Genomic DNA, 252,185 nt, shown 5'->3' on the forward strand with positions numbered 1-252,185 from the left:
GCGAACCATTGGGTCACCCAAGTATCATGCTTTATTGTCCAAAAACGACACATAGACCGGGCACATGTACACCACTTATTGTTGAAAGTGTGGAGGAGATGTACACAATGCGATCATCACATATGAAACAAGGACACCTTTCGGGGATTATTTCAGTTAAATACAAATTGTGGCAAAGGAAGCAAACTGAAGATGTCAACAAACACAGATAAGGAGATGATCCTATTTGGTATGTGTCCCGCAATTGTTTCAAAGTATATATCTCTCAAGTTGACAAAACTTTAAAAAAGCCCCAGCTTTGTCTCACTAATGTTTGGATTGTTTTCATCGTGGTACTAATTTTCCCTAATTTTCTCTCAAGATTCTCGGTTGCTAATAGGCCGCCTAAGATGGAGACAAACACTGACTAATCTTTATGACGTCACTACCGGCAAAACGGACCCGTGAAGATTCGGGGTAAAATAGGTCTTCAGCAACCCATACTTGCCACAAAAGGCGACTATGCTTGTCGTAAGAGGCGACTAACGGGATCGGTTGGTCAGGCTCGCTGACTTGGTTGACACATGTCATCGGTTCCATATTGCGCAGATCGATGCTCATGCTGTTGATCACTGGATTGTCTGGTCCAAACTCGATTATTTACAGACCGCCGCCATATAGCTGGAATATTAAACAACAAGCGGCGTTAAACAACAAGCAAGCAATCAATAGTGATTTGATGTGAACAATTAACCTGTGATCATGAATATGCTTGTTTCTTTTTTTAAAATTGAGTTCTCCGCATGAATGTTATATCAAAACATACGCTTATTAATGAATGGTCATGATAAACTCACTGACTCACCGGCAAAACGTGATTGCGTGGATGAAGAATTTTGCTTTTAGTGCTTTGATACCGGCCCTTTGTGAAAATTGAGTGAGTTAAAATTTGAAGTCACATGGGCAATATTTCATCCATATCGTGACTAAAACAGTGTTTAATTTATAACTTCATCATAAATACATGTAAATCACTAAAATCCTGTCAACAAAGGACAGTAAAACTAATTAGAATATCACACACATATAAAATAAAACTAGTATCTATCTCTAAAACTGGATTTCAAATTAGGACAACACAATATAAAAACGGGCTATAATCAGCCAGCAACCGAAGGTACGTCATCATACTAGGTACCATCGGGACTTACCGTACCTTAAAGTATCGCCGTTGGCGATCGTAGGAAAAGTTAAGCCATTTGAGGACACAGCCACTCACAATCGCAGTTGATAATCTCAAATACCAATAAGAAAACATCAATCTATTTACAAAACATATTTTAAACTTTATGCAACAATTCTATTTCTTTTAAAAACTCAATAATCAAATGAAAATTTACATTATTAAGAAGATCTTTCACCGTTTTAAAACTGAACTATTTATTCCTTGTGATGGCCCCTTTGTGAAGAATATCGAAAGAGGAAAGTCATACGTATTTTCATTTTAAATATACTGAACCACAAAAGAAATGTCGCATCGATAGCGGTTTCTTAAAGCACACACTTTAATTCACTCTAATTAACAATCAAAAAGGAGGATTGAGTTCCATCTTGACAATTATGGTTAACACATTTTCGGGAATCACATTTAGAGTTCACACAAACAAAATCACCAAAAATGGTACGATTAAGATACCCTAAAGTCAGTATTGTGTGTAGCCTCAATGGGCATCGATGAAAACGTTGCATAGTCTGTACATGGGATGAGTTAGCCAGGTGATGAAGGCCATAGGCACTTGGATCCATACTCTGTGACATGCCTGATCGAGTCCAGCCGCAGTTGTCGGCCTTGCGTGGACGTCATTCAGTCTTCTTTAAATCTCGTCCCGAAGTTGTTCTACTGGACATCAAATCCGGACTGAGTGCAGGGTGTTGTAGAGTTTGGATGCCATTTTGTCTTAGGAACCCCAATGTTGCTCTGGCAGTGTGGGCACGAGCAGTGTCTTGCTGGAAGATGTGATTTCTCTAACGTCCAAAATGTGGCACAACGTGGGGTCTTATGATTGGTCAATATAGCGAGCAGCTATCACGTCATTTCCTCAACCTGGACCGAGATTCTGGAACACCACAGTGCCAACTAACTGGTTCAGACCGATTGCACCCCATACCATGACGCCTGGACCACCCCCACGAGTCTCTATCAACAATACACTCATTGGAAAACAGTTCCCCACGCCTTCATCAACCTCTCACTCAGCCATCGACTGTCGAAACACAATGTCGGCTTTCATGAGAGGGAGCACAGTTCTCCATTGTCGATAACACCAATTTCGATGCTGAGTAGCCCATTGCAGTCGGTTTGGGCGGTGATGAGCAACTAGGACAGGACTACGATATGGTCTGTGACAGCAGATGTTTCTTCCGCGCAAACGTCGACGCACTGTATCGGCACTGATGGTTCTGTTGTGAGTGACAATGGTCTGTTGTGTTGTTTAAGTCGCTCTGGGGAAGCGATACTGCAGATGGTTGCGCACAATCTGTCGGTCTTGCCGGTGTGATGTTATTGAACGTCACCCGCTGCGTGGAAGGTCTTGGATGCTGTTAGTGGCCTGATACCACTCCTTTAGTCGGTAGATTTGTCCTAACATGAACATTAAAATGATTGGCTACCCTCCGTACAGCCTGGCCAACTTGCAATCGTCCCAAGGCTTGGTTCCTTTGATCTCTCGTATGTCGTGGCATGGCGATTGTGTCAAAAGAAAAATGATTTCAGGCGAGTTTGGGACTCGATTTCATTGGTAGGGTTGTCACGATATGCACGTGCATTTTCAATTTCATGACTGTCATACAGAACCTATTACCACGTCTGTCTTTTAGGTGCGTTTGGTCGATTTGAGTTTTCATCAGAAAACAAACTGATGTTTGTAATAACTGTCAATTTGTATTGAAAAACATGTTAACAAAACCATACAATCATAATAAAAACATCATTTTGTAAGACAGGGTTAGAACTAAACCATCAACTATCACTAGCCCACAAACAAAACACGAAGTCCAGCCAGAAAAAATGACATTTATTCAATGAATTGTCAATATTGAGATACTGTCTACAATTCATCTGAAACAGATACTTCCTTTACGATTGAAAGAGCTGCTGAAAGAAGGTCATGGGCTCTGGCTTCAATCATCCTGAGCTCTTCAACATCACATGATACTGGAGTGCTTGAAGCTGTGCTTGTGGTTGTGGCTTCCATGGTGTCTCATCGTCTCTGTCTGCGAGACCCTGAGAGTCAGAGACTTACAGCTGGGACAGGGTCATAATCCTCAATTTCAGCAGATCAATTTGAACTAAAATCAAATCTGAAAGGTGTAGATCCCCTAACACGCTCCTCCAATCACTCTTTATTTGCTTCATGATGCTGAATCCTTGCTCTGCATCAAAAGATGAGGCTGGTATTGACGGGACAAGATATACAAGAGCCAGGACATTCTTGCATGAATCACTGAAAGCTTGATTGACCTGGCACCAAGATGCCTCTTGAACCTTGTCACCAAACCTGAAAATACATTTATGAAATAAATGATGAAATTCATTTACCAAATCAACACAAGTAGTGGCACTTCATAAATTGAAAGGAAGCAAATATCTGAAAACAAGTTTTATTTACCTGATATACATAACTTCTCTGAGTTTGATCCACTCATTTCCAATCACCCATGTGTCCAGTCCGCTTGGGGATAACATTGCCGTGAACAGCTCAACGAGATTTCCAATTTCCTTCTCACCAAACTGAAGCTCTGTAAACAGTTTATTAAAAAGTAATGTAAAATTTAGTTTCATGAAATATAGTCTTTGTGATAGTGTTATAAGTGTTGTGACTCTTTGAAGCCTTCCATTTTACATTTCATCAACATACGTTACAGTCAAACTTGAAAGTTATTTAAAATTAAATACTGGAAAGTGAATTATGAATTGTATGTGTGAAAGTTATCTCAAATCTGAGACCTTCAGAAAGAGCTGCAGGCCATATAGGTTGGTTATGCAGGAGGAGGAGGAGGAGAGAGCTGAGTCAATTTCAAACCGATCTTGGAAACTTTGTGTGAGACTCTCAAGCAATGTCTTCCTGGCAGAGTTGAAGACAATAAGATTACCCTTCAACTGGTGTCCCTCATAGACGGCTATGCCCACTATTGTCTGCAGTTTGGGACCATCACTGTGCAAGATTATTAGTACATGCTGTTCGGGAGAGTTCACTCAAACGCATCTCGTTCGTGTCAGTTAGTGTTTATGGAATTTATGGAAACGCATAGAGACTGACTGCACGAGATTTGCCTGCGAGTGAACTAGCCACGCTCCCAGATTTGATATGTTAGAATTTGAATTCAATTTCGGTTTTCAACTCGCTGACACCAGACGTACATTTAGAGTTAGGTTGGAAAGTCAGTCAGTTGTAAGATATTCATAAATTAGATTAGAAATTCAGTGGGGTTTAGTTAGTATAGAAAGTTAGAGGTTAGATATTCAGGGTTAGATTAGTTTAGTATTAGTCGGGTTTTGAACATTAATAGAGTTAGAATTTAGATATTAGGGGTTAGTGAAATTAGTTAAATTCTTAGCAATTCTTCAACGCAAAAGTTTACACATTCAGTTAGTTCTTCACTCATTCGTTTTTTACCTATAAGTGTTATCATATTTAGTTCTTCAGTTCCTCATTAGAAATAATTGTTATCACGTTTAGTTCCTCAGTTTTACATTGTAGACAATAAGTGTTTTACGTTTAGTTCATTAGATTAAATTAGCAAATGTACGTTTCCACAAAAGCGTCAGAACACATGCATTTAAGGAAGAAATACCATCATAAAAGCAAGAAAGCAAAAAACAAATTTTGTTAATTTGAAGAGAAGTTGGGCGTATGAAATTGAAACTATGATTGCAAAGGTGATACTACACGATGATGTACCTGCTCTGATACCGGACAAGGGTCCTTCTTGCAACTGCTACTTACGTGAAGACATCGGCCATGGTAACTTCCTGACGCTGACAGGCAGCCAAAACCTCAGCCAGACAGGTTGTGAGATCCCAAAGCAGGCTGCCCAAGACGTTTTTTGCTTTCATTGCAGAATCTTTGCTTGAGGCAGAATCATCTGGATTCTGCATCTGGAAATCATTTGATATCACTTTCAGTGTGAGTAAATAATGTGCTAAATTCATGAAATAATATTTCACCCCAAAATGAAATACGTTGTTTCTGAATTGCCAATATTATGATGCAAAGCTCTCAAGAAGGTTCCTGAGTGCCCTGGCTGTGTGACCAACCCAACGTGTTCCCCCAACTCTGGTTGGTATCAGTACAACAGTATCTAAAAACAAATGTGGGAACAATATAACATTGGATTAACATGCAATCTAGATTTCTTATAATTAACTTGAAATGATTCAAACATTAAAATCTGATAATAGAAAATCTCAACAATCTGACCCTGTCATTCATTCATTGGTAACAAATGACAATTGTGAGCAATCTTCTACAGTGAGTTTGTTTTTTCAAAAGGTAATCAGAACAATTAGTTTCATTGGAAAGGTTAACGAGTCAAAATTAATCAATTGTTACAACGTGCACTTTTGTTTCAAATCGTAAAACTTAACAAAATTCTTCAAAATATATTCAAGAAACGTTTTCATTGTAAGATACTATATGTGTGCAAATCATGAACATTCATTAATGTCACAGGTTCAATTGTTCATACAATGTATAGCACAGCACACCTGGCACATTTCACAATTTTTGTTCCTGAGAGGGTAGGTGGCGCTGTGCTTATGGTAGCACGTTGAATTTTCTCTCTCGCACTCAACCTGTGAACTACCAACCAACACTACTGGGGATAAATCGGACGAATTATGACACGTTGAAGCTCGTACATTGCCAGAGGTATCACCCAATACTACGAACACGTCAGCGAGGCAGACCGCCATTACTGACTACGTGGACAAGTCCGACCTCAAGCAGTTCATAGCTTCAGCTCTTCAGGACCAAACAACCCAACTTGTGAGTAAAATAGACAATATGAATGCAGAAATAAAAGATCTCCATAATAAGACCTCCAGTATCCTTGAACAAATCCAGGTCAACTCAAGTGAGATAGACCGACTCAAAACAGAGATGAAAGAGATGAAGAATGATTTTGAAAAACGTTTTCTAATCCAAGAGTTGTATTCCAGGAAAAAACACCTTCTTATATATGGAGTACCAGAAGATAAAGAGCCAGGACCTGCTGTGAGAGAGATAATTACACTATTAGGCCTCAAGGATGCAAATGAGATACAGTTTGTCAATGTTCACAGACTTCCCTGAAAAAGTACTGATCCAGCCAATTATCGAGCAGCAATGCCAAAACTTATCATAGTGAAATTCGTCAAGGCAGAGGACAAACAGAGAATATTCAGTGCATCAATTAAAGGATGGGCTTCTCTTAAGGAGAAGAAAGTTACAGTCCGTACTGATCTCCCAGTTCCCCTGAAGAAACAGAGAGGACGCCTGGCTAACCGAGCGTTTCAGCTCAGAAAGAAGTATAAGGTTCAAACTCGAATCCTTGAGAGAGGAATAGACATCAGCTTCCAAATCAGAAAAAGCTCACAGGGCGAATGGAGAACAATCGACGTCGATCAGACACCGTAATAGGAACATCACAACAACAAAATGCATTAACTACGACGGTTTTGTTTACTTTTTCTCTCTTCTAATTTGTGCAACACTTTTTATGGACGGATCACGTGCACACATTCTATTGGACATTTCTAAGACTCTGCTCAAATGTGTCTATGTGTAAATACTCAGATCAGTCGTAAAACTATCATTGATGAATACCTGAACTCTTGAAACTCTTGTTTATAAACATTACCACATGCTTTTCTAGTTTTAATAATGTTATTCTCTTCGGAAGTACGAAACCGGAAGTTGAATTTTGTTTACAGTTTCACACGTGAGTTATGTTCCATTTTCTGTTTCAAGGTGATGTTTTATGCACTTAATTCATGTCTATGTCATGAATAATCATTAGATCAGTTGGTACAGGAATTGTAACTTTTGCAGTCGTTAATAATTGAAATTTCATAAGTTCCAGCACTGGCAGCAACTTGTAAACCGAACTGAGGAAGTGATATGTTAATTCCGACCTCGACCTTTTAGGTTAAGGTTATGTTAATGTTGTGTTTGACAGGCACATTCGATGCAGTTTAGATTATATCCACGTTGACGGGTTAAGAGGATTCAGCACAAATGCCTCATTCTTTGTGTTTTATGTTTGTATATAGTTTCTTTTATTTCATCTTTTTTTCTTGAATCAAGTAGAGCTTCTCTCAGTTCTCTCTTTTCAACAGCTTTCAGTGCTTATGTTTACTACATCATATCTTTGGTAGTTTTCCAAAAATCAAGACATTGTTCTCAATTTTTTTATATCAGATGATCCGACATGTTTGAAATACAACATCTATGCATATATCTAGTTACAAAACTGGAGCATAATTTTAGAGACTTCAATTATATTTCAATGCTTAAAACTACTTTGTTTTGAACATGGTTATCAGATGGATAATATCAAACAGATAAAGATGATTTCAGCTAACTGTAGGGGTCTGGCAGATAAAAACAAAAGGAAAGAAGTTATGAATCTCTATAGAAAGAAATCATACTCAATAATTTGCTTACAAGATATCCATATAGCCAAAGAAGATGTTAATAAAATGAGAAATGAATGGGGATTGCAGAGTATAATTGCACCTTTCAAGTCCAATTCAAGAGGTGTTGCAATACTTTTCAATAATAATATTGATCTCACTATACCTAACACTCTGGAAGATGAAGGTGGAAATTTTATTAATGCAGACATAGCTGTAGAAGATAAAAGATTTACCCTTACAAACCTTTATGGACCAAATATTGATGACCCATTAGTTTATTTAAAGCTTTTTGAAGTATATCCAGTTTGAGTGGGTGAGTGAGTGAGTGAGTGAGTTAAAATTTAACGTCACATCGGCAATATTTCAGCCATATCGTGAGGAGAACATTTGATATTGAAATGAAATATATGTATATTATAAAAAACCTGCCGACGAAGGACAGTAAAACAACTAGAATATCACAGATATGTATGTAAAACTAGTAATTAAATCTAAAACGTTTTAACTATAGGGCAAAAACAATACAGTATAAAAATGGGCTATAAATCGCCAATAACTGAAGGTAGATCACCATACCAGGGATCATGGGGACTTACATTACTTTTGCTACCTGCATGGACCCTAGTTGGATTTACACCATCCCTTCAGCCATTGGCGACAGAAGAGAAATCTAGCCATAAATTAAAAGCACACATATTCTACGATTAAAAACGTGGCAAGCCTAAATTTACTCTAAATGTGTTGGGACTTACGAACCCTCTCAGGAGGACAATAATTTTACAATACTTCAACCCCCTTTGAGGGTACAGCCACTAACAATCGAAGTTGATAATCTAAACTACCAATTATAAAACCTTATCTATTTACAAAACATATATCCAAATTCATTTAACAGATCTATCTCTTGTACAAAATCAATGATTAAATGATAGTTAACATTGCTTAAAAGGTCCTTTACTGTTTTGACATCAAAATATCTATCCCTTATGATGGAGAATTCAACACAGTCAAGCAGGACATGCTTGACCGTGGTTCTCTCATCACAAGGGATACAAAACGGAGGATCCTCACCTTTCAATAGGTATGCATGAGTATATCTTGTGTGGCCAATACGACATCGTCGCATGATGACCTCTTCCAATCTGGACTGACAACCCAAGTAGGTGTAACCAATATAAGGTTTTATTTCATGTAATTTGTTAATACCTACTTGGGTGTCCCACTTCTGTTGCATCAGATCCCGGATGTAAGTTTTAATGCTAGCTTTGTAATCAGAGTATGGAATAAGAAGTGGTGTCACAGATTTATTGAGTGCTACCTTAGCATTGTATTCCCAGAAATGCTAACGTGGCTGGGTAACCAACAAAAGACGACGTCGCATTGGCCAGTAGCAAGCTCATTGTACAATTCAATGATTTCTATTAAAAGTGGATGTTTACAAGAAAGATTTTTAATAGCCTGAAGACACGAAAGAGAATAAGAAAAGATGATGTATTGTTTCTATTTACGGTGTTTATTAATATAGTTAAGAGCTGTTAATATGGCGTTAGCTTCTGCTGTGAAAATAGAGCTGTTTTTTGGTAGTCGAGAATATATCGTGAAAGAGTTTTTTCTCTGCTTTTCTGGAATGGCTGTTTACAGAATTAACATTTGCGTGTCCTTCAAACCATGGTTAACGGCATTGTGTTATACGCAGTAATAATGTCAGCAGAAAGTAAGAGTGTGAGTGAGTTTAGTTTTGGCAATATTCCAGCAATATCATGGTGGGGGAAACCAGAGATTGGCTTCAGACATTTTATCTATGTGGGGAATCGAGTCTTCGACGTAACGAGCGAATGCTTTAACCACTAGGCTACCCCACCAGAATTACATTGGAAGTTTGATATAGGAATAATTTGTAATATGGAGGAACAGGAACTTATTGCCATTTTTTTTATTTTGCCAAATGATATTTCCTCATACAAAATGGTGGATGTGTATTTTAGCTACACTAACATAGCATTATTAGAATATTCGTTTCTTTGCATGTTTATTTTATGTTTAAGGTCATATTCCAGCAAAATGACAGTGGTCTATAAATAATGGAGTCTGGACCAGACAATCCTGTGATATCGATTTACACAGTTGGGATAAGATGCCATGCATCAACCAAGTGAGCGAGCTTGACCACCCAACCCCGTTAGTTGCCGAATGACGGATTAGTTACTCAAAGAAAGATTGTTCTGTGAATCAGTTTGTTTCAGCTGAAGACACAGACTCCCAAATGACCTGGTCAGTTTATCCCAAATATAATATTTGTTAATTTGACTTCAAATACTTTCCAACAGACGTTATGTATGTAACATGTTTATTACCATTTTATTTATGTTCCATCATATGCATATCACACAAATCAAACCTTCAACTTGTTTCCGAATTTCATCGAAAGATGAGAAGCGCTTCAGCCTAGCTAACCCGACTGTCACAAGAATGTTCTTTGTAGTATGATGGCGTAAGAAACTGTTTTTATCCGAGTAATTAAAATAACTAAACTTTTCTACAATTTGAAAACAAATGGATTAAGGTTAACAAAATGGCTGCTGTTTGTTTCTTGAATATTTTGAGTATGTGGGCGAAGCATTACTAATGAACACACCAATTCACAAATACGCAGTCCTGCAGTGTCTTCTTGTGTTTTACGAACCAAACGGCTCTAAAATTATTTTACACTCGCTGATAAAAGAAAAAATACCCACGGATATTTGTAACTTTATCAACTCGTGGTGATATATTTAATATCAAAAGACATTCTCTATTTATTTCATAAAAACTGAAACCTGGATAGGCAAACAAGCCTAGTGGCGTATATAAACGCCGCTCCAGAACATAATTACAATAGCTAGATACATAAATGAAATAATTTAACACGTTGACTGCCTATCACGAGGCGTAGTATCAATTCTGGCCGGAATGTGCCACTACGAGTTATCTCGTAGCTACATCAGTGGTATTTTAAAACAAGTCCCAATATTCTTTCCCAGTACTATTCGTTTGTTAACACGTTGACTGCCACCACGAGTATACTCGTAGTATCAATGTCCGGCCCAATTTGCCAGTAAGAGTTATCTCGTAGCTATATTTGTGGCATTTTAAAACAAGTTTCACATGTTGGTAAAAATAGGCACAAGAACGGAACTTCTCCTGGCGTTCTTTGTTACCGCAAGGAGACGATTGCGAATGAAAACGCGAATTCACAAATAGGGAGTTCACTATATTTTCTAACTCTAGAATGTCCTATTATATACTCAGCGTCAATATTGAAGGGTCACCAAGGTAGGTATAGTGTCAAACATGAACTCATCCAAACCAACGGCAATGGGTCTGAGCAACAATTCACGAACATGCTGTTAATGCCTATGACGCATTGGTGTGAAACTACTAAAATGGACAAGGACTATTCCAAACAACAGGTCCAAGGTTGAAGGGTCATCGAACCGACTACCTAACATTCACGCCTGCTCAGTTCTCCGTAGTTCGGTGAGCATGGTGTTTATATCACCCCAGTCACAAACGCGGCAACGAAACAGCACATTATGCAACCAACCGTTCATCTTACCCAGAGCCTAATTGATTTGGTACTAATTGAAATACTCATTACAACTTTGATTCTAATTGTAACAACAGCAACTTTGTCTTATCAAGTTATGAAACGCTTATCCAATGGCCTGGACTGACTGAGTTTGGTTTTACGCCGCTTTTAGCAATATTCCAGCAACATCACGGCGGGGGACACCAGAAATGGGCTTCACACATTGTAACCATGTGGGGATTCGAACCCGGTCTTCGGTGTGACGAGCCAACGCTTTAACCACTAGGCCAGCCATGGACGGTACCAGAAATAACGTACCCCTCAGGGAGCTCTAGAGCGGGTGTGTCACCGTGGTGATACTCCACACTGATGCACTCAAAGCCTGCCTGCATTGTTGACGTTGTCAGGATGTTGATGTGAACACCTTTGGGCGCATAACCCAGCCATCTCCACATGAAGGAACGTAGCAAGCTGGAAGTCTGTAACGGCCTTCCCGTCGAATTCAGAGAGACGATAATCTTTACATTGAGTGCATGAACAATCAACGTCTATGAATTTGAGCAGTAAACACGTAACGAAAAAAAATGTGTTTGACTATTGAACACATATCAGTCCTTCTATCCTCTTGCACACCAAGTAAACGTCAAGCGAACTTGTCGACTGACGGATATAGCCAAACCAGTTTACCTAAGGTGTTTCTTCTGATGAAAGTAACGACCATATTGATTAGTGAGACATCAACCCCTGTAAGGCATTAAATGTCTATATTTATTTGTTTGTTGCCAAACTCACCCAGGAAAATCCTATTGTCTTGAAATGTACTGGTATCCCCAAAGAGTAAAGTTTGCCGAGTGTTTAATATTACATTCATCAATATTAAGACTGTAAGACTCCACTTTGATCGTGAGGTTGAAACTTGTTGAGCTTTACCATTCAGTTGCCTTACTTGTGGATTTACACCACTGAATACACCATATGGAATGGCTATCTGTTGACTGTGTAAATTGAACACCGATGAGGGTGATCATGTTTCAGCGACTATTGTTTCTGGTTTGAGTGTTGAGTGTTGGTTTACAGAAAACGCGATAAAGCCGGACTTCAAAAGAAAACCTCAACCTCAAGGGACCTGCTATGGATGACCAAACTATGGTAATGTGTTGTCCCTGTGCATTATTAACTTTTTCACTTGATGGTCTGAAGGTTAAATCAATAGAAACGTCGTTCTTTGCAACAACAAGAAATTGTTATCCATAATGTCGCATTAATACTCCGCAACTTCAGGAACACTGATCAAACAATTAGTACAGACACACGCCTTCTAATCACAATGGCCATCAAAGGTCAGACTGAGTATATTTTACCGTTTGTGAGCACGGGAAATACCTAGTTACATGTTGTTGTTGTTTCAAGGGTAGCCTTTAGAAAATAGAAAGCGGTTGGTGCAAGTCGGTAATGTAAAATACAGACAGACGGATATAGTTTATGGCAGTGTCACAAGTTAAGTAGTCATTGTAAAAACAATGTAAGGCTTCCACATCACATGCGAGCAAGGTACTTTCTTAGTTTTCTGGATATTATAGTTTCTACATACAGTTCAGAAACCATATCTTTCTTAAACAAACAGTAATGCCGTAGTAGATTTCCACGTAGGGTGTTTTGGCTGTCGTTCCGAATATCTGAAAACCAGCTGAAGTTGAGGTAATGTTTTGCACTGTGTCCTGGGAGAGTATTAAATCCCGTACAGTGCACCCTGGTTATAATGCCCCAGGTTATAATGTTATAAGTTGTTCACTGGTCTCGATCCCTCATAAGGGTTAAATATTTCAATGTGAAAACAGTTAAGGATCTTTTTACACTGTTAATTTTCATTTGATTATTGTTTATTTTAAAGAAATTGATTTAATAGATGAATTGTCAATAATATGTTCTGTACATAGATGTATTTTAATGATTGGTAGTTTATAGATTAGTAACTTAGATTGTTAGTGGCTGTACCCTCAAAGGGGGTTAAAGTACTTTAAAATTATTGTCCTCGTGAGAGGGTAGCTAAGTCCGGAAACATTTAAAGTCAATCTCAACTTACCAGATTCTTTAAACATAGTATTTTTGTGCTTTGAACTTATGGCTAAATTCGACTACAATCGCCAGCGGCTGAAGCGATGATATAAATCCAGCTTGGGTCCATGCAGGTAGCAAACGTACTGTAAGTCCCCATGGTCCCTAGTATGGTGATCTGCCTTCAGTTGTTGGCGATCGATAGCCCATTTTTACATCGTATTGTCCAAAAATAGTGGGGTTTTTTTAATTTTGAAGATATATGCTAGCTAGTTTTACCTCATTTTGTGATAATCTAGTAATTTTACTGTCCTTCGTTGACAGGGTATTATATATGATATGTATGTATTACGAATTTAGAACTAGTTTTAGTCACGATTTCGCTGAAGTATTGCCGATGTGACTTTAAATCTTAACTCACTCACTCACTCACTGGTCTCGAGGGGGACATGGGCTGATGTACCCTGGATGTCTGTGTATGTTCCCTGCCCCCGAAGGCCGATTGGAAAATACAGAAACATCGAGGGTACATCAACCCATGGGCCCCGAAGGACCAGTGAACAACGTATTTATCTTACCGAACACCTCAATGGTAATTTTGAACTGTTTCACGTACGGGTATCAGCTCATAGTATGGAGGACAGACGGCAAGAAAAACAAATTTAGAGTTATCTCCCTTTCATCGACATGCATTCGCAAACCATCGGTAATTTCCGTACATCATACGTGATTCAATGTTATTCGAGATAAAGAATTACTACTATGAAGTACCAAATGAGCATTCCCACCGGGGTACATAGAAAAAGTTACTCGCTTGTAAGCGTGGTACATTGAAAATAATAGAACAGTGCTCAGTCAGTCAGAAAACGACATTTATGTGTGGGGCAAGATAAATATGTATATTATACTTGCAATTTTGATCAACAATATTAATAAACGATCTTTTTCTCCCTTTGCTATACTCTAAAACTCTGTGAAACTGCCTGTAATCTTCTATAATCAGTCTGTAATTCATTGTTTAGTTGAACACGAGGACCATCCCATCTCGCCTCTTACTGCACAGTTTGACGTAGTATGGGAGACACTACAGGAGAATCTGCAGGCCTTGTTCTGTAACCTATTAATCTCACTCTGATTGTAAATTCCCCAGACTGGCGCTCCATAGTGTAAAATCGCTTGGACTGTAGATTCGTAGAGTTAAGTGAATACACTGTAAGCCATGTCACCACACTTGTAGCATTTGAAGATCAGGAGGGATAAAGCACGGTTAGCACTTTTAGCGATTTCACAAATTGTGTACTTCACATTTAGTGAGTGAGTGAGTTAATATTTAGCGTATCATCGGCACTATTTCAGCCATATCGTGACGAGAAAAATGTAATTCATTTCAATATTAAAATCAATAAATTTAGAACATAAAAACCTGTCATCGAAGGCCAATGAAATACTAGAGTATCACAGTTTTCACTTTAAAACTTGTACGCTATCATAAAAATAAATCACAACAGCACAAAATAAAATCGGGCTATAGATTACCAGCAACGGAAGGCTGATCACCATACTAGGGACCATGGGTGCATGGACAAACCAAGATATTTATAAGTATTGGCATAGTTTAGAGTCTCAATATCACAGGTTAAAGTATATTTATGTTGACTGTACATAGTGCAAATTTATTTCTAAACTGAACTTTCCTTTTCTTTTGATTAACATTTAGACGCCATTTTGAATACCAGGTTGTAAGTACTTCCAACATTCGCTGCAGCTATTCTGTTGGGGCTAAAATGACCACGTCACTAGCATAGAGTAGTATAGACAGTCACACACATATCATCCACACAATATATCTCTGTAAACGAGTAAGTCAGTATTTCAGCCATATTGTGACTATATCAAGTTATATATAATATAATAATTGTAGGTAAATTATAAAAAAAACTGTCAGCGAAGAACAGTAAAACAACAAGTTTTTCACCAAACCGAAACAGGAGTCTCATTAACCTATTCAGACAATGACCTACTTTTCAGCCGACTTTTCTCGTGTGAAAGTGAAAATAGACATCACAAACAACTATGATTAAATTGAATTCCAATTTCTTTTTTTCATAAGAAAATGGTATTTACAAATGAATTTTAATTATAAACTTTACTAACATCGTATTTCTATATTTTATTGCGAGGTGTAGGCGGCATGACCTTAACTAAAACGTCACATATTGGCCCAGTTTGATGAGGACATAAAATGATTCCCAATGCATCTGGCTCACTGGTCCTGTCCTGTGTTTTCTGTGCTTATTTAGTGTAGTTCTGTAACGCACAATGTGATTGATATAATATCAAGTCCGTACCAGACCGCCAAAACTTTTCTTTTTTTGAGATTTCCACGACTTCCAGGTTTCTGTTTGTCAGTGCACACTGTACGACAGAGCACGCTGCTCGACATGTTTGCAAGGATTATAAGGAGCGTAGTGTTGCAAAATACAAGTGCTTAGATGTATCAAAGAATACTGATTAATATTTATGTATCCAGTTAAATGAATTGGTCTCGAAATTCTGGACTGGTAATTGTACTAAGTTGCGCAATAGGACGGAACCCAGTCAACAGGAAACGAGACTGTTGTGTAATCAATGTTTTGACTTTGATGTTAATATAAAAATAGTAACAAAACTTAAAACATTTTAACTATACAAGATAATACAGGATAAAAAAAAGCAGGTTAAAGACTACCAACAACTGAAGGTAGATAACCCTACTAAGAACCTTGGGGCCTTACAGCACATCTTCTTCCTGCATGGACCCTAGCTGGATTTACACCATCCCTTCAGCTACTGGCAAGTTTAGATCATCTCACCATAAATTAAAATAACATATATGCTACGATTAAAACTAGTAGTAGGTTTATCATCTCTGTGTGGAATATTGCTAAGCTCGATGAGCGGGGACGGAAGGCGTAGTGTTGTGTTATGTTTATTCCCACGGCGATTTTAACTGACTGATACCTGGTTGTTGACTTCATTGGTTTCAACGTGGGAATCAACACTTGACAGGTCAACTTTTCTAACTGTATACTGGGAGTGATAGCACATTCTGTTGGAACTGTTGACACACAACAGCCTTCGTAGAGAGAAGCAAAAATCACCAACATCTGAAGGAATGATGTAAATCCAGCTAGTGTCCATGCAGGTAGCAGAGGTACTGTAAGTCCCCATTGTCCCTAGTACCATATGGTGATCTACCTTCAGTTGCTGGTGACTTATAGTCTGGTTTTTATATTGTATTGTCCTGCATTGTAATAAATGTTTTACTGTTTACATGATAGTTTTGAATTTCTATCTGCGATAACCTATTTGTTTTACTGTCCTTTGTTGACAGACAGGTTTTACGAAATAACTTTATTCGTTATTAAAGTATATATTGTTAAAGTCACGATTTGGCTGCAATATGGCCGATGCGACTCTTAATCTTAACTCACTCACTCGCTCGCTCACTCGCTTACTCGCTCGTAGAAAGTACTGACTCATTCTTTCAGAATCAGCTAGGATCTCAAATGACTTTAGAATCAACATTCTATCTGCATACAGTTTGGGGTTTCAGAGCAACTTGTATTGTGGAACATATTCCCATCCGTTTCTCCGAAATGACTGTTAAGAAAATAAACATTTTCGTGTCCTAAAAACACTGGTAAGGGCTTCGTATTCTATAGAGTCGGCGGAGAGTGAGCGAATGAATGAGTTTAGCTTTAGCACTATTCAAGCAGCACCACTAGAAATGGACTTCGCCCATTGTGCTCATGTGGGCATTTGATCCAGGGTCTTTGGCGTGACGAGCAAACGCCTAACCCACTAGGCTACCCCACCCCCAAGAGAGTGTGAAGTCTGTAACGGTCTTCAAAAGTCAGAGAGACGATAATATTTACACCGACTGCATGAACAATCAACGCCTATGCCCTTGAGCAGTAAACACATAATGTAAAAACGTATTTGACAACTGAACACATATCGGTAGTTCTACCTAGTTCGGTTTGTGTTCAACTAACCTGTACCTGTATCTCTCGTGGACAATCAGCGTCCGCCCGGAGAGCGGAAGGTCGCGGGTTCGATCCCCGACCGCTTCATACCAAAAGACATTAAAATATGGTACTTGTTGTTCCCTGTCTGGTGCTCGGCATTAATGGGTACAACAAGGACTGGTCGGCTCGGAGTCAGTATAATGTGTCTGAGTGGGGTATTCATGCTTCACTGCGGCATGGTATCTCAGTGGGCTGGCACTATAAAACCAGCTTAAGTCTAGGCTAGTACAAGCAGCCGCACATACACATATGCACGCATGCACGTCGTAATTTGAGCGAAATATATAAACCCAATTTCACCTCACCTCACCTCGTAGACAATCGATGCTCATGATGTAAAATCACTGGTTTCTCTGGTCCAGACCTAATTGTCTAGAGACCGTCATCAAATATGCATGAAATATTGCTTAGTGCTGTCTCTTTTTAATGGACTGATTCCCGGTTAACTACTGCATTGGTTTCAACTTAAGAATCAGCAGAGTGTAAAGTTGGTCTCGACGCTTATCAGTCTTTTCAATCTGTACATTGAGAGTAATGGATCCTACTGTTGCAACTGCTGCGAGGGGCGGTGGGGGAGCCTAGTCTAGTGGTTGAAGCGTTCGCTCGTCTCGCCGAAGACTCGGGTTCGAGTCCCCACATGGGCACAATGCGTGAAGCCCATTTCTCGTGTTTAATTATTTCTCGCGTCTCATTTAATTATTTTATGTATTTTTTGTGTATATGGATAATTCATTGCTAATGAGAACACAAATACACATATACTGCAGCAAATGTTACTAAAATTATTTTTGCACTGCCAGTTCACTTTATTTTCAAGCTCTGACAAGATCCCATTTTTATTATTGTTAATGCCTATGACGCATTGTGTTGAAACTATTAAACTGGACAACGACTTTTCCACACAATAGGTGAAAGGTTGAAGGCTGATGGTTGGCTGGTTTGTTGTTTAACGCCGCACTCAGCAATATGGCGACGATGTTTTAAATAATCGAGTCTGGACAAGACAATCCAGTGATCAACAGCAAGAGCATTGATCTACGCAATTGGGATACGATGACATGTGTCAGCAAGGTCATCCGATCCTGCTAGCCGCCCCCTACGAGAAGCATGGGTTGCTGAAGACCAGGTGATGAAACGGCTTCGTGAACATCAGGCCTAAGAATAACCAGTGTTGTAGATAATGCATGGACAATACATGGACTATTGTAACTCTTTGCTGTCTGGTGTATCAAAACATGTCCTCTACAGGCTACAGAGGGCACAACATTCAGCCGCACGATTGATCGGTCAAACTAAATGGACTGAACACATCTCTCTAGCCCTCAAAACCCTACACTGGCTTCCAATTCGCTTCAGAATCGACTACAAAATCCTTCTCCTTGTTTTCAAGTGTTTAAACGGTCTAGCTCCAAAATACCTCTCGGAGCACCTGACACAACAACTAGATCACTCCGCTCAAGAGACCAGTCTCTCCTTGAAATACCACAAACTAGAACTAAGTCATATGGGGACAGGTCATTCTCTAGAACAGGAGACCAATCTACCATCCATCCTTCGTTCCGAAATAGAACTATCAAATGTTAAAAGTGGACTCAGGACTCACCTATTCTGTGGACTCAGATAGCGCTTTTGAGCAATTATATTAATAAAATTGATAATATTTGTATGTATGTATGTATGTATGTATGTATGTATGTATGTATGTATGTATGTATGTATGTATGTATGTATGTATGTATGTATGTATGTATGTATGTATGTATGTATGTATGTATGTATGTATGTATGTATGTATGTAATGTATGTATGTATGTATGTATGTTTGTATGTATGTATGTATGTATGTATGTATGTATGTATGTATGTATGTATGTATGTATGTATGCATGCATGTATGTATGTATGTATGTATGTATGTATGTATGTATGTATGTATGTATGTATGTAACAGAAAAGGTGGGTATAAAACTGTTCATTCCACAAGCAGTTGTTGGGCGTTAAACATACATTTTATTCAGCAAAGTATCTGTAATGAAACAAATGCTGGGCACTCTAATGCAAGTAACTTTCACAAATAAGATAAATGTTTGAAAAGACCAACCAAACAAGTCAATGGGTCTAGGCATGTGATCAGCAGTTGCCGAACATGTTGTTATTGCCTATGACACATTGTTTTGAAACTATTAAAATGGACAACGACGATTCCAAACAGTAGGTGCAAGGTTGAAGGTGATCGAAACGGCTACCTAAACCTCAGGCCTGCTCCGTTCTGTGTAGTTCGGTGAGCATGGTGTTTATATCACCCAAGTCACAAAAGCTGCAGTACAATAGCAAATTATGAGACCAGGCCAGTGCTTATAATAATGATAATAGATACTTTCCTACTAATTGTAACGACAGAAACTAATTAAGTCTTATCAAGCCAGAAAATGCTTTTCGCGTGACGTAGAACCGAATACCATAGTCAAAATAGATAAATGAATACAGTGACGTTTAAAACGTTTTAATGCGAATGCATGTGGTGTCCCTCTGAGGGTCAGCGTCCAGCATCTTGCTTTCCGTTTTGATTCATCGACACGGTGTCGTTATTGTGCAGTGTCATTATTGTGCACAGTGTCGAACTGCCACGGACCAGCCAGGGTCGGTACCAGAAAGTACGTACCCCTCAGGGAGCTCCAGAGCGGGTGTGTCACAGAGGTGGCATGTGCCACGACCGTGGCGATACTCCACATTGATACACACAAAGCCAGTCTCTCCTTTGCATGCGGCAATGCACGCCTGCATTGTTGTCGTTGTCAGGATGTTGGTGTTGCAGCCGATGATTCCAGATTCGGGGTAAGTACTGCTTTCACTGCCGTATATGGTGCAACCTGAAAAACAACCATACATACATTAATAGAGGCGACAAAACCCTTTCCACATACACGAGTGAGTGAGTGAGTTAAGGTTTACGCCGCACTCAGCACTATTCCAATACGATGAAAGAGCATGTGTTTATGAATCACTATGAAATAATGATGACATCAGGTGTTCATCAGGTGGCACCCGTCAGACACATATGGACAGTCTAGTCTAGAGCATTTGTAATGAAAGATCATTATTGTAAGTGAGTGAGTTTAAATTCTTCCTCGCATTAGTCTTATCTCAGCCATATAGCGACGGGCCAATCATGTATACTTGTTAACAGCCATATTTGTATGGTTAGAGTTTAGACACAACCTGATCTGTGTAGAAAAAACAACAACTTATATCTAGGATCCCTTGCAAAGATTTTTAGCGAAAATATATTCCATGAAGTTGATGGTGTGATAAGTATACTTATACTCTCAAAGCAGATATTCCGGATAATAATTGTCCCTAATTGTTGATCTTAAAAGGCGAATGGATGTATGAGGTGATAAGGCGAGGTGTAAAACATACACTATCTATGACAGCCAAGCAATTATTTGCCCAGCATATAGACATTACCACAGACAGATCCTAACAGAAGCAAACAGAATCCTTTCACAGCCTACTCCTCCAAAGAGTTGCTTAGGGACCCGAAGTTGCGTCAGAATGTACGAGTGAGTGAGTATGGTTTTAGCAATATTCCAGCAATATCACGGCGGGGGACACCAGAAATGGTCTTCACACATTGTACCCATGTGGGAAATCGAACCCGGGTCTTCGGCGTGACGAGCGAACGCTTTAACCACTAGGCTACCCCACCGCCCCATTCAGAATGTACGATGCTCGACATCATTATCAACTTCCAAGTCTCCACGCTAATACCAAATACTTACGAATCAGACAGTTACCAGTCGTGACGTCATAGCTGGTCCCCGTCACGCATCCACAGGCGCCGTCCACGCATGTTGAGTTTCCGAAGGCGCAATTTGATGACGTCACACACTTCATCCCAAACGACTGACCTACAAGAAAAGTGTGTAATATTTCAACCAACACTACTTTCAAGAACATTATATCGTATATAAGTGAATGAGTGAGTTAATATTAGTGTCACATCGGACCTTCAAGAAAAGAGCTGTTTCGTGGTTTGCAATTTCTTTAGTTATCTAACATCAATAGTGGAAACATTACGTTTAACTTTAAAAATGACTCTTGCTCGAGTCGCAATTGAACAGGACACACCAATGTTGTTCCACTAAGCCCACAATGCGTATAAATATGAATATGCCCCCGGGTCCACACTGTGTGTGTGTGTGTGTGCTAAAGGGCTCTTCGCGTTACCCAGCATCCACCACGAGAAGGTGCCTCTTCACGGGTGCAGGGCAGGGCAGGGCAGGGCAGGGCAGGGCAGGGCAGGGCAGGGCAGGGCAGGGCAGGGCAGGGCAGGGCAGGGCAGGGCAGGGCAGGGCAGGGCAGGGCAGGGCAGGGCAGGGCAGGGCAGGGCAAAATGTGTAGGTTGATATTATTGTACCAGTCTGTAGTTTTGCCACTGTCAAAGAAACAGGTTTAGGTTGTCAATTCCCTGACTGTATGACCTATCATTTATAAATTCACGCTTTACACGGAAATTTACAATATTTTGTTTCAGAAACAAAGTGACTCAAACTCCATAATGTATTAATTTCAAGAATATTACCAAGTGATTTCAATTTTCTTTTAAACAAATAAAACAAAAAGACAAGGACATATTGCCCGCCATTGCAAAATACTCTTTATGAATATGTCAATTAGTGATGACTATGTCAAATGTTTGGCGTGCATATAGCAGTGAGTGAGTGAGTGAGTGAGTGAGTGAGTGAGTGAGTGTAGTTTTATGTCGCTCTCAGCAATATTCCAGGTATATGGCAGTGGTCTGTAAATAATCGAATCTGGGACAGATAATCTAATGATCAACATCATAAGGATCGGTCTACACAACTGGGATACAATGATATGTGTCAACCAGGTCAGTGACTATATTGTAGAGTGGAAGTAGAGTATTGAAAGGTTTTTAAGTTCTGCACTGAAAAAGAACACTACCACCAATCTCAGTCGAAGTCAAACTTGTTGTCATGGAAACGCAAAAAAATATTTTATTCAGAAACCAAAACTACCAAAAGGCACCAGTTCATCACTAGATCTATCTATGTGAGAAGCTTGGTGAAGAAATATTGACCGGTTTTAAAGTTCTGCTCCGGAAAAGAGCACCAACACCAATTTCAGTCAAAGTTAAACTTGTTGCCATGGAAACACAAAAACAATATTATAATGAGAAATCTAAAACTCCCCCAAAAGTTCAGCACCAGAAGACATATTGAGCAGTTTTAAAGTTCTGCTCCCGAAAAGACAAATGTGCACGTACGGACGGACACATGGATGCACTGACAGACGGCGTGCATTATTGAAAAACCCTGCAAGACGCGTTGCGGGGATAACAATTAGTAAAAATGACTTCCATCTTTTCACATTTCACGTCAGCAGGCCTACCATACAAACGGTGAACAAATCATCAAAACTGAACTCATATACACCAAAACAGAACAAAAATCACCCAAAAATGCAACAATATCCTCTAAAACCGAAACAATACATCTGTAATGGAAGACAAATCGTTTGAAATGGAAACAAAACTCGCGTATCAGCCACAACAGCGCGCGAGAGGTCGCCGAGCGTACAAAATGGCATTCGTAGCATCCCAACACGGTAGTCATAGCATCCCGAAACGGCATACAAATCGTCAAAGATGGCGGTGAGGGGGGACGAATACGCTTTGGTACCTAATTGTTTTTCGTCACTATGAGTCTAATCATGAAAATTTGATATCAGGATGTAGCGCATCAACCCCCTATTGTAGTAAGCTTCAAACCTATGTCCATACTTCTCAGTGTCAGGCTTGCAATTCTGCACAATGTGGTCCCTCGTTCGACCGAATAGGATTTCTTCTCAACATGCCGTGCTACAGTTTCTCTTCAGTTTTGTAAATAAAGTATTCATAGCATCACATTCAACATCACTATATTTTAGTGATTTAAAAAGTGTACAAAAACTTTCTCATTCTGCCGTTATACTGGTTTCCAATAAAGGGGTTACGTTTGCCGAGCGTTGCATGCCACATTTATCAAACTTAACGCCATGAATAATCCACTTCCCTGGGGAAAATGAGCTTTCAAGCAAGTTTAGCTTTACCATCCAATTGACTCAAATGTAGATACAAGCATAGGTTGTTGGAGACATATAACGCTGTTAGAGTTGCTACCTAGCAACACAAGTTTGCTTTACGAGGAAATAGTTTACTGAATACATCAGGTTGTATGGCTCCCTGCTGTCTGTGTAAGCTGTAAATTAATGGTGTTGTTCGAGTTTGAATGACTATTTTGTTTGGTTTGAGTGTTTTGTCTGGTTTACAGACAACGTCACAGCTACCAACCCGGATAGGACAAAAGGAACCAGTGCAGCCTCCAGGAACTGGACTATAATAATAAGTTGTCCCTATGCATTATTAATCTTTTCACTTAATCATCTGGTTAAGTCAGTAGACACGTCGCTCTGTGCAATAAACAAGGAATTGTTATTTCTTATATGCACCAACTTCTAGAATAGGCGTCGATCAAACAATTAGTATACATTTTATATTAATGTAGACGTATATAGTATATTCACTTCACAATTGTTGCGAATGGTGAATATTACCATATCTGTCTCTATTTGTAAAATCACTGATTCTGTATACTGCCTTGGAACTTGTACTGTCACTCTATCATGTCACACTCAGCCTTGATGTTTATTGGTTTTCACACCGAGTTTTTAATGAACTGGTTGCCGGTTAACTACTGCATTAATTTCAACTTTGGAATCGACCCGTGAAAATCAGGGTAAGAATTGATCTTCAGTAACCCATGCTTGTCGTTAGAGGCGACTAACGGGATTGGGTGGTCAGGCGCGCTGAATTGGTTGACACATGTCATCGTGTCCCAGTTGCGTAGATCGATGCTCATGCTGTTGATCACTGGATTATATGGTCCAGACGCCATTATTTACAGACCGTCGCCATATTGCTGGAATATTGCTTACTGCGCCAGTAAACAACATGCAATGCAATCCAATCCAATCCATTTGGGAATCAACTCGTAACAGAGTAAACTTGGTTACGACCCTAATCAGCCTGTTCAAACTGTATAGTGTTGGTTCATTCCGTTGGAACTGCCGCATGCATCTTCATTTATTCATTTGAAATCAACACATGTGCAAATGAACATTGTCATTGATAGTACTGACACACAGTAGCATTGGTAGAGAATAATGGATCATCCGGTTAGAACCAGTGAGCACCTGAAATCACATTAGGGCTGACACATCCCCTGTTCTTCAATATCCGAACAGCGTCCCATTTTCAAGGATGTTCAGGGCAACTTGTATTGTGAGACATAACTATGTCTCTCTGGAATGGCTGTTGACAGAATAAACATTTTTTCCCCAGAAACCACGAGAAACGGCATTGTGTTATAGTATCTTAGTGGAGAATTTGTATTTTATTTTATTGTATTTTAACAATGAATAAATGAAAATATCACGCAACAGGATGACTCACTCTTTCACTGCCATATGCAGTGCAACCTTAAATACACAAACACAAAGGTGTATTTTTAAGGGAAAGTCACGATTACGTGCCGACTATAATATTTCAGCCATCCGTCTTATTTTGAAATTCGAATGACAAAGGACTTTCAGGTGTAGGTGAGTGAGTGGGTTTACATTTTACCCCGCATCGGTATTACTTAAGGCATATGACGATTGGATCGGCCAAGTTTGTACACAAAGACATGTGCATCACAGATACCAAGTCACACATAACAGACAATTATTTATCATGCAAACTTCTGAATAGAAATGAAAAGTACTGAAAGAACCAAAAGCAAACCTAGTCAGCATCACTTGGAATCATGGCTTGATGATTTGACTTCCTTTCAAATATTACTCGAAACAACACACACACACTTGTAAAAAGTAAAATATACTTGTCCAAGAAGCTGATTAATGGCAGTCCAACAGGTACCTTTTTAGAAAACACCTGGTGTCTTGGATGTATGGTATGGCCAGCCGCAGTGACTTGGTCGAGAGCCTTTATTCAAATACGGCATGGACCGACTCTTTGTATTATCAATATCTGGAATTGGGTCGGAAGTTAAGTATTCATTGAGTGAGTGAGTGAGTGAGTGAGTGAGTGAGTGAGTGAGTGAGTGAGTGAGTGAGTGAGTGAGTGAGTGAGTGAGTGAGTGAGTGAGTGAGTGAGTGAGTGAGTGAGTGAGTGAGTGAGTGAGTGAGTGAGTGAGTGAGTGAGTGAGTGAGTGAGTGAGTGAGTGAGTGAGTGAGTGAGTGTGTGTGTGTGTGTGTGTGTGCATACTATTTCAGCTATATCCCGGTATGTGTGTGATATCGGTGCAATAAAGAAGTCTGATATACTTGGTATCAAAATCTGATAAATATGCAAATTAGGTCAATACACAAACTACATTTCACGTCATGCGAATCCTAAACCGTTAACATATGTTTGATGACTTCGTTGCGAGTTTACACGTTTTTTTCTATTGCGTGGGCGAGTTTGTAAACAAACATGGCTGTCCCCATTATCAGAATTGTTGATTCTGTAACAACTGAGGACATAGGTTTTGGGGTCATTACTGCAGTAATTGACTCTGTAAAACTGAGTACTTTGTTCGAATTGAAGGTACAGATTATGAGGCACGAGCGGTGGTCTAAGAAAGGTCCCAACCAAAGCAGACGATGAATTGATTCCGTCAGGTATCAGAAACCGATGAGGTGATCACTCACGATGAAAATAGAAACACTGCCAAGAAAACCCTGCCCAATTCTAAGAAAGACTTATGTTTGCACTATATTAGCGACTAGTCACAACCCATATGTCGCCGTCATGAACGACCTTCACCTTGGTGTACCGCTAAGTATTCTTACGCGAATGCTCTATTCTCTTCATATATTAAATTCACGTACTATTTGCTTCTTTTTCAGAGTAATTTTCATAATGATATAACATTATAAAGAGAATATTAACCTCGTGTGTTTCCATAACATAAAAATGATCTCTATGTAACTAGGAAAGGATAAGTAAGGACATGGCGTGAGTTTTGTGAAACAGCATGTCACCAATCGCCCTTTCCATACCCTACAAGAATACTCGTCTCCATCTCAATGATTGTTTTTGTTCGTAAACACAACAATACGACAACCAGAATGCGTGTAAGGACTTAGGTGATTTGATAAAATATTTTTGACTACTTAAATCGTATATATCATTATGCTATTGCCCAAAACACCATCACATATATCAACCATCATATTATCAGTACAAGGAACATAGCTAACAGAACTGAGTTGCCTAATGTCAAGTTTTTAATTAGAATAAGGCCATGAACATAAAAGATTCAAATACACATATGTGCATAATGTGTCGATTAATCAAAACTTAAAGCAAGGTGCTGGTCGCTGAGGGAGATTATTCGCATTTGTTTCAAACGATGTGTCTTGATATATCTTGTTTGACTATGGTATTCCAGATCTTGATATATCTTGTTTGACTATGGTATTCCAGATCTTGATATATCTTGTTTGACTATGGTATTCCAGATCTTGATATATCTTGTTTGACTATGGTATTCCAGAACTTGATATATCTTGTTTGACTATGGTATTCCAGATCTTGATATATTTTTTGATTATGGTATTCCAGGTCATGCGAAAAGCGTTTCTTGAATCCATAAGCCGACGTTGCTGTCGTAACAACAGTAGCAAAGGGAGTGAGTGAGTAACTTAAAATTTGAAGTCACTTTGGCAATATTTCAGCCGTATCGTGACTAAAACAGTAACTACTTCGGTTAATAAATCTGCCAAAAGACAGTAAAAGAGTGAGTGAGTGAGTGAGTATGGTTTTACGCCGCTTTTAGCAATATCCCAGCAATATCACGGCGGGGGACACGAGAAATGTCAGTAAAAGAACCAATATATCACAGTTAGAGGTTTAATAGTAGCATGTAACTTAAAATGATATACTATGTAGGGCATTAAAACATAAAAATGGGCTGTAGGTCGCCAGCTACTAGAGACCATGGGGACTTACAGTACCTTTGCTACCTTCGTGAGCCCTAGCTAAATTTACACCATCCCTTCAGCCACTGGTGATTGTAGTGAAATTTAGGCATTGATCTTTTAGTGAAGCATCTTAGATGAAATGTAAAGTTAGATTTAAACACAGCGAACTAAACGAACCCCCCTTCAGGGGATTTATTAAGTCGATCTGTGTCTTCAAGCTGCAGAGATCTACAAGCACAAATAAGTAAACCTATCCTATTTGGCTTCTGTCCCATGGCAAATTGTTTCAAAGTTTGTAATAATTAGCTTCTTTAATTCCGACTCAATCGCCGTTTGACAAGGGCGATGTGATGTTTGTTTGTAAACACTGAAAAAAGTCCTTTCATATTTGCATATATATCTGCATATATATGACCCCACCGGATATCGTATGTATCCATTGACTTAACAATATTCTTGGAAATAGAGTTGACTGAAATATTACATACTTTTCGTGAAGGTCCGATGTGACACTCAATATTAACTCACTCATTCACTTATATATGATATAATGTTCTTGAAAGTAGTGTTGGCTGAAATATTACGCACTTTTCTTGAAGGTCAGTCGTTTGGGATGAAGTGTGTGACGTCATCAAATTGCGCCTTCGGAAAGTCAACATGCGTGGACGGCGTCTGTGGATGCGTGACGGGGACCAGCTATGACGTCAAGACTGGTAACTGTCTGATTCGTAAGTATTTGGTAGTCAATTCTAGCCATAATAATTACATAAAAATAGTGCGTTTAAAGAATCTGATCAGTTTAAATTCACTTTGAAAGTTTTAGGACTTACGTACCCTCTCAAGAGGACAGTAATTTTACAGTACTTGAAGCTCCTTACAGGATACAATTACTAACGATCCAGTACCAAAGTAGTTGTTATTATTTCAAATCAGTACCAAAGGAGTCAAGCACTGGGTAAAAAGAAGTTTAGGTAGCCTCATTCTTTAAATAAAGTAGAAGATTTGATGTGCCACAAATGAAAATGACAATAAACGCGTTACATACACAATGTCTTTTGGAAAGTATTCGAATTCAATTCAATCGTATTTACTTCAGGAAACTAGAAACTCCTTGTTCTAGAGATTAAACCATTCAAAGTCTGGTCTTGAGTTTGTTGACAAGAAGTCACACTCTAACCTTGTTGGTTCGAACAGTACTACTTCTGGGGGACTTCAAACTCCGCTTTTGGATAGGATACTTTACAAGTAACCGTTTTGACATTAAGAATGGGTCGGAGAAATTAACAGAGAGAGGCCAGATATGCTTCACGTTCTTTAGCCGTAGAGGGGAGTCGAGGAGCTGTGTAAGGTCATTAGCGTAGCGTATGCATTACGGATGCAATAGGTGTCACAGAATACTTCTGATTGGAATGTACTGATCATTCAGGAGTGTTTTGTTCCAAAACCAGCAAAAGAAATGTTGTTACAACCTGTGTCCTGGTTAAGTCACCAGAATGATTGACGGCAAGGGTTATATTACTGTTTTTGTTGTTTAACGCTACACACATCAATATTATCAACAGCGAAGAACATTATCTGAAGTTTTGATCAAAGTGACAAGAACCACCCATAGGGTAACCCTGTGACTCAAGCGACTCACTCGATCGGCTGATTTTCTACAGAAAGTGCCATACAGCTGGGATATTGATTGGTGTGCTGTTACACAACGAAGGTTCCCTAGCCTGCCATCATACAGTCAAGTATTGCGGAATATGGCGGACTGACCAGACAATCAATTGATTGACACATCGATCTGTGCATACGACGATATGCATGAACAAAGTTATCTTCCAATTCCTTTAGTCGCCTCAGATAACAATCTCGGGTGGTTCTAGACCAGTACTAACTCAGATCAGTCAATTCACCTTCCTTAAAATGTGACTGAAACTCGGTCTGACCAATGAGGTTGACGCTTTCATTAAATGCGCAGGTATGACCAAAGAGGTTGTCGCTTTCATTAACTGCGCAGACATCGGTTCTTATGTTGTCATGTCCTCAGACAAACAAATGGTTGACTGTTTGTCTGAGTTGCAAAAGCGGTCTATTTCAAATATCAATCACAGGATAAATAATTCTCCTTTTTGACATGCGCATGGCCGACAAATAACAATGTCAATGTCATGGACAATATAACAGTAATGACAGATGCACATAAGAACTTCGAGGTGGCGTAAACGTTGTACCATTTCGGAAACCCAAGAGTGATTACAATAAGTGTCTACGATGAATACAACAGTGGTCGACCGCACGATCAGCTCAACTCATCTAATATTAACGGTAACCGATATGATTTTACAAAGGTATTTTTGAGTCTATTTAGACTGACCCATGCATTCATTTTCTTTCAATTTGAGATCCACGTGTACAGTCTAAAGCATTTGTATATGTTTTATGCCTTCGGACACTTAAGAACATCCAATATCTCGATTATCACATGAACGATTGCAGAACAGATACACATATGTTTGTATGGTTGTGTTTCATGCTGTGTCGCATTCAGTAGTGAAAGCGCTACTTTCCCCCGAATCTGTAATAACCAACTGCAACACCAACATCCTGACAACGTCAACAATGCAGGTGACCATTTCTATTATGAACTTGCTACTGGTAAATACGACATCGCCCTCTGTTGGTTACCCAGCCACGTTGGCATTTCTGGTAACACAATGGCTGAAATTGCTGGCAAGGCAGCACTCAACAAGTCTGTGACACCACTTTTCATTCCATACTCCGATAACAAAGCTATCATTAGATCGTACATCCGTGATCTGATGGAGAAGAAGTGGGACACTCAAGTATTAGTAAATTACATACTATAAAAACCTGTATTGGTTACACCTATTTGGGTTGTCAGTCCAAAGGTAATGTTAAAGTAATCAAAATTTATTGTCCTCCTGAGACGTAAGTCCCAAAACAGTCAAAGTCAATTTAATCTCTCCACTCTCTTTAATCGTAGAATATGTGTCATTTCAATGTATAGCTAGATTTGTCTAAATTGATAACTGCTGAAGGAATGGTGTAAATCCAGCTTGGGTCCATGCAGGAAGCAAATGTACTGTAATGGAGATCTATCTTCAGTTGATGGCAATCTATAGCCTGTTTTTATATTGTATTGTCAGTTATTCTTAAAATGCTTTACATTTAATTACTAGTTTTAAAATGAAATCTGTGATAAACGAGTTCTTTTACTGTCCTTCACTGACAGGTTTTTTTAATTTACCTTCATTTATTATGCAATTATAACTTGTTTTTAGTCACGACATGGCTGCAATATTGCCGGTTTGACTTCAAAATCGTAACTCACAAACTATAGACTAGTCAAATTTCTCAGAAATGTGAATGCATGAGGCATTTTGAGTAAAAGCAAGCAAAAACAAAATGTTCTGGGTAGTTTTTCGTGCTGAATACGAATCTGTTGTTTGCTAAGCTCAAAATGCATAATTAGGTCACAAATTGGGTTCAAAGGTCAATGAGTGCAAAATTCAATTTAAAAAAAAAGTGTTTTATTTATCATTCTCCATCCATACAATGAACTCATTTTACAATATATTGATTAATAATGGTACCACAGGATTTCAAAATGTTGGATTTCATGGAAATGCTGAAGGAAAAATTTCGTATTTTTGCAAATATCTCCCTTATGGAGCGACTTTTAGTTTCTGCGTGAAGAGCTACTTTTTACAAGCATTTTTGCTCAAAGTGCAAAGCAAGGCTGAATCTTTTCCTTTTGGTGACAGAATTATATTCCAGGCAAACTGTTTAGATCACAAAATTTGCATATTAAGCGCATAAATACTTCAAAGGTTAATGAGTGTGACAGGATGCGATAGGCATTTTTACATGTATGCCACACGAATGCTTTTATACTGCTTCACATGCATGTCAAATGAAACTTTGATTAATGATTTTAGCAACATAATTACCCACAGAACAGTTCAGGAAATCACAGGAACAGGTGGGAACCCTATCCGATAATGTGTCAACTACATAGTATGAAGATGAAGGCGAAAGTCGAACATAAATGCATACAAGCCATGTGCTATGACTGAAGGATCGAGGCTGTACTTAAAGGCTTTGCTATCACATGTTTGGTTTTAGGAATCTTTGTGCCGGAGGATTTTGTTAGTTGATGCACTGCTTGTACTTTTTTATTCAAATAGTGCAGTGTGTGTGTACCAGGAGAGGTCATCAGTGGCGGTATATACGTAGCACTGGTGTAAGTTTGTTTCTATTCACAGGCCAAGGTTTTTCATTTGAGCTTTGTATCATATGTCAGGAAACCAGTCGGTCTAAAAATACCTTCTACAACCAGACAGAACTGGGCATCTAATCCATCTTTGAGGCCACCCAGCTCAGGCACAAATTGAAACATTGCAAAGTTCGGTCATCTGTAGACAGGCTATCATTCCTCTTTGAAGAATCTCCTGACGGCAACCCAAATCTAAAATGGCACAAACTCTGTTATTCAGCACACATTAGGGAAAAATAAATGTAAGGCTTGCCAAGGAACAGTCCAATGCTTCAGAAGGAAATGAACAGACTGGTGTTTCAGATGAAGATACCGCTTTTTACGCAGGGGTACTTCAACAGTGGATTTGTACACAAATGCAAAATATGTACACAAGGCCTTTGAACGTATTGTAGACGTGAATGGTTTATTAGCAGCCAAAGCATGCTTTCACATTGACTGTCTAAGTACATTTCTGTGGGATGCCAAAAGGGCAGAAACTGACAGCAAATGAGCTGATATAGCCATGGCTTGGTTGTGTCAGGAGTTACGTCACAATGCAGAGAATGGACACGAATTTAAATTGTCTGCTGTGTTCATGAGGTACAAAGAATTAGACAGTGACTCTATCATCCTATCATTTGATAAAGGAAACAAGTGCATTATGGACTCTTGTCCCAGATGCACGTTGCTCTTAGACTCCACAGTGATAACATGTCACATGTTGTGACGTGAGTGAAGAAGCAGAGTAGGCCAGTGTACATGCTTCTGAACATCTTACTTGGTGGCCAAAGTGATGTTTATAATGAGTTTGAAGAAGGTGAAATAGGCTCATCTGATGTTGAACGGGTTAAGAACACAAAGGTTTGAAGTACAGGGCACTTCGCACCAAGGTACCAAGTCCATCTTGTTTGATGTTCTCACAAAAAGTGTGTCCTGCCCCCAAGAAAAAAGAAAAAGAAAATCTCCCAAAGACCAAGTTCCTTAACACTGCCCCAGTTTATGGATCTAGTACTTGGAGAACCCGGGTGTAACTGATGATGTGCTAAGCATTCTATATGGTATAGCTCAACTAGTTTTCTTGACTGTGCATGTTGATTGGTGAAGGGTCATACCCATACCAACATGTTTAGGTGGTGCTTCCTTGTCCCCGCAAACACTGTAGACCATGTCTTGCCCCATACTACGAACATCTGTGTTCTTAATCCGTTCAACATCAGATACACGCCTATTTCACGTTCTTCAGAAGGAGGTACACTGGCCAACTCTACTTCTGCACTCACGTCACAACAATTGAATCCCGGATCTGACATATCACTGCAGAGTCTCAGAGCAACAAATTCATAAGTGACCCCAATGCACTTTGATAAAGGTCCCTTGAAGTCCCCTGTCTACTGAAATATGATGATGAGTCTGACTCATTGGCTAATTCTTTGTACCTCATGAACACAGCAGACAATTCAAATATGTGTCCATTCTCTGCACGGTGACATAACTCCTGACACAACCAAGCCATGGCCATATCAGCTCATTTACTCTCAGTTTCTGCCCTTTTGGCATCCCACAGAAATTAACTTAGATGTGATAGCATGATTCGGCTGCTATTAAATCATTCACATCTATAATACGTTCAAAGACCTTGTGTGCATATTTGGCATTTGTGCACACTTTAGAATGTATTATTATGGTAGAAACATGGCTCGTCTTCTGCTTGCTTTCAGAGCTGTGACAGAAAAAACACAACGTCAAGTTCACTGTTGAAGTACCCCTACGTAAAAAGCGGTATCCTTCACCTGAAACACCAGTCTGTTCATTTCCTTGTGAAGCATTGGACTGTTCCTTGGCAAGCCTAACATTTATTTTTCCCTAATGTGTGTATGCTGAATAACAGAGTTTGTGCCATTTTAGATTAGGGTTGCCGTCAGGAGGTTCTTCAAAGAGGAACGAAAGCCTGTCTACAGATGACCGAACTTTGCAATGTTTCAGTTTGTGCCTGAGCTGGGTGGCCTCAAAGATGGATTAGATGCCCAGTTCTGTCTGGTTGTAGAAGGTATTTTTAGACCGACTGGTTTCCTGACATATGATACAAAGCTCAAATGAAAAACCTTGGCCTGTGAATAGAAACAAACTTACACCAGTGCTACGTATATACCGCCACTGATGACCTCTCCTGGTACACACACACTACACTATTTGAATAAAAAAGTACAAGCAGTGCATCAACTAACAAAATCCTCCGGCACAAAGATTCCTAAAACCAAACATGTGATAGCAAAGTCTTTAAGTACAGCCTCGATCCTTCAGTCATAGCACATGGCTTGTATGCATTTATGTTCCACTTTCGCCTTCATCTTCATACTATGTAGTTGACACATTATAATAATAATAGTAATACTAGGGCATTTCTAACGTGCATATATCCATACTGAAGTATGCTCAGAGTTCAGCAAAGTTGGAAAGACATCAGGAAAAGGTGAGTTTTCAGTTTTGATCGGAAGCTAGAGAAGTCACTGGTGTTCCGGAGAGAGAAGGGAACATCATTCCAGGCTGTTGAAGCTGCGTAGGCGAATGATCTGCTGCCGTAGCGAACACTGTTTGCTCTAGGAACAAGCAGAAAGTTTTTGACCTGAGAACGAAGGGATCTAGCTGGTTTATATGGCATAAGAAGATTGGAGAGATAAGCAGGAGCGCATCCAGACAGGCAGCTGTAGGTGAGGCAGAGGAGTTTAAAGCGGATCTGGTTCTCGATTGGAAGCCAATGAAGAGATTGAAGAATGGGAGAGATGTGGTCAAACTTCTTCGATCTAGTCACGACACGTGCCACAGCAGTTTGGATTCGTTGAAGTCTCTGGATTTGTGATTTGTTAGAACCGGATAGGAGAGAGTTACAACAGTCCAGGCAGGTCATTACATGGCATAAGGTGAGAGTTTTTGCCGAATCTATAGTCAGGTATTGCCTAATGGAACTGATATTGCATAGAGCTGCAAAACAGATCCTAGAGCGATGTTGTATGTGATCATCCAAAGAGAGGTCGGAGTCAAGGATGACACCAAGATCTTTTACTTTCTGTGAGAATGGAATACTTTCTCCATCAAAATCAAGAGCATTCAATGAGCACTGGGAGCAACGTTTTGCAGGACCCAGTAGAATGCACTCTGTCTTTGAACTGTTCAATTTCAGCATGTTTTCAAACATCCAGCTCTTGGTTTCCTCACAGCACTGTTGTAGGTCGTTCAAGGCGGGTGTTGCTTGATCCATAGTGGGTAGGAAGACTTTGTACATTTGGGAATCATCAGCAAAGTGATGGCGATCAACATTGTGGGCTTCCATGATTTTCCAAAGATCTTTGATGTAAAGACTGAACAAGACCGGACCTAGGACCGATCCTTGTGGGACACCACAAAATAGATGAGCTGGATTAGAGTAATGATCCTCTATCAGTACTTGCTGGTGACGGGACGACAGATAAGACTTGAACCAGCATAGAGCTGTGCCATTAATTCCATTATCAGATAGGGTTCCCACCTGTGCCTGTGATTTCCTGAACTGTTCTGTGGGTAATTATGTTGCTAAAATCATTAATCAAACTCACTGCATGAATGAGAGTAGTTTCATTTGACATGCATGTGAAACAGTATAAAAGCATTCGTGTGGCATACATGTAAAAATGCCTATCGCATCCTGTCACACTCATTAACCTTTGAAGTATTTATGCGCTTAATATGCAAATTTTGTGATCTAAACAGTTTGCCTGGAATATAATTCTGTCACCAAAAGGAAAAGATTCAGCCTTGCTTTGCACTTTGAGCAAAAATGCTTGTAAAAAGTAGCTCTTCACACAAAAACTAAAAGTCGCTCCATAAGGGAGATATTTGCAAAAATACGAAATTTTTCCTTCAGCATTTCCATGAAATCCAACATTTTGAAATCCTGTGGTACCATTATTAATCAATATATTGTAAAATGAGTTCATTGCATGGATGGAGAATGATAAATAAAAACACTTTTTTTTTAAATTGAATTTTGCACTCATTGACCTTTGAACCCAATTTGTGACCTAATTATGCATTTTTGAGCTTAGCAACAGATTCGTATTCAGCACGAAAAACTACCCCAGAACATGTTGTTTGCTTGCTTTTACTCAAAAATGCCTCATGCATCCTTAAAATCCACATTTCTTAGAAATTTGACTAGTCTACTAGGGGAAATAATGACAACACACTTTTTTTTATTTTCATTGACCATTTATAATTAGATTTGCAAGAAAAGACTCCTGATGGTAAAGACATTAGCGACCATACAATATTTCTACTTCGCCTATGATATGGGTTGAGTAGAACTGATGCTGGATTGCAAGCACATCCTATTTACTGTAAAACATGGGAATTAGCAAATGCATTGAAAAAATATTTAGGAAATCAAAGGGAGCAGTAGATACACATTTTATGTTTGATTAGTTTAGAAATTGTAAAGCAGCGTAATTATCTAGGATTAAATGGTAATACATTCAGTCATACATTCAACGTGTAAGCCGACAAGGAACTAAAAGCCAGTAATGTCAGTAAGTGAGGTTATGACACATAATTTTCTCTAGAGTTATTTGACCAGTATTGCATTATACCAGTGTTGCATTATAGATGTGGCATTTGGTCACTACTATATGACCATTCATTAATTTGCGTATGTTTTGATATAACATTCATGCATATCCGTGGTCACAGGTTAATTGTTCACATCAAATCAATATTGATTAATTGCTTGTTATTTTACGCCGCAATATTCCCGCTATATGACGGCGGTCTGTAAATAAACGAATCTGGACAAGGCAATCCAGTGATCATAAGCATGAGCATTGATCTAAGCAATTGGGATGCGATGACATGTGTCAACTAAGTCAGCGAGCCTGACTACCCGATCCCGTTAGTCGCCTTATAGGACAAGCATGGGTTGCTGGTGATCAATTCTAACCCGGTTCTTCACGGGTATCAAATCAATAACACGAATGCGGAGGCGAACTTCCGCCACAAAGCAGAGTGTTTATTATCTCACGTTTCACATATGCCGGTTATGTTACGCCTATTACATCACGTATAAATAAAACTCAGCTTCCATTACCTAAGTTCCTGAATTCTTCATGCATTTTATCAAAAAGTGACAAATGGTCTAATGAAATTAACGAAATACATCAGGCTTGAAATGGGTCGCCGTGTTCGGACAATAGTACTTCATTCAAGTGTTAACAAACCAAATTACAGAATTGACCCTGGGTATCATTTTCTCATGTTCATCGACGGAATATTCGGGAAATTTAGAAAGGAGACTTTGGCTGATTCAAGGACTGTATGAGAATATGTGTGATTTAGGATTTCTAGTAACATCGGGAGTATTTCAGCCAGAGTCACTATATAGCTGATGTACTGCCGATGGCACACGGAATCTAAGCTTGTCAGAGAGGCAGTCTATATAACCAACAACAGAGATAATGTTGTTTCAGAGGATGCAGTTCCCAATTCGATCAGATCTCATTGATGCTCATGCTGTTGATCACCGGATTGCCTGGTCCAGACTCGATTATTTACAGACCGCCGCCATATAGCTGGAATATTGCTGAGTGCGAAGTAAAACTAAACTCACAATGTATATAAAGACAAATACACATAGCCGTGAAGATCCGGGAAATAATTGGTCTTTAGCCATCCATCCTTGCCGCAAGAGGCAACTAACGGGATCGGGTGTTGAGGCTCATTGACTAAGTTGACACATGTCATCGTATCCAAACTACGTAGATCGATGCTCATGATGTCAATCACTGGAACAAGACTCGTTTATTTGGCTGGAATATAACTGATTATGGTGCTGAACAATATACAAACAAACAGACGCATATTCTAAAAATGTTGTGATAAGACAACTAACATAAATATGTCTACTGCCTTGTATGCGGGATTGAAATTCAGGTGGCAAAATAACAGGAGATTCATCCTGTTGCGCCATATTTCTTATTTATTCAGTTGGTGTGAGAGTTGTACGTGTGAAATTGAAATTTCACTGCACACGCTTGTTGATTACCTGGCTGTTCTACCAGCAAGTGGTCCTCCCTCGTAAGAAATAGAGAAAAGTGACAACAAAATAATTGTCGTTTGACATTTTGATTATGATCAGTGTTTCATTGAGTATATTATGTTTATTAGTTCTCGAGTTATATTGCAATTCATCGGTCCATCTTTGAGCCAAACGGACTATAGTGAGCAATTCGTCGGTCTAAAATGACGTCAAACGGACTATAGTTCCTTAAAGCTGTAATGATTCCCTTTGTCCTATGTGGGTTGGTAGTTGTGGCGACAAAACAGTCACTGAACCTCGACCAACGTCATCAGTATAAAGCTTACACAGAAAACAGGGAGCCACACACCCTGGTGTATTCTGTGAACCATTTCCTCGTACAGGAAGCTTGTGTTGCTAGGTAGCAATTCTAACCAACAACTTATACTTGTATATACAACTGAGATAATTGAATAGGAGACCTCACTTTGCTTGAAAGCTCAATTTCGTCAGGGAAGTTGATTGTTACAGACGTTAATATTAATGAATGTGGCATTCATCTCCCCAAAACTCATATTTATTTTCTGGAAACCAGTACATATAAAAATCAGTTTATTCCCCCAGGCGAGTTTGGAAACAAATGAATAACGTAGTGAATTTAAAAGCAGTACAGGCGTTCGGTGTCTCTCAAATCAATATCATCGTTGTTTTATCAGAAGCAACACTATAACATCAGCTGAACAGGTTTGGTCATAAAGGCGTGAATCCGTCAGTCGGCAAGATTCCTTCAAGTTGCTCGGGGTGCAAGAACATAGAATGACTGATACGCGTTCAGTAGTAGAATACTTTATTGTAGTTATGTGTTTACAGCTCAATTTCATAGGCGTTGATTGTTTATGCTTTGAATGCAATGATTATCGTCTCTCTGATTTCGAAGGGAAGGCCGTTACAGACTTCCAACTCGCTACGTTCCTTCATGTGGAGATGGCAGGATTTTGCACCCAAAGGTGTTTACAGGACCACAGATGTAGGTCCTACAGGTACAACACAAGGACGAAGACATGCTCTACCTACGGCTGTGGCTTCTCCCTCCCTTCGAAGACTCTGAACCCCGTGACTGAAGAGGGTGGATCAAGACTATATGCGTTCTGTGGACGTAAGTAAAGCAATAAAACCATGTGTTACGATCATGTATTATTAGAATGTTTATAGACCTCTCAGGTAGCTATTTAGACAAAAACTAATAAGTGAAGGGGAATGACAGATTATGTTTCCTGAGTTAAATTGATTACATAATATAACGAGGGAAAGATAATATGGCATTCCCCGTCACGAGTTGGTTATTGTTTTTATTACCCACAAAAGCTTCTCTCTAAGGAAATCCGCCATGTGTGGAATCCCTATATCCTTACGCGTGATGCGGCTTCATTTCCTAGAATTACATCGCATTACCGCTATCTTAAACGGGTGTATTACGCGAGACTAAATAATCTCTTAGAAACGTGTTTTTCTCAACTAACTTAAATGTATAGTTTCTTAGATAATAATACATATGTGTTTTCTGTACTTGAATGCCTGCAACAGAAACACGGTTCCAGGTTCCCATTGCCTTCAACCCCCAGACCCCCGCCCTCCACCGAAACAGGGGCACAACCCACGCCAAATAGGTTGCCCAATTCGGCCTTACGGACCTATATGCGGCCGGGTCCACAGGAGGGGAGGGGAGGGGAGGGGGGGTGTGTGTGTGTGTGTGTGTGTGTGTGTGTGTGTGTGTGTTTGTGTGTTTGTGTGTTTGTGTTGTGTTTGTGTGTGTGTGTAGCTATTAGCGTTACCCAGCACCCACATTTCTTCAAGGTTGCCTTTTATCATCAGAATTAGACATGATGGAATAAGTATATTTAACATCTCTGCTCCCCACCCGCCATTGACGTTACAACTGAAGCCAGGCTGTAACACCAGGGCAACAGATAAGCTATACTCCAGTAAATAAAGACATGATATCCAAAAGAACTTGTGCCCGGCTGATTCGTCCCATGACACATTTCTCAATAAACATGGAATTCAGCGGTCGATATCACTATATTGGCTCATGAGCCACCGCCTTCTTGCTTAGGACTCTAGGCGATTTCATAGGTACACACACATATATAATTTGAATTTGATCAGCCAAGACCAAATAACATGTCAAATATGTGCAAACAAATACCCTCTATTGCTTTAGAAATAACGAAAACGTTGATCTTGAGTGGTTTTCTGTCCATTCCCTCCATAACCAGAAATCGAGGTTCTTTATATTGTTCAGAGCATTCATCATCTAACAATCTACATTATCTACATTGACAATTTTTTCTCGGTTTTAAAGTTGTCGGCATATCAAGACTGCCACCCATAATTTAGAAAAAAAATTAGAGATTCAAACGTTACAGAAATGTCCAACAGTGATTGAAGAACAAGACAGCTAACATAGTAGTATTCTCTCTGGACATAATAGTAAGGAGATCGATAACAGTGCAGATTTTCAAAAAGAATATTATCTCACCAGGCGTCATCTGAATCATTGTGCATTAAAACGTCTTTTCAAAACAGTAATAAAGATTGAAGATGAATAATGCACAAACACATCTGTGAAGATGTACTGAATTTAACACTGGCTTCCATCACTGATCTAAAAAATTCACTGCATTTCCCATATTGTAAAGTAAACAAACCGTGGTCAGACCATGCATAATATGAGTAGTAATGTGGGTAACGTTTGTATCATATGAGGGTATAGCGTGACACATGTTCTATTTGATGGTTTTCTAGTTTCATAACACATGCTGAAGGAATTGCGTGAAAAGTCAAACACATCTAATTATAAACCATAGGGAATGGACAGAAAACATTTGAACATTTCCTGAAACAGTGCAAAGAATGTAATTCTTTGAAGAAAAATAGTTATATTTTCTTCAAACAGACCTGGATATCACAAGTAAATGAGAAAACGTCTTCTATTGCATTTAACACGTAAAATACAAACTATATTTTTCACAGAAACACACATAAATACATTGGGCATTAACATACTAATGTCAAACCGGTGTGGAACAGGTAACGTGTATATCGTAACGAAGGTAATACAACCAAACGACTTTTAAAAGGTAAGTATTTAAGTGTATTGATCGTTTGCTAAACTATTAAGTTAAGGTATCAATACATCTAAAATGCTTGGGATCTGTATTCTTTCAAGGAATCTTATGGTAAGTGGAAACTTCAGAGGTCACAAGGTTACAGAATGGTAAGTATTTACTAACACCTAGTCAAATTAACACTTTTTGTAAATGATTTTGTGACTTATTTTGATTCGTGGTTTACAATGCTTAGATTTTAGCATCTGCATTCAATGATTGTCAGATATGCTTAGTTTTTTTATCATATAGGGTGACCACTATTACAATGATACATGTGTTAAAACATCAAAAGTGTTAAAACATCAAAATAGATCACTCCTGTAACTCCATATATCTATATAAACTTAATGCATGTAAATAATCTCAGATTCTGACACATCTAGTCGACTTACCTGCACTTTCAGCGCTCGTCAATACATCACTGAAAGCCATGATATTAATGCTATTTGAATTTCTTCTTCAAGAAACTTTGAAGCAAATGGCGATGCGTGGTACACGTGATTCACACTTCATTCATGTATCTGCCGTAGTTTCGTATGTTGGACTGAATATAATTGCTGTTTCTTATTTTGAGTAACGTAGGTATCGGTAACGTATGTATCACATCAATCTCCGCCCGTTTTTAGTTGTCTTAAAGAGTTTACAATGAAGTCTTGTCATTGATGACGTATGACCCTGTTTCTCATAATGAAGCCTGATAAATAGTACCTTTAAACGTATGATAATGTACATGTGGTAACGCTTGTATCAAGACAAATTCACGCTTGTTCCTTGACTTCTTTAATCTTAGGTTATCAGCACAATATGGTACTAATATGACTGAAAACATAGATATATTAATACGATCAATCTTGTTATGGTAACGTACGTATCTTGTAACCTGGCGACCTTGCTTTATTGTTTTCATGGTAATGAAGATGTATATAATTATCAGAAGAAATGTTCATGATTGCTTATATATCAGAACCAATAACCTACAGGGTTGTCCTTAGTCACAGCCAGACATGACACAATGAGAAGTTTGCCGGCGACTGGTAACGTACGTTTGGTTTTGCAACATTAAGCCTCTGGCATTTTCATAACGTTACTTACAGCAATGACTTTTCTAGTTCAAAAATGTTGTGAACATTAATTGTACTTAACGAAATGTTGTACTTGACTCTTTAATCAGTTTTGAACTGTGCAATAAGCTGTGACATCAAAAGTATCTCATTACAATGAGTGTGAAACGGTATCAGTTTCTACATGTCTCCGTATTTTTAGAAGGAGAACCAGTGTATTGTAGGTTATTGTTGTGAGGATGTAAGTTCGACAAGCCTGCTCCCCACCCGCCATCGAGTGTCATTGCAGCGGTAACCAGACTGCACAACCAGGGCTACAGGATTGCTATACTCCAGCAAATTGAACATGAAAAGCTGTGGAAACTAAAAGAATAAATACAGATTTCGGAGTTCCGTATCCCCAGATCGGCCGTTGAACCACCGCCTTTTGGCATACGGCTCAAGGCAAAATATGAATTTGCTTTAATGGCATCATCTTCCATAATGAAATATTTGAGGTGATTATTTTAAATGATAGTTTTCCATGCACAGGGCATGGTGATCCAGCCGGTTGATAGAACCGGACTTATTCTGTCAGGAATGGGCCCGGTCCTGTCAATCGGCTGGTCATGCCATGAAAAACTTAAACGTAATGTTTCCACCATTGATGTTACACGGCTGCAGCAACTACAAACCAAGAATCAGCTGCTACTAGGACTGTGTCAACTGACATGCATGATCGTTGGTTACCAAGGGTGCGTTTGATAACGGTTGGGTAGACTGGAATGATATATAGTCACACCTGTGCAGTATGACGTAATGCAAAAAGTTTACTTTATCGCTTGATAAAGTAATGTGAGCTAGCTAGACGGACCGAAGTAACCTTTAGGGATTATTTCGGCAATTTCCAGCAGTGGATTTTGCAAAGTCTTCAAGCCGCAGAGGTTTACAAGCACAGATAAGTAAACTGATCCTGCTCGGTTTGTCCCTGGGTACTTGTTTCAAAGTTTGTCACTCATAACAACTATCCTCTTTGTTCCCCCAAATTTCCAATGAATAATCGCCGTTTGATAAAGGTGACGTCATGTTTGTAACCACTGAATATTCCTTACTTAACCTTTCACATTTGCATCGATCTGCATATCTAAATGACCTTAACGGATATCGTATGTATCCACTGAGTTGAAGATATTTTTGAAAATAGTGTTAGCTAAAATATTACATACCTTTCTAGGAGGTCCGTCGTTTGGGATGAAGTGCGTGACGTCATCAAATTGCGCCTTCGGAAACTCAGCATGCGCAGACGGCGTCTGTGTATGCGTGACGGGGACAAGCTACGACGTCACGACTGGCAACTGTCTGATTCGTGAGTATTTGGTATCAGCAGGGTGATTGGTTGCTGCTGATATAGAGCACTAAGAGGTCTAAGGCACCATACATTCTGACGCAAGCCCGAGTCCCTAAGCAACTCCTTGGAGCAACAGGATGTAAAAATACCATGTCTCTTTACCATGTCAGGATATGTCAATGTCGATGTTGATGTGTGTAAATCCTGGGCAAACATTTGGTTCACAGTCATTGGGATTGGTTGTTGTACACTGCGCTTGATCACCTCACACATCCATTCACTTTTAGAGCTTAGGGACAATTAGTATCTGGAATCCCTGCTTTGAGAGTATAGGTATTGACCCTCGCCGACGGTGTCGATGTAAATATTAGAGGTCAACATCAAGGAATAACTAATCTTGATTCCACTGGGCTTTAAAGGCAAAACAGCGATGGTTAAAGAACGCGAACGTTTCACTGGAAGTAAGTGATGACACCAGGTTTTCGCAAAAAGGGTACGTATTAGACCGTCGTTATTCACTGAACTTCCAGGATATATTTTAGCTGAAAGTCTTTTCAAGGTATCCTAGTTATATTTGTTTCTATATAGGTCAAGGTGGTATCTAAACTCTAACCACACAAATATAGCTGTTTACAAGGGTACATGTGTTGAAGGAAGTAATATAAGGGTAATGCTATTTATGAGGGCATTATCATTTGCAGAAGCCCTAGGTCTTCCATTAACTGCCCGACGAAGGAGGGCAGTTGAAAAAGACCGAGGGCTTCTGCAAATGATAAAGCCCTCAAAAATAGCATTACCGTTATTATTGCTAAAATACATAGAATTTGTGTTGAAAAGAAAAAGGGAACAATGAAGAAATTTGATTGTAAGTTTACCCAAATCAACTTCTGAAGGGGTTGACCGCCCGAATGCAATTACGTCATCGAACAATTCAAGTGACGTCACAACAAAAAGTGACGATTTTCGACCTTGGCCTTATACAAGTCACAGCCTGCAACATGTCAAACTATGTCAGTGTTCGGTTTTGGTCCATCAACAACCTTAATAGTGCAATTGTTAAGGTTAGCACTAACAAGAAAGCCAATATTACCTATATTTAAAGCGGGAATTCGGGTTGCTTTGACTTGTTTGACCCAGAATATCTGCCAGTCGAAAGCCAATTAATGTCGAATGAACCGTAAGCCCACGCACCCACTATGACGTCACTTTACAACAGAACTGATAGTGGCCCGTCGTTAAGGTTGAGCGGTCCAATATAATTTGCAGCGGCCCGCAAATTTCTGATAATCGGAGGGCCGTTTCATGCTAATTCCATGTATATTAGCTATAAGATCACGTTAAATCAGCAACCCATGATTGGCCGATGTCGTTGCGATACTGCTGAGATAACACTGATACGAGAAAGAATTTAAACTCACTCACTTACACATGAAAGTCCTTGATCAGTATAGTTTCTAAATAAGATGAATACTTTGGATGGCGGAAATATTACTGAGTGAGTGAGTTAATGTTTAACGTCACATCGGCAATGTTTCAGCCATATCGTGACGAAAACAATTTATACAATACAAAAATGAAAACATTGTGAAGAGTTAAACCTGTCGACGATGGACAGTAAAAACACAAGAGTATCAGAGATATGAACATAAAACTAGCATGTAGAACTTAAACAGTGTAATGAAAGAAGACAATACAATATAAAACACGGGCTATAGATCGCCAGCATCTGAAGGTAGATCACCTTACTAGGAACGGCAATATTACTGTCGCCATGTAATCATGACCTTGGTTAAAAATGCAAACGACTAGACTTTGCATATTTCTCTGACGGGTCCCACCTCTGGGGCAGGATACGCTCACCTTTTCGCGAACACCTGGTGTCATCACTATTTCATAGTGATTCATAAACACATGTTCTTTCATCTTATCGCATGGTGACAATCACTGGACTTTTTCCACCCACATTCGATTTGTTTACGAATAACATGGTGCAACTGTAATACTGCTGAAACAAATGTATGGTTATGATATAGTCACGGTTGTACAATTGACTTTTAGCAGTAAGATATAAGATTCCCCTTTCGCGAACACCTGATGTCATCATTATTTCATAGTGATTCATAAACACATGCTCTTTCATCGTATTGTACGGTGACAATCACTGTTGGGTTTCATCCAGACTCGACTTGTTTACAAACGGCATTGTACAGCTATAATACTGATGAAACAAATATCTGCTCATGATGTTGTCACAAGTGATCAGTGGACTTTTGGTAGAGATTTCCCGTGGATGCTGACCGATGCCATTTAGCTGGAATATTGATGAGTGCGGCGTAACCCTTAACTCGCTCACTCACTCGTGGATGTGGAAACGGTTTTGTCGCCTCTATTAATGTTTGTATGGTTGTTTTTCAGGTTGCACCATATACGGCAGTGAAAGCAGTACTTACCCCGAATCTGGAATAGACGGCTGCAACATTAACGCCCTGACAACGTCAACAATGCAGGCGTGCATTGCCGCATGCAAGGGAGAGATTGGCTTTGGGTGTATCACTGCGGAGTTTTACCATGATGATGGCACATGTTACCTCTGTGACACACCCGCTCTAGAGCTCCCTGAGGGGTACGTTAGTTCTGGTACCGACCATGGCTGGTCCCTGGCAGTACGACACTGTGCACAATAACAATACTGCAATAACAATACTGCAATAACGATACTGCTCATACTGTGACAATGAATCAGAACGGACAGCAAGATGCAGCAGCTTACCGAGAGGGAGACTATTCACATTTATGTTTCAAACGTCTGTGTCTTTTTGATAGCGGTATTGGCTTCCAGGTCATTGGATAAGCGTTTTGTGACTAGGTATGACAAAGTTGATGCTGTAACAATTAGTAGCAAGAGGTAAGAAGAACGGTCTGTCGCATTTGCTATTTTATTGCAGCTGGGGTAATATAAACGCCATGCTCAGTGAACTACAAAGAACTGACCAGAGGTGCATTTTAGGTAGCCGTTTTGATCATCCTTCAACCTTGTACGCATTGTTAGAAATCGTCGTTATCCATTTCAATAGTTTCAAACCAATGCGTCATAGGCATGAACAACATGTTCGTCAACTGTTGATCACATGCTCGGACCAATTGACGCTGGTTTCATGTTTGACAGTATACCTACCTTGGTGACCCTTCAGTTTGAGTATATAATTGGAGATTTATTAGAGCTAGAAAATATAGTGAACTCCGAATTTGTGATTTGTGTTTTCATGCGTAATATCTCCTCCATATACTGAAAATATTCAAGAAACAAACCACATCCATTTTGTTCACACGGAGGTCCACTTTAATACTTTTTCCCAATTTGTAGAAATAGGTATTTGAATTATTTGGATTAAATTTATTTCCTGTTTCATCATGCTACAAAGCAGATGCTTGTGTCAGTTGGGTTAGCTGGGCAGAAGCGGAAACGTCCGTTACAATGAACCCATTGTCATCTTTGATTGAAGTTCGGAAAGAAGTTGAAAATTTGATGTTTGTGATATACATATGATGCACCATAAATGAAAAAGCAATACACGTTTTACCAACACAATATCTTTTGGAAAACATTCGAAGTGGATTTAACAAATGTTATACTGGTGATTACGTTGTGTTAGCAGGGTACGAAGTCCAGGTATTTGTGGGGCCTGTGTCTTTAGCTGATTACAAGTCGACTTACAGAAGAATCTTTCTCTCAGTAATACACCTGTTTTTAGATCGCAACGTATTCTAGTAGATTTTAAATGAGGAAAGATAAATTAACCCAATTAGTCAATTTAACAAATAGTATACTGGTGATTACATTGTGTCAGTAGGGTGCAAAGTCCAGGTATTTGTGGGACCTGTGTCTCTTTAGCTGAAACAAATCGACTTACAGAAGAATTATCTTTTTCAGTAATACACCCGTTTATAGATCGTAAGGTATTCTCGTGTAGTAAGAGGAAAGAAAAAATAACTCATCCTTGTTACAGATCTTATGGATCTGATTTTGAGTTTGTTGACAGGAAGTCGAGGTCTACCCAGTTGCTTCGAACATTACTTCTGGCCATTGAGGAGTTACTTGTGTGGAGGAATGCCAACCATTGTGTGCGATTTTCATTTGTGTCAGCTGCAGTTTACAATCCCAACCTGAAGCCCATTTCCCTTCTGAGGGACACTAATTCTCGTCTAACTCCGCTTTTGGGTGCAATGCTGCTGCTGTCTGAAGACTCGCCAGTAGACTCTGAGGTCTTACTAGTGTGACTCTCCATTTTGTGACAAGGAAGACAGGTTTCATATAAGAGAAAAAGGCCTGTACTTCGAAGTTACAGAGTGTTCCCTCACATCATTGACGAGAGCAAAGTATTGTCCAAGGCGTTGACCTGAGTTGTTCTTTACTTGTCAGTATCCCACACCTTGGATGGCGTTCCTTCGTCTGAACTATATACTCTCATACTTCGGTTCTGACGATTTGGGGTGTGTGCGAGGTACTGTGCCAGCCCACGAGGGCACTTGGACCTTTACCGTAGTTCCTCCAGCAAACACAAGACGATGATCTTATTTCAATAGCTTTTTATTTACTCTTAGCGTTGCTGGTCCAACCCACTGTAATTGTCACTTAAGTAGGAGACTTCAGCCGCAAAGGTTCAGTCTCAGTCGAAATGCTGGTGCCTTGAGTATGATCCTTAGTTCGAGAGTTAGTGACAATCAGATAAGAGCAGACGCGCCTTAGACCTCAGACTTGGGTCCTCGAGGCGCGCACCAGTCTGACTATCGTAAGCTTTGCTTCACCTTAAGACCCGGGATCCTACGTCACAGGCAACTGACTGACTCGGATGTTGTAACCCTGGTAACTCAAAATGTTTTTCGCTTTCTACATCCACTTGGCACGGATATAATGTGTAGTCACTCCTCCTGGCTGACTCCTAAGTGTACTAAGTGTACCAACGTTTCTTCCCCGGAATTCCTACCTTAGAGATGATTAAATCATGGTACCACTTGTTCCTTATTACATCTTAATTACCTGTATATAATGATCTAGTCTTCATATCAATTACATACCAATTATTTAAATGAGTATCAAAATTTCATGCCTATTATAGTATGTGTGAATGACTATGAGGAAACAGAAGGTGGTAAGAACTAACTGTTGGGAGTTTACGAATGGGTCAGAGAAATTCACAGAGAGTGGCCAAATATGCTTTGCATTCTGTACTCGTACATGTACAGAGGTATTAACACACATAAAGGACCCTGCTGGTATTGTTTAGGGATTAAAATCAGTGGATAGTACTAATCCTTATAACAATGGGGATTAAAGCTATAGTCTATTTTAGAAACGCATGTATGCCAGCAAATAAGGAGAAACGGTAAAGCTTATCACATTTAGTTTATTGGATATATCACTCGCAAATACAATGAATGTACGAATATGAATCATTTGAGAAATATGGTGACATTTTTAATTTTACCAATATTGCATGTAACATGAACAAATACACAACCTTTCTTACAGCATCTCCAGAGGACAGTTTGGTTTCTCTTGATTTCACTCTAAACTATAACCATTCAATACTAAACTCTGGCCACCCCAGGAATTGGGAACGAATTGAACACGTGCCTCTGCCATTGTAGAATGACTAAACTAAAAATGCTGTTTTATAACCCCCATGGCTCATGTCATATTTGATTAGTTCCAACCACTGAGTTCACTAATCATTATTAGTTCAGTGTGGTCAGTGAGTGAACTTAGTGGTGAGTGAACCCCACTTACTCGAACAGACTATAATTCTGCAAGCACTGTTCGTCCTAATCCGCTTATAGCAAATCAAAGTGCAGGCAAAAACAGAATACACCGGTGGATCACAAGTGTATGCATTAGGGACGCACATTTGGTGTCACAGATAGTGCCTGTAAAAAAATGAGTTGACCAATAGTGTACGTATGTAGAATATAAAAACAGTAAGATCTTGGTAAAACCTATGTCCTGGTTTAACAGTACACACATCAACGGCTCAAAAATGATCTGGAGTCTTTATCAAAGGGATAAGAGCGAACCATTGGGTCACCCAAGTATCATGCTTTATTGTCCAAAACGACACATAGACCGGGCACATGTACACCACTTATTGTTGAAAGTGTGGAGTGAGATGTACACAATGCGATCATCACATATGAAACAAGGACACCTTTCGGGGATTATTTCAGTTAAATACAAATTGTGGCAAAGGAAGCAAACTGAAGATGTCAACAAACACAGATAAGGAGATGATCCTATTTGGTATGTGTCCCGGGCAATTGTTTCAAAGTATATATCTCTCAAGTTGACAAAACTTTAAAAAAAGCCCCAGCTTTGTCTCACTAATGTTTGGATTGTTTTCATCGTGGTACTAATTTTCCTAATTTTCTCTCAAGATTCTCGGTTGCTAATAGGCCGCCTAAGATGGAGACAAACACTGACTAATCTTTATGACGTCACTACCGGCAAAACGGACCCGTGAAGATTCGGGGTAAAATAGGTCTTCAGCAACCCATACTTGCCACAAAAGGCGACTATGCTTGTCGTAAGAGGCGACTAACGGGATCGGGTGGTCAGGCTCGCTGACTTGGTTGACACATGTCATCGGTTCCATATTGCGCAGATCGATGCTCATGCTGTTGATCACTGGATTGTCTGGTCCAAACTCGATTATTTACAGACCGCCGCCATATAGCTGGAATATTAAACAACAAGCGGCGTTAAACAACAAGCAAGCAATCAATAGTGATTTGATGTGAACAATTAACCTGTGATCATGAATATGCTTGTTTCTTTTTTTAAAATTGAGTTCTCCGCATGAATGTTATATCAAAACATACGCTTATTAATGAATGGTCATGATAAACTCACTGACTCACCGGCAAAACGTGATTGCGTGGATGAAGAATTTTGCTTTTAGTGCTTTGATACCGGCCCTTTGTGAAAATTGAGTGAGTTAAAATTTGAAGTCACATGGGCAATATTTCATCCATATCGTGACTAAAACAGTGTTTAATTTATAACTTCATCATAAATACATGTAAATCACTAAAATCCTGTCAACAAAGGACAGTAAAACTAATTAGAATATCACACACATATAAAAAATAAAACTAGTATCTATCTCTAAAACTGGATTTCAAATTAGGACAACACAATATAAAAAACGGGCTATAAATCGCCAGCAACCGAAGGTACGTCATCATACTAGGTACCATCGGGACTTACCGTACCTTAAAGTATCGCCGTTGGCGATCGTAGGAAAGTTAAGCCATTTGAGGACACAGCCACTCACAATCGCAGTTGATAATCTCAAATACCAATAAGAAAACATCAATCTATTTACAAAACATATTTTAAACTTTATGCAACAATTCTATTTCTTTTAAAAACTCAATAATCAAATGAAAATTTACATTATTAAGAAGATCTTTCACCGTTTTAAAACTGAACTATTTATTCCTTGTGATGGCCCCTTTGTGAAGAATATCGAAAGAGGAAAGTCATACGTATTTTCATTTTAAATATACTGAACCACAAAAGAAATGTCGCATCGATAGCGGTTTCTTAAAGCACACACTTTAATTCACTCTAATTAACAATCAAAAAGGAGGATTGAGTTCCATCTTGACAATTATGGTTAACACATTTTCGGGAATCACATTTAGAGTTCACACAAACAAAATCACCAAAAATGGTACGATTAAGATACCCTAAAGTCAGTATTGTGTGTAGCCTCAATGGGCATCGATGAAAACGTTGCATAGTCTGTACATGGGATGAGTTAGCCAGGTGATGAAGGCCATAGGCACTTGGATCCATACTCTGTGACATGCCTGATCGAGTCCAGCCGCAGTTGTCGGCCTTGCGTGGACGTCATTCAGTCTTCTTTAAATCTCGTCCCGAAGTTGTTCTACTGGACATCAAATCCGGACTGAGTGCAGGGTGTTGTAGAGTTTGGATGCCATTTTGTCTTAGGAACCCCAATGTTGCTCTGGCAGTGTGGGCACGAGCAGTGTCTTGCTGGAAGATGTGATTTCTCTAACGTCCAAAATGTGGCACAACGTGGGGTCTTATGATTGGTCAATATAGCGAGCAGCTATCACGTCATTTCCTCAACCTGGACCGAGATTCTGGAACACCACAGTGCCAACTAACTGGTTCAGACCGATTGCACCCCATACCATGACGCCTGGACCACCCCACGAGTCTCTATCAACAATACACTCATTGGAAAACAGTTCCCCACGCCTTCATCAACCTCTCACTCAGCCATCGACTGTCGAAACACAATGTCGGCTTTCATGAGAAAAGGAGCACAGTTCTCCATTGTCGATAACACCAATTTCGATGCTGAGTAGCCCATTGCAGTCGGTTTGGGCGGTGATGAGCAACTAGGACAGGACTACGATATGGTCTGTGACAGCAGATGTTTCTTCCGCGCAAACGTCGACGCACTGTATCGGCACTGATGGTTCTGTTGTGAGTGACAATGGTCTGTTGTGTTGTTTAAGTCGCTCTGGGGAAGCGATACTGCAGATGGTTGCGCACAATCTGTCGGTCTTGCCGGTGTGATGTTATTGAACGTCACCCGCTGCGTGGAAGGTCTTGGATGCTGTTAGTGGCCTGATACCACTCCTTTAGTCGGTAGATTTGTCCTAACATGAACATTAAAATGATTGGCTACCCTCCGTACAGCCTGGCCAACTTGCAATCGTCCCAAGGCTTGGTTCCTTTGATCTCTCGTATGTCGTGGCATGGCGATTGTGTCAAAAGAAAAATGATTTCAGGCGAGTTTGGGACTCGATTTCATTGGTAGGGTTGTCACGATATGCACGTGCATTTTCAATTTCATGACTGTCATACAGAACCTATTACCACGTCTGTCTTTTTAGGTGCGTTTGGTCGATTTGAGTTTTCATCAGAAAACAAACTGATGTTTGTAATAACTGTCAATTTGTATTGAAAAACATGTTAACAAAACCATACAATCATAATAAAAACATCATTTTGTAAGACAGGGTTAGAACTAAACCATCAACTATCACTAGCCCACAAACAAAACACGAAGTCCAGCCAGAAAAATGACATTTATTCAATGAATTGTCAATATTGAGATACTGTCTACAATTCATCTGAAACAGATACTTCCTTTACGATTGAAAGAGCTGCTGAAAGAAGGTCATGGGCTCTGGCTTCAATCATCCTGAGCTCTTCAACATCACATGATACTGGAGTGCTTGAAGCTGTGCTTGTGGTTGTGGCTTCCATGGTGTCTCATCGTCTCTGTCTGCGAGACCCTGAGAGTCAGAGACTTACAGCTGGGACAGGGTCATAATCCTCAATTTCAGCAGATCAATTTGAACTAAAATCAAATCTGAAAGGTGTAGATCCCCTAACACGCTCCTCCAATCACTCTTTATTTGCTTCATGATGCTGAATCCTTGCTCTGCATCAAAAGATGAGGCTGGTATTGACGGGACAAGATATACAAGAGCCAGGACATTCTTGCATGAATCACTGAAAGCTTGATTGACCTGGCACCAAGATGCCTCTTGAACCTTGTCACCAAACCTGAAAATACATTTATGAAATAAATGATGAAATTCATTACCAAATCAACACAAGTAGTGGCACTTCATAAATTGAAAGGAAGCAAATATCTGAAAACAAGTTTTATTTACCTGATATACATAACTTCTCTGAGTTTGATCCACTCATTTCCAATCACCCATGTGTCCAGTCCGCTTGGGGATAACATTGCCGTGAACAGCTCAACGAGATTTCCAATTTCCTTCTCACCAAACTGAAGCTCTGTAAACAGTTTATTAAAAAGTAATGTAAAATTTAGTTTCATGAAATATAGTCTTTGTGATAGTGTTATAAGTGTTGTGACTCTTTGAAGCCTTCCATTTTACATTTCATCAACATACGTTACAGTCAAACTTGAAAGTTATTTAAAATTAAATACTGGAAAGTGAATTATGAATTGTATGTGTGAAAGTTATCTCAAATCTGAGACCTTCAGAAAGAGCTGCAGGCCATATAGGTTGGTTATGCAGGAGGAGGAGGAGGAGAGAGCTGAGTCAATTTCAAACCGATCTTGGAAACTTTGTGTGAGACTCTCAAAGCAATGTCTTCCTGGCAGAGTTGAAGACAATAAGATTACCCTTCAACTGGTGTCCCTCATAGACGGCTATGCCCACTATTGTCTGCAGTTTGGGACCATCACTGTGCAAGATTATTAGTACATGCTGTTCGGGAGAGTTCACTCAAACGCATCTCGTTCGTGTCAGTTAGTGTTTATGGAATTTATGGAAACGCATAGAGACTGACTGCACGAGATTTGCCTGCGAGTGAACTAGCCACGCTCCCAGATTTGATATGTTAGAATTTGAATTCAATTTCGGTTTTCAACTCGCTGACACCAGACGTACATTTAGAGTTAGGTTGGAAAGTCAGTCAGTTGTAAGATATTCATAAATTAGATTAGAAATTCAGTGGGGTTTAGTTAGTATAGAAAGTTAGAGGTTAGATATTCAGGGTTAGATTAGTTTAGTATTAGTCGGGTTTTGAACATTAATAGAGTTAGAATTTAGATATTAGGGGTTAGTGAAATTAGTTAAATTCTTAGCAATTCTTCAACGCAAAAGTTTACACATTCAGTTAGTTCTTCACTCATTCGTTTTTTACCTATAAGTGTTATCATATTTAGTTCTTCAGTTCCTCATTAGAAATAATTGTTATCACGTTTAGTTCCTCAGTTTTACATTGTAGACAATAAGTGTTTTCACGTTTAGTTCATTAGATTAAATTAGCAAATGTACGTTTCCACAAAAAGCGTCAGAACACATGCATTTAAGGAAGAAATACCATCATAAAAGCAAGAAAGCAAAAAACAAATTTTGTTAATTTGAAGAGAAGTTGGGCGTATGAAATTGAAACTATGATTGCAAAGGTGATACTACACGATGATGTACCTGCTCTGATACCGGACAAGGGTCCTTCTTGCAACTGCTACTTACGTGAAGACATCGGCCATGGTAACTTCCTGACGCTGACAGGCAGCCAAAACCTCAGCCAGACAGGTTGTGAGATCCCAAAGCAGGCTGCCCAAGACGTTTTTTGCTTTCATTGCAGAATCTTTGCTTGAGGCAGAATCATCTGGATTCTGCATCTGAAATCATTTGATATCACTTTCAGTGTGAGTAAATAATGTGCTAAATTCATGAAATAATATTTCACCCCAAAATGAAATACGTTGTTTCTGAATTGCCAATATTATGATGCAAAGCTCTCAAGAAGGTTCCTGAGTGCCCTGGCTGTGTGACCAACCCAACGTGTTCCCCAACTCTGGTTGGTATCAGTACAACAGTATCTAAAACAAATGTGGGAACAATATAACATTGGATTAACATGCAATCTAGATTTCTTATAATTAACTTGAAATGATTCAAACATTAAAATCTGATAATAGAAAATCTCAACAATCTGACCCTGTCATTCATTCATTGGTAACAAATGACAATTGTGAGCAATCTTCTACAGTGAGTTTGTTTTTCAAAAGGTAATCAGAACAATTAGTTTCATTGGAAAGGTTAACGAGTCAAAATTAATCAATTGTTACAACGTGCACTTTTGTTTCAAATCGTAAAACTTAACAAAATTCTTCAAAATATATTCAAGAAACGTTTTCATTGTAAGATACTATATGTGTGCAAATCATGAACATTCATTAATGTCACAGGTTCAATTGTTCATACAATGTATAGCACAGCACACCTGGCACATTTCACAATTTTTGTTCCTGAGAGGGTAGGTGGCGCTGTGCTTATGGTAGCACGTTGAATTTTCTCTCTCGCACTCAACCTGTGAACTACCAACCAACACTACTGGGGATAAATCGGACGAATTATGACACGTTGAAGCTCGTACATTGCCAGAGGTATCACCCAATACTACGAACACGTCAGCGAGGCAGACCGCCATTACTGACTACGTGGACAAGTCCGACCTCAAGCAGTTCATAGCTTCAGCTCTTCAGGACCAAACAACCCAACTTGTGAGTAAAATAGACAATATGAATGCAGAAATAAAAGATCTCCATAATAAGACCTCTAGTATCCTTGAACAAATCCAGGTCAACTCAAGTGAGATAGACCGACTCAAAACAGAGATGAAAGAGATGAAGAATGATTTTGAAAAACGTTTTCTAATCCAAGAGTTGTATTCCAGGAAAAAACACCTTCTTATATATGGAGTACCAGAAGATAAAGAGCCAGGACCTGCTGTGAGAGAGATAATTACACTATTAGGCCTCAAGGATGCAAATGAGATACAGTTTGTCAATGTTCACAGACTTCCCTGAAAAAGTACTGATCCAGCCAATTATCGAGCAGCAATGCCAAAACTTATCATAGTGAAATTCGTCAAGGCAGAGGACAAACAGAGAATATTCAGTGCATCAATTAAAGGATGGGCTTCTCTTAAGGAGAAGAAAGTTACAGTCCGCACTGATCTCCCAGTTCTCCTGAAGAAACAGAGAGGACGCCTGGCTAACCGAGCGTTTCAGCTCAGAAAGAAGTATAAGGTGCAAACTCGAATCCTTGAGAGAGGAATAGACATCAGCTTCCAAATCAGAAAAAGCTCACAGGGCGAATGGAGAACAATCGACGTCGATCAGACACCGTAATAGGAACATCACAACAACAAAATGCATTAACTACGACGGTTTTGTTTACTTTTTCTCTCTTCTAATTTGTGCAACACTTTTTATGGACGGATCACGTGCACACATTCTATTGGACATTTCTAAGACTCTGCTCAAATGTGTCTATGTGTAAATACTCAGATCAGTCGTAAAACTATCATTCATGAATACCTGAACTCTTGAAACTGTTTATAAACATTACCACGTGCTTTTCTATTTTTAATAATGTTATTCTCTTCGGAAGTACGAAACCGGAAGTTGAATTTTGTTTACAGTTTCACACGTGAGTTATGTTCCATTTTCTGTTTCAAGGTGATGTTTTATGCACTTAATTCATGTCTATGTCATGAATAATCATTAGATCAGTTGGTACAGGAATTGTAACTTTTGCAGTCGTTAATAATTGAAATTTCATAAGTTCCAGCACTGGCAGCAACTTGTAAACCGAACTGAGGAAGTGATATGTTAATTCCGACCTCGATCTTTTAGGTTAAGGTTATGTTAATGTTGTGTTTGACAGGCACATTCGATGCAGTTTAGATTATATCCACGTTGACGGGTTAAGAGGATTCAGCACAAATGCCTCATTCTTTGTGTTTTATGTTGGTATATAGTTTCTTTTATTTCATCTTTTTTTCTTGAATCAAGTAGAGCTTCTCTCAGTTCTCTCTTTTCAACAGCTTTCAGTGCTTATGTTTACTACATCATATCTTTAGTAGTTTTCCAAAAATCAAGACATTGTTCTCAATTTTTTTTATATCAGATGATCCGACATGTTTGAAATACAGCATCTATGCATATATCTAGTTACAAAACTGGAGCATAATTTTAGAGACTTCAATTATATTTCAATGCTTAAAACTACTTTGTTTTGAACATGGTTATCAGATGGATAATATCAAACAGATAAAGATGATTTCAGCTAACTGTAGGGGTCTGGCAGATAAAAACAAAAGGAAAGAAGTTATGAATCTCTATAAAAAGAAATCATACTCAATAATTTGCTTACAAGATATCCATATAGCCAAAGAAGATGTTAATAAAATGAGAAATGAATGGGGATTGCAGAGTATAATTGCACCTTTCAAGTCCAATTCAAGAGGTGTTGCAATACTTTTCAATAATAATATTGATCTCACTATACCTAACACTCTGGAAGATGAAGGTGGAAATTTTATTAATGCAGACATAGCTGTAGAAGATAAAAGATTTACCATTACAAACCTTTATGGACCAAATATTGATGACCCATTAGTTTATTTAAAGCTTTTTGAAAGTATATCCAGTTTGAGTGAGTGAGTGAGTGAGTGAGTGAGTGAGTTAAAATTTAACGTCACATCGGCCATATTTCAGCCATATCGTGAGGAGAACATTTGATATTGAAATGAAATATATGTATATTATAAAAAACTTCCGACGAAAGACAGTAAAACAACTAGAATATCACAGATATGTATGTAAAACTAGTAATTAAATCTAAAACGTTTTAACTATAGGGCAAAAACAATACAGTATAAAAATGGGCTATAAATCGCCAATAACTGAAGGTAGATCACCATACCAGGGATCATGGGGACTTACATTACTTTTGCTACCTGCATGGCCCCTAGTTGGATTTACACCATCCCTTCAGCCATTGGCGACAGAAGAGAAATCTAGCCATAAATTAAAAGCACACATATTCTACGATTAAAAACGTGGCAAGCCTAAATTTACTCTAAATGTGTTGGGACTTACGAACCCTCTCAGGAGGACAATAATTTTACAATACTTCAACCCCCTTTGAGGGTACAGCCACTAACAATCGAAGTTGATAATCTAAACTACCAATTATAAAACCTTATCTATTTACAAAACATATATCCAAATTCATTTAACAGATCTATCTCTTGTAAAAAATCAATGATTAAATGATAGTTAACATTGCTTAAAAGGTCCTTTACTGTTTTGACATCAAAATATCTATCCCTTATGATGGAGAATTCAACACAGTCAACTAGGACATGCTTGACCGTGGTTCTCTCATCACAAGGGATACAAAACGGAGGATCCTCACCTTTCAATAGGTATGCATGAGTATATCTTGTGTGGCCAATACGACATCGTCGCATGATGACCTCTTCCAATCTGGACTGACAACCCAAGTAGGTGTACCCAATATAAGGTTTCATTTCATGTAATTTGTTAATACCTACTTGGGTGTCCCACTTCTGTTGCATCAGATCCCGGATGTAAGTTTTAATGCTAGCTTTGTAATCAGAGTATGGAATAAGAAGTGGTTTCACAGATTTATTGAGTGCTACCTCAATACCTTTCTTTGCATGTTTATTTTATGTTTAAGGTCATATTCCAGCAAAATGACAGTGGTCTATAAATAATGGAGTCTGGACCAGACAATCCTGTGATATCGATTTACACAGTTGGGATAAGATGCCATGCATCAACCAAGTGAGCGAGCTTGACCACCCAACCCCGTTAGTTGCCGAATGACGGATGAGTTACTCAAAGAAAGATTGTTCTGTGAATCAGTTTGTTTCAGCTGAAGACACAGACTCTCAAATGACCTGGACAGTTTATCCCAAATATAATATTTGTTAATTTGACTTCAAATACTTTCCAACAGACGTTATGTATGTAACATGTTTATTACCATTTTATTTATGTTCCATCATATGCATATCAGACAAATCAAACCTTCAACTTGTTTCCGAATTTCATCGAAAGATGAGAAGCGCTTCAGCCTAGCTAACCCGACTGTCACAAGAATGTTCTTTGTAGTATGATGGCGTAAGAAACTGTTTTTATCCAAGTAATTAAAATAACTAAACTTTTCTACAATTTGAAAACAAATGGATTAAGATGAACAAAATGGCTGCTGTTTGTTTCTTGAATATTTTGAGTATGTGGGCGAAGCATTACTAATGAACACACCAATTCACAAATACGCAGTCCTGCAGTGTCTTCTTGTGTTTTACCATCCAAACGGCTCTAAAATTATTTTACACTCGCTGATAAAAGAAAAAATACCCACGGATATTTGTAACTTTATCAACTCGTGGTGATATATTTAATATCAAAAGACATTCTCTATTTATTTCACAAAAACTGAAACCTGGATAGGCAAACAAGCCTAGTGGCGTATATAAACGCCACTCCAGAACATAATTACAATAGCTAGATACATAAATGAAATAATTTAACACGTTGACTGCCCATCACGAGGCGTAGTATCAATTCTGGCCGGAATGTGCCACTACAAGTTATCTCGTAGCTACATCAGTGGTATTTTAAAACAAGTCCCAATATTCTTTCCCAGTACTATTCGTTTGTTAACACGTTGACTGCCACCACGAGTATACTCGTAGTATCAATGTCCGGCCCAATTTGCCAGTAAGAGTTATCTCGTAGCTATATTTGTGGCATTTTAAAACAAGTTTCACATGTTGGTAAAAATAGGCACAAGAACGGAACTTCTCCTGGCGTTCTTTGTTACCGCAAGGAGACGATTGCGAATGAAAACGCGAATTCACAAATAGGGAGTTCACTATATTTTCTAATTCTAGAATGTCCTATTATATACTCAGCGTCAATATTGAAGGGTCACCAAGGTAGGTATAGTGTCAAACATGAACTCATCCAAACCAACGGCAATGGGTCTGAGCAACAGTTCACGAACATGCTGTTAATGCCTATGACGCATTGGTGTGAAACTACTAAAATGGACAACGACTATTACAAACAACAGGTCCAAGGTTGAAGGGTCATCGAACCGACTACCTAACATTCACGCCTGCTCAGTTCTCCGTAGTTCGGTGAGCATGGTGTTTATATCACCCCAGTCACAAACGCTGCAACGAAACAGCACATTATGCGACCAACCGTTCATCTTACCCAGAGCCTAATTGATTTGGTACTAATTGAAATACTCATTACAACTTTGATTCTAATTGTAACAACAGCAACTTTGTCTTATCAAGTTATGAAACGCTTATCCCATGACCTGGACTGACTGAGTTTGGTTTTACGCCGCTTTTAGCAATATTCCAGCAACATCACGGCGGGGGACACCAGAAATGGGCTTCACACATTGTAACCATGTGGGGATTCGAACCCGGTCTTCGGCGTGACGAGCCAACGCTTTAACCACTAGGCTACCCACCCCCCACCCCCACACCCATGACCTGGAAGTGAATACCATCGTCAAAAAAGACAAATCAGGACACTGACATTTAAAACATAAATGTGAATAGTCTCCCTCTCTGTAACTTGGTGTAAAGTATCTTGCTGTTCGTTCTGATCCATCAACTCAGTATGCACTGTATTATTAGTCTGCATAGTGTCGTCCTGCCAGGGACCAGCCATGGACGGTACCAGAAATAACGTACCCCTCAGGGAGCTCTAGAGCGGGTGTGTCACCGTGGTGATACTCCACACTGATGCACTCAAAGCCTGCCTGCATTGTTGACGTTGTCAGGATGTTGATGTGAACACCTTTGGGCGCATAACCCAGCCATCTCCACATGAAGGAACGTAGCAAGCTGGAAGTCTGTAACGGCCTTCCCGTCGAATTCAGAGAGACGATAATCTTTACATTGAGTGCATGAACAATCAACGTCTATGAATTTGAGCAGTAAACACGTAACGAAAAAAATGTGTTTGACTATTGAACACATATCAGTCCTTCTATCCTCTTGCACACCAAGTAAACGTCAAGCGAACTTGTCGACTGACGGATATAGCCAAACCAGTTTACCTAAGGTGTTTCTTCTGATGAAAGTAACGACCATATTGATTAGTGAGACATCAACCCCTGTAAGGCATTAAATGTCTATATTTATTTGTTTGTTGCCAAACTCACCCAGGAAAATCCTATTGTCTTGAAATGTACTGGTATCCCCAAAGAGTAAAGTTTGCCGAGTGTTTAATATTACATTCATCAATATTAAGACTGTAAGACTCCACTTTGATCGTGAGGTTGAAACTTGTTGAGCTTTACCATTCGGTTGCCTTACTTGTGGATTTACACCACTGAATACACCATATGGAATGGCTATCTGTTGACTGTGTAAACTGAACACCGATGAGGGTGATCATGTTTCAGCGACTATTGTTTCTGGTTTGAGTGTTGAGTGTTGGTTTACAGAAAATGCGATAACGCCGGACTTCAAAAGAAAACCTCAACCTCAAGGGACCTGCTATGGATGACCAAACTATGGTAATACGTTGTCCCTGTGCATTATTAACTTTTTCACTTGATGATCTGAAGGTTAAATCAATAGAAACGTCGTTCTTTGCAACAACAAGAAATTGTTATCCATAATGTCGTATTAATACTCCGCAACTTCAGGAACACTGATCACACAATTAGTACAGACACACGCCTTCTAATCCCAATGGCCATCAAAGGTCAGACTGAGTATATTTTACCTCTCTTTTGACGTTTGTGAGCACGGGAAATACCTAGTTACATGTTGTTGTTGTTTCAAGGGTAGCCTTTAGAAAATAGAAAGCGGTTGGTGCAAGTCGGTAATGTAAAATACAGACAGACGGATATAGTTTATGGCAGTGTCACAAGTGAAGTAGTCATTGTAAAAACAATGTAAGGGGAGGCTTCCACATCACATGCGAGCAAGGTACATTCTTAGTTTTCTGGATATAATAGTTTCTACATACTGTTCAGAAACCATATCTTTCTTAAACAAACAGTAATGCCGTAGTATATTTCCACGTAGGGGGTTTTGGCTGTCGTTCCGAATATCTGAAAACCAGCTGAAGTTGAGGGAATGTTTTGCACTGTGTCCTGGGAGAGTATTAAATCCCGTACAGTGCGCCCTGGTTATAATGCCCCAGGTTATAATATTATAAGTTGTTCACTGGTCTCGATCCATCATAAAGGATAAATATTTCAATGTGAAAACAGTTAAGGATCTTATTACACTGTTAATTTAAATTTGATTATTGTTTTTTTTAAATAAATTGATTTAATACATGAATTTTGAATAATATGTTCTGTAGATAGATGTATTTTAATGATTGGTAGTTTAGATTAGTAACTTAGATTGTTAGTGGCTGTACCCTCAAAGGGGGTTATAGTACTTTAAAAGTATTGTCCTCCTGAGAGGGTACGTAAGTCCCTAAACATTTAAAGTCAATCTCAACTTACCAGACTCTTTAAGCATGGTATCTTTGTGATTTTAACGTATGACTAAATTCTACTACAGTCGCCAGCGGCTGAAGGGATGATATAAATCCAGCTAGGGCCCATGCAGGTAGCAAAAGTACTGTAAGTCCCCATGGTCCCTAGTATGGTGATCTGCCTTCAGTTGTTGGCGATCGATAGCCTATTTTTACATCGTATTGTCCAAAGATTGTTTTTTTTAATTTTAAAGATATATGCTAGCTTGTTTTACCTCATTTTGTGATAATCTAGTTATTTTACTGTCCTTCGTTGACAAGGTATTATATATTATATGTATGTATTACGAATTTAGAACTAGTTTTAGTCACGATATGGCTGAAATATTGCCGATGTGACTTTAAATCTTAACTCACTCACCTCTTCTGGCTCAGGGAACATAAAGAAACATCGAGGGTACATCAGGCCATGTCCCCCTCGAGACCAGTGAACAACGTATTTATCTTACCGAACACCTCAATGGTAATTTTGAACTGTTTCACGTACGGGTATCAGATCATAGTATGGAGGACAAGACGGCAAGAAAAACAAATTTAGAGTTATCTCCTTCCATCGACATGCATTCGCAAAAACATCGGTAATATCCATACATCGCAATGTTATTCGAGATAAAGAATTACTACTACGAAGTACCAACTATCCGGCATTCCCACCGGGGTACATCATACTCGCTTGTGTAAGCGGGGTACGAAAATGATTCAGACAGAAAACGACATTTATGTGTGAGGCAAGATAAATATGTATATTATATACTTACAATTTTGATCAACAATATTAATAAACGATCTTTTCTCCTTTGCTATACTCTACTCTGTGAAACAGCCTGTAATCTTCTGTAATCAGTCTGTAATTCATTGTTTAGTTGAACACGAGGACCATCCCATCTCGTCTCTAACTGCACAGTTTGACGTAGTATTGGAGACACTACAGGAGAATCTGCAGGCCTTGTTCTGTAACCTATTAATCTCAATCTGATTGCAAATTCCCCAGACTGGCGCTCCATAGTGTAAAATCGCTTGGACTGTAGATTCGTAGAGTTAAGTGAATACACTGTAAGCCATGTCACCACACTTGTAGCATTTGAAGATCAGGAGGGATAAAGCACAGTCAGCACTTTTAGCGATTTCACGAATCGTGTATTTCACATTTAGTGAGTGAGTGAGTTAATATTTAGCGTATCATCAGCAAAATTTCAGCCATATCGTGACGAGAAAAATGTAATTCATTTCAATATTAAAATCAATAAATTTATAACATAAAAACCTGTCATCGAAGGACAGTGAAATACTAGAGTATCACAGTTTTCACTTTAAAACTAGTACGCTATCATAAACATAAATCACAACAGCACAAAATAAAATCGGGCTATAGATTACCAGCAACGGAAGGCTGATCACCATACTATGGACCATGGGGGCATGGACAAACCAATATATTTATAAATATTGGCATAGTCTAGAGTCTCCATATCACAGGTTAAAGAATATGTTGACTGTACATAGTGCAGATTTATTTCTAAACTGAACTTTCATTTTCTTTTGATTAACATTTATACGCCATTTTTAATACCAGGTTGTAAGTACGTCCAACATTCGCTGCAGCTATTCTGTTGGGGCTAAAATGATCACATCGCCAGCATAGAGAAGTATAGACAGTCAACACACATATCATCCACACAATACATCTCTGTAAACTTTTAAGTCAGTATTTCAGCCATATTGTGACTATATCAAGTTATATATAATATAATAATTGTAGGTAAATTATAAAAAAAACTGTCAGCGAAGAACAGTAAAACAATTAGTATATCACCAAACCGAAACATAACCTATTCAGACAATGACCTACTTTTCAGCCGAATTTTCTCGTGTGAAAGTGACAATAGACACCACAAACAACTATGATTACACTGAATTCCAATTTCTTGTTTCAAAAGAAAATGGTATTTACAAATGAATAATAATTATTAACTTTAATAACATCGTATTTCTATATTTTATGGCGAGGAGTAGGCAGCCTGACCTTAACTAAAACGTCACATATTGACCCAGTTTGATGAGGACGTAAAATGATACACAATGCATCTGGCTCACTGGTTACACCTGTCATGTGTTTTTTGCGCAAATTCAGTGTAGCTCTGGAACGCACAATGTGATTGATATAATATCAAGTCCGTACCAGACCGGCAAACTTTTCTTTTTTGAGATTTCCACGATTTCCAGGTTTCTGTTTGTCAGTGCTCGCTGTACGACAGAGCACGCCGCTCGACATGTTTGCAAGGATTATAAGGAGCGTAGTGTTGCAATATACTAGTGCTTAGATGTATCAAATAATACTGATTAATATTTATGTATCCAGTTAAATGAATTGGTCTCGAAATTCTGGACTGGTTATTGTACTATGTTGCGCAATAGGACGGAACCCAGTCAACAGGAAACAAGACTGTTGTGTAATCAATGTTTTGACTTGGATGTTAATTTAAAAAATAGTAACAAAACTTAAAACATTTTAACTATACAAGATGACACAGGATAAAAAAGCAGGCCGTAGACTACCAACAAGTGAAGGTAGATAACCCTACTAAGAACCATGGGGCCTTACAGCACATCTTCTTCCTGCATGGACCCTAGCTGGATTTACGCCATCCCTTGAGCTATTGGCAAGTTTAGAAGATCATCTCACCATAAATTAAAATAACATATATGCTACGATTAAAACTAGTAGTAGGTTTATCAACTCTGTGTGGAATATTGCTAAGCTCGATGAGCGGGGACGGAAGGCGTAGTGTTGTATTTATTCCCACGGCGATTTTAACTGACCGATACCTGGTTGTTGACTTCATTGGTTTCAACGTGGGAATCAACACTTGACAGGTCAACTTTTCTAACTGTATACTGGGAGTGATAGCACATTCTGTTGGAACTGTTGACACACAACAGCCTTCGTAGAGAGAAGCAAAAATCACCAACATCTGAAGGAATGATGTAAATCCAGCTAGTGTCCATGCAGGTAGCAGAGGTACTGTAAGTCCCCATGGTCCCTAGTAACATATGGTGATCTACCTTCAGTTGCTGGTGACTTATAGTCTGGTTTTTATATTGTATTGTCCTGAATTGTAATTAATGTTTTACTGTTTACATGAAAGTTTTGAGTTTCTATCTGTGATAACCTATTTGTTTTACTGTCCTTTGTTGACAGACAGGTTTTACGAAATAACTTTATTCGTTATTAAAGTATATATTGTTATAGTCACGATTTGGCTGCAATATTGCCGATGCGACTCTTAATCTTAACTCACTCACTCACTCACTCGCTCGTAGAGAGTACTGGCTCATTCTTTTAGAATCAGCTAGGACCTCAAATTACTTTAGAATCAACATTCTATCTGCATACAATTTGGGGTTTCAGAGCAACTTGTATTCGTAGAGAGTACTGGCTCATTCTTTTAGAATCAGCTAGGACCTCAAATTACTTTAGAATCAACATTCTATCTGCATACAATTTGGGGTTTCAGAGCAACTTGTATTGTGGAACATATTCCCATCCGTTTCTCCGAAATGACTGTTAAGAAAATAAAAATTTTCGTGTCCTAAAAACACTGGTAACGGCTTAGTATTCTATAGAGTCGGCGGAGAGTTTAACTTTAGCACTATTCAAGCAGCATCACTAGAAATAGACTTCATACATTGTGCTCATGTGGGCTATTGATCCCGGGTCTTTGGCGTGACGAGCAAACGCCTTACCCACCAGGCTATCCAACGCCCAAGTGAGTGTGAAGTCTGTAACGGTCTTCAAAAGTCAGAGAGACGATAATATTTACACCAAGTGCATGAACAATCAACGCCTATGCACTTGAGCAGTAAACACATAATGTAAAAACGTATTTGACAACTGAACACATATTAGTAGTTCTACCTTGTTCGGTCTGTGTTCAAATAACCTGTTCCTGTATCTCTCATAGACAATCAGCGTTCGCCCGGAGAGCGGAAGGTCGCGGGTTCGATCCCCGACTGCGTCATACCCGAAGACATTAAAATATGGAACTTGTTGGTCCCTGTCTGGTGCTCGGCATTAATGGGTACAACAAGGACTGGTCAGCTCGGAGTCAGTATAATGTGTCTGAGTGGAGTATTCATGCTTCACTGCGGCATGGTATCTCAGTGGGCTGGCACTATAAAACCAGCTTAAGTCTGGGCTAGTACAAGCAGCCGCACATACACATATACACGCATGCACGTCGTCATTTGAGCGAAATATATAAACCGAATTTCACCTCACCTCACCTCGTAGACAATCGATGCTCATGATGTAAAATCACTGGTTTCTCTGGTCCAGACCTAATGGTCTAGAGACCGTCATCAAATATGCATGAAATATTGCTTAGTGCTGTCTGTTTTTAATGGACTGATTCCGATTAACTACTGCATTGGTTTCAACTTAAGAATCAGCACAGTGTAAAGTCTTTTAAAAACTGTACATTGAGAGTAATGGATCATACTGTTCCAACTGCTGCGAGGGGCGGTGGGGGAACCTAGTCTAGTGGTTGAAGCGTTCGCTCGTCATGCCGAAGACTCGGGTTCGAGCCCCCAAATGGGCACAATGCCTGAAGCCCATTTCTCGTGTCTCATTTAATTAATTATTTTATGTATATTTCGTGTATATGGACAATTCATTGCTAATGAGAACACAAATACACATACACTGCAGCATTTTTGTGTTTTACCGGTCAAATATTGAACTGCCAGTTCCCTTTATTTTCAAGCTCTGACAAGATCCCATTTTTATTATTGTTAATGCCTATGACGCATTGTGTTGAATCTATTAAACTGGACAACGACTTTTCCAAGCAATAGGTGCAAGGTTGAATGCTGATGATTGGCTGGTTTGTTGTTTAACGCCGCACTCAGCAATATGGCGACGATGTTTTAAATAATCGAGTCTGGACAAGACAATCCAGTGATCAACAGCAAGAGCATCGATATAGAACAAACTTTATGGATAACAACTTCTTTTTATGGATAACAACTTTTTACAGATTCTTGTACCGTTGTCAAGCGGTACAAGAATCTGTATCGAAACGTCGCACTCACGAATAAAAAGAAGTTGTTATCCATAAAGTTTGTTCTATATTGTACTTCCCAACTTCTAAAATGCCACTCAAAGAAGTTAAGAGCATCGATCTACGCAATTGTGATACGATGACATGTGTCCGCAAGGTCATCCGATCCTGCTAGCCGCCCCCTACGAGAAAAATGGGTTGCTGAAGACCAATTCTAACTCAGGTGATGAAACGCTTCGAGAACATCAGGCCTAAGAATAACCAGTGTTATGGATAATGCATGGACAATACGTGGACTATTGTAACTCTTTGCTGTCTGGTGTACCAAAACATGTCCTCTACAGGCTACAGAGGGCACAGCATTCAGCCGCACGATTGATCGGTCAAACTAAATGGACTGAACACATCTCTCTAGCCCTCAAAACCCTACACTGGCTTCCAATTCGCTTCAGAATCGACTACAAAATCCTTCTCCTTGTTTTCAAGTGTTTAAACGGTCTAGCTCCAAAATACCTCTCGGATCTCCTGACACCACAACTAGATCACTCCGCTCAAGAGACCAGTCTCTCTTTGAAATACCACAAACTAGAACTAAGTCATATGGGGACAGGTCATTCTCTAGAACAGGAGAACAATCTACCATCCATCCTTCGTTCCGAAATAGAACTATCAAATTTTAAAAGTGGACTTAAGACTCACCTATTCAGTGGACTCATATAGCGCTTTTGAGCAATTATATTGATAAAATTGATAATATTTGTATGTATGTATGTATGTATGTATGTATGTATGTATGTATGTATGTATGTATGTATGTATGTATGTATGTATGTATGTATGTATGTATGTATGTATGTATGTATGTATGTATGTATGTATGGTATGTATGGTATGTATGTATGTATGTATGTAACAGAAAAGGTGGGTATAAAACTGTTCATTCCACAAGCAGTTGTTGGGCGTTAAACATACATTTTATTCAGCAAAGTATCTGTAATGAAACAAATGCTGGGCACTCTAATGCAAGTACCTTTCACAAATAAGATAAATGTTTGAAAAGACCAACCAAACAAGTCAATGGGTCTAGGCATGTGATCAGCAGTTGACGAACATGTTGTTAATGCCCATGACACATTGTTTTGAAACTATTAAAATGGACAACGACGATTCCAAACAGGAGGTGCAAGGTTGAAGGTGATCGAAACGGCTACCTAAACCTCAGGCCTGCTCCGTTCTGTGTAGTTCGGTGAGCATGGTGTTTATATCACCCAAGTCACAAAAGCTGCAGTACAATAGCAAATTATGAGACCCGGCCTGTGCTTATAATAATGATAATAGATACTTACCTACTAATTGTAACCACAGAAACTAATTAAGTCTTATCAAGCCAAAAAATGCTTTTCGCGTGACGTAGAATCGAATACCATAGTCAAAATTGATAAATTAATACAGTGACGTTTAAAACTAATGCGAATGCATATGGGGTCCCTCTGAGGGTCAGCGTCCAGCATCTTGCTTTCCGTTTTGATTCATCGACACGGTGTCGTTATTGTGCAGTGTCATTATTGTGCACAGTGTCGAACTGCCACGGACCAGCCAGGGTCTGTACCAGAAAGTACGTACCCCTCAGGGAGCTCCAGAGCGGGTGTGTCACAGAGGTGGCATGTGCCACGACCGTGGCGATACTCCACATTGATACACACAAAGCCAGTCTCTCTTTTGCATGCGGCAATGCACGCCTGCATTGTTGTCGTTGTCAGGACGTTGGTGTTGCAGCCGATGATTCCAGATTCGGGGTAAGTACTGCTTTCACTGCCGTATATGGTGCAACTTAAAAAACAACCATACATACATTAATAGAGGCGACAAAACCCTTTCCACATCCACGAGTGAGTGAGTGAGTTAAGGTTTACGCCGCACTCAGCAATATTCCAATACGATGAAAGAGCATGTGTTTATGAATCACTATGAAATAATGATGACATCAGGTGTTCACGAAAAGGTAAGCGTATCCTTCCCCACCGGTGGCACCCGTCAGACACATATGGACAGTCTAGTCTAGTGCATTTGTAATGTAAGATCATTATTGTAAGTGAGTGAGTTTAAATTCTTCCTCGCATTAGTCTTACCTAAGCCATATAGCGACGGGCCAATCATGGAGTTAATGATTTGACCTTCTTTCAAATATTACTTCCTTTAACACATGTATACTTGTTAACAGCCATATTTGTATGGTTAGAGTTTAGACACAACCTGATCTGTGTAGAAAAAAACCCAACTTATATCTAGGATCCCTTGCAAAGATTTTTAGCGAAAATATATTCTATGAAGTTGATGGTATGACAAGTATACTTATACTCTCAAAGCAGATATTCCGGATAATAATTGTCCCTAACTGTTGATCTTAAAAGGCGAATGGATGTATGAGGTGATAAGGCGAGGTGTAAAACATACACTATCTATGACAGCCAAGCAATTGTTTGCCCAGCACATCGACATTACCACAGACAGATCCTAACAGAAGCAAACAGAATCCTTTCACAGCCTACTCCTCCAAGGAGTTGCTTAGGGACCCGAAGTTGCGTCAGAATGTACGATGCTCGACATCGGTAGCAACCGCCAATCACCCCGCTATATAACCAAATACTTACGAATCAGGCAGTCGCCAGTCGTGACGTCATAGCTTGTTCCCGTCACGCATCCACAGACACAGTCTACGCAATCTAATGACGTCACGCACTTCATCCCAAACGATGGACCTTTGAGAAAAGTTTATAAAATTTGAGCCAATATATTTGACAACATCATAAAGTCAACGGATACATACGTTAACCGGTAGGATCATATATATGCAGACAAATATGCAGATATGAAAGGTTAAGTAATGACTATTTTCAGTGTTTACAAACAAACATGGCGTCGTCTTTGTCAAACGGCGATTGAGATGGAATTACTCATTTGAAATCATCTGAAGAAACAAAGAGGATAATTATCATCGGTGACGGGCGGTAGGGTAGCCTAGTTCTTAAAGCGATCGTTCGCCACGCCGAAAACCCGGGTTCGATTCCTCATGAGTACAATGTGTGAAGCCCATTTCTGGTGTCCCCCGCCGTGATATTGCTGGAATATTCCTAAAAGCGGCGTAAAATGTTCTCTCACTAAGCCTGTGCCAACAGTCAAACAATGTGTGACTAGTCTGGATGTACTGATCAAAACTTATATTGGAATTAGAAGTGTGAAGTTTCCATATGGTTTACGATAATTTCAAATTTAATTGAAATAATAAAGAAAAAATATTTAAACCGAATGTAAACCCTCTTCAAACTGTTTATCATGTGCGATCATGGTCACATGCGTATTAACATAGGAGAACAGACACGTCAATAGAACAGCACGTCAGTTAGCCCCGAACAAGGATTATTTATTTGAGTCACCGACACCTCGTGTTTCTGTTGTTTTCGGCAAAAAGTCTAAAATGTTCAGTACAGTTCGCTCTACCCCCGTGTAATTAAGTATAGTTTTGCCCTGAACAATTATAGAATTAATATCACGAGAACGCTTGTAAAATACTATAAATACATGGGGGTAGAGTTATCTGTATTTCGTAGTGCACAAATACCAAATCCATTTGTATTATTTAACTGGGCTCTTTATGAAACACTGTGTGCTGCAAAACTTAAACCTAAACTTTTTTATTGACGTTCCTGATGCTATCAAATGTTTTCTGATGCACTGAAAATCATAGCTGATGAGTGCATATCAAAGTCCTCTGCAATTCCACATGTTCGAAAACCTTGGTTAAACGATGAGTGCAAACAAGCTAGGAAGACTAGGAAAAAGCCAGAACACTATTTCCGTTGCCACCCTATGGCGCATAATTTAAATTAATTTTAAATGCTAAAGCTGGGCGTACTTTTAAACAGAAGAAACGCCACTCTTGGCAACATTATGTATCCAAAATAAATTCTCGAACCCCCATGTCCAAAGTATGGAATATGGTACAGAAAATTAAAGGTAAAGGTACTAAATCTAGCGTCCATCATCTGAAACATGGAGACCAAGTACTTACTGAGAAATCAGATATTGCAAAAAAACTGGGTGAAACTCTCGCTAAACATTCTTCCTCTTCTAATTATGTGCCTAAATTCCAACAATATCAAAAAGGAAGGAAAACTGATTTCTATGGATAGTCAACTTCTTTATTGCAATGCACTCATTGCAATAAAGAGATTGACTATCCATAGAAATCAGTTACACTCATTACAATAAAGAAGTTGACTATCCATAGAAATCAGTTTTCCTTCATCTTCACAACTTCTAAAATGCCTCTCAAAGAAAAAAAAAAGAATATAAAAAACAACAAGAAAAGAAACCTACTAATTTCAATTCAGATAATGGGGAAGACTATAATCAACTACTGCTCTTGAAGAAGCTCACGCGACTGCTACAGGGGCTGATAACATACATTATCCGCTAGATAACATACATTATCAGCTCCTGAAGCACTTACCAGAATACTGTCTAGAAACTCTTTTAAATATTTTTGATGATATTTGGACATCAGGAAAATTTCCTCCCTCATGGCGTGACGCTATACCAATACCTAAACCTGGACGTGATCATACGGATCCGTCAAATTATCGACCTATTTCACTCACAAACTGTGTTTGCAAAATCATGGAACGAATGATAAATACTCGACTTGTTTGGTACTTGGAAACAAATAACTTTATAACAGATATACCATGTGGTTTCCGTAAAAACAGACGTACTGTCGATCACTTAGTGCGTTTGGAATCATTTGTTAAAAACGCTCTAATTAATAAACAACACGCTGTGTCTATCATTTTTTATCTTGAAAAGGCATATGACACTACGTGGAAATATATTACATTTTAAGAGATTTACATGGCTTCGGATTGCGCGTCCGTTTGCCTCAATTTATAGCCCACTGTTTAAATGACAGACAAGTCCGCGTGGGTTCTACCCTGTCTGATCATTACAATCAGGATCAGGGTGTCCCACAAGGCAGTATTTTGTCTGTCACATTATTTAGTATAAAGATAAATAGTTTATCAAAGGTTTAATAAGTTTCGATTGATGGATCGTTATTTGTGGATGATTTTAATGTTTCCTGTCGTGGTAAAACATGCATACTATTGAACGGCAACTGCAGTTATGATTAAACAAAATAGATAAATGAAAACGGCTTTAAATTTTCCAAATCGAAAACTAATTGTATACACTTCTGCAGAAAATATAAGCCGCATAAGGACCCGGAACTATTTTTAAATGGCACTCCCATCAAAGCTGTCAAGGAGGACAAGTTCTTGGGACTAATCTTCGACTCCCATTTAACGTTTCTTCCTCATATCAAATCCCTAAAAAATAAATGCCTGAAGGCACTCGATTTATTAAAAGCCGCTTCCAATTCTAAGTGGGGAGGGGATCAATCTACCCTCCTGCACAGGTCACTATAGGTCTACATAGGTCACTGGTTCGCTCGAAGCTTGATTATGGTTCCATTGTATATGGTGGAGCCTGCAAAAGCAACTTAAAACTCCTTGATTCTGTCCACCACCAAGGCCTAAGACTTTGTCTTGGGTCTTTTCGAACTTCTCCTGTTGACAGTCTCTACGTTGAGGCAGATGAGCCATCTATTGCACAACGCCGTATAAAACTATCTTTAGGGTATATTACTAAACTGTACTCCAACAAATCTAACCCTGCATATAACTGTGTCTTTACTCCCCTCTATGAGGATTTATAGACCAAGAATCTTCTCTTTTTCCGCCTCTTGGGCTCAGAATTAAACCATTCATGTCTGCTGCCGGCATTGAGCTGGAAAATATAGCTCCTTCCCGTCTTCTTTCTTCTCCTCATTAGCAGTTGGTTAGGCCACAAGTTGACCTAACATTAACATCATTTAAAAATCAGAAACTAATGAATTACAATATAAACAAGAATTTAATCAATTAAGAAATACATATAATACATACAAATCCTTATTAACAGATGGGTCCAAGGAAAGTGGCGCAGTAGCTTGTGCCACTGTCATTGGATCCAGAACAATATCTTCTCGATTGCCTGATAACAGCTCTATTTTCACAGCAGAAGCAAACGCAATACTAACAGCTCTTAAATATTAGACACCCCAAATATAAACAATATATCATATTTTCAGATTCTCGTTCTTGCCTTCAGGCTATAAAAAGTCTCTCTTGTAAACATCCACTTTTAATTGAAATAATTGAATTGTATAATGATCTTGCAACTGGCCAATACGACATCGTCTTTTGTTGGTTACCCAGCCACGTTGGCATTTCTGGGAATACAATGGCCGATCTTGCTGCCAAGGCAGCACTCAACCAATCTGTGAAACCCCTTCTTATTCTTTACTCTGATTACAAAGCTAGCATTAGAACTTACATCCGTGATCTGATGCAGAAGAAGTGGGACACCCCAGTAGGTACGAATAAATTACATGCAATAAAGCCTTATATTGGTTATACATACTTGGGTTGTCAGTCCAGATTTGAAGAGGTCATCATGCGACGATGTCGTATTGGCCACACACGATATACTCACGAATATGTATTGAAAGCTGGGTGAGGATCCTCCATTTTGTATCCCTTGTGATGAAAGAATCACGGTCAAGCATGTCTTGCCTGACTGTGTTGAATATTCCATCACAAGGGATAACTATTTTAAATCACGAACTTTGAAGGATCTTTTTAATCAGTTCTCATTTAATTATTGCATTTCTAAAAGAATTAGATTTGTTAAATGATTTGTAAATAGATAAATATTTTATGATTGGAAGTTTAAATTAGTAACTCCAATTGTTAGTGGCTGTACCCTTAAAAAGGGGTTAAAGTATCGTAAAATCATTGTCCTCCTGAAAGGGTACGTAGGTCCCAAAACATTTGATCTAAATTTAAGTTTACCAGGTTTTTAATTGTAGTATTTTTGTCATAGTAATGTATGCCTAAATCTCAGCATAAACGCCAATGGCTGAAGGGATGGTGTATCCAGCTGGGGTCCATGCAGGTAGCAAAAGTAATGTATGTCCCCATGGACCTTAGTACGGTGATCTACCTTCAGTTGTTGGCGATAAATAGCCCATTTTTACATTGTATTGTCCAAAAATAGTTTTCTACTATTAAAGATATTTGCTAGCTAGTTTTAAATCATTTTGTGATAATCTAGTACTTTTACTGTCCTTCGTTGACAGGGTTTTATATATTATATGTATGTATTCTGCATTTAGAACTAGTTTTAGTCACGATATGGCTGAAATATACCGATGTGACTTTAAATCGTAACTCACTCACTCACTCATTTGTATTTTTGCACAATAAACACTACTACTTTACTACTGTCGGAAATAGGAAATAAACTCTTTTGGGGCAGTTCCTCTGTATCCCTGAAATTTATACAACTGCAAATAGCATATGTCGAAGTAACCCACTTCGGCCTAACTGGGCATTCAGTGGAATAGAAAATAAAATTCATTTTACCCTGATATGTCCTTGTTTTCACAAATTAAGACAGAAATATATTCCGCGCCATCTTCTTGCAAAGCAGCCCCATTATGCATATATATCTTTGTTACAAACCAATAATGAAAATATTCTTGCTCAATTGTCCTTATATATAAAATATGCATTAGCTAAAAGAGATCTTCTTATAAAGCGAATTGTATACCCTTAAATATATATGTAAATATCCAAAATATTCCTTTATCACTGTAACTCTCATGTATATGGGCCGGAGGCCTTTCATACAATAAACATCTTTTGACTTTTGACTGTGACAGTGGGATGTCCAGAAATGCATGTTTACTCGTAAAATCGGGCAAAACGTCGAAAAAATACGAATAGCTGTTGAAAACAATAGATCAGACTATAGATGGCAGTTAGGTCGCTCAGCTAGGTATGACAACGGACCGTCGACTCACCTGGCATGAAATGCATGTGCTGCCTACAGGCACAATGGGTCATCTCAAAGATGTTTTGTGCTTTTCATGTGTGTTAAATATGTCTCATCTACTGATTAACATCTTACGTGTCTTTCTTTCATAAAGTTTACGTTGAGATATGTAAAAGAGTATGATACCTGATAACCATAGAAAAGAATAATATTAAATGTCTCAAAATATATAGGTGTCATGACCACCCGAAGATGGACAGGACTGGATATTATTTGTAAATTGTTGACATGCCGTGTACTTCCCCAGTATAATTCCCCTAAAGGATTATCTTATCTTACCAGAAATCCCCCAGCCCGATCCCAACCATCGTCTGCGACACCCGTCCTGGTTTTGCTGTTGAGACGACCCCTCCTATCTGTTTCTTTTTATAGTGACAGTGAGACTCCATGGTAGCGACATCCTTAATAGTTTCAGCATGAAAGTTATTATTTTTTACGTCAGCTATCGTTTATAATGAAGCTAAGTCTAATTTCAAAATGGGCATTTATAAAGTGTCCTTTGTAATACAATATCATCGCACACTAACGTGCAAAAAGCCATGGTCTGTGCCAAGTAGGTCGCTTTGGACTTAGAAAAAAACCGCATTGCTCATTTCTGCACTAATCTCTCCTCAGTAGAGTCCTTTTTTACGTTTCCTATCTCCCTACCACTGAAACTGTAGTTAGGCCGAACTTTGTTTAACCGATATTTCACACTTTCACATATCAACTACTTGTAGATAAATGTGAAAAAAAAGGGGTTTTTTTCCTATTTCCGACAGTACTTTAATAATATTTTTTGCTGCTCAGGACCAGTCACTTCCCACTCGCAATCGCCAAAAAGTGATTCTTAAAAAAGATATTAACATGAAATGTCCATTATGCAATGGGTTTATAGAGACTGTCCAACACCTTGTCAGTGCATGCCCTTCCTTGGCACAAACAGCATATCTTAAACGGCATGATCACATTTGCCATGCCTTTGGTTTCAACTTTGAGGTCCATCCATGGTACGACCCTGATAATGTCTAGGGCGTCATGGAAAATGACAGCTTTAAACTTTAGGCCCATATACAGTCTCAGAAGAATTCCAGCCAACAAACCTGATCTTGTCCTTTGTTATAAAGCCAATGAATTTATTGATATCATTGGGTTTTCTGTCCCTTTTGACAGCAACGTGATTGGCAAGATTCAGGAAAAGCAGGTTAAATATGTGCACCTCGCCTTTGAAATGTCTCGCTTGCATCCCAAGTACACTGTCGTCAATTCAATCAATCATCCTTTTTATTACCAAGTTTACAGATACATGCAAAGCATCATGGGGGGTATTTCTTAATATATCACTTTTAGGCTATGGCTTGAAAAAAATCAAGCAATTATGTACAGGTAAACTAACATGTCATGTTGACGGACATTATAATGGAAAGAAATTTACATAGATTTCGTAATTGTTTCACATTATGAGTTTCAAATAGGGCTGACATTTTATAATAGTTAGGGTTGTTTACAAAATAATTCTTTAAATATATATTTCTGGAAGCAGTAAATTTATTACATTGAAATTAATAATGAAACTTATCTCCGAGTTGGGAGGGACGTGACGGACAGAATCGTTTATTTGAGGGAATAGTTTCCCAACGACGTTTTTCAATAGGTACTTCATGGTTGGCGGTTTTAAATTTGATTAAAATATTACAGTGCTTTGTTCCTAATTTACGTTCCAGTAAAGAGATATCATAATGAGATTTCATACATTCGTAGATAACAGCTTTAGAGGAGGATGTTTTTGGGTTGTTAAGCAATTGGAGCGATTGATCTGAGATTCTAAGTCGGGCAGCATTTTTGAACCAAGAAAAGGAAACTATATCTTGAGAATGCCATATATTGGACATACCAATATTATCTACTATGGTTTTAATGTAATTGAGCCATTTATAGTTGTGGTTGTATTTCATTGAGTTTGTTAATGTTATTTGATATAATGCTGTTAACGTAGAATTACATTTTCCTGATACTATTTTGGACCAGAAACACAACATGACGCAGTCGTCAGATGCCCTTGGTTTGGTACCTCCTCATCTCTTGGCGCAGATCAGGTGTGTGCCCGGGTTTTCCATCGGGAGCACAGCCCTTCTGACACAATGGCTAATGCACAAGGCTGCAGTGTTGGGGAGCCTTCATATTCTCCGGAAGATTCTTGGTGGGTTCGACCAGGCAGCGTTTCCTGAGAGAAGTCGCTGTCTGGGCTGTGTGTAGAGGGAACAAGGGCCCTAATTATAAGCTGATGATGAGCCAGCCTTACCAGCCTGACTGTGCCAGGATCACGAGAATTCTCTCTGCTACATTTTTCATCTTAATCTGTAAAACATATTAATGAATTTGTATAGCGGCTAGTTTCCACATAATGTGCTTAAGGGCGCTGAAATCACAATATGGTTATTATTACCTCGGATAACCCAAGCTGCCTGAGAGGAGCCAGAATGTTAAGAGTCACATTACTTATCGCATTGGGTACCCAATTTTCTGAAGGTTGAACACAGGCAATTTTGAATAAACTCACTTGCCTAAGGTGAGACCATTTGTAGCACATGTGCTTCGTTGTGCGGCAGGACTGAAGTCATAGATATTCTCAAGAATCAAGCTGCCAAACACGGTCACCATCCAAGGACTCTCCGCGCTGAAAGTTGCTTAACTGCATCTATTTGTGACCTGAGCTCTATGCACAGGACCACACACCACCAAGAACACATTGCATTCATTAAGGTTATGACAGGGCAGGAAAAATGGAATAAATGAATTAATGAAAGGATATTGTTTTACGCCGTAGTGGATATTGTTTTATCAATCTTTTTCAGGGCAAGTGGAAACAAAATGTGCAGGCTATTATTTTTTACCAGAAGTGTATTTCCAAAAGTGGAAACGGACTGGTAAACAAGGAGTATGTTGCTTATCTGAATACAGCCCCGGGATACAAATAAGATATAAATAAAACAACCATGAAGAGAAAAATATGTAATAAACAAACAACCAATAGCCTTCTGCCTATAACATTAGAACCATTAGTATCGGAAAGTACTAGCTAGTGCAATGTCATTTTAACTACTTACAACACAAATCTGCCTGACAATATAATGAAAGAATGGATACATTGTACTATTCAATATCATCAAGATAACCTCACGTCATACCTTCACGTGGCACTCGTCCCACACATCTGGCCCCTTTTGTTTAGAGGTTACAGGTCAGTGGAGCGAGATAATCCCTCAGAACAAAAGGTGCGCTTTTTATTTAGTTCCCTGTGACATTTGATCACCCTAGCCAGACTGGGATATTTCGGTTGTCAATTCCCTGACTGTATTACTTACTATTTAGTTAAAGTTTCGGAGATACACTCCCCCAAAAAAAAAAAAAAGAAAAAAAAGAAACACATAAGCCGTTTTAGAAGAATTTATTGCGTTAGTTTAAGAGCAATGTTTTCATATAAATTCAATGGCAAAAAGTAGAAATTCACACGTCTATAGACAAAGAGTTTGCCAACACAACAGCAGCTTTTATTGTTGTGTTTCTGTTTACGTGTGTCCACGAGATGGCGTCAACGTTAGTACTTTTTATGGCCGCCATTGGCAGCAAGTTCACCACATAGGTGTTCTATCGGGTTTGCTGTGATGCGTGCTGTATGTGAGGTAGCCTTGTCATGCTGGAACAACTACCTCTGTGGGTCCATAAATCGGAAGCGTGCGAAGTGCAAGGACTTCGTTAATGTACCGATTTGCTGTCACATTCCCCTGAACCACCACTAAATCAGATCTTTGTGAGCTGGATATCGCACCCCACGCCATGACACTGTCTCCATCAAATTGGTGAACCTGTCGAATGCAATTATGGACAAAACGTTCTTTTCTCCAACGGAAAAGATGCTGTCTTCCATCTCGCAGGTGAGTGAGTGAGTTAAAATTTTACGTCACATCGGCAATATTTCAGCCATATTGTGACGACAAAAAGTTATGTGTTAAGACTAGATATATTTATACTCTTCAAAAACCTGTCAGCGACTAGATTATCAGAAAATTAATTAAAACTAGTTTGAGTTCATTGGAAAATGCTAAATCATTTCAAAACAACACCAAATAAAATCTTCCTATAGATCGCCAGCAAGTTAAGGTAGATCACCATGCTAGGGATGTCGCAGGTGAAGAAGAAATCTTGATTCATCACTGAACCAGACTTGCTCTAGTTTCTAAGGTTCCAGATCCGGACTCACCAACCACACCACAACAAGCGATAGCGCTGATGGAAGTCTCCCAAAACAGGGACGACAACTGGCCTCCTTGGTCGAATCCCCAACGAAATCGATTCCTGGCAGTTTTGTCGGAAATTCTTCTCCAACTAGAGATGCGTTTGTGCAGTCTCCGCGGCTGTGGGCAAGACGATGACGCAAGTGAGCAGCCCGGATGTAGAGGTCCTGTGCTTTGGTGGTAACTTTTGGACGGCCACTTCTCGGGCGATCTTGGGCGGAATTGGTCTGCAGGAAATGATCCCATAAGCGAGATATGGTGCTCTGATGAACGTTGAACTCTCGGACTGCAGATGCGACTCCGCAACCTCAAGGCGGCCCATGGCAATGTTTCGATAGGCGGCACTCAGTCGTGTCAGGGATGGTTTCCTCTTTTCCAGGCAAAAACTAATGACAAAATTACACACGTTTGCCCCCTTATACTGATCGATACCGCATTCTAACTTACACGTGCATTGTTCATTGCAAGTTTTGGCGAATATCTCTTTAAAAAAATGGTAACAAGTTAAAATTACCGTACTTTAGCGCTGAAGCTGTTTACAGTCACACACAGATGACGTTTTGGAAAGAAATAGTATATTTGTATTGTTTTTGCCGCAGGTGCATAAATCCAATATTCTCAAAATTACCTATGCGTCATTTTTCTTTTCTTTTGAAGAGTGTAAGAACATGTTTTTCGACGAGGGAAATAGCTATAATATTATATTATAAAGAGGTTATCACGCGTGTATGTTTTGAGGTGGTAAATGGTCCGTATGAGGTATTAACACTGGATTTAGATCGTAAATGATCGCTATATACCATGTTCATTATACCAGGTAACATGGATGAAAGACGGCAGCGGACGGAACCAAAGTAAAAGGTCTTTATAGACGTGTTTGTAATAAACTTTATAAACTGTAATAACAGGTTTACATATCACATAAAAGGTCTATTTTGTTGGAAACAAAGTGACCCAACCTGTATAATTTATTAATTTAAAAAAATATTACCATATTAACTTATCTTTAAAACAAATAAAACAATTAGTGAAAATGACTTTTCATATTATGTTTATCGCCCGCCTTCCCTCTTCCTGCTTGAGGTTGGAGATCAGAAACACATAACTACGTGTGAATGGCCCTGAGGAAACAACCGTTTAGTTTGGGACATAATACCAAGTGAGGTGTTTTTCTTTCTAAGAAAGGCAGGCGTTTTACAAAATGTTGCATGAAACATTAGAAAATCAAGGCGACCCGGAATTCGAACCTTCGAACCTGGGGTGCCCCCAGAAGATGACTGGGCCACACGTACACCAGAAATAACGATTCCAACGATTGTTTACATTTTGCCCATGTAACGGCGACATTCGTGTGTCTGCTTAAATAACGTTTTGTTCCACTCGACAAGTCAGGAAATACGGCGGACCCTAACAGTTACCGAAGGATTTCTATTTTGAACGTTATGGGAAAATTATTTACAACTGTCTTAGAAAAACGTTTGAGGGCTTGGATAGAACTGAACGACTTAATATCCGAATCACAAGCTGGCTTTGGCTTTGTTACTCTACCACCGACAATATATTCACTTTGATCTCTAAATATTTGCGCAAACCACGTATGTATTTATTGACTTTAAGATGACCTATGTAGACAAATTATTATTTAAATTAGTACTAATGCACGAAAGGGTTGTCATCGGGGAATTTTTAATGTACTTAAGAATATGTACTCATTAGTTTAATCATGTGCAAGATCAAACTAATAAAGAACGAGTAACTTTATCACATCAGCAGGTGTACGACAAGGCTGTATTCTAAATCCTATACTTTTCACCTTTTCAATAAATGAGCTTGTGACTGAAATGTATGATAAATGTGATGACGGTATGTTTGAAGTTATAGAAAAGGTTCACACTCAGTTTCTAAAACGGTTTTTACAGGTTGGCAAATTCGCATCCACTAAGGCTATTCTTGGTGAAACACGATGTTTCAACACAGATGAGGGTTATATATACTGGATAAAAATACTTCGGATGAATTATTCTAGATATCCATACCAATGCTATATTATGTTAAAAGCATTTAGAAAGCAAAAGTGGGTGTCAAATGTCAGACATTTGCTATTTTACACAGGTTATACCCGTGTTTGGTAATCACAAAGTGTGGCTGATTCTATCATGTTTACAACTACATTCAAACAACGATTGAACGATACTGATTATCAAAACTGGCACAGTTTATATCATTGCTGCACTATTTAGTAATTATGGCAGCATTAAATCTTTGTTACAGCCTGAAAATATTTAATGTGTCTCTCACATAGCTCTTTATGAAGAGCTTTATGTAAATTAAGAATATCTCTTCATGATTTTAATATCAATAATTTACGTAGAGACAAAAATGAACATGTGCATAAATCACTCTGTATGCAATGTACCGAAGACGAGTTCCACTTAATGTTTGTTTGTAAAAAGTATCATGACCTAAGATTAAAATATCTTCCAAGCTTATCCATTGTGAATCACTATTCATTGAAACTCTTGTGTAATAGATTAAATACAAACAACGAGGATACTTACGAGCACTCGCCATTTTTCTTTAAAATGTTTTTCTACTGACATGTTAATGGAAACAGAAATATTGCTCTTTTGTACACCAGGTGACATCTGTTCTATCGAAATACAATTGTATTCTCGGATATGAAGCCTAAATGCTGAATAAATCTATTTGAAATAACGTTTTTGTGCACTAAACATAACCTTGGGCCTTGTTCTGGTGAAGTATACTTCGCCCGAGTTTGTATGAAAACGCTTTGAAAAAATTCTAACCACCTGTTCTCTATATTTTTCCAAAGTAAAATTTATGGCGTCTCTCCCAGTAGTGAAGGCTGCCACTGGCCGCCACAAAAGGAACACCGATGTCGTTTCTAGAATATAAGTACCATCAAAGGTCTACAAATGTTCTTATTATACATGATCGTAACGCAAGCGTTTCTTGCTTTACTTACGTCCACAGAACGCATATAGTCTTGATCCATCCTCTTCAGTCACGTTGTTCAGAGTCTTTGTAGGGAGGGAGAAGCTACCACCGTAGGTAGTGCACATCCTCGTCCTGGCGTTGTGCCTGTAGGACCTGCACCTGTGGTCATTTAAACACCTTCGGCGGCATATCCCTGATATCCCGACATTAAGGAACGTAGCGAGCTGGAAGTCTGTAACGGCCGTCCCGTCAAATTCGGAGAGATGATCATCAAAAAAGCACCGACTACATGAACAATCAACACCTCTGAATTTGACAAGTAAGCACAAAATAAAAAACCGTATGTTACTACCGAACACATGTCAGTCCTACCTTCCTGCACACGTAGCGAGTTTAAGCGATTTTGTTGGAAGACGGATTCACTCCTTCATGACCAATCCGGGTTAGCTGAGGTTTTATAGTGAAAAAGATATTGATTATTGAAACATCTGTTTCAGATAAGGACAAAACTTCATGGATGAACAAATTCTTTATTCGGATGGTGCGACGTTTCGATACAGATTCTTGTATCGTTGTTAAGCAAGAATCTGTATCAAAACGTCGCATAATACGAATAAAGAAGTTGTTAATACATAAAGTTTTGTCCTTATCTGATTTTCCAATTTCTAAACATGCCAGTCAAAGAAGATATCTGTTTCAGATTCCTACAGTTATTCATTTATTTTCAAACTCGTGATATAGTTTTCGTGATATATACTGAAAAAGAGCTTTCCGAGTGATGAGTGCCACATTCGTAAAAATTAACGCCTGTAATGCTCCACTTCCCTTAAGAAAGATTATATAAATCTCTTTAGATGTGAAACCCTTCTCTAACAGCGAAATACCAATCTCGCGACACATACACTAAACGCCAAAAGAAACATTGCCCTCTTTCCTTGATAAATTTGTACCTATCTTCAGTTGGCGTTGTGATGCGTGGACGTCTACTTCTTGTTCTCTCTACGGTGACCCCAGTCTGTCTGTAGCGCTGAATAAGTCTTATAACCGTGATAGGATGGCATCCGAGGGCGTTAGCAACTGCATTATATGTCGACCCCAAGTGCACCATCCCAATGGCGCTTTCTCTCTATAATCACTGATTTTGTATTAAATTGTCTTTGAATTTATACTGTCACTCAGATGTAAATTAAATCACGCTCATCCTTGATGTTTATTGGTTTCAACGGACTGATATACGGTTAACTACTGCATTGGTTTCAACTGGGAATGAACACTTAACAGTGTTAACTTGGTCTCGATCCTAAACAAACTGTATCTTGGGAGTGACGGTTCATTCTGTTGGAACTGCCTGGTGCATCTTGCATTTGTTTGAAACTATAAACACGCAATAACCATTGTCATTGATTGTACTGACAATGTATGGCGGCAGTCTGTATTGGGCCAGACAATCCAGTGATAAAAAACATGGGCATCGAACTACGTAATTTGGACAAGATAACATGCTTCAACCAAGTCAGCGAGCCTGACCACTCGATCACGTTAGTCGCTTCTTACGACAAACATGGGTTACTGAAGACCAGTTCTAAGCCGGATCTTATTAATTTCGAATCTTGAATAGCGCTGAATGTGGTGTAAAACAGCAACCAATAACTCATTCGCTGTGGTCACAGGAGACAGGTGTCAACTACCTTTTTGCATTGCCGGTGCAACCGAGTCAAGGTCAGGCAACGCAGCTATAGGGCCCGTCACGGCAATTCGCGAGACCTTAGTACTTCTGTGACATAAACCAGATAATGTTAAAGCTGGCAATGTAACTTCCTATTGTAATCAGTGGCAAAAACTAACTTCTGATACATTTATTTTGATTACTGTCAGTAATGGTTGTAAACTTGAATTTGATCAGGTATCATCACTGGATCACTCCATTCGTAACTACTCGCCTCTTTCCCTGACCTACAAGAAGACTCGTACCCTTTTCGCACTCCATTTTGTTACGAATGTAGATCACTGCCCAAGGCCAAATCAATTTAGTGAAAATGAACACGTGGCAGTGACCCAACAGGTTGTCAAATTAACTATGACAGGTGTTATTGAACAGAACCATGTGTAGGTCTATTTATCTCAAACATTGTCCGCAGAGACTAAAAGGATCGGGGTATCCGTATTATTGTGGACCTAACAGTCATAAATAAGAAACTGGACAAAGTGAAAATTTAAAAAGGACACAATAAAAACTGCCACTAATTTAATCAAGCCAGACAGTTTCTTTGCTTGCGTGGATCTGAAAGACGCATATCATACGATCCCAGTACAAACAGATTACAGGCAATTCATGAAGTTTTACTGGAACGGATAGGTTTTTATTATAAATGCTTGGCCAATGGGTAAACTTCTGCCCCAAGAATATTTTCCAAAGTGTCGAAAGTGCCGTTCAAAGAAGTGCACAAACAAGCCAAGACGATGAGAGGATATATCGATGGTATTGATGATAGTATTCTTGAAAGGTGATACCTATTTCTTGTGTCAATCAAATATCAAAGGTACAATTCAGCTTTTTGACTCTCTGGGTTTTGTTATATACACCCTCTCAAATCAAGCCTTCCTCCCACGCTTGTTACAACGTACTGAATGTTCTGAATTTTCGAGCTATGAACTAAAATTTCTTACCTGAGTGAATTTACTAGACAGCCACCCCCTGATTTGTGACTGTCATCCTTAATATATATATCTATTCTAGCTATCGCAAATAATCGCGTTTACAGATAAAACTTACGATAACGTTGTTATTGTGAACGTGAGATTATGTCATTTAGTTGGACCGAAGCATCGATGGCCAGTCGAGAGTATGCCACGAAGGTATATGTGGCACGCACGTGATTTGACCATCGTGGAATACAAACAGCCGTAAAGACAGATAATCGTAATGCACCTTGGTTCTGTTAGCTTTAGAGATACTGATCCCGGATTAAGTCCGATGCTCCTTATCAATGTGACCCTTGGCAGGTTTAAGATTGAGGAACGTAGTCGGTTAGTCTGTAATATTTCCAGTTTTCAATAACGCATATCGTTATAAAATATTGGTAAACCTTTGTCTAGGTTTTTCGTGTTAATAACTGTTTGATTATGGAATGGGGACAGATTATGATAATGCTGCACTATATATAGTGAGTGAGTGAGTTATTATTTAACGTCACATCGGCATTATTCAGCCATATCGTGACGCTACACTATAACACGTGTGAGCATTTAACCGGGTCTTCACTGTACATTGCGTCTACGATGTGCTTGTGTGATCTTTTTATTTGGCATTACCTTCCCCAATTATCTATAGGGTAGTATAAATAGGGAAATGGGAGGAGGTGTGTTATACGGTAAAAGTGCATCCCTAAAGCATTAAGAGATTTACATCAGATTCCGTATTTCGATTTGCAGTCTGACTCAGGACTGATAACCTTTGGCTCATGACTGATAACGGTTAAACACAGAATGGAGACAGAAAGTCGGGAGTAAGAGAAAGACAAACACTGAGATGTGAACTTGGCTAAATCTTTCGCGAGGCAAGGACACGACAAGGTCGTCAGAGGAAAGTTTCGAAATACAGGAGTTAAAGGGCGGAGACCGAAGTAACAAATCACTGAAAAGGGGAGTCACCGAACGGAACTGCCCGAGACCCCTCTTATTAAAATACACATGAGTGGAAGGACAGATACAGTTATTAACGATATGTGATCAAGATCAGGTCAGCCTCGTCTCATTCAAAAAGAGATGTTTGGGTGCTAAGAGCTCAGAGTGCGGAGAGTACTAGCTCAACATTTCGGAAGCCAATCCATGTTACTCAGTTTCCCGTGGGGTACAAGCCTGTTCTGCCTTGTGTTGAAGTTGTACTTAGAGAGAGATGGACTGAGAGAGTATAGAACTTGGTGTTGCGTCTATCCTTGAATGTATGTATGCCAGTACATGAATGTAATGTAGTTAGTTCGGAGATAAGGTCGCCCGCCCCCGTACTCCTTGACTTAACATTCCCCATGGACCAAGCGAGTGCAGAGCTGGAGCTTACATCTCCCCTGACAATGTGGAATGACCATAACCAATAGGTAACTGCGGTAGGGTTTACTGAAGCCCAAACGCCAGTTACGACAGGTGTCTGCACAATATGTTAACGCAGACCACCACATAAGCGGTGCATTTGCTTAAAATGGGAAACTAATTTTAAATCAAGCACATCTCGTTTCACTTTGAGCTACTTGCGAGATACTAACATAATAATAAATACTTGTGTTATTATGATGGGCAAAATATTCATATTGTGGGCAAAAGTCCTCCTCTGTAGAAATTGTGGTGGACAAAGATCCAGTGTGCAAAGTTCCGTACACCCTCTCAGTAAGATACATGTCTATACATGGTCACGGCGGGAGCACCAGAAATGGGCTTGACACATTATACCCATGTGGGGAATCGAACCCGGGTCATCAGCGAGACGAGCGAATGCTTTAACCACTATGCTACCCCACCGCCCCAAGATACTTTAAAAGCTAAAGCATACTAAGAATTGATGAAATATCAGGACAACACTATTAAAAGCGGCGTAAAACCATACCCATTTACTTACCATTCACCCGATGGCAACGGTGAACGTAAAGTCAATGAAAACAATATTCAACCAACAGCAACAGCCAGTGATCTTAGAGTCAGTGAAAATAATATTTACCCAACAGCAAAGGTGTCCGTAAAGTCGGTGAAAACAATCAGTAGCATAATGATTTAAAAATAATTCATTGACGGACTCTGTATGAATAATAATACTTAGTATTCACGGCATATAAGGAATCTACTCTACAGTTTACATTTCCCCGTAAAGGGGCAGTTTTAAATCCGTCTCTCTCGCTTGGATAAATATAACAGTCAAATGCATAATGTGACTTTAAACAAGCAAAGGGACGCAACTCCTCTTAAAACGCGACACCAGTCGCTCCACGCAGGGATCATCTACAACGTTATATAATCTCCCTGCTCCAAGGTAAGTAAGATTTGTACTTATGTATAACCAAGTCGTGACAGGTACCGGCATTGGTGCACCCCAAACAAACTGCGATATTTAGTTTCGGTTCAACGAGCGACAAAGGGTGATTGCACAATATAATGTTGTGAAGCCAGTGTTCAGTTGACCCGCTGGTAGATCCAGATCGGGTAGGTACGACGTAATGTAATGTCCCATCCCACGCCTCACCGAGACAGTGTCATACAAACCCGATCTAATTATCAAACCAAGATATGACTGAATCAACAGCTGGGTGACTGGAATAACAGTGACAGCTGCAGGTTGCATCGATTGTCATTGGAAAGATATAACCGGTACGAAATATAACAGTCTAAAGACACAATGGAGGTAAGTCTGATCAGTTTACCTCGAGATGAGTCACACTGTCCAAGATCGTATTTATGGTGGAGTAACAGCTAATGCAGTATTCAGGCCAGCTTTGTTATATTTACTTTGGAATATGACGGAATGATCCTTAGCAAGTGCTGTGCATGTTTGACACAGCCTGTCTGTTTAACTGGGTCATGCTGCCCCGCATTCATGATCACGGACGAGGTCAGACTAAACCGGCACTATACCAAAACCGCTCCAAACTTGTATTAAGAACGGCTCGCGTCATACGATATATACGATGTGGTTGTTTGGTTTTGCTGTTAACGCCAGCTATATAACGGCGGTCTGTAAATAATTGAGTCTGGACCAGACAATCCAGCGATCAACAGCATAAGCATCGATGTACGTAATTGAGATACGATGACATGTGTCAACCAAGTCAGCGAGCCGGACCACCCAATCCCGTTAGTCGCCTCTAACGCTAAGCATGGGTTACTTAAGATCAATTCTAACCCGCGCCGGATCTTCACGGGTCGATATATAGCAAACAAAGGGAAAAGACATTCTCACAGCAATCGCCATAACGTAAGTTTTCTCATTCAACACAGTCATTCACTTTGATTATATAATCCTTGAAGATCCAGCTTGTTAACTGAAACAATAATAATGAATTACCCGGGAATGTGGACTCCAAACAATTATCTGTACTCAAAACAATGATCTATACTCTAAACAGTTGTTTGTAAACAAAACAATTACATGTACTCAAAACAAAAACAACCATGAGGCGCTATACAATCAATAACCTTATCACAAAGTCAACTAAGATCAGACGATACAACTGTAACGTAATGGCAGTAAAAATGCAGCTACAACACAAAATGCTATGACAGTAGAGTCGACAGTGCCAGCATAAAGTGAATCTGCAGTGGCATATGTAGTACAAAATAACAAGAAGAATCCCCCAGCAGTAATGGTGGCCACGTTTTCAACATGAGAGTGAGTGAGTGAGTGAGTTTGGTTTTACGCCGCTTTTAGCAATATTCCAGCAATATCACGGCGGGGGACACCAGAAATGGGCTAAACACATTGTACCCATGTGGGGAATCGAACCCGGGTCTTCGGCATGACGAGCGAACGCCTTAACCACTAGGCTACCCCACCGCCCCTTCAACATGAGAGTGTTTAAGGTATACCTATATAGTGTTAGTTGTTTCTCTGTATAGCGTTAGCGCTTTCTGGACGTTCTATGTTGGACTGGTTTATACAAGGGTTTACGCGACGCACAAATGTGAGTGAGTGAGTTCAGATTTTAAGTCACATAAGCAATATTTCAGCCATATCGTGACTAAGTCAAATTATAGATTTGTAGTAACTGAAAGTAAATTTGGAAAAAAACTGTCAATGAAGGAAAGTAAAATAACTAGATTATCACAGATATAAATTTAAAACTAGTAATGAAATCTAAAATAGTTTATCTATAAAACACACACAGCAAATATAATTTGGTTTCCGGACACCGGAAACCTAACGGAAACAAAATGGAAACTTAAGTTTCAATTAGGTATCCGGACTGTTTCTCTACATTTCCTTCATGTTTCCGGAAAGCGGAAACTTATAAATTACCCAGTTTCCAGTATGGCTCCAGTGCGTTTCCGTTACCCAGTTTCCAGTATGGCTCCAGTGCGTATCCGTTACCCAGTTTCCAGTATGGCTCCAGTGCGTTTCCGTTACCCAGATTCCTGTATGGCTCCAGTGCGTTTCCGTTACCCAGTTTCCAGTAAGGCTCCAGTGCGTTTCCTTTACCCAGATTCCAGTAAGGCTCCAGTGCGTTTCCGTTACTCAGTTTCCTGTATGGTTCCAGTGCGTTTCCTTTACCCAGTTTCCTGTAGTGGCTCCAATGAGTTTCCGTTACGCAGATTCCTATGAGGTTCCATTGGGTTTCCCTTATCCTCTACTTTCAGATGGTTTCATTTATTTACTTAGTGCAGTTATGTTTCCCTTTGATTTTCCTTTCTATTAATCACATTAAGTGTCAGTAAATCAGAATCTGTATGGCTCCATTTGGTTTCAATTATTAGTATTCAGTGATTACCATATGTCCATATTAAATTATGATTATTCAACTATATTAACTGTAGTTGAAATGAGTGTATTATATATTTGAATGTATTATGTCATATATTTTATTCATAATACTTTCAAATATAAAATAAACTCATTTCAACTACAGCTACCTCAACACCACATGGACATAGAAATAAATAAATACAAAATCAGTAAGTCAGTCGATTTCTCTTTATTCATCATAAACATATCATAACATTGTCACAAATCACAAAATCCCGTCAGTTGATTCTCCTTATTCAGAGAGGAATGCACACTAAAAACACACAAACCACTTGTGTGAGAGAGAGAGAGAGAGAGAGAGAGAGAGAGAGAGAGAGAGAGAGAGAGAGAGAGATATTGAATTTTGAAAGAAAAAATATTTTCTATTAGGTCCTATCTGTTATTGAACTGTCCAGCTGCTTACATGACACCATGTGTGTTACCTAGACGACCAGTTGTACATCTGGGGTTCCTACCTGGAGATACCATTAATTTCATTTTAATCTTAGTCTCAGAAACAACACATTTAATTGTTTTTTCCTAAACAGGGTGAATACAGGAGATAATTGAATGTACATTTAGACATTCCATCCTATCCCTAACTAACATGAATCATATTCTCAATGACCAGGGTGAAAGACCTTTAGGTGGTTGGAAAGCATATTGTTGGATGGTGTCGCAAGTTCTTCATGTTTGCCTCTGGAGCGCCAGACACCACTGGCGATGTCAATTCTGGGGTTAGGACTGCAGCCACCTTCTGTGTTCTTTCTCTGTCCAGTTAATAGTAGCTAGATTCTTCAGGCGCTGTTGGCGTTTCTGGGAGGAAAAATGAAATTCTTGTATTGCGAAAGTTATGTCCAACATTTATTCTTGAGAGCCGCACTTGTTCTAATTAGATAATGGCACATTACGGTGATGGGTAATGACATGAGAGAAGGAAAGTTATTCTATTACAGGTATATAGCGATGTGATAATATGAAGCACATCATGTCAGTTAAGTGACTCAGGATGTTTTAAACGGGTGTCAGGAGGTCTATAAACCGGTACAAATGATATTATATAATCCAGTTCAGGAACTTACAGATCGGATTCTTTTGTTTCTTTTAGCATCTTTCCTGTGTTTTTCTTCTTTTCCTCGAATCTGCCGACGTCGATCGTCCATCTTGCTCCTCCAGATTATCCAAAAGGTTTCTATTAAGAAAAGCAAATGAGTTAATTTTCATTCGTCCAATAATAGATTATTGCAATCCGACAAACATTCATTATTTTGATTATTATCATATTCACCATGTATCAAACCAAGTAATAAGTAATTGTGGTATATGCATTACTGCGAGGGTGTGAGAAGTTTCCTATTAACCATGTTAACATGATCGACATTCTACTAATGCTAGTGTGAACAAGAAACGAGTTGATGGCAATATTAATTTTAGTTTGCATTAATGACGTCTCTAATGTTATAAAACCCAACATATAAATTGATTATGATGCCGAGCAATAATAAAACTTGGGGAAGTTATTTTACCTAATAAATAAGTAACTTTTAATGGATTTTCAAGGGACTCCAGGAACTTTTCCATGATTCTTCTCACAATAGCCGAAAACAAAAAGAGACACACATTTGGAGTATGAACATCTGTCGATTGGTAATATTTTCCACCGAAATATCATAAAATACTTGTTTCATCTGTATCTGTTGCCTTGCTGCATATAACAATTGAGAGAGAGAGAGGGAGAGAGAGAGATATTGAATTTTGAAAGAAAAAATATTTTCTATTAGGTCCTATCTGTTATTGAACTGTCCAGCTGCTTACATGACACCATGTGTGTTACCTAGACGACCAGGTGTACATCTGGGGTTCCTACCTGGAGAGAAGGTTTCTGATTTCAATAGCACACTGCGCCATCCGGCATAGACAATATATATGTCATTTGAGAGAGAGAGAGAGAGAGAGAGGAGAGAGAGAGAGGAGAGAGAGAGAGAGAGAGAGAATAAATAATATGGAGGGGTTGGCATTTTTTCAATATGAGGGACATTAATTTCATTTTAATCTTAGTCTCAGAAACAACACATTTAATTGTTTTTTTCCTAAACAGGGTGAATACAGGAGATAATTGAATGTACATTTAGACATTCCATCCTGTCCCTAACTAACATGAATCATATTCTCAATGACCAGGGTGAAAGACCTTTAGGTGGTTGGAAAGCATATTGTTGGATGGTGTCGCAAGTTCTTCATGTTTGCCTCTGGAGCGCCAGACACCACTGGCGATGTCAATTCTGGGGTTAGGACTGCAGCCACCTTCTGTGTTCTTTCTCTGTCCAGTTAATAGTAGCTAGATTCTTCAGGCGCTGTTGGCGTTTCTGGGAGGAAATGAAATTCTTGTATTGCGAAAGTTATGTCCAACATTTATTCTTGAGAGCCGCACTTGTTCTAATTAGATAATGGCACATTACGGTGATGGGTAATGACATGAGAGAAGGAAAGTTATTCTATTACAGGTATATAGCGATGTGATAATATGAAGCACATCATGTCAGTTAAACTGGTGTCAGGAGGTCTATAAACCGGTACAAATGATATTATATAATCCAGTTTCAGGAACTTACAGATCGGATTCTTTTGTTTCTTTTAGCATCTTTCCTGTGTTTTTCTTCCTTTCCTCGAATCTGCCGACGTCGATCGTCCATCTTGCTCCTCCAGATTATCCAAAAGGTTTCTATTAAGAAAAGCAAATGAGTTAATTTTCATTCGTCCAATAATAGATTATTGCAATCCGACAAACATTCATTATTTTGATTATTATCATATTCACCATGTATCAAACCAAGTAATAAGTAATTGTGGTATATGCATTACTGCGAGGGTGTGAGAAGTTTCCTATTAACCATGTTAACATGATCGACATTCTACTAATGCTAGTGTGAACAAGAAACGAGTTGATGGCAATATTAATTTTAGTTTGCATTAATGACGTCTCTAATGTTATAAAACCCAACATATAAATTGATTATGATGCCGAGCAATAATAAAACTTGGGGAAGTTATTTTACCTTATAAATAAGTAACTTTTAATGGATTTTCAAGGGACTCCAGGAACTTTTCCATGATTCTTCTCACAATAGCCGAAAACAAAAAGAGACACACATTTGGAGTATGAACATCTGTCGATTGGTAATATTTTCCACCGAAATATCATAAACTACTTGTTTCATCTATAGCTGTTGCCTTGGGGATACGGTGATTTCGTAGACAGAACCAGTTCGTAGACGCGGTGAATTCGTAACCCAGACTGTTTCGTAGACGGTGATTTCGTAGACGTGTATGAATAATTGAATAATAGTATATATTAAGTTTGATTTTTACTTAGAATGTGTATAACGAAGTTGTTATGCTTTGTTTTCAGTGATACGAAACTAAGGGCAGCTAAAGACTCAAGAAAATGTGAACGAGATGTAAGTGTTTTCTTAATAAGTGTTTTCTGCTACTTCTCTGCTGGTCAGCGTAGTTAAACGTTGAATTACGATACTTACCTAATACATATCTTTTAATTTTACACAACTGAATTTAATATATTAGCAGCCTATGATTTGTCGGACATGGACCACTGTGAAGCATATTTTGTTATTTTATTATTTAAGGATATTTTCACCGCCGATCATACTTACCTGATATATTTTATTTATTTCACAAAATGCAAACACTTTTCGTCGATTTTCTTCATCATTGAGGATGAACTTTTCCCATTTTTATAACGTCTACGAATCCACCGCTCAATCCGTCTACGAATCCTCCGGATTTCCACGTCTACGAACCGGTCTAGGTTACGAATTCACCTACAGCCGTGTCTTGCTGCATATAACAATTTTTTCAAATATATTTTTATTCCGTCAATAACATGAAAAGGCGAACAAGCCAAGTGGCTTATATAAACGCCGCTCCAGTACACGGTTTCAATATAGCTGGATACATAATTGAAATAGTCCGACAAGAAAAGAAAAATACTGAGACAAAATTACACTCAGAAAAATGACTGAACAATAGATATTTGGTTATGGTGTTGGTTGTGCCCAGCAACAAAATGGGCTGCCGCAGAAAATCAAGTTATATAAATATCAGACTCAACGTACAGGAACACATATATATACTTGTCTTATGGTTATATTTTAGCGGAATGTTCAGCTGGTATCAACAATAATGTTGTTTTTTACAGATTTCACACCAAAATGCAATGTCCACATTAATAACCGTGAGAGAAATCGAAATGCGAGCGCACCGTTACTGTAAGGTAAAGGTTCCTACCGAAAACGTTTAATTCGATGCAAACTGACTGCTATGATAAGAAGAACATAATGCATTTCATCTGAAACCTACCTGACAAGGGCGGGGTACTGCTAATTTCTCTGTCCTGGGTTTCCGTTGAGATCGCTCAAGTTCCCGGATTCTTGTTTCCAAAGCTTCGATTGTCAAGTATGTTGCCATGTGTCAAGAAAACTACAGCAACTATACAGACTGCCATTTCCACTACCTTACTCTCATAGACTTACTTCAAAACAACAACGAAGTTTTTCCCAATCTCGCGCGTGTACGTTTGAACAAAGATGGCGGCATTTCAAACAAAGACTTATGGGTACTCAATTATATTTCTTTCAATTCTATTGTAAACATGCCAATAGTCTGCTCACCCTTCACAAGTTTAGAAAAAACACTGATAACTGCAATAGGTGTTTATGTAAATTGTTTGTTTTTACAATGTCCGTCACATCTCGTGGGGCCTCATTCATTCCAAATCTAGCGCTTCCGGTTTCGGGACAACAATTTTAGTACGTGGTCTGACTGCCAGGTGGGCAGCACCTGCTACCTCGACCGTGACGGACCCAGGGACTGGGTATAATTAGTGGTAACATCAGTCAGATTACCCGACAAAGATTCCCATGTAGCATTTCTCACGTCTACACTAAATATTCAACATTATTAATTAAGGTCTTATGTAATGCATGTAATGTAATATATGCATGGAGGTGCAGCAAAAGGAATTATCAGCTGAGTTAAAAAAACAAACACAGATGAAAGGATTAACCGATAACACGCTAATTGATTTATTATTTTTATCTTGCACGACGTCTTTGTCAAAAGGGCCCGTCAAAAGGTAGGGTTCATGTTTGTAGAGTTACTAACGTATACTGAAGAGGTTTATTACCGTGAAGTAGACATTTGTGATGTTTCTAACAACAATAAGGCAGACACGGATTGTCAGGCTGAACGCATTTGGAGAACAATGGATGACAGGCATGCAGGTAAGACTAAATTCCCAAGTTGAAAACAAAATAAATTGTACAACGAAGTGATATTCGTAGAAAATACCATATTTTAAAGAATATTTTACTTATTCATGATATGGCAACAATACAATTCATTAAAGTGACATCTTAGCACAATTTATTTTAATCATCATAATGATAAAAAATTCATAATACATGTACATAGTACACATACAGTCTACACTTCAGTTTCATTAAGTATGAAACTGCGTCTGCGAACGCAAGTACACTTATTCTGCCTGCAGACAAATTCATCAGTGATATTGTAAAATATATTTATGTTATATGTTGTATTTATTGTCACAGCGGATATATTGTCACACCTTTATATCTTGTTGACACGTCAGCCCTCCTATATCAAAGGTTTTCACTATGTCAAAGGTCTACTTCCAAGTAAGACATCACCGACTATATCATCGACAGTGGAGACAGCTGAGACTCTACACTACATTTTTTTAAAGAAGGACAATGTAAAATGTAGCATTTCTTTGGTGTCTGAAACCCGTGGTGACCATCCATGCATAGATTTCTTCCTCCTTATGTGAAGTCGGAATGAACTTTTTAGTTTTGTTATACCGTTATGGAACTGATGTTTTGCCTTAATAACAAAGTGATGAATTTGAAAATATGAAATATGATTCCTTTAGCATGATTATGTACCCAAATTGATGAGTTGGTGCTTACTCATATCAATTAATGACAATCACTGATTGTCAAAACAAACGTTCAGTGAGTTCAATTTCGTTGAATTTCATTATGAAAGTGAACGGGGTCTTAAATATATTTTATCCTACCACCTATTGTTCTAGGTGGACAAGTCACTTATGCGGAATAATCCTCAAGACAATAGATGTCCTTTTAATTTTGTTCCCTGTGAAATAAGATCCCCTTGAATTAGTAGTATCACTAGAAAAATTACAGTCTTTCTACATTTTTTTTTATTTCAAACCTAATAGCATACAATATTCTTCAATTAATTTATATTTCAGGCATCTATGACAATCCTCAATAGCCTGTTAAATGGGATACTGCATCCCAATATGCATATACATCCATATGGCCAGCCAAGAATTGCTGTTTGATGTTACATAATCTGTTTGTTATCTGGTGTACAGAAACACTGAGATCACTAAACTGAAACTAATAAGTTTAGCGTAGGTTAATGTAGGTTTCTGAATATATACTGTATATACTGGTATATATGGAGTAGTTTCCTCTACGTTTGTTTCATTCACGTTCCCATCAATGATGGTTTCCAGCTGCTTTATGCAATTGAAATTACCAATGATACTTTACTGTAAATTTCCATTTCTGGAACTAACTTTGTTGATTTCCGGTAGTTTCCAGTCGCTGAAACTAACCTCGTAAATTTAAATTTGTAAATGTGTGCATTATATAAAAAACAAACTTATATACTTACCTGTCTGCGAAGGACAGTAAAATAACTAGTATATCACAAATGTACACTAAAAACTAGTATATAACCATAAACACTTTAACAGTACAGTATTTAAATGGGCTATTGCTTTTGCTCCCTGCATGGACCCTAGCTGAATTCTGTATATAGAAATTATTTCGCAAGTGTAACAGTAAATAAATGTAGTCCCCCAATGGAACAGCGCAAAGCTAAGTTTGCCATTTCATCTAAGCTGAAACTAATAGACTTGTCAGTTTCCGGGTACAGAAACCTAGCTGAAACCTACATTACCCAGTATCAAATAGGTTTCCGCAACAACGGAAACTAAGTCATTTTGCTATGAATGTTTCAGCGACCTGAAACTAAATGGAAACTCATGAAGACAGTTTCAGTTGTAGAAACCTGACGGAAACCTAGATTTGTTACTTTCAGTTTTGTAAACTATGCGGAAACTAGCATTGTCTGTTTCCGGATACTGAAACCTAGCGGAAATCTACATTACCCAGTATCCATTAGGTTTCCGCAAGAATGGAAACTAAGTTATTTTTGCTGTGACAATACAATGTAAAAACAGGCTATTGATTACCAACAACTGAAGGTAGATCACCATACTAGGCACCGGGGACTTACAATACATTTGCTTCCTGCATGGACCCTAGCTTGGTTTACACCATCCCTTCAGATGTTAGCAATTTTGGACAATCTAACCATTAATAAAAATTACATATATGTTGCCAGTTCAAAATAGTAGTACGTTTAAATCTACTTTAATTGTTTTAGGACAATAATTTTACAGTACTTTAACCCCATTCGCGGATACTACTAAACTACTAATCGTAAAACATTTATCTATTTACACAACTGTAATCAAATTTTATCTAATAATTCTATTTCTTTTAAAAAGTCAATGCTTAAATAATAGTAACAAATGTGGAGAACGGACGCAGAACCCTCAAATTACTGCGTCCGAAGAGACGCACAAAAATACCTACAGTGCATCAGGAGTAGTTGTCTGTGTCTATGCTGTCACCAATCAGTAATAACCACTCTCCACATGATCAATGATTCATTCCAGGCTCTGAAATAATTATCTGAACATACACCTCACTGCACTATTTCACTACTGTACATGACCCTCATGTTACCATCAAGGACCCGCAACATGTATTGATGGGTAAAACAAAATAAAGTCAAGGTACAACCATGCTGTCAGCTGTTCTGAGATTCCAGACAGACCCAGTGTAATTTAATAACTTACACACCAATGCCTGCATGTGTGAGGCTGTACTGCGTCCGGCACTTGCAAGATATAGGATGGAATTCGTTTTACAGAAATGAACGATCTTTCATAGGATTTTGTTCGTCAACACTTATCATTTACACTAAATCTGTTGGGTCAGTAGTAAGTGCTCAGTACCAACGTGAACGAGACTCGTGTTATTATCATTCTTACAATTATGCTTGCTGACAAAGCTTTACACGGAATGTACAGATTTCAGAATCAGAAGTTTGTCAGAAACCCTTAATTTACATTAATACATATTCTTCTGATTCCTTCAGACCTGGGACAATGGCGGCAGACGGGAGAGTCTTGTCCACAAAGACGTTGGGGAACTTTGTGCAGTGTCCAGTGTGCAGAACCAGGTAGGACTACTTGATGCACGTGTGGTGTTCAAAGCGGAACAACTTATTCATTCCTTCAGTTCACCCTAATTGTTTTTAGGTGTTATTTTTTCAGCACCCGTGGTAACCGTCCGTTATCTGCATCAATTCGGTCTTTCTTCCTACATGAAGTTGAAACGCCATTTGTGTGATTCGTGTACCATCCATAGCAACCTTAAGCCCAACTCTTTCACAAACTCATTCATTCTTTAACTTCATTCTTTATCCAATGTTTGCAATGAGTTAATGTTGTGTTACGTTTTCCACCTAACAAGAGACTGTCCATCGATAAATTGGGAACGTGTAAAGGAACTCTACTCTATTCTGTTTGTGCATTTAACGTGTCAAAATGCCCATTTTTGAGATGTCATCCTTACAGCCCCTCCCGACGAAAGGGATACTTCAAGATGGCGTGTATGCCTCCACCTGTGAAAACTGTGGCCACTTCTTCAAATTCAAGGCCACAGGTCCTCTGAAGTCCACTGTTACCTTCACCATCAACGGGACCCCCCACACAGGTAAATACACAGATGTGGCTATCCCTGTGGACTGATCTCGGAGAACGGCACTGTCTGCACGGTCACTGATATTCCCTTACATTAAGAAGTGAGTGAGTGAGTTTAGTTTTACGTCGCACTCAGCATTATTCCAGCTCAAAGGCGGTGGTCTGTAAATAATCGAGTCTGGATCAGACAATCCAGGGATCAACATCATGAGCTTCGATCTACGTAACTGGGATACGACGACATGTGTCAACCAAGTCAGCGAGTCTGATCACCCGATCCCGATAGTCTCCTCTTACGACAAGCATGAGCTGTTAAAGGCAAATTCTAACCAGGATCTTCATGGGTCCCTTACATTAAGAAATAAAATACGTAAAAATGTTGCAAGTTGTTCTTCAATCAATGGATGTATAAGCCACATAATATCTCGACTGCGCGAAAGTCTCTGCTATAATTTGGTTTAGGACCTAGGGTACTTAAATGTGTTATTCGCTGCTGTAGGTGTTGTGCATGAATTCCACAAAAAAGGAACTAGAACTTTTATCAGGTTTACAATGTGGTCAGCCAAGGATACGTGGATACCAAGGACCGTTGCTCATGCTTGTCATAGCCAGGCTGAGACATTTAGTAACTACTGTGATACAGCTTACGACCACACAAACACTTGTCCTACCAAAATATAACTTACCAATTTTCGTCCTTTAAAAATATCGTCTGCAGTATCTGATCACTTTTCTGCTGGTTGATATTTTTGAGCGCAAAGTAGTCAAATAGAATACTCATTTGTATCCTTTGAAATAACTGCCAACACTTGTCGACATAACGGTCACAGTTACTCTTGGCATCCACTACTGTGGTCTAAAAATGCAGCAATGACATATTCGCAAATTCTGTATTATTGTCATGACGTTCGAGAATTGTTTTCAATTCCAGTTGGCAACCAGTATGCCGCAGCCCTGTCCCTGAATGAGTTCATGAGGTCCCAGGGCGTGTCCTATGGCACCAAGGTGATGTGTATGGAGGGAGGGTGTGGCGTGTGCCTCGTCACTACCACACTGTATGATCCCATCACGAAGGCCGTGCAGACCTACACAGTCAACTCGGTAGGATCTCATGACATCAATTGTAATACAAATCTCATCAATTGAGAAAACGTGAATATATCGATTGTATTAATTAACGTTTGAAGATATTATTGCTGTTGCTAGTTGCCTAGTGGTTAAAGCGTTCGCTCGTCACGCTGAGTACTCGAGTTCGATTCCCCACATGGGTATAATGTGTGAAGCCCATTTCTGGTGTAACCCGCCGTGATACTGCTGGAATATTGCTAAAAGCGGCGTAGAACTTAACTCACTCTAACACTCAGTCCAATAATGACAGGTTTGAAATTGTTTACAACCATCCGTTAGGATTCATGGATAGAATAGGGTAGTCGGTGCTTCTCGAGTTTTATTTGTATTAATGTTGTAGCGCTTTGGATTGCATGGTTCACGCAGTTATATAATGTGTCAGATATCACATACTCTCTCACAAGCTAGAGAATATGTTTGAAAATATAGAACTCATGGAAAGAACATACAAATCCATATGAACAAATCACCAATGTCGCCTCATCAGTGCCTGGTTCCTCTGTACACGTGTGACGGCATGCAAGTGACAACCATCGAGGGTCTGGGCAACCCCAGGGATGGCCTACACCCGATACAAGACCGTCTGGCACAGTACAATGGCTCTCAGTGTGGCTTCTGTAGCCCCGCCCAGGTCATGAATATGTATGGGTAAGATATTCAAGTTATATGTGGAAGGTCATAAATATCCCTATACTGATCCACTAAATTGTTTTTCCTTCAATCAAATTCACTTTGAAAAGACGTTGTGTCTGAGAGAGATGGAATCCATGAAAGAAGACCAAAGTTTGTCCGATTGCCTCATGCCATCTGAAAAGAATGATACCATAAAATGTCCATGAACGTAATCATTTATTCTTTTTTCTTAAAAGGGCGTTGTGGTAACCTAATGCTTAAATCGTCCGCTCGTCACACCGAAGAGTCAGTGCGATTGCCCACATGGGTACAATGTGTAAAGCCCATTTCTGGTGTCCCCTCAGTAATATTGCTGGAATAATCCTAAAAGCGGCGTAAAACCGTACTTGTTTACTCACATTGTCAAGTATGTGATGTTCATTACTTGCTACCATTCCTCATCCTTCGATGTTCATGTTCCAGACTGCTGAAGAGAACACCGAAACCGACCATGCAAAACGTTGAAGATGCGTATGACGCTTCCATCTGCAGATGCACTGGTCAGTGTGTAACTTATATAAAATCTTCCAGTTGCCTTAAAATAAAGAACCTCCAAAAATAGTTTCGTGATGTGAGAAATACCAGACCCTGAAACACTAATTTTACAGACGGAAACAGCAGCCAGGTGACAAAACCCAGCTCTCTCATTTGTTTAATTTAGTGTTTCTTTAAAGGTGTGTTGAACATTCGAAAGCATTTTCGAAAATATATGACATGCATCGCATGAATGGTATACACAAATGAAGTTTTAGCCCATTATCCAGATAAACATGCAGTACAAATGCCAGAATCATTGAATTCCAAGGAATTTAGTATGCTGTTTGCAGTACCGTAATTGATGGAGATGCTAGCTATTTGTACCTGATTCTATCTTACACATCTTGAAAATATGTTGTAAGCTGACCACGTCGACATTAAGTTCAAAGAAGTAAATTGTGTCTTATATAAACTCACTTACACTTTAAAATACTGCTACATCATTTTGCAATATTGTAAGTTAGGTTATATAATGTAAGTCGTAACTTACAGTAAGCATGCCTGACATTGAAGAGATATTTATATTGTAAAAAAATTGAAACTAAAAACTAAAACGTCCAAATCCAAAATTGTTATTTTCGGTGGATCAAAAAAAAAAAAGAATGTAAAGGATGTTTCAATATTGGAAATACTATATAGATCATTGTCTCTATCTTGGCATTACACTACAAAAGAATAGTAAATTTACTAAAACCAAACGTATACTGGTGGAAAAGGCAACAAAAGCAATGTTCTTTGTATTAGGCCAAGGTAGAAAACTGAAACTTTCGCTTGATTGTCACATGAAATTGTTTGATTTGATGGTCACCCTAATTATTTAAATGGATGTGAGGTCTGTGTTTTTTAAAACTTCCTGTTTTAAAAATGTTCATTTATGCTTTATGCTTTCTCATATTGCACATTGGCTATAATGGCTACGGTTGAACCTCACAGGCTACAGACCAATACTGGACGCCATGAAGTCATTCGCATCCGATGCTTCACCCAACCTTGTGGGAGGGCCAATTGATATTGAGGTAATTTTCCAATAATACATATACCGATGTAAATCAATAATTACATCAGTATACTAGTATTTGTGATGCTGCTAATGAAGTTTGTGTTTGTTCACTGAAGTCATTCGAATTGTCTTTTAAATTCCGACAGAATCACAATATAAGTTTCTCATTTTTTTATCAACAAAAACAACAAAACAAAACAAAAGCGAAAACAAAATAAAATAAAACAAAACAAAACAAACAAACAAACAAGTGTTATTTTTCAGGAATTAGACAAGAAGTTATGCAGCAAAACCGGGAAGACCTGCACAGGACGCTGTTCATCTGAGAGACAGACTGACCTGGGGCAGGTGCCCTCCACATTGTGCTGCAGGGGTCACAGTGGTACAAACCCACCACCAGGCAGCAGCTCTACACCCTCCTCGGTCAACACCAGGGAGACAACTACAGGCTCGTGTTCGGAAATTCAGGATTCGGTATACCATGATCTATTTCACTGTACATCAAGTGCATCGAGATATCATTTGTTCCTACCGAATCATGCACCAAGTACTATTTTGTATTGCCTTAAGAACAACTTCTCTGAACGTAAAACTTTGTACCTTCAAAATTTTCACATATCGTCAGATAATGTTGGGTGCACTTGTAGTCATTTCGTCTTTTGGAGCTGCCATTACCTGTGCATTAGCTATTCAGTGTTGTGTACGCCAGAAACCATTAGCTATTCAGTGTTGAGTACGCACGAAACCTTTAGCTATTCAGTGTTGAGTATGCCAGAAACCATTAGCTATTCAGAGTTGTGTACGCCAGAAACCATTAGCTATTCAGTGTTGAGAACGCCAGAAACCATTAGCTATTCAGTGTTGAGTACGCCAGAAACCATTAGCTAGTCAGAGTTGAGTACGCCAGAAACCATTAGCTATTCAGAGTTGAGTACGCCAGAAACCATTAGCTATTCAGAGTTGAGTACGCCAGAAACCATTAGCTATTCAGACTTGAATACACCAGAAACCTTTAGCTATTCAGAGTTGAGTACGCCAGAAACCATTAGCTATTCAGAGTTGAGTACGCCAGAAACCATTAGCTATTCAGTGTTGAGTACGCCAGAAACCAGTAGCTATTCAGAGTTGAGTACGCCAGAAACCATTAGCTATTCAGAGTTGAGTACGCCAGAAACCTTTTAGCTATTCAGAGTTGAGTACGCCAGAAACCATTAGCTATTCAGAGTTGAGTACGCCGGAAACCATTAGCTATTCAGAGTTACTTGTCTTTAATATGCCAGAGTAGTAAGGGCTTTCAATACCGTTGTGGTCCAATTATATTTCTGGATTTATCAACACCTTATACTTGCTCGTGTTTTCAAGGTAAACGATTGCTCCCGTATGAAGCCGAAACGCGCTATGTAACTGAGATACTGTTCAAAGCAGTATTGAACCTAACCCTCATTCACATTATTTCTAGCTGCAAGACCGCTCAGATAACGACAGCAACCACTCATATTTTTGTGTATGATACATACGCCTATACTATTTTGACATATAATGTTTCTTCCAGGTGTATATAAGGTGATTGGTCCATGGATGTATGATGTCCTCATTGACCTGCGTGGTATCCAGGACTTCTATGACATATCAGTAAGTTGAGACATCATTTTTGTCCGAGTGAGTATTTTAATTGATGAATAATTAAGTACCCTTCATGTACGAAGCCACAATGTGTGTGTCTTATTCCACAGATTGACTCCTCCAAAGTGATGTTTGGACCTAGCATCACTCTGACCAACATGATGGAGGCGTTTAAGGCAAACAGTATCAACCCTGCTTTGTCCTACTTCCGGGACTTCGCCTGCCACGTGGGTGTCATCGCCAACACTGGAGTTAGGAACGTGAGTAGCCGATATTCAACCTGATGATGAGGTCATTGTTTACTGTGTTTGATCTGTGTTCCGGGGGATCAAACTCTGTTACATGGTTCATGACAGTTCATTGCACGTTTCTATCATGCCCCGCACTGGTGTGACTGATTATTCATGACGTAAAGGGCGGTGAGGTGGCCAAGTCGTTAAGACGTTCGCTCGTCACGCTGAAGACCCTGGTTCGATTCCCAATATGGGTACAATGTGTGAAGCCCAGTTTGTGTCCCCCGTCGTGATATTGCTGGAATATTGCTAAACGCGGCGTAAAACTAAACTAAACTCACTCACTCACCCGGGTTTGCACATGTTTATGACGGGTGCCAACGGTGGCGCAGGATACAGTCATCTTTTCGCGAACACCTGGTATCATCACTATTACGATTTGTTTACAAACAACATCGTACAACTGTAATATTATGGAAACATATAAATGCTGGTGATGTAGTCACAATTCTGCAATTGACTCTGCTTTCTGCAGGTATTTCTTATCAATACGGAAAGGGTTTCGTCGATTCTATTAATGTGGTATTCGTCTAAGATCTGCAACTCGTCGGGCTGTCTTCAAACTCTAGATTGATGGGATCTAATTATTATATACTACACATAAAAAGTACGGGAGCCCACTAAAATTTGATAGTCGTTTATGAACTTAAACGAGGCTTCAATACTGTCTGTAGCAGATTTTAAAGGAAACGTTGCCACAAACTGCATGGGAAGTCTGTCTTTCACATGCACTAGGCTGTTGTGTTTGGGCGTTTGAATCAAACATGGTGCTGGAGTGTTTCACCGCCCTTGTTTTTCGCTGTTTTGGTCAATGTTTCACTTCACTCAAACTCAACGAATATTGAATCAGTTGCTTCTGTGGTTGCTCCAACATGTCGTTTAAAGTGCCCATTAAGCACACAAAAAGTTGCATTTACCTTAGAGTATAAATGACCTCACCACTATTAAGTTCATGTATGGCTATCAAATTTGAGGGTGTTCCCATACTTTTGTGTGTAGTATATTATTCAGAGATGAATTTTCTCCACCTTGTTCACTTACAGTGAGTTGTCCTAACTATATTTATTTTGTGATGTGAGCGTTGAATTATGCAATATTTGACTTGGATATGAGATGATAAGGGCCGTATCTGTTTCAGCTGGGCAGCTGGGCCGGTAACCTGAACCTCCACACAGAGTTCCCGTCTGATGTCTTCACCATGTTTGAGACAGTTGGAGCAACGCTCTCTATTGGTACAGTTACACAGATTACGACCCCACTTTGCCGACTAACCCGTGACGATCCGGGTCAGAATTGGTCTTCAGTAACCCATGCTTGTCGGAAGAGGTGAATAAGGGGGATCGCTTGGTCAGGCTCGATGACTTGGTTGACACGTGTCATCATATGACAAGCAACCAACCTTTTAGACTAAAAGAAAAAACGTCATCGTGTAGAGGTCACGAAACACCCTCCATGCGCTATAGAGCCCTGTATTCCATTATCAATGGCCCTAATTTCATCATGATATTAAAATAAAAATATTCTATCCCTGTTGTAATTAAAACAAATCATATTCTTTACTTGTCTTGTAAATGTTTCTTAAAGGATCGAGTGATGGCTCCGAGAAGTCATACAGCCTCATGGACTTCCTGAAGCTAGATATGAAGGGCAAGGTCATCCTGTCTGTCACACTTCCAACATTCCCATCTGGAGACGTCTATGTCAAGACCTTCAAGACTACTCCCAGACACCAGGTACATCATTTGCGACCCATATATCTGCCATGTGATACCGCAGTGGGAGAGCACAAAGAAAAAGTCCAAACGTGAGCAAGCAGCCACACACAGATGCACGCACGCACACACGTACGCACGCACACACAGATACACGCTACGTTCATCTCACCACCACACCACGTAAATGTTTTCTTGTTTCCCTTAATCTGCGTGGCTGCTGTGTTGTGACAGTTCATTTTGTTTCACAAGGATATTACTAAGAACGATATTACTAAGAACGGGAGTGGACAAAACTGCGTTCAACAGTTCATTTTGTTTCACAAAGATATTACTAAGAACGGGAGTGGACATAACTGTGTTCGACAGTTCGATTTGGTTTCACAAGGATATTACTAAGAACGGGAGTGGACAAAACTGCGTTCAACAGTTCATATTGTTTCACAAAGATATTACTAAGAACGGGAGTGGACATAACTGTGTTCGACAGTTCGATTTGTTTCACAAGGATATTACTAAGAACGGGAGTGGACAAAACTGCGTTCAACAGTTCATATTGTTTCACAAAGATATTACTAAGAACGGGAGTGGACATAACTGTGTTCGACAGTTCGATTTGTTTCACAAGGATATTACTAAGAACGGGAGGGACAAAACTGCGTTCAACAGTTCATATTGTTTCACAAAGATATTACTAAGAACGGGAGTGGACATAACTGTGTTCGACAGTTCGATTTGTTTCACAGGGATATTATATTACTAAGAACGGGAGTGGACAAAACTGCGTTCAACAGTTCATATTGTTTCACAAAGATATTACTAAGAACGGGAGTGGACATAACTGTGTTCGACAGTTCGATTTGTTTCACAAGGATATTACTAAGAACGGGAGTGGACAAAACTGCGTTCAACAGTTCATATTGTTTCACAAAGATATTACTAAGAACGGGAGTGGACATAACTGTGTTCGACAGTTCGATTTGTTTCACAAGGATATTACTAAGAACGGGAGTGGACAAAACTGCGTTCAACAGTTCATATTGTTTCACAAAGATATTACTAAGAACGGGAGTGGACATAACTGTGTTCGACAGTTCGATTTGTTTCACAAGGATATTACTAAGAACGGGAGTGGACAAAACTGCGTTCAACAGTTCATATTGTTTCACAAAGATATTACTAAGAACGGGAGTGGACATAACTGTGTTCGACAGTTCGATTTGTTTCACAGGGATATTACTAAGAACGGGAGTGGACAAAACTGCGTTCAACAGTTCATATTGTTTCACAAAGATATTACTAAGAACGGGAGTGGACATAACTGTGTTCGACAGTTCGATTTGTTTCACAAGGATATTACTAAGAACGGGAGTGGACAAAACTGCGTTCAACAGTTCATATTGTTTCACAAAGATATTACTAAGAACAGGAGTGGACATAACTGTGTTCGACAGTTCATTTGTTTCACAAGGATATTACTAAGAACGGGAGTGGACAAAACTGTGTTCGACAGTTCATTTGTTTCACAAAGATATTACTAAGAACGGGAGTGGACAAAACTGTGTTCGACAGTTCATTTTGTTTCACAGGGATATTACTAAGAACGGGAGTGGACAAAACTGCGTTCAACACAGGGATATTACAAAGAACGGGAGTGGACAAAACTGTGCTCGACAGTTCATTTTGTTTCACAGGAATATTACTAAGAACGGGAGTGGACAAAACTGTGCTCGACAGTTCATGTTGTTTCACAGGGATATTACTCAGGACAGGAGTGCACAAAACGTTGATTATATAACTATTAAACACGAATAATGTTTGCGTTTGTGGTATTGTCATCGTTTCTCACAAATTCCAGAACGCCCACGCATATGTGAACGCAGGCTTCAGGATGCAGCTGGACAGGAACAACAACTTCACTGTCAAGACAAAACCATCCCTGGTGTATGGAGGCATCAACAAGATAATGGTGAGTCAGGCAAATGACAAGCAAAGAAGTTGCAATACCTAATGTACATTATGGGTCGTAATGTGTCAGTCGGTAGGACGATGTTGGCCAAAGCCGTCTGAGGCACCACACCACACAATACAGCGCTGTGTATTTTAGGTGTGCAAGAAATCCAAGATTCAATCTGATTTTTCTTTATCAGCACCATCCCCGTGCTGTTATGTTTACCTTAGGTAGTAATGTCAATGACTGTCATTTCATCGCGTTCACCTTCCACACCAAGCTTTTACCGAACCAAACCTACAATCATTGTCTAACTGGATTGAACGGCATTGAATTGGTGCATAACATGATGGGTAACACCATCAATCTTTGAACGTATGCTGAATTGAATACAACTGCAATATATTCTTAGCACAATTTTTCACGACCATGTGTTCTTTTGATTTGTAACGATGGTTGTAAATTGAAGGTCCACGCCAGCAACACGGAGTCGTTCCTGCAGGGCAAACAGTTGGGTGACTCTGCAGTCCTCGCAAGTAAGTTCCACTTTCTGACTAGGCTCTATGATAAGGACCCCCCAAAAATATGTCCGTTTCCGGTAACCCGACCGTATCCTAACCTCCCCCCCACCCTAAATCTGTTTTTAACCAAGTCAAAATCATGACTGGAGTATACTCAATTCATCATTTTCAACCATATCAAGTAATATTATGATATTTTCATGTTTTTCAGCGTACATAGGGCTAAAATGGATTGCATTGAATTGGCATAATGGGCTCTCACTGACAAAACCTGCAAAGAAATAACATAAATAATGATTTGATATAGAAATTGTTCAATGTTTCGTCACAAGGCATTGTCACTCTATGATATGGTACTCTTGAAAACCTTCTCAGGTGCCCACCTAGTGCTACCAAAAAATTAATAACAGTAAAAGCAAATGATAAAACCGACCCACCTAACCTATTTTTTGTTTTTTTTTTTTAACCTAAAAGGTGTTGAAGATGTACTCGTGACGCAACGCATGCATATTCCATTGCCAATCTTGGTTTGTTGTTTAACGCCGCACTCAGCAATATTCCAGCTCTATGGCGGCGGTCTGTAAATAATCACGTTTTGACCAGACAACCCAGTGATCAGCAGCATGAGCGTCGATCTACGCAACTGGGATGCGATGACATCGTATGAAATCAGTTTAATATATGATGAACAGGTGCTATAAAGACTTTGTCGGCCGAGCTGGTTCCCGACACCACCCCTGGTCTGTCCAGTACAACCTACAGGAAGAGCCTGGCCATCTCTCTGTTCTACAAGGTCAGTCAGCATTGGTTTCAGCATAAACGAAACATCAGAAATATGTTCACATGTATGTGCTCATTTGAAAATAGAACATGCATTGTAAATGCTAAAAATCAATAATGTATAAGGACAGAAGCAGCGAAATATCATTAGGGACACAATATGACCTGATGTGCAAGAAGGCAGTGTAATATGACGTATTTTTCGCAATGCATATCGAGGCAATACGTGTCAAATATAGGTTTCTGCTTAAATATTCCCTGTTATTTTATGCAACGTCATATCATCTTATCTGAAAGGATATATAATGGCCATATTACTGCATTCCAGTGCGTGCTCGGCATGTGTGGTGAGAAGGCAGCGGCAAGATTCCAGAGTGGAGGTACCAACTTGATACGGCCTGTGTCTTCAGGCACTCAGACATATGACAGTCGTAAAGACGAATATCCCCTGACTGAACCTATGACCAAGGTGGATGCAACCCTTCAGGTAGATAAAAACCTTTCCCATAATCTTTAGAAATCGCCTTAGTTGTTGGTGATCTATAGCCCATTGTTATATTGTAATGTTGCATGTATAATTATTCTTTTATGATAAATTGCTAGTTTTACGTCTTGATCTGTGATAGTATAGTTATTTTACTGTCCTTTGTCGACTGATACTTATTATCCCCTGCAACGCGTTTTGCGGGGGGTATTAAAATGGACTCCGTCCGTCCGTCCGTCCGTGCACATTTGTCTTTTCCGGAGCAGAACTCAAAAACCGTTCAATATTTCTTCACCAAACTTGGCACATACATGGATCTGGTGGTGTACTGGTGCCTTTTGGTAGTTTTGGAATTCTGAATTAAATATTTTTGGCGTTTCCATGGCAACAAGTTCGACTTTGACTGAAATTAGTGGTAGTACTTTTTCCGGAGCAGAACTCTAAAACCGTTCAATATTTCTTCACCAAACTTGGCACATAAACTTGGCACATAGATAGATCTGGTGGTGTACTTGTGCCTTTTGGTAGTTTTGGAATTCTGGATAAAATTCGTTTCCATGAACAAGTTTGACTGATAAATTGTGCTGCTTTTTCCTGAGCAGAACTCTAAAACCGAACTTTAAACACCTTTCAATACTCTCCTTCCACTTTTCTATATACACACCTAAATATTTGACATAATCATAACTCGTAGACATAATCATGAAGAGTATTTTGCCATTGCGGGGGATATTGATGACTTTGTCTTCTTGTATTGTCTAATTTCATTTTCATATATTCAACTCTCATAGTCACGATATAGCTGAAATAATGCCGATTTGACTTTAAATTGTAACTCACTCACTCACAATTAGAAATCCCTATTGTACTATTCTGACTAAATTACATTGCGCAAAACAGAAACGTATCTTGCCCATCGGTGACACTCTTCACAAACACATGCAAAGGCTTGTCAAATGTTTTCCACAACCAACACATGGAAGGAGGACAAATAGGGAATTACATCAGATTTAACTTGAGTCGCTCATACGCCAAGTGTGGAAACGTTCTCCACACATCTACCATGACACCTTTAGAATCTTTACTTCGGCCGTTATTGTAAGCAGGTTTGTTTGTTGGATGGTAGTTTAACGCCACATTCAACTATATTCCAGCTATATGGCGGCGGTCTGTAAATAATCGAGTCTGGACCAGACAATCCAGCGATCAACATCACGAGCATCGATCTACGCAATTGGGATACGATGAGACGTGTCAACCAAATCAGCGTGCCTGACCACCCAATCCCGTTAGTCACCTCTTACGCTAAGCATGGGTTACTTAAGATCAATTCTAACCCGCGCCGGATCTTCACGGGTCGATATATAGCAAACAAAGGGAAAAGACATTCTCACAGCAATCGCCATAACGTAAGTTTTCTCATTCAACTCAGTCATTCACTTTGATTATATAATCCTTGAAGATCCAGCTTGTTAACTGAAACAATAATAATGAATTACCGGGAATGTGGACTCCAAACAATTATCTGTACTCAAAACAATGATCTGTACTCTAAACAATTATATGTACTCAAAACAATTACATGTACTCAAAACAAAACAACCATGAGGCGCTATAGAGTCAATAACCTTATCACAAAATCAACTAAGATTAGACAATACAACTGTAACGTAATGGCTAACCCGGATCCAATTCTAAACCGGATCTTCATGGGTCTTTTAAGCAGGAACTGTGTGAATCTCAATGAAATCTGCGAGGCATGAACATACACGATTGCACTTCAAAAACGGTGGCTCTTGCCACCACACTCATGTTTCCTTACATGACGTGTTGATATTGCTCCCTACTGTGGTGAACATTACTGTCCAAAAAGGAAGGGCAACGTCATAAACGACTTTGCTGTTTTGCTGTAATACCCCCATGAGCAATAACTAAGGGAATCCGAAGTGTAACGTATCTGAGAAACCTGTTATTTGTTTCAGACATCAGGAAGGGTCAAGTACGTCAACGACACAGAACCTCTTCGAGAAGAAGTCTTTGCCGCCTTTGTCATCAGCAGCGTCGGCAACGCCGAGATCAACAGCGTCGACACATCCGCCGCTCTGGTGACTTAGCTATACTTGAAAACAAAAAATGCCTAATATTCTCATATTTATATCAAAATTCACGAAAGTTTAAAAATCGACCCCAGGCTTGCCACCCGGTTATATATATATGTTCCCTGAGCCCGAAGGGGAACAAAAACAAACATCGAGGGTACATCAACCCATGGGCCCCGAGGGACCAGTGAACAACGTATTTATCTTTCCAAACACCTTAATGTTAATTTTGAATTGTTTGAAGCACGGGTACAAAGCTTTTTGTAGCCGACGTTAGATTTTGCTGACAAGAAAAACAAATTTAGAGTTATCTCCCTTCCATAGATTTGCATTCGCAAAGTATCGGTAATTTCCGTACATCATACGTGATTCAATGTAATTCGAGATAAAGAATTACTACCACGAAGTACCAAATGAGTGCCATTGACAGAGGGGTACATTGAAATGTTACTCGCTTGTAAGCGGGGTACATTGAAATTAATAGAAGAGCGCTCAGCCAATCAGAAAGCGACATTTATGTGTCAGGTAAGATAAAATCCATTGTTTCTGGACAACTGCGTCAAGCGCTAACAAACGTATCCTCTCATTTTCACACTTATATGTCAACTTTCCAGGGGCCTGTTTCACAAAGCGATTGTAGGGCTACGACTTTCGTAAGTCTAGGTTAAAGTATGGGTGTTGCGATCGCCTTTGCCCTACAATCGCTTTGTGAAATCGGGCCCTGGATTACATTACATGCTTGTATTTCCTGTTAAAGCCCTATGGTACTTAGTATGATGATCTACATGTACCTTCAATTGTTGGTAATCTGTAGCTTTTTTTATGTTGTATTGCTACTTATAGTTAAAATATTTCACATTTAATTACTAGTTTTCAATTTATATCTGTGATAATCTAGTTGTTTTACTGTCTTTCGTTGACAGATTTTTAAAATTTACTTTCAATTACCATAAATGTATAATTTGATTTAGTTACGATATGCCACATGGGTACAAGGTGTGAAGCCCATTTCTGGTGTCCCCCGCCGTGATGTTGCTGGAATATTGCTAAAAGCGGCGTAAAACCAAACTCAGTCTGTCAGTCAGTATTTACGATATGGCTGAAATATTGCCGATGTGACTTAACTTCGTAACTCACTCGTGTTCAAGCATAATTCTACTGTTCAGTTTTAAAAAGGGGGAATGTTACTGACTGGCACACTGAGATGTTTGTGTCTTTGTTCCAACAGGAATATCCAGGCGCCTTGAAGTATATGTCTGCAGCTGATATTCCTAAAGGGGGTAGCAACAATTTCAGGGAACCAGAAGTCGAAGCCGAAGAGGTATTTAAACAAGTTAACACACAACCAGGGACATTAACTTTTTTCAAAATCTCTATGCACTGGGTGTTGTAAGGCCCCGCGGATCACTGACCAAAAAAACAGAAATCGTGCCGTGTCCAGATAATACATGATTATACATCTTGTTCAGCTTGACCTGAGCTACTGTACGTATGCATGACCCGGGAGGTCAAATGGCACAAACGGCAGGTCGAGTTAACTTCATTAAATAAGGGAGCAAAGAATGGTATTAATGTTGCTGCTCGCTGCCTAAAAGCTCGAATCGGAAACAATAAACCATCTGAAGCTTCTTTTTTAAAGAAAGTTAGGACATTGCTGACGATTTCTCGACACTGACGTGTCAAACGGCGACCTCGTCTCGACTGATCGGACATGTTGACAATCAATGCACCCCTTCACAATAATAGACCCAACCAGTTGTGACACGGTCACGCAGTGCATTAGTATTCACTTGATCAGGTCAAGCTGAACGAGCTGTAGATGGTAATACACTGTGGCGATGAGTGATGCAGATAGTCGTGCTTCTGTCGAACTCGCTTGTGTGTCGAGTCTTTTCGGAGTGTTGTTCGAGTGTGAATAAATGTTTACGTTACTGTGATCATTTGAACTGACAAATTATGCGTCGATTCGATACAGAAGGTTGTGGTTTTAAGGTGTATAAGAAACTGCGTTCGTACCTCCCTCTTGTGCAATGCAAATGTTACCTGAGAGACACTCGTGTAGTAATCTTTTTGCAGTAACCAAGTTTCTTTGAGAGGCATTTTAAAAGTTGTGAAGATGAAGGAAAACTAAGTTCTATGGATAGTCAACTTCTTTATTGCAATGAGTGCGACGTTTCGGTGTAGGTACTTACACCGTTATCAAGCAAGTGATACAACAATTTGTAACAAGAATATATACATTGCTGCATAGTGAGTATATACAATTAACAAGGTTAATGTACATTGGATATTTGATAAGTGATTTGAGCAGAGGAGGTTGATGTACAGAGTGATTGATTGTGATTAGAGTTGAGTTTATACAATTGATGAGTTTGACGTACAATGGGATGATGATAAGTAAGTAGGTTGAAGTTCACTACTTGTGATTGCAAGCGAAAAGGGGAGCGTGGAAGCCAGATGGACAAAGGAGATAAGGAAGGATTACTGATGGTGGTCTCTGCTTAGGTGGTGATAGGCTGAGGAGATAAAATAACCTTGATCACGATTCATGGTGGGGTTGTGGCGTTGGATGTTTATGGCTTCGAGGAGTTTCCTAATTTTGTAGTCTTGTCGGTTGATTTCCAAGATGTCGATGTTGTTCCATAGGATGGCATTGTCAGGGTTGGCTTGGGTGTAGTCGGCTATGGCGGATTTGGAGTCGTTTTTCTGGACTGACGCTTTATGTTCTTTGATTCGTAGTGGGAGCGGGCGGGATGTTTCACCTATATAGATGTCTCCACATTCACACCGAATCTGGTAGACTATCCCATACGGGATACTTATTACAAAGGGTGCTGATTGCCGGCGGGGTGGTTTATCTCTTGGGTTGAGGGTAGTTGTGATGATATTGTTGACTAACTTCTGGGTGTACTGGCTATAATGGACGAAGACATGGCGGGGGTGGTTTAGTTCGGTTTCTAGGGCTTCTGTTGTCGAGCAGATGTTCTTTGCTCTTCGGGTGAGGGTGGATATGATGCCTTTCTTAACCTGTAGAGGGTGGTTGGAGGTAAAGGGAAGGTATTGGTTGGTATGGGTAGGTTTCCTGTAGAAACTAGTGAACTTCAACCTACTTACTTATCATCATCCCATTGTACGTCAAACTCATCAATTGTATAAACTCAACTCTAATCACAATCAATCGCTCTGTACATCAACCTCCTCTGCTCAAATCACTTATCAAATAGCCAATGTACATCAACCTTGTTAATTGTATATACTCACTATGCAGCAATGTATATATTCTCCTGGTTACAAATTGTTGTATCACTTGCTTGATAACGGTGTTAGTACCTACACCGAAACGTCGCACTCATTGCAATAAAGAAGTTGACTATCCATAGAACTTAGTTCATTAACCTTCATTAACCAAGTTCCTGAAAATTGTATACAAATTTGTGCAAATATCGCTTTACGCTCACCAAATGTTTGTTCACGTCATCCAAACGGGATTGTAACGCCATTCGTAATCTTAATGTGACGTCACACTAAAACGTCATAGGAGTTGACACGTAAGTCAACAATTGTAGTTTCATGGTTGTTGTGAGTGCATTTTTCTGATGGGATCTCGAAAGGATTAAGACATAATAAGTATTACAGAAATGAAACTCTTTTTTGACTTCTCACCTTTGATCTGTTGACAGTTGTTCTGCAGTGGAAAGGTTCTCTACAGTGGGCAACCTATTGGAATCATCGTTGCAGGTAGGTCTCTTCTGGGCTTCAATGGCAACGTCCTTCATTCGTGATCAGATTTTAAGATCAGCTATTGTCCTTAACATCTGAATGATTGAAAAACAGCCAAGAGAGGATTTGTTCTTATCAAATGATTTATCTCCCTGTATAGATACTGAATGCAACATATCAATACCATTTGATTGCAATGTATCTGCATTTATTACCCACTTGGTCAACGTATGGGTAGTTGCATACTAATCTCGTACGTCACACGAGTGTCGTATCGCGTTGACCTGTGTCGTAACGACTTGACCTGAGATTCTAACGATTTGATTGGATAACCGATGACCTCTCAATTACGTCACATTCTGACGTAACTATTTTTCATTCATAACAAACACGTGAATTCATTCATTCTACAACTTAAATGCATTGTGGGAATGTAAACTTTCGTTTGGTCAGATACCATAGGAAGGACACTCGTTTCGTATAATTCGTATGTAATGAGACCTCGTGTAGTATTCTCTATATATGCAGCTATTATAGTCAGCTGTGTGTATACAACACTCACATATAGGTATTACCTTACATGCTCCTAATTTATCAATTGCGTAGATCGATGCTCATGCTGTTGATCATTGGGTTATCCTGTCCAGACTCTATTATTTACAGACCGCAGCCGTATAGCTGGAATATTACCTGAAGTGCAGCGTTAAACAACAACCAACCCAATCCAAGCCATTCCATCAATGAAAACGTTGCATTAGGAATACGATTTTATTTTTGAAGAAGAAAATGTTCATTTCAATCACATATGAAAAGAACACGCGAGAATATGAAGCATCATACGCCAATACTGGGATCAGTTTGTGGGATAGAATAACGAGTGTTACATTGTTCTAGTGGATCAGTTGTCGGCAGACACAGCAGCCAGCATGGTGAAGGTTACCTACAAGAACGTCCAGCCTCCCATCATTACAATGGAAGATGCTATTCAGAAGAAATCCATATTTCCAAATGTTGCCAAGGAGATAAAGTTGGTGATGCTGCAGGTAGACTCTATGTTCTGATGTATGGCCGTGAGTCCGGACTATATGAAAGCGTATTATTTCCGCTAGCTAAAACACTTTTATCATCACCATGTTCTGTTGTTGGCGATCTATAGCCTATGTTTATATTGTATTGTCCAAATAGTGCTATTAGTTTTAACTTTCCACACTAGTTTTAATTCTAATTGTGATATTCTAGTTGTTTTACTGTCCTTTGATGACAGGATTTTATAATATACACATATTCCATTTCAATGTCAAATATGTTCTCGTCACGATATGGTTAAAATATTGCCGCTGTGACGTTAAATATTATCTCACTCACTATCATCTTCATGGACAATACTTTCATCTTCGTAGACGAAACGACCGCCTCCGTGGTGTAGTGGTTAGAGCGTCCGCCCGGAGAGCGGAAGGTCGCGGGTTCGATCCCCAACCGCGTCATACAAAAAGACGTTAAAATATGGTACTTGTTGGTCCCTGCCTGGCGTTCGGCATTAATGGGTACAACAAGGACTGGTCGGCTCGGAATCAGTATAATGTGTCTGGCGTTCACTGCGGCATGGTATCTCAGTGGGCTGGCACTAAAAACCCAGCTTAAGTCTGGGCTAGTACAAGCAGCCGCACATACACATACACACACGTGCACGTCGTCATAAGAGCGAAATATTTTCAAGCACGACGTTAAACCCAATTTCACCTCACCTAACCTCGTACACGAAACATGCATCTGTGTAGAAGATGCTTACATCTGCATAGAAGATTCTTTTATCTGCATAGAGGATACGGACGTCTGTTTGGGTGATGCATTCATCCAGTTATTGTTTTACTGGCTTATCTCACTGGATAATGTTCTGACCCAAGTCAGATAACTGGGATAATGCTGACAACGGTATAAAACAACATTCATCTACTCATTGAGTGAGTGAGTGAGTATGGTTTTACGCCGCTTTTAGCAATATTCTAGCAATATCACGGCGAGGGACACCAGAAATGAGCTTCACACATTGTGCCCATGTGGGGAATCGAACCCGGGTCTTCGGCGTGATGAGCCAACGCTTTAACCACTAGGCTACCCCACCTACTCATTGAATCAGAATTAAGATAACTGAATATTTCTTTTGTAGCTGCTATAGCTAGCTCGGCCAAACAGATCTCCGGTCAAATCAAGGTCGGGCAGCAGTATCATTTCCACCTGGAAACACAGGTCAGTCTTTGATGTTCTCAGATGTACAAATGATTGTTTATGTAAGACGTATACTTGTAGATAATTCTAAAGAGTCCATTGCTTGGTCTGCGTCATTAAAATGAGGTACTTGTTGTCACCCTGTCTGATGCAAGGTGTTAATGGGACAATACAAGGTGTGATCAGATCGGAGTCCGTAAATAGATGCGTCTGAGTAAGGAATATATACTACCCATCAAAAGTTTAGACTCAATAGTGTAAATGTAGCCACTTACTTCAGGCAACTGTTCTAAACTAGATTTTGCAAAATATTCCATACTGTTTAAAAGTACTGTTTACACATGAACTGATGTATTGTAAAACAAATTCGTACAGTTGAAAAGATTATTGTCATGAGTTCAATAAATGATGAAAATCAGTGAAAATTGGCGAACTCTTCACAAAACTTTACACCAAAACACAGCTGTTCACATGCACGATATTTGCACATGTTTTTCAGCAATTTGATGCATGATCCTCGTGCAATTCATCTGCATAAGGTTTGCAGTTGGTTCCCCTAAGTTAGTGGAGATATACATCTTCGATGTAACCATATATATATACATAACATATAGTGAGTGCTTTAAGTGAGTCTAAACTTTTGATGGGTAGTATATGTTAAACTGTTGCATGGTACCTGGGTGGGCTGAAGAAAATAGTAAGGTGATGCAAATTGGGTTTTACGGACGCGATATGAGTATCAACGACACTGGGATATGAACGATTTGGTGTCTTTGAGAACATGTCGTTTAAAGAAAAGTTATTGGTTCTGCTATTATTAGGGCAATATGTTTGCAAGAAGACTGTATATTAATCTATTGCGATCCAGGTACCTGTATTTTGATACATATTGCGATGTTTTGGGAGCTAACGTGTTTGGCAATGAGACACACTGATTGCACATGCTGATCCCATTTCCTACATACTAAGGTCCTAAATATAAATGTTATGGTTCTGATAACAACAATTTCAAAATTAGGGATAGTTTTCGTTTTTATACAATTTTGTGACTGTATGTTTGTCGTTCATTTATTACGACGAGAAATAGCAGTTTTGAACGAAGATCTGGGTAGATTTTCACTTAAATCTTCAAGATATGGTTTTATATACCAGGACCAGTATATACAGAAATAAATATTGCAATACGTATCGTTTGAAAAGTGTCCTAACTGTTACTGTGGTTGCATTGCCTCAGTAGAGCCGCAGCCTATTATATATACATGCATAACCCACTGGGAAAATGTTAGAATATATATCTAGCAACTAATGCAGGTCGAGCCCGGACTTCTTTGGTCGATGCTCATAATATCAGTCCCTGGCTTGCCTGATCTAGATTCGATTATTTACAGTCCGCCATCGTATGACTGTAATAACAGTATTATAGAGAATGAAGTATGATCTGCGTCCACGTCCAACGTTTGTGGTGTCCAACCACATCATCCATCGCGAACGATACCCAAGACAAATATTAAATGGTATGGCATGTTTATACCTTTCACAGGTGAGCATCTGCTATCCTGCAGAGGATGGGGTTGGCGTGACCCTCCTCTCGTCAACGCAGTGGGCGGATATGGAACAGTGGATCGTAGCCAGGGTCCTCAACATTCCAGAGTGCAGGTACCAGTGAGATTTTCGTCAAAACTACGATGAGAGGTCACTTGCTTACAATCAGATCTATAACATAAGGGATAAGATATTTATGTCATTGTTGTTTTACATTAACCCTTATTTTTTCACCATAGGTAAATGGTCTGACAATGCTTTGAACGTAAGAATTATGGGTGTACAGGGCCATTGTATATGGTGCATGTGTTCGGGTGGTCAGGTTCTATGCCTTGGTCGATCGCATGACATCATACTCGGACACCATGAGTGTTCATTTTATCAACCATTGGTTTATCCGGTCATGGTTCGATTCTTACCCCAGCTGTTTGAAATTCAGGGCTCACCACGTCTGCCTTTTACCTGTTTCTTGGAGCAGGACCCTAAAACCGTTAAATATTGTTGATAACTATTGTCGCCTCAAAGATCAGTCGAGTGCTAACCAGTTCATTCTGGAAAATACTGAACAGCTTTATTGTTTCTTTAAAGATCAGAATGAGTATGGTATTACACCGCTTTTAGGAATATTCCAGAAATATCACGGCGGGGGACACCAGAAATGGGCTTCACACATTGTGTCCATGTGGGGAATGACGTGACGAGCGAACGCTTTAACCAGTCTAGGCTACCCTCCGCCGCCCAATGAACAGAAAGGGCGGTGGGGTAGCCTAGTGGTTAAAGCGTCCGCTTGTCACGCCGAAGGCCCGGGTTCGATTCCCCACATGGGTCCAATATGTGAAGCCCATTTCTGGTGTCCCCCGCCTTGATATTGCTGGAATATTGCTGAAAGCGGCATAAAACCCAACTCACTCACTCCAATGAACAGAAGGTATTCAGTGGCAATGAAAGTTGGACATAAGTAGCTCGTTTATACACCGTCAGCAGGTTGGTGTAATTGTGAGATCGGCTTGAAACATCACAAAGAAGGCATCCTATATATTATCTTGTTACAGAGTTAACGTTACAGCTAAACGCATGGGGATCATTTGGGGCCAAGATTACACGTGCACATCAAACAGCGGCAGCGGCTGCCCTGGCCACGCATGTCATGAGAAGGTTGGTGAACTGAAGATGCGTGTCCTGACGTCACACGACCTCAACATTTAAAGTGCAGTATGATTTTCTTGTGTAGACATATTCTTCTACGTTTTGCACAGAAGTATCCTGTTTATCTGTTGATGGAAGAAAATATGATGTTCATAATTTTCAACTAAGAAAGATTTAAAAAAATAATTAAAATATCGCTCTAGCTAATCTGTCATGTCGTGACGGATTAAATATATTTAAGTAGTGTGAGTAAGATTGTGCTTAACTTTTTGTATTATTTGTTCATTAAATATTGTGTATCATATCAATGGCCAATGCACGATATTAATTTATGGGCACTTTAAACAAGGATGAAAATATTTTCAAAAGCCAAATCAAACGAAACTATTGCAAACGCAACACTCTTGTTGATTTCGAGACATGCATTTAGGTCTTGAAAATTAGTATGCAATCAGCCATGGTCAAAATTGTTTAAAAATATCTTTTATGCGTAATATCAATACCGAGCATAACTTGAGCTCTATTAAGTTTGTTACTAAATAAGTAAGAAGGCAAGGTATTCAGAAAGTAATCTGTCGACGTATTCCAGGCCAGTTCGACTGACTATGAACTTCCATACCAACATGAAGACAGTGGGGAAACGTTTTCCGTTTCTGGCGGATTACAAGGTTAGTCCACAGTGTTTAAAACACATTCATTCTCATTCATGTATGTTAGGATGAAGAAGTTGTTTGTTGTTGCTGGTAGGTCGGCGTGAACACTGTTTGTTGTTGCTGGTAGGTCGGCGTGAACACTGTTTGTTGTTGCTGGTAGGTCGGCGTGAACACTGTTTGTTGTTGCTGGTAGGTCGGCGTGAACCCTGTTTGTTGTTGCTGGTAGGTCGGCGTGAACACTGTTGGTGCTGGTAGGTCGGCGTGAACACTGTTTGTTGTTGCTGGTAGGTCGGCGTCAACACTGTTTGTTGTTGCTGGTAGGTCGGCGTGAACACTGTTGGTGCTGGTAGATCGGCGTCAACACTGTTGGTGCTGGTAGGTCAGCGTCAACACTGTTTGTTGTTGCTGGTAGGTCGGCGTCAACACTGTTGGTGCTGGTAGGTCGGCGTGAACACTGTTGGTGCTGGCAGGTCGGCGTGAACACTCTTGATGCTGGTAGGTCGGCGTGAACACTGTTTGTTGTTGCTGGCAGGTCGGCGTCAACATTGTTGTTACTGGCCGGTCGGCGTCAACACTGTTTGTTGATGCTGGTAGGTCGGTGTCAACACTGCGGTTACTGGCAGGTCGGCGTCAACACTGTTGTTGCTGGTAGTTCGGCGTCAACACTGTTTGTTGTTGCTGGCAGGTCGGCGTCAACACTGTTTGTTGTTGCTGGCAGGTCGGCGTCAACACTGACGGGAAGCTGAATGGGATCCAGATGACAATCAACGCTGACTGTGGCGTATCCCCCAATTACAACATGATGGGTGAAGTCCCATCGTGGTTGGACAATGGTAACAGTACACTGGCCTGTCTCCGGCATTCACGATATATAGCTTCTTCAACACAACTCTTATATAATTCGATAAAGGTTTTTTTGTCATACTATTAAAAGATTATGCAAAACGATGTATGTTCAGCATATTCTCACGTATTTACAAGTCAGCTCTTTTCATTTCATCATCAGGATAATTCTTTTATATGACCTGTGCAGATCCAGGTATTAGCCTTCAACGACCCATGTTTGTCGTCAGAGGCAACGAAAGGGATCAGGTGGTCAGGCTCGCTGACTTGGTTGATGCATGTCAACATATCCCAACTGCGTCGATCGATGCTCATGATGTTAACCACTGGATGGTAGAGACTTTATATATTTTTTCAATCATATAGTTGGAATATTGATGAGTGCGGCGTTAAACAACGAACATAGCAAAACAAAAAAGAAACCTTTACCCAATTCGTCAAGGGCTTATTTAACTGTTTTAGACAAGGACAATTTGAAGTAAAGTCTGATGATAGTGATGATCATATTTCAGCCTACTACTGTCCTACGTGGGACTACAAGCCTGTTGCCCTGAAGACGAACCTTCCAGCCAACACCTACTGCCGGTCTCCAGGTAAGGCCTACAGTTATATAAGATCAATAGTAATGTCAACAAAGCCGCTTAAGTGGTCCCGTGGACGAAACATCTTTCCAGATAGCAGGAGATCGCCGACCAGCTCATAAACCCAACAGCATTACAATTTACAAGTACATACGTTCTTCTCTTTTAGTAATTTCGGTTCTTCGGTGAAATACTTTTTTGTACTTGTCGTAATTTCGGACTAACTCTTTTGACGGTGAAGATATAGCTTTGCTAGGACCATTTTGTACCTTGTCGTACAGACTGAACTGAACAATATTTGGAAAGCGATGGAGTAGCCTAGTGGTCAAAGCGTTCTCATCGTCACGGTTTTGAACGAAACCGGTTCGATCCCCTCAATGGTATGATATAATATGAGTGGGAAGGCCATCGAAGACCGTATTACCCTCGAGAGAACAGCAATTTTGAACAAACTCACAACTTATGTATCAGATGTGCTTCGACATATAAACATCTCAACAGTTTTGGGAACATTACGTGATTTAACATCTCATTCTTAAACTTTAATTTCACAATGACCTATTTCCCGTGTCACCTTTTTGTTCCCTCAACCCAAACATACTTAATCATTTTTACAGCAGGTTTACCCAGAATATGTTTCACTGACTTTAAAATCCAGTGACCCGGGTTAGAACTCTTCAAAATAAAATGGTCTTTTACTATGACTCATGCTTCAGACCGTATTACCCTCGAGAGGCAACTAACGGATAAACATCTCAAGTTTAACATGTGTTTAACAGGTTCCCTCGTACAGCATACGCTTAGACTTCTTCTATGACTCATGCTTGCCGTAAGAGGCAACTAACGGAATCAGGTTGGTCATCGTGTATTATCGTTATTAGTTGTGTAGAACGATGCTCATGCTGTTGACCACTGGATTGTCTGGTCCAGACTCGATTATTTGCACACCGCCGCCATATAGCAGGACTACTGCTGAGTGCGGCGTTAAACAACAACCAACCAACCAGCCTCGTATTCCTCATGGGCTATAAAATTAGAATACCAAATGTCATTTACAAAGTGGTCATATGTAACACAAGTTATATTTAGGTTTACACTGTCTCGGTAAAGTACAGCTTTTGGCCATGGGAGACGTGCCAATTTACATTTGTCAAATCTATACACAAAGTACGTGATCTAGACTACTAGTTGTCACATTTAAATTTTATGTGGGAAGCTGCGATGGCTGGGTGGGATAGATTGCTGACATTGTGTGCTGGCGATAAGGTGCGTCATGTGTGGGTTGAAACCCCAATATGTGCTAGAATTTTTACTGGGAAAGTATAATTGGAAGTATAATAATATATGTTAGAGTTAAAAATCCATGCTTATGTGTATATGTGCATACGCGCGTTGCGTGCGTGTGTGTGTTCATATATGTAGTGATGCATTTAAAGAATATACAATATATATATATACAATATCATAGAAAAGAATAATATAGTCACATTACAATATGTCATACGGTCACAGATTGAAAGCACGTTGCTTTGTTTCCTTTTAAGACTTCTCTCAACGGAATGGTTCTGAAGTACTGCAACATCAGTGAAATGGTAGCTCAGTTGGAGAAGTCCGCCGATGTCCAGAAAAGGAAACAACAGACTGCAGCTTTCAACCAGGTACGAGGCCTTTTGTAATGGATAGTTGTGGGGGTACTGAAGGTATACTTTAAATTTGGGGTTAAGAGGCGACTAACGGGATCGGTTGGTCAAACTCGCTGACTTGGTTGACACTTGTCATCATATCCCAAATGCGCAGATCGATGTTCATGATGTTGATCACTGGATTGTCTGGTGCAGACTCGATTATTTACAGACTGCCGCCATGTAGCTAGACTATTGCCGAGTGTGGCGTAAAACTTAACTCACTCACTCATTCACTTTAAATTTGGGATATTCCAAATAGTAACTAGTATATGTGACAACTCGGTCGCCAGAGCCCGTCACACATACTGATGAAGGGGAAGACGTTGATGCTTCTCGAATCCCTGATTGGACTGAACCCAACAAAAGTACAAGAACCTGTACTTTACGGAGATAGTGTAATCCCAAATATAACATATGTTACATGTTTGAAGCAGTCTATATATGGCTTGAAGACATTTCACCAGCATCTGTCCAATTCTCACCTAGGCCAACAGATGGAAGAAGAAGGGCATCTCTGTGATGCCTCTCCGGTGGGACCTGTACTTCGCAGGCACCAACTTCAACGTGTACATGGCTGTCTACCACGGGGACGGCTCCGTCGCTATATCCATTGGCGGTGTGGAGAATGGACAGGGAATCAATACCAAGGTTGGTGGCCTGTATTTAAATTACGTCTTATCATCGTTATGTCGATTGTGATCTGCGTTTATGCTTTCCATCAATAATTGTGAAGATCGGGGTTTGATTTGGTCTTCAGTAGCCAATGATTGTCGTAAGAGGCGATTAACGGGAACGGGTGGTCAGGGTCGCTGGGTTTTTGTCATATAACATCGCATCCCGATTGCGTAAGTCGATACTTATGATGTTAAGCACCGGATTGTCTGGTTGAGAGTCGATTATTTACCGCCATCATATAGTTGGAATATTGCTGAGTCAGGTGTAAAACAATAAAGAAACAAAACAAAAACCCAAAAGCCCCAACCCCGCGTAGTGTGAAGCCATGATCATGTCCAGTGTGTAACCATGATCACGTGTAGTGTGAAGCAAAGATCACGTGTAGTGTGTAGCTATTATCACATGTAGTGTGAAGCCAACATCACGTGTAGTGTGAAGCCAAGATCACGTTTAGTGTGAAGCCATGATCATGTCTAGTGTGTAACCATGATCACGTGTAGTGTGTAAAGCCATGATCAAGTGTAGTGTGTAATTATCACATGCCATGATCACGTGTGTAGTGTGAAGCCAAGATCACGTTTAGTGTGAAGCCAAGATCCACGATGTGAAGCCATGATCATGTAGTGTGTAACCATGATCACGTGTAGTGATAGTGAAGCCATCACGTGTAGTGTGAAGCCAAGATCATCACGTTTAGTGTGAAGCCATGATCACGTGTATTGTGAAGCCATGATCATGATCATGTATAGTGTGTAACCATGATCAAGTGTAGTGTGAAGCCAAGATCACGTTTAGTGTGAAGCCATGATAACGTGTATTGTGAAGCCATGATCACGTGTAGCCATGATCACGCGAGTGTGAAGCCATGATCACGTGTAGTGTGTAGCTGTTATCACGTGTAGTGTGAAGCCACGATCACATGTAATGTGAAGCCATGATCACGTGTAGTGTGTAGCTATTATCACATGTAGTGTGAAGCCAACATCGCGTGTAGTGTGAAGCCACGATCACGTGTAGTGTGAAGCCATGATCACGTGCACGTGTAGTGTGTAGCTGTTGTCAGATATAGTGTGAAGCTATGATCACGTGCAGTGTGTAGCTGTTATTAGATGTAGTGTGGAGCCATGATCACGTGTAGTGTGTAGGCGCAATCATGTGCAGTGGGAAGCCATGATCACGTGTAGTCTGAAGCTGTGATTACATAGGTTTCAATTTCTTTTATTTAGGGTACTAAAGAGGCCACAGGCCTATAGTACAATACAAGGATGTACAGTCACATGGTATTTAAAGCACATTTTCTACTGTTGAACCCATGATAAATGTACATTGATAGATTTTTAACAATTTGTAGATTTGTTGCTTTCAACAATAACCTTAATTTATATTCACAGTGATTGATGCGGTAAAATGGGGGTATATATAACATTCTTAAATTGTGAAAATACGGACAGACTAGTATAAAATGATACTCATCTTCTATCACTCCTAACTCACATAACATACACAGTCTATTTTCTCGTGGAACATTCTGATATCTGCCATTTTCTATATTTAATTCATAGGATGTACATCTTTGTCGTGCAATTGCTGTCCTAAACGTTTTAATGTTAACATCAAGGAGGTAATGCTCTGCTATAAGATTTGATTTAAAAGTGCTATATAATGAGGTTTTGGGTGATAGAGTTAGCGAGGCAGTCCAGAGTGGCAAGTACATATCTTTTAACCTTTGTGTTACAGATTTAATAAAAACATTTGGGAAGCTAATACAATCAAGTTTAAAAGCATATCCGAATCCACATGTTTCAAGCATATTTCTCACGTTTGTTACCCAATTTATCTTACCATTTCTATCATACATACACATCATATTGTAACATTGTTGGGGATAACGTGATTGTGGCATGTTTACTAACCTTATCCAATATCTTAATATTTGCTTATATGCGTCAATATATAAAGCGTAACGTCCACATTCTCCATAAACCATGCAATTAGAAGTACTGACCGTAACACCTACAAATTTTTTACATGCATAAAGATGAACCCTTTCTAAAACATTAAAATGTGTAAAACCCCAAACCTCTGAGCCATATAACACAATAGGTGTAATTTTGGAGTCAAATATTTTAAAGAATGTATTATAATTTACTTCCCCAGCCTTCATCAAATTATGAAATATTCCCATAAGTATTTTCTTACCCTATAGGGACGCATTATTTACATGTATGTTCCATGATAAAGTTTTTGAAAAATATACACCTAAATATTTATAACCCTTGGCTACTTCTAAATAATTGTCATTTAATGTCCATTTCTCAAACTTGGATAATTTCCACCATTCTTAAAACCCACTATCTTAGTCTTATCTCTATTTATTTTTAACTTAAACTTGTCACAATAATCTTCTAAAACAGTAAGTTGACTTTGTAAGCCTTTAACAGTGCTAGAAAACATGATAATATCATCGGCAAACAATAGGAGGAATAACTTAACAATGTCAGGATGTAGTTGTATACCATCGTTACAATTCTGATGAACAGCGGACGAAAGAATGAAAACAAGAATGGGCTCAGAATACACCCTTGGCGAACACTAATATTACAATCAATAGTTCCTGACAAAACCCCCTTACTTCTAATGAATCCTTTAACATTGTTATATATGCTTAGTAACATGTTCCTCATTTTATTACTCATACCATGTGCTGTTAAAAGCATCCATAATTTATTTCTATTAACAGAATCAAAGGCTTTAGAAAAATCAACAAAAAGGACATAAAACTTCGAACCTTTACAGGAAAGATATCGCTGTATGAGGCTGTTTAGGATAAATACATTGTCAATGGTTGAATAGCCTTCTCTAAAACCTGCCTGAGCTTCATTAATCTTATTTGTAGCATTAGACCAAAATATTAAACTAAAAACGCTAAGTAAAGTAATTCCTTGATAATTCTCTGGGTTATTAGGATCTCCACTCTTATACAAAGGAATAAATATATATAACTTCCCACCCTTTGGGAAAATAAGCTTTTTCCAACATTAAATTAAATATAACACATAGATATGGCATAAGAATATCCTTAGCACATTTAAAGAAATCGGGAATAAGATTGTCTATTCCTGCAGATTCGGTTTCAAATGTTGTATACCTTCTAGTATCTCTGTTTCCGTAATAGGAGCATCTAAAATATCAGTGTTAAGATCATCTCCAGAAGTGTCAACATCACAATTAAAACTATTGAAGGTGTAATCTAAGCCTGAATCTCTATCCTTATTTACAACAAATAATCTCTTGAAGTGACTGTGCCAGTCGTCGCTACTTATATTATTCTCAGTGAAGTTACAACTTTTAAAACTTTTTAAAACTTCCCAGAATTTCTTGGGCTTGTCAATTGAATTTTCCAATAACTTTAACCTTTCATTTTTGTAACACACTTGTTTTCGACGACATACATCATTATACCGATTTCTAGTAGAGTTGTAATCTTGTAAGGATTGTTGATCTTTAAGAGATCTGAACCTATTTAGAGCCCTACACCTTCCTACGTCTCTGCATACACTGAGCTGCCTTACATAAGCCTTGGGGCATATACTCAATACTCTCATCAATATTTGTTAAAGCAATATCTAAAGAATTATCTGACACATTTTGAAAACACTCTGACTCTAGATTATGTCTGAACCCATTTGCCTTTGTATCATCCATTTAAACTTATAAACACGCTTCGTAACACTGAGTGTCATGGAGATACGGAAGCCAAATCATTTGTTTATAAGTTTAAAAGGGATTGCATAGGTATGGCAGTTAAGCTATTTTCGTAACGTGACTCCCTGATCACGTAGAGTGTGCACAGGATGAATATGATCTAATGACTTTGAATTATGACAGATGATGCAAGTGTGCGCCTTTGAGCTGGGAATTCCCATGGACACTATCACCGTCAAGCCAATGACAACTCTGGCCGATTCCAACTCCTATAGCACAGGAAGCAGTGTCACCAGCGAAGTCAACGCACTTGTAAGATTTACAGCAAAGTATCCTTTTCCTTCCCAGGGATGGAATGGTAGTCTAGTGGTTAAACCGTTTGCTTGTCACGCCGGACCCGGATTCGACCATTTCTGGTGTCCCCCGCCATGTTTATGTCGTAATATTGCTAAAAGCTTCGTAAAACCATACAGTCATTACGTTAATTTCTTGGTAATGTATTTCTTAAAGGGAGTCATTCAGTGCTGTCAACAGTTAAAGACCAGGATGGCACCGGTCAAGGCCAAGATGGTCAACCCTACCTGGCAGCAGCTGGTCACCAAATGTTTCAGTGAAGGAATGGACCTGTCAGCGAAAAACTTGTACGTGTTCGGGAATCAACAAGCTACATTTTTGTCATGCTCACCCAGAAAATGTACCATGTATATGCCTTAGGCAAGCGTGACACGGACAATGCCTCATGACGCGTGTGATTTTTTTAAAATGTCTGCGTCATATGAAGATCAGTACTATATGAAATATTGCTTATAATTTCGAAAGAGAAAAGGGCACCATCACGCCAGTCATAACACTTGTACAACAGGTAATCACTTCTGTCAGATATGACCATAGGAAAGCAGTGATTATATATTTGACTAAGGTGTACCCAGTGACCTTCAAAATTGTGGACCCGTGAGATCCGGGTTAGAATTGGTCTTCAGCAACCCTTGGTTGTCGTAAGAAGCGTCTGATGGGATCGGGTGGTCAGGCTCGCTGACTTGGTTGACACACATCATCGTATCCCAGTTGCGTAGATCGATGCCCATGCTGCTGATCACTGGATTGTGAGGTCCAGACTCGATTATTTACATACCGCCGTCATATAGCTTCAATATTGCTGAGTGCGGCGTAAAGCTAAACACATTCACTCTAAATTGTGAGGCATACGTAATTTATTTGTGTAAAACACCTTGCGAACCAGAAATATTTCTGCTTTTAACAGACTATACATTCATAAAATTTAACTGAGTAGTATTACGGAACTATCTGAAGCGAAATCCCTCATTGGAATTGTGGGATGGGATAGCGTGTATTTGTCCTGACAGTAGTAGTATTGGAATGTGGCTACAAGTGCTTCGTAACTCAGTCTTATGTTCAGTGCGAAGATGTCAAAGGTGTTTTTATCGACATTTTCAGCACCAACCCAAAAGGAGATTATACTGACTACAACGTCTACGGTGTAACGTGCACAGAGGTCGAGGTGGACGTTCTGACTGGGGAAAACCAGATCAACAGGGTGGACCTACTGTATGACTGTGGAGAGAGGTAAGACCAACAGAGTGGACCTACTGTATGACTGTGGAGAGAGGTAAGACCAATAGAGCGGACATCCTGTATGACTGTGGAGAGAGGTAAGACCAACAGAGCGGACCTACTGTATGACTGTGGAGAGAGGTAAGACCAACAGAGTGGCCCTACTGTATGACTGTGGAGAGAGGTAAGACCAACAGAGCGGACCTACTGTATGACTGTGGAGAGGGGTAAGACCAACAGAGTGGACATCCTGTATGACTGTGGAGAGAGGTGATACCAACAGAGCGGACCTACTGTATGACTGGAGAGAGGTAAGACCAACAGAGTGGACATCCTGTCTGACTGTGGAGAGATGTAAGACCAACAGTGTGGACCTACTGTATGACTGTGGAGAGAGGTAAGACCAATAGAGCGGACATCCTGTATGACTGTGGAGAGAGGTAAGACCAACAGAGCGGACCTACTGTATGACTGTGGAGAGAGGTAAGACCAACAGAGTGGCCCTACTGTATGACTGTGGAGAGAGGTAAGACCAACAGAGCGGACCTACTGTATGACTGTGGAGAGGGGTAAGACCAACAGAGTGGACATCCTGTATGACTGTGGAGAGAGGTGATACCAACAGAGCGGACCTACTGTATGACTGGAGAGAGGTAAGACCAACAGAGCGGACCTACTGTATGACTGTGGAGAGAGGTAAGACCAACAGAGTGGACCTACTGTATGACTGTGGAGAGAGGTAAGACCAACAGAGTGGACCTACTGTATGACTGTGGAGAGAGGTAAGACCAACAGAGTGGACATCCTGTATGACTGTGGAGAGAGGTAAGACCAATAGAGTGGACCTACTGTATGACTGTGGAGAGAGGTAAGACCAACAGAGTGGACCTACTGTATGACTGTGGAGAGAGGTAAGACCAACAGAGTGGACATCCTGTATGACTGTGGAGAGAGGTAAGACCAACAGAGTGGACCTACTGTATGACTGTGGAGAGAGGTAAGACCAATAGAGCGGACATCCTGTATGACTGTGGAGAGAGGTAAGACCAACAGAGTGGACATCCTGTATGACTGTGGAGAGAGGTAAGACCAACAGAGTGGACCTACTGTATGACTGTGGAGAGAGGTAAGACCAACAAAGTGGACATCCTGTATGACTGTGGAGAGAGGTAAGACCAATAGAGCGGACATCCTGTATGACTGTGGAGAGAGGTAAGACCAACAGAGTGGACATCCTGTATGACTGTGGAGAGATGTAAGACCAACAGTGTGGACCTACTGTATGACTGTGGAGAGAGGTAAGACCAATAGAGCGGACATCCTGTATGACTGTGGAGAGCGGTAAGACCAACAGAGTGGACCTACTGTATGACTGTGGAGAGAGGTAAGACCAACAGAGCGGACATCCTGTATGACTGTGGAGAGAGGCAAGACCAACAGTGTGGACCTACTGTATGACTGTGGAGAGAGGTAAGACCAATAGAGCGGACATCCTGTATGACTGTGGAGAGATGTAAGACCAACAGAGTGGACCTACTGTATGACTGTGGAGAGAGGTAAGACCAACAGAGCGGACATCCTGTATGACTGTGGAGAGAGGCAAGACCAACAGAGTGGACATACTGTATGACTGTGACGAGAGGTAAGACCAACGGAGTGGACATACTGTATGACTGTGACGAGAGGTAAGACCAACAGAGTGGACCTACTGTATGACTGTGGAGAGAGGTAAGACCAACAGAGTGGACCTATTGTATGACTGTGGAGAGAGGTAAGACCAACAGAGTGGACATCCTGTATGACTGTGGAGAGAGGTAAGACCAACAGAGTGGACATCCTGTATGACTGTAAAGAGAGGTAAGACCAACAGAGTGGATATACTGTATGACTGTGACCACCCGATCCCGGTTGTTGGCTTCGTTTTTCTTTAAGGAAAAAAAACAACATTATTCACTTGTCATCACCTGGTTTCAGTGTCTTTCTATAGGAGAATGAGATTAATGCCTCCATTGAGGATACACGCACCTAGGCTCTGGTGTCATTATAACTGTACCTGAACAAAGGCACGTGCTTTTTAAGACTGATGTTTAATGATCATAGAAAGTAATATAATGTAGGGCGCCTCTTGTCAACATCAAATACTAAGGACAAATAATGAGCAAAGCGCAGACATTATTACCTTACCCCATTTGACATATGCTGCCTGAAGAGAGCTGGAACGTTAACAGTCATATGACCATCCTATCCCACTGGGTACCCAGTCACTGCTGACTGACAGAGGCTGTTTTGAACAAACTCACTTGCCTACGGTGAGGCCACATGTGTCACGTGTGCTTTGCTGTGGGGCAGGACTAAAGCCCTGGAAACTCACAGGAGTCAAGCAACCATTATTCCTTAAATGTATGGAGATATATATCGTTTGACTATTTGTAAGGTATACTTTTTTATTGGGCCCAATAGCATGAACCCTGAGATTGACGTTGGACAAGCAGAGGGTGGGTTTGTGATGGGCTTGGGCTACTGGATGACCGAACAGATGATCTATGACCCCGCGACTGGCACAGCACTGACGGATGGAACTTCGGTAAGTTGGGAAACGTTAAAGTTGGTTTAAAGGTAGCATCATAGCACATCATAGCACATCACAGCACGAGTGATCTGTAGTAATAATGTTGAGCTTTTGACAAGAAATTCATCGGCAAGAAACACTGAATACCACAATAGGCAGTGGAATGGTTTGTGAGTATATCATATTCCTCATGTATGTTACAAGCGATTAACGTTTTAGATTAGGGGGTAAAGACAAGTATTGCACAAACGTTAACGTGTGGAAATGCTTCATATCCACAACCGTTTTCTTCTTCTCGATTGAAAAATGTTTGAGGACGCAATGGAAACGTTAAATGTTTCTCACCTTGACCCATTCGCCATATTTTAGCTACATATGGTGTCTAAAATTATTGACAAGTTTTATATTTGCACAGGATTACAAACCTCCATTGGGCAAGGATATTCCTATAGACTTCCGGATTCAGTTTCTGAAGAATGCTCCCCACCCACGTGGAGTCCTGAGATCCAAAGGTAATTTGACAACCACTGTATGTAGCGAACCTGAAGCAACCTTGTATGAGACCTATAGCAACCTTAAACCAACCTTGAATCAACCCCAAATCAGCCTGAATCAACCCTGAATCAATCCTGTAGCAGCTCTTTAGGAACCTAGAAGTACGCCTCTATCAACCGGGTTGCATCCCTGAAGCATGATTGTAGCAAGCCTGAAGCAAGTTTAAAACAACCCTGAAACAACCCCACAACAACCCTGTAGCAGCTTTGAAGCAATGGTTTAGCAACCCTGAAGCAACCCTCTAGCAAGTCTGTAGCAAGCCTGAAGCAACCCCCTAGCAAGTCTGTAGCAATCCTGTAACACGTGTTCGTAACAAACCCGAAGCAACCTATTTCAACAAAAGAATGTTGACCGCGCGTGGTTGTCACTGCATACAAGTTTTGTTGTGGTCGGTACACAGGCCAAAATCATGGGCGGTCGTCATACACAAGAAACAACGGAATTAGTGTCTAATGTGTTTGATCTGTCTGATCTGCCATGCTTTCCGTGTGGGGACTCTGGGTGGAAATCTTCCAGTTCAGAGGAGGCGACCAAATAGATTGAGAAGTCAGTCCCGGTAACCTGGCTCGTATCTGCGTTCTTCGCTCAAAAAGATCGGTTTCGCCAAAACAGAACACCTTCAAGATTTAGGTTACGACAGATAGGAACTTCAATGCAACATCCACCATTGCTCCCCATATTCATTTCAAGTTTTGTATCTTGGGCTAATGTTTGCCCATCCAGCTTTGTTATACCCAGGAGACATTCCATACAGTTAACAAACACTTATCTTTTAATGTCATTTACGGGAGGGGGAGGATGATACCAGTACCAGACATGCTTCCCTTTTCGCGTGTCATTACTGATTTGGAGTTATTTATTCATCTACGTGTCACCGCTATTTGCCTTTTACGGCCGTTTTGAATAGTGCAGCTCGGTCTGAGGTTTTTCTGACTGACTGACTGACTGAGTTTGGTTTTACGCCGCTTTAAGCAATATTCCAGCAACATCATGGCGGACACCAGAAATGGGCTTCACACATTGTACCCATGTGGGGATTCGAACCCGGGTCTTCGGCGTGACGAGCCAACGCTTTAACCACTAGGCTACCCCACCGCCCCTGAGGTTTTTCTGAACTGTTAGAGGGCTCTATGATAACGAGGTGAGATCCTCAACTCGTCTCCCGTTGTACCTGGGCCTCCTTTCACAAAGCACTAAGGTGATCGTAAGCTACTAAGATAACCTTAGTGCAATGTTAAAGAATTGGAGTTAAGTTTAACCATAGCTGAGGTTGCTCTTTGAAAGGAGCCCCTGGTCATTAACAATGCTGATGAAACCCTCTCGAAATGATACCTTATAGAAAAGGCTAGTCCATTATGAAAACCCTGTTGACAATAACCCACGTAGCCATCACTTACAGATATGTAGTAAAGTATGTTTAACACGTCCTGCTACAGCTGTAGCTGTGTACATGTATATTCCTGCATCAGCGTTGTATTCTTTGAGACACGCCATCGAGGCTGCCAGAGAGTCCCTGTTGGTATGATACGGATGTCCTTTGTCTGTATATGATATAGTATATTATGTTTTCTTTCAGCCGTCGGTGAGCCACCCCTCTGTATGTCTGCATCTGCAATGTTTGCTATCAAACACGCCATCGAGGCTGCCAGAAGAGAAATATCAAAGGACGTGTTTTTTTGCTCTCGGTATGACCTTCTCTGTTTTACTAGTCCATTATCGCAAACCTATTGACATGTTTGTAAGCATTCGCATTAAGCAGTATTAGATACAGTGTTAAATTACCAAACTGGCATAGACACCGTAAGGAATGTGTTCCTGCCTCATTACTGGATGGACATTGTATCTTATTTATGTTATAACATGCAGAAGACTTCATGACTCTAAGCAAAGGCAACTGTACCACGTTTTGTGGATACGTGACTACATCTGCAGAAATCAACATATAACACATGAAATCAACATCTTAACATATAACATCATGCTTGGTGTTATGTTCATTGTTCATTCTTTCACGCCCAGTGGAATCTGTTTTAGTGTATAATTGATAGGGGCGAAACGGTACGCTCTTACCACGGTATGTTACGCGTTACAAGGACTTCGGTTCGGTCCGTTTCCGTTCGGTATGTGAGATATGATCATAATGCACAAAACTGACAACACGAGCCAAACCTTACATTGTTAAAAACATGGAAAATAAATAACCATAATCTTTGTTATTTTGAATGAACACAACTGTCACTTTATGACTACATAGAAATGATAAGAAAACCGAAAATACCGAATTTTTGGATTTTATTACGGCATACCGAACCGAAGGCAAAATATTGTTTCACCCCTAATAATGGAGACTGGTTATTTTCTGTCCCTGACGTTATATATTTGTCATCATTTGGTATACTGTAGCCTTTCCATGTGTGTATTTCAGACGCCCCTGCTACAGTTGAAGTGATCCAGACCGCTTGTCAAGTTGACAACGCACAGCTAACATATGGAACATAGCCAGCTGGTGTAAGGGACATCAACACATGAGTTTATGGGATATCAATACGCAGGTTCATGGGTCAATATTTTTAATAAAATGCTTTTGAAAACACAGCAGGTCCCTGTATCATCACGTACACTCCTGACGTGATCAGTTAGAGAAAATTCAAAAAGATATTGAAGGATCCATATTGTGTTTCTTATCTCAATATTTTGTTATATGGTACTTGCGCCTCCGTGTGTTGTGGATTCTCGTTTTTGATACGGTCAAATACCCGTGTAGACTCTTGTCTGCACATATGTATGTATTCAGAATTCCCCAGCAATTTTTGGAACATTTTTACTTCCTAAATGCTTTCCTGTAATTACTTGTTTGACGGCTCATGGAAATGTTTTTTTGCTTTGTCGCCTGGAAATCCTCTCAAACAGCAAGCAGACGACACATTAAATCACGTGATTGTCACGTGATGCAAGTGTGATAACTCCCGCTTGACTCATATGATCGCAGCAAACAACCTCGGTATAAAACGGCATACTACGTTACAACGGTTTACTCATTAGATATTAGCATTTCCCACTCATAAATGTGATAGAACGGCCACCGGTTGTAACTCGGCTGGTTTAGGAGGTTTGCCAGCTGTGGTGTTCCTGTAGGACTGGACTAACATTCAGTCCCAAAACGTTTCTGTTCCCGGTGAAATACAAATACTGCTTAATGTTATATTAAGGTACCCTCTTGTCCATGAAGTTCCAAGTGGCGAGTGGCGATAATGTGGCGAGGATATGCTGATAGAGGTTGGACGATGATGAGGAGGGACTATGATGGAGATGTTTTTTCTATGAAACATAATTTCTGGGTTTTGCAAGAGAGGCTGACGTGACAGTATGCATTTGAGTTTAAGTAAGAGAAAAAATGTTGGGGACAACTTTATTACTCAGAGAATGTGAAACATGATCCATTGATTTATTACATAGGATATAACCTCTCAACTAGTTTTATATATTCTTGTGAGGAAGTTTATATATTTTGCTATAATCTCTCAACTAGCTAGTTGAGAGATAATAGCAAAATATATAAACTATATATACTAAACTATATTTTTATAGTTTTATATATTTCTTGTGAGGAAGTTTATATATTTATATATATAGTTATTATATATTTTATATATTGTGAGGAAGTTTATATATTTTGCTATTACACAACTTCCAGTTTATTGTGAACCTTGAGGTGTATTTATGCGAGTTACTCGTGCCAAATAACTATAGCAACCAGATTGCTGAATCGTTACACCTCATGCTAAAACCCCGAGGTAATTCTTCTAGTAATGCTAATAAAACTAATACTAATGATAATCTATTCCAACAGCCGGACACATCAATACAATAATTTATTAATCTCAGTTTAATGTGAATTACAGTATATAAAATATTGCTGTTAGTACATCCAATGAAATTATAGTGATGATTAATGTTCACAATGCATTGACTATTAAGTATTATGCATTTTTATGTATTTGTGTGACATAGTTTCTTCTAGTTAATCAGGCATACATGCGGGACAATGTAACGTGGTAGCAGCCCGCATTTCTGTTAAGCAGTTCTTATTTTGTTTGACGTCGATGACGTCACGGTTCTTATTTCTGACGAGGTTCATGTTTCTGACGTTATTCTGCATTATGTTCTGTGACGTTGTTATTTGACTATAGATAACATATGATGACGCAATTGTCTTTTGTTTTGTTAATTTTGGCATTAGCTACGTTATAATTTCTGGGCCTAGATTTTCGAAGCTCCCTTAGCGCTAAGATAGTCGTAAGTGTGATACATTAACATTAACTTACGACTATGTTAGCGCTAAAAGAGCTTCGAAAATCTAGGCCCTGATCAATATAATTGGCAGAAGCTCAGGCTCTATTCAACTGTTGTTTTTCGTTTGGCTTTCAATGGCATAAGACGGGCTTCTGCAAACGACGGCTTGGGAAAACCGCAATCCACAAAATATTATTGAATAATTACTTCTAAATGTTTCCTTATTCTGTTTATTTGAAGGCAGTATCCGATTGATTTTGGATGTGCTGTCCCCAATGTTTTAAGTACACATGTTTAGTGGTCGCTTTTATGCTCAGCCTAGCAGTAATATTTGTCTTGAAATAATTTGTCGAGATGATTTGGAAGTACTAATGCAGTTGTGTTGAAGGGTCCGGCGAAACTACTTCGAGTTATCCCATGTTCGACACAACCTTAAAAAGATTTCTCAACAACGGTGTTTGATTGCATACTCAAAACAACATGTTATCTTAGTATCAGCATACATCTTCGCAGACAGCATACGCTGCTTTATTAATACGTAGTATGAATTGTGCTAACCGCTTTTGTATCATTGTTTTCACATTATATGTTATAACCGCCTCCGTGGTGTAGTGGTTAGAGTGTCCGCCCGGAGTGCGGAAGGTCGCGGGTTCAATCCCCGACCACGTCATACCAAAAGACGTTAATGGGTACAACAAGGACTGGTCCGCTCGGAGTCAGTATAATGTGTCTGAGTGGGGTATTCATGCTTCACTGCGGCATGGTATCACAGTGGGCTAGCACTATAAAACCAGCTTCAGTCTGGGCTAGTACCAGCAGCCGCACATACACATACACACGCATGCACGTCGTCATATGAGCGAAATATTCTCAAGCACGACGTTTAACCCAATTTCACCTCACCTTATATGTTATATCTTTAAAAGTTCTGATTAATGATACATACAATACGAATGATCTGAAATAAATAAAACTATAGATTTTATGTGTTTGATTAATTTTATAGCAGTTCGAGTCTGCTGGTCCGAAATGTGAAATCGAAACTTTGTTTTCATTTGTTAAATTTGGGATTGCCTCCCTTATGGGCACGGATCCGCTGTGAAGAAACTTATGATCGAGGGTTCCAATCCCAGAGTGGTTCATATTCATGGTTTGTCAGCGACATATCCGTGCTCTTGGTTTTCACCAAAGTTGGAAACGTACAAGATCTGCATCATTTGATATTCCCATTCCATTATAAGCTAATAAGGGATCATAAAACCCAAATACTGTTACAAAAACAACCACATTCCCTCCCAAAAGATACATATCCACGTAAAAACCAGAGAAAATCTGCCGAAAAAATGTTCCACTGGTCGCAAAATGAAATTAGTATAAACAAATCAGTTCTCGGGAAAGGTTAAGTAAGACCATCCCCAACGATAGCACAAATACTATACTGTACCCGTGAAGGTCCGGGTTAGAATATTGATCTTCAGTAACCCATGCTTGTCTTAAGAGGCGACTGATTGGGTGGTCAGGCTCGCTGACTTGGTTGACACATGTCATCGGTTCCCAATTGCGCAGATCGATGACCATGCTGTTGATCACTGGATTATCTGGTCCAGACTCGATTATTTACAGACCACCGCCATATAGCTGGAATATTGCTGATTGCGGCGTGAAACTAAACTCACTCAATCACTCGACTATACTGTACACATATGTATAAAACGGTTACTTTGTTGCCAAAAGGTCCACAGCAGCATCCCTGCGATACAACGTCGGCCTATAAATAAATATGTCTTAGATGATAGACTAGAACAGTGAGTGAGTTTAGTTTTAAGCCGCTTTTCGCAAAATTCAAGCAATATCACGGCGGGTGAATCGAATCCTGGTCTTCGGCGTGACGAGCGAAAGCTTTAACCACTAGGCTACCCCCACCGTCCCATGGGCCAAACGAACCTGTGATAGCGATTCTGATTACTAGTATATCGTTGTATTTTAAAGTACAATATACATCCACTGCATGCCCCCATAAAGATTTATATGGTGCCCACCCCATCCACACGCACCCAATACCCCCACCCCCGAAAACAAAAAAAACCACCACCGGTCAATATACAAACCAATCACGCGTTATACCTGACAGACCAGCGACCCAACAGCGCACCCACTGAACCAGTAGAAACAAAAACAGACACGTCAACTCCGAACCATGGGGTGCGGTGGGCTAAGGTGTACAGGTGCGAGGCTAGTGATCCATCGAGATTGAGGTGTCGGGATCGAGCCCACCTGTGACCGGGTGTAAAAACTTTGGAGTCAACTTTGTGTGCAGACTCTTTCAGTGTTGTCACAACCCTGTGCACTTAAAAGAACCCACAAATCCGTTGATATTTGACCAGATGGTGGCCACATGAATACGTACAAACACCTAGTTGCGGGTACAGCAACGTGCAGTGAACATGGACAAAGTACTGTGACTATGTGTCCCAGTCCACCCAGCTGTGAATGGGTACCTCGTTAGAATGAGAAAGCCACAATAACTCGGTGCGCCTAGTGGCTGCAAGAGTTGTATACTCCCCAGGGAGTTGAGATTGATAATGCGATGTGCCGTTGAGATTGACATCCAATGATCGAGGGAAAAAATACCAGCGCCTTGAGCATGCACTAGTGCGTGGATATGTGCGCTATATAAATATGCTATAATATTAATAATAATAATATAACCAGAACCGTCGTGCTACCCTACCATAACAAAAGAAAACACTCTTAAAACCCGTCCTGCAACATAGTTGGGACAGTGTACAGGTTTCGGGCCAAACAATATTGATAGGAAGCTACACCGAAGGTATTTGATCTACATCGAAAAGAAAATGACCGTCATCATCATTTATCATCAACATGACTCAACACAATTACTTTATCTGTGATAGTACAGAATAGTACGGCTGTCACATGAAAATCGCGTGACGGTCGCCTCAGACGTCGTTTCCATTTTGTCGGCGTCAGTTACAGTCGTCGTCATCAAAATGCCGACGAAGTCACTTGGAGACTTCGTACAGTGTCCTGTATGCAGGACCAGGTAGGATATTTTCTCTGTTAGACAATATCAGTTACATATACCCTGAGACAGGTGCATTGCAAAGCTTTCGATAACATTGGAATGTATCTTCTGATACAATGAGGGGCGGAGGGGTAAGTCTAGTGGTTAAAGCGTCCGCTCGTCACGCCGAAGACCCGGGTTCGATTCCCCACATGGATGTAATGTGTGAAACCCATTTCTTGTGTCCACCGCCGTGATATTGCTGGAATGTTGCTAAAAGCGTAAAACCAAACTCACTCACTCTAAGACAATAAGCACGTTCAGCGTATAAAATGCACTATGGTAAGATAAACACGGATATTTGATTTGTGAAGAGGCTGAATAGCAAATATCGTTGCAGACATTGATCACAGTGTATAACGCTAAAAAATATACCGTGCAGTCAGATCTAACTTGTGCTCCGCCAGATATCTGTATTGAGACCCCTGCTATTTTCACTTATATAGAACAAAAGAGGAAAATCGTATATCGGGTGAAGAGCGCATTTCTTATATACAGGATGACCATGATTTAGTTTTGTTTTGCTGGTCATTTAAATGTCGCATTCATCAAGATTTTAAGTGCATGTATAATGGAGTCTTGCGACAGACAGTGATTGGTATTGGGAGGAATTTGCTCCACTGTCATTGTTGGATAATAAGAGTGAGCGAGTGAGTTTAGTTTCACACCGCACTCAGCAATATTCCAGCTATATGGCGGCGGTCTGTAAATAATCGAGTCTGGTCCAGACAATCTAGTGATCAACAGCATGAACATCGATCTGCGCAATTGGGAACCGATGACATGTGTCAACCAAGCCAGCGAGCCTGACCACCCGATCCCGTTAGTCGCCTCTTACGACAAGCATGGGTTACTGAAGGTTCATCCTAACCCGAACCTTCACGGGTGGGATAAAAAGAAAAGAGAATCATACGCTTCTCTCTCAGATGTGTTCAACTACTGATGTTGGGACACCGTAACGCTTCCTAAAGTTAACGTGACAAAATGGACACATAGTCAGAAATATATTATTATGGTACAAGCGACATGGAAATAAAACAATGCTGCGAACTGAAGGACAATGACCGGGTATCGTGTACCTACCAAGGGTCAAATTGATAACGAGAATCAAACATACCCAGGGCCGGTATATCTTATTGTACCGTCAGATAGAGTTGCACATTTCACGTTAATACATTTATTTCTGTGTAGGTCCATATACATTCTCCACACGTATCAAATCACAAGTACATATATTATTGAAATAATTGAACATTGGTCGCAGTGACCAAACGACCAAGCAATCGATCACATTTTCTCATAATCGAACACAAACGATTTTGAACTACTGTTTTAGTGTTTGAAACATTTGACAATGGAACATATCATAAAAGTTGTCAGGGCCCGGAAACGTGTTTAATTCTTAGTAAACTCACTTCACTTACTGAAGTCATGACTGAATATTTTTTAAAGATTCCATAAAGTTTATGTCAATGATATATCAGTCATCACCTTAAAGTTGCATCATTTTGCAGTGGATGTGACAAACGCAGTATGCAAGTTTCTAACTAAAAACAAAACAAAAGAAAAAAAAACAAAAAAACCTAGACAAAAAAAACCCAAACAACAACAAAACAACAACAACAGACACCCATGTTATGCTTATCTGCAAGGTCAACTTGAATAGGAAAATCTGAAAAATGACGCTAATCAGTTCTTTTCGATGATCGGTCGTTGGTAGTGAACCAATCATCAATAGTGAGATTTTATCCAATTCCCAACACTACATACAAGGTGTGCCGCTCTTCCTTTTCATATTGAGCTTCAGTCATCAGCATCGATATGGAGACTGCTGTTGTCAAACTAAAGTGTGTAATTCTGTCGGTATAATGTCTCTAAAGTTCACAATAACAACGTCCATGCTACATTAATCAGAAATCAGTGATTTGGAAGCGCTAGAATATGTATAAATAAGACCGACACTCACACCTCACTCTGAAGCTGACTAAAAATCTCACCGTTTATTCAGTCAGTCAGTTTTACTTTACTACCGTGTACTATATGTTAAATCGTTACCTAAAGCTATTCTCTCGGAAACACAATTGCATGTTAATTGTAACAAGTAATACTTTCACGATATTCAGTAGATAAAACAATAATGCATATTATTAGATTTTAGATTTTAACACTGCTGTGAACAGGTTATGTCAAATAATATTTTAATTATGTTTGATTGTATTCGTTGATTATTTTGTACAGTAATCAACAGTTATACCGAATAGTTCGTTATGCGCAGTTCAACTAAAATGTACGAGTGACCGGGATCCCCAAAGTCAGTTCGTTATTATCCGTTAGGTCGTTATACACGTGTTCAATATACGTAGTTCTCTGTACCTAGCATAAGAGAATGTTATTGTGAAAGTCAACACAAGTATTGTATGACAGTGCATCAGGCGTAATATACAATCATATGGAAATTATTGCAACAAGTATATTGATAATTGTGTGTAAACATTCTGTAATAATTGTTTGTAAACATGCCAATGTTACCTGTTCGAATATACTAGCTCTGTTATTATAAAATCACTGTGTTGTCGTGTGCATTGATCACGTACAATGATATCTCTGCTAAGAAAGTGGTTACCCGACTGTATATTTAGTGAATGGATAGACCGATCACAACTTTTGAAGTGGAGGAAAGTTATCCAAATTTAAAACTTTCCATACATTGATGTACGTAAAGCTGGGTCAACAGCTAGATGATGGATGGCTGATGGACGAACCAGTGATCAACAGCATGAACATCAATCTACGCAATTGGGTTAGAACTGGGTTGCCGAAAACCAGTTCTAACACTGATCTCCACGAGTGTAAATCTGCTTTGTTTAAATATTTGATTATTATATTTCTTCCTCTGCAGCCACGCCCCCACCAACGGAGCACTGAAGGATGGCGTGTATGCTTCGACCTGTGAAAACTGTGGCCACTTCTTCAAGTTCAAGGTCACAGGTCACCTCAAGTCCTCTGTCACCTTCACCATAAACAACAAGTCCTTCACAGGTATGAGTCAGCATCAAAGGTGATATTAAGGTACCATTCTACCATGACTTCAGTAAACACTGGATTCTGATTGGTTAATTAAAGTCATTCAGATGTATATAATCACATTATACAGGTGTCTGATTTTCCGCGCGCAATTATACACGGTTTACGGTAAAGCACTATTTTTTCTGCCCACGAACATTGCGGACACCAAACAACCTACCGATGCATCGATAAATTACGGCGATTTTGCTGTCGGAAATAACACATATATGTCTTTAAAGATGGATTTAGCGATGACGGGCTCGACTCACTACTTGCGTAAATCACAGCAATAGGTGTTTATACATACAACAGTACTTCGAAAGCAAAGAAACAAATATTCAGTCGAACAAGATCAAAACATCGTCTGCTTTCGAATAAAAATTCAGCAAGAAAAATATGTTTACGTTGATTCTATGTTATGTCAAAATAGATTCAGGAAATAAAGACTGCTACATAATGATATATTTTGGAGAAATTTGTACGGTTTCAAATTTAGCGGCAGTAAAACATAATTACAGAATCTGCAAAATTCACTTAAAACCCTTCTCTTTAGCCCAACATAGTATTTTCTAAAAAATATAATATCGTTGAAAAAATGATCTAGCTCAGTCATAATCCCTCTTATCCATTACACTGCTTGATCTAAAGTAGTCTATTAAAGTATAATTAATTACCTTACCGTGTTTATGCCAGAGGTACACCCTCATGTCCTGTTCCATCCTTTCGGAAATATCACCACAAATCTGGCTCTTTGTCAACATCCTCGCGAACATGCCAGCGAATCCGATTCAATTTGAATCCACTACACTTTGAAGCCACTAGGGCGCAAAACACTTTCCAAAATGTAGACAATAATATCCGTAGAATCGAATTTGAGCACAAACTACACACATGAGTGTGTAAGAGTCACCACAGTGACTCTTCTATCGCATGCAGACGAAGAGGAGCGTGAAGTCGTCAAGTTGACAGGGCCCAAAATTCAACATTATCTCAATTCGGTGCAACACGGACTTCTCATCACAGCAAAAGCGCCTCTACTCTTGAATTTTGCAAGGTACCAATAATTAGATATCAAAGACTCTATCTCAGTCATACAATCAAGTTAACCTTGCGCAAACTGCTCTCCTGTCGCATCTTTCCAGATTTCAAATATGCAACGTAGAGTAAACAATGAGGTTGCTGCCATGAGGTTGCTGCCATTATTCTGGTGGGGAAAGGGTCTACGGTGGAATTTTCAAATGTGAACCAAGCTTTTTAAACTTATTTGATATATATTTTCCAATTTATCAGTTAATGATTGGTGATTAATGCATTGCAAAAACAAAACGTTATTTGCTATTATTGAACCTGGAGTTTGTTAGTTATTGACGGTTTGCCACCAATCACCCCGTTTCGGGCGATGCCACTTGAGATTGGAATGCGAGGCCGCTTCACGTATTGACTCGTTACCAAACAAAGAGTTCCAAATGAAATTGTTCGTAAAATTGTCATGGTAGAATGGAGACACGCGTTCGGTTTTAAATGAAATTTAGAGCTATTATAATTTTCGTTATATACCTCTGATTTTCCCACACAGTAGGTTTATCTCCAAAGTAAACAAATGATTGATTGTAGTTTTCAACCATCAGTAAAACGCTACGGTTTTTGGTAATTCTACAAAAGAGTTCGAATTTGAATTGCTTAATCATTTCATTACTTAACATGGTTGGGTTAACTGGGCAGTTTAGGGCCATTCGCATCGGGAGGAATCCAGAACCCAAAATATGGGAACAATATGAATTTAGTTAAACAACTGGGACAGTTCATGTGATGCAAAGCAATGCCTCATCCGTGTGTGTTTGTTCAGGAAATTATTCGTTCGCGGTACCTGGGCGGATAGAACAGCTTGACTTTGCTTTACCTGCTTTCTTCGGCGCTCACAATGTGTCACGTTATCAATGTATGTCAGGTTCACAATGTATGTCACATACACAGACTGTAATGTTTACAACGGATGTCACACACAGACTGTAATGTTTACAACGGATGTCACATACACAGACTGTAATGTTTACAACGGATGTCACATACATACTGTAATGTTTACAACGGATGTCACACACATACTGTAATGTTTACAACGGATGTCACACATACTGTAATGTTTACAACGGATGTCACATACACATACTGTAATGTTTACAACGGATGTCACACACATACTGTAATGTTTACAACGGATGTCACATACACATACTGTAATGTTTACAACGGATGTCACACACATACTGTAATGTTTACAACGGATGTCACATACACATACTGTAATGTTTACAACGGATGTCACATACACATACTGTAATGTTTACAATGGATGTCACATACACATACTGTAATGTTTACAATGGATGTCACACTTTCTGTATTACTGTAATGTTTACAACGGATGTCACATGCATGTCACACTCATACTGTAATGTTTACAACGGATGTCACATACACATGCATACTGTAATGTTTACAACGGATGTCACACACATACTGTAATGTTTACAACGGATGTCACATACACATAACGGATGTCTGTAATGTTTACAACGGATGTCACATGTAATGTTTTACACATACTGTAATGTTTACAACGGATGTCACATACACATGACTGTAATGTTTACAACGGATGTCACACACATACTGTAATGTTTACAACGGATGTCACATAAGCAGACTGTAATGTTTACAACGGATGTCACATACACATACTGTAATGTTTACAATGGATGTTACAAACAGACTGTAATTGTTACAATGGAAGTTCAAACTTTCTGTTCAAAGCATGGTCAGTGCACATAGTTAACATATATAATCAGTCTGTGCACTAAGCATTCACCTGATAAAGCAGCAAAAATTAGCTCTGAAACATCGAGTAAAGAATAAAAAGAAGTTGCTATCCATAATACGTATCATGTATTTATGTTTGTCAAAGTTCTAAATGCCTTTCGAGAACTTCAGTAATGTTTTGAATTTATGCATTCAATCTATTTTGATTTCAGTTGGAAACGAGTATGCTGCAGCCCTGTCCCTGAATGAGTTCATGAGGTCCCAGGGCGTGTCCTATGGCACCAAGGTGATGTGTATGGAGGGAGGGTGTGGCGTGTGCCTCGTCACTACCACACTGTATGATCCCATCACAAAGGCCGTGCAGACCTACACAGTCAACTCGGTAGGGACAAACAAGTGTAGTGATGTATAAGTGAGTAATAAATTGACTTAAATGACACCCCACTCGGTAATATGATTTACATAAAATATGTGTATTTTAGTAAATGACAGTATCATTATCTTATGTTCATATAAAATAGCGATGAATACAAATTAGAGAACAAAGGTTACGGGTTGCTCTTTTCAGCTTGGTTAGACATATGCTGTGCGCGGAGATGTCTGGACACCATATTGCCTGTTTCAGTGCTTGGTTCCTCTCTATACGTGTGAAGGCATGCAAGTGACAACCATCGAGGGTCTGGGCAACCCCAGGGATGGCCTACACCCGATACAAGACCGTCTGGCACAGTACAATGGCTCTCAGTGTGGCTTCTGTAGCCCCGCCCAGGTCATGAATATGTATGGGTAAGACATATAAGATATCTATGGAATCTCACAATGGCTCTTGGAGCGGCTTACGTAGCTCCATCCAGGTCATGAATATGTATGGCTAATGTCTTCAAGAAATGTATAGAAGGTCATGACATGTGATGGACACAATGTGTAAAGCTCTCCAGCTATTGCAAGATTAGTACTAACAGCGGCGTAAAACTGCACTCACATCACTACCACCCCCCACAGTACAATGTTCCTGTTTCAGGCTACTGAAGAGGACCCCCAAACCCACCATGCAGGAAGTAGAAAACGCCTATGACACGACTGTCTGCCGGTGTACAGGTCGGTTTGATTTATTTTTTCTAGAAAAACGAATCGAAACAATGTTGTGTAGATCAAGGGGAAAATGAGCTGAATGTAATGTGAACCAAAATACAAGTCTTGCATATTTAACTAACCGAACTCTGGTTGCTTGTAAAATGATATTGTTGCTTTTTTCGGATACATGCATTTTCAACTTGGAAATTGGAAACACTGATCATCCATTTACTACACTGATTTGATGAATCATTGACAAAGCTGATGTCCGATGCAGTCCTCTAGTGTGACTAATTGACAGTCCTTTGCATTTGTTTGCAACCGATGTTTGTAACTTTCGCGAACACTGGTAGTATTACTATTTGATTGACATTTATAAACATATGTTCACGATGTGGTCGGAATTGTATATTTTACTCTGACTTTTGATAAATGGGGAAATAGTTTTAAGACTTTACGTTACCATTGTTGAATACATAGAATGACGGAGCACCGGTTTCACTGTTTGAAATGAATCAATTACACAAAGATAGGACCGCATTACCATGTTCGGTTTTATACTACAGATTTCTCTGCTGTGCAACTCATAACAGCTGTCTCAAGGCACCAAACATAACACTGCGAAAAGTCTTGCTGACATATGTCTGCATCATCTGCACATGATAAACTGTCGTGCCAGCATAAAACGTTAGAAACAAATGTCGATATAAGTTTCAGGGACCAATAGCACGTTACATACACAGACACTCACAGATCGGACAATGACCTACACATGATTAAATTGGAATGTACAGCACATGCTTTTGATTTTAACATATTGTACGCAAGAGTATAGGTGCTTCTGGTGATGATGTGTGTGCAGTTGTAAATGAATCGTGTGATTGTTGATCATAAATGACCCTGTCATGATCAGACATGGAAACCCTGAAGGCGATCTACCTTGCCTAGTTTGACGGTTTCTTATTGTACCAGTTATTTCTTAGACTCGTGGGGTGGTGGGGTTCGCCCGTCACGCCGAAGACCCGGGTTCTATTCCCCACATGGGTACAAAGTGTGAAGCCCATTTCTGGTGTCCCCCGCCGTGATATTGCTGGAATATTGGTGAGTGCGACGTAAAACTAAACTCACTCACTCACTCACTCTTAAACTCGTCCATAAACAATGTAGGCATTGAATCTCTTCACATCATGGGAGTACAAATTATCACGCCAGTTTAATAGTAGCTCTTATCAGTGAGTGAGTGAGTGAGTTTAGTTTTACGCCGCACTCACCAATATTCCAGCTATATAGCGGCGGTCTGTAAATAATCGAATCGGGACCAGACAATCCAGTGATCAACAGCATGAACATCAATCTGCGCAATTGGGAACCGATGTGTCAACCAAGTCATCAAGCCTGACCACCCGATCCCGTTAGTCGCCTCTTACGACAAGCATGGGCTACTGATGGCCAGTTCTAACCCGGACCTTCACGTGTCAGTTATCAACGTTGTGTACTTGAAACATATGATCTGCACATGATGAACTATTGCGCCAGAATAAACATTTCATAAAACGTCAGTGTAGTTCCCAAGGACAGATAGCAAGTCACATGCACAGATGCTCATACATACAAATGCCCCGACCTGATAACTCTAGACCTACATGTTATTAAACCAGAATGTAGAGCACGTGTTACCCTTATTCACACCAAAGTATCCACACAAGAGTATATGAGTGTTTGGTGTCATTTGTTGATGACATGAGTGTAGTCCATACAATAATATGACATGGAAACCCTGAAGACTATCTACCTTGACTAGCCTGACAGTTTCCCATTGTGAACGGTTATATCTTCACCTCGTCTATAAACAATGGAGACATTTAATCTCTTGAGATCATGTGGTGTGAGTACAGGTTATCACGCCATTATGATACCTGAGAGTAGCTGTTATCAGCGTTGTGTAGTGTTCATTCAGCACGTATACAATCACGTCTACACTGATGATCAAAATGACCCCAGAATATTGTATCAATAATGCTGAGTCAGCAACGACAAAACTGACAAAGTTCACGCCAAACCGAGTTCATGAGAAAACAATGATCACAGAAATATGTCTGAATACATTGTTTTCAGTGACTGTTCTGAGAAGGGAATTACAATTATGTGGGGCGTAGACACCCAGAACCTGGCCTTTCTTCTCGCTATTGGTTGGAAGCTCTACCACTGTATTGCTGAGTAAACATTGTTCTTGAACGTTTTTCTTTTCGTTCTCTACAAGCACCAGAATCTCCGAACTTATACACACCGTGATTTAAAAAAAACTATCATTTTATTTCAGCAACATAAGTACACACTTATCGTGTGACTATATTTCTGATCCGTCACTCTATGGTCTGGTTTGTTTACATGTAGCTATGACATCGCATAACGGCCAGGTATTGTTAGGCACAAATAAATGTTTTTCATGTAAATTATTTAAGCGTTGGTTGCTATCGCTGGGGCAGGACATGCTTTCCCCTGTCCGCAAACACCCGGTGTCATCAGAGATCTTCACCGACCCATACCTTTAACATTGTTTTGCCGTTTACGTTCAAATCACCGGATAATCGAGACTGGTTATTTTCTGGCCTTAACGTTTATGTTCCGACGAGGTATCATTGCATTTATTTATTTTCTAAAGTAATTATATGATAGACGAAGTGGAACACTTTTATGGATAGACAACTTCTTTGTTGCAGTAGTAGTGTGACGTTTCTTTATTTGCTTGATAACGGTGTTAGGATCTACACCGAAACGAAGTTGTACTATCCATAAAGAAGTTGTCCATCCATCATACCACTTCATCATACCAGCTTCTAAAAGCCACTTAAGGAAGTTATGTGATAGACGTTTAGTGTCACTTGTGTCCAACTGGACCTTGTATACTTTTGTATACGCCGACCATGATTAACCTCGTTTTTGGTGGTTTGCAATGATTCACCCAGCGATATGCATGCAATGGGGGTTGGTAATTAATTAAGACAACATGAACTAGACAGCCCAGTGATTGATATTCTGCGTACAATGTGATGTCAGTGTCCTGGAGTGAGTGAGTGAGTGAGTGAGTGAATTTGGTTTTACGCTGCTTTTAGCAATATTCCAGCAATATCACTGCGGGGGACACCACAAATGGGCTTCATCTGTGTCCTGGAAAAGCATACGAGAGCTTATGCTAAAAACCAAAAATTCAATAATATTTGACATTGACATCCAAACCGTTTCACTGATGATAGCTCGGGACGAATTGATTAAAGATTTGCCAAATTGGATGGTTAGATCCTGAGTTGAAGCTTTAGTATGGCATAGGTTATTCTCAACCTTGATTTGACCTTCAGTATGATTTACGACTTCTGCTAAAGTCCCGCAGATTTTAATTTCTTTTTTTTTAACACTTTCAAACGATATTTAACACAACGCTGCAATGAGCGACTATTCGGCACAGACATAGGTAATGACGCAGGAAAAAAAAATTGCACCCGAGGGTACCAACAATAATATTCGCTGTATCAAATATTTAAAAAGCTTGGTAAAAATCCTGTAATTACATAGAAGAGTGAAACCTGACAGTTCTGTTGCCTACATCATTTCATCACTTTACCGGGCCCCACTGGAAGAACCTTTGAAATAATGTTTGAACTAGTGTTGGGAATTGGTTAAAATCTCATAATTGATGATTGGTCCATTACAACCGATCAATCATCGAAAATAATTGGTTAGCGTCATTTATCAAATGTTCCTGTTGTCTTTGTAAAAAATAAAGAAAAACATGTAGTAATTTGGGTTTTTTTTGCAAATTAAACAAAATCCATTTGCAAATTTTGCATATTTAAAGGATTATTAGTATGTTAGGAACACAGATTTCCTGGTTCTTTAAGATAAATTCAATCATGACTTGGAACGAGCTTGTGCTTATGAAACGTAAATTTAATGACACAGACAAAAGCAACCTTGTGAAAAATATTGTTGATGCAAACAAGTGTTCCAAGATTGGTTGCGTTCGATTATGAGAAAACATGATCGATTGCTTGGTCGTTTAGTCACTGCGACCAATCTTCGATTATTTCAATTAATCGGACCACCACTACTTTGAACCCTTGACAGTATATATTAAGATCCCCTCGACCCATAGGTCAAGGTGAAACCACGTACAAGTACACATTGCACATGTACCTGCAGGTTACAGACCTATTCTGGACGCGATGAAGTCCTTTGCTGCTGATGCTGCGCCAAATCTTCCTGGAGGCACCATTGACATAGAGGTAAAGCGGTGTATAATCTAACCCATTGTCCTGATGATGTACACCTTAACGAACCGAGCTATGTATGGTCCACAGTGAATGATCGCTAACCTATGTACTGCTGATTTCCTTTGACGTTAACTGTAACTAGTTTTTATCTAACAACGTGGTATTCCTTCAGAAATTGGTCATTTATTTTTTAAATTGGAACTATAACTCATTGCCAATTGCTACTTCCAGGAACTGGACAAGAAGATATGCAGCAAAACCGGGAAGACCTGCACAGGACGCTGTTCATCTGAGAGACAGACTGACTTGGAGCAGGTGCCCCTCCACATTGTGCTGCAGGGGTCACAGTGGTACAAACCCACCACCAGGCAGCAGCTCTACGCCCTCCTCGACCAACACAAGGGAGACAACTACAGGCTCGTTTTCGGGAATTCAGGATTCGGTATGCCTATATTTCTTACATAGCTGATCACATGCATTGAGAATTCATTAGTTCCTGCCCAATCATGCACCAGTGTTTTAATACAATAACGTCCCTGAACGTGATATTTCAAAGACGCACATGATGCCATCACTATCTTCGGGCACTTTCGAATTCAACAAATGGTGGACATAATTTCGTAAACATGCAAGTAGATGTGTTTTTGTCAAAAGGTAAGCTATATGATAACATGTAAAATATCAATTAATATGAACAGGAACGTATTCCAAATGTTTATCAAGGACCTCTGTCACTCATTTATCCATTACGGAAAAAGCTTTCAAAAACCGGAAATAACATTCAGCACTAACACAAACAATAGATACTCTGTGTTTCATCGTGCTATCTATTCTTAATTACTCAAGCCATTACATTCCCATGTTATTATAATAAATACAAGAGAACCAGTCCCTAGCATAGCTAATTTTGAGCCTGATTTGAATTGTATGACGACAAAATCATCAAACTGTACTTATTAATTCTTCATAACAGACATGAAGGTGCTGACGCCATCCGTGAAAATAAACTTTTATGGAGAATGGGTTCAAAGTACTTTATATCATGGAACCAAGATATAATACACAGGATTATTAATACACAGGATTATTTGATCATGTATATCATCAGTAATGTTGATATAATTGACTTTTACCTGATTATTAATTCCAGGTGTGTATAAGGAGATCGGACCGTGGATGTATGATGTCCTCATCGACCTGCGTGGCATCCAGGACTTCTATAACATTGCAGTAAGTTATAAAATGTTATAAAGGAGAACTGTAGGCAGTGTCTGTAAATATCACCAATTATTTCATGCTGGGTGGACGTGTGAACTTGACCAGACTGTCTGTGTGTCGTGCACGAAGACGTTGGAAGCTGCTTGAACGTTTACACAGGAATATTGTACACGTCGATATGATGCAGGTGAAAAGTCGCTGGCTATTGAGAATAACAACATCTGACAGAACTTGATTGATTGAAACATATCGTTCTTTAATGGAATTGGCAGATTGTTTACTTTTTGTAAATGTTTTTCTTGAACATGGACCAATTTGAAAACTGGATTTTTACACGACGACATGATAATTTTATTTTGTTTTAAGAAAGATAATAATTGTGTCTTTGAGAGTACGATGCAGGGACACTATAACGTTTAACTCTTCCGGACTCTAATGAACTCAGTGAGGCCATTTTGCACAGCCTTTGTGCAAGCTCAAGGTGGCCATACACGCGACTAAAGAGACTGTCACTTTTCGCGTTCAGGGGTATCTCCATTTGACGGACTGTGATCAATGTCAACATCAACTTTCAGCTGTTAAATTGACAGTGTTGTCTATAGAATAAATGATGGAACATGATTTTGGCTGTCTTCTATTCACAAACTTGACAAAAAGCCAGACTTGCGTTTCTTTTGCTGTTCAGTATATTTTACGGGCATCGAATATTGAATACCCTTCCTGAATACGAATTATGTTTTTCTGTTAATTCACATATACACAATGTGACATGTATTGATATTTGCAAACACCAGGTGGACGCCTCCAAGGTGACGCTTGGTTCCAGCATCACCCTGACAAACATGATTGAGGTCTTCAAGGAAAACAGCAAGAACCCTGGTTTGTCCTATTTCCGGGACTTCGCTAACAGGGTTTCTGTCATTGCTAATTCTGGAGTCAGAAATGTAAGTAGTAAAGTTTTGAAAATCTCAAATATGTCAATACGTTCTCTGAACACTTTGGAATCTGGCCGATGCCTTCTCACCATACATGCCGAGCACGCATTGAAATGTGTTTATTTTATATCAAGTGATATTACCTTGATATAAAATAAACACATTTTAGTGAATTATAACCCATGCACAAGGTCAAAACAGGTGTCTATCTAAGACTTGGACAGTCTTAGAAATCGACTTGGCACATCCAATACACAAAGAATGTACAGTTGACATGTCGTGCAGGGCGGTGGGGTAGCCAACTGGTTGAAGCGTTCGCTCGTCAAGCCGAAGACCCGGGTTCGATTCCGCACATGGGCGCTATGTGTAAAGCCCATTACTGGTGTCACCCGCTGTGATATTGCTGGAATATTGCTAAAAAGGGCGTAAAACCAAACTCACTCACTCAGTCACTCATTCTGAGCACTTCCTTATTTTCAATTATTAGATCAGCGTCACTGTTAAGCCACACATAGACGTAGTGAATATCTTTTCATGGAAGAAAAGGACTCAACGCCGCGGCAATCTACCACACAATGTGAAGCCATTAAAAGCCAAAAATCTAACTTTACGTGGCTGACGTTGGAAATTTAGAAATATCGTACATGTTGAGAAATAGAATGTGGTTCTGCGATGAGATGGTTTATTTTTCTGTGTTTCAGTTGGGCAGCTGGGCCGGGAACCTGATGCTGAAGAACCTCCACACTGAGTTCCCGTCTGATGTCTTCACCATGTTCGAGACAGTCGGAGCTACACTGACCATTGGCGAGTTATAAGACCATGATGACATTCATGACAAATTACCAATGATGATATTTTTATGAAAATATTCCTTCACGTATAACACAGGCTATTTTGGGAATTACACATTCTGGGTGAGGTATATGTGTGTGTTCCTGGTGAGAGACATGTATCATCTTTTAAATAATTATGCTTATTATGCTTTTGAATCTAATTTTAACAGTAATATTGTGTATCATATTGGATTTAAACATTTCAGAATTAAAACATGTTGATGTTGTGTTTTGGTCCTCATTTAATACTTACGTTTAGTTTTCGTTCAAATTAATGTCCATCTACGTTGTTGCTGCTGTACAGGATCGAGTGATGGCACAGAGAAGTCATACAGTCTCATGGAGTTCCTGAACCTAGACATGAAGGGGAAGGTCATCTTGTCTGTCCTGCTTCCAACATTTCCATCTGGAGATGTGTTTGTCAAGACCTTCAAGGTTTCCCAAAGAGAACAGGTACATAGCTGAAACAGTACAACCATGAATGAAAGTACACTATGTGATTGTACAGTATCTGTAGATCTGTAGATCATTATTATATTGACTTGTGTGTTCCCTTCTGGAAGATTGCATGGCAAAATAAGGTCACCCGTATACATCAGGGTGCCGTGGTTCAAAGCGATCTTAGCGCTAAGGTGACCGTAACTTCCATACCTTAACATAGACTTGACCCTAATACATCAGTGTACCGTTGTACAAAGCGATCTTAGTGCTAAGGTGACCGTAACTTCCATACCTTAACATAGACTTGACCCTAATACATCAGCGTACCGTTGTACAAAGCGATCTTAGTGCTAAGGTGACCGTCACTTCCATACCTTAACATAGACTTGACCCTAATACATCAGCGTACCGTTGTACAAAGCGATCTTAGCGCTAAGGTGACCGTAACTTCCATACCTTAACATAGACTTGACCCTAATACATCAGCGTACCGTTGTACAAAGCGATCTTAGCGCTAAGGTGACCGTAACTTCCATACCTTAACATAGACTTGACCCTAATACATCAGCGTACCGTTGTACAAAGCGATCTTACCGCTAAGGTGACCGTAACTTCCATACCTTAACATAGACTTGAGGTAGTCTTAGGCTTAAGGATGTTTTGCATAACAGCACCCATGTACGCAACATACCGTTAAAACTCTGATGGTGTGAATTATCCCCATGTCATGGGGCCTTTTTGTGTATTTATTTGTAAATATGCAAGAAGATGGGACGCACACAACTGATTAGTCCAGGAATCTTCCCATTCCCATATATAAATGTGTATGTGTCAATTATCCCAATGTCATGGGGCTTTTTTGTGTATTTATTTGTAAATATGCAAGACGATGGGAAGCACACAAATGATTAGTGCAGGAATCTTCCCATTCCCATATATAAATGTGTATGGCAAAAGTCTCAAGGTTGCTCCACGACACGAGGTACAGAATATACTTCTACAACTCTGATGAAGTCACTTGTCACCAATTCACACAGTTAAACTGAAACTGGTTACATCACTGATTTATCCATTTACTTCTTCCAGGACTCCCACGCCTATGTGACAGCAGGCTTCAGAATGCAGCTGGACAGAAGTAACAACTTCCTGGTCAAGACAAAACCATCCCTGGTGTACGGTGGTGTCAACAAGACGTTGGTGAGTCATACATATGTAAATGTGATAAATATTATCAATAAATACAACATAACCTTTTGTTAATTGCTATCCACTTTTACAATGTTCCGAGTTGGAAAACCGTCTGTTGTATGTTACAGGATAAAGATACTCTGCGCATAATGATATTAACCCCGAATATGTGTTTTGCTCTTCGCCTAATGACGTACAAGAATGTGATATTTCTAGGTCCACGCCAGCAACACAGAGACGTTTCTACAAGGAAAACAACTGGGTGACTCTTCAGTCCTCAAAAGTAAGTGACAGGGAGAGGACTGACACAATACTCATCACATCGTTGACACAAGTGTGTGTTATCTTATACACAAGCTTCAGAAGGTGCAGAATACTGCAGCAAGAGTGGTCTCTCAGTCAAAGAAATCAGACCACATTACTCCCGTTCTTCACTCACTTCATTGGCTTCCCGTCCACTACCGCATAAAACATAAAACTCTACTCCTTGTTTTCAAACGTTTACATGGTCTAGTTCCTCAGTACCTCTGTTATCTGTTCCACCGTTATACTCCTGTACGTTCACTCCGATCAAATGACCAGTGTCTTTTGACAATTCCTGTGACTAGGACAAAAACATATGGTGACAGGTCACTCGAGACGACTGGCCCTCATCTCTGGAACAATCTTCCATCTCACCTCAGAACACAACCAGATTTAGCTGTTTTTAAATCAAATCTAAAGACTCGTCTCTTTGCTGAAGCACTTGAACTCTATGTGATATCTAGACCATCTTAGATCCAAAGCGCCTTTGAGCGGTTTACAGATATTGGCGCTATACAAGTATTTGTTTGTATGTGTATGTATGTATGTGTATGTATGTTATCATGTTTCTGTCATGGTTGTAGGATCATGCAATGACCATTTAGTGACCGGTGATTTCTTTACCAAAACGGGGTATCTTTCACGATAAGCAATTGTCAAGATTGACACCTAGCAGAACGACTTGACCTGTTAGAACACTGAATAAATTGTTTATTGTTCATCGCATCCTTTGTAGGTGCTGTAACGACTCTGTCGGCCGAGCTGGTCCCCGACACCACCCCTGACTTGTCCAGTCCAACCTACAGGAAAAGCCTGGCCATGTCTCTGTTCTATAAGGTCAGTATCAGGCGTTGTTGTCTGACAAGGGTCAACTCTGTAATACAAGGGTTCTCAATGTCACCAACTGTTAGTCGTTATATTGTTATCGGGAATGGTACACAGCCTGGATATACGATCTTCAGCACAACCAAAGCAGGCGACACCTACCATCATATGTTTTCAGTGTTGCATGTAGTAACATTGTTGGCCTGTACCTATTGCCAAGTCTTAGGCAGGCGACTGTGTTAACCTGTGCATATGTTAGCCTTGAAACATTATTCGCTTTTTCAGACAAAGTTAATATATACTAGTTGGTGAGTGCGAGTGTATTGTTGACCTTCAAGTAATCAATCCAGTGCCTGCATGGCCTTGTTATTGAAATGAAAAATTCGAAGTTCCGGAATTTACCTTTGTTGTACAATGGTTTGTCGTGTCAATTTATATAACATAATCACATTTCAGTGCGTGCTCGGCATGTGTGGTGAGAAAGCAGCGGCAAGATTCCAGAGTGGAGGTACCAGCTTGATACGGCCTGTGTCTTCAGGCACTCAGACCTATGGCAGTCGTGAAGATGAATACCCTTTGACTAAACCAATGACCAAGGTGGATGCAACCCTACAGGTAAACTACAGTTCCGTAAACAGGTGTCAGGTTAATGTGGGAGGAATCCCATAATGTTTGATTGTCTGTCAGCTATATGACAGCTGACTCTAAACAATCTGGACCAGACAATCCAGTGGTCAACAGCATGAGCAATCTATGCAGTTATGATGCGTTGACATATGTCGAAAAACCCACGACTGTCTTAGACGTTTACAACTTTGGTGAAACCCCCCAAAAATGAGGTAATGTTGCCACGACAGCTCTGTATGTTACTATAGGTACAAAATACGTGTAGTTACTATCATACTTTACCATCCTACAATGGCAAATCACGACACGTTGATGTACAAAAGTTCATCTAAGACGAAACAAACAAACACGTAAATTATTGTGATAGATGCATCAACCATGAGTTACCATGGAAACGTATTATCTGGCTGTTGGCATCATAAACTCTGTCAAAAAAGAAACGCAACCCCTGTATTTTAGAGATTTTGATCTGAAGTTTTAAGACGACACAGCATTTTTATTATTTAAGACAGAAGTCTGAAATTTGGCAGAATAATAACCAAGATGGGCATGTTTAAAATTGTCATTTCAAAAGTCATCTCACAGACACCAGTTTGTCACCAGGGGGGCGTCTTTCTCAGTATCTCGTATGAGCACCACGAGCTGCAATCACTGCACGGCATCTCCTTGGACAAGAACGGATAAGACGCCGGATTCTTTCCTGGGGAATGGCTCTCCACTCCTCCTGCAGTGCAACGCCGAGCTGTTGCAGCGTCTGTGGCGGCGGCTGACGTTGACGTACGCGTCGACCCAGAGTATCCCACAGGTGTTCAATAGGGTTGAGGTCTGGTGATTTAGAGGGCTATGGCAAGACATTGACGTTGGAATTCTGCAGAAAGTTCATTGTTGCACGTGCAGTATGAGGCCGGGCGTTGTCTGGTTGAAAAATCTGTGTCTGTTGGTCAATAATCGGGAGAAGGTGAGGCTGTAATACGTGGTTGATGTAACGTTGGGCTGTCAGGTTCCCTTCAACGATCACCAAGTCTGATTTCTGGTTGTATGAGATGGATCCCCAAACCATAACGCTTTCTCCGCCAAATCTGTCCCCCTGTCGGACGCAGATGGGCGCAAAACGTTCATGACGTCTCCTATACACACGTTTTCTTCCGTCGTGATGTTGCAAAAGAAAACGGGATTCATCAGAAAACCAGATGCGCCTCCAGTTTTGTAAAGTCCATATCCTTACGTTGTTGCACCACCTGAGTCGTCGGCGGAGATGTAGGGGGCGTAGTACAGGTCCAACAACTGGTCTACAGGCACGTAAACCCGCTTCTTTCAGACGGTTCCTAATCGTTTGAGCTGACACTCTCCTCAAACCTGGTATTTGTGTGGCAGTCACGGTTGGTAGGGCATGCCGATTACGCAGGTGATGGACCCGGATGTACCGATCTTGAAGGGGGGTCGTGATTCTTGGCCTTCCACTTCTCGGGCGATCGTTGGTCAAATTGAAGTTGTTGTAGCGGCTCCAAAGTCGGGATATCGTTGTTTTGTGAACATTTAGGTGCCGTGCAACAGTTCCAAAACTTTCTCCGGCTTGAACACGACCAATGGCGATATTTCGGTCGGCAGCACTCAATCGTGGCATTTTTCACACAGCTTTTCATGCGACAAATGAATGAATATAATACGAAAGCACATGGGCTTTTATACACCCCTACATTAACTGCCATTTTCATGATTTGCATGTGTTTTTTTTGTGCGAAGTCACCATGAGGGTCATTTCATGCGTTGTGACGGAATAAGCAATAAAATACACTTATGCGTACAAATGCAGTTGTTTGGATGGTAATCTTCATTAATTACGTGTATAATTTCAATACATTCGAATAACATTTAGTTTGGAAGCAATAACTTCATTCAAACGAATTTTTCATATCTGAGGACAGGGGTTGCGTTTCTTTTTTGACAGAGTTTATGTGCAAGATCAGTTTATTTCTATAACTGAAATTATAAATGGAAATCCGATCTGATGTTAACTCTTGATATTGATCTCAAGTGTACAGTAGAAAATGCCGTTTTGCCTAAATACGTATTTGAGAATTGTCTCAGAGAATGACAATGTTGTCAAGGGTGAAATCCAGTGAAAGGGCATTCTGTCAGTGTGTTTTTCAGTGAGATGAAGTTGTATGTGTATTTCAGACATCCGGAAGAGTTAGGTTCATCAACGACGTTCCTCCTGTCCCAGAGGAACTGTGCGCCTCATTCGTCATCAGCAGCGTCGGCAACGCCGATATCAACAAAGTGGACCCATCTGTTGCCCTGGTAACTATCAAATACCTATCAACATTAAACATTTATGAATACTAAACATATGTATCGAATAAATACCAAAGACGTTTTATCAGTTTTTCTGGTAAAAATAGGCATTAATCACTTAAGTAAATAGTATAATGGAAACGCATAGAGGTATTCATTGGAGAAGGATACTATTCTTAGTCATGACAAGGATATTAGTATACCTGATACACCCTTACCGTTTCTTGGCAAGTAATGGTGAAACATCCTGAATCGACGTGCATTTACATAAGAATATCTGCTTATCTTACATTAATCCTAATTTCCGTCAACGACAAAATTCACTCTTCTATAAGTATGCCAATGTTGAAATGTTCGGACACTGTTATCACCCTTATCACCCTGTCATCTCTGCAGCAGACATACCACAGAGTTTTCCCGGTAGTCGAAGAGGTACTGGCAGTAAAACATGATTATTGTTGTTGTCTATTTGAGTCGAGGACGGTTGCATGGCCGTCTCACAAAGGCAACAAACAGTTTGGGCCACGGCGGCTGTTGAATATATTCCCTTGGTGGTCTTAATTTCCTCTGTCTTTTGTGCAACCGAATATGGTCATAAATTATTCTTCGTACTTGCATTGTAAAACATGATGCTTGTTGTTGCATTACCTCGCTGTGCAACCTAGAATGGTCAAAATATTATTCGTGTCCCGAAGGTGCAATTGTTGTTGGTCAGCAATTACAATTTGAATATGTTGTGCAACCGAGGCTGGTCATAAATTATTCATAAAATGATACTCGTACCTTGAGTCTAGCTTGAGCAACCTAGGCTGGTAATACGGAATTACTCTTATCTAAGTGGTGCAATCTATTCTCGTCCACGATTGTTATATATACCTTGATGTTGCAACCTGCAGCCAAGTATTTTCTGAACGTTGATGGTGCAACGTGAGCTGGTTTGGGCGTCTGATTGGACCCTGTGCTCACACCCTCTAGGTTGTTTGATGGGGTGTCATTGTAACCCCATGGTTCGGACGGTAGTTTAATATAATATCAAACACTGTTTTGTTTTACTGATAGGCTCGGTTATATACAGGCCTTCGTCGTATTGGTGGAGTGTTAATCAAACATACACACGAACGGATGAAACACACACACACACACACACACACACACACACACACACACACACACACACACACTTAGATGGTCACCATCTTGACCAAACCCCGTTTCAAATCTGATCTGGATACCATTTTGACTAATAATAATATAAATAAATATAATATTCACAAGGAATGGTTAAGGGCGGTGGGGTAGCCTAGTGGTTAAAGCGTTGGCTCGTCACGCCGAAGACCCGGGTTCGAATCCCCACATGGGTACAATGAGTGAAGCGCATTTCTGGTGTCCAACGCCGTGATATTGCTGGAATATTGCTAAAAGCGGCGTAAAACCAAACTCAGTCAGTCAGTCAGAAATGGTTAAACAATGTAGCTATCTGTTGACAATGAATGTGCAACCATGTGCGTGCTAATGGTGGAACTATATCACGTAATCTGTTGACAGTTGTTCTCCAGTGGAAAGATTCTATACAGTGGGCAACCCATTGGAATCATCGTGGCAGGTAGGTCTCCATGAACTTAAAGACTTGGTCCGTTTGGGTGAGTGAGTCCTGCTGATATAGTCATCCACCTGTTGAATTAACCAGCCACAAGTGTTTACGTAACATCCCCTTACCTGACACATCTGTGAATCTAGCCACAACGTTAGATAATACATGTTGGAAAGGTCTTCTTATGGTGTATTAGTCACACGAAAATTTGGATTAGTATTGGTCTTCAGCAACCCATGATTGTCGTAAGAGCGACTATGAAATGTTCAGGCTTGCTGATATGACTGACACATGTCATCCCAAAGGCTTATAATTAGTTCGATGATCATAATTTTATACTGATTAAGTTTGAATTGTCTGTTCGTGACTCGAATATTAAGAAGTTTGTGAGTGAGTTAAGATTTGAAGTCACATCGGCAATATTTCAGCCATATCGAGACTAAATCATGTTATAGATGTATAAAATTACAAGCAAATTTTAAACATCTCTCAACGAAGGACAGTAACACAACCACAGATATAAATTAAAAAATAATAATTAAATCTAAAATGCTATAACTATAGAAGACGATACAACATAAAACCGGTCTGTAGATCGCCAACAACTGAAAGAAGATCACCATACTAGCAAATATTAAGAAATGGCGAAGGGTTATATCGTTTAGGGCAATATTACAAGTAATGCACTTGGACTTCAATTTATGCCGGTATATATTGATTCCAGTTTCTGTGACGTTCAACATTTTTTTATTCCAATAAAACGATCCAATAAAAAGTATATGTATGTATGTTGTCAATATAAACGACTGGTATTGTGTTCTAGTGGACAAAATCACAGCTGACACAGCAGCCAGCATGGTGAAGGTTACCTACAAGAACGTCCAGCCTCCCATCATTACAATGGAAGATGCTATTCAGAAGAATTCCATATTTCCAAACGTTGCCAAGGAGTTTAAAGTTGGTGATGCTGCAGGTAAACATCCGTTCTTAGTTTGTCTCGAATGTTAAAGAGTTCTAAATATTTATTTCAAAAATATATAGCATAATTAATTGGTAGCCAACAGACGGATGACTCTAAATACACTCATCAAACAAAGAAACGCATATGTGATTTTGAGAATATTGGACTCATGTAGCTGCGGCCAAAAAATACATATATACTATTTCTATCCAAACCGTAATCCTTGCGTGATTGTCAAGACCTTCAGCGCCAAAACGCGGCAATTTTAACTTTTCCCTTGTTTTAGAAGCGTTTGAAGAAATATTCTCCACAACGTCACCAAGAAAACTGCAAAGTAAAATGTACATGCACGTTAGCGTGCGGTATCGATCTCTTGAAAAATGCAAACGTTGTATTTAGTTTCGTCATTCGTTTTGCCTGGAAAAGAGGAAGTCATCATGTCGGCAATCGAAACATCGCCATAGGCCGCCTTTAAGCTGGGGAGTCGCAGTTTGCAGTTCCCGACATTTCAACGTTCATAAGAGCACCATATATCGCCTTTGGGATCGTTTCCTGCAAACCAATTCCGCCCCAAAATCGCCCGAGAAGCGGTCGCCCAAGAGTTACCGCCCAAGCCCAGAACCGCTACATCCGGGTTGCTCACTTGCGTCGTCGTCTTGCCACAGTCTATCCCTGGTTTAAGAAGAAGTCCCGACCAAACTGTCAGGAATCGATTGCGTGATGTGGGGATTCTACCAAGAAGGCCACTTTTCGCCCCAGTTTTGAGAGACTTCCTTTGGGGCAATCGCTTGCGGTGGTGTCGTAGAATCCGGAACTGGAAGCTTGGACACTGGAAGCGACTCTGGTTCAGTGATGAATCACGAATTCCTCTTCACCGGCAAGATGGAAGACACCGTGATTACCGTCGGAGAAATGAACGTTTTGCCCCAAATTACATTCGACAGGTCCACAGATTCGGTGGAGACTGTGTAAAGGAGTGGGATGCGATATCCAGCACACAAAGATCTGATTTAATGGTGGTTCAGAGGGATTTGACAGTAAATCGGTGCATCAACAAAGTCCTTGCACGTCACATGTTTCCAACTTCAGAGGGAGTTGTTCCATCCAGCATGACAACGTTACTTGACATACAGCACGCTTCACGGTCCTCTACCTTGCCAATTCTAATGTCACTGTCTTGCCATTGCCTACCCGATCACCAGATCTAAACATGATAGAACACCGATGGGATGAACTCGATCGATGTGTACGTCAACATCAAGACACTTCCACAACTGGCCATCGCATTGCAGGAAGAGCGACCTCGTCGACTTATCCAATCTGTGCCGAAACGGTGCGGAGCAGCAATTGCGGCCAACGTTGGCCATACAAAGTAGTGACTTTGACGCCATCTTGTGGACTCAAGCAAACAGAAACACAACAATAAAGGCTGCTGCTGTGTTGGCGAACTCTTCGTCTATACACATGTGAAAATTTTACCGTTGAAATTACATGAATTAATTGCTCTAAAACTAGCGCAATCAATTCTTTTAAAAAGGGCTTATGCGTTTCTTCTTTATTTTGAAAAGTGTAAATAGAATTAAAACGGATTTTATTTCCTATGGACTATTTTTTAAAAACTAAATCTTTATTTATAGTGTACTCGCATTTAAGTGTATGTTTCTACTTTCAGCTGCAATAGCTAGTGCTGACAAAAAGATCTCCGGCCGAATTAAATTGGGATACCAGTATCATTTCCATTTGGAGACTCAGGTCAGTTGGCATCTGGAAATGTCTTGGAACTTTGACATCTTATATTTACTTCCACTTCCCATTGACACGTGAACTGAGTAGCCTGCTATGTCAAAAAGGCTCCCTAGTGAGTGAGTGAGTACGGTTTTACGTCGCTTTTAGCAATATTCCAGCAATATCACGGCGGGGAACACAAGAAATTGGCTTCACACATTGTGCCCATGTGGGGAATCGAACCCGGGCCTTCGACATGATGATCGAAGGCTTTGACCACTAGGCTACCCCACCACCCCAAAAGGCTCTTTAGAATACACCTCTGTGTATAACATGAATGAAATCATTTGATGCATCTTTGTAGTGGATGATGCATATGAGTGTGCTTGTTCATAGAAGTTATAATTAGGGCTCCTTGCCTCTAGGCAGGAGACCTATTATAATCGTTCGGATTATTATTATCATTATTTATTATTCCGCCGATTTTTGTACCAAACATAACTCCTAAACCAATTCTCCGAATCGCTTACAAAAAACAGATGCGCACCCAGGTGTAGATATTCCCCTTAAAAATCTCGAGGCTCCTGGCCCAATAGCGAAGGGGAAATAATTCAAAATTAATTCCAAAATTTCAACGTTTGACAGCAAATATCTCAAGAACTAATTGGTCCAACACTTCCAAATTTCTTGTACAGATGCACAATCGAATTCCCAACAATTTTGCCTGGACGGTTCAAGTCGCTAAAACGTACCGTTTTGCAGTTATTTTTGTTTTCAGTTTTCTGAGTAGTTTGCCAGTATGGTAGATGATGTCCTGGTGATTCCAGAACATTAATTGTTTTGAACGTAGACCCAAGAACAACTGAGATACAGCCTTTTAAAGAGGGAACTATTTCTTGTCTTGAACTGCTTAAAACCCCGTGACCCCGGCTGTATTTGGAGGATCCGCTCGCCTGTCAAAACATGTGTTCTGGCTCCGTTTTGGACGATGATATCTAGCCCTCGGATACAATAGATAGATGGAAAGTAAAGCCAAGGAGACCTCATCGTTGCCCGATCGTTGCAACTATATTTTATAACTGAAAACGTTCACAATATACTACTACTTTGTGCCATAATAAACTGTATGAACAGTTGAATGCCTTTGTGTCGACCTTTGATGTGTCGAGTATACGGTTATCTCGAAGCTTGATTCATATTCCTTAATTACGTCATCACTTTCCGGTTCTGTTGAACCTTGGATACTTCAAGGTATTTACGTAGGTTCCTTCAAAATCAACATTACGATGTTTCACTACAGGTATGGATTAAAAAATGCATTGTCAGTAATATCTGATCTCTGACATTGAGGTGAGGTGAAATTGGGTTTAACGTCGTGCTTGAGAATATTTCGCTCATATGACGACGTGCCTGCGTGTGTATGTGTATGTGCGGCTGCTTGTACTAGCCCAGACTGAAGCTGGTTTTATAGTGCTAGCCCACTGAGATACCATGCCGCAGTGAAGCATGAATACCCCACTCAGACACATTATACTGACTCCGAGCCGACCAGTCCTTGTTGTACCCATTAATGCCGAACGCCAGGCAGAGACCAACAAGTACTATATTTTAACGTCTTTTGGTATGACGCGGTCGGGGATCGAACCTGCGACCTTCCACTCTCCGGGCGGACGCTCTAACCACTACACCACGGAGGCGGTCTCTCTGACATTCAATGACATGGACATCGGACAATATGTACACTCGGTTGGCCCATGTTGTCGTATGCGATTCTGTAGATCGATGCTCATGCTGTTGATCATGGATAGTGCATGATGTTGTGTTTTGCCTGTACATGGGACTTTCAAATAGCATAATTCCTTCTTCAGATTAGCCTCTGCTATCCTGACGAAGATGGGATCGGCGTGAGTCTTCTTTCCTCTACACAGTGGGCAGATCGTGAACAGTTGCTCGTATCCAAAGTGCTCAACATACCAGAAAGCAGGTAACCTACCATCTTGTTTTGTTAACTTACACCAACCCAAACAAATGCATGTTCATGATTTTCGAGCGCTTATCCGTTGTTCATGTTTCAATACATGTAGATGTGTATGTCTTCTTTTCGAAAAATGGGGTTTCACATATGCAAACATTGTACAGACGTTAAACGGTCCACATAGCTTCTTTAGGGGCGGTGGGGTAGTCTAGTGGTTAAAGCGTTGGCTCGTCACGCCGAAGACCCGGGTTCGAATCCCCACATGGGCACAATGTGTGAAGCCCATTTCTGGTGTCCCCCGCCGTGATATTGCTGGAATATTGCTAAAAGCGGCGTAAAACCAAACTCAGTCAGTCTTTACTCTTTAGATTGAACATTGTTTAAATCTCCTTATAGTTCGTTATATTTCAGCGTGATGAGTAAGGATATACTCCGAAATGTTGTGTTCTTCATAGTAAAGAAGTTGACATCCATAAAACTCTCTTCCTTATGTGTCTAATGTGTTAGGAATGGGCTTAAGAAGTTCGTAGGGCTACAAACGATTCTTTCACTCTGACCCAGAGTCTTAATAGTTCTGTAACTCTCTACTCCCCATTTGCTTTTGGTTTTTTATAAATCTCAACATTGTTCTTTCTAAATGTTTTGGACCGCCTCTGTGGTGTAGTGGTTAGAGCGTCCGCCCGGGGAGCGGAAGGTCGCGGGTTCGATCCCCCACCGCATCATACCAAAAGACGTTAAAATATGGTACTTGATGGTCCCTGCCAGGCGCTCGGCATTAATGGGTACAACAAGGACTGGTCGCCTCGGAGGACCAGGAAAACTATATGTTTTAATTGATAGACATTGCAATTCTCTTAATCACAATTTTAGGACAAGGAAAACTATACGTTTTAATTGATAGACATTGCAATTCTCTTAATCACAATTTCAGGACAAGGAAAACTATATGTTTTAATATAGTAATAAGTTTTAATAACTTCGATTTGTCTTAATTCCTTTTACCTTGTGTCTTGAGAAGACTTGGTTTTCGTTTCAGTGTAAACGTGTCCGTAAAACGCCTCGGGGGATCCTTTGGGGCCAAAATATCACGTGGCTTCCTACCTGCATGTGCTGCCGCCCTTGCCGCATACGTCACGAGGAGGTTGGTTCCAGTAGACAGTACAGTTTTAACATGAACACATAAACACATTATACAATACGATTATACAATATATTGTCGATGCATTCGAGGAATAATTTCATCGTCTTACATCAATGCGTCAAGGTCACATCCGGTTACTTCGCCGTGGGATTTCTTGCATGGTGCTGAAACAATACTCACTCACTCACGAGTTTTCATATTCAAGTAATCTAAATATGCCATATGTCTCAATACGTTTCCTCACACATTAATGCCGTTTTCTGATTGGCTGAGTCCTCTTCTATTATTTTCAATGTACCCCGTTTACAGGCGAGTAACATTTGTTATGTTACCCTCTGGGAATGCCGAACTGTGGGACTTACTTTGGTACTTCTTGTCAGTAATTCGTTACCTCGAATAATTGAGTCACGTATGACTGTACGGGAATTACCGATGTTTTGCGAATGCAAATCGATAGAAGGGAATTTGTTTTTCTTGTCGTCTGTCACTGTGGGTATTGACTAATTGCCTTACACTGATAGTCCTTATTGCGATCTGATACCGTGCTTCAAACAGATCAAGAACAACATTGAGGTGCTCGGTAACATAAATACGTTGTTCACGGGTTCCTCGTGGCCCATGTGTTTATGTACCCTCTATGTTTGTTTACGTTCCCTCCGCCCCTCGGGCCCATGTCCCCTTTGTGACCAGTGAACAACTTATATGATTTATGTTGTAAGTAATGTTTCTTTTAGATAGATAGTAATCTATATATGCCGCGAAGACATGCCATTCCTCCCTTCGCATGAATTTTTTGTTAAATCATGTTTTTATATGTCAAATTTGCGCGATTCACTCATACTGAGACTCATCACCTGTCATTATGTCTCGTAAATCACAAGATTATTTACAGATGGCTGTACTACAGTTGGGATATTGCTTAGTGTGGTGTTAAACAAAACCATTCATACAGAATCATCATAGTTCATATATCATAAATTGAGAGACGAAAGAGACTATACCTCTCGTTCATACACAATTATATGTTATCAAAGTTTTTCATTTTCAAATGAAATATCATAATATCCTATTATTTCCAGCACTCAAAAGATTCTTTCACGCGGTATTATATTTAGGAATAATTTAATTAAATATGTATTTATATAACATGTATTTATATAATATACAACTACTGATGGATATCTGAGACATCTTTGTCAATCAATATTTTCTTTTGTCGGTGCACATTTCGGCTTTATACATAAGTCTCATGTCTTACTCATGTTTACATTGTGTCAAATATATTAACACGAATCACCTAGCGCAAATTAGTTTTTAAAACGTGTTCCAGTGTTCAGTGGTTGAACAGTTAAACCTAATGAAATTTACAATCATTTTTGTTTCATTTACAAACACAATCTCGATAAACTCTCGTTTGCCCTTCGGTGTAGTTGCTTTCCAATGGAATGTCTACGTTTTCTTGGCAACTTTCAGACCTGTTCGCCTGGCGATGAACTTCCACACCAACATGAAGGCAGTGGGGAAGCGTTATCCCTACCTGGCGGATTACACGGTAGGATTATTGTTTTGTCATTCTTCGAAACTTAGTTGACAAAAAAATACCCGATTAAATAAGCATTGTTTAGGGTAGACCCACCATGTCGACCAACCACGGTCTTCCCGTTGTCAAGTCCAGTTGACCAAATGTTGATGTTCAAAATCAAGTTGTCAGCACTCTATCCAATTGAATTTAGATTTCTCTATAAGAACTGAAGGGTATAAAGCAATATATTCTAAAAAGTGCCTGATATTTATTTACGGAGGTATTCTGGTACGCATAAATCGCATAATGTAACACGTAAGTTCATGAAACAACTCACATATAGCTCTTCATGCATACAACGATAAAACACTATTATTAAAATTATTATTAACATTTTACTTGAATGCATTTTGTGATGTGAGCATAATAATTTCCGTGGATGTTCATTATATCGAACATGTATCTCTCACTCACTCACTCACTCACTCACTCACTCATCTCTGCCAGGTTGGAGTGTCCAATGATGGAATACTAAAGGGCATTCAGACGACCGTCTACGGAGACTGCGGATCGACCCCAAATGACAATGGTTTCGGGGGGTTCCCTTCATGGATGGATAACGGTAATCTCACTCACTCACTCATCGCTGTTAGGATGGAGTGTGCAATAATGGAATACCGAAGGGCAGCCAGACGATGGTATAGGCAGACTGCGGCTCAAAACTAAAAGGATGCTTAAATTCTACTTATGTAACATTAACTCAAGTCACACATTACCATACGCGCATATATGACATCATGGTGTTATCAGATTTCAGCTTCAGAATACATATTTGCATACATATCGTATTTGTAGTAGCACTCTACTGATGACGTCTTGCAGTTCAACGTCAACGAGGTGACATTGCATCGATATTCACTGACTGAGTTTGGTTTCACTCAATGTACCCATGTGGGATTCGAACCCGTGACGAGCCAACGCTTCAACCACTAGACGTTTAAAGGAATGTTACTCTTATTCACTATTTTCGGTCTGCAATACAGGAGGTTTACTGTTTGAATCATATATATTTTCTAATCATTGACATGTTCACGCCGTAAGGTCTCATTTGCAACCTTTAGTAGTAAATATACGACATATGTCGTAAGGGATCTCCTATTTACGACAGTTGGGGTAGTGATGCATTGTTTTAAACAAAGTCGTAAAAACATTTCCGATTTACGACTGTTGACGTTGAGCATTAGCAAATTACAGATATCCTATATCAAACCATATTTTATTCTGCAGCATACTACTGTCCTGCATGGGATTTCAAGCCTGTCGCCCTGAAGACCAATGTCGCGTCCAACACCGCCTGTCGAGGTCCAGGTACTGCCCTTTGTAATTGTCCCAACTTAACTGAGAAAGTGTAATCCCAAATATAAACATGCGTTACATTTGAACACTTTCTAAATGGCATTATATTCATAGCTTTCGGCCGTGGGAGCCAATTTACACTTGTCAGTGGGGTACACAAAGTCCGTGGTTTAGACTACCAGTTGTCCGGCTTTCGTTTTTTGTGGAAGTTGCGATGGCTGAGTGGGTTAGATGGCTGACTGCTCGTGCGATTAGACGCCTGAATCTGAGAATGGGGGTTCGAATCCCGAATGGGACTCAACCCAACAAAAGTACAAGAATCTGTGTAAAATGTAATCCCAGATATAACAAGCGTTTCAGTAACCCATGCTTGTCGTAAGAGGCTACTAAAGGGATCGGGTGGTCAGGATCTCTGACTTGGTTGATACGTTATCGTAGGGGGCGTGGTGGGCGAGCTGTCTAAGGCGCCAGGCTAGTGATCCAGCGAGCTTAAAGCTAAAAGCGGCGTAAAACCATACTCACTCACCTTTGTCGCCGAAGGGAGTTAGCGACGGCAAAGTAATAGAGACTGCGAATTCTCTGTTGATGATATTTTTAACTTGCTGTCCACAGGATCGTGTCCAGCCATGTTCATCACGGAGTCAATTATGGAAAACGTTGCCAAAGTCTTGAACAAAGATCCCCTGGAGTTCAGGAAACAAAATCTGTACAAGAACGGACAGGTGAGTAGACTTTTCTTTTCTTTTCTTACGCCATAGCGTAATTACAGTGTCAACTCAATCGAGACTTAACTTTTTCAGTTGGCTCTGAATTAAATTATAAGCAAAGAATGACTTTGTAAAGTACAATGTTATGGGGCGGTGGGGTTGTCTGGTGGTTAAAGCGTTGGCTCGTCACGCCGAAGTCCCGGGTTCGAATCCCCACATGGGTTCAATGAGTGAAGACCATTTCTGATGTCCCCGCCGTGATATTGCTGGAATATTGCTAAAAGCGGCGTAAAACCAAACTCAGTCAGTCAGTCAGTACAATGTTATGTAATGGTTTGTTATCATTTTTCGTCAGTCCAAGTATGATCTCACTTCCAACTTTATATCTTATTCGAAGCACACGACGCACACGTGACACATGTGGCCTCACCTTAGGCACGTGGGTTGGTTCAATACTACCTCTGTTCACCCAGCTGAAAATGGGTCATCGGTAGGATAAATCATATGACTATTAATCTTCCAGGCAGCTCTGGATATCCGGGGTATTTAAAACATGCCCATCATGTTGTATGAGTTACATTTGTACAGCATGTCAATGGAGCGAGGATTTCAGCGCTATATATGTCTGACTGACTGACTGACTGAGTTTGGTTTTTAAGCCGCTTTTAGCAATATTCCAGCAATATCACGACGAGGGACACCAGAAATGGGCTTCACTCGTTGTACCCATGTGGGGATTCGAACCCGGGTCTTCGGCGTGACGAGCCAACGCTTTAACCACTAGACTACCCCACCGCCCAGCGCTATATATGTGGCCTTATATTACATTTATTCGCTATGAGTAGACATCTTGACCCCATTCCAGACAGGGATCTGGCGTTAAAACTGTCGTAACTCCTTCACTGTAACACAGCTAGTGGTAGCGCCACTTATCACCGCACGGAGTAAAATGATTTCCAATTTACGACAGCTGGCGCCGCGCCCTAAGTACATAACAAATATCCCATAACAAACTGTTTCATTTTTCGTCATAATGATATTACCCTACGGAGCTGTGATGAAAATAACGTGCACACAGGTATATTGACAATTTTAAAATCTAGTGCACTGAACATGCACCACCTAGTCTAGTGCAATATACGTACATATCATCATCATCAACAGCAGCAGCATCATCATCAGCATCATTGTCAGCATCCTCATTATCATTGCTAAAGATCCATGCGTATTTATGCTACTCACACACATCCTAAAACCAAAATTAGTGGAGCATACGGTTGATTGTCGAGTAAGACATAGTACGACAAATGACGTGTATGTGTTTCATTCTGTTACAAGGGCGGTGGAGTAGCCTAGTGGTTAAAGCGTTCGCTCGTCACGTCGAAGACCCGGGTTCGATTCCCACATGGGTACAATGTGTGAAGCCCATTTCTGGTGTCCCTGGCCTTGATATTGCTGGAATATTGCCAAAAGCGGCGTAAAACTCACCCACTCACTCATTCTGTTACAGACAACCGTCGATGGAATGGTTTTGAAGTACTGCACCCTTGCAGACATTGTGGCTCAGCTAGAGACGTCAGCCGATATCCAGAACAGGAAAGAACAGATTTCGGCTTTCAACCAGGTAGAGGGAATATTTTCTACAAAAATAGAAAAAAAACTATCAACTACTGATAATGTTATGTCCATTTACTGTGACTTGACTCGGGTTGACACATTTCTTGTATTGTTTCAATTTGAACGACATCTTGAATCCGAGAAATGACATTGTCGTCATGTCGCATTGTCTGACCCAGACTCGATTGTTTACTACTGCTTAATGCATTCGCGCGTCACGCCGAAGACCTGGGTTCGATTCCCTACATGGGTACATGCACAATGTGTGAAGTCCATTTATGGCATCCCCCCATTGCTAGAGTTGGTGTAAAACTAAACTCACTCACTCATTTCACCATTCAACAGACTTATATCATATTTATGAAAGGTTTGACAGCTGTTCAGTCAATTTATGTTTTATTGTCCAAATTTGAAATCCTATGTTAGAGATAGATGCTAGTTTTAATTCTTGATATTGTGATATACTAGTTGGTTTTACTGTCCTTCAACGACAGGTTTTTTTTATCATGTAAGAAATTGTACTTAACTATCAAAGTATAAATCGAGCATAAAAACATCATATAACTCAGCTCCACTGTACATTTCTTACGGTATTAGAAAATTTAACATATTACATACTCAACTACGTCATGAAGCTAGTAGATTAAGTTACGATCTGTACAGAGTAGGGCTAATCACTGATCCATCCTGCGGATGTGGAAACCCATGCGAAAATGCTCATCAGTATTTCTTAGAATGTTCTTTACACAATCAACATAGAAAGATCATGCTTAAAGCTATTCAAGATGTATGTGGTAGTAATTCTGTGATTACATTATCTGTTATTTTAAACGGCATTGCAGATCTGACAAATCATAAAAATGAAATTATATTCAAAAATGTACATCAATATATATGCAAATCTAAACGATTCCAGTAGTCTTATCTCTATACACCTTTTGTATTATAGCATTTCCCCCTGTTATCTTTCAGTCTTTCTCTGTCTCTGTTTCTAATGATTGCTTGTGATGTAATTAGTTATTGTAAATATTTTCGGAGAGGGGTTTAATAAGTTGAAAGAACTTGTCCCCGATCCTTTTCACATTGTGAATAAAATATGTTTAAACTAACTATTTTTAATTACGATATGGCTGAAATACTGCCGCTCTGACTATAAACTCACTCACTATATAACGGTGACAATATAACTCACTCACTATCTAACTCACTCACTCACTCAGCATCCATGGTTTGTGACAGCAATCTCTAACGTTAATGTATCTTTTACGTTCTGACCTTGTCAAGGCCAACAGATGGAAGAAGAAGGGAATATCGGTGATGCCCATCCGCTTCGAGGTGAACTTCACTCACGCAGCTTACAACGTTTTCGTGACAATATACAACGGCGATGGATCCGTTGCCATATCTATCGGGGGTATTGAGAATGGACAGGGAATCACCACAAAGGTTGGTCGGAACATTGGATAACTTGCAACATGTGTTCATTTTCAACATAATATTGGAGAACACGAGTATTTTATCAATGTGCGCGTGCGTGCGTGTGTGAGAGTGACATAATTTATTAATGCCGGTCAAATCGTGTTTGGCCACTAAGATATCCTGCCCAATATTAACATGGATCATCCACTCAGACACTGAGCCAACAAGTCCATGTTTTATCCATTTCAAGCTGAGCGGGAGGAAGATGACAACTATTACCATCTTTTAACACATCGAGGATTCGAAACATCGCTCATCAGCGGTCTGGGCAAATACCCTCTCCACTAGACCACTACGGCGACCTGTGAGGTCCTATGGTGGGGTGGCCTAGTGGTTAAAGCGTTCGCTCCTCACACAGGAGACCCGGGTTTCGTTTCCCGACATGGGTACAATGTGTGAATCCCATTTCTATTTTTCCCCACCGTAATATTGCTGGAATATTGCTAAAAGCGGCGTTAAACTAAAACTCACTCACTCTTATGGTCAGTTGTTTAATTGTCTCACATTGGCAATGAGCTGTTTGCCTGGATCCCTGGTAAATATAACACTTTCTGCGTGATAGATGATGCAAGTCTGTGCCTATGAACTTGGCATCCCCATGGACATCATCAGGGTCAAGCCAACGACATCCCTTGCCAACTCCAACTCCATTACCTCCGGAGGCAGCATCACCAGCGACGTTAACGCATTGGTACGACGTGTATCAATACATCTAATACCTAACTGACAATCCACTTAACCACAGCAGCGTTGCGACGACTGTTCACTTTTGGCACAACACACTATTCATTTAAATATGCCTCAACCCAAACCTACCAAAAGATGCTTCTTCATACAAATTCAGTCCATGCGTCTGAGAAGAAAACAAATTTGATTGCCAGTTCGGTACGCTTCACTGAGTGGACACAGTTACCCTTTTCGCGAAAACTGCTCACTGATTTTCAGTGTTTCATTCTTGTATCATTTACAGCTTTTTGGCTCCCTCCTACTTGTCTGAACTCCTACATCCGTATGTCCCCGCACGCACGCTCAAACACACAAATCGACTGGTCAACCCATCCTACAAACTGAGATCCTTTGGACACCGATCATTCTCTTACTCTGCACCTGTGCTTTGGAACTCTCTCCCATGTGCCCTTAAAAGCTCTGACACAACTGACATTTTTAAGTCCAGACTTAAAACCCACCTTTTCTCAGTATATTATGTATAACTTCATCTGTAAATACTCAGTGTAAATATTCTGTAGCGCTTTGAGCATGCCTTAGGGTGTGGAAGGGGCGCATTATAAATATGCATTTATTATTATAGCTTTTTTGTCTTCTTTGAGTGGCATTTTTAGAAATTGGAGAGTCAGATAAGGGCAAACTTTATCAATGAACAACTTCTTTATTCCGATGATGCGACGTTTCGATACAGATTTTCAAATTCATACCAGCGTGACCTACTTTACTAAGAAAGTGTAAACCCAAATATAACATATGTTAAGGCTTCACAAAGATTGAAGAATCAGTATCGAAAAGTCACCTGAATAAAAAAAGGTATTCATCTATAAAGTTTTTCCTGATCGGGCATTTTGTCCTTTATTCCAAAACTATTTTTTGTATTCTTTCACACTGACGTTCTATGTTGAATATGACTGACAGAATAACGTAGAATGTTTCAATTGCTGTCTGTGGATTCTGCAATCAAGCAACAAGGCTGTCAGCGCGCTGACTCTTGTTTCTGGTGTGAGATGAACTGTATCCTTTACAGGGAGTCATGCAATGCTGTCAAGAGTTAAAGACCAGAATGGCACCGGTCAAGGCTAAGATGGTCAACCCCACCTGGCAGCAGCTGGTATACCGATGCCACAGGGAAGGAGTGGACTTGTCGGCCAGTATCTCGTAAGTCCTAGCAAATTACTATATATGGACTTACACTCGGATATGTTCAGAACATTATGGACATGGAGCTTCTGAGTGTTTGCTTTGCTCAATTGATTTTATATCGATTTTATAACAAACTGCAATAATTTATGTTTTATGTGATAAATTACACATACGAAAGAGGTGAGGTGAGGTGAAATTGGGTTTAACGTCGTGCTTGAGAATATTTCGCTCATATGACGACGTGCATGCGTGTGTATGTGTATGTGCGGCTGCTTGTACTAGCCCAGGCTTAAGCTGGTTTTATAGTGCTAGCCCACTGAGATACCATGCCGCAGTGAAGCATGAATACCCCACTCAGACACATTATACTGACTCCGAGCCGACCTTGTTGTACCCATTAATGCCGAGCGCCAGGCAGGGACCAACAAGTACCATATTTTAACGTCTTTTGGTATGACGCGGTCGGGGATCGAACCCGCGACCTTCCGCTCTCCGGGCGGACGCTCTAACCACTACACCACGGAGGCGGTGTACACATACGAAAGAAAAGGCACATTCTTCAAACCAAATATAATATGCATGCTTAGTTGTACATCTATATCATTGATTGAATGTTGTCTGACGCCGCAACAATCGACCTCATTAACACATGAATAATATACATCATGTAGTTATTTTTGCAACTGCGTGAACATGCAAAATAATAATAACTGATCACACTGATTTTTTTTTTCAATTATGAACGAAAAATGCATACGTCATAATAAGTGCAATAATAAAGTTAACAATTTCGAAATTAAATAAGGCATTTGTTCACAACATATTCCTGAAGGCATCTCGACTTGGTGTGGTATTTCTCCGAATTTGCGGACGTACTCCAATCATGCGTTGTTCTTTTTTTACAATATACATGGGTATTTTAAATTATTGTAATATATTGTTATCGACAAATGTCTGTCCAAACTATGTCAGCGTAATTCGGAGTAATTAAGTGCATCTCAAAGCATTCGGTGGTCAGAGCGTTTATGAGAAAGGAACTTCAGTATATGTACCGTTGTACTCATATATAACACTTTGAATGAAAACTTACCAAACTTGACCACTCATATACCTGTATATCTGTTTTTATTGACAGCACTTATCCATCTGGGGACTTTGCCGACTACAACGTCTACGGGGCAACGTGCACGGAGGTCGAAGTGGACGTTCTGACTGGGCAGAATCAGATCAATAGAGTGGACATCCTTTACGACTGTGGAGAGAGGTAAGACCAACAGGGTTGACACCGGAGAAACGTGAGTTCAGCAGAGCGAACCTACTGTATGACTGTGGAGAGAGGTAAGACCAACAGAGTGGACATCCTGTATGACTGTGGAGAGAGGTAAGACCAACAAAGTGGACCTACTGTATGTCTGTGGAGAGAGGTAAGACCAACAGAGTGGACCTACTGTATGTCTGTGGAGAGAGGTAAGACCAACAGAGTGGACCTACTGTATGTCTGTGAAGAGAGGTAAGACCAACAGAGTAGACCTACTGTATGACTGTGGAGAGAGAGGTAGGACCTGTAACTGAGAGTAAGGACCTACTGTATGACTGTGGAGAGAGGTAGGACCAAAAGAGTGGACCTTCTGTATGTCTGTGGAGAGAGGTAAGACCAACAGAGTGGACCTACTGTATGTCTGTGGACAGAGGTGAGACCAACAGAGTGGACATACTATATGGAAAGGTGTATTATGGCATGAAGTGGAAATGAGCTGTAGAGAAAAGTATACATGTAGAAGAGCGTTACATTGATAACAAACTCCAATTAAAGAATATAATAGCACAAAGCAAACCGAACCATCAATAACTCTATTGTTCGAGTAAATAATTGTTATACTGACTGGCATTGTGATCGGCTCCTCCATTGCATTGGCAAGTCGTTAACACCATTACTCTAAGTCATCACTTGGAGGACCCATCTCAATTATTGGAACACTAATCTGAAACTGTTTCTCTGATTAAAATATGTTGAAAGAAGTTTTCTTCGGATTCTGTGTGCTGAGTATGCACGATGTTTAATGTGTATAGGGAATCATATACGTTTTCAGTTATTAAATATTGTTGTATTACGTTGGTTTAGCATGAATCCGGAGATCGACATTGGACAAGCTGAGGGTGGGTTTGTGATGGGTCTGGGATACTGGCTGACCGAACAGATGATCTTTGACCCCACAACTGGCACCCCCCTGACTGATGGAACATGGGTAAGACAAGCCGCCAGACTGGGACTGACAAGTTGTATCACGGGACTTAAGTATCGCCACTATCACAAGTATCGTACAACATTAGGGGGAAATAATCCTCCTGGATATATATATATTTATTTTTATTTATTTTATTTATTTTTTTGGGGGTGGGTGGCGCATCACCCTCTGGATCCGCCACTAAAAAGGATTATTTTGATTCTATATCCATTCCAAATGTTCATAGCATATTAATTCATGCAGCTCAGCTACACTTCCATCACGTATATGCGCCTGTGGTTGAATTGAATCAAATGTGTTTTCATGGCTGACATGTGGTTTTGTAGAATTACAAGCCACCTTTAGCAAAGGACATTCCTATCGACTTCCGTATCCAGTTCCTGAAGAATGCTCCCAACCCACGTGGAGTCCTCAGGGCGAAAGGTAAATGACCACGACGGTCACAGTATGTAGCAAACCTGACTTCATCAGCATAATGATGTTTACTACGTATGGCAACAATTTCAGAGTATATACATTTTTACCATAAGCACAGTGATAGCAACGACTGAGTAGCGTAGAGTTCAGCAGGTATCTGGTAGTTTGATATGACGTACGTGTTCATTTAACCACCATGTCAAGAGTTCTCTTTGAAACATGAGACACAAATCCCTTTCAGTAGACATAAATAATCTCTGCTAAAACAGGCCAGAATTCTTATGATTGTATCGTGAGTATGTCCTTATAAACCACCATCAAATATTGATAATACCAGGTGAACATATATAAATACTGAACATCACTGAAGACGCACCAGTCTAAAATTGTCCATATTTTCATCAAGATGAATTTCAGCATGACACTGATCAATACATATAACTAACATGAAGTCGAAGGGCATGTCCAGTTGAAAAAATGCTTTAGAAACAAATTCCTGTCCACAGTATGACTCTTAATTCGAAAATGCATCAACATGCAGCCATGCCATGAAAAAAATGCGAATTTCATTCTGAAATCATACTGACTGTGACATTAAAAGCAGGTGTATGAGAACCGATTCTCATTTCTTCACTAACGATTGTGAAACGAGGACAGAGATGCCGAGGTTAACACCTCACGAAAGAGAACGTGCCCTAGGCATGATTCAGGTTGGCACCAGCAGCAGGGATATTGCTCGACAACTTGGACTTGGCCACTCCACCATCGTTAGGCTTCATAGACGACATCAGTAGACGGGCAGCACCCGTGACCTTCAATGACCTTGGCAACAAAGTGTTACGACGCTCCATCAGGATCGCCATATTGACCTTGTCCATATCAGTGATTGAACACTGCCGACTGCCAGGACTGCTGCACTAGTTCAAGGTTGACGTGAGGGTCATCAGCGCTGACTCTATGCGACGCCGTCTGCACGCTTCAGGGCTCCATGCTCGACGTCCTTACGTTGGACCAATTCTGACTGACAGACACCGTAATTAGCGTATACAGTGGGCTAGCAGGCATTTTCAGTGAAGGTTACAACACAGGCACGGCTTGGTAGTCACTGACGAGTCACGTCTCCATCTACGTAATGCTGACGGCCGACTACGTGTTTGGCGTAGACGTGGTGAACGTTATGCTGATGAGTGTGTGGTTCAGACAGACCTTTGGGTGGTGGAAGTGTCATGGTCTGGGGTGGAATAAATTACAATCACAGGACTGTCTTCATGTCTGTCAAGGGAGAGTTAATGCCCTCTATTACCGTGAACAGATTCTTCAGAATCACATCGTATCTGTCTTCAATCACCACCAAGATCACAACACATCCAGGTTATTCATTGGCCAGCACAGTCGCCAGATGTATCCCCCATGGAGCACTTGTGGGACGAAATTGGCCAAAGTCTTTCGCGGCGACAACAGATGCGAAACATCCGGGAAATTGAGGCTGCACTACTGCAGAAGTGGAATGCCGTTCCAAGAACTCTTTTCGGACATTTATTGACTCAATGAGGTGACGTTGAACTGCATGTGTCAATGCAAATGGCGGTCACACGCGATATTGACTTTTCGATTTGACTACACGTGTGTTTGATCCTTTCTGAGAGTGGAACATTTCAATGAATGAGCGTCTTTTCTGTGTTGTTGTTTTTGTCAGTCGTCCATCTGTTATTATCCACTCAAGAAATACCAATTCCTTACACGTGCTTTTAATAATCTGAACTTTTAAAAGTGGTGCGTTTTCAATGATGTTCAGTATATATTATCCCACAAGAACCATCACAGACAGACAGAAGTATTTTAATAAGTGTCACACGACAGTTACGATAGGTATATCAAGGTATTCAAAATATACACCCGTGCATTAAGCACCACCCTACTTTGAAAATAATATGTGATGCTACAGAAAGGTTAGGGTATAGCCATCAATTTAATCAACCTATAGTTAAAAGAAGCTTTAGCCATTGGCAGTTTTACAAATACCATAACCTTTGAAAGAATATATTGATGAAAATGTGATGGAAATGAGTTTTACCAAAAATAACTATTCCTCTCCTGCTCATACTACACTATTAAATTACGTTTTGACTAAAAATAACAATTCTGTTATATACCAAGATGACTTTTACTTTTACACATCAAGTAAGCTTTAATTATGCATAATCAGGAAGAAGATTCAGACCTTTTTCCAACAATTCAGATTGCAATTTGACAAAAACTGAAAAAAGCCACATTATAAGATTTCGGAATAAATATTTTATGATTTTGAGTTCATTATATGGAATAAACACTTCTCCTTGCCGGATACTGATAATTACAGCTAAAATCTGTTTGTTTTGTTTGTAAAGCAACCGTTACAGCATTTTAAAATTTTGCTTTTTTTTAGTTTGACTGTAACTTTTCCTAAATCTTAGTTTACAAACTTTCATCCATTCACAATGAATATCGGATTTATAGGCCACGTAACAATCAGTTATTACTTTCACATTTCAAAATAAGGTAACTTGTTTTAGGGCAGCAAAACACCTGTTTTAAATATAGGCAATTATCCTGATTAAAGTACATGGTAATTTCAATGATGTTTCGTTTTTGAAATGTTAAATGCTTGCTCTATCAAATTATAATGGTTATTTTTTATAAGAGTTTAGAATTCATTTCTGACAAAATTAACTGGAAAAATACAGGGTAGTGCTTATTTTATGCACGGGTGTGTAGTTATATTAAAAAAACCAGCCATAACGGGCTTATGAGCCACTAAACAATTTAAAACTTAAAAGAAATATAGAAAGCATATCACAAAATAGAGTATTAAATGATCAAAATAAATATAAAAAACGAACTGAGAATATACAACCATTGTGTTAAAAAGGTATATAAGAGCATTACATAATATAATAAGGTAAATTGGGCTTAAAATATTTTAGAAACTATATAAAAGTTTAAGTAGGCGCAATCGCGTCTTAAAAACAGTTTTGCTATATATTCATCACACGGAAAGGCAAAACAATTGTTCATGTGAAAATTCCTCGCAAACATATGATACTAGTGAAAATAGGGTTTTGCATCGAACATCATTTTCTCACTAATTGTCGCCCACATGTCGACTGTAAACCTTTTTGAAAGTTTACTGTGGCCTTGCAACCTTGATCGAGAAACCTTTGAAGAAGAGTGAACCTTTGAATTGGTCGTAGAAAGGATATTCACTTGTAGCAGAATCTTGCGTTCAGATTCACGATTTTACTTTGAAAGAGACAGTTGACATCATAAATGTAGACACGATAGTTTGGCGTTGTGTACACACGGATAAGAATTAACGAGGCGTAGAGAGATGTACTGAAATGATGAACAATCAAGGCCAGGACAACTACCATGTGACGTGTGTATGCTCCAGAACAGCAGCTCGCCGTCACAACTGACCAAATCGTTTATCCTGTTTTATTTCTAAAACAACCACGAGAACCTGCCCCTAACTGTTGTCCCCATACATTATGATGGTGTCCTGTTTCAGCTGTAGGCGAGCCGCCCCTTTGCATGGCTGCATCAGCGTTGTTTGCCGTAAAACACGCCATCGAGGCTGCCAGAAAGGAAATATCGAAGGACGTATTCTTCCCATTGGGTATAAATGTTTACATTTATCCACGTTATGCGAACCCTTTAAACATCATAATATAATACAATAACAAATAATTGTGCGGGTTATTGTCTTTAATCTAAAATTTAAGTTTGAAGACGATCACCCAAGGAGCATAAAGTAACTGTGAATTAATGATTGTATAACTCTAAAACGAATCTCCCAAAGGTATAAACAGGTGGAAACATTTATTCCATTCAACGCTCCACAAAAATGCATTACTCCTCAACCTTGTTAGATGGGTGGCCGAGTAGTTAAAGTATTCGCTCATCGCGCCAACGTCCTGAGTTCGATTCCCATCATGCGATCGTCTCGTCATTTTCTGGTATCCTCCGCCATAATATTGCTAGAACATTGCGAATGCCATACTCATAAAATAACAGTTACAGTTCAAGATGTCATTCAACTGTTATCTTTACAGATGGTCCAGCCACGGTGGAGGCTATTCAGACAGCATGTCAAGTTGACAGCTCACAGTTTGTGTATGGGACATAGTTGAACATGTACATCAGCAGACCGCAGGGCCTTAGCTATCTGATGTAGGACGCGCTCAAAAGGAGTGTGGAGCCAGGAGGACTATGTGAAGCTTCGTATCTAAACAAAACAAGAAAACACGACGAAAATCAGCCGACGAATGGATCTTACATAAGCCAGCCATAATTCATATTTCGTATGATCTGGAATAAATGCACACTCAACACCGTAACTTTAAATCTCCTCATCAATCCATTTATGTGAAGCATCAAAGTGACATGAGCATTGCTGTAAACCAAACTTAATCTGTATCATGTTTCGTTCAAAGCTGTGCTAAGCCTTATCAACCGTATTGATGTTTATCACATCTATACTGCATTATTACTCACAAATCAGAAACGGCGTGATTTAAAACTAGAAAAATATTTTTTTTAAATAATCCTTATATGATCCTACACTACCCAATAAAAGTTAATTAGACTCACTTCAAGCACTCGCTATATGTTATGTCAATATATAAGGTTACATCGAAGATGAATTTCTCCACTAACGTGGGGGAACCAACTGCACACTTTATGCAGATGAATTGCACGAGGATCATGCATCAATGTGCTGAAACGCATGTGCAAATATCGTGCATGTGAACAGCTGCGTTTTGGTGTAAACCTTTGTTAAGAATTTGTCAAGTTTCATCATTTATTGAACTCATGACAATAATCTATTCAACGTTACGGATTGGCTGTACAATACATCAATTCATGTGTAAGCAGTACCTTTTAACAGTATGGAATATTTTGCAAAATCTGGTTTAGAACAGTTGACTGAAGTAAGTGGCTAAGTTGACGCTAGTGAGTCTAAACTTTTGATGGGTAGTTTATTTGCTTACGTCCAGTATGACATTATTCACAATTTCACATATCATGACAAATTTCCATACCTGAATTGTTTAATATTTTCTTAACTGAACCTTGCGGTATTGTCCATTGTATAAGTGAAACGTCTTGATTTACATTTTGCTATATTTGCATTTTGGCCTCAAAAGAATATTCATTCCCTTTCACATACCTGCAGCAAATGTCATGAAACCAGTTAAAGAACTCCCGATCCTTTCATATTGCTACAGGTAATGCCAGATGAACTAATCTAAAACCTGTTTTCTGTAAATGCATCTTGCTTTAATTTTCACACGCTGCCATTGCAATTAATTAATTATCTTTGCATGAATTTATTCATCTGTCCATGAAAGGGAACGATATGTTTGTGTACCAAACCCATGATAGCTAAACACCTTTATATGTATAATACTGATTATTGTTAAATGAACAAATAAATGTTGTGGCCAAAAATCTATTTTGTCATGTTACATATTACCTGATTACCAACATACAGGAATTGTCTTCTCCAATACTGACAGTACACGGGATACCAAACATCACGATAATCCGGCTTATATGAATAATGATGAGACGTGCGTTTCGTTTGTTTCGCTGTGATGCACTTCGTTACTGCTCAGCTGCGCAGCTTACTTTTGAGTAAGATCAAATGTAACCAGAGATTCAATAGTTTCCATTATAACTAAAATATTACGTTGGATATATATGGCAATGTGTTCTTGTCCAAATCCATTGCTTGATAATGTCAATCCCAGGTAATTTCCGTTACACACCCATAAATAATTTCCGGAGTAATATTAGTTAAGGAATTGGGTCTTCGCAACTGGAATGGGATACCACGCACAAATAAAGTCTGACAATCTCATCTCCTGTTTCGATTCTTTCAAGCATTTGTTATTGAAGACTATAATTCATTTTCACATGAGCATGTCATTGTGACAAGCCAGTTAAAGGGACATATGCATAGTTATTGCACTTGCAATGTAAACAGGAACAACACTTATTTATGCGAATACATTGACTTATTTACGTGACAGCCAGTTAAAGTGACATGTGCATCGTTGCAATGTAAACATGAACAGCAGACATTTATTTAGGCGAATACATTCACTTATTTACGTGACAGTCAGTTAAAGGGACATGTGCATAGTTATTGCACTTGCAATGTAAACATGAACAGAAAACTCTTATTTAGGCGAATACATTGACTTATTTACGTCACAATCAGTTAAAGTGACATGTGCATAGTTATTGCACTTACACTGTAAAAAGGAATCACTGGTAAAAGACGCCTCTTTCTTCTCAGTGCATATTTAATATCATATCATACGACAATACACACAAAAGAAAGAAACTTCACAACACCACTGTTTTGGAAGCGTGGAGATAACAATGCACGATAGTAAACACACTGGTCAACATGTATTCATTTAAAGAACGGGATCACAGATGGCCGAAATGCTTGTGCAGAGTTGCGTATCTCATTTGTGTCAGGACATGCCTTCATTGGAGTTGGATGTCGGGGGTTTTCAGGATTTTGATCACTGATTTGTCAGCACCTAATTTCACCTTTTTTCACCCGTTTCCTATCTCAATAAATTAGAATGGTATACCGGAAATACTGTTCCTGGTTAGCTGTTACGTGTTGAGTGCCAAGGTGAAACTACAAGTTAACCGGAAACCAGTCCGTAACAGAACACGATGTGAAACAACACACAACAAAGTGATGGGATGCAATTGACAATTATATTCTAAAATTATTCGTGTTCACAAACCAAATCACCATACAGGTACAGTACCGGTACAAAATCAAAGGCACTATAATAAATAACAAGTGATTATAACAGACTGAGTAAATATATACAATGGTGACAATATTCACCTCACACGACAATGGTCAAATTTGCAAAACAGGCCCAGACTGAGTATCGGGGGTAAGAATGATCACCACACAAGGTCTTCTTGTAACTGTGATGTGAGATGAGGCAAGAGTTATCTCCCGTGAAACAGGCACTAAAAAGACAGGAACGCAGAATATCAGAATATTATAGAACGTTTTCTGGCTTTGATTTTCATTCGTTGTCTTTGGAGAAGGTCTAACTCGCTGCAACACAGTTTTCCTGATTTCTATTTTATTATACGTGTTTCAGTAACCACGGATATGAGAGTTATAATTGGTCTTCAGCAACCAACCTTCTTATAAGAGGCGACTAACGGGATCGGGCGGTGAGGCTTGGTTGCACTGATACATTTCATCGTATGTCAGTGGCGGAGATCGATGCTAATGCTGTTAATCTTTATCATATTTGCTCTATTGTACATGTCTGCACCACGCATGTGAAGAAAGTGTTGCAGCTACTTATTGCACGTCACGTGATAGCTACACGGTGACACATCCCGCGATATCTATCACAAATCAGTCGGCAGAGATACACGTCCCAGCCATGTCGACAAAAACACTGGGGAACTTTGTGCAGTGTCCTGTGTGCAGGACCAGGTATGATCGGCTATGAATTCTGTATCAAGGTTGCATGTCCAGGAGGTTCACTTGTTTCATTTTGTATCAGTATATTTGATTCGCTGTAACTTAAACGATTGATCTGGAGTGTACTGTGTGCAGGACCAGGTATGATCGGCGATGAATTCTGTATCAAGGTTGCATGTCCAGGAGGTTCACTTGTTTCATTTTGTATCAGTATATTTGATTCGCTGTAACTTAAACGATTGATCTGGAGTGTCCTGTGTGCAGGACCAGGTATGATCGGCGATGAATTCTGTATCAAGGTTGCATGTCCAGGAGGTTCACTTGTTTCATTTTGTATCAGTATATTTGATTCACTGTAACCTAAACGATTGATCTGTTTTGGTTTATGGAATTAATGTTGTTTACCAAGCTGACGATCTGACACGATAAACCCCAGTTTATCCCACATTTCATTAGACCTTGCAAAAACAGATTTGGTTTACTGGTTTGGTCTGATTTTTAATATATATATACAGTATCGCTTTCTTCCATAGCCACGCCCCCACCAACGGCGCGCTGAAGGATGGCGTCTATGCTTCAACTTGTGAAAACTGTGGTCACTTCTTCAAGTTCAAGGCCACAGGTCCTCTCAAGTCCACTGTCACCTTCACCATAAATAGAACTTCCTACACAGGTACATGACTGCGAATACATGTATAGTGTCCATAAAATAGGCAGACTTCTGTATCTTCAACCAATCGGTCACCAGCATAAAACTGAAATACAAAATACATATATAACTAACTGTACTTAACTAATGTTATGTTAATTCCTATGCACAAGAATCCCTGATCACCATATGACTGGCGAGCTGAACACTTCATACATAGGCATTTGATCGAATTGTTAAGATGTATCCTCTGTCATAAAGTTAACGATGGTGGAACCGCCTTCTTCGTTCCAGTAACAACAGTTACTGTTACTTTTGACATGCAATATTGTAGTCCAAGAACACACAGCAATGACACATTGACCAGTTTCCTTTAAATGTTGTATCTGTTTAACGTTCGAGAATGTTTTTTCTGATTTCAGTTGGCAACGAGTATGCCGCGGCCCTCTCCCTGAATGAGTTCATGAGGTCCCAGGGTGTGTCCTATGGCACCAAGGCGATGTGTATAGAGGGAGGGTGTGGCGTGTGCCTCGTCACTACCACACTGTATGATCCCATCACAAAGGCCGTGCAGACCTACACAGTCAACTCGGTAGGAGCTTAATACGTCACTGGATCACTGTACTGATAGATTACATCATTGCATTTAGATGAAACTATGACAATCCAAATGAGAGACCCACGACATTCGATTCTATATATGTACAATTATCAAGGCGATCATAACTGTTAAGGTAATGCTTCTGGGGGCATATTCAGCAGTCTTTAACATATATAACGTATCTGATTTCCTTTAGTGTTTGGTTCCCCTGTACACGTGTGACGGCATGCAAGTGACAACCATCGAGGGTCTGGGCAACCCCAGGGATGGCCTACACCCGATACAAGACCGTCTGGCACAGTACAATGGCTCTCAGTGTGGCTTCTGTAGCCCCGCCCAGGTCATGAATATGTATGGGTAAGACATTCAAGATATCTATGGAAGTTCACAATGGCTCCACTCAGGTCATGAATATGTATTGGGGAGATATTCCATGATATGTATGGAAGGTCACATTGGCTCTCAGTGTGGCTACTGTTGCCAAGGTAGGTCAAGTCTTCAAGATATGTATGGAAGGTCATGAATATGTATGGAAAATGTCTTCAAGATGAACAGTAGATGGTTTTTAATGTGTTTATGGAAGGTTTGCAACATACACTTGAAACACGACCACCAATACTGTCAACACGTATCTTAAATACAAAACTTTAGTGCAAAAGAATATCCAGCCTTAACTATCTACAGGAACATATTCAATATGGTGTAAAGGGTACGTAAATGTGGAAATTGTATTCAAAACTCATAATGAATCACCAACATTATTTAAAATGTGTACAGTATCATGTCAAGATCGGATTCGTCAAAAACATTATATACCACGAGTTGGCACGGATACGGATGTACGTAGGTACATCAGAGCCTACACTCCACAAGATAATTAATTCAATCAAAACGTTTTCACTCATTGACAGTTATTACGTAATTAAGTAGCAGCACACACAGACCTTCCACGATCTCTATACTGTTCCACATGCGATCAGCAAAGAGATATGAAATCGATAATATTACATTTATCAAAAATGTAATACTGAGTGATCGATAACACCGGTTATTCCACAGGGTGGTGGGTAGCCCAGCGGTTAAAGAGCCTGCTTACTTCGCTGAAGACCTGGGTTCGATTTCTCACATGGGTACAAGGTGGAGAGCCCACTTCTTGTGTTTCCCGAAATTGCTAGAATATTACTGAAAACCTTACTCACGAACTACTAATCCACACAGTACAATGCTCCTGTTTTAGGTTACTGAAGAGGACCCCCAAACCCACCATGCAGGAAGTAGAAAATGCCTTTGACACGACTGTCTGCCGGTGTACAGGTCGGTTGGATCCTATTCATTGTTATAATCTCTTTACAAAGATGGTTCCAGTGTTTATTTACATTATTTGTCATTGACGGGATGTTGTTAGTTGTAATATGTTGAGTTAAAATATATAGCACAACACATTTTACATGTCATCGCTGCATCAGCTTATGTAAATTTAAGTACTGGATATACTATGTATACACTATATATATATATATATATATATATATATATATATATATATATATATATAGTGTAGATAGATAGATAGATAGATGGATAGATATAGATAGTCCACACTAGGTATGCTCATAGTGTTATTACCCCGGATAACCCAAGCTGCCTGTTAGGCGCTAGAAGGTTATAGTCATATGACTTTTTCCACCGGGTACCCATTTTCCTGCTGGGTGAACAGAGACAATTTTGAACAAACATTGCCTATGAGACCACATGTGTCACATGTGCTTCGTTGTGGGGCAGGACTCAAGTCCTAGAAACTCTCAGGAGTCAAGCTGCCAAACACGGTCACCCATCCAAGGACTCTCCGAGCTCGACGCCGAGATAGATAGATAGATAGATATAGATATATATAGTATATATGTATATAGACACATACATATATATACAATACATACACATAGATTGTACACTTACATGCTGAACACATAGAGTACACTTACATCTCACGGGATTATCAATGCAAATATGACAAAAATCTCGTTTGATATCCCTCTAACGAAACAAGATTGTGTTGAGGTCCGAGAGAAAAACGAGCTGAGTGTACATGTAGAAAAATAGAAGAATTGTAGGATTAACTGAGCAAACGCTGATTTCTCATTAGAAACATTGCTAATTTGTTCGGAAATATGAAACTTTCAACGTGGAAATACATCCGAACACTAATGATCAATTTACTGCCTAAGATGTGTAGCGTGTTCTGCCCTACCGTCATGAAAGATTAATTGCTTTTATTGCCTCACGAATATCAAAATGTTGTTGAACATTTCGTGTTGAATAAGTAAAAACGAATTCGAATTGTTAGACTTATATAACAACAGTATTAGTGAATCAATAACATGAGACCAGGAACTCTTAGTTTTGTTACATTTTAGACAACAGATTTTACTACTGTGAAACTCTCAACAACTGTCACAAGTCGCCAAATATGAAGTTTCGAACACTCGGTGTTCTTGATCGGTTATTGTGTGACCGCGTGATCTGCACATGATAAACAGTTTACAATTGCGTCAGCATAAACATTTTAGCAAAAAAAGCTTCCAAGGACAGATAGCAAGTCACATGCACGCTCATACGGGTATGCGAACTATCCTGATCTGATAACTCTAGATAATATGAGATCAGAATGTAGAGTACATGTTACCCTTATTCACAGCATAAATATAACACCAAACATAAACACAAGAGTATATGACTGTTTGATGTCGTTGTTAAGGAATGACGTGACATGACAAGGAAACACTAAAGGCTATCTACCTGGCCTAGAGTGGCAGTTTCCTATTGCACAGGTTATCTCGTAACCTTGTCTATAAACAGATTACCACGCCATGATAATACCTGATATTAAGTGTTATCAATGTTATGTGTGCACTTGAACAGATGTATTACACAGGCGTTTGCATTTCCAGCACGTATTATCTTTCCTTCGTGTAAAATACTAATTTCATTGGTCAATTTCGCTTTAACAGGTTTCCGTGTCACCCCTCCCAGGAGAAAATATTACCCGCTGCCACGGTAACCCCACACTCTCCCCCGACAAGCTGTATCGCTATCAATCGTATGACGTCATAATATGACGCATGCAGTGCACTGAGTTCGAAAACCGTTCGATTAGCTGTTTTGGGGTTCACTATGTACACATTTACCGACTTTCACGGATTTAATTATACTATATTTTATACATTGAACCGTTTGCACACTCAAGTTAAACATACTTAACCATTTTTATAGCATTTTTTAGCTTGTCAGAATATGTGTCACTGATTTAAAAAAAAACAGGCGAGAAACAGACGCTATTTTGTTGACATGTCATATAGCCTGGAGCGATCTTCAAAATAAAATATAATGATATCTTATACAGTGAACATGTCGGTAAGATAAATACTTTGTATGCTTCTCCCTCGAGTAATACGGTCTGATGTACGCCTTTTTATAGCCGTGTCATCCCTCGCCTAACGGTTTGGGTGACACTGCTACCCTCGAGAGAAGCATACAACTTATATTGACGTACACGTCAACAGGAAATAAACTGGTCGAAATCGAACAATAAATATTTAATTGAACAGAGATTACAGAGCAGTTTCACCATGAGCCTAAAAGCGTTTATCAATGATGATGAGTCAGCAACAAAAGAAATATTTGGACCGAAATATTTAAACTACCCTCCACTGTATTGTTGAAGAAACATTGAAATCCGAACCCTTTTATTGATTGTTTCCGAGCCGATTGACCATTAGCAAACATGTATGCGTAGAAGACGAGATAAACCTTAAGTAGGACATGAGTGATAAGGTCAAACATGATGTTCCCAAGATATGACCTTGAACCGACCCTCATTATCATTTGTTCCACAGGGTAATTATGATATTAACTTTGATAAGTTCTGTTTCATGTAATATATCTGATTTTCAGCGATACTGTGAATACATGTTATGAGCGAATATATGCACACTGACCATATCTTGCAGGCTACAGACCAATCCTGGACGCGATGAAGTCCTTTGCTGCTAACGCTGCACCAAATCTTCCTGGAGGCACCATTGACATAGAGGTAAAACGGTGTTGAATGTGCACGTGTCCTGATAATGGGCACCTTGATGGACGATGGGAGGATCTTTTGGTTGCCGTTTCAGATTTGTAATGGGTAATATACAGTGCTGCAGATTTCGTATGACATTAAGGTGACATTTCATTGAGGAACATGATGTTATTCAGGAACTGGACAAGATTTGCAAGAAGACCGGAAAGACGTGCACAGGACGCTGTTCATCTGAGAGACAGACTGACCCGGAGCAGGTGCCCCTCCACATTGTGCTGCAGGGGTCACAGTGGTACAAACCAACCACCACGCAGCAGCTCTACGCCCTCCTCGGCCAACACCAAGCAGACAACTACAGACTCGTCTTTGGGAATTCTGGATATGGTATGCACATTGTGTTTCCCTGCTAACATTTAAAACGTGTCTTGTATGCACAAATCTATTTTTCACAAGGTGGCCTATATAATAATCCGTAATTTATTCATATGAACTTCTTCGGATGAATTATCCAGGTACTCAACATAGAACCGTATCAGGTTTATCTCAAACATTTAATCCCTTACAGTATAATCTTGCACTTAAAATTGTTGTTTTGAGTCCGATTCGAATTGTAGGATAAGCCATATTAAAGTCCCCACTACAGAGTGAGAGAAATTCTGCGACAAGTTAGTTATAATGAAAAGAGTGATATTAACTTAGCTTTTGAAACGATTTTTTTACGGCCAATGGGCTCTGGGTATTTTACATAGTTGAAAGGACTATTTAATACATATAATCAGGAATAATGATGAACATATATATTTGGATTACTTTTTGTTAAGTATTGAACATTACTCCAGGTGTGATCATTCATATTATTGAAGTAATTTACTGATGATTCTTTCAGGCGTGTATAAGGAGATCGGTCCATGGACAAGTGACGTCCTCATTGACCTTCGTGGCATCCAGGATTTCTATGACATTTCAGTATGTTCAAATGTATACATGACAACAGAAAAATGTTATAAAACAAAACCATACATGTTTCTTTCTGTCTCTATAGATGCCCACTTCGTGATCAGATCGTGATCGAGGTGGTGTATTGTTGGCTAAACAGAACTCAAGATCAGAGCCACCTGTCACAATCTGATCCTTTCAAATGTGCTTCAAAATGGAGTTTGTGGACTTGAATGATTTTTCACTGCTTCGTTTTGATGATGCCCCAACTTTGAAAACTGTGACGATATGCCAATAAATATATTATATATAGATTGTATTTGATTACAATGTATCAGAAAAAGCTCCGATTTATAAGACAATATGAGTTGTGATGTTTCGAGCTTTAATGAGTAAAACCATGAGCGGACATTTTCAAATTTACAACCTATTGCTGTATACATGTTCCAGACATAGAAAACTAAACGAGTGTCTAGAAATCTGTAATCAAATTATGATTCTTCTCTTTTACCACACATTATGACATAACTTGATATTATTATCACCAGGTGGACACCTCCAATGTAACGTTTGGTTCCAGCATCACCCTGACCAATCTGATAGAGGTCTTTACAGAAAACAGCACCAAACCTGGCTTGTCTTACTTCCGTGACTTCGCGAACGGCGTGGCTCTCATTGCTTCCACTGGAGTCAGAAATGTGAGAAGTAATGGAAACCAAATATAAATATATACTTTCTCTAATGTTTTCTTATTTTCAATGACTGAATCAGCGTCACTGTGAAGTTGATATGGTGCATATCTGTTCGAAGGAAGTAAAAGGACATTGTGTCAGTGCATTGTATCCCATAATTCGGGACACTGTTACTAATCTGAAACTTCATTAAATCTGAAAAAACTTCCGTCTTCAGGCACATCCTTAGAAACAGTGATGTTGTCAGTACGGCATTACTATGACGCAGTTCATAAAAGTTCAGATGTAACAAATATCTTACATGCTGACAGGCTGAATGCTGTTCTGTTTGCAGAAGACAGTTATTGGATATTCATTTTTCTGATATATGAGTGAGTGAGTTTAGTTTTACGCCGCACTCAGCAATATTCCAGCTATGTGGCGGCGGTCTGTAAATAATCGAGTCTGTACCAGACAATCCAGGGATCAACAGCATGACCATCGATCTACGTAATTGGGATACGATGACTTGTGTCCACCTTCTGACATATTAGAATACGGGTAGAATGTGTGTTTCAGTTGGGCAGCTGGGCAGGGAATCTGATGCTGAAGAACCTCAAAACTGAGTTCCCGTCTGATGTCTTCACCATGTTCGAGACAGTCGGAGCGACGCTAACTATTGGTAAGGAATGGGGCTATGATATACAGGACATTCAAGTGAGAATCAAGTGAGAAAGTGAGGTCGTTCATAGAGACTTCCCTTCAACAACTGAGCCTGTGCCCTTAGCTTGGTTGACACTTATTGCAGTACCGTTCAGTACCAACAACAAAATCATCATTGGCATCGTGACTGTGTCCAGCATCCTTTTTAAAAAACTGTGGAATGCCATCATTAATTTTGTTTTGGATGGAAAGATAATCATCAGACAAATAAATGTGCACAAACTTCTTTCAACCCCAACTTCTTTTCTGGTTCCACTCTGTTGCTTGTCAATAGTATCCTTTATGGTCCAGTATAATGATACAAGATCTGTTAGCCACTATGTAAAATGATGGGATATTTTAGAATCAGTCAAATCACCTTTCTTTGGAGGAAGTATTGTTCGACCTATGCACAACCAAGGTAAAACAATTTCTGGATCTATGATAGAATTGAAACAGTAAAACATGCACTGGTGCCGTATTTGATTTGGACATTCTGATTACTATTTTCAGGCATTCAAGTGTAATGAAACACGACAATATAGATTTTACTGTTTCTTGTACATTATTTTGGTAATCGTCTACCCATGGTCTCTCGAGGATGGTGTTGCCTGGTAGAGACAAATGTTTCCAAAATCTATTCCAGGAATCCATAGTGGGTCTTCCTCATCAGTGACTTCAGTTGTTGTAAAAAATACTTCATCATTCTTGAAAAGTATATTTTGTTTGATGTCCAAATCTTTTCTTCTTTCTGCCAACATCATTAAGTTTGCATTCAAGTACCCGATGGTCACAAACCATGTACATCTATCTTTGTGTAGGATCGAGTGATGGCACAGAGAAATCATACAGTCTCATGGACTTCCTGACGCTAGACATGAAGGGCAAGGTCATCCTGTCTATCACACTGCCAACATTTCCATCTGGAGATGTGTATGTGAAGACCTTCAAGGTTACTCAGAGACACCAGGTACATAGTTTAAACAATGCCCCCTTGGATTCAGGTACATAATGTGATTGTATAGTGGCTCGAAATAGGCAATAAAAAAACAAAATACATCATTAAAGTTCATGTTCATGTCTTGCAACGTAGGATGCCAGGTACAGAACATACTTTTCAATCTATGCTGATGTTAGATGACACCATGTTATGTAGGGCTTGGGTGAAACAGGCGACAACGCACTAGTGTTGGGAATTGGTTAAAATCTCATAATTGATGATTGCTTCATTACAACCGATCAATCATCGAAAATATTTGGTTAGCGTCATTTATGAATTTTCCTGGCTATTTTTGTTAATGCACAAAACCATAAAAAACCATGTAGTTCTTTGGGGTGTTTTCTGGGCAAATTTCACATCGTGAAAGGATAACTAATATGTTAGGAACATAAATGTCTTGGGGTCTTGTATAAATTCAATCATGACTTGGAACGAGCTTGTAGTGCTCATGAAATGTAACTGACAAAACCAACCTTGTGAAAAATATTGTTAATGCAAAAAGTGTTCCAGAATTGTTTGTGTTCGATTATGAGAAAAAATGATCTATGGCTTGGTCGTTTAGTCACTGCGACCAATCTTCGATTATTTCAATTAATCGGACCACCACTACAACGCACTGACATATCCATTTACTTCTTCCAGAATGCTCACAGCTATGTAACAGCAGGCTTCAGGATGCAGCTGGACAGAAGCAACAACTTCCTGGTCAAGACCAAACCATCCCTGGTCTATGGTGGTGTCAGCAAGACCTTGGTGAGTCATAGATCTGCAATTTAGAAATATTATCAATTAGGTATGATGTTAAAGCCTACACAATGTTCGAGATGTAATACATAATACAACACGGACTTCACACATATTGTATGTGAAAGGATAAAGATACTGTACACATAACCGTATTAAAATTACGCTTCTTACTTTGATATCCTTAACGTAATGGCGTACAATAATGACAAATTTCCTAATTTCCTAGGTCCACGCAAGCAACACAGAGGCGTTTCTGCAGGGCAAACAACTGGGTGACTCTTCAGTCCTGAGAGGTAAGAGACAGAGAAACTGATAGGGGTGGGTATTGCAAGGAATGTTCACATTGCGATAAATTACGATGCGAAAGCATATATTGCGATATGTATTGCAATATATTGCAAGAAGTTTTCTTTAACAAAAGATACGTATAATCGAGTTAATGCTTGATATATAAAGTAAAAACACAACAAAATCACAATGCTTGATTAGGCGTTAATAAAAACTTTTAATCATGACAAAATACAAATGTAAATAATGTTTGGCACAAATGAAACAAAGAAAGGAACAATTTAAAAATGGAAATATCCGAAGATTTCCGAGTGTTACGAAGTTTTCCGAATGCATGTCAAAATACCGGTTTTCGATCTGCGTATCGCAATACGTATCGTTTTCATGTCTGAACCGGTAAATACCGGTAAACCGGTTATATTGCGCAGCCCTAGAAACTGAGAAAGAAGGCATATTCCATACTATAAGCTATGCCATAGTTTATGCTACCATGCTTCTGTAATGATTACTGAAACATGTCATGCTCATTCAAGGAGAGATGAATTATGTAGCAAAACGGCGTAACTTTTATGATTGCCAGTTATTCCCTGCTGGGAACTTGGTGCCTTAAATAACTTTATATTTTTCATTTCATCATTTGCAGGAGCTGTAGCGACTCTGTCGGCCGAGCTGGTCCCCGACACTACCCCTGACCTGTCCAGTCCAACCTACAGGAAGAGCCTGGCCATGTCTCTGTTCTATAAGGTCAGTATCAGTCATCGTTGTCTGACTGAAACATTTTATTATATTGCTACGAATGTCACCTTTTCTAACTTTGGCTAGTTGTTCTAATTACAAAGATAAAACCATTAGCTGCAATATTGATGAATTTACGGTTGACAGTTAACTGCTATAGTGAGTTAGTGGAGTGAGTTAGTTGGGGTTTTCGCAGCTTTTAGCAATATTCCAACAATGTCACGGCGGGGGACACCAGAAATAGGTTTCACATGTGGGGAATCTAATCCGGGTCTTCGGCGTGACGAGCCAACGCTTTAGTCAGTTGGCTACCCCTCCGCCCTGCTAATTGAATAGTGGATGCTGCACATGCCAACTGTACATTCTCTCTGTATTCCATGTGAGTGTTCATTTCTTAAGCAGACACCAGGTGTCCTGTGTATATGTGTCATAGATCATTGTTTAAAATCACTTGATATAAAATGAATACATTTCAGTGCGTGCTCGGCATGTGTGGTGAGAAGGCAGCGGCAAGATTCCAGAGTGGAGGCACCAACTTGATACGGCCCGTGTCTTCAGGCACTCAGACATATGACACCCGTAAAGATGAATATCCCCTGACTAAACCTATGATCAAAACTGATGCAGCCCTACAGGTAAATAACAGCTTTATGAGTTGTACAGATTCCACACGGTTCACCCCACATGAAACAATGGGAGCTCACGATCGTCATCCATTCTCTGCGTATTGTGATTATAGAGCGAGGTGGGTTTGACGGTGGGTTTTTCGAGTTATATCACGGTGTGTCAACTGTGGGAGCAAATTCCGAAGTTATGCACGTTTTAGAGTGTGTAGTATTCCAGCTAGATGGCACAGGTCTGTAAATACTCGATTCTGGACCAGACAATCCAGTGATCAACATCATGATTATCAATCTACGCAACTGGTATACGATGACATGGCATTGTGTCAACCAAGTCAGCAAGTCTGACCACCCGATCCCGTTAGTCGCCTTTAACGACAAGCATGGGTTACTGAACATCAATTCGAAGCCGGATCTTCACAGGTTCGTGAAAAAATGACACACTACGACACGTTAACATGTCGACAGGACAGGTGTTTGACGTTTACCGCTTACGATGAAACCAGCGAGTCTTCCAAGTAACTTTCTTCATGTACGGATAACACAATTCTGATGAGTACTGCCACATATAATAAATGTATATTCTGAATATGGCAAGGCACGACATGCTGATATTCTTAGTCAAACCTAAATGCAAACAGTTAAACATATTAGACAGGTTAATTGTAATAGAAACACGTTGCATATGATGCCATATAAATGTATGATCTCGCTGCTGTGATCCTTTGTATTGGATCAATATATTTTGGTTCTAAATCACAACGAAACACTTGTACAACCGTCCGACATCATTAGGTAGTATGTTTTGCTGAGTTAACTATTACCTTGCAACTTACATTCGGTAATGTGATTTTCTTTTAACTCATAATATTGATTTTTCGGGAACATTAAAAAATGTAATTTTGTTCCAATCACGATTTTAGTAGCGTATCTGAGTACAAGAGTTTCGGCATAGGTGCATTTTCAATTATATGAAGCTTCGTGTGTGTTTTAGACATCCGGAAGGGTCAAGTTCGTTAACGACATCCCTCCTGTCCAGGAAGAGCTGTGCGCGTCGTTCGTCATCACCAGCGTCGGTAACGCCGAAATAGACACCGTGGACACTTCTGCAGCCCTGGTAACCATCATATACTTGGAAACATAAAAAAATCGCGAATATATACATAAAATTCGATACACCATAGACATATATAAGTTAAAGTAAACAGGTGATATTGAAACATGCATAGAAGTATGTATAGAGATGATATACTTGACAAAACATGCCTGTGTAACTGAAACCCCGTGTATTATTTCCCGAAATCTTATTGCGGGCAATGCTGTTTCGACAGAGTTATCCTGGAGTCCTACGGTACATCTCTGCAGCAGACGTACCAAAGGGGGGCAGCAATAATTTCAGCTACTCACCAACCAACATTGAGGAGGTAAAATATAAATACAGTATTGGTGTATTTACTACGTCAGGCCAAGATCATATCACATTGTAGTCTCCGAACGGCCGAAAGAGCACTTGGCAGTCACACTTGCTGCTGAATTTGAATTTGTATATGCAACTTAAAAGTAAAAGTATCTTCATGGAGCATGCTGGTCGTAAAGTATTACACACACGTGGAACCACTGTGCTGGTCATACATTAACTTGCTGGTGCAACCTAAGTCTGTCGACCGTGACCAGGGATAGAATTGATATTCAGTAACCCATGCTTGTCATAAGAGGGGACTAACGGAATCGGATGGTCAGGCTCGCTAACTTGGTTGACACATGTCATCGTATCCCAACTGCGTAGATCGATGCTGTTGATCACTGGATTGTCTGGTCCAGGTTCGATTATTTACAGACCGCCGCCATATAGGTGGAATATTGCTGAGTGAGGCGTAAAACTAAACTCACCCACTTATGTTATTTAAATCGTTTAGTGTTATGGATGTAGATATGTATAAATTTAAAAACATTCTGATTTTCACGAAGCGAGAGACCTGCATTGCCATTTAAGATGAGATTAATATCAATACATGCTCTATTATTCACTATATTTTCTAAAGAGGTTAACATTTGTTCTCTTTGAATTATATATAATGGACATTCAAGAAAATAATGAAAAGCATTTTCACAATTATGGCCACACTGACAAAGTGCATCATTTCTAACATTAATTCTGAATAAATCATAATCAAGTGTTTACATTACTCGTACCTTGACGATGCAGCCTACGCTGGGCGTGAAGCATTACATCTTCCTTGCTGTTCTGATTGTAACAGGCGGCACACATGAACACACCTTGATGGCTACCACCTTGAATAAACCATGGTTTATTTGTGATCAGGGTTACATTGAATTATAAATACATTATTTGACATTCACGTTTTCTGATAAAGTTCCAATACCTATTATTCCATTTCCGAAAAAAAACGTGTATTTGATTAACACAATGTAAAGGCCCATTTATCAGGCCTTATGACACAAGGCTCAGAGAATACCACTTAATATGACTAAAAAGAACCATATAAATATTTAGTCTGGCGTTTAGATGTGGAGCCAAGTGTTAAACGTGAAGGTGCAACTCTGTGAATGTAACAGGTAGGAAATAATGTCCAGGTTATCTGTTGACAGTTGTTCTGCAGTGGGAAGGTTGTCTACAGTGGTCAACCCATTGGTATCATCGTTGCAGGTAAGGCATCTGGACTTAAGACGTAATCTGTTTACGGCAGGGGTGGAAATAACCCATTGCCCGACGCCCGAGTCCAGTGTTTTTTTCTGTCGGCAAGCAAATTTGTATATAACACTGTATCGGTGTCTAGTTGACTTTCAAATATTAATTATGTTGTTTATTTAAAAAAATCAACAAGAAAACGGCCGGTATAGTGGGCAAATTATCAGGGCAAGTGATTTTAAAGGCCACTGTACCGGAGTACACTAGCAATTTTAAAGTTATTTTCACCACTGTTACGAGATGTCCACTTTCCCTTACACGGTTCTGATCTGGTGGTCTGATCTGATTCGATGACCTGAGGCCCGTTTCACAAAGGGACCGTAGCGCTGAGACTATCGTAACTCCCATACTTTAACACAGAGTTATGACCGTGGTAGATCAGCGATAGGTTTGTGAAACGGGCACCTCGATGATCGATGTCATCGTAACCCCAATTTACGTTGATCGATTACCGTGATGATACAACACAATGTCATGATTACACACAATGCCATTAGAAAGTGAGTTGAGTGAGTGAGTTTAGTTTTACGCCACACTCAGCAATATTCCAGCTATATTGCGGCGGTCTGTAAATAATCGAGTCTGGACCAGATAATCCGGTCATCAACAGCATGATCATCGATCTGCGCAATTGGGAACCGATGACATGTGTCAACCAAGTCAGTGAGCCTGACCGCCCGATCCCATTAGTCGCCTTTTACGACAAGCATGGGTTACTGAAGATCAATATTCTAACCCGGACCACGGGAACCATTTAGAAAGTGGTCAAATGTAACATATGCTATATTTTGGATGCATGATTTCACGGCTGGCCACGACGGGTCTATTTACAAAACCACTTTGTGTAATTGTAATATTGCTGGGTGCAGCACTCTGATCGCAAACGTTGAATTGCTCTTTTTAGACACGGTTCTGTTAATGACAGACCAGATGACGTACAACTAACATTCTTTGAATTTCCATATAACGAGCCTAACCAGGAGCACACACTCAAACCACAGCGGTGAAAACGTGTGTATATTGTCTTTACAAATCGCGTGTGTTGTATTCCAGTTGACAAGCTTTCAGCAGACATCGCAGCCAGCATGGTGAAGGTTACCTACAAGAACGTCCAGCCTCCCATCATTACAATGGAAGATGCTATTCAGAAGAAATCCATATTTCCAAATGTTGCCCAGGAATTGAAAGTTGGTGATGCTGCAGGTAAGCATCCCCTTTGCCTTGATCGTTTAACTGAAACACCTGTACGAGTTTGTGTAGAAACCTTTAAGAGAATTGAAACTTTATTTAAAAATCATTAAATAATATGATAAATATTCTGCGATACTCTTTATCAAAGTTACTTTAAATAGAAAGGATTCAAACGTATCTCATTTCTAACCGGTCTCTGACCAATAAACTTTTTCTAATTCACTAATTCATTGTCTATGTGTGTCTTCTTTTCAGCGGCAATAGCTAGCGCTGACAAGAAGATCTCAGGTCGAATTAAGATGGGACAACAGTATCATTTCCATTTGGAGACACAGGTCAGTCAGCAATGACTTAGCTCACCAGTACATCACTTCTGAGTGAGTTTTAGCAATATTCCAGCAATATCACGGCGGGGGACACCAGCAACAGGCTTCACACATTGTACCCGTGTGGGGAATCGAACCTGGGTCTTCGGCGTGACAGGGGAACGCTTTAACCACTAGGCTACCCCCACCTCACTAGAGACAGGTGAATTGAGTATATGTTGTTGCAATGTCTGTTGTGTCAAGAAGGATTTTTATGATATACTTGTGAGTATAAAATGAATAACATTGTTTGATGCATGTGTTTTTATGATACATGTGAAAATACATGTTTTGTTTCATACAATATACAACTACTACAATATTCATGTGTGTTTACTTCTTTTTTTCAAATTACCATGTGGAGGTAAAACCGTTTAAAGTAAGCTTGTACTTCGAGTTCACTGCGTAATGGTTTGAACTCAGTCAATACATTCATCCATGTACATGTATGTGTGTATGGACTAAGCACGTAATTTCAGTATCAAGTAACACTAATCCCTGTATTGTATGGGTATGGGACTCTATGTGAATAGTTTAGCGAGTTGTGTTGAACATTCAAATATTCATTTATAGCACAATTCCATCTACAGATTAGCATCTGCTATCCTGACGAAGATGGGGTAGGCGTGAGTCTTCTCTCCTCTACACAGTGGCCAGACTTTGAACAAGTGGTCGTATCCAGAGTCCTCAACATACCAGAAAGCAGGTACCTCAGCTGTTTACATTTATAATCGGCAGAAATACATTCGTGGTTTGTAAAAGTCCCGAGCGTCGTATCCAACAGTATTTCACCTTTGTCATGACGTCTTCGAAATTATCGTTCCTGGGCCACGTTACCAATCACGAGTACATCCTGCACGAGTGAGTGAGTTTAGGTTTACGCCGCAATCAACAATATTCCAGCTATATGGCTGCGGTCTGTAAATAATCGAGTCTGGACCAGATAATCCAGTGATTAACAGAATGAGATGAGCATCTATCTGCGCAACTGGGATAGGATGACATGGGTCAACCAAGTCAGCGAGCCTGACTACCCGATCCCTTTAGTTGCCTCTTACGACAAGCATGAGTTACTGAAGACCAAGTCTAAACCGGATCTTCACGGGTGCATCCAGCACGAAGACACGTTATCATGCACTGGACTATACTGAACAAACATGAAACACAGAGATATATTTAAAGAGATTGAATTATTTTGCATGGAAGGCAATTTATTCAACTTAAACAAATAAGTACCTATTCCATGCACATGTATGTAGTGATAACTACATGCAACAACATAACATTGAAGATGAATCTGCAGCATAGGAATTTGTAACATTGTCTTACATGAAATACAAATGTCGTATTTTGTGCCCCTTGTTCTCTCTGCAATATATATTGGTTGCACTTACAATCTCAATGTGTGCCTTAAGAATAAACTATTCTGTCTTACGCTTCAAAAATAATCTTGGTTTATCATGGCAGATTAGGAATGAACATTATCTAATAAACAAGTTGATTCGTATTCATTAATGTTGTTGGCTTTTTGCAATCCCAATGTGTGCCTTAAGAATAAACTATTCTGTGTTACGCTTAAAATATAATCTTGTTTTATCATGGCAGATTAAGAATGAACATTATCTAATAAACAAGTTGATTCGTATTCATTAATGTTGTTGGCTTTTTACAATCTCAATGTGTGCCTTAAGAATAAACTATTCTGTCTTACGCTTCAAAAATAATCTTGGTTTATCATGGCAGATTAACAATTAACATTATCCAATAAACAAGTTGATATGTATTATTAATTATATCTTGTATATTGAGAGGAGTTCGTTGACCTTTCAGTGTCAACCTGACCGTAAAACGCCTCGGGGGATCCTTTGGGGCCAAAATATCACGTGGATTTCTACCTGCGTGTGCTGCTGCTGTTGCCACATACGTCACGAGGAGGTTGGTGCCACGCGAGATGACACTCAGTGCAGTCGTTAAGAATACGTGTCAATACAATACACATCATATTGTCGATATATTCATAGGAATACATTTCAACGTCTTATGGGTACAAAATGTGAAGCCTTGTGTACCCCAGGGCTAAATGCCAACGTTATGGTGTCATAGGCCAAACTTGTTTCTTGTACTAATGCCTAATATAATTTTTTATTGTCTCGCCAAATCATCTGGAGTGTGGCGTGAAACAAAAACACTTTCAAACGTACCGTTTTTCATGTACTAGCATCTAAAACTGGGAACCGAAAAAAGAGATATACGTTCATTTTATTTGGAAAGTTCAAAAAGATTAACTGGCACTTAAGCGGCGTCCAAAGGACTCTTTAACATTCCTATATCTAAGTGTGTAGTAATTCGAATTGAAACTATTTATTACTACAATATATATATAGAATACAAAACTGTTGATGATGTTCTTTGAAAATCAGTATATATGCTTTTTGGCATACATTTACTTTATATGAAATTGGCTGAGTTGTTGTGTCTCCGAATTCAATTCTTACCCAAGTTTGCATTGAACATATTTATTTTTTATTAAAAATTAAAAGCAACAGATAACATTTTACAAAGTGTTAGACGAATTGCATTTGACGACAGTTCTTTCAGTTTTCATTTATACGAGAAACAAACTCGGTAAACTTTCTTTTGCCATTCAGTATACATGTAGCTGGTTTCCTGTGACAAATTTCAGACCTGTCCGCCTGTCTATGAACTTCCATACCAACATAAAGACAGTTGGGAAACGTTTTCCCTACCTGGCGGATTACACAGTAAGTCCACTGTCTTATCATCCTATGGATATGAGCAGATAAATAAATACTCGAATAAAGAGCATTGCTATGTGTCTGCGGAAGGAACGTAACCTACGTCGACCAAGCCACGTTCCTTCTACAAATTCAAATTCTATTCATTAAGCACCCATTTGTCGAACTTACAATTGTTTTGGCGCAGAAGCTGGGCCCCACGTATTCAATATTTAGCTATCATTCTGTGGTTGTGTAGAACATCGGATAACTGGAAGTATTTAGTCCCTTCAATTTCGACAAAACGCGGTATTGTCTTATAACAGACGAGGGTATATTTGGTCTTGGGTTCAAATCCCGATTCGTTTTTCTAGGTTGTCTGCACCATACCCAACCTTGCGACTTCCACCATAGTAGTAAACATCCAAATCATGTTTCGTCTTTTGTCTGCAAACTGCCCATTTTTTAAAAAAAACGACGTTTCCGTATTTGCGGTGAAAGACTTGCTTCACCTTTCGTTTACCTCCCAGATCAAGCTGTCACGTCCTGTTATACATGTAAGTGAATAATTGTTCAAAGCAGCGTTAAACCTAATAGTAGTACAGCTGATGGGGGTTCGCGATCAATCCACCCATACAGGAACATTTGAGGTGTGGCTGAGGTCTCACTACCGAGCCATACACCCATACATTGTACTTGTGGTTTCTTTGTTCTGACTATGTATCTCTGTCAGGTCGGGGTGTCCAATGATGGGAAACTGAAGGGCATTCAGATGAACGTGTACTCAGACTGTGGCTCGTCCTCTAATGACAATGGATTCGAAGGTTACACTTTATGCATTGATAACGGTAAGCACACTCAGCTTTCTCACATAAATAAGAAGCAGGACAAAACAGTAGTTAACTAACGTATAGTATTTTTAATATAATTATATTCTGGGCTTCATTATTGATGAGCACCCACCTATGTTTGATGTCAGACAGGAACAAGTCCCATTAGGAATATTTGGACAACATTTGACTTAAGATCTTTTCCACTTATTTGCAAAGTTTTGATAGCTGCAATGTATTGATTCATTCAATGGTGTAAAATGAGGATTAACTTTTAGCTGCGAACACCAAAACAAACATCTTATGGCAGAGTGTTGAATTTTTACAGCATACTACTGTCCAACGTGGGATTTTAAGCCTGTCGCCCTGAAGACCAATCTCGCGTCCAACACCCCCTGTCGAGGTCCAGGTACAGACATTTGTAACCATAATCACATGTTACTCAGTGTATCTTGATACATGTATCCCTAATTATTAAGAATATATACTGATGGAACAAATAAGGGAACACCACTTCATGGCAGTGTTCCTCTATTTATTCTCAGATTTCCTCCCACAGCACTGTTCAAAGCTGGTGATGAAAACTGGAAAATATTAACGGAACACTTGACTTTTCCTGTGTTCCTTTATTTGTTTCTTTCAGTATATTTTTAATGATAGTCCACCAACACGAATCAAAGCCCCCTCACAATATCATTTCATTTGGCAAATCCTGTTTTCCACACCGCATTTAACCATCGTAGTAATTTGGGGGCTGGTCACGTGATCTCTGAAACCATACAGTTTGTTAGAGATGCATGTACAGCACGTTGGAAATGTGCTTTTGTTATTGTCACTTTTATAAATAAAAAACAACAACCATATCATGACTTTACATCCATATCAGGCAACAAAAGAAACTCACATTTTAGACATTTTTTTTATTTTGACCTTACCCCTTATACTTAAAGACTAATGTCGGAAACACATTTCGTTTGGGAGGGCAGAAGTATGGACGGGATATTTCTACAAAGACCAGGTAACTTGTATGAATGGCGGGTGCTCCGTGTAGGACAGGATATGCTCAGCCTGGAGTCATCACTAATTTCAGTGACCATTCATCATCATCATCATCATATCATATTCAACATTTGTTTGGCTTAACCCAAGTGGAATGTGTTTCGAAACTCGAAAGTGTTTATTCTTTTTTGACGTTTTTTACTTAAAGGTCACATGCAACGTAAAACACAACTTTGCAGATTCTGATACCTTTCAGTATGGACTTACCGAAACAAATCATCAAAAATGCAAATTCAGCTTATAAAGTTGAAAAATAACGCGATGAAAAAAACCGCGCGAAATCGTAGTTCAAACGATTCACTAACTTTCCCCCAGCGCTTGGGGGGAATTGAAGTGGTTTCAGCACCTGGGCTGCGCTCATAGCACATGCGCATTGAAATAGGTTCGCGGAGCTTGGAAGCGGGTTGTCCGGTGAATATTCGGTGAAGGCTTTGTTGTGAGCTATTTTTCTAATGTTTTGTTGATATTTCACAGGCGCGAGCTTTTTATATGTTATTACAGAAGATTACCGATTTAACTGTTTATATAATTCCATTTGTCTATTTCACCACACGTTCTTCTTACCGAGTCACTTTCTCAGTTCGATACTTAAAAGCAATGTCATTATTTAGCGTCGACAGAATTTCTAACTGTGATATAGATATGTCGTTGTCACAGACAAAACTCAAAGTCTAATTTATTGGCACCTATGTGTCTGCCTGCCTGTCTGCTAATGACAATATTCAATACACAATTTCAATCACTGACCACATGCAATTTGAAATTAACACCTATCAGGCTATACACCATAAACAAAACGCATTGATTTATGGCCCGAGTTCGGTCTCTGTCACATTATGTAATTACACAGACAGGCAGGTGTGATACTTGTACACATGACATGTTATGATGTCTGTTGATTGCAAAATGTTATACACAAAAAATGAGCATGTAATTACAAAACCAAACATCTATATATATACACACACAATGAGCCATGAGGGCATCTGCAAATGAACCAGCCGTTACACTTGAGTGCACACCCACCCACTCTGACTGGGTTCGGTATCCCGGCTGCTTCGTTTCTTGGGAAGTAAACCCAAGTACAAAATATTGCACTTTTGATTTGCGATTGTACGCTTATAATTTTGTTTATATGTTTTTTCATAAACAGCAATGTATATTATATGTCATGAATAAGTGATAATTGTGTTATAATTATGTTTGATTTTTTGGTTGCATGTGACCTTTTACTGACCACAGGATCGTGTCCTTCAATCTTCATCATGGAGTCAGTTATGGAAGACGTCGCCAAAGTCTTGAATATAGATCCAATGGAGTTCAGGAAACTAAACCTTTTCGAAAACGGACAGGTGAGTACATGGTCGTCATAACGTGTATTCAAGAGTTAACTTAACTGTGGAGAATAGTCGTTTTCAATGTCTGTTATTTGCAAAAAGAACCTCAAAACCTTCCAACACATTTACTCAACTGGCGTCTCTGAGTTCGAGTTTAAGCTGTTGGTCAGACGTATTCTTGTGCTGTCGCCAGTAAATAGGCATCTACGAGAAGTACTCAGCCAGAGCCCTTTGAGGCGAACTGTAACTTCATTTGAACATTTACCATCTTAGCGCCTCTAAACCATAATGGGAGTTTTATTCTTCCTGGAGATCTGTGATTAAAATTGTAAACGCTGATCCATTGACCGCAGTAATAATTTTAGCACTTTGAGTATGCACTTCAGGTAAGTGAGTGAATGAGTATGGTTTTACGCCGCTTTTAGCAATATTCCAACAATATCACGGCGGAGGACACCAGAAATGGGCTTTACACATTGTGCCCATTTGGGAAATCGAACCCGGGTTTTCAGCGTGACGAGCGAACGCTTTAACCTCTAGGCTACCCCACCGCCCCGAGTTTGCTCTTTGCGTGTTAAATCTAGCGCAATATCTGTACAGGCAATGATCGTCGTCATCATCATCATCATCATCATTATCATCATCATCATCATCATCATCATCATGATGTGGAATTGTGCTGATCACACACATCTTAACACTTATAAAGCTAATTGTCGAAGATGTCACATAGTAACACAAAGAACCCACATGATTTCCATTCTATCACAGACAACAGCCCGTGGAATGGTTCTGAAATACTGCACCATCAACAACATTGTGTCTCAACTGGAGACGTCAGCCGATGTACAGAATAGAAAACAACAGATTGCTGCTTTCAACCAGGTAAACAATTTGCTTCATCTAGTATCCGAAAAAGTATTACTAATTTAAGATTTTAAAATGCGGATGTAATTTTCTGAGAATATTACTGGGGCTTCAAACTGACAAATTGTTGTATTATTTCAGTTTACAAGATATATGTATGGAATCCCAGAACGGGAACTGTCGCGTTATAGCATGTTTGCGATTATACTAACAAGCGAAAAGTATCAAAATTGATCAAAAGAAATATTTTGGCCATTTGTTGCACCGTTGCATTTTTTAAGTTTGGCTGGGTTTTGTAAAGGCGAAAACACAACAGAGCGACAAACCAACAATGTCCCATCTGCGATTTCATACAAATGTGCTGAATGAATATAGAGTTACTCTTACTGCTGACCATGGCCCTATGGGAATTATGTAATGATTATATCATTTGGCAGTCATTGGTCATCAGTGTTTTGTGATAGTGGTCGTCTATATTTCTGATGCGATTAAAGGACATGTACAGTAGAAAGGCTTAAATGACTCATTTATGACTCATAATGAAACAAGAATGCAGAAAGTCAAAGTCCTAAAGGCAATAACAGTGATAAACAACTTGAAAATCTACACGTATTCCAGAAACACTCGAGAGTTAATGAGCAGAGTTGTCATCACGTGAGGTCACAATGGCTTTCAGGCGAACACTGTTTCTGTGTTACGTTTGGTACATTTCTAGCGTTCGCCATTGCATCACTGGACAATGCCAATGATAGAAACGTTGAATTTAGCCCAGTATCCTCAAACATATTAGTCCATATCAACAGCAGTCACACATTGTACCCGACCGCCTCCGTGGTGTAGTGGTTCGAACGTCCGCCCGGAGAGCGGAAGGTCGCGGGTTCGATCCCCGACCGCGTCATACCAAAAGACGTTAAAATATGGTACCCGTTGGTCCCTGCGTGGCGCTCGGCATTAATGGGTACAACAAGGACTGGTCGGCTCGGAGTCAGTATAATGTGTCTGAGTGGGGTATTCATGCTTCACTGCGGCATAGTATCTCAGTGAGCTAGCACTATAAAACCAGCTTCAGTCTGTGCTAGTACAAGCAGCCGCACATACACATGCACACGCATGCACGTCGTCATATGAGCGAAATATTCTCAAGCACGAAGTTAAAACCCAATTTCACCTCACCTCACCTCACACATTGTACCCAAGTGGGGAATCGAACCCGGGTCCTCGGCGTGACGAGCGAACGCGGTAACCACTAGACTACCCCACCTCTCGCAGTTAATAATGTCCTTCAAACAATTGTACTAATATGCACTGCAGTGATCAACATAGGGATATCAGTGATTGTCATTTCGCTTACTACATGCCCTCCACCAACAAAACAGTTTGTGAAACATCGTCTTCCATATATTATAATACAAAAATACACACACAAGAAAAACGAATAATGAAATAAACACAACTTTAAACACAATGAAATATGATTATAGCACCCCAAAATGCCGACCACATTATAATGTGTCTAAACGTGTAATCCACAGTCACGCTTCTCTAACAGCTTCTCGTCAAACAATAAATTATTTTATATTTAGACACAGAATATGACGGAAGTAATCATCAATAGTAGATCCAGAGGCGGGATTCAGGGGGCAAAAACAGTCGCATCAAGTAGAAGATATCCCTACAGATAGCAAACACAGTTCGCTTGAAAAACGATAGACCCAACCCTGATCACGAATAATTGATAATAAATATAGAATCAAATACATTGCATTGGAAATTCGCATTGATACTTTTCGGAAAATCATTCCAAAAGCTAAGACTTGTATGTGTTTTTAGTTTTGTTTTTGTTCTTTTTCATGAGTGAGTGAGTGAGTTTAGTTTTACGCCGCACTCAGCAATATCCAGCTATATGGCGGCGGTCTGTAAATAATCGAGTCTGGACCAGACAGTCCTGTTATTAACAGCATGAGCATCGATCTGCGCAATTGGGAACCGTCTTTTTCATGACTAAGGTGACTTAGCATGCACCCCCACGTTCACGATATGCCTGTGTGGATCTTGCATGTAGCGAAAATCAGTTAATTTGTAATGGAGATTAATACACTTTAAACAAAGGAAAGTAAATACCTTTCTCCACTATGACGCCACAACTGCCCCTAAGCCTAAGATGAGCGTTCAAGTTTTATGCTAGACATGTGGAGGAAATTTCCAAATTTGATGCATTAGTGACAAAAATGATGTCCGATGCACTTCCCTTTTTTGACTTATGCCATTCGTTCCCGAATTATTTCAGGTGAACAATTGTCTAGACTTATAATATGTTTATGACGGGTGCCACCGGTGGCGCAGTATACGCTCACCTTTTCGCGAACACCTGGTATCATCACTATATCTTAGTGATTCATAAACACATACCCTATCATCGTATCGCATTGTGACAATCACTAGATTGTCTGATTCAGACCCGATTTGATAACAAACAACATCGAACAGCTCTAATACTGCTGAAAACAAATAAGCACTCATGATATAGTCACAGTTGTATAATCGACTCTGCTTTTAGCAGACATTTCCTCTGGACGTAGAAAGGGTTTTGTCGCTTCTATTTCGATATGCATACGTGCTGGTTTTGGGATTAGTGTAGTTGTTTAGATAACAAAGAACAGATATGATATTTTTGCATGTGTAAATGTGTACTTGAGTGACTATTTAACATTTTTTTAAAGTTATATTTCCATGTATAGGATAACAGATGGAAGAAGAAGGGCATTTCGGTGATGCCTCTCCGCTTCGAGGTGAACTTCACTCACGCCCATCAAAATGTCTATGTGACGATATTTCACGCCGATGGATCCGTTGCCATAGCGATCGGCGGTGTCGAGAATGGACAGGGAATCAACACAAAGGTTGGTCGGTACATTATCAAATTTACTTTCTTCATTTGTAAGGAGAATTATATTGGAGTACACAGGAACAAGAATACATTTAGTTAGTTAGCTTTTTAGCTTAGCTTTTTTAGTGATTTTACAGCTTAATATAGTAGGTTATTTTTTAGTGATTTTACAGTTGTTTTTCTTTAGTTTTTAGCTTTAATCTAGTAGTTAGTTTTAATTTTAGCTAGTTTGTTAGTTATTTTAGTTCTTTTAGTTAATTTAGCTAGTCAGTGAGTTAGTTAGCCGGTCTTAAATAACACGTAGATACCTTATGCCACAGATTTATATGAACTACGCATAAGCAGAACACTGACTCCAATCCAGACACAACTTTGTTATCCTTTAAAGACCCAGCGCCAGGCAGAGTAACAATTAGTGCAAAGGTTTGGTATCACGTACCGGGATTCGAACCACGGACCTTCTGCTCTGAGGAGAGACGCTCTATCCGCTAGACCACAGGGGCGGTATCTGGAAATCTATGTTCACTTGTTCAGTTGTCTTATGTAGTTAATCCGCTATTCGTCAGATAACATGGTAATTATGAAATGGACATTCATTCATTTATTGCTTGTAGAAAAGAATAAGTGGTCACCGTTTTCATGACAGATGAAGCAAGTCTGTGCCTATGAGCTTGGCATCCCCATGGACATCATCAGGGTCAAGCCGACTACATTACTGACCAACTCCAACTCCATGGCCACAGGGGGCAGTATCACCAGCGACGTGAACGCATTGGTACGACGTGCTAGTCTAGCGTTTCAATTAGTCAACGCTAGTCAATTCAAAAACATCAGCTCTGTGCGTGTACATATATATGCGTGTCCCTGTATATCTACCAAGTGTCAAACACGTTACAAACAAGCAGGGTCACAACACGAGATAATATCATACTATAGTCTGTTTGCAGTGAACACGGACCGATGAATTTCACTTTAAACAAAAAAGTAAATCAAATAAAGTGAAATTAAGATTGCGAATCCTCATAATTTTACCTTGCCAATTAAACATATAAATTTCAGAATTGTATTCAACTTAGGATAAAAGTTGTTTAACAGACGATCATAGATTCAAATCGCTATTATTGGTTTGTATTACAAGGGAGTAAACGCAGTAATTGGAACAGTGATACAAATGCACGTGCAGTACGTGATGAGAGTTAAGTTAGACCAACCCTACTTCTTCTCGCTGTTTCATTTAATGTGCATACCCCCTTGTAATACAAACCAACAATAGCGATTTGAAACTATGATCGTTTGTTAAACAACTTTTATCCTAAGTTGAATAAAATTCTGAAATTTATATGTTTAATTGGCAAGGTAAAATCATGAGGATTCGTACTTCTAATTTCACTTTATTTGATTTACGTTTTTGTTTAAAGTGAAATTCATCGGTATGTTTTCACTGCAAACAGACTATATGTTATGTTTGCGAATCAGTTTTATGCTTAAGTGAATATTCTCCTTTTCGCCACTGATCTGAAACGCCGGGAATATATAATTATAGTAACATAAAAACATTACGTCCGTATTTTTTACATTCATACGTCCGAAAAAAAGTTTCTTGTCTAAATAAGAGGTGCAGTGCAGAAGTTATATTTTGTCAAGAATTAAAGAAATTTACAAATCAACCAATACCTCGTAAAGTAAATGTTTTTCAGTTTGATTGACACATGTCATTGTATCCATATTGCGTACATCGATTCTCATGCTCATCGATTTATTTGCAGATAGCCGCAACATAGCTGGAATATTGCTGCTGAAGTGCGGCATTAAAACAAGCAAACAGGCACATTTTCCCAGCAACATTCAACAAACTAAACAACACAAAATAAAAGTATGTATTTGTATTTATGATTGTGAAATTGTCTACGCTTGTTCCTAATTTGAACTATTAAACTTTGACATTAACAGGGAGTCACGCAATGCTGTCAACAGTTAAAGACCAGAATGGCACCAGTCAAAGCCAAAATGGTCAATCCTACCTGGCCGCAACTCGTTGCGCAGTGCTTTGCCGAAGGAGTGGACTTGTCAGCCAGCAGCTTGTAAGTCCTTGCTGATAACTTACCTGATGGATAAATGCATATGGATTTCCATTATACTTAGGACTTTATGGAATTTTCAACTACGTCATTTGCGCAAGCGTTTTACGACGGCAACGTCAAACAGTAACGCACGGTTTAGGAATCGCGTAACTACCAAGGGGCGCATATGCGGAACTGAGCTCCAATACAGATGACATGTCTCTGTGGAATCAAAAAAAGATCCCCCATGGTGCTACTGTCGACTGCTGAGAGTGCACCAAGCGCACCATAATGCCAAATCCTGTTTTAGGGAACATTACGCCCATGAACCAGAACTATCCACTAGCAACACATTTTGTTCTCTATGGTTCTATATGGGCATGTTATTTTTTATACATAGAGTAGACCCGTGAAGATCCGGGGTAGAATAGGTCTTCAGCAGTCCATGCTTGCCACAAAAGGCGACTATGCTTGTTGTAAGAGGCGACTAACGGGATCGGGTGGTCAGGCTCGCTGACTTGGTTGACAAATGTCATCAGTTCCGAATTGCGCAGATCGATGCTCATGATGTTGATGACTGGATTGTCTGGTCCAGACTCGATTATTTACAGACCGCCGCCATATAGCTGGAATATTGCTGAGTGCGGCGTAAAACTAAACTCACTCACTCACTCACTATACATAGAGTGACTCATTACATTGGAAATTTCTTCTCCTTCTTTGTTTTTGTACAATATATATCGTTTTAGATTTATTATAATTCATTAGTATCGAAATGAGTGCTATTCCAACTCCACACTCCAAATCCGTCCACAGTAATTCCGTATTATTTAATGCATCTTTCTGCAATTAGAGGTTTCGTAGGATATATAACTACACTACGCTTGGAAGTTAGAAGCTTTTATATTTTACAGCTTTAAATTAGGACAAAACTGGATTGAAAACAATTGTAAATGATTTAAATGTATCATGTAAGCATATTTAAAAGTTGTTGGCAATACAATCAAATATTGTCATGTCATAATATATATAACATGATACTCTGTCAAGTATATTAAAGGACTGTGTATGTGAATTATGGGTCGGATGGCCTACATTTCTGAATTAAAGTCAATCAATCAATCATGATATAACTACACTCCTTGTTTGCATGTCAGCGTACCTATATTGTTGTTGCAGTACTTTCCCATCTGGGGACTTTTGTGACTACAACGTCTACGGTGCATCGTGCACAGAGGTCGAAGTGGACGTTCTGACTGGGGAGAATCAGATAAATAGAGTGGACATCCTGTATGACTGTGGAGAGAGGTAAGAACAACAGAGTGGACATCCTGTTATGACTGTGGAGAGAGGTAAGAACAACAGAGTGGACATCATGTTATGACCGTGGAGAGAGGTAAGACAAACAGAGTGGACATCTGGTTATGACTGTGGAGAGAGGTAAGAACAACATAGTGGACATCCTGTTATGACCGTGGAGAGAGGTAAGACAAACAGAGTGGACATCCTGTTATGACTGTGGAGAGAGGTAAGAACAACAGAGTGGACATCCTGTTATGACTGTGGAGAGAGGTAAGAACAACAGAGTGGACATCATGTTATGACCGTGGAGAGAGGTAAGACAAACAGAGTGGACATCTTGTTATGACTGTGGAGAGGTAAGAACAACATAGTGGACATCCTGTTATGACCGTGGAGAGAGGTAAGACAAACAGAGTGGACATCCTGTTATGACTGTGGAGAGAGGTAAGAACAACAGAGTGGACATCCTGTTATGACCGTGGAGAGAGGTAAGACAAACAGAGTGGACATCCTGTATGACTGTGGAGAGAGGTAAGACAAACAGAGTGGACATCCTGTTATGACTGTGGAGAGAGGTAAGACCAACAGTGGTCATCATGTATGACTGTGGAGAGAGAGAGGTAAGACCAACAGAGTGGACCAACTGTATAACTGTGGAGAGAGGTAAGACCAACAGAGTGCACCTACTGTATGACTGTGGAGAGAGGTAAGACCAACAGAGTGGACATACTGTATGACTATGGAGAGAGAGAGGTAAGACCAACAGAGTGGACCTACTGTATGACTGTGGAGAGAGGTAAGACCAACAGAGTGGACATCCTGTGTGACTGTGGAGAGAGAGAGCTAAGACCAACAGAGTGGACCAACTGTATAACTGTGGAGAGAGGTAAGACCAACAGAGTGCACCTACTGTATGACTGTGGAGAGAGGTAAGACCAAGAGAGTGGACATACTGTATGACTATGGAGAGAGGTAAGCTCAACACAGTGGACATCCTGTATGACTGTGGAGAGAGAGAGGTAAGACCAACAGAGTGGACCAACTGTATGACTGTGGAGAGAGGTAAGACCAACAGAGTGGACATACTGTATGACTATGGAGAGAGGTAGGACCAACACAGTGGACCTACTGTATGACTGTGGAGAGAGGTAAGACCAACAGAGTGGGCCTACTGTATGACTGTGTAGAGAGGTAAGACCAACAGAGTGGACCTACTGTATGACTGTGGAGAGAGGTAAGACCAACAGAGTGGACCTACTGTATGACTGTGGAGAGAGGTCGGACCAACAGTGGACCAACAGTATGACTGTGGAGAGAGGTAAGACCAACAGAGTGGACCTACTGTATGACTGTGGAGAGAGGTAAGACCAACAGAGTGGACATCACTGTATGACTGTGGAGAGAGGTAAGACCAACAGGAGTGGACCTACTGTATGACTGTGGAGAGAGGTAAGACCAACAGAGTGGACCTACTGTATGACTGTGGAGAGAGGTAAGACCAACACAGTGGACCTACTGTATGACTGTGGAGAGAGGTAAGACCAACAGAGTGGACCTACTGTATGACTGTGGAGAGAGGTAAGACCAACAGAGTGGACATACTGTATGACTGTGGAGAGAGGTAAGACCAACAGAGTGGACCCACTGTATGACTGTGGAGAGAGGTAAGACCAACAGAGTGGACCTACTGTATGACTGTGGAGAGAGGTAAGACCAACAGAGTGGACATCCTGTATGACTGTGGAGAGAGGTAAGACCAACAGAGTGGACCTACTGTATGACTGTGGAGAGAGGTAAGACCAACAGAGTGGACATACTGTATGACTGTGGAGAGAGGTAAGAACAACAGAGTGGACATACTGTATGACTGTGGAGAGAGGTAAGAGACCAACAGAGTGGACATACTGTATGACTGTGGAGAGAGGTAAGACCAACAGAGTGGACATCCTGTATGACTGTGGAGAGAGGTAAGACCAACAGAGTGGACATCCTGTATGACTGTGGAGAGAGGTAAGACCAACAGAGTGGACATACTGTATGACTGTGGAGAGAGGTAAGACCAACAGAGTGGACCTACTGTATGACTGTGGAGAGAGAGAGGTAAGACCAACAGAGTGGACCTACTGTATGACTGTGGAGAGAGGTAAGACCAACAGAGTGGACCTACTGTATGACTGTGGAGAGAGGTAAGACCAACAGAGTGGACATACTGTATGACTGTGGAGAGAGAGAGGTAAGACCAACAGAGTGGACCTACTGTATGACTGTGGAGAGAGGTAAGACCAACAGAGTGGACCTACTGTATGACTGTGTGAGAGAGGTAAGACCAACAGAGTGGACCTACTGTATGACTGTGGAGAGAGGTAAGACCAACAGAGTGGACCCTACTGTATGACTGTGGAGAGAGGTAAGACCAACAGAGTGGACATACTGTATGACTGTGGAGAGAGGTAAGACCAACAGAGTGGACATCCTGTATGACTGTGGAGAGAGAGGTAAGACCAACAGAGTGGACCTACTGTATGACTGTGGAGAGAGGTAAGACCAACAGAGTGGACCTACTGTATGACTGTGGAGAGAGGTAAGACCAACAGAGTGGACACTGTATGACTGTGGAGAGAGGTAAGACCAACAGAGTGGGCCTACTGTATGACTGTGGAGAGAGGTAAGACCAACAGAGTGGACCTACTGTATGACTGTGGAGAGAGGTAAGACCAACAGAGTGGACCTACTGTATGACTGTGGAGAGAGGTAAGACCAACACAGTGGACCTACTGTATGACTGTGGAGAGAGGTAAGACCAACAGAGTGGACCTACTGTATGACTGTGGAGAGAGGTAAGACCAACAGAGTGGACCTACTGTATGACTGTGGAGAGAGGTAAGACCAACAGAGTGGACCTACTGTATGACTGTGGAGAGAGGTAAGACCAACAGAGTGGACCTATCTGTATGACTGTGGAGAGAGGTAAGACCAACAGAGTGGACCTACTGTATGACTGTGGAGAGAGGTAAGACCAACAGAGTGGACCTACTGTATGACTGTGGAGAGAGGTAAGACCAACAGAGTGGACATACTGTATGACTGTGGAGAGAGGAGTAAGACCAACAGAGTGGACCTACTGTATGACTGTGGAGAGAGGTAAGACCAACAGAGTGGACCTACTGTATGACTGTGGAGAGAGGTAAGACCAACAGAGTGGACATACTGTATGACTGTGGGGAGAGGTAAGACCAACAGAGTGGACCTACTGTATGACTGTGGAGAGAGGTAAGACCAACAGAGTGGACATACTGTATGACTGTGGAGAGAGGTAAGACCAACAGAGTGGACCTACTGTATGACTGTGGAGAGAGGTAAGACCAACAGAGTGGACCTACTGTATGACTGTGGAGAGAGGTAAGACCAACAGAGTGGACCTACTGTATGACTGTGGAGAGAGGTAAGACCAACAGAGTGGACATACTGTATGACTGTGGAGAGAGGTAAGACAACAACAGAGTGGACATACTGTATGACTGTGGAGAGAGGTAAGACCAACAGAGTGGACATACTGTATGACTGTGGAGAGAGGTAAGACCAACAGAGTGGACCTACTGTATGACTGTGGAGAGAGGTAAGACCAACAGAGTGGACATACTGTATGACTGTGGAGAGAGGTAAGACCAACAGAGTGGACATCCTGTATGACTGTGGAGAGAGGTAAGACCAACAGTGGACATACTGTATGACTGTGGAGAGAGAGTAAGACCAACAGAGTGGACCCTACTGTATGACTGTGGAGAGAGGTAAGACCAACAGAGTGGACCTACTGTATGACTGTGGAGAGAGAGAGTAAGACCAACAGAGTGGACCTACTGTATGACTGTGGAGAGAGGTAAGACCAACAGAGTGGACATCCTGTATGACTGTGGAGAGAGGTAAGACCAACAGAGTGGACCTACTGTATGACTGTGGAGAGAGGTAAGACCAACAGAGTGGACCTACTGTATGACTGTGGAGAGAGGTAAGACCAACAGAGTGGACATACTGTATGACTGTGGAGAGAGGTAAGACAAACAGAGTGGACATCCTGTATGACTGTGGAGGAGAGAGGTAAGACCAACAGAGTGGACCAACTGTATGACTGTGGAGAGGGGTAAGACCAACAGAGTGGACCTACTCATGTATGACTGTGGAGAGAGGTAAGACCAACAACACAGTGGATGCCAACTGTATGACCGTGGAGAGAGGTAAGACCAACAGAGTGGACCTACTGTATGACTGTGGAGAGAGAGGTAAGACCAACAGAGTGGACCTACTGTATGACTGTGGAGAGAGGTAAGACCAACAGAGTGGACCTACTGTATGACTGTGGAGAGAGGTAAGACCAACACAGTGGACCTACTGTATGACTGTGGAGAGAGGTAAGACCAACAGAGTGGGACCTACTGTATGACTGTGGAGAGAGTAAGACCAACAGAGTGGACATCATGTATGACTGTGGAGAGAGGTAAGACCAACAGGATGAAACTACTGTATGACTGTGGAGAGAGGTAAGACCAACAGAGTGGATATCATGTATGACTGTGGAGAGAGGTAGTAAGACCAACAAGAGTGGACCTACTGTATGACTGTGGAGAGAGGTAAGACCAACAGAGTGGACCTTCTGTATGACTGTGGAGAGAGGTAAGACCAACAGAGTGGACATCATGTATGACTGTGGAGAGAGGTAAGACCAACACAGTGGAGATCATGTATGACTGTGGAGAGAGAGAAGACCAACACAGTGGACCTACTGTATGACTGTGGAGAGAGGTAAGAACCAACAGAGTGGACATCCTGTTATGACCGTGGAGAGAGGTAAGAACAACAGAGTGGACATCCTGTATGACTGTGGAGAGAGGGTAAGAACAACAGAGTGGACATCCTGTTATGACTGTGGAGAGAGGTAAGACAAACAGAGTGGACATCCTGTTATGACTGTGGAGAGAGGTAAGAACAACAGAGTGGACATCCTGTTATGACTGTGGAGAGAGAGCGTAAGAACAACAGAGTGGACATCATGTTATGACCGTGGAGAGAGGTAAGACAAACAGAGTGGACATCTTGTTATGACTGTGGAGAGAGGTAAGAACAACAGAGTGGACATCCTGTTATGACCGTGGAGAGAGGTAAGACAAACAGAGTGGACATCCTGTTATGCCTGTGGAGAGAGGTAAGACAAACAGAGTGGACATCCTGTTATGACTGTGGAGAGAGAGAGGTAAGACCAACAGAGTGGACCAACTGTATGACTGTGGAGAGGGCTAAGACCAACAGAGTGGACATCATGTATGACTATGGAGAGAGGTAGGACCAACACAGTGGGCCAACTGTATGACCGTGGAGAGAGGTAAGACCAACAGAGTGGGCCTACTGTATGACTGTGTAGAGAGGTAAGTTCAACAGAGTGGACCTACTGTATGACTATGGAGAGAGGTAAGACCAACAGAGTGGACCTACTGTATGACTGTGGAGAGAGGTCGGACCAACACAGTGGGCCAACTGTATGACTGTGGAGAGAGGTAAGACCAACAGAGTGGGCCTACTGTATGACTGTGTAGAGAGGTAAGTTCAACAGAGTGGACATCATGTATGACTATTGAGAGAGGTAAGACCAATAGGATGAAACTACTGTATGACTGTGGAGAGAGGTAAGTCCAACAGATTGGATATCATGTATGATTGTGGAGAGAGGTAAGACCAACACAGTGGACCTTCTGTATGACTGTGGAGAGAGGTAAGACCAACAGAGTGGACCTTCTGTATGACTGTGGAGAGAGGTAAGACCAACAGAGTGGACATCATGTATGACTGTGGAGAGAAGTAAGACCAACACAGTGGAGATCATGTATGATTGTGGAGAGAGGTAAGACCAACACAGTGGACCTTCTGTATGACTGTGGAGAGAGGTAAGAACAACAGAGTGGACATCCTGTTATGACCGTGGAGAGAGGTAAGAACAACAGAGTGGACATCCTGTATGACTGTGGAGAGAGGTAAGAACAACAGAGTGGACATCCTGTTATGACCGTGGAGAGAGGTAAGACAAACAGAGTGGACATCCTGTTATGACTGTGGAGAGAGGTAAGAACAACAGAGTGGACATCCTGTTATGACTGTGGAGAGAGGTAAGAACAACAGAGTGGACATCATGTTATGACCGTGGAGAGAGGTAAGACAAACAGAGTGGACATCTTGTTATGACTGTGGAGAGAGGTAAGAACAACAGAGTGGACATCCTGTTATGACCGTGGAGAGAGGTAAGACAAACAGAGTGGACATCCTGTTATGACTGTGGAGAGAGGTAAGAACAACAGAGTGGACATCCTGTTATGACCGTGGAGAGAGGTAAGACAAACAGAGTGGACATCCTGTATGACCGTGGAGAGAGGTAAGACAAACAGAGTGGACATCCTGTTATGACTGTGGAGAGAGGTAAGACCAACAGTGGTCATCATGTATGACTGTGGAGAGAGAGAGGTAAGACCAACAGAGTGGACCAACTGTATAACTGTGGAGAGAGGTAAGACCAACAGAGTGCACCTACTGTATGACTGTGGAGAGAGAGATAAGACCAACAGAGTGGACCTACTGTATGACTGTGGAGAGAGGTAAGACCAACAGAGTGGACATCCTGTGTGACTGTGGAGAGAGAGAGCTAAGACCAACAGAGTGGACCAACTGTATAACTGTGGAGAGAGGTAAGACCAACAGAGTGCACCTACTGTATGACTGTGGAGAGAGGTAAGACCAAGAGAGCGGACATACTGTATGACTATGGAGAGAGGTAAGATCAACACAGTGGACATCCTGTATGACTGTGGAGAGAGAGAGGTAAGACCAACAGAGTGGACCAACTGTATGACTGTGGAGAGGGCTAAGACCAACAGAGTGGACATCATGTATGACTATGGAGAGAGGTAGGACCAACACAGTGGGCCAACTGTATGACCGTGGAGAGAGGTAAGACCAACAGAGTGGGCCTACTGTATGACTGTGTAGAGAGGTAAGTTCAACAGAGTGGACCTACTGTATGACTATGGAGAGAGGTAAGACCAACAGAGTGGACCTACTGTATGACTGTGGAGAGAGGTCGGACCAACACAGTGGGCCAACAGTATGACTGTGGAGAGAGGTAAGACCAACAGAGTGGGCCTACTGTATGACTGTGTAGAGAGGTAAGTTCAACAGAGTGGACATCATGTATGACTATTGAGAGAGGTAAGACCAATAGGATGAAACTACTGTATGACTGTGGAGAGAGGTAAGTCCAACAGATTGGATATCATGTATGATTGTGGAGAGAGGTAAGACCAACACAGTGGACCTTCTGTATGACTGTGCAGAGAGGTAAGACCAACAGAGTGGACCTTCTGTATGACTGTGGAGAGAGGTAAGACCAACAGAGTGGACATCATGTATGACTGTGGAGAGAAGTAAGACCAACACAGTGGAGATCATGTATGATTGTGGAGAGACGTAAGACCAACACAGTGGACCTTCTGTATGACTGTGGAGAGAGGTAAGACCAACAGAGTGGACCTTCTGTATGACTGTGGAGAGAGGTAAGACCAACAGAGTGGACATCATGTATGACTGTGGAGAGAGGTAAGACCAACAATTTGTGTAAATTTAATATTAAAGGTTGCCAATTTCTCAGTAATTCTTTTGCTCACCTTGGTTCAGCATGAATCCTGAGATCGACATTGGACAAGCTGAGGGTGGGTTTGTGATGGGTCTGGGGTACTGGCTGACCGAACAGATGATCTTTGACCCTACGACTGGCACCGCCCTGACTGATGGAACATGGGTAAGGCGGCCTCCTGAGGAGGGATTGTTATACGCGACTAAAGCATCGCAGGTATCACACTCAGCCTAGTATCACACTCAGACTAGCATCACACTCAGACTAGTATCACACCCAGACTAGTATCTCTACTCGACTAGTATCACACTCAGACCAGTATCTCTACTCGACTAGTATCACACTCAGACTAGTACCACACTCAGACTAGTATCACTCAGACTAGTATCACACTCAGACTAGTATCCCTACTCGACTAGTATCATACTCAGACCAGTATCTCTACTCGACTAGTATCACACTCAGACTAGTATGACACTCAGACTAGCATCACACTCAGACTAGTATGACACTCAGACTAGTATCTCTACTCAGACTAGTATCTACACTCAGACCAGTATCACACTCAGACCAGTATCTCTACTCGACTAGTACCACACTGAGACTAGTATCACACTCAGACTAGTACCACCCTCAGACTAGCATCACACTCAGACTAGTATCACACTCAGACTAGTATCAAACTTTGACTAGTGTCTCTACTCGACTAGTATCACACTCAAACTAACATCACACTCAGGCTACTATCACGTTCAGACTAGTATCACACTCAGACTAGTACCACGCACAGACTAGTATCACACTTAGACTAGTATCACACTCAGACTAGTATCTCTACTCGAATAGTGTCACACTCAGACTAGTACCATGCACAGACTAGTATCACACTTAGACTAGTATCACACTCAGACTAGTATCTCTACTCGACTAGTATCACACTCAGACTAGTACCACGCACAGACTAGTATCACACTTAAACTAGTATCACACTCAGACTAGTATCTCTACTCGACTAGTATCCCAGCAGGCACATCAACGTTGTTTCAACGTTGAGAATACATTGATCCTCAACGTTGAAAATAGATTGAAAATAGGTTGTATATGAAAGTTTTTTTGACGTAGATATCCGACGTGGAATCAACGTTGAAGTTTGACCTATTATCAACGTTGAAAAAAGGTTGATCCTCAACGTTGAAAATAGATTGAAAATAGGTTGTATATGAAAGTTTTTTTGACGTAGATATCCGACGTGGAATCAGTGTTGAAGTCTAACATATTATTAACGTTGAAAATGGGTTGTTCCGTGGTTGTGTCTGGGAGGTATTACGCTTTCCTGTAAATAGACTCGCACTTCATCTTTTAACTACAATAAAGTAGCACCAAACTCCTGCATCCAGCTAAAATACCCAAAAAGCTACATGCAATAAACAGTGTTCAAACAGAAAATTGCAGTAAAAATATTTACCTGATAAAATACTTGGTTAAAATTCCACATTCAATATAATGTTCACTTAAGTTTTATGTCAGTTGGGCGTATAATTCCAAAAGAAGAAAAGAGTATTCCAAATTAAGAAAACTATTTACTGTTGTATTGTTACCTTGAAAAGGTGAAAATTGTCCCGAGAAGACATTTTTGTTCGAATTTCAGCTCTTAGACAGACCCCTGAATAAACACAATGCAATTACTTTCACCATGAAAAGCATCCAAGATGACCAGGAACTATACCTGAAGACAGCACATAAAACAAGTCACTTTTCATGAAATCTTTATGAACACACACGCACACAGAAAACGTGGTTTAATGCATAATGTAAAACATCACTCATGACATAGTCTGTAGGTGATCTCTGTTGTGCTTATAACACAATATCATCTGCATATAGCATCAAAGTGACATTTACGCCACCAATTTCAATACCACAGTTCAGATTTTTCAACACAATTACAACTCCAAAACACAATTATCAGCTCCACTTTTTCTGCCACCCTGCCTGGCGGTCAGGTGGATACTTCAGAAACGTTCCTAACTCTTTCTTGAAATTTGTTTCGATGCATTCCCCATCTCATTCCCCTTGAGATAGGACACATTCTGAAATTTTATATTGAAATACATGAATAAGTTATATGGAAGATATATTGTCTTAAAATGATTCAAGTATTTGTTTAATCAATCACTTGAAAGGTTCATTTCATTGCTGTAACTTGGCATGTGAACATATGAACAGCATCAATACAAAATATGAAGAAAAGTGTAAACAATTTATATTTTCAACCGAAGGAATGGAAGTTTTCTTAAACATTTTCAAAGAAAATCCTCAATTGCAAGTTGATTATTTAATTAGACTGTGAATTACCGGTAGGATGAATTAGACGATGCTTTACTGTCATATATTATTTGCTATGGTCATGATGAAAATGCTGCACTTGGTAATTAACTTACCAGAGATGATTGAATACAACCTTGTATTCTTAAAAGAAAACTTGCCGTTTTGCCCATCAACATTCATTCTTGACATCAAATTGTTTGACATTGTCCTGCAAAACAATGGAAGATTGTTGTCATTCTGTCAGATTTAGTTTTCTAAATAGATTCTCGGAAATGATTATTTCAAATTAATAGGAGTTGAACTGATGTAGCAATTTTGCTACCAGGAGTCATAAATTGTAACAAAAGTCATTTTACATTAAATGATAAGAAAACAAAATGGGTGGTGGTTCACAGGTCAAAGAACAAGTCTATTGTGGGAGGTCTCCCAACACCATTTGTTCCCAAACACAAGGAAGTATGGATCATGGAGTTCTGAAAACAATAATGAGCTCTCATAAGTATACAATATATTCTCTATTATCTACTCTCTCTCTCTTTGTCATTTGTACACTCATAAAACTCAGATAAATAACTTTTTTATAATTCATAAATGTTTACACTTAATCTCTTATAGGAACGCTTAGAAAATCTCTCATATAATGAATTATGTGTGCGTATTAACTATGCTTCTCTGAATCATGAACAATAAAATAATGAGATTAAACTCTACATTGCCAGAAATAATCTATCATACCATGAACAATAAGACATTGAATAACATCTCTTACAACTCCAATCTACACTCAAAAAGACTTAAATGTACTCGTAAACAAACATAGCTGGCACACGCAAATTCTTGGAAACAGTGCATCTCTGACTCTCAATTCCAAGAAATGGAAATCCTACTGTGGTGATCGGAGCTGTCAACCGGAAGTTGGAGGACTCGACGGAAAGTGCCGGAGACAGCCGATCGCCACAGCGAGTTCGTGGAAGCCATTTTGTAAGTATGAATTGCCTGTTTCAAGGGTCTACCCTAAACCGTAGATTTGGGCGCTAATACTTGCAAGGTGCGAGCCACGGCTTACTCCACAGTGATCTAGTATCGTAGTGGACACGGTGATCACTACAGTGGCGCTGTGACAACGATTCTGAGTGAGGAATTCCATTTTTCTCGCTCGGGGCATCGCTCGCTACTGTTCTGTTTTCCCGCGCTTGGGAGACCGCATGGTCTTCCACCCAAAGTGGGTGTAACAGAAATTCAGTGGGTTAAAGTATAGATATAAGGGTTTTCTAGTATCTCCGTACCTATATCGGAGAGGGGAGGACTAGTTATCGTTCTAAAAGTAGCTTAGTGGAGCTTTTTAGGGTAGTTTAGGTTACCCGCGTGGGGAGCACGCGGGCCCGGGGACTTACTGGTCACCCAGCCAGCTTCAGCTCAGCGCTGTGGTGGGGTTGCAGAGCGAGCGAGACTGCATAGCGTAGATAGAACTTATTTAGGGTCTTTCGGTGCTAGGTAGAGTAATTTCAGGGATTTAGTGTGTTTTCGTGTTTCCCAATGTTACGCTCTGTGCTGCCTGAGGGTTTCCACTGCGCATGACCGGGGAAATTCAGTGTTTACTCCGGAGGCTGTGTTGACATTTGACTTTGGATAATTCAGCGGTGAACTTGTTGCGCGAAGGACGGTGTTTTGCAGCGGATTGTGTTTATTCATGGATATATTCGTGTGTGAGATGATTCATGGATTGTGTATTTCTATGGAGGACTATTCATGGAATTTTTCGTGGGAGAAAAGTCACGGTAAGTGATGTGGAACTCATAACTTCCAAGTAGGATAGATGTCAGTGAACTTTGTAGCATGCATGTGTGGAGCTGAGCATGTATATTGTATAACGCATGTGTTGTTGCTAGGAAAGGGTATCACTGTAATTGGGGATAAATGACTCAACACCCCATCCACCAGTACTAGTACGGTGGGATAGTGACATTGATACCTAATCTCAACCGCTACTCGGTGGGATAGTGACATTGATACCTCATCTCAACCGCTACTCGGTGGGATAGTGACATTGATACCTAATCTCAACCGCTACTCGGTGGGATAGTGACATTGATACATAATCTCAACCGCTACCGGTGGGATAGTGACATTGATACCTCATCTCAACCGCTACTCGGGTGGGATAGTGACATTGATACCTAATCTCAACCGCTACTCGGTGGGATAGTGACATTGATACCTCATCTCAACCGCTACTGGTGGGATAGTGACATTGATACCTAATCTCAACCGCTACCGGTGGGATAGTGACATTGATACCTAATCTCAACCGCTACTCGGTGGGGATAGTGACATTGATACCTAATCTCAACCGCTACTCGGTGGGATAGTGACATTGATACCTAATCTCAACCGCTGCTCGGTGGGACAGTGACATTGATACATAATCCCAACCGCTACTCGGGAGGATTTGGACTCTGCTATCCCCGATCTCTACTAGAGGGAGAATAGCGACAGCTATCTGAGACACTTCAAGGTGAGGGGACCGTTCTGTGCGTTGACTTTTATCATGGCTGCCAATGTGGTACACGTGAACTTTGTGAACCCCACCGAGTTAAAACATATTGGGCTCTCCAGAGACCAGGTGGATAGGCTCATGTCAATTAGGAGCCAGGGGTATAACATCACCAGGAAGAGGTGGAGAATATGGAGGAGTTCCGTATGGATCGAGGACGCTATGTCATTACTCTCATTTACATTCAATGGGTTATTGAAGGGAGTGGCCCCGCCGCCAAATGAGGACGGGGAAAACCATGAGGTAGCCAGCGCGCTCAATGTCGAGGGTTCGACCCAGGGTGGCGACTCCGGAGGCGAGAGTGACCCCCCAGAGGAAGCCCAAGCGGGGACTGATGGTACTGGCCGGGACACGGGAGTGCCAATGGATGAGCTCAGGCAGTTGATGAGCCAGATGATGTGCACCCTGGAGGGAATAACCCGGAAGAGTGCTGCTAGGAATGAGGAGAGTGCGCAAAAAATGATGCGCACCCTGGAGGGAATAAGCCAAAAGAGTGCTGCTAGAAATGAGAGGAGTGCACACGAAATGATACAGGCTCTAGAGGGGGTGAACCAGAGGAGTGCACACGAAATGATACAGGCTATGGAAGAAGTACACCAGAGGAGTGCCACTCGAAATGAGGATAATGCCTCAAAAATATTGTGGACAATGGCCGAGATAGACAAAAAATCTGAAGACAGGCTAGATAGGGTGTTAGGCCGTATGGACAACTTTGGGACCCCGGAGGGACACCTTAGAGGTGGGCCATATGACACGGCCTCACCTAGGGCTTCCATGGAGGTGAGAGAGGACATGTTTAGGAGAGATAATATGCCTTGTTGGGGACACCAAGAGTTGAAGCGGGAGCCTATAACACCTGTTCGAGTGGAGGAGGGTCACTGGGGGTGACAACCACCCAGCTCGAGATAGAGCAACACCACTTGATGTCCGCCCGAAGAGTGAGTGGTGGGGCACACTAATGTGCAGCGCTATGAGATGGGGCAACATTAGCGAGATGGTGGATGAGAAGAATGCCAAGAGGTCAGCTGCTTATTCACCTCCGGCAGGGACCCCGAGCCAGAGGCGGGTCTGTCCCACCGGAGATGAAACAGGAGCAGACGCCCTAAAAGGGGAGCACGGGAAACGCCAGGTTCCGCAAAACCCCAGACGACAGGAGCCCCAGCCTGTAGGGGACGAGTACCACAGGAGGAGAGAGACCAAGGTCCACCTAGGGTAGGGAGGAACCAAGGCCCAAGGGCCAACGACCATACAGGACCCTCGCCGTTGTCACAACCCTGGTTAGCTACGATGGGAAGAGGCGTGAAGGCTCGCTCAAGCTCAAGTTCGAAGCTGGCCGATAGAGAAGGATGGACGGAGGAGGACAAACTCTTTCAGTTATGTTTTGCATGCGTGGGGAAGCGAGTTCCTTCTTTACCACGTGTCAAAATGAGGGACCTGTACATGCCATATGAGCAAATGATGGAGAAATTCCAAAGAGGTTTGGTATCGTGGAACCTGCCCAGGCGGCAAGAATGCTTTCCGTCCCTGAAACAGGAGCCGGGGAGACACTGGAGGCCTGGGCTGAACGTCTGGTGGCAACCTCGTCACGAGCATATCCAGGTCTGCCAGAGGACTTTGTGGAGCAAGAGACCATAACCAGGTTTTGCATGGGCTGTGAGAACCGGGATGGGGAACCTGGTGTACAATCTGAAACCAACTTCCTGGAAAGGGCCATGGATGCCGTGAGGCACTACCAACACAACTCGCACTTGCAGTACAGTAGGCGAGGCGGGAGTTGCGGGGCAATGACAGTGAGTGATACCGAGAGCAACCGAGGGAAGTGCGAGCCTCCTCAAGATAGAGGCGAACCCAATAAACAATTCACCCAGCGGTCACCGATCTGGCGAGGAGGGTGACCCTGATCGAGACTGACCTAGGAACAGTACAGAAAGAGGTCAAAGGTATCAGGTCGGAGATGACACAACTAGTACGTTCAGTGCAAGAGCTCACCGAAACAGTAAAGAAATTCGGGAAACATGAGGTCGAGGTCCCGCCACACCCAGCCCTGGGAGGTCGTCGGGTGTTTCCACTGTGGAGACCTTAACCATTTCAAGGCGGCATGCCCGAAACTGGCAGGTAATGCACCTGCAGCGGTAAAAGTGTTTCTTTGCGATGGGATCCACAGAGAAGCCTTTAAACAGTTCAAGGGCGGGTCTGTAGACCCGCATGCTCGTCCCCGCTTGCTAAAGAGACTATTGAGGGTCTATCGCCATGGTCAGCCAGATAATCCAAAGGATATAGACTGTCGGAAGAGTACAGTGTCAGCGCACTAGCGCCACAATAACTCTGGGTTAGATATTCAGGGTTTGCCCCCATGGTGGTCAGCTTCGATAACTGCATAGACTGCAGGATGGGCGAGTGTGGAGACTCGCCTCACAACAACTCTGGACTAGATAACCAGGGTTTGCCGCCATGGCCACCAGACGGGTAGAGGCCAGTAGAGTAGCACTAACGGAGTGCTACCTGGCCAGGTGGTGGGGAGACGGAGAGATGGATAGAGAGACGGATTGCCCATAGTAACCATTAATGCTCTGGATGAAGGAACCTCATACTTGATACCGGGTGACCTTCAAGGAACAGAGACCCAGGGGTAGTGGATACAGCGGCTCAGAACACTATTGTGTCTGACATCTTCTTTGAACAACTGGCAAGGATAGTTGCCCATATCCAGACCGGTGATAGTGAACAATGCAGGTCGGGATATATGAGAATGAAGGGATGATATAACAGACATGGCCCGTATTCGAATTAATGGAGTGACATACCGACAGAAGTGTTGGTAGCCCCAATAAATGACCAACTTATCCTGGGCCTGGACTTTATAGGATAGACATTGTACCAATATCAATGTGCAGCAAAGAACCATCACCATCGGCGGATGTGAGGTCTCCTATGACATTGAAGCTCAGGAAGTCTGGGTATGCAAGGTGACAGTAGCTCAAACACTGTCGTTAGCACTCTTCACACTGCCACCTCGAAATCCTGCTGTATCGATGGAACCTAAACCAATATTTAGTAGAGCCAGTGCAGGAGTGCAGCGATATGCTCTTATGTCGAGGACTTTACACAAGGGACAAGAATCCCAGTGGTGTGTCTGGTGAACACGGCCGACCACACAGTGAAGTTGCACAAGGGACAACACATCGAAATGCGTCCGAGGCAGAAGTAGCAGCCCGGGTCGGGAAGCGCCAGGCTGCTGGAAATCCTGAATGCAGGGCTGCCTTCCACTGAGGGGTGGGAGGAGACGACCTGAGAGACTCCAAGTTCGGATCACCTGAAGGGACTATTCGCCAGGTCAAAACGCGGAACTAGGACCAGCAGACCAAAATGAACTGGCTAAGTTGTTAGTGGAATTTCAGGATGTCTTTCGCATCGCATTACGACTTGGACTTAGGGACTTCACGGCCATTGAACACATCTCATCGCCACTGGTGAGGAGCCACCAGTTAAACAACATTATCGTAGAACGCCGCTGGGGTTTGCCGCCGAGGAGGAGGAAGCTCACTTGAAGAAAATGTTGGAGGCTGGGGTGATTAGACCTTCGGTGTCGGAATGGGCGTCAGCTCCGGTGCTTATACCAAAGGGTGACGGAGGGGTACGCTATTGTGTGGACTACCGAAGCCGTGAACTTAAAATGTCAGAAGGACGTTTTCCCCCTACCCTTGATAGATGAGTGTTTGGACACCTTGGCAGCCAGTCATGGTTCTCCAAATTAGATGCCAACTCAGCGACTGGCAAAGTCCGCGATCAGGAGGAGGATTGTAAGAAACGCAGGCCTTTGTTACACGATATGGACTCTTTGAACATGTGAGAATGGCGCTTGGTTGTGCAACGCCCCAGCGACGTATGCTAGAGTAATGTCTCTTATCCTCGCGCGGTCTCAGCTGGGATTGCTCTCGCCTTCTGGATGATGTCGCGGGTAACTGGCCTGGCTTGTTCCGGGACCATTTTCAGAACCTACGCGGCAGTTCTGCAGCGGTTCGGGAAATACAATTTGAAGCTGAAGCCCAGAAAATGTGAACTGTTCCAGCTGGAGATTGAATTCCTTGGGAGGGTAGTCAGCCGGAGAGGGATCCGCTGCTGAACCCTACTAGCAGGGGACCGGTAGAGAACTGGCCCAGACCAACCACTACACGGCGAGGTGGAAAGGTTCCTGGGGTTTGCCAACTACCACCGGGCTTTATCAAAGACTACTGCTAAAGACGGCAGCACCCTTTGTACGCCATAATACGGGAAAACCCGAATGGGGGGAGAGTGAGCAGGAGGAAGGTTTCCTGGACTTGAAGCAGAAGCTACTGACAACACCAAAATAGTATGCCAAACAAGGAGGACATGTTCGCCTTGGACACAGATGCCTCAGACGGCCATCGGGCTGAACTCCTGCAGATACAAAAGGTCGGGAGCGAGTGATCAGCTACGGCAGCTTCGGCCTTTAACTCCGGAACAACGGGCGGTACTCTGCAATAACCCGCAAAGCGAGCTATTGGCGGTACGCAATGTTTCACAAGGCAGTACCGGCCACTATCTTCTAGGGAGGCATTTCCGGTACCGGACGGACCATAACAGCTTAAGATGGCTAATGAATTTCAGGGCACCTGAAGGGCAGCTTGCTTCGCTGGTTAGAGGAACTGAGCCAGTACGCACTTAAGGGTGGAGCACCGCCCAGGAGCCAAACACCAGAATGCGGACGGCTTGTCCCGGTTACCGACGGCGGAGTGTGACAACTACCGGGCGATTCGGTGGAGCTCCAGGAACTCCCATGTAGTGCCGATACTGCCAGAAGGCACACCAACAGTGGGGACAGTTCCATGAAGAGGTAGACTATGTGATCCCATTGGCCCGGCCAATCTAGGACGGTCAGGGCTTTGACAGTGGGTGGAAGAGAGCAACCACCTGGATAGATTTTATCCCACCGAGAGGATGCGGTGAGAGGAGTCGGACAGAGAATCAGGCTTATACCCCTTGAAGTGAGTAGGTCTGGCGACAACCTTCTCAGTAAGGGACTCACAGTACCAGAGTGCCCACAGAAGGGGGACAAGGGGACTCTTGGGACGCCTCCGATTAAAGCACTGAAGATCGCTCAAGAGGAAGATAGCGATCTCAGACATCTACGCAGATGGGTGGACGGAGGTGAAGTACCATCAGACTCAGAACTATATTTGTCCAGCCCGGCCGCCAAGTCTTATTGGGTGATAGAGAACTATTCGAACGAAATGAGGGAGGAGTACTGGTGAGGAAGGGAATTCCAGCAGTGAATGACACTGAAAAACTGCTGATACCCAGGACTCTTACAGCGAATGGTGCTTTATCAGATGCATGACATCCCATCAAGCGACACACCTGGGGACTGACTAAAACCACTAAGGAGAGGATAAAGTTGAGAGGTACCATTGGTACGGTCGCGAACGACACCAGGGACTCATGTGTGGTCGAATGCTCCGCTTGCAAACTTCCGAAATTAAGAAACCATCACGGAAGGCCCGCCCAGCGATGACCCCATTCCATGCGGGAGCCCCACGAGAGAGGGTGCACCTGATTTTATTGGCCCATTGCCCACAAGCAGAGCAGGGAACCAACATATTCTCATGATGGTAGACCAGTTCACCAAATGGGTGGAGTGTGTGCCTCCCCGAGCCAAAAGGCAGAAGTGACAGCAAGGACAGCTGTTGAACGAATTCTTTGCACGGTTGGCTTTCCACCGATTCATACGGACCAAGGCAGGAATTCTGAGAGTCGATTGTTCCATGAAATCTGCCAGCTGTTGCAGATAAAGACAAGACGACCCCATACCGTCCCTCTAATGGACAGGAGAGAGTCTCAACCCGACACTGATGCAGATGATCCGGCTGTTACATATCCAAATCTCAAACCACATGGGATGAATACTTGCCCCAGCTGGCGGAGCCATGAGGTCCGCGAACCGCCATACCGTTACACGGCCAATCGCCTGATGCTTGCCCGGGAAGTAAATGTTCCCGCTGACTTGATGCCCGGGGTCGGACTTCCCATCAAGAAGGCTGACACCCAGTGAGTACGTGGGTCGGGCTTCGAAAGAGCAGCGATGGAGAGTGCCCATGCAGCCTCGGAATAATCTGCAAACTTCAGTGGAAAGGATGAGGGGATTACTGATTCGTGCACCGGATCTCAAGCTGCCAACCAAGGACAACCTGGTGTATGTTAGGACTTAGGGCCTGACGCCGTGGGCGGTGCAAAAGCTGTGCCCGCAGGGAAAGGACCTTACCTTATTGAGAAAAGGCTCTTCTACCCTTGTTTTGGTGACTGGGCAGCGGAGGAAGTTCACGGCTCATCATGACCCGGATGAAGTTGTGCTGGATCGGGTCCGCCCCTCGCTGGATGGAGAGAAGGAAGAAACGGAGGAGGTCCCCACTCTAGGAGGGGCGTGGATCTCACCGACAAAGGCGGAGGATCGGGAGGAAAACGGCCCGCTATTGCCACTGTCGCCAGCCGGATGACGGAGGTTTCATGCGATTGCATGTGATGGCTGCTGATGAGTGGTTTCATGGGACTTGTGTGGAGTGGCAGAGACCATGGCGGAGGCCATGGACGAACCACTCACTTCGTCCCACCTGCGGATCAGGAGCAGTGGGACCCCCGGGTGGTGCAGAGGCGTTTGATCTTCGGCGGCTAGAGGTGTGAGGCCGATGGACGATCAGATCATCCAGCCGGCTGGTTTTGGCTTTACAGGAATCCGCGATCAGACTCAAATCCAACATGGATAGAGAGAAAGCCAGAGGAAGGTTTTGGAGTGGCGGGAGAGGCCTACTCCCGGGCGACATCAGGGATGCTTGTCGGCGGACTCCAGCGAACCGCCGAGGACGGGAAGAGAGGGGTAGAGAGAGAGAGGTGGGAGTGAGGAGAGGTGGAGATGAGAGAGGTGGAGAGGAGAAAGGTGGAGAGAGGAAAGTGGAGAAGAGAGAGGTGGAGAAGAGAGAAGTGGAGTGAGGCAGGCAGGAGCCCTGCACGCTGGCAGACAGCGGAGCTATGGGGGCGGGTGGTGGTCCCGCCCACGGTGGGAGGGATGCCGCAGGTCGTCATCAGACCTCGGAGGAGATCGCCACCATGCCGGAGACGAGAGGTGGAGTACCTCAACCACCGCCACCGAAGAGCCAAGCCTCAACAGTGACCAGCCAGGCCTCCCTCAGGAGGACCTTTGGGGCCTAAAAGAACAAAGAAGGGAGGAGGAGAGATACCCCGTGGTGTGGGACCACTTGGGGCTACCAGGGGGCCGGAAGGGGCGGTTCCTGGAGCAGACCAGGGACAGGAGGGGCCCCTCATCCAGGACCAAGGGGGTCTTGGAGTCGGCACCCGAGCAGACCAGAGACAGGAGGGGCCCTCATCCAGGACCAAGGGGGGGTCTTGGAGTCGGCACCCGAGCAGACCAGAGACAGGAGGGCCCTCATCCAGGACCAAGGGGGTCTTGAGTCGGCACCCGAACAGACCAGAGAAAGGAGGGCACCCATCCAGGACCAAGGGGAGTCTTGGAGTCGAGGGTGAGCCCAGGAGGTGGAGGGTCGAGGATCCAGTTGTCCCAGTGAGAGGTGTGGGACAAGGACCTATAAATTGCAGGACCATGCCTTCTTTGCACATCTCCTCAGCTATTTCGGCCTCGGTACCACAGGATCATCCTCCCGAATCGAGATGTGCTGGACAAAATAGTGACGGCCCTTCACGGCAGCTGGCGCCCTGGATTCTGGGTCCAGGCGCAACCCTGGAGGGTTACACGAAGTTTTGGTAATCGAACGTTCAATTGTCCCCCGGATTGCACCCTCCAAGAGAATGCAATAGCTGGACTGAGGCATTTGTGTACGGCCCAGGGTTGGCGCATCCCAACCAAATTCAGCCTGGTGGCCCCTGAACTCTCCAGCGTGCCTGAAGCAATGGAGGGTGTTGCTTCATCTTCTGAACTTTGTGCCTCAGGACAAGAGGAGGGAGTTCCGCTTGCTCATGGTTTCAGTGCCCCAACATACCCGCTGGACTGCGCGGGTCCAGGCTCCCCAGGAATGGGACCAGGAACTGGTAGATGTGGGACAGGCGGAGGCCATGTGGTTGCCGGAGGATGAGGAGGTCCAAGTAGGGGGAGAAGATGAGTCCGCGGACATGGGGGCCGTCCGGAGGAGGCGAGGAAGTGTGTGGGGAGGTGGAGACATGGGAAGAGGAGCTCGTGTCTCGAAAAGTTGGGAGAAGATGAGTCCGCGGACATGGGGGGCCGCCGGAGGAAGCGAGGAAGTGTGTGGGAGGTGGAGATATGGGAAGAGGAGCTTGCATCTGAGGGGGCTGGGAGAAGAAGGGACACTCCAGGGCCAGGGGTCTCGACCATCTGATTGACGCCCACTTCCACCTGGACCGGACATGGGCGGCATCGCTTTGGGAGGGCCCCAGGGGACCACTCCCGAACTATTGGCCTCCGCGCCAGAAGTGAGTCACCCATTCGGTGAGCTGCCTGTCTGGGGGGTTGAAGTATACTGCGACCCCCCTACGTTTCCTCAGCGAATCAACAATGACCCAAGATACATCACCGCGGTCGGAATCCACCCAAAGAAGGTCGCAGGCTTGACGGACAAGGTGTTTAGGCAGATTCTTGGTTTCTGGAAGGACGCCCGATGCTTAGTGGGGGAGGTCGGGTTGGATCACTCAGTCCCGGCGTGGGAGTGGAGAGGCCAGGAATCCGCCCTGAAGGAGCTATTGCCACATGTCCCAGCCGGGCGGGTGGTAATAGTGCATGTGAGGGGACCCGCGGGAGATGAGGAGGCGGGGGCAACCCACGCCGGGCAATACAAAATCCTGAAGGGGATCTTACCGCCACAACAGCCAGTGCACGTGCACTGCTTCACGGGTGGAGAGGAAACAGTGCAGGAATGGTTAAAGGCATTCCCCCGGGCCTACTTCGGCTTCACGGGCCGGGTGCAAGGATTTAAGTCAGGCCAAGTGGCTGGTCTGAGAGCGGTGCCGGGTGACCGACTGCTGTTGGAAACAGACTCCCCACACATGCCACCCAAGGGGTATCGCGTCAACTCCCCGGCACTGCTGTGCCTGATTGGAGATATGGTGGCTGGGAAGAGGGGGATGAGCACCAAGGAGCTGCTGGTGGCTACAACTGCAAACGCCGCTCAGTTGTTCGCCTTGTAGAGAGGCGGAGAGCCCACCCCACGGGGGAGTGGGGCATGAAGGAGAATGATGAGTTGAGAGGTTTTCACCCTAAGGAGGGGGTGAAGGGGGAAATGAAGTGTGAAGAATTCTGGGTTCCTCGCCAATGGGAACGTAGGACAAGGGACATGTGGAGAACTGTGTGTCATATTCCATAGGAGGTGGAGCCCGACTATATGGTGCAAGGTACAGTTGGTGCCACCCTAACCGAGGAGTTGATTGGGGATAAGGATGTGTTGAACTGTTGGTTCCACCCGAAAGGGCGGGTGTGATTCCGAGGAGGGGGCTGGGGATCACCCGCTCATGTGAACAATCTGATAAAGGGATGGACCCTGGAACCTGGAGAAACAGGGAGTGGTTTCTCCGGGTGGGCATTCATAAGGAGACCCCCCCATTGGGGAAAGTTAACACGGGGGGTGTGATGGCGTTGTTCCGCGGGAAGGGGCCTATAAAACAGGGAGGGATGTGGTGATCGGAGCTGTCAACCGGAAGTTGGAGGACTCGACGGAAAGTGCCGGAGACAGCCGATCGCCACAGCGAGTTCGTGGAAGCCATTTTGTAAGTATGAATTGCCTGTTTCAAGGGTCTACCCTAAACCGTAGATTTGGGCGCTAATACTTGCAAGGTGCGAGCCACGGCTTACTCCACAGTGATCTAGTATCGTAGTGGACACGGTGATCACTACACTACTCTATTTGACCAAAGGGGTGACAGGTGGCCAAAACATATTGAAATGTAGGTCATACACTGAAAATAACTCTGATTTAAAACACTACAAATATACACCTTCTCTCTAATATACTCGATAGATGATCTTAACAAGGGAACATGTACATAAAACGCTGATATCTAACAACACCTGTACTTCAATTAATGGACTCTTCCAAATCTCAGTATGTTTCACTGCACACATATTAGATTGCAAATAATGAAAAACCTACCCTTTGACAATAATAAAAAACATCATATTCAAATTCTACAGCTGACCAAATACCCGAAGAGTGTTTCCAGCAATAAACATCTCTTTGTATCTATAAATGTATGACTTCTGTCCTCTCGCGTGCTATCTTGCATCCAGCTGTTTACGGCGAAAAACAATATGGCGCCAAGCAAGGGAGTGCTCATTAAACTAAACATCTCCGGGAGAAATCATTGTCATTTTTTTCTCTTAAATTTTAAACCTTATATATATAAATGAAAATAAAGACCAACTATTATCACCAAAAAGACCAAACATTATCACAAATATTCAAAACAGGTGGTAATGAAAGAGCATTATCATCTTTCTCTTAAACTTTGTGGTGGATGGATATACTGGAAACAAGTGAAATGTTAAAACGTGTTACCTTAGCCTTGTCCTTTATGTGATCCACAAAATTGTTGCCACCCAGTCTTCGAAGATGAGATTTCTGCAAAATTCCATTAAAATAATCTTATTTCATAATTAAATGTTCCTTACATTAAAATTACTTCTTTTGTATGTAAGATTTTAACCTTTAAGAGACATGAATTATCATATCCCTTCCAAACAAGTGTAAGAATGAAAGACTGTGGGTGCAGTTTTGTTAATTGTCTCATCAAAGAATCATTAGTGAAGTTACACTTTTGTAAATAAATAAAAGTTCAAATAAATTATATACAATTTCATCCTTAACAAAGACTTTCACAAGACATTTTAAAGTGAAAAATTTTCGTTGCATTTCCTTACGCCATTCTCCACCACCCCTCACCCCAATAATATACATATGTTGACACAGGTTCAGGGCGTGCTCAATGCATCATTTACTGATAGATCTATTCAAACGAACAAATGTTCATAATAATGGGATGCAATATAAAATGTTGATTAATCCTATCCGAATTTGTATAGTGTATAGCTGCCCTTAGGGACCGTTCATAATGTATGGCTTTGGGGTGATGTTGATTTTATGTACAATGTGAATTACATCCCCGCCTAAAGTGTATGAGTATGTACAGAATAAGAGACGGCCAACCCTGCATGTCGTGTACATTATCTATGACGCCCTCTCCTTCCCATAATTTCTAAACATAGTGCGTACAAAATGCTGACCCCTTAGCTCCCCTGAACAAAATGGGTGACACCCCCACCCACCCTCCAACCCTTACAATCAACACCCCCACCCGCAGCCATATATTTAATTATGAACGGTTCCTTATATTGATGTACTTCATTGATTATTTGAAAATGTATATTTGCAAAATTCAGATCAGGTGATGGGTACGAAAGGAAATCTTATTCGATTCTATAATAAAATGCCAAATATATGCATGCAAATATATTGAAAAATAACAAAACAAGTTCATGGAAAACACAGGCTTCCACTAAATTTTGAGAAACATGTACATACCGGTAACCTTGTGAGATAAAAACATGAGCCCTAATTCGGAGTTTCTTGCTACTGCTAGATTTAAACGGCATTCCTACGTTTCCATTATACATGAAGGACATACTTTTACCAAATAAACACCAGCATGCCGTGAAGATGGTGAAAATAGAACGATATTGCGTTGAACTTCGCCAAAGTGAACTGACAACGATCAGCTGCCTTTGCGCGCGATAATTGTGCGCATGTCCGGATATGGCCAAACGAGGCGATCGGAAGGTCAACATCTGGCTTGTGTTTGAAAGCAAATTGTCGGGAATTATACAATTTTCACAGTTTTGTGGGAAAATCAAAATGTAATGCAATTTGATAACTGATGACTTTATACCTAAAACTGCGATTTACGTAATATTTCCGTCCGTTGATCGATGCACAATCAAATAATATATAAGATTATATCTGTCACTAGCTCGATCTTGATCTTTTATGAAAATAATGTTCCGAAATGATAGTTGCTAAGTTGGATACCTATTACCAATATGAATTATGTATCAAATTTGCCAAGGAAACAATTAGTTGACATTTTGTTGGTTCCTTACGTTGAAACAACGTTGACAACTAAACGAATCTCGACTAACTTTCTTTAGTCGCATGATAAACGTTGAATCAACGTTTATGAAAGGTTGATCAACCAAACAACCAAAATTCAACGTTGATTCAACGTTGATTCAACGTTGTGTGCCCGCTGGGATCACACTCAGGCTAGTACCACGCACAGACTAGTATCACACTTAGACTAGTATCACACTCAGACTAGTATCTCTACTCGACTAGTATCACACTCAGACTAGTACCACGCACAGACTAGTATCACACTTAGACTAGTATCACACTCAGATTAGTATCTCTACTCGACTAGTATCACACTCAGACTAGTAATACGCACAGACTATTATCACACTTAAACTAGTATCTCTACTCGAGTAGTATCACTCTCAGGGTAGTTCACACTCAGACCAGTATCACACTCAGACAAGTATCTCTACTCGAGTAGTATCACTCTCAGGCTAGTACCACGCACAGACTAGTATCACACTTAGACTAGTACCACGCACAGACTAGTATCACACTCAGACTAGTACCACGCACAGACTAGTATCACACTCAGACTAGTACCACGCACAGACTAGTATCACACTTAGACTAGTATCTCTACTCGAGTAGTATCACACTCAAACTAGAATCACACTCACACTAGAATCACACTCAGACCAGTATCTCTACTCGACTAGTATCACACTCAGACTACTATCACACTCAGACTAGTATCATGCTCAGACTCACTCAAAAGTGCATATCACGTTGCTCATACAAAATATAATCTATATTGCGAATAAGATTCACAGGAAAACCTGGCCCCAAAATGACCTTACAGGTAAATGGACATGATTAGCGATACATGTTGAGTACTGCGTCACAAAATGAACCTTGTCATTAAAGTTATTTTTTTAACAACTGCTCTCAGAGGTAATCCTACCAACACCGAAGGATACACATGCTTCTTACACAAAGTGCTTCCATTCATGTTGATCAATGTTTGTGTTTAATAGTTCTGTTTTGTACAATAGATGACTTTTATATTTTAATAATACAACCCCCACAACCGTTGAAATAATAATTCATAAAACTCATCCACGATTTCATCACACGCTTAAACATGCAATAGCATTGTATCTTAGTTTTATGCCTGATATGAGGTTTTGTTGTGTGTAGAATTACAAGCCCCCACTAGGAAAGGACATTCCTATTGACTTCCGTATCCAGTTCCTCAAGAATGCTCCCAACCCACGTGGAGTCCTGAGGGCCAAAGGTAAAGGATGGGTACTGTATGAAGCAGTCCTGACATAAAAAAGGAATGTTGACTGTGTTGGTACCACTGCTTACATCAGTTACATAGATACATAGTTCAACCTTCAGCACAATGATTTCAACGATCGTATGATGTACTGCTCAGTGTACATCTGACAGGTTAATACATCATGTGTATTCATTTAATCGTGGTTATGGCAGTTGTCGTTTACATACATCCACCAGAAATCTATGGTATCAGCAGAGTATTGAACGATTTCCAATGTATGTGTGTTTATGAACTAACTATAAGGTGAGGTGAGGTGAAATTGGGTTTTACGTCGTGCTTGAGAATAGTTCGCTCATATGACGACGTGCATGCGTGTGTATGTGTATGTGCGGCTGCTTGTACTAGCCCAGACTGAAGCTGGTTTTATAGTGCTTGCCCACTGAGGTACCATGCTGCAGTGAAGCATGAATACCCCACTCAGACACATTATACTGACTCCAAGCCGACCAGTCCTTATTATACCCATTAATGCCGAGCGCCAGGCTGGGATCAACAAGAACCATATTTTAACGTCTTTTGGTATGACGTGGTCGGGGATCGAACCCGCGACCTTCCGCTCTCCGGGCGGACGCTCTAACCACTACACCACGGAGGCGGTCAGCTAACTATAAAATAGTGCTGATAACAAGTGTTCGCGAATACTTCCTCAGCAGTGACACTCGTCATTAACACATGCAGAGTCGAAACAATTCTTCAACTGCAAAAGATACTGCACAAATGAAAATAGACACAGCATTTTTTTCGCTGGAACTGTTTTCTTCTTAGGCCTAAACTTTATAACCGTGCTCGAGAAACAATCGAGCATGGGTCGCATGACGCTCTATTTAATTTTCTTAGAAAGAACATTGACTTGTATCAGAATCTTGTGTTTAGATGCATGATTATGTTTTAACCAGCGTTTAAAATTCCTGCCTGCCCGACCGTCCGGAACGGTGTATTTACATCTCGGACGGTCAAATTTCAAAAAGTTGCCTGTCCGGTGGTCTGGTAGATATTTTTACCCCTAAGAGTAAATATTTCATAATATCTGACAGGTTTTCTTGTCGTCAGTTTGAGGTGTTTAAGGTATGATGATAATTATGTTAAACTACTTACGATTGGACAGTTCATGTTACGATAACCAATCACAATCATGTACTTTCAGTTAACCTAAACTCGGTGCATTGCCTGTTAGTGCTATGTAGTTCATTGCGATGCCTACCAACAGTGAATGGAGCTTGCGCGAGTTGGAAATGGCAGTCACAGTTTTTAATTGTTGAAATCCGGACAGTCAAGTTTGTATCCGGACTGGTAATTTTTTTTTAAGTTACCAGTCCGGCTGTCTGGCTTGGAATTTTGGAGTTTTAAACACTGTTTTAACAGATTCAGCTGTAAGTACATGCAGCCATGATGATTTGTCAACATGTGAATAAGTGTCCATGGTACATGGAAGAATGTACTGAGTTGATGAGCAATCAAAGAACAGCTACCATGTAACGTGTGTATGCTCACATTACAGTAGATTACGGGCACAAACTGGCTCACCTACACCCTGTTCATATTTTTCTGAAACAACCATAGAAACCTGCCTTTAATTTGTGTCTCCATACATTATGATGGTGTTCCGTTTCAGCTGTAGGCGAGCCGCCCCTGTGCATGGCTGCATCAGCGTTGTTTGCCGTAAAACATGCCATCGAGGCTGCCAGAAAGGAAATATCGAAGGACGTATTCTTCCCATTGGGTATAAATCATTACAGTTATTAACCCTATGCGAACTCTTTAAGCATTGATACTGTTTCGAATTTCAAATGATGGTGCCCTTTCTTTAATCCAAAATTGAAAGCGTCCAGAACAAAAACCATCCATACATAGTATCTGTGGATTGAAGTCAGCAATCCTGCATCTACAACATGTGAAGTAAAGTAGCCCAATGGTTAAAGCTTTTGCTCATCACGCCGTAGGCCCTTGTGCAATACATTATGGGTACAAGGCGTGAAGCCAATTTCTGGTGTCTTGCTAGTTGACATTGCCGGAACATTGCAAAAAGCAGCGTAAAACGACTCAGCGACGTCAGCAACTCACTGTTACCGAGCAAGTGAATTAGTTTAGTTTTACCCCGCTTTTAGCAATATTCCAGCAATAGCACAGCGGGGTACACCAGAAATTGGCTTCACATTGTACCCATGTGGGGAATCGAACCCGGGTCTTCAGCGTGACGAGTGTTACCAATCAAGACTTCATCAAACTGTTATCTTTGCAGATGGTCCAGCCACGGTGGAAGCTATTCAGACAGCATGTCAAGTTGACAGCTCACAGTTTGTGTATGGGACATAGTTACACATGTCCATCAGCAGACCACAGGGCCTTGTTCATCTGATGTAGGACGCGCTCAAAAGGAGTGTGGAGCCAGGAGGGCTATGTGAAGCTTCAGAGGAGGACTGTGGGAACGTACCTATGAGCTATATTTATCTGCCATCCACGATGACTGGCAGCCGACGTGTGGAGCTCATATGTGCCTACCATATGATACAGATCATCCACATCACTTAGTTTCATTTAATGTTAAACTACAGTTTGATATTTCAAGTGCTGAATTACATGAACACGTAACTCAATACTCAACATAGACATATCTGTGGAGTATCAAGGTGACATCTATGTACAGCAAACTTTTACTCATGTTGCATCCAAAGCTGTATTACACTTGGACATCCAATCGTTGTATATCATTAAGAATCCATTGTTATTAGCAAATCGGAGATTACGCGCAATAATATATTTTGAAATATATTTGGAAGTGATACTATTTTCTTTAATCCACTGAGTTATCATGTTCACGAGGTGACATACTTCAATACTTCCATGACAATAGATATATGTCTTCACTCGTCCCCTGTATAAACGTGTTGTATTACAAAATGAGAAAATCCATTGATTCATATATTTTCGATGTCTGCATTTGCTTATAAACGTATATGTGTAATTTATGTTATACACTGAAAAATAATAAAGGACCCTTGATTCGTTCATATTACTGTAGCTAATGGACCTCAGATTCGTACATATCACTGTAGCTAATGAACCTCAGATTCGTTCATATTGCTGTAGCTAAAGGACCTCAGATTCGTTCATATTACTGTAACTAATGGACCCCCGATTCGTTCATATTACTGTAGCTAATGGACCTCCGATTTGTTCATATTACTGTAGCTAATGGACCTCCGATTCGTTCATATTACTGTAGCTAATGGACCTCCGATTCGTTCATATTATTGTAGCTAATGGACCTCCGATTTGTTTATATTACTGTAGCTAATGGACCTCCGATTCGTTCATATTACTGTAGCTAATGGGCCTAAGATTCGTTCATATTACTGTAGCCAATGAACCCCCGATTCGTTCATATTACTGTAGCTAATGGACCTCCGATTCGTTCATATTACTGTAGCTAAAGGACCTCCGATTAGTTCATATCATTGTAGCTAATGGGCCTAAGATTCGTTCATATTACTGTAGCTAAAGGACCTCCGACTCGTTCATATTACTGTAGCTAATGGACCTCCGATTCGTTCATATTACTGTAGCTAATGGGCCTAAGATTCGTTCATATTACTGTAGCCAATGAACCCCCGATTCGTTCATATTACTGTAGCTAATGGGCCTAAGATTCGTTCATATTACTGTAGCTAAAGGACCTCCGACTCGTTCATATTACTGTAGCTAATGAACCCCCGATTCGTTCATATTACTGTAGCTAATGGACCTCCGATTCGTTCATATTACTGTAGCCAATGAACCCCCGATTCGTTCATATTACTGTAGCTAATGGGCCTAAGATTCGTTCATATTACTGTAGCCAATGGACCTCCGATTCGTTCATATTACTGTAGCTAATGGGCCTAAGATTCGTTCATATTACTGTAGCCAATGGACCTCCGATTCGTTCATATTACTGTAGCTAATGGGCCTAAGATTCGTTCATATTACTGTAGCCAATGAACCCCCGATTCGTTCATATTACTGTAGCTAAAGGACCTCCGATTCGTTCATATTACTGTAGCTAAAGGACCTCCGATTAGTTCATATCATTGTAGCTAATGGGCCTAAGATTCGTTCATATTACTGTAGCTAAAGGACCTCCGACTCGTTCATATTACTGTAGCTAATGAACCCCCGATTCGTTCATATTACTGTAGCTAATGGACCTCCGATTCGTTCATATTACTGTACCCAATGAACCCCCGATTCGTTCATATTACTGTAGCTAATGGGCCTAAGATTCGTTCATATTACTGTAGCCAATGGACCTCCGATTCGCTCATATAACTGTAGCTAATGAACCCCCGATTCGTTCATATCACAAAATCAAAAGTAACGTTTTTATTTTTTAGACAAACGTTATGAAACTTTTTTCCAGAGTTGGTCTGATGTTTTCATTACATTCTGCTTTTAAGTAAATGTTTGATCATGAACCGATTTGGAGTTAGATTCTGAGTCATCGGTATCATTTTGACCCAAAAAGACAGTAGATATATGTTGATGTACATATATATGTTGGTGCAAAATGTCTTAATTTAATAATCATAATTCATTAAATGAATTAATAAAACTATAGTTTATACCTAATGTTGTCTTTTTTATCTGGGCACATACCATTATTATCAAGGGTACAGCTATATTAAGCCTGATGCAACCAAACATAAAATGTGTTGTTTCAAGCGGTCTGTCTTTTGGGAGATAGGTGAGGTGAGGTGAAATTGGGTTTAACGTCGTGCTTGAGAATATTTCGCTCATATGACGACGTGCATGCGTGTGTATGTGTATGTTCGGCTGCTTGTACTAGCCCAGACTTAAGCTGGTTTTATAGTGCTAGCAGTATATGTTATTCTGTTTCAGATTCCAGACGGATAGTCAAATGCTCATTGTAATAAAAGCCAGTGTAGGAACTGAATAAACCACTCTCTCATACGTACTGTATAAGATCAATTTAACAAGGAATTCATTATTAGCCCCGTATTTTGCGTACATAGTGCAAAATGGGTTTTTATTTTTAAGCAAATGTCTGGGAAAATGTTCTGAGTAGACTTTTCATTATGTCAAAACCAAATTGAAAGCATCCATTGATATAATGCCCTTTTCCCCCGTTTAACGCCAAATGTGTTACTCCTGTTGTTACTTCTCATGATGGAGTCATCAACAGTACAAGGTACCGATAGGTTGGCATTTAACTTCCATGTTCAACAGTAGGTATGTAGAATATTAAGTTGCGCTTGTAACCCACTTACTGGATCACACATAAAAGTAACATCATCAGAAGAAACAGTTGATGTAAATCAGGGAGTAATTGTACTCCTCTACAACAAATATCAAAATCATCGGCAGCCAACTCATTGATGAAGTAGTAAATAGAATGAGGCTTAATACACATCCCTGTTTTAGTCCAATAGGACAACCAAAAACGCAGTACGCTAGTATGTCTGACAGTGTCTGAACCACATTATTGCCCCAGCTGCTCAGCCCTCCCTGCAATGTTAAAAATGTACACCTATTAGACTAGTATATTTTAGTCTCTTTCATCTTATAATCCCCTATTTATGGTATAGTATGACCAGAATTTTAGGAATATGTTTAATTGGATTTCTAGTATAAACAACCTTGACGGCTATCAAGCGCTTGGTTCATTCAAGAGAGACAACTCCGTTAATCCTTTTTCATTAGTTTGTGAAGAGTTATCACCCTTTGTTTACTTGCTAGCAGACGACATTTTCAGTGATCCTCAGTTTGGATGATTAAGAGAAGAGGAAGTTGATTTTAGAGTATTATAACAAGGACATCAGATCAGCTAAAGAGTTTTCAAGTAGAACAGGCATTACTTTGTCCACTGTTTATCGTGTATTGAAAAATATTGCAAATGGATATGGCATTGAGCACCAGGGAGGCGCAGGTAGGCCCAGAAAATTGACTGTCGGTGACAGGAGGCGGCTTGGTGTTCTTGTTTCTAAAAACAAACGGAGGAGTTTAGAAAACTTCAAGCTGATACGATTGATGGAGGGATTGTGGCTGTCTGTAAGGAGACAATTAGAACTGAGCTGCATGCAATGGGTGGGCAGAAAAGTCGAGGATTTCTATCACCGATCATGAAACCTGAACAAAAGGAGCAAAGGTTGAACTGGTGCTTACAGCATAGAAATTTTAAGTGGGACAATGTGATTTTCTCAGATGAAAGTTCTGTGTGGCTGTTTCCTAATACACTGAAATTCTGGACCAAACAAACTGAAAAACTTTGTATCAATGCCCAAAGTACAGTCCGAAATTTAACGTGTAGTGTGGTATATCTGTGTTAGGGGCAACGCCCCTCTGTGTATTTGAAGGGAATATGAACAGTGAGCTGTACACAGATATTTTCGAGGGAGATTTACTTCCATTTGCTGACGTGTTCTATGGAAATCTTTGGATTTTACAGCAGGACAACGACCCAAAACATCGTTCAAAGCATCCACAAGCCTGGTTTCGGACCCACAATATGACATTATTAGATTGGCCAAGCTATAGCCCTGACCTAAATCCAATAGAAATTGTGTTGGGACTTATGAAGGAAAGTGTCAAAAAGCAAAATCTGACAAATATTGCTAAAAAAAAGAAGAGGTGGTCCGATATTGGGGCATCAGTAGTATGCCCCGCCGCATTGAAGCCTGCATTGCTGCCCATGGTGACTTGACAAAATACCAACTGCTCACCTGTCTTTGAATCTGGAGTTATGTTCTGCTAATATTCCCATTTAATACGTGAGTAATGAGTGCAAAAAAAATAAAAAATTACATCTTAAAATTCTCAATAATTTCTGGTTGTATTGTATATACATGCTTAAAATTACTCTGGCTTCATGTACATTACTAGTATATATTTCCGGTATATCTGTTATTTAGCATTCACCTGACGAAGGGTAAGGAATAGCCCAGAAACGTTGTGTATACAATACAGAAGAAGTTGACATCCCTAACATTTTGTCTTATACTTGAATACCAACTTCTATATCCCTCTCAAGAACCTCAACAGTGAAAAGCATTTATGCATGTGTACTGACCTCCACTTTCCATGGATAGAGCGAGTTGCACGTGCAAATCGCTGAAATTAAGTAGCAGGTGGATTTCCATATTGACAATTTGAATAAAGATTGTGCCATGTGTAGCAGAATATAGCGGACGTTAAAGAATGTAATAATGACATTTCAACGGCCTGATCTGTTTTTCATACTGTTAAGACAGTTTGTAAAGCATTCAGTTGTATATATTTCAAAGAAATACGAAGCTTTTGCTACAACTTTTTGAGAAATAGTGTCACCAATAGCTTGACCCTTCATTAATGACGCTGAGTATATATTCAGAGACTAAGCCTTAGTCTAGATGTACGCTTGCTGTTACAGACGAATACATAAATCATATTCAACATTTTAACAGGTACAGGGATAAGAGATAAAATATTTATTGTGCAAACGTTCCACACAGAAACAGTAACAATATTCTAAAACTACATAAACAAAATATATCATGAATCATATATATATATATATATATGATGAGTAGCAAAACATATAATAATAGCACATTGTTTAGAACACGTATAAGTTCATTTCAACACATAGTCTACCTCCTGTTTGTTCTTATCTTGTTATTATTTTCTTATCCCTGTAGTTATAAGGATCATGTAGAGGATTATGTCTTGTGCATTGTTATACTTTTCACTCAAGTGTGCAAGTACTCCCAAATATACATGTAGCAGAGACATTTTTCATGTTTTTAATAAATCAGTTTGGTTTGGTTTGATAGAACTATTTTACAATTATTGAATATAAAATGGTGTTATAGTGTTTTATTGTTTACAAGTAAAATAAGAATAAAAATATTACATAAGTCATAAAAGGTCACTAAAAATATTGAAGGTTGGTGGTAGTGTTCTAAAGTTTGTGGTTTTATGCATATGTCAATCATATTGATATTTGGTTGTATTTGTCAAGTATTTCAGATGAATATCATTCATCTGAAACGTTCTTAATATGTTTAGTATTCACAAAATATGCTGGATCTAGAGTATGGTCTCATTCTGGATTATTGTTTATCACATGACCCTAATTCCTAGCTTTTAATTGGCTAATTTCAAATTCCCATAATTCCCAAGCACCAATATGAGGCACCCCAGTAGAAACACTTTAGCACAGCACACCACCCAGGCAACAAGGCAACAAGGTCTACTAAACAGCATCAAACAGGTTAGTTAAATACTTTAACACTAAATTATGCTTAAGTGTATTTGTTCTTTGACATCTCCATTAAATTAATTGCAGTCTAAATGTTATTTGGTAATTTGTAATATATGGTCATGTTGTAAACCTACTGAACTTGGTTAATTACCTTAAAGCCAAAGTTCATGTTGTATTGTATTATAACTCATGTAAAACCAAATAGCATTGTAAGTAATGTTCTGTTTTTTACAACCATTTCCCTCAGTTTTCTAAATGTATTTAAGTGCAATGGTTTTCTGTGTGTTCTGTGAGTGGAGAGCAGAACAAATTGTGAAAGCATTGTCATGTTGGTGAATGTTCTGCATGAGCAACCATGGTGCTCAGCTTTCCCTTTGTATGTGCTTACAATGGTTTTCTTTGCGTTGTGTGAACGTAGATCGTCAGTGACGGTGAATGTATTGCCACAATGATGAACGATGTTTGTAATTGGCAGGTCACATATGTATCAGCACAACACGGTCTAATCAATAAGGCTCTATTCCACAAATGGGTAAGATGTATTTGTATATGTCAATGTATATCCTTCTTTTCTTTATGTACACCTTTCGCGAACCTTTAAGGGTTACCAAATATTTATCTGGCTGTATGTCATGTTAATTGTGAACTTTATTGTCTGTCAGATATGTGTACATATTTTTGTAATTTAACATTATTTGGGCAAATGTGTTATTTGGCAATGAATTATCTCCCTTGGTGTCACAACCAACGTTGTGCATATAGTTTCATGCTATTAATATTTCCTTTAACAGTTTATAATGTGGTATAATTCACATGTGTAAATGTTAGACTACAGAATTAATTGTGGTAAGCTAATTGTGATACCTATGCAAAACATTATGCAATGTGTACATGTTTCTAAGAATTTTATGTGTGTTTCAGGGCTTGAAGTATGATATATAGTATCTGAATAAACCGCACCTCACCCCTACAGCGAGTCATGTGATCCTTTGACATTACTTGGCGTTTAACCAGCTGTAACATTTGTGATACTTATCATGTGCCTGTGTTAACGTCAACTGTGGTGTGTTAAACACACTGCTGTGCTCTTACACCAGAAACTCTGTCTACATTGACTTTTTATTCATTTTAAACGACAAGAATTTGACTTTTATATGTGTGCAGCAGTGAATCTACAGAGGTATTATGGTGTTTGCAATTTACAGATTCTGTGATATTATACATTGTCTGATTTATAGGATGTTTTAATATATATACTTGTATCTCAACACTGATATTGGTATATTTTAGGGGTGGTGAAACACAAAATGAACTTAGTCGTTGCCCATGTGTGTCAATTATTGCCCATGTTTATCTTATAGGTTCATTTTTGTGCCTGTGTGATGTGTGGATTTTGTATGTTTATCTTGTGACATGATTGGGTGATTGCACGATGAGGTGACATGAATGAGTAGTCCTTGTGTTGTAAATTCCTGCAGTCATTTTTTAAGGTAACAAGGTTCCTACTGCTATATCTTATTAATTCAAATACCTAAGGTTATCTAAGGTTATATTAACTAAATATTTATAACAGTACTCAGTTAATTCAATTCTTAACTACATTTAGCATTAACTATGTAGTAACATAGCTTACTTCAGGTCAATAACTGCCTTAGTAAATTTGTTGTTGCACGTTTCTTTCTTCTCACATAGTTAGGTACCCTCTACTCAACTAATTCGTCACATTGCCCTCTAGTCTGTACAGTTGTGCCAACTTTTATTTTAAATTTTGGTTATCTTCTTTATAGCTTTTAGTTCTTTTTTTTATAAACCATTCACATTGGTGAGTGTCATTCTGTGGCTAGGCAGTTGGGTCTGTTAGTCATGGAGGGAGTGTCGGGTATCAAGGAGGAGGATCCAGAACAGGGTGATCCGAAAGGGTCAGATTCTATGCCAGAGTTAGAAGATGATCCAGATCTCACTGGTCTTAGTGACACTTTGAAGCAGATGGGTGTAGTGCCTGTGGTAGATAGCCCTGAACATTTTCAGGATTGGATGGTTTCCTATTTACAGTCGATAGGGGAAGTTGTCGGGTGATACTCAGTCTAACCCTGAAGGTACTTTGGGCGGAAAAGGTTTTCAGCCTAAGCCTGATAGCAAGTCAGTAGTTACTTTTAGTCAGACTCCTAAATTGTCATCTTTCTTTGGTGAAGCTGGTAAAGGTGAGGCTCCTTATGATCTGTGGCGCTATGAGGTAGAGTGTCTATTGGTTGAGAGTGCTTATCCTAAGAATGTCATATTTGAGGCTGTTCGACGTTCTCTGAAAGGAAAGGCTGGTAAAGTAGCTTCACTCCTAGGTCCACAGTCTACCATTGATTCATTGTTAGCTAAACTTGCAAGTGTTTATGGTAGTTGTGAGGAACGTGAATCCTTGATGGCAAGATTCTATAGTGCTAAACAGATGGCAGAAGAGGATGTTTCTTCTTGGGGTTGCAGACTTGAAGATCTATATGCTAAGGCTAGACAGAGTAGCAAGTCATCACCAAGTGAGACTAACCAAGCCCTTAGAAGTGTTTTCTGGCAAGGTCTAAAACCAACTTTGAAGGATGTGTCTGGTCACAAGTATGATGCTATTGAGGAATTTGATGAGTTACATGTAGCAATTAGACGGATTGAGTTTGAGTTGAATGAGAGGAAGCCCCAAGAATGTTCCAAGAAGCCCATCCCCTAAAATGGCTGCTCGTTCTTCTGACAAAGATTACCAGGAATTGAAAGGCATGGTACAGCAATTAACGTCAGAGTTTGGTGCCATTAAAAAGCAACTAGCTGACATTCCTACCCTTACTCATAGTCCATCTCCTTCCGGATTTAGAGGAAGAGGCATACCTAATCGAGGCTCAATTTGTAGTCATGGCAGATCTAATTACTTGTCATCTTGGAACCATGTAGGACGAGGTCAAGTTAGTACAAGAGGTCAACCCAGATACAGTCCTATATACTTACCTTTACAAGGAACTGTTCCTCATGATGGCAGCCAGAGCATTGTTT

The 252,185-nt window shown here is 40.4% G+C and overlaps 3 protein-coding genes and 1 long non-coding RNA gene across 6 annotated transcripts; all 4 read left to right on the top strand.

Annotated features, from left to right (window-relative positions):
• Window positions 1-38,400: 38,400 nt before the first annotated feature.
• On the top strand, window positions 38,401-45,997 carry LOC124268761. Its single transcript, XM_046703786.1, has 3 exons — window positions 38,401-38,848; window positions 43,137-43,268; window positions 45,666-45,997. Exons 1-3 carry the CDS (start codon window positions 38,509-38,511, stop codon window positions 45,932-45,934), a joined length of 741 nt encoding a protein of 246 aa, XP_046559742.1. The 5' UTR covers window positions 38,401-38,508; the 3' UTR covers window positions 45,935-45,997.
• Window positions 45,998-95,648: 49,651 nt separating this feature from the next.
• LOC124268793 (indole-3-acetaldehyde oxidase-like) lies at window positions 95,649-136,655 on the top strand. The gene is given in 37 exon segments (XM_046703816.1): window positions 95,649-95,669; window positions 98,254-98,337; window positions 98,735-98,873; window positions 99,792-99,961; window positions 100,476-100,636; window positions 101,084-101,160; window positions 102,131-102,213; window positions 102,462-102,543; window positions 102,546-102,671; window positions 103,750-103,829; window positions 103,931-104,080; window positions 105,252-105,345; window positions 105,698-105,846; window positions 107,684-107,794; window positions 108,246-108,312; window positions 108,990-109,090; window positions 109,406-109,564; window positions 111,544-111,666; window positions 112,889-112,981; window positions 115,341-115,398; window positions 116,275-116,400; window positions 116,403-116,423; window positions 117,548-117,627; window positions 119,147-119,262; window positions 120,201-120,303; window positions 120,884-120,962; window positions 122,303-122,383; window positions 123,151-123,158; window positions 123,916-124,029; window positions 124,543-124,704; window positions 128,620-128,748; window positions 128,947-129,077; window positions 129,892-130,020; window positions 132,469-132,592; window positions 132,993-133,089; window positions 134,709-134,817; window positions 135,558-136,655. Coding segments are annotated over 37 exon segments (3,756 nt in total). The 3' UTR covers window positions 135,577-136,655.
• Window positions 136,656-140,356: 3,701 nt separating this feature from the next.
• LOC124268730 (xanthine dehydrogenase-like) lies at window positions 140,357-243,433 on the top strand. 3 transcript variants are annotated; one of them, XM_046703757.1, is made up of 35 exons: window positions 140,357-140,489; window positions 143,410-143,549; window positions 146,609-146,778; window positions 147,022-147,182; window positions 147,418-147,494; window positions 151,668-151,750; window positions 151,970-152,180; window positions 152,889-152,968; window positions 153,751-153,900; window positions 154,593-154,695; window positions 155,029-155,177; window positions 156,252-156,362; window positions 156,570-156,636; window positions 157,393-157,493; window positions 157,938-158,096; window positions 160,287-160,409; window positions 198,893-198,985; window positions 200,172-200,229; window positions 201,325-201,474; window positions 201,718-201,797; window positions 202,418-202,533; window positions 203,658-203,762; window positions 204,511-204,589; window positions 205,296-205,410; window positions 205,721-205,801; window positions 207,694-207,803; window positions 208,560-208,673; window positions 211,394-211,555; window positions 212,189-212,317; window positions 213,493-213,623; window positions 214,782-214,910; window positions 222,615-222,738; window positions 240,778-240,874; window positions 242,535-242,642; window positions 243,162-243,433. In XM_046703757.1, exons 1-35 carry the CDS (start codon window positions 140,437-140,439, stop codon window positions 243,233-243,235), a joined length of 3,993 nt encoding a protein of 1,330 aa, XP_046559713.1. In that variant the 5' UTR covers window positions 140,357-140,436; the 3' UTR covers window positions 243,236-243,433. The 3 variants fall into 3 exon arrangements, with proteins under 3 accessions (XP_046559713.1, XP_046559715.1, XP_046559714.1); XM_046703759.1 differs by lacking the exons at window positions 146,609-146,778; window positions 147,022-147,182; window positions 147,418-147,494; ... (9 more) ...; window positions 157,938-158,096; window positions 160,287-160,409 and adding exons at window positions 187,603-187,772; window positions 187,978-188,138; window positions 189,019-189,095; ... (9 more) ...; window positions 197,415-197,573; window positions 198,556-198,678 and having other exon boundaries at window positions 243,162-243,412; XM_046703758.1 differs by lacking the exons at window positions 140,357-140,489; window positions 143,410-143,549; window positions 146,609-146,778; ... (11 more) ...; window positions 157,938-158,096; window positions 160,287-160,409 and adding exons at window positions 186,454-186,543; window positions 187,065-187,204; window positions 187,603-187,772; ... (11 more) ...; window positions 197,415-197,573; window positions 198,556-198,678 and having other exon boundaries at window positions 243,162-243,413.
• Window positions 243,434-249,094: 5,661 nt separating this feature from the next.
• On the top strand, window positions 249,095-250,128 carry LOC124268733. Its single transcript, XR_006896337.1, has 2 exons — window positions 249,095-249,167; window positions 249,634-250,128. It is a non-coding gene; the product is annotated as an uncharacterized LOC124268733 (long non-coding RNA).
• Window positions 250,129-252,185: the final 2,057 nt, after the last annotated feature.

The sequence above is a fragment of the Haliotis rubra genome, unplaced genomic scaffold (genome assembly GCF_003918875.1).
Source record: "Haliotis rubra isolate DU_JTF1 unplaced genomic scaffold, ASM391887v1 Scf14, whole genome shotgun sequence".
Classification (NCBI taxonomy): Eukaryota; Metazoa; Mollusca; class Gastropoda; order Lepetellida; family Haliotidae; genus Haliotis; species Haliotis rubra.

Bases quoted from the DNA above. Each gene is read 5' to 3' on its own strand.
- LOC124268761 (XM_046703786.1), top strand. From the start codon at position 38,509: ATGACTGATACGCGTTCAGTAGTAGAATACTTTATTGTAGTTATGTGT. The intron at 38,849-43,136 runs GTAAGTAAAGCA...ATACCTTTCTAG, and splicing joins ACTATATGCGTTCTGTGGAC to GAGGTCCGTCGTTTGGGATG. The intron at 43,269-45,665 runs GTGAGTATTTGG...GTTGTTTTTCAG, and splicing joins GACTGGCAACTGTCTGATTC to GTTGCACCATATACGGCAGT.
- LOC124268730 (XM_046703757.1), top strand. From the start codon at position 140,437: ATGCCGACGAAGTCACTTGGAGACTTCGTACAGTGTCCTGTATGCAGG. The intron at 157,494-157,937 runs GTCAGTATCAGG...ATCACATTTCAG, and splicing joins CCATGTCTCTGTTCTATAAG to TGCGTGCTCGGCATGTGTGG. The intron at 212,318-213,492 runs GTACGACGTGCT...TGACATTAACAG, and splicing joins CCAGCGACGTGAACGCATTG to GGAGTCACGCAATGCTGTCA.